The sequence below is a fragment of the Prinia subflava genome, chromosome 12 (genome assembly GCF_021018805.1).
Source record: "Prinia subflava isolate CZ2003 ecotype Zambia chromosome 12, Cam_Psub_1.2, whole genome shotgun sequence".
Taxonomy (NCBI): domain Eukaryota; kingdom Metazoa; phylum Chordata; class Aves; order Passeriformes; family Cisticolidae; genus Prinia; species Prinia subflava.
In genome coordinates this window covers 11016834-11261258 of record NC_086258.1, presented here as the reverse complement: position 1 = coordinate 11261258, position 244425 = coordinate 11016834, and the positions used below count along the sequence as shown (strand labels likewise).

At 39.3% G+C, this 244425-nt stretch overlaps 7 protein-coding genes and 1 long non-coding RNA gene across 35 annotated transcripts; 4 read left to right on the top strand and 4 right to left on the bottom strand.

The window, feature by feature from the left end:
- The first annotated feature begins 1023 nt into the window (after positions 1 to 1023).
- GARNL3 (GTPase activating Rap/RanGAP domain like 3) lies at positions 1024 to 37639 on the top strand. The gene is made up of 29 exons (XM_063410263.1): positions 1024 to 1545; positions 3055 to 3124; positions 4531 to 4605; positions 5916 to 6015; positions 6447 to 6565; positions 7189 to 7253; positions 9666 to 9729; positions 9968 to 9994; positions 10389 to 10464; positions 11050 to 11148; positions 11709 to 11812; positions 13009 to 13117; positions 14441 to 14486; positions 16890 to 16996; positions 17815 to 17936; positions 18609 to 18713; positions 21281 to 21355; positions 22260 to 22371; positions 23112 to 23210; positions 24099 to 24215; positions 24885 to 25057; positions 25376 to 25534; positions 27459 to 27525; positions 28164 to 28271; positions 28688 to 28806; positions 29032 to 29167; positions 30226 to 30435; positions 30741 to 30852; positions 31574 to 37639. Exons 1-29 carry the CDS (start codon positions 1490 to 1492, stop codon positions 31728 to 31730), a joined length of 2988 nt encoding a protein of 995 aa, XP_063266333.1. The 5' UTR covers positions 1024 to 1489; the 3' UTR covers positions 31731 to 37639.
- A 624-nt stretch (positions 37640 to 38263) lies between these two features.
- LOC134557340 (uncharacterized) lies at positions 38264 to 59581 on the bottom strand. Of its 11 annotated transcripts, XM_063410281.1 has the most exons (6): positions 55043 to 55182; positions 49979 to 51918; positions 42288 to 42361; positions 40050 to 40184; positions 38853 to 39494; positions 38264 to 38611 (listed from the first exon to the last, which is right to left on the bottom strand). In XM_063410281.1, the coding sequence occupies exons 1-2, from the start codon at positions 55049 to 55051 to the stop codon at positions 50563 to 50565; spliced, it is 1365 nt and encodes a 454-aa protein (XP_063266351.1). In that variant the 5' UTR covers positions 55052 to 55182; the 3' UTR covers positions 38264 to 38611; positions 38853 to 39494; positions 40050 to 40184; positions 42288 to 42361; positions 49979 to 50562. The 11 variants fall into 11 exon arrangements, with proteins under 11 accessions (XP_063266351.1, XP_063266361.1, XP_063266360.1 ...); XM_063410291.1 differs by lacking the exon at positions 55043 to 55182 and adding an exon at positions 59558 to 59581 and having other exon boundaries at positions 38853 to 40184; XM_063410290.1 differs by lacking the exon at positions 55043 to 55182 and adding an exon at positions 58322 to 58345 and having other exon boundaries at positions 38853 to 40184.
- FBXW2 (F-box and WD repeat domain containing 2) lies at positions 39236 to 47333 on the top strand. Of its 3 annotated transcripts, none has more exons than XM_063410276.1 (7): positions 39236 to 39373; positions 40932 to 41441; positions 42668 to 42862; positions 43649 to 43782; positions 44391 to 44477; positions 45130 to 45299; positions 46731 to 47333. In XM_063410276.1, exons 2-7 carry the CDS (start codon positions 40952 to 40954, stop codon positions 47017 to 47019), a joined length of 1365 nt encoding a protein of 454 aa, XP_063266346.1. In that variant the 5' UTR covers positions 39236 to 39373; positions 40932 to 40951; the 3' UTR covers positions 47020 to 47333. The 3 variants fall into 3 exon arrangements, with proteins under 3 accessions (XP_063266346.1, XP_063266348.1, XP_063266349.1); XM_063410278.1 differs by having other exon boundaries at positions 45130 to 45229; positions 46731 to 46959; XM_063410279.1 differs by having other exon boundaries at positions 39242 to 39373; positions 41024 to 41441.
- Positions 59582 to 61173: 1592 nt separating the features above from the next.
- Positions 61174 to 138791, bottom strand: RALGPS1 (Ral GEF with PH domain and SH3 binding motif 1). Of its 14 annotated transcripts, XR_010082026.1 has the most exons (24): positions 138435 to 138787; positions 136007 to 136110; positions 132842 to 133030; positions 132414 to 132569; positions 130939 to 131061; positions 129081 to 129188; positions 128633 to 128683; positions 125639 to 125722; positions 125069 to 125158; positions 123359 to 123451; positions 121400 to 121526; positions 94771 to 94908; positions 93131 to 93224; positions 83062 to 83129; positions 71674 to 71800; positions 70972 to 71123; positions 69726 to 69777; positions 69369 to 69449; positions 67149 to 67254; positions 65981 to 66073; positions 65703 to 65808; positions 64867 to 65005; positions 64176 to 64267; positions 61174 to 63774 (listed from the first exon to the last, which is right to left on the bottom strand). XR_010082026.1 is itself a non-coding variant. In XM_063410268.1 (23 exons), exons 5-23 carry the CDS (start codon positions 130993 to 130995, stop codon positions 63745 to 63747), a joined length of 1749 nt encoding a protein of 582 aa, XP_063266338.1. In that variant the 5' UTR covers positions 130996 to 131038; positions 132414 to 132569; positions 132842 to 133030; positions 136007 to 136110; positions 138435 to 138787; the 3' UTR covers positions 61174 to 63744. The 14 variants fall into 14 exon arrangements, 10 of the variants coding, with proteins under 10 accessions (XP_063266338.1, XP_063266339.1, XP_063266337.1 ...); XR_010082025.1 differs by having other exon boundaries at positions 64176 to 65005; XR_010082023.1 differs by having other exon boundaries at positions 64867 to 65808; positions 138435 to 138785.
- LOC134557341 (uncharacterized) lies at positions 67199 to 71034 on the top strand. The gene is made up of 3 exons (XR_010082027.1): positions 67199 to 67307; positions 68798 to 68910; positions 70911 to 71034. It is a non-coding gene; the product is annotated as an uncharacterized LOC134557341 (long non-coding RNA).
- Positions 103357 to 118922, top strand: ANGPTL2 (angiopoietin like 2). The gene is made up of 5 exons (XM_063410275.1): positions 103357 to 103700; positions 111257 to 112113; positions 116081 to 116274; positions 116518 to 116788; positions 117327 to 118922. Exons 2-5 carry the CDS (start codon positions 111306 to 111308, stop codon positions 117524 to 117526), a joined length of 1473 nt encoding a protein of 490 aa, XP_063266345.1. The 5' UTR covers positions 103357 to 103700; positions 111257 to 111305; the 3' UTR covers positions 117527 to 118922.
- Positions 138792 to 146156: 7365 nt separating the features above from the next.
- On the bottom strand, positions 146157 to 156825 carry ZBTB34 (zinc finger and BTB domain containing 34). 3 transcript variants are annotated; one of them, XM_063410118.1, is made up of 4 exons: positions 156557 to 156645; positions 151329 to 151401; positions 149079 to 149193; positions 146157 to 148110 (listed from the first exon to the last, which is right to left on the bottom strand). In XM_063410118.1, exons 3-4 carry the CDS (start codon positions 149117 to 149119, stop codon positions 146589 to 146591), a joined length of 1563 nt encoding a protein of 520 aa, XP_063266188.1. In that variant the 5' UTR covers positions 149120 to 149193; positions 151329 to 151401; positions 156557 to 156645; the 3' UTR covers positions 146157 to 146588. The 3 variants fall into 3 exon arrangements, with proteins under 3 accessions (XP_063266188.1, XP_063266189.1, XP_063266186.1); XM_063410119.1 differs by lacking the exon at positions 151329 to 151401 and having other exon boundaries at positions 156557 to 156681; XM_063410116.1 differs by lacking the exons at positions 149079 to 149193; positions 151329 to 151401 and having other exon boundaries at positions 156557 to 156825.
- A 1791-nt stretch (positions 156826 to 158616) lies between these two features.
- Positions 158617 to 167349, bottom strand: ZBTB43 (zinc finger and BTB domain containing 43). Its single transcript, XM_063410120.1, has 2 exons — positions 167201 to 167349; positions 158617 to 165022 (listed from the first exon to the last, which is right to left on the bottom strand). The coding sequence occupies exon 2, from the start codon at positions 164997 to 164999 to the stop codon at positions 163605 to 163607; it is 1395 nt and encodes a 464-aa protein (XP_063266190.1). The 5' UTR covers positions 165000 to 165022; positions 167201 to 167349; the 3' UTR covers positions 158617 to 163604.
- Positions 167350 to 244425: the final 77076 nt, after the last annotated feature.

Below are 244425 nucleotides of genomic sequence, written 5' to 3'. Positions count from 1 at the left end.
TTACTGGGAAACCAATTCTAGCCAAGCCAGCAACTCCCCTGGGATGAACAGGCTTGGCAGGAAGAATGACCCTGAGGACCGAGAGAATGTGGGAGATGACTGAGGTAAGACCAATGGTGAGCCGATGGGGCTTGGAGAATTGTTCAGGGAAGCTACAGAGGCTTTTCTGCCTTTGTTTTCCCCTTTTAATCTTTTGTGGTGTATGGGCCTGGCCTGGGGTCCGTGTTTGGGACACGAGTTGAGGAGTCATGCTCTCTTTCTAATGTTGCTGCTTCTCCATCCCTGGGGTGGGGGGGGTGGAATAGGGCAAGGGAGGAACAAGGGTGTTTTTTTGTTATTTCAGACTCCTGCTGAGGGATGAAAGGGGTCCCCTGAAAGGGGTTTCTGCTAAAAGAATAAAGGGAAGGCACCCCCCTCAAATGGCTGAAGTCCCTCCCCTGCTCCTGCAGGCTGGTGGCTGCCCCACAGTAAAGGGGTAGTCTGTCCAAGAATGGTGCCTCGTCTTGTGCTCAGGTTGCCCTCTGCCTCGTTCCTCCTCTGCTCCTGCACTTCAGCCAGTGCAGAGTCTCATCCCTTCCCTATGAACCTGCTGCACGGAGATCACCGTGAGGCTGGAGGATGCAGCTGCACTGCGACTGGAATCAGCGCTCACAGACCCACCACAACAGCTCGCTCTCCACTGCTGCACGGCTCACTCGCTTGGTCAATACAGCTGAAAGTCAAGCATGTAAATTCTCCACTGCATCATGTCCAGTTGGTATGAAATGGCACGCTGACTACACTTCAGACAATGCTATTGTGGCACTTCTATTTTCATGCTTCTAAATAAAATTTTTATTATAATAATAGATCTGTGACAAACTCTGATGACTGGCTTTTTTCAGTATTAAGTACAATGCTGTGTAGATGTGTCTTGTAGTCCTTTGTTTTTCATCTGGCAGGTGAGTCACCGTGCAAGCTCACTTTCAGTCATATAGTGTAAATGGAAAGCATTGTGGAAAGCACATGGACTTGAGAACAGCATTCCGCAGCAAATCTGACCTATCCGCTTGGCTGTCTTGGAACTGACTAGTTTCTGCTACTTGCATGCATATCGAATAGGTGTACTTTCCACGGAAAACTCTTAGCAGATGTGTGAAACGATGTTTAACCTCGATGTTTACAAAGCCGGCATTCGGGAGGGACGCTGCTGGCCATAGTCCCGCCCCGCACAGGCACGAAGGACCCGCTCCCCTCGCGGGACTGCAGCTCCGGGCGGCAGAGGACGGCTCGCAGCCCGAGACTACAACTCCCGGCGGGCCCTGCCGGTGGCGCAGCGGCCGACGCGGCGGCCGACGCGGCGTGTGAGTGGTTAGCGGGTCGGGGCGGGCGCGCGGGACCCTGCTCCGGGGTAGCGGGATGTGCGCGGGGAGCTCCTGGCGCCTCTCCCGCGCGGGACGGAGCCGCGGGAGTGACGCTGGAGGGGTGAAGCCTCCGTCTGGCCGCCCGCATGGAGCTGAGCAGCGCCGAAGGGGCGTCCACCCGGTTCCTCGGCCTCACTCAGCGGTACCGGAGGCGGGGGCTAAGCTCGGGTGGGGCGGGGCGCGGCGCGCTGGCGACCGGCGATGGCGGAGAGTGAAGCGGTGCTTTGCTTCCGCGGACCGGGGCTGGAGGGGCTGCCCGGGCGAACGGTGCTGGACGCTCCCGCGGTGTGAAGCGGCCGGCCCTCGGGCTAGCGGAGCAGCGGGAGCCCCCAAGCTGCAGCCGTCTCCCTCGGGCTGCTGCAGGTGGTGTGGGCGGAGCCGGACGAGCGTCCTCAGAGTCGGTTTCGCAGCGTATTCAGCGCTGCGCTCATGCAAGCAGATAGCGCTGGGTGATATCACTTGAATTACATGATTGCTGACTGCATTAGTGCTCGAGACTCTTTCTTAAATGAAAGTAGGTTGACTGATACCGACAAGTAAACATATAGATGAAAAGGAGAATGGCAAGCCCAAGGGGCATCCTTCTGATCACATAGGTGCAATTTGCAAAATCACCCCCTTCTGCCACTACCCTCCCGACCCACAAAGTAAAGTGCTTTCCAGTGTCGAACTTCTGAAAGACAAAACTTGTGATTCGACTCTACGATCCCAAAAAGTCTATGTTTAGATTTGCAAATGCGTTTAACTGTGCTTCATTTTGCAACTTTCAGGACTGTTTTGTAGGAGCTTCTCTTGAAATGGCAGGTAGCTAGTTCTCTCTCCTCTTTGTCATTACTGTTCATTTATAGGACTGCACCTGTGTTTCCAGACAAATGGGAAAGAGCGATGGAATATACTGTGTTGACGCTGTACAAATGCATTTAGGCTGGTTAGGTATATTCATGTGAATAAAGGTGCATCTGTATTAAATACTTTGCAATGAAAGTAAATGTTAAACTATTGAGCCCAGCTAATGTGAGCCACTGATGAACTAACCTCTTCAGTGCTGGCGGTTCATCTTAATAGGAAAAAAAGTATTCTAAAATTGTCATAACTGGAGCAGCTGTTTTTCTCATGTAGATCAGGACCGAGGAAGGATGTATTGCAATGAAGAAAATTATTGTGAACAATTGATTTTAACGACAGTGTATTTTTTAAATTAGCAGATGTGATATGTCATAGAGTTGAGTACAAATCTTGGTGGTAACTGAGAATGGAGAGCCAAAGAGGTATGCAGGCAAGAATTTATTAGGGAGTATATGTGCTTATGCACATAGTGTGATAATGTGAATCTTACCTGTGTGTAAATTGAAGCTAAGATGCTTAGTTTTTATGAGATTGTCTCTGTAGCATCATGCATAAGTATTTAATTTAATCATAGCTTTTGCTTCCAGTCAGGACACAGACATTTCCTTTGGGAGTAATGTGATAGCCAGACTGCAATGGTTGCTAAAAATTGTGTATGCTGTAAGAAGTATTCCTTGCAGCAATGACTTTATATGCTGTAAGACTTGTTCAGCAGAAATGATATGTTTTTAACGGCAGGGTATAGGGTTGCAGGGAATGTAAGGCTAGTTGACTTGTGTGCACTGATGAAGTCTTTCTATTCCAGCTCTGTCTCTGAAGATCTGGGTTGCAGACGCGGAGAGTTTAGCAGAAAGCATTACGGATCTGTGGAGCTTGTAAGTATACATAGCCTGTCCTTCAGTTTATAATGCAAAGCTCCAGTAGTTTTCATTTCCAAGTAAAAAAGTTGGATCTAGTTTGGAAAATATACTTTGTCACCTAGACCTGAAAGTTATAAGCTAATATAAAGCGGCTTCTGAATAGGTGTACATCAGACCCATGATAGGAGATCTTTTTACTACCTTATTATTTCATTGTAACAGGAAAGGCAATGTTATATAAATACTGTGTTTACCTTCAGATGGAAATGGAGCCTTTTTTCCTGTTAGAATCTGAGGATGGCAAAATATTAGGGTAGTATTTAATGAAGTACTTGCAGTTATGTAAGATATAAACTGTATACATGCTCACATGTGTACATATATTTGTATGTAATTTTATATGTATGTGACTCATAATAGTGGGAGAGAGCTTAAAACTGAATGAACTAGTCAGAATTTGGATTTCGGAAACAGTTCCGTAGAATCTATCAGTTATTCTGTATTTTCTTGAAACTCAAAGATTAAGTGAGCACTTCATTTTTCTCATGTATAAGTTTCTTCTCCACTGTGAAAATGTGTCAGCAGTTAAAACACTGTCATTCTGATTACAAGGCCATGATGAAATTACATAAATTTACTGTAGGATAGCAGAGGTGGGGAGGAGTTAAGAAAATTAACTGCAGCTGTGTTACTGTGGGAAGAAATCACAAGTTTTCCACTAGCTATAGTTGGATTTTTAAAGTACTTGGATAGTATATTTACAAATGTGTTTGTAAGTTGAGTGTAAATTGGTGGCCTAGTTGCTGGAAGTGGCTTTGTGGGAGCACCAGCTATCTTTTTTTCCTTTCTATTCATTCTGCATAAAAGACACGGTGTTTAAATCCAAAAATGCAAGTAAACTGTATTCTGGTAAGAGGCTCTTTCATTCCTCGTGCTTAAAATCTTCTGCTGGAAAATATTATTTTATTATATATATATATATATATATATAAAATAATATTATATATTATATATATTATTTATTTAGTTAGTTAGTTATTTATACTTATAAATTCATGTTAAGTTCACATGAATGGTCTTGTTTCTTGGCTGTTTTTCTTAAAAGTTCTGCTAGCATTTTATGAAAGTGTGTCATTTTTGGAGTACAGATGTTTAAAAGTTCTTGTTGCCCTTTCAAATTTCTAAATGTTTAATACCTAACTTTTCTTGCTTCATGTTTTCCACAGTAGCATCTCATTCATGCCTTGTTAGAGTTCTTACTGGGTCGTTCAAAATCTTTAGTCAAATTGGTAATAGCTAGACTGATCCCTTCTCTGTGGGGAGTCATGATGCCTGGAACAAAAAGAAATGGTAGTAGGCTTTGATTGCTGATCGTATGGCTATTTTTGGAAATAGAACCTCTGTGTTAAACTCTCTTATAGCTTATATCTAGTGATGCTGATGGAGCCATTCAAAGAGCTGGACGGTTCCGTGTAGAAAATGGCTCCTCTGGTGAGGTAAGTGCTCAAAAATACTCACAGAAAGCTGAAAAAATTATGCAGCTTCAGTTATTTTTCACCTGCGGAAGATGCACTTGCAGTCATTTACTAAGGAAGAGAACTTTGAAAATTCTGGCATTTTGTTTCGTTTTGGTAGTGTTTTTGCTCACTTGATCATGTTAGGAGAAAAATACCTCTGAATGCCACTTCCCAGTCTCTAGTTTATCACTCTATGTATGTGCTGTCCTGTTGGTACTATGATGTTCAAGGTGACCTCTGTGCTTTAAATTTTGCTCCTTGGCGTGATGAGGTTTAGCTTCATTTTTTTGACTCTTAGCTGTCTTCTGGCAGCTGTGCTTATCTTTAAATAAGAGAGAAAGAAGTTGAGCAGAGCCTCAGAGAGTCATTCCCTTCATCTTTCTTGCTGCTAAACTCGCAATGGGTCCCTGCAACTATTCCAGTTGACACTGAGGTTTCCACTTACCTTCATGTTTTATCTTCCTTTGCAAAAATTTGTTATTTGTAAATACCATCTTAGTATTGGAAGAAAGAAGACCTCATATTCTACAAATACTTGTAAGGTTTTGGTAAAGTGTGTATTGAACTAATAGTAACAGCAAACTGTTACTGATCATCTGCTTGCATCAGCCCTGGCTGCAGAGTTGAAAGCAATCTAACTATTCTGCATTGATTCTTTGAGGGATCATGTTTGGTCCTCTGTCTTTTTAGCTCAGTTTCATGCCGTTCAAAAGCCGATTAGCTCATATCGAGGACAGATTTTAGAGTGGGTGATGAACGGCCACGTGGTGAATGAATATGGAGAACGGCGTTTTCTTCACATGTTAATTCATAGTGGGAAAGGACTTGAGGCATGCTTGGGATTTTACCTTAATTTAGGAAAAACAGGACTGGAGAACTTCCAAAGCATGCTTTGGTCAAGCAAGGAGACTTTGAGGAGTAATTTGGGAAGAATTGAGAAAATTAAACGTGAAGGCATGAATTTATTTAAGTTTTAAAAATGTTTGTCTTCAAATTCCACATTCAAAGGCCTTCTTTTCACTGACATTCCAAGATATTACCCATAGAAGTGGTACACTAGGGCAAGACTTATGTACTTAGAGAGAAATTGCAAAAAAGGGTAAATGAGAGGGAGAATTTTTTTTTTCAGCCACACACCAAATGACTTCAGAAAAATCCTTGCTTTTTAAAAAGCAGGTGTGCAGCTAAAATTTCAGGTGAATCAGCCAGTCTCTATTTGCTTTTGCCTATATTTTGTCCTCTTTTTTTCACTTGGCATTTAACGTAACCATCTCCCAATTCTATTTCAGAATACAGACTATGCTCCAGGTACATGGCACAGAACGGATGTGCATTTGGAAAACCCAGAGTATCATACAAGATGGTACTTCAAGTATTTTTTAGGGAAAGGTAATTGTTTTTTTGCGGATGGATTGGAATTTGGACCGATGAAAATGTACCGTAGTTTTGAATTGTTATTATTTCAACATGGAAAAAGGTGTGGTGTTAATTTAGTATTAAAACATTTTCTGTCCTGTACGTGAAACAAGTCCTTGTTTCATGTGTTTTTAACCTAAAAACAGAGGATGGGTGTCTGTAAGAAGTGAAACGCCTGCTACCAAAAAGGGATGTTTTGAAATCCTTCTTGGCTTTGAATGCTGTACTTATCTCTTGGGGTGGGTTTTTTACATGTCTGTATGTAAGTACTTAGTTATTTATGCAGACAATCATATATTTATGTATGAATGTATATATTTACAGACGTCACTTTGATTCTGCACACAAGTGAGTGGGTGTGTCTTCCTTAGGATTGATAGTGCTGCTCGTTTTTCTCCCAACAGTTCATCAGAATTATATAGGTACAGATGCGGAGAAGAACCCTTTCTTTCTGTCTGTCGTACTGTCTGACCAAAATAAACAGCGCATTCCTCAATACCATTCAATACTTTGGAGAAAAACGGTAAGAAACAAATACTTAACTGCTGTTCTGACTTTTGTTTGTTTGTTTTGGATATGTTTATCATATGCTTTTTCCTCTTTCTCTAGAATTCCAGTATTTATTACGTGTTTTCATTTTATATAATAAGAACATTTAATTCTACTGTAGTAGATAAAACAAAGCTAAATTTGTAGATAACATTATATTAAACTTTTTGACAGAAATCTGTAATGTCAGATTTTCTAATTGTTCAAACATCTGCTGTTTTAAGAAATGATGCCTAAATTGTTCATGATTACGTCCTGTGATCAGTTTAGGCAATAACTTTGTACTGCTTTTAGGATTTTCTTGTAGAATGGTAAGAAAATAGAGAGGTCTGATGCTGTTTTCGCTTTTTTTCCGCTTAATATTCCATGAGAGTCTTTTATCCAAGCAGTTGATTTAAAACTCTACTGTAGGCATGCACGGCTCGATTTTTTTTTCTTTGCAACACCCATGATTTTTTTTTCTCTAAATCAGCAGTAAATGTGGCTAAGCAAAATTACCTTGGTTTTCTTCCTTTTTTATTTTATTAATATTCCTATTTGAATATGCAGAAAAAGTTGGTATGTCCTATAACATATCCTAGCTTTTCTTGCTTACAGGGTACTCAGAAAATATGTCTCCCTTACAGTCCCACGAAAACATTGTCAGTGAAATCTATATTAAGGTATGTATTTACTAATAAGTTACCAGTTTAGATATTTGCCTGTATACCTTCTCCTGAAACTCAGAGTTTCTATTTCATGGTTTTCATGATAAGTCTGTAAAAATGGTTTTGCAAGTCCTAATCATTGAAGGCAGCAAAAAGTGGTTTTAAAGCCTGTTCTTGAACAGGCAAAGTGAAGACTTATAATGGAGAGAAATTCTTACCACTTTTTCTTCAGCAGAGAGACAATTTTCAAGTTAATTGGAAAACAGGTGCTAAGTGGAACTGCAATAATGGAGAGAAAATATCTTTTAAAATTAGACAATTAAAAGAGCTAAGGAATAGCAGATTTTTACTGGTGGTTAATATGTGGCCCTAGCAGGAGGAAGCAAGCAGTTAAGATGCCAAAAATTATTTCTTTAGCTGATTGTCTTCATCTAGGTCTCACTACGGGTGTGTTATGCACAGTGAAGCCAAGAAAATTCCTACTCTCAGTTAGAGTCTGTATGAGCATGCTTGTACTCTGCCCTGCCTCTTTTGTGGTAGAAGAGAATATTAAGTGAGCAAACCCAACACTGTTTCTATTTCTTTGAACAATTTAGTCAGCTGAAATGTCAGAGCATTGGTTTTCAAAGCATTCATTCAAATTTAATCTGCAGTTTTTACAATCCCATCATGTGGTGCGTTTTCTCAAATCCCTCGCTGACAATGTCATTAAATGGATCTTCTGTAAGGGTTTTAGCTTCTCTAGGAACCCATTAAAAGTGTCTCTTACTAAACAAGTAGTGTGTACCAGATAATTGAGTGATTTGCAGGTTTTTCAAACCTGTAATCGATATAGAGTAGGAACAAATGTCTCTTGTTTGATTGAAGCCGGGCCACCGGTTAACATTGCCAGTGCCTATGTGGAAGGAGAATTCTGGAAGCAGACCATGTGTTTTGCTGTGAAGTCACTACCAGCAGATCTGGATGTTACTGGACAAGATTTATGAGAGGTCCCAGACTACTGAATTTGCCTGAGAGGCTGTCAGGCCTTTGAGCCTCACTTTTTAAATCTGATTTCCTGGGCTGGGGCTCTGTTTTGGAGTGTCAAGATGGTGAGTTGAAAACACTTGAGATACCTTTCATCTTCTTCATCAAGCTGAGCTAAGTGCCCTCTTCAAACGCCTACCGTTTTGGCTTGAATAGTGTTCCTAATTGTCTGCATTCTTGACCTGCTTAAGCATCTGATTTTCCATGTCTGCCAACCAGTCACTGAAGTCACTCTTCCTAACATCCCTTTCCAACCCAGCCTCTCTCTCTGCTCCACCCACAAGTGTGTATTTTGTCAGGCATCCCAGGGTGGGGAAACTGTCGTCTGTTAGCTGGGGTTGTAACTCTGTGGTTAAAACACCCTGATGTGTTCCATCCTGTGATGCTCCAGCATTCTACAGAGGAAGATGGTAGGCTTGTTTCAGACCTTGTTTCTCCCAGGGTCTGTGCCACATGCAGTCAGTTGCATAAATGCCATCTCCTTTTTGCCTGCTTCAGCTTGGACTGAAAACTCCTGACAATTTTTTGTTTTTTGCTTTTACGGTTTTTTAGCTGTCCCTCAGGCCTGATTGATAGTCCTTTGACATTTCAACCTGTTCACACCTGATGTGAATCTAGGTACAGACTGTCTCAAAGAATTTTGATTGCATTAATAAATGGCTTTTTTCTAAATTCTTTGGAACACTTTAGTACCTTTCAAAAGGAACTAAAGAAAATCATCTCTGCACTGTGATCTAACAAAAGCACCAGTGAAACATTTCACCTCTGTGTTAGTTCGCCATGCCCCAGGTATATTGCATTTGACACTCCATGACACGGTGTACAGTTCTCTAATGTTCGGAGTGGGGGGAAGGGACATAAAACAATAGTAAATGCAGAAGTATGAGTTAAGAAAAAATGCTATGAATTAGATATTTCTGTTTATTGAGGCAGTTGATCTTGCTTTTTATGTGAATACCTTTTCTGTTCTGCCTGTGAATCATTGCTGTGTGAATTTGATGTTGAACTTCTCATTTTTTGTTTGACTTGCCTTAAATTATTTAAAAAGAGAGAGAACTCAAAAAATAGAATTGATTATTGAGCCCTCCTAAAATGATTGCGGCAATTATGTTTAAAGCCAAAACAAAGGATGATGTAGTAGAGCTTTGTGCTTTATAAGTAAATAAATTTAAACCTGATCTCCTCACAGGGTCTTACTAATTTCTGTTTTTAAGATATGAAAGAAGTTTAGGAAGTGCTGGAAGCTAGTATTTTGGGAAAGAAATGGCATTTCTTTCCATGGAAAGAAGCATTCCACTTAAGAGAGGCTCTTTGAACAATTCATTTTGTAACCGCAATCGATTGGCAGTTCAGCACTGAAGTGTACTTGCCTTATAAAGCACTATTTCTTTTGCATTTCAGTGCTATGAGCCTTGATAAATTTGAGAAGAGCCCGAGAGAAATTTTTCATCCTGAGATACAAAAGGTAGGAAGTGACTTTTTTTGTTTGGTTCTTTTTCTTTATTATTTTCTGGAAATAAAAGTAATTAAGTGTAAATATTACTAGCTTGTTTTTTCCAGTAGTGGCTAAAAAGGTTGATTATACGTAATGCTGCCTAAACTGTCTTTATCCATTGAACTGGCTGTTTCAAATCAAAACTTATAAACACATCCTTGTAGAATCTTTAATATGAGTGTGCTAAAGGTACTGTTTTTGTTTACAGGATTTACTGGTTCTGGAAGAGCAAGAGGTAAGAATAAACTTAACCAGTTCTAGGTCACAGACTTGTCCAGTGAATACAGCTTTGTATTTTGATGTGCTTATGATGACTTTGAAATCAGTTGTTGATTTACAGTAAAAAATGAATGTTTTTAGAATGTGATATCAAAAGTAACTTTAAGCACCAACTTAATACCTTATAATAATAGATCACCAACTTAGATTAATAATTTTATGATATACTGTAAAACTTTAAAAGTAAATTATGTATTAGGAGATGGTATATAGGAGATGGTATAAAGTGTATGTTCTGGTGTGTGGGATGTATACAAAGATACATATATAAAAATCCTTAGAGGAAATGGATTTTTAGGTCTTCTGTTTGATTGTGTGTTCATCATACAATATTTGGTTTTATTTCTCAGGGATCTGTGAATTTTAAATTTGGAGTCCTTTATGCTAAGGATGGTCAGCTTACAGATGATGAAATGTTCAGTAATGGTGAGTTTTTCACCTTCTCCTTAATTGTGTTGTTAGTCTGAATTAAAAAAAAGGAAGATAGTGCCTACAGCTGGAAGCAAGGCAAGAGGTAATGGTTATATGAACAGTCATTTTGTTGGGTTTTATGCGTTGGGTGAAAAGTTGTACCACAGGGCCTTCTAATTCTGTGAGAAGTTGCTGTAGGAAGCCTCCTGTTACAGCTTGAAAGACAGTGAAATACCTGTTCTGGAAATAGACTGTGACATAACATTTAGAAAAAGGCAGTGGTTGAAGGAGGCGACTCATTAACTCACTGCTTGTAGTTCTTTCACTTTTTACAGCATGATCACGTTCTCCTATGCACTTGAACAGCATTGGTGTTAGCAAAAGATGGCACTGTTTATTGTCATGTGATGATGCCTGTTCTGCAAGGTTAGGATGCTGTTTCTGGAAAGGCAGCAGGCTTGGAAGACATGAAAGGAAACTAATTCAGCTGAAACTTGTGTCCTGGAAGCAGGACCCATTTCCTTATTTTGATTGTTTTTAAGACATCATCAATTACCACCTGTGTGCTTTTTTGGTAACATTTCTCCCTCCCACATATAGAAACTGGAAGTGAAAGCTTTCAACGATTTTTGCATCTCCTGGGTGACACAATTACTTTGAAGGGCTGGTCAGGCTACAGAGGAGGACTGGACACTAAAAGTAAGAACTCACTTGAAGCAATAAAGGAGGGGTGGGGGGGAGCGGGGCGGGTGTGGAGCTGCATTCTGAATGTTTCTTCTTCTTGCATACTGCACATACCGTGTATATCATAGTTATGAAACAATCCCAAAACGGACTTTCTCATATGTGTACTGAATGCTCTGCTTCACTAGGAAAGAGTCAGGTCAGCTTAAGTAATTGGTATGGAAGGCAGTTATGACATGTTTTATCAAGGTGAACAGTTTAATTTTAAGTTGGAATGAGGTGAACAATAACCTGAAATGTTACTTGCTTCATGATAGTAGGACATTGTGGCTTGAAGACCCATCAGGAGAGTAGGTGAAAGGTGAAAGATGTCGTAGGTTTTAAGTGTGAATATGCAGATTAGTTGCAAACTTGGGTTTGGACTCACATGAAGCATGCAGTGTGGACATTTGCTAAAATGGATCAGACAGAAAAGGATAACTGAAGAAGATTTGGTAGAAGGACTTGAAGTATCTTTTGATCTTCAGAAAACTTAGAGGACATACTTCTCCTTAAAATGTTGTCTTCCCTTGCAGATGATACAACAGGAACCTGTTCCATCTATACAGTTTTTCAAGGGCATGAAATTATGTTCCATGTTTCAACCATGCTACCATATTCTAGAGAGAACAAGCAGCAGGTACGTGGTTCTCTCTCTTTTTTATTTCCCTATTTATTTGTTAAATCACAAAGTCCAAAACTCTATAAGAAATAAAGGATTTCTTGTCTGTTTATATTGTAGAATTGTGAGCCTTGAGACTTGTGTGCTTTTTTCCTCAATATTCTACCCAGTGCTGAAAATATCATGATGTTTATTAGAAATAATGCATCCTATCGTCTCCATTAAGGTACAAAAGATACTTATGAAGAAGATCTAAATTGCTTCACTGACAAGTGATTGAGCAAGTGTGGTGTTCAGATGACTTGAAGAGCTTCACTGCTGTAACTATTACCTCAAAGATTTTAGGAAAACTGGAAATTAGCCTTGTGTGTGAATTGTAGGAATATTCACGTGTAAATAACACGTAACTCCTGCTTGAGTAGCAATTAGTGTAGCTTGAACAAAATTCCCCTTGTGAGTATGTTAATGTTGGTAACCATCCTGTCAGCAAAGAAGTACTGTCACACCTACAGATTAACTAGGTGGATTCTTGTTCAAATGTGCTGTCTTTCATTGCCTTTTTTGTATTTATGATGGAGAAAAAAGCTTCATAGGCATATGTGCTTACTGTACATGATACATCCATAATGATTTACCTAAATTACTTACAAATTATTTGGTTTATTATTTATTATGCGTTCTTATAGTAATATAGTTAGATGATATAATTAAAATGTACTTTTTCTGTTTCTATGTCAGTTTTCTCATGCTTTTAGCTTGGACTGATGATAAGATCACAGAAGAAAATGGAGTCCGATCAGGATAATTTTTTTTTAAGAGTAACTCAGCACCAGAGTTTTTTGTCCTTTTATTTCATGTGGTAGATTTGCTTTTTTGGAGTGCTTGATGTTCCGTGCCCGATTTGTGAATAATAATTACGGAAACTATGAGTGCTTTTCTAAACATATGTAATATTTGTTCTTCTAGAACCTGCCTTGTTGTATGCATCATTTCATTGCTAGGTTTGCTTGCTTATAGTTAGGTAATGATGTTATATTGCCCTCAGTCATGCTGACTGTAATTTTTGTTTGCAGTTTAGGAACATTGTTTTACTACTCTGTCACAGAATTGCTAAGATACTTATTTATGTCTTGTAAGTCACTGTGTCTATCTCGTTTATTTTTTTTGCCTTTTCTTTCTTTTTTCCTTTTTTCTTTTCCTTTTTTTTTTTCCAGGTAGAAAGGAAGCGACATATTGGAAATGACATTGTCACTATCATATTTCAGGAAGGTGAAGAGTCTTCTCCAGCATTTAAGCCATCCATGATTCGCTCTCATTTTACACGTATCTTTTTCCTGGCATTTTCTAATGATTTTTTTTTTTTAAGATCAATATTACTTTAATTCTGCTCTAAGTCCTAACTGCATGCTGTTTATGGAAAAGAAAATTATTTTACAAAGACAGTTGCATTCTTGCATTCTTCACCTTCAGCTGCCTGACTAGGAGTTTCCAAGTCTGCAACATCAAAGAGTGTTTGTTAAGTCCCTTAGAAGATAAGCTAAAAGCAGAAAAGTGAATTTTAAATCATGTTTTTATTGAAAGCGTTTGTTTGTATCATTTTACAAATTTAATTTTATACCTTTTCAAAAAACATAAATTCATAGATATATTTCTCTTAGTTATATAAATTATTTTGGTGTTAAGTTTTGGCATTTTACTCAATATAGTCTTTCAGTGTTTAGATGCTGTTTATTTTAAATATTTGTGTATTTTAGATCAGTATTTGTCAAATTCTTCAGACCATTTACCATATATTCTCCAGTTTTTTAACAGCCTGTGTTTTTCAGACTTCTGGTTAAAAACATTTTGAAGACTGTATGATTCCAAATCCAGCAGCCAATCCCTTGTGATTATCATGGGGTCACAGTAGTAGTAATCTGTAGACCTTAACCTGTTACACTAGATAAAATGAAATGAGGAAAAATGGTTGAAAAGAGGAAAACTCTTATTTTCTATCTATACTCTGTTGCTGAGTTTTAAAAAGTTATCACAAAGCTTAAGAATTCTACACCTAGTTCTCAGGCAGACTAAATGTTCTTAGAATCCACTTGCTAGGAGTGAATGAAAAATGAATAAAGATTGAAAAAATAATAAAAGTCTTTACATATCAGAGTAACCTAAAGAAGAGTTGTCTACCACATCTGTGTAACTCTTCAGTATAGCATCAGCCTTAGTATAACTTGCACTTTAAGTCATTCTCTCAATTTTCTTATAATTCTGCTGGCTAAATTATTTAATTGGAATCTTTTCTGCTATGGAAGCTTTGGTATAAACAAAGTTCAGTATCAGTACTGCTTGATCAACTAAAAGAATTTTTAATCACAAATATGTCAAATACAAATAAAACAAACTTCTCCAGTATGTCTTGAGATGTGTCTGTCGTAGTAGCTTGATTTTTAAACTGCTGATCAAACAAAATTTTTGTATAGAACCTTCTTTATAAACAGTAAAATTTGCGTAGTCTAGAATTGTTTATATATTTGCATTGACTTGAATAATATATTTTACCTTTATTAAATCTGCAATGTATTACAGGAAAAAGAAAAGTTTATTGAAATACATGTGATCTTTATTAGAACTGGATTAACTTCCTTAACTATATGGCAGATATTTTTGCTTTAGTGAGATATAATAAGCAGAATGATAGTTACAGGTAGGTGCTGATCGTAACAAATAATTTCACAACGAATTACTGATGGTTTAGAAAAAACGGGAAAACATTTTGGCAGTGGGGAAACTTTGGCATACAAACTTGTCTGTATGCCAGGAAGCCAAATGAACCTTAGAAACTGAAGAGCAATATTGACCTGCATACAGATGTCACTAAACTGGCTATGAGTAGCATGCTTCTAACCATCAGAAAAATTAAATTCTGGAACTGGCATAAGCTAAGGGGGAAACCCAAACCAGTTTTTTAGATGAGATATAAAAAATGATGAAAGAGACTCTGGGAACTTTCAGACCTGATGATATCAAAGACATAGTAAACTATGTGGATGATGAAAGTTAAATAATGCTTGTGATGTTGTGATAGCCACGGACTACAGGTCCTTACAAATCACAGTTTGGCTGTAGCTGAGCAAATTTGTTCATTTTTAGGGATTTTAATAGAGTACATGTCACATACCGAAAAACTACCGGAATTTTATTTACTATGTTTCTCCAGTGTGCTGTTAAATCTAACTTGAGAGAAGAAGAATGATACTTCAGTTTCTGTATGTGGGTTTTTTTTCCCCTGCCTCCTATTTATAGCTAAGGTTTCTTTTGGAAAATATCTATAATGCAGTTAAGGAAAGGAATAGTTTTATTTTGCTTCAAGATCTTACAAGCTTCCTCTTGAAAATTTGTTTAAATTGATTGTCCTCATAGCTTCTGTTTTTCAGCATTCCCAGGTTTGTGGGAAGCACAAAACATGTTTGTGATTCCAATGTGCAGTGAAAATGCAGTCGCTTCTTTCTTTTTCTTCTTGCTTTGGGACAGAAACTTGGGCATACATCCCTCACTACCCTTTAAGAAGTGATTGTTGTCCTGATTGTAAACTAATAGTCAGTAAATGGGTTAGCCATGGTAAAATGCTTTTTATATTGCTGTTTATGTGGAGAAGGAAATGAGTTGCAGTAAATAAGATAAATTTGACTCTTCTGCATTAAGTAACTGGCTGGCCCGTTTTAAAGATCAGTCCATCTTATCTTAGTTGCTTCGTTCTGGCAGTCTTGACGCATCTTGCTGTAGTACATATCACATAGTATTTTTTTTCCTATATGACAACCTTAAACATTATATTTCAGCTTGGCCCAGTCATGTTTGCTTCTGTCCTTTCATCGTAGGCCAGAATGTATTTCGTTCCTTCCCTTACTTTTCTGTGTGTGTGAAGACAGTCTTCCAAGCGGCCAAAATTTCAGTCAAAAGAGACAGGGGATGCACTAGGCTTTTGAGGGAAATTTTCCTTGTTTCAAATGCAGTGCCACTATGAGGTCTGACACTGAATTTCTACTTAGAATGCCTTTATATTTTACATCACTCAGTAAGACTGGGTTTTTAGTCAGTTTTGCTATGGCTTTCCCTGTCATGATTCATTCTGATCTAGTCAAGGAGTATTTCACACCTTTTGTAGTTATAAATTATTGCTTTTTTACCTGGACGTAATAATAGACATAGGACATCTATGAAACTGTGTCTCAAACATGGGAGACAAATATTAGGATGATCAATATTCATGCAAATTTAGCACTGTAGTTGTATTGTATGGAGTTTCTAAGCTTTCAGGAAAAAAGACCATATGAAAGCATTGTAATCCATTAGACTCAGTCAGTCACTGCTGGTTTTTTGAGAAGACTGGTTTCTAAAATGACAGGGTTGAATTTCTTATTTTTTCACTCAACTTGCTGTGACCTGTGTCATCTGCACATACCACTTGGGAGACTTCTTTCAGTGAACTATCACTTGAAATAGTCAAGAATGATTACTTATCTTAAAGCAGCTGTGCCCTGATGAACAAATAGGCATGGGTTTTGTATCTGCCATTCATTATTGCTATGCTGGATTCCTTATGGATCAAAAGTGCTCAGCAGGTCCAGCTGTCATGGAAGTTACCCTGGCTCTGTCTTCCTCAGTGAAAATGAATCGGCTGTTTCCAAGCTACAGATTCATATGTTGTAAGGCATTGTTACTTTAAAAGAATCAAATATTTCATGTGTGAGGTGAATGCATAGGTGAAGTGGAAATCTCTAAGGAGACCATATTTTGTAGGTGAAGACCTGTTCTTGTACAGGACTGTATTTTGCTAGTGCCACTAAAACTATTGCTGCATGAGTAGAACTGCAAAGTTCTGTTCTAATTCTGTGTCCCGGTGTTAGTCTGTGTAAAAAGAAGCATAATTTTGCTCTGTTGAGTATTTCCAAGTGAATCCTTTTCTGTTAGGCCCTTTGAAATTCTAATGTAAGACATACCCAGATAACAGTTTCCATTTGTTTTCTTTGGTTCTCAATAGAGTCTATAAAAAAGGTAGGGTTTGAATGTGACTTTCAATGTAGATAAAGATTTGTACTTTCAATAGGCTGAAAATATTTTCAGAAGAAAGTGTTCCTCTCTTTGGGCCTCCCCTTCCATCCCCACCTGTGTTTACAAATCACCAGGAATTCAGGGATTTTGTGTTGGTGAAATGTAAGTCAGTTTCTCTTTTCTTAGAAACTCTTTTCATAATTGTGCTAACAAATTGAAATTTATGATGCCTAAAATGTATACACATTTTGTTGTCTGTATACAATTATTTTTTTCAAATCTGTAGCATAGGTGGGATGTCGGTTCCATCGAACTGTTACAGTCGGTTTAACAATAAAAAAATTCTCTTCTTCTCAGGCTACTAGACAGAGGCTGACTTTTGCATTTGCAGAATATGCAGCCATATTTAGCTTTGCACTTTCGTAAAGGGCTTGGAAGATCTGAAAGAACTTATAATGCTGATCATTATTTAGTAATAGAAGGTGTTAATTTAGTAGCTCTGAAAACCTGAAAATAGCAGCTTTTCGGAATATACCCGTGAAGGTGCTGAAGGAAACTTATGCAGCACTTTTAAATTTTGTAATCATTCAGTTCCGGCTTTCATTGACCCATATTTGCCCTTCTAAATCAGCAAGAAAGAAATCTTTGAGAGTTGATCATGTTGATTACAATTAGACCTCCAATTAGAAGCTTGGTAGCTCATTTTGCCTATTTAAATTGTTTAGTACTTATATTGACCAGATGTTTGTCTTTAGTTTTTTTACTAGTTATGTATTTATTCTGATGCCTCGAGGAATTCTTCTATTACTATTTTTTCTCTTTTAATGTAAGGGAGAGTTATTCACTTAGAAAAAGGCAAGAAGGAGGCAATTCTAAATTATTAAGGGCAGAGCAGGTATTTTGATACAGAGGCAAACTAGGGTCAGTGGAGATTGTTGAAGACCATTTACGTAACATGTCTTTTTCTCATAATCTTTTAGTAATAAATGGTGAAAAGGCCACCTTGGAAACACCAACATTTTCTCAGAAACGTCAACGCACTCTAGACATGCTGATCCGCTCTTTATACCAAGACATGATGCCTGACCTACACAAAGGAAATGTAAGTCAGAAGTTTCTGCACCTTTTACATATGCTGTCCTGTTCTAACTAGTAACTTGAATGTTCTGTTACTTTAAAGAACTGTAATCCTAATGAGCACTGAATTGCATATGACTAAGCTAAATACCAATTATCATATAACTTACTTTACAGTTATATGAAAGCTGACAGTCCTTTCTGGACAGGACTCTTCGCCAGGTGTGAGGAGAAGCATAACAATGTGATGCTTTGTGTAAGCTTACCTGCAGCAAGGGAATAGGGAATTTTGATACTGCAAATATAGGCATTAGTCTCATCACCATAAAATCTGCATTTGTTCCATTATGTGTAAATTTGGATGATTCTTACCCCTGGGTAGCTATGAGGTAACTTTATTTTAGATGATGAAGGCTTGGTCTTAAGGTGATTCTTAACTAACTAAAAATAAGGTCAGTACTTCTAAAACTGACAAGGTGCTATTTTTTCCACCAATGTTTATTTCTTTTATCTCTATAGATCTGATGAAACTTATTTTTCATATATTCATGTCACATATTCACATCATATGATTGTACAGAACATGACAGTGGTAAACTATGACAAATTGTAAGGTAAAGCACTCAAGGATTGGAAGATTTGCAGTTTCTCTTCTCTGAGAAGCTAAGCAATTAGAAAGAAACATTTCCTGTTTTAGAACATGCTTAATAGAAGATCCTTCAGTGATGTGTTACCGGAGTCCCCAAAATCCACACGGAAAAAAGAGGAAGCTCGACAAGCAGAGTTTGTTCGACTTGGTCAGGTAGGATCAGTTTAGAAGGTATGCAGCTATGTTTACAAAGACTGTGTCACTCCTCTTGTTAGACTTTGATTAGCTTGCAGTTACGTCGGAATTTAATGCAGTTTTCTGTGATCGCAAATAGTTTTGCAGTATTGCATTATTTGAAGTTACTTTAAAATAAAATAAAATATGAATAGAAGTGTTTATCTGTAGCGCCTGAGGTATGCATGCACAAATATTTTTATTCTACATGAGTTAAATGAAGGTTGTAAAAATCGTAGCTTAGGATGAAACCTGAAAGATCTTTCCCTGCTTCATGCAGCAGATGCTTTCCTCAAGCAGAAGAGTGCTGTGTCTTTTTCTGTGCTTTGGGAAAACATAATATTTCATGGATTTCCTCTGTATGTCTTTTTAAGATTGAATTTCTTAGAAAATACTTAGAATTCTTTAGTCAGGAAGAAATTTTGACAGTCTTTCCATTAAATCACAGTTTGCCACACATCTTTGGACGTACCAAATGCTGGCTGCAGTATTCTCTGGACTTAGTAACTTTTCGATTCCATGAGAAGTGCAACCTCCTGATGATTTAGATTAGTCTGCTTTGATCTGACAGTTCATTGCAGCAAAAAAAAAGCCAACAGTGCCTAAGCCCATCGGTTCCCCTGTCCTTTCACACTTATTTCTTCTTGATCCAGACTGCTCTTACGGATCTGCAGCTTATCTTAAGACTACTTCTTTTCTTAGCTGATTTAATGCAGCAGGAGTTAACACAGCAAAAACAAAGCCAAGGCAAAAAACAAACAAAAACCCCCGAACAAACAAAAAGCCAAAACCCAACCAGCCGAAAAAAAGTCTACAAAACAAAACTGAACCAAACCAACTGAGGAAACCAAATCAACCAACCAAAAAAAAAACCCACCCAAAAACCCACACTACCAACAAAACCCAATTAATTTCTCTCTCTTTTTTTGAGAGTGAATTAAAGATTAGAGGAATCTGGGAAGTTCTTGATGTGGTTAAAGGTAGAGAATGGAGGTAGGCAATTGAGAGCTGGTTCAAAAAAAATCTCAGGGCTATTGAAGCTTGCACTGGCAGAGCTGCAGAATATCTTCTGTTCTTTTCCTGTTCTTTCCCCAGTCACCTTGAAATAACTAGTCATTTCAGGCAGGCACTGGAAAAAGGAAAACTGAATGTGTAATATTCAGACAGAAGTAACCAATGATTTATTCCTATGTTTACTTCACAGAAGTAAAGAAAAACAAGAAAACCATGGTTATTGAAAGTATGGAAACCTATAGGCTTACCCCCTTCCACCTCCCCCGGGTTAAATGCTGATGAGATGCTCATGTAACAAATCTAGTAGGCACCCATTTGTTAAACAAGACTTCAATCCTCAATATGGTCTTTGTCAAAGGGAAACCTATTATGTGGGCTATAAATTTGTAGATACCTGTTAGTGTTTTTCTTGGAAGTTCTTTTAACATTTAACTATTTCCCTTCCCTAAAAGATCTTTCCTCTGTTACAAACTGTAGGCTTGGCCATATTTCAAGATACCTTCCAAGTAACTCAGTTGTTCTTGCCGGACTAGGAACATATTTCCCCTTTAGTTATAGCCAGCTGACTTTTGACATGGTCGACAAAATTCACTGATGACTGATTCAGCAAAATATTTAAATTATTTATTTATTGCCAAGGTAATCTCCTCTGACTGATGACATGGAATTAAAATGTTAATTCAGTGAAGTATTTTGTGCATGTCTATAAGCTGACAGCCATGCTTTAATGCAAATGGGCAAGTGATGCATGCAAGTGTTTACTGCCACTTCACAGAGGACTATGCTTGATGGTAGGCAGACTCTGGGACAGTAAAATTGGTTTAGGGTAGTTCTAAACTTTATATTAAGGAACGCTATGACAATTCCACATATCACAGTCTTCTAGGAGTACTGCCATGAAAGTTAGCAATGAAGGAATATAGGCTGCATTAACAGACTTAATGTGTAAGTCAATTAAACTATGTATATACAATATTTCAATGGAGCTTTTGGCCCTTTCAAAATCCTTGTTTCTAATTACTTCTAACTGAAGTATTTGTGGTCCAGTGACCATCTGTCCTTGGGATGTCTGGCAATATATATAGACAGACATAGGTATAGTTTGCCTTAGTGTTTGTTAGGAAGTTTTGCAAATAAAGGGTCAGTTTGTATAACTGACAAGAGGATCCTCTATCTGGCTAGATAATAAACTGTGGTAGATGATTAGATGCTGTAGTTTGAGGTGGGGAGTTTTCTGTTACTATGTTTGACTCTTCTTTTCTGAGTTGCAATTTAGAAAGCAAGCAAACAAAAAAAAACGTAAACAAGAAACAGCCAACATATGTTTTGGCTGAGAAGATACCTAGTAACCATCTAGTGGTTTATGCCAACCTTGTTGAGGATACAGAATTCTGCTTCTTTTTTCATTATTTAAAATGGCATAGGAATTCCAAATTGAAATTACTTTTTAGTCCTAAATTGTCCTTTTTATATGGTCATTAGTTTGGGTATTGCTGACAAAAACTCAGTTTAAATACATCTGTTTGTATTAGGCATTGAAATTGAAAACCACTGTGAAAGGGGATACCACAGCTAACTTGGCAACCACAAGCTTTTGTAAAAAGGAGGTGAGTGAAACTGTCAGAGAAGTTATGAAGCATTAAACATTATCTAATATAGTGTCTATTTATTTACGTCTTTCATTAGATGCTGCAGCAGAAAAGATGAAAGGTACAGTGTCAAAGTGATTCTGCAGTCACTGTTAGATTAATAAAGAATGAGCTTGAGGCAGAAGCACTTCTCAAGTTAAAGCAACTGTGGACGCTTTTATACTGGAAAAAATTCAACAATTATGACATCTTTCATATGCAATCATCTTTTGTTTTAATTTCAGCATATTTAAAACAAGATTCAGTTGTGTTTTCATTTCCTGTAATACTGGGTTTTGTTTGAAGTCATTAGGGAATGAAATATGCCAGATGCACTCTTCTGCATGTATTTTATATACAGAAGCTTCAGAAGTGCTTCTAGAATTTCAGAGATTCCAACTAATATATAAATTGGGAGAGGAGGGGCAGGCTCTGGGAGGTAAGTACAGAGAACACAGGATGGAAGAACAATTTGGCAGAATGACAATTTTAACTGTACCATGTGCTAGAACTAAACATCACAAACTGAACCATAAGATGTAAGCAAACTGTGGTACATACATTTTAAGTATATAGGTTTGGGTTTTTTAATTGAAAAAAAAATTACGTGAGGGTTGCACTGAGTTGCAGCTGCATGTGTTATAATTCTAGCATTTCAAGTATGTGTCTTACACTTACTAGTCTCAAAACCAGAACTGATGCAGAAAGTCCTCTGCAAGACCATTAATTAAATTTTGATATTTTAAATTCCAACAATATACTGTTTGGAAATGTATCCTGCCAAAAGCATTTACATGTTATTGCCTTTGTCCGTCTCATTCTGTGTCTGTATGATCTGTATTTTTTAGTGTACTTAATTTGTATCCCTTATGTTACTTCATAGCCTTGGGAATCTCAGTCTTTCTGCAGTAATTTTCCTCATGAGGTTGTCTGTGCAGATTCTTGGGGCCAGTCCTTGCTGGTTTCTACAGATGCTGGCATCTTGTTAATAGATGGTTAGTAAATGATCTAGTGTTTTCATGTCAATTTTTGTGTATCTGACCATTTTCTTGAAAATGAGTGTTCATAAACTCGTTCAGGTATTAGTAGGTCTTTATGTAGGGGGATAGTTACTAATCCAAGTAAATTGATAACGTTTATGTAACCTAGTTGCAAAAATTCATTCTGCAGTCGAATCAAGCCATAGTGGGGAGCTAGTGTTAATGCAGATATCTGAATGTTTTCTTATTTTAGATGTTGTTTTTCTTGACCATCTGAAAAGCCATAGGAGGTCGCATTCAGGTTCAAGACGTGTCTAAATGCCTTGTCTGCTTTTCTTAGCCCTTAATATTAATGAGCATGCAGCCAAGCGCTTATGTGACAATGAAATTCTACTTCTTCTCTTAGCAATGATATTGCTACTCTGACCCATTATTATCCTCTGTGTGCTACGTAAGACCAGCGGGACTGAGGGAATGAAGTTAGTTCTTGGTCATAATTCTCAAACTTGCCAAAGGAATTTGGCAAGTTTAGATTTCAGTTGCTTAATCTAATTCATGACAGTAATAAAACTCCCCTGTGAGGAAGTATTGTCTATGATGCTGTGGCACATGTAGGAGCTTTGTGTGGTTCTTTTTGGATTTCATTTCTCTCCATTTTTGTAAGAAAAAACCCCAAGACTTTAATTAGGAGAAAGAAATGGTTCAAAACCAGCATCTAGCTAGTAGGATTTTGAATACATATGTTTCTTTTTTAGATGGCCAACCGTCAGTGCAAGTATTTGATAAAACACTCCAAATGAAGCAGATGAATGTGTTGGAAGCTCTGGATCTTTTGATTGCCCGAACAGACAAAGGTAGGAGAGGTCACTGTTCTTGGATTCTTGCGTGACTCCGGGTGTTGCTGGGTATGTATATGTGACAGTTGTGTCTTGTTTAGAAGGATTAAATGTGCATAAAATGTGCACTTTTTAAGTGAGGTAGTTTTTACCCAATAGTTTGTGATTGAGTTTCATAAAGGGAACATACACAAAGCAAGATATCAGGATCTGTATGTTTAACTCTGGAAAGAATTACAGATATGGTTGATTTATTTTTAACCCTGTTAGTGCCCGTTTCCTCAGTATTTGCTGAAGTTCTGTTTATTGAAGCTTTGGGTAAAACGTGGTTCCCTCTGTATCGCTGGGAGTTGTCCAGTTTGGTTGCATCTGATGAAATTCACTCTGAAATCTTACAGAACTAGCTCAGACAATGTGAGATCCATTTGCAGTTCTCTCAAGACACCTGGAGAATGGGTGACATTTCTGAAGATCTGGGAAGTTCATGAAATTTCTAGAGAAAACCCTTTTTGTACCGTGAAGGGTTCAAACTCTGTTCATGATCCAGTTACCCGTTGCTCACCTGGATGGTTCCAGCTCTTAAGGTTCACCCTTTTACTCTTGCCCTGTAGTTTATTATATTTTTGTTATTTTTCAATATTTTATATATTCATTGTTTGGAAGCTCTCAGATCATTCTTTGATGCAGCAGCACTACCTAATAAGAAACTTGGCTACCGTACTGATGGATTGGTCAACTAGAATTGTAAATCCTAGAGAGTTCGTAAGTCTTCTGTCCCCAGAGAGGTATTATGCTTTGTTTACATTTGCTCTGTTTGTTAGGTGCTGCTTCTCATCGGAAGTATTAGTTTCAAATTACCACGTTCTTTTTTTAACTTCTTTTTTCCTGGTTCTCTCCATATGTCAGGGAAAGACTCTCGTATCCTTGTCTTCAGACTCAGTGGTGTCCAAAAAGATATAGAGACTAAAAAAATGATAAGAAGCAAATATGACTGCAGAGAAAATAAACTGGAGAGAACAAAAGGTGATATTGTTATCCTGTGTTAAAAACATCCACTGTGTTTTGATGCTGGTAATTACCAGGAGCTTATTAACTCTCTTTAGGCAGGTGTAGGTGTTCATCTTTAGTTTTGTCTCTGGACAGTCAATTCAAATTTTGTTAAGCTTGTATTTGAAAACTACTCTAATATAGTCCAGCATGACATTTTTTAATGTTGTAAAAAAACCATGTTACTTCGCAGTTGCTGATGATGAAAAGTTTTATAGAAAAACAGGATTTCAGGGTTGGGAGGTATGAGAAGAATTTTGTGGGGATGTCAGACTGAAATAAAGCAGACTTTAAGTTGGAGGAACACTGACAAATCCCCCATTACATAGTAATCTGGGTGTAGTTGCCCATTATTTTTGTAGAAATAAATGTTTTCTGGTCTTCAGAAGCAAGCTGCTTTGGAAAGCTGGAACTTGCAGAATAGTGACAATCCATGTACTTTGGGTTAAGGGTAAAAGTAGATTTTGAAAGAGTCATAGGCTTTTGTCTTTTCCTAGAAGTCGATGTAATCCTATTGAGGAGTTTTTAATTCTGTGTTGCCAAGTCATCCATCAGAGCCCTGTTGTACTAATCATCACATGAATACAGAACAAAAAAATCAGACACTATCCCGACCACTTAGAGTCTAGAACATTATTTCCTCAGGCTGCCATTTGTATGCCATTAATACTCACCATGGAAGCGAACTGAGGATTGTTGTGGCTATTCGGAACAAACTACTTCTCGTCACAAAGAAATATAATTTACACAACACGTTAACGAGCACCTCTCTGCTATCATCTCCTGAATCTCCAGTAGAGGAGTTCCAGTACATCCGGGTATGTGTAATCTAGTTACTAATTATCTTAACACACCGAGCAGCACTCAGCTAGTGTGGGGTGGTGGTGCAGGGAAGGCAGAGTATGCATTATCATCTTCCTGAACCTACAGACAAATAAAAGTGAGAAGCCATATGATAGAGTTTGATCATATATATGTGAAATAAAACTTACAGATTTTTAAATAATTGTTTCTGCTTGTTCTTTGTTCTTTCTAAGCTTCTGTGCTTAGAAAACATCCATTTAAAATCATGGAGTACCTGCAGCACCCACAGTAGGAACTTGACAAAGAGAGTAATTCTATTGTTTACATTATAGGAAATATGCCTTTCTGACCCTCCAGTGGTCATGACACTGGTGGACGGACCTACTGGAGACAGTGACAATATGATCTGTGTAGCATATCGGCATCAGTTTGATTTAGTCAATGAGAGTACAGGGGTGTCCTATAGATTGCATCATGTCGAAACAAACAGGGTAAGTTTTTATCATTGAAACTTTTTTGCAGACCCTCACTGAACATGTTTATTGCAGACTCAGTGCATGCTGTGCTGACCTCCTAGGAGTGTGATTTATGGACATGCTCATATGTATTACTTTTTACTTCTATAACTACTGCTTTAGGGTACTCTGAAACATTTATTCCTTTGGGGATGCTTTTTGGGATATTCCTTTTTGGATATGGTGATAACTCCCAAGAGAGGTAGTTAAAAGATGCTATGTTGGGAAAAAGCCTGTGTTTCAGGCTCTGGAATGTTGTTAAAAATTCATTTTTCTTCTTTCTTAGCCAGCAGTTAGCTTTTTGCTTTATTTTTGTGGTATCAGTGTTTTATTGTTTAAAAATTGCATCAAAATAACTTCAGTGGTTGACCCCCACTATCTTATTCAGATTTGCCTATTTGTAGCTAAAATATTTATATATAGCTTATCATTCTATTTAAGAAACTGCTGTCCAGTCAACTAATAATTGAATCTATCTAGGACATAGGGTTTTAAGTAAATGTCTTGGTTTTCAGAAAAAAGTTGCAGTATTTCCTGCTCCAGAAAAGATAGTTTCTAAATAGGCATGTAGACATGTAGCTTTAGACAAAAAAAAAATCATAAACCAAAAAAACCAGAAGACTTTGCACAGTTAATGTGTTATTGTTACTGTTAATGTGATAAGGGACTACGTTTTTTACTTGATGGTTCTTGATAAGTTATTTTCTTTTTAAGTTGTCTGTATTTTTATTTGGATCTGGTGATGAAGAGGTGCTCTTGGCATGGTTGATAAGTATAAGCTTCTCCATAGCACTGGGAATCAATCTTAATCTGAATGAGGAGGAACTAGAAATAGAGACTGGGCATAGAGAAGTACATCACCATCGCCATCCACCACTCCCATTTCTTTTGCACACCAGAATTCTTATTTCCTTTAGGAACACAAATAAAGCAGACAATTAATATGAGCTGAGCTAGTGATTTTTATGATGTTGAAATGGGTTTGCCTGCTTATTTCTCTGGACAACAGAGCAGTAATGGATTTCAGTCACTACAGAAGATAGGTCAAAATGCATTTGACCTATATGGATGTGTAAACTTTCAGGTTTGCTTAATAGTTCTTGACCTGCACAGTAATCTTTAATCAAGGAGAGTCAAAGAACTGCTGTTCATGAAATCAGTCTCTCAGCCCTCTCCCTGTCCAAGTAGTATATGTGGTTTGGGAAGCATTTACCTTATGTAACCTTATGCATTTCACTAATAAGGTCTCATTTCCTGAACAGATATCCTATTTTTTGTGGCTGTTTTGGTTTGTTTTTAATCTAAATGTAAAAGACAAAACCGAAGTTGAATTAAGAGAATTTGTGTAGCCTAATCTATGTAAAAATACTGTGGTTTAACCAGCATTGCTGCTCAGTTTGTAAGTTCAGACTATTCATTAATACTTAGGTACACCCCTGTTGACCTCTGTAAATGGTAGTGGTTTTGAACCAGCAGTTGGTGTATCTGATCTTTTTGCTAGTCACAATGTGCATTTGAAGATCACTTTTTGAAAATAATTGTTATCTTTAACATAGCATGTTGATTCATAGCTTTCTGAAATGATTCTATTTCCTAAAATTTGTATTGCTAAATAAGTGATATGTTTTTATTGCTTTACACTGTGGTGTGGTTATGAATGTTCTGCACTGTACAGAGCCAAATACAAAAGAAACTAATTTTCATCTTGAGAACATCCTGAAAATTACATCACAAAAGAGGCTATTTTTATAAAAGTATTTATTTATTTCTCTCTTTTTTTTTTCTTTTACCTGTTGTTGTGCACTTCCGTAACTGATTGTATTGCTTATTAGTCACAACCTAGCTGTAAGAACCACAGTATCCTCTGCCTGTTTGTTAATCTTTTCCATTATCATTGCAGGTTAATTTTGTTGCAGCTATTGATGTATATGAAGATGGTGAAGCTGGTCTGTTGTTGTGTTATAACTGTAAGTGTTTAGGGAAGGCCAGAAATGGTAATAATGCCATCTGCATATTTACATCTTCTTTCATTGCAGTTTAGGTCTGTATCTGAAAATAAATGTTAGTGCTTCATGGAAAGTTTGTCAAAATAGATTTTTTGGAACTTAAATGCATGTTGGAGAAGTTAGGAATTCAGGTATTTTACTCATACGGAAAGTTTTATAGATGTGCAGGTTATATGGTTGATGAAATCTTGGTGTCTGTAATAACCCATGTGCATAATAGTCTTCAAAAAATGTGAATTACATGAACATATGGCTACTTGAAGGGCATAGAGGTACAATTCTGCAGACACTGGTTTCTGAATTTTTCTTGTGTATTCCTCTATCTATAGACAAGTTAGGGACCTGATAACTGCTGAAACAGTAATACTAACATTGCGAAATATGACAGCTCAGTTAAATGTAGGTCTTCTAGTTTGGTCTTTCCAATGTGTTGACAGAGAAAGCAAATTTTGCTTAGCTGTTTGGCTGTAGAGGGACTTTAATATGAATGTTCGATTGTGTGCAGAATGTCCACCCTTCTGCAAAATCTCCATATAAAATGGGTGGTGGTCGCTTCCGGTGTGAAGTGATGGATTCTTCTTTTTTCTATTTTGCTACAGATGTTTGTCAATACAAAAAGGTATATCCTTTCAGTGGAGGTTCTCCACTGGTCCAGCCATCAGCTTATGACTTCCACTTCAGCTGGAATCAAGTTCCTTCTGCTGTTGGTAAGAAAATACCTACTTTTAGTAGATTTTTTTTGTTACCATTTTCGCCTGTGCATGGCTCTTGGTCGAATTACAGTATTATGGGAATAGGCATGGTACATTCATGATGCCGCTTGACTTAATTTTCTGAATATGATAATTTTGAAAAGTGGACCCTTGATAGAAAGTTAATCCTTTGCTTAACTTTCCCCACCTTTTTTGCATTTCTCATTTTCCATTCACTCTACATTCTGCCAGGCGTGGAGAGTGAAATTTTCTTCAGGCTCAGTGTAACTTGGTGTACATCAGTATGTTAGACAGCACTTTTCATAGGAAAGGAACATGCCAGAAGAGGTCAAGAACAGTTTTTGTGGAGCATTCAAGAAACTTTTGCTTTAACCATTCTTCCTTGCCAAATAACTTCTATTTTGTTGCAGTCTGTGCTTTCCCTTATGTTCTTGCCTTCACTACTGATTCCATTGAGATCCGATTAGTGGTGAATGGGAACTTAGTCCACACAGCAGTTGTGCCTGAGCTTCAACTTGTAGCATCAAGGGTAAGACAGAAAAATCATGTTTGACTACTTCTGTGATATGTTGGGATCTAATGACTGTAAAACGTTGCTGCTGCTAAAAACGTAACAAACAAAACCGAAATATGTACTACTTTATCTGCAATAGTTGTTCATTTGTGTGTTCCTAGTTTATATCAAGGACAAAGAGAATCAGAAGATGATTAAGAAAGTCTTACTGTACTAACGATGAGTTATTTGTCATTTCAGTCAGATATTTATTTTAAAGCTACTGCTGCAGTAAGTGGATCATCTGACAGCAGCTCTAAGGAAATGAGTTCAAAGAGTTCTCCTCAAACACTGACACCTTGTGAAAAGGCAGAATTTCCTCTTCCTTCGCTAGAAGGTACTGTGATCTCTAATCATTCCAACAGCTATCACATCTCGGTATGGCTGATCTTCAGTAGAGATGGTAAAAAAAAGTAAGTTCCTACCTGAAAATGCGGAGTGTGAGATTTTCTGTTTGCCATACATATAAAGCACTTGGTTGAGCTTTTGCCCTGTAGTATCTTTTCTGAATACATGGTAGCACTGTTCTGAAGAAATAATTTCTGTAGGAACGGAGGAATTAAGCCTCAGTAGCTTGATGAATCTTTGGTGATGTGATCACAAGTAATAATGCAAAAAGGGGCATAAAACTATCAGAAAACTTGAAATTTCACATACGCTATTCCTTTCATTTAAGAAGAGCTGAATGACCACTGAATGGCTGAAGCTCTTTTGCAAAACAAAAGTAAAAAGCCTTGAAAAACTTTGTGCAGACAGTTTAGTGTTGCATGATCTGTGAACAGTCAATCTATAGTGTGACAATAAAGGAGAAACAAGGGAACATTAACTAGATAATGCAAGATGTATGTACACCGTTCTTCTTTAAATGTGCTACTTTAGTGTTAGCAGAAAGGAAAAGGAGAAGGTAATCACAAATTTCTTAAAGGCAGTACCATTTGATGGTAAGTTTGGGATTTTGGTTTGTTTTTCTTCTAGGAATTAGGAAAACGTGGTATTTTGTATTAGCTAAGAGGAGGAGTTGTAATTTAAACCACTTGGAATCCGAGCTTCAGTATGTTTGCAGTATATTAAAACACGAGGGAAATACCACACAGACTGCAGTGTAATAGAGTACCAGCCGCAAGTCTTATGAATTTACTTCCTGGTTCCTCTCCTGATTCGTCATGCTGCCAAGAGTTAATCTTCTTTTTCTCCCTAAGTCAAATTGCTTGTATTTCTTCCTTCCCCTAGCTTATTTGTGTTGAAATATCTCTAGAGCAAGAAAGTCTTCTTCATTTTGGTTAAAAAGTGCCCAGCTCAACAAGTATAGCTTGTCCTTATAACTTTTAATTTGGAATTAGTAAGAACTGATTCTATTGTGCAAGTGTAACGTTCTTCTTTCTTTCTGTGTTTCAGATGAAGTTCCATGCAAAAACCTGTACAAAATACCTCTCAGCAATCTGGTTGGGCGAAGCATTGAACGACCTCTGAAGTCACCTTTGGCCCCCAAGGTCATCACTACTACAACATCAAGTGGCATTACCTCTCTTCCAGTTATGCACTCACTATCTTTATCTCGTATGGAAATCAAAGAAATTGCAAGCAGAACACGTAAAGAATTGCTGGGTAAACTATCCTCATTCCTCGGTGTTATTTATAAATTGTCAAATATATACTTTCTGATCTTTGCACCGTCACAGGGAGGTTTGTAACATGCAGCTAATATTCATAAATTACTAAAATAAAAAAAAGAAACAGTGAGGAAGCATTATTTGCAAATAGTATAGCCATTGTCTGATCATGTATAAGATGGCTATATTCTAAACTAGGTGGAAATAGTTAATAATGGAAGCCAGCAACAGATACCTTAACATTTTCATGCATGCTTTGTTTTCTGTTGAAAGTATTAAGTCTTTTATTCCTTTATTGAGGCCTCTTGGATGAACCTATCGCCAAGGCAGAAAGTGCACAGAAGCTAAAAAAAGTTTCTCGAAGACAGTCAGACCCCAAACAGGGAGCCGTAAGATCATCTAGTAGTGACAGGTAAATACACTTTAGAAAGAGCCCAAGTTAGACTGTAAATATTTTCAGAATTGATAGCTCATGCTTATCTCAGTTGGCATGAGGCTGGCTGAGACCTATATCCATGTGCGTTTCATGCTAATGGGTTTGTTGGAGTATCTGAGTCCCATAAGTACTGAAACAATTACACTTTTTGCTAAAGACATGTTAATGAGCAAGGCAAGACTAAACGGTATTTTGTGGGTACCTGCTGCAGTTGAACCCGTTTTAAAGATTTGGACTACTGCAGCTGCACTGTGCAGACTCTCTTGTAGTTTTCTTTGTATGCTTTTGTGTTGCTATTTTCAGAATAAATTTTGTGAAAAAATACCCACAGCATTTGTCTGTTTGGCACTGACCCCCATGCCATTCTCGTGTTTTCACTGTTTCCGTATGTTTGTATAGAGTACTGGTGGAATACAGAATACTGGCAAGATAAAGGAGACTGAGAGTAACAAAATAAAAGATCTCTTGTGGTGTTAAACTATGCTTGATGTATTTCCTTTTTTGGAAATTATTTGGTTGAGGGGCTTCATTATTACTGCCTTTTGATTATTTTTTATACGGTCAAACAGGAGGAAACTCAGTTGTAATGGTCTGTGTCTGTCTTTAGAATAACTTGATTGAATCTAGAAGTAGTCATTGTTCCTTCCTGCCCTTACCAGTGTATTTTTTTTAGTAACTTTTGTCATCCTCTTTGCAGGATAATCTCAAGCTCGTTTGAAGGCTGTTCTGAAAGACGTCATCTTTCCACTAGTTCAGATCCTGATACTTCAGCAAACAGAGAGGAGAGCTCACCATCTAGCTATCCATTTCAGCTGATTTCTTTATATGATGAAGACATAATTGACTTAAAATGAAGACACTTTTAAAACCTTTCTTCCTTACTTCACATTTTCTTACAACTCTGTAAGCTCTATGGCAATGTCACAAACACTGCTTCTGGTGGTAAAATGTGGCTGAAGTACAGGTGATAAATCCTTATAAACCCATGTTCTAGTTAGCACAACCTGATTTGGTGATGCCTTTATCTTTGATATTGGTATGTTTTCTCAGTTAATGAAGCATTACTTTTCGTGGCATTCTAACAGTAAGTAATCAATGAGAGACTGAGGCTGAAACTGAAGTAAACAAAAAGTATTACTTGTTCTAAGCTTCTTATAATTTGACTTACCTAAATGACATGCAGCAAAGTTAATTGCTGTTATTACTATCATGAGTTGTTTTAAAACAGTGTATGTCGTGTTGGAAGAGGAATTTTATGACATAGATCACTGCTTTTGTTTTTTTCAGTCTTTAAAAAACAAAACAACAACAACAAAAGGCTTGCAGTTGAAGTAATTTCAAACGGTGCAGTCAGTCCCTAAATTGATGTATCTGTACACTGAAGAATCAGGTGAGATATGAAGGTAGTGTTCCCTTTGCTCACTGTTTACAGAAACTTGAAAACTGTTCTGACATAATGAACCCCTGAACAGAGAAACTTTCTATAGGAAACACAAACTTTCAGAATATTTCTCAAAAATTGAAAATTAGAAAAACCTAAAAAAGCCACAAACAAAAAATGCCGAAACAAAAACCCCAGTCTCTCTACTGGAAAACTCTTATTGTAGTGCATCTACAGATTTTTCCATTACAGGCAGAGGAGCCAACCCCCGTTACCTTTGACTACAAAAAGATTCTTATGCATACATCATCATTAACTGTTGTCTGCACTTGCACCAACAGTATAAGTCTTTATTTCAGATAGTTGTATTTTTCTAACTGGATGCGACTGAATTGTCACTGCTAATAAGCTCGTCTTCTATGATGAAATAGTCATCTTGTCTCTTACTGTGTTAAACGATAGGGGTGTATATTTAAAGTTTGATTTTTTTAAACTTTCCTCTAGAATACCTTTGCAAGGAGTTTGTTTGGTTTTGAGTTTTTTGTATGAAAGCCTTTCTATATATGATGTTTTAGCTTTATTAGCAAGTGTTTCTTGTTCTATATGTAGAAATACTTCTGTGTCCTTGATTTTGTTTCATAATACCACTCGTATGTCATGATTTCACTTTCGTTCAAGCATGGTCATCCGGAGATGCATGCCTTTTGGTGCCATCTGTCTGAATGTAAAACTGGTTTTGCAAAGTGATTTCTCAGTTTATTGTATATAATGGCCGAATTGCTTCACTTAAGAAAATATGCAAGGTCATATCTTACTTTCAACTGTGGTGGCTAATCAATAGAAGAAGCAATATTTTCAACAGTAATTAGGAGCAGAAGGCTGTTATTACTTTAGTGGGTTTTGCACTCATAGGTGTGTGGGGTGAACCTTAATAAGCATCTAAAAGGAAGTACCAGATCAAAGTCTTTGCAAAAACTTGTAATTGTTTTTTGAGGATGTTGCTTCCAGAGATTGTGTTACTTTACCCTATCCTTATTTATTTTGACACTTAAGGTTTAAAAAAAAAATCTATCTGAAAGTACCATGCAGTGCTTATTTTCCAGGAAGTGGTAGACACTTCTGAATCCACTTTTGAGGTCCCTGCTAGCAGTTACATATTTTTATAAAGAAGAAGAACCATCTTTTTCCATGAACAGCTTTCTCAGTGTAGTATTTGATATCTGGTTTGTGGCTTTTTTAGAAGACTGTACCAGTATGTTGCAAAACTGGGGCTTTAGTTTAAATTTTAACTGGAAACTTTGCTTTACCCTGTTAGGATAGATTTTTGATATTCAGCAGATGTTCACCTGTGCTATTACAGCATGTTTTAAAATTGTTAACCATTGTTTGATAGCAGTTGAAGCAATATATGGAAATTTTAAAACATGCTTTAAGAACCTGAGCAAACACATACTTAGGTATACTGAAAGACTAGCCTTAGAGATGGAGCACTAGGGAGAACAAGAAGATTGAGAAGAGCTTGACAGAAAGTTTGACTACTGGCTATGATGGTGGTCAAAATGCATAGAGATACAGCATTTGCATTATATTCTAAGCATGATTATAGAAGAAAGGGCTATAAAGCAGGATTTATTTTCTTGAACCAGAAGTGCAGCAGTGGCTGTAAAGTATTACCATGAATTAAGAGAGTGTTGGGGGGTGGGAATGTGTGTGCATGTGTGTGTGGGAGAGGGAGAGAGAGAGAGAGAGGAAGCACCTTTGAAGGTCTGCCTGTAATTACAGCATTGATGACATCTAGCAAATGAACTATAAGGAATAGAGATACTGGATTACTGAAGCTAGACAAAACCAGATCATACTGGCTTGTGGTACATACTTGGAAGAGGATGTTGGTATCATTTGAAGAGGAAAGCCCAGCAACTGCATCCCCGCCCACCTCCCACCTGCTTTTATGCCATAGCTTGACTTAACGGGTCAGGTACAAGCTGTTAAGCAGGTCACACTAGGAACTACCAGGCCTTAACATACTATTACTCATATAGAACAGGAAGGAGCAGAATCCTGGAAAAAATTTGTCCTCATTCTTAATGTATCCAGTAAGTGCCTTAAACAAGGCTTTGACTTCTTTAGTTTTTGCTTCTGTACTTAATCAGTGTTGTAGAGGGATAATATCTAATGTGGCAAAAGAAGTAGAGAGCATTTAGTTTGGGTTATATGACACCTAGAGATGATAGCTGAGGCTTTAGAGTCATATATCTGTAGTTTACTACCTACTTATTGTATGAGAGCAGCCCAGAATATAGGTAGAAGGCAGAGAACATGGGAAAAATACTCCAATTTTATTTGACGCAAGCCACAGGAACCAAATTCTGTGAAGATCTTTATCACATTTATTTTATCAAAAGAACAAATACTAACACTGTCATGTGAAATTGCTGGTGGAACAGGAGAAACCTCTATTGTACAAGGATGTGGCTTCTTTGCATTTTTAGTAGTCTGATCAGACTGCCATGATTTCTGTGTCTCTTGACGTGAGGAGAATTAGCTTCTAGCTATTGTTTCTCTCAAAAGATCATCCTTACTGTTCAGACTGCTAATTAAAATCTAGAGGCAGTTGGTAGTGTTGATACATAAGCTCTTGTGCGTCATTTATAAAATGCAAAGTTCTTACACATTTTCGGAACCTCTCCTTCTTAAGACTGTTGTTAGATGACAAGGCTTGTTGGAAGGCTGCTGGGATGGCTGTAGTGTTGTTCACTTCAGCATTGGAGCCATGTTGTTTGGCCTCTGTTTCTCCAGCCTGTGCATGCATTTACTCCCTAAAATTTAAAAAGTAGTCTTAGGGACAAATTGTGTCCACCCTAAGCACAACCCTTTCTCCTTTCACACTGGATGTTAAAGCTGCCCATAGGCTACATTCTTCATACTGGCTGACTATCTCATGGTTAGGAGAAACGATAACCTTTGAATCTACAGCTACGTAAGATGGATGTTGTTCTAATAGGAAAACTGAAAAATATTGCTACAGATAGATGGGGGAATTGTTTCTGTGAAGGAAGAACTGTCACCAAATTGAGCACTTGCTATCAAGCTAAGTTTAACTGAAGGCCCATTCTGGACTCTTGTCTAAGTTTCTGCAAGTAATACTTTCTATCCCAATGTGCTGGATTTGTTGGCAGTGGCAGGGCTCTTAACTCCTGGCTAAATGGTATTGGTCACCACTTCATCCCTGTGCCTTAGTCTGACTAAATTATAGAAGTATCATTTACATTGGTGCAAGCATTAGATTGTATAGGTAGTTAATTTAGAATGTACTTCTGCATTCTCACCAGCATGGGTAATGATGCATGGAATCACGAAATAGTTGAGGGTCTAAGGGACCACTGTGTTATTATCTAGTCCAGTACACATACCTGTGCACTACCATTCAAAATAGATACGCAACATTTTGAGCTACTCATCGTCTTTGTCCTGCATTTGAATGACAGCATGCATATGAACCATTACCACAACTTTGAAGTGTGACTAGGACTCAAGAACCCCCAGACATATGAGCTAAGTTAATTCTTTCACACACACAATATGGAGCCCTTAAGGCTGAGGCTTTGATGAGCTGTTCCCAAGGTCCCAAAAACCCAGTTTGGGCTTTAGAAACCAGTACAGACTAAGAGTAATTTTTGTCCAGTTCGTTATTGTAGTGGCAATGTAGTACACATAAATGTTTTTATGTGTTTGAAAGTAACAAAACACTTCCTTTTAATAAGAAACAAACAGGCCACATGCAATTTGAAAAAAGGGCTATGGCTATTCATGGTAGCAAGAGAGCTGCTCTCTAGGTTCAGTTAATGCACGCATACATGCAGTTTCCTGGTTTGCAAAGAAGTAAGGCCTGTTCTAGTTATAGCCCTTTACTGGTTTGGGGTTGTGGCAGGGATTCTTGTTTTGGTTGGTGTGGTTTCTTGAGGCTGGGGATGTGTGGGATTTTTGTTGGTTGGAAATTCTTTTTCAGGTTTTGGAGGGGGAAGGTTTTGTTTTGTTTTGTTTTTTTGTGGTTTGCTGTTGTTTCTCAGTGCATAACATACACACAAGTATGCACCTGGAATGAATAGCAGGTTTGTTCTCTGCCTTCGTGTGATTATTTCTATAAATGTTTAAGTGTTTGTAATTGATAGATTCAAATTCAATTTTTTTAGTATTGTGACAGTCAACTGAATAAATATTTAAACAGTACTTAAGAGGGCAGGGAATGGGTAACAGTATTGCCTAACTAGTTACATCTGGTTAAGGTTGCTACTCCTGACATATATTTTCTGCTGTTCTATGTATATTTGACCAGTAATGGCTAGCTCAAAGATGTTTTCCTAAAGATGTGGGTCTATAAATCATGCTTGCAGATGCAGTGGCTTTTCCAGAGCTGTTGGCTCAGTCTGCATTTGAAATATATAACCCTTTTCATTTGGATTTGGTTTTCAATATGTATAATATAGGTATATATATTTGTAATTTCTACCATAAATTTTCAGGGATTAAAAATCCTTAGTTATATATATAAGAATTTAAAGTAATGGGATCATGAAAGGAAGGGGAAGGAAAAAATCCCATCAGCAAGTGATAAGGTATTTCAGAATAATTTCTGTTGCCTTCTGTGTATAAAAATGAGTATCACACTATTTTCACTTTTAACTATTTGATGTCATGGTTCATATGCACAGTGCTTGCTTATTCTGTTAAAGCACTGTTTTCTTAGATAGGCTTAATCTGTTTTTCTGAAGGACTGAATTATACCCTGGGAACCTAATATTAACAATATAGGAAGGCTCAAGAGATTATGCAGCAAACATCTGTACTTGCATGCAGGTTAGAAAGTATTTTCATTCTTATTAGTTGAGCACAGCAACCTCACCAGCCTGTATACTGTTTAGCTGCTTCACTTTGTTGCTGACCTGTAACTGACTGACTCCTGTTTGCTACTGGAAATTGTGGTACTAGCACCTGACTTGAAGAGAAAATGCATATTTATTTATAGCTGTATTAGGTATTTATCTGGTTGAATGGAAAATGTAAACGTTTATGCAGAGTGTTATCAGTCTGGAATGTCAGTTTGTCTTTAAATGGTAGCAGACTGCTTTGTAATTTAATAATCGCATATTGTTAAGACTGTTGCTACATTTGTGATCAAAGACTCTTTACCACTGGTCTTAAATGCCGATGTATTACCATTGTTTTTAATGTCTTATGATAGCATGTATGGTTTGTAATTTAGAGATGACATACAAGTAGAAATAGTCCTATCACGTCTGAAATTGTTTTAAGTGCTATTTATCACCTTTGTGAAGAGGAAACATGATTTATTCCTTCATCTGTAATAAACTGTAAGTTTGACTCCACCTGTTTCTTTCACACACACAGGACTAATGACTTTCAAATTTGGAAAGTAAAAAGACAAGAAATCAAAAAGACAGGATATAGCACAGAGCACTGCTTTTTTATTTGAGTTTTCTGAAGTGCTGTGTCATACCTGTGAGATGGCGGTTTGTGTCTTAAGCTTTACCCATCTTTGACAAAAGCCATAATCTAGCACTGGTGTATGTTTCCAGGCATCTTTTAGATTTTCGGAGACCTGCTTCAGTTGGAGATGTTTACTCTGTAAACTGACACTACACTACTAGTTTTTCTCCTGTTCTGGCTAAGTGTATATTCTTACTGTTTCCAAGACCTTGCAATTCCTTTTGAAAAAGCAGTTATCTTTCCTGAAGTATAAAAGACATTCTCATAAGAGCTACAACCCTTCCTGTGATTTAAATGCATTCCTAGCCACCTGACAGCAGTAAGAAAAAAAGCCCCTTAAATCCATGAAAGCCAAGAATTCATCTCCATTTGAGATTAGGACAGTTCTGTGGTCAGGCATCCCAGAAATAACAGCCACACAAATGTCAAGTACTGCAGTCTGAAACTAACAGCCCCAGGCTGCTCTTCTTCACTGTAACATGCACCATTAGGAAAAGGTGGAGTGAAGCAAGGAAATTTTATTTTATTTATAATACATTTAGTTAGTTAGTTAGTTATAAAATTAGACTTTATTTTACATCTTAGAAAAAAAAATACTGGCCCTAATACAATTAATATTCTCACATGGCCATTACAGTCAGTACACCAGGTTAAAAGAACACAAGAACTGAAGAAATAAGAGTATTTAATGATGCTTACTATAAAATCCTGAATTTTTCTTGGTTCCAAAGAAGGCCATAACCCAGTTCGTTAACATACAAGCAGCATTCGATATGCCTCTCGCTTTAAGTAGGAAGATTTCAGATATCAGCAACCATGGAGCTGGACCCCAGGCAAAGGCAAAACCTGAAATTACGAAGTGAAGAGAATAAATACAAGTTAAGTAGGAAAAAGTAAACTGTGTCCAAATTAATCAAGTAAGGGGGTTAGGCAGTTTTCACGTTAGATTTGTGCGTGGTTCCACCAACACCGTACCTCTGCCAGAAGGAGAGGAAATACGTAATTTTAAGTCAGTATGATAAACGCGAGTGCATTTTTCATCATCATAATTACAGGAATATTCTTAACAAACAGAACTTGCCAAAACCTCGGGTACGAGTCGGAAGCGGCGTAACCCAGCAGGCAGCGAGATTCCTCAGCAGCCACGTCTCGCCTGTGGGGAAGCGTCGACGCACCCGTCCCCGGCCGCCTCTCCAAGGGCCGCCGCTGCCGGCAGCACCGGGCAGCAGCAGCGGGGCGGCGGAAGCGGCTGAGCTCGGCGGCGGGGAGCGATGACGTTGGGGTGCGCCGGAAGCCGCCTGATCGTGAGAGCGGCGGGTCTGGGAGCGCCTTCTCTCCGGTGCAGGCGGTTCGCCCGGCGCGGGCTTGGCCCAGCCCTCCCCTCCCTTCAGCGCCGGGCAGTCGTGAGGCTCTGGTCTCGTCTTGAGTGTGACCCTTCTGTCGTAGCTGCCCGCAGATTGTGGCGTGGACTGCGGAAGTGCTGAGAGCCGGTCCTGCTGTGGGAGCGATGGCCGCAGGGAAGCACCCTGCAGTGCTGGGCTCCGGGAGTCCGCGAAAGCCGTGGCGACTGCCCGCCGACAGACACCTCACGCCGGGCTGCTACTTGAGGTGAGGACGCGGAGCTGTCGATCGGCAGCAGCGGCGTTGGGTGCAGTCCTCGCCGTGCTTCTTGCGTGTGGAGGTATATTGGGAGCGGGCGGGGGAGCGGATGCGGCTGGCTGCATAACACCTGGAATAGAGGCTTGAGTACTGGTTTCAGCGGCCTCACAGCAGCCCTTAATTTCAGTATTAGCTTCATGTATTGAATATAACAAACGCCTTTGGGCTCACGGAGTTTTTATTCGTAGCCGGTCTATTAGAATTTTTTTACTTGTTTTGAAGAGAACACATGCCTGTTTGAACAGCAGCTATATTCACTGCCCTATGTGCTGAGGAAAGCTGGTAAGTGCTGTCTGCAGCAAGTTACTGTAATCAACTTGTGACTTAATAGGAGCAGTTGCTTCTGTGCATTTGACATCCAGAACCTTCTTGTGTGTTTTACCAACAACTGCATGCCATGTGCAGCCTTTTATAATGATGACTGTACTTTTCTTTACTTCTGTGCCCTGTTAAGAGGTGTACCCTAAGCTATTATTCTATGATGGTAAAATGTCTGTATAGAAATAAACATACCCACTCAGATCCCTCAATTCTTTCAGTTTGGGAGTGGTGTGAAATTTAGACAGTTGTCTAATGAATTATACTTTCCAGAGAAAATAAAGAAATATTATTTTTAACTGTTTACCTGATGTTTATTTTGTTACTCAATGGTCCCAGGTCACTGAAGGAACTTGAGATGTCACAGGGTAGTATAAGTGCATGTAGGATGTAGTTCAGGAGGTGGTATTCGATTTCACAGTTAAGTCTCAGTGGAAATAAACTGAGAAAATAGGGGAAAAAACCAACAAAACAAGAACAAACCCCCACAAACAAACAAACAGACAGACACAAAACAAACAAAAACCAACCAAACAAAAACCAACAGGATTTTTTAAAATGCATTTAGGTCAAAGTGATGCAGACACGTCAAAACTGATGCTAGACTAGCACAAGCTCAGCTCTTTACATGGACCACATAGAAAGATGACTAACGTATCCTCCAACACAGTTTGTCAGACATCTCTTTATATGGCTTTTTTTAAACTAACTAGTTACCTGCTTCATATTTAAAATAGTTCAGCACAAATATATGAGTAAATAATGTTAGTAACTAGCTTATCACTCTGCTTATGTGCTTTGTTTTTTTCCTTTTATCAGAATAATCCATGAGTAAACTCTAAGACAGTGTTTATTTGCTGTAATAGGTTTAAAACTTAAACTAACCCCTACCTTATTGGACTCAGATTTTGAAAGTGTTATTCTAAATCAAGAAATATGTTAACATTCATAATGAATGCTAACATTCACTAGCTACATGCAGTTTACTTGTAAGTCTGCTGTGGGACAAATGATAGTTCAGGGTGCATGCAAATGCTTAGTCCTAACCTAAAGAATATTTTAAAATGCATTGGGTCACTTCAATCTATGTGTTGACATGCCATTTGGAATACTTATGTACCAGCAATAAAGATGTGATTTATACCTTATTTTCTGAACGGAACTAATACAGTATTTTGATGTATCACAGGTAAATTTTTCCATAACCTTATGGAGAAAAAGGACTTTGAAGCATGGCTTGATAACATTTCTATTGCATTTCTTTCTCTGACGGACTTGCAGAAAAATGAAACTCTGGATCACCTGATTAGCTTGAGTGGAGCAGTCCAGCTCAGGCACCTCTCCAATAATCTAGAGATTCTCCTCAAGAGGGACTTCCTCAAACTTCTTCCATTGGAACTTAGTTTTTATCTGTTAAAATGGCTCGATCCACAGACCTTACTCACATGTTGCCTCGTCTCTAAGCAGTGGAACAAGGTTATAAGTGCCTGTACAGAGGTGTGGCAGACTGCATGTAAGAATTTGGGTTGGCAGATAGATGACTCTGTTCAGGATCCTCTGCATTGGAAGAAGGTTTATCTAAAAGCTATTTTAAGGATGAAGCAACTGAAGGACCACGAAGCCTTTGAGACATCCTCTTTAATTGGACACAGTGCCAGAGTATATGCACTTTACTATAAAGATGGACTTCTGTGTACAGGTAGGAAGGACAACTTGGGAGTCTTTAAGTTCTTTGTTTTCTCTTCCCCCTTATAAGATTAATGACAGTTTGCTTCTCTTTTACCAGACAAATTGTTTTCATAGTGCAAATACAGATCATGATTCAAATTTACTTATTTTTTTCAATTTTTGAAATAAGTGGTGTACTAATAAACTGATCAGTCACTTGAATAAGAACAGAAGGAGATTGATGTCTTTGTTGGATAAAATAGTAACAGCAGGCATCATTGTCCCTGCCCGTGGCAGGATTGTGGGAACTAAATGATTTTTAGGGGCCCTTTTAATCCAGATTGCTCTGTGATTTTGATCATGCTGTTACTATAAGTAAGTCCATTTGAGAAGAAGAGATATGTTAGCTATCCTCTTACACAATAGCTATCAATGAAAAGGACTTTGGGCTGTGAGAGAACTTCAGTCTCCCAAAGTGTGGAAGAAAAGGTCGTATCTTCTTCCCAAAAACAAGGCTACAAGCACTTTCAGTTCTTAACATAAGTGCTTTTTAAAGTGCTGTAAAACTAGATTTAACCTTGCAACTAGTCTGACTTGCACGTAATTTCAGCTTCCTCCCTGAAGACTACAGACTTCAAGATTTCAGTTTGAACTTAAGTTACAGACAGAACATATATGAAGCCTTAGTGTGAAAGAATAACAACAGAGTTACAATGAACTGCTGCTGTCAGAGCACATTCCAGGGATTTTCCAATCATTTGGAATGACAGTGTTGTACACTGAGTTGGGAATACGAACTTCAGTTGCTCAAATATGTTGGTACATTAGGATGATTACTAGAAGCCAACAACTAGATTCTAGCTAGTCTTTCACTTACCTGCTCAGCAGTGGATGTTATACACAGGAAACAGCATTGCCAAAACTTTCTGACAACTTTTGTACTGAAACCCCCTGGAAAAGAAACAGGTGTAAGGAGTCCATGGTTTTATTTTGCTCTCCAAAGCTAGCAGTTTAAAAAAGAGGTAGAGAAAAGAAAGTGGCAGGATATGGGACATGGTATTCATCTGTATTTCAGGATTTGGTGGACCCCTTTCCTTTCTGAAAAAAACTAAAGCTTGCGTATAGTCAGTGGTTCTGCAAACCTAAGAGTGATGTGTCATGTGAAACTTCCATGCATCTGTTTCAGTAGACACTGTCAGTCATAGGTAGTGCCACAATCTATCAATCTTCCAATTATCCTATTCTTTTATATTCTAGGATCAGATGACTTGTCTGCAAAACTGTGGGATGTTAGCACAGGTCAGTGCATATATGGTATCCAGACACACACTTGTGCTGCAGTGAAGTTTGACGAACAAAAGCTTGTAACAGGATCTTTCGATAACACAGTAGCCTGTTGGGAATGGAGCTCTGGGGCAAAGACACAGCATTTTAGAGGACATTCTGGTGCAGGTATGTTGAAATTTTAAAATTGTAATTTCTCCAATGAAGTTACGTACATCATCATCAAACAAAATATAATTTAAGATAGCTTTTTCCACGCTAGCTTTTTTGGCTTGTTCAGCCTCTGTTCTCTGTCACCTGAACTGTCACCTCAGTTCCCCGCAACAGGGGAAGGGACCAGAACAGATATACCTTTGTCCTTGAATATGCCAAAGCTTAGCCATGCAGTGTTTTGCAATTCCATAGAAGTAATAGAAGTAACAATAAATGCCATGGTTATTCAGTAGCTTCAAGTGTCAAAAGAGGTGCAAATCTTAAGTAGCAGGGTGTACATGGCCATGGCCATTCTTTCTATTCCCAGACTGGACATGAGCTTAAAGCAAAGAGCAGAATAGGACCTGGGAATATGTATTTGTGTTGCCCTCGTAATTAAATTAATTGTCGTGTACTTAGAAATACCCTCAGCTCAGCTGTATTTTTTTTTCCGTTGTATTTATAAAATGTACTAATCCTGTGGAATTGTCTTAGTAAAACTCTGGAAATAGTAATGAGCCTAATTTGGCCATGAAGGAACTGATATACATGCTCTTAATTTGGGCAAAAATCCCAGTAATTTTGCAATGTAAATGTAGGCACCCAGAACAACAATTCATGTATACAGTTCAAGAACAATTAAAAATGTAGTAGCATATGAGTTTAGAAGCTGCTAAATTCATATAGAAGCTACTAGTGTCTCACAGAAAAATGCATGCATAGAGACTGGTATTCCTTATTTAGCTCCATCTTTGCTTGAAGTTTTTAGTGTGGATTACAATGATGAACTTGATATTCTGGTCAGTGGTTCTGCAGACTTCACTGTGAAAGTATGGGCCTTATCAACAGGAACGTGCCTGAATACCCTTACTGGACACACAGAATGGGTCACTAAGGTGGGAATATTGATTTATAATTGCTCTCACAAACTTGTATTTGCAGTAAATTCATAACTTGTTCTAAATTTTTATTTCCTAATCCTGCAGCTAGGTTTAGAATCTGAAGAACAGCTGGAAATACTACAAAATAAGATTTCAACAGAAAAAATATTTAAGCTGTGATTAAACCTTTCAATTAGACCATTGAAGATATTTCAATTTCAAAGTAGCTGGGCTAATATCAGGAAGCAGTGTTTTGATTAAAAGGCTGAATAAAAACTGGTTCTGAAAGAATACAGCTTTAAAAGTTTTGTAAAAAATTCAATGATCTTGATAACAAAAATCTGAGCATGAAACAATATTTTTCTTCTGGTTATTTCAGAACTTGAAAGGTGGGGGGTGTGACTGTATACATGAAGTATGTATGTTTACATATTAATACAGTAAGTTGTCACTAGTAGGAACAAGAGGAGTGTAAACTGCAGTTTTCCTTCAGTTGCTAGAAGTGTTTGTACTGCCTTCATACATAGGTACACTATGCAAGCGGTCAATGAAGTGAAAAATGCAAATGAAAATTTGTTTATTTAACAGCATCAACATAAATCATTACCATCCTTCAATTACAGGTCGTTTTGCAGAAGTGCAAAGTCAAATCTCTTATGCATAGTCCTGGGGATTATATTCTCCTAAGTGCAGATAAGTATGAAATCAAGGTATGTACCATATATCATGCATGTATTATTTTGGTACACTGGGAAATAAAAAGTTTCAGTGCTCTGCTGAAGTTTACAAATAATAGAAGGCTTTAGTTTCCCCCCACATTTCCCCCTTTTTAGAGGCTGTATACAGAACATTAAACTCTTAGGAAGCTAGCTTTTCAGTGCTCGCCTTAGCATTTAGTTTTAAATGATAGCCGTACAAGAATGGTAATGGAAAGGATCAGTGCTTTCAGGTCATGCTTATTGTGCTAATTTGACAGTGAAGCAGGTAACTGCAAATACTGTTCCTGTTGAGGACTTCGGGGTTGGAGAGTGCTGTAAGTTTGTGGCTATAGAAGTGCTTCGTAACTGAAACACTTAAATTTCTGTCCCAGTTAGATGGTTGATTTTTTCTTTTTTTTCCCATTCTTTAAAGTACCCATTTTCACTGGGTTTTTTTAGGCAAGAAACAACATGTGTTGCACCAATACTGTAAGGCAAAGTCACTTGAAGAATTGATGTTCCTACCTGAAAGAGATAAATATTTCCAAAAAAAACTCATGCACACATTTACCTGATGCTTAAAAAGAAACTGAGAGACTTGCTCTATTTATGTAACAGTGTATAATGTGAATTTTTATGGTCTTAAACTGTGTTTTAATTGTAGATTTGGCCTATTGGAAGGGAAATAAACTGCAAGTGCTTAAGGACACTGTCTGTTTCTGAAGACCGCAGCATCTCCCTGCAGCCCAGACTGCACTTTGATGGTAAATACATAGTGTGCAGTTCAGCACTAGGATTATACCAGTGGGACTTTGCCAGCTATGATATTCTCAGGTAAACCATTCAGTTTAGGATTCAGTCCTCTTTAAATAAATAAGAAGTAGATCATACTAGTTTTAATAACTTTAGATGTGGACTAAAATAATTTTGATAAAAATTCTGTAAACATCTCACTTTACACATATTGAGTGGTTTAATTCTGACTTTGTCATCTGATAATATGAATAGGTTCACTGCTGTTTTGGTTTCTGGCCTCATGCTAGTTCTCTTCCATATTTTCATTCCGTAACCTGAAGTACACCAGCCTGCAATGCTGTATTGTGAATGTGAAAATGTGGTGACCCAGGGCTAATGTTACCATGGAGACTGCTATACAGAGAATCAAGCAGGCATTTCTGGGGGTGCTTTGATGGGATGAGAAATTAAAAAGGTTCTTTTTCCTTATAACACTACCTTATCTGTCACTCCTGCTAATGATGTGGAATGATAGTGAAATCTATCAGACTGCAGTAAGGGACCGAACATGATGGCATTCCATTTCCACAAAAAGAATCAGGCTGTATAAGTTGGAAATGGTGGCATTAAGGACAGTAACTTACTAAAGAAAAAAATGCATTTTAGAATTGCTAGCAGACTCTTTAATTCAAATAGCCTGAATATTTATGGATATTTGAAAGATCTCCGGAAGTGCTTCTTATCAGTAAGAACAACTGAGTAATTTCACCTTTTAGTTTACCCACCCATCTTTCAAAAAAGAAAGATGGTCTCTTACTGCTGAGAGCAGATTTTCATCCCCACACATTTTTGTGCCTCAGTTCTTTGCTTTATGTAATGCTGTGATCAAACGTGCAGGCAGTTGTGGAAGACTTAACTCTTCAGTATCTGTTGCAAGTTTTGTTTTATTAAGGGAAGACATCATAAAGGTGTTGGGGAACTAAAAAATACTTTTATTTCTCCCTGTGCTTAATTTAACAAAAAACATCAGTAGAACAGCTTTTGAAGGACCAGTCTTGGATAATTTATCTAACCTGCTTACCACAAGAAGGCATGTCTTTTTCCTTCTTCCTTTTAGAAGAGTGATCAAAAGAATAACAACAGCTTTTACCTCATAGTTTAAAGATATTGTGACATGAAATCCATATGAAAGTTTACTGTAAAACACAAATACATTTGCTCTTTTGTTTGTATGTGGAAATGGCTCTGTTTTTCTTGTGCTCTGCAGAATAATCCCTTTCAAACTTATGCCATTACTTATGTTCAGATGGGTCTGTCCTGAATGCACAAAGTCGGAACTGAAACCAGAGGCCTGACTGTAGCTAAGTGTTCAGTTGTTTAACTTGAAAGATTTGTATCCAATTCTTTCTAAATTATTTCAGGATGATGAGTTTAAAGACATTTTCTGTAGACACATGGGATTTGGTTTAGTAATTCAAGCTCGTGACTTCATTGTAAAGAAGATTCTAACACTGTTTTCTTGTCTTCTAGGGTTATCAAGCCTCCAGACTTCTCAAATGTGTCCCTGCTGGGCTTTGGAGAGATATTTGCTCTACTGTTTGACAACAGATACCTGTATATAATGGACTTGAGGACCGAAAAACTGATAAGCCGCTGGCCTTTACCAGAATATAGAAAGTCAAAGAGAGGTTCAAGCTTTTTGGCTGGTGAAATGTCTTGGTTAAATGGACTAAATGGCCAAAATGATACGGGCTTGGTTTTTGCCACCAGTATGCCAGACCATAGTATCCATTTGGTGTTATGGAAAGAACATGGCTGAAAAGCTCACACATACAGAATCTTCAGGAATATATGGCCTATCCATCAGCGTGTCCATAAAACGAGACTTTGCATGAACCAAAGTTGCACACCCAATGGTATCATCATGCAATGCACAATCATTTACTTTTTTTCGGGCATTTGGGAAGGGGTTGTTTTGGACATAATGCAATGCAGCATGCTAACAGTATTCATCACAAATTTTTGTCTATATTCATGTTTCAATATACCTATTTGGGCTTTGAAGTATAGCTCGTAATGTTTAAACCATTCAAAACTGATATCAAATCTGAAATCAAGTTGTGCTTGACCTGACTTCTGACCTTTTTTTAATTGTTGAAACAGAAGTGAAGCTACTATTTTAGAACCATAGGCTTTTGTACATGTAACAGCAAATACTGGTTACAGTGCGTGGCTGCTTAACAAAAATGAGAAAATAGCAAACCCTTTCTCTCTCCACACTCTCTCTCTTCTAAATGTTTTTCCATATGATAGCTTTAAACACTTAGCCTTTGAAACAGAAGAATCAAATGAGTCCTTTAACGAGGATGATACTGTAAATTCAGGAATGTGTCAATATGATCTCTCCTCAGCAAGACTGATGCAACTTTTCATCTATCTAAATAGTGCTTGCAATCTTGGTCAGCCTTGGAGAACCTCAGACATAGTCATCATCCTTGCTGATAGTTACTCAGAATGGCTTGATTGGTATTTTATAGTCCTTATTTCCTAGAGTTTGTGTTAAGACGTAATTTAGTTCAACATGAAGGGGAAGGTGATTTTCAGTCACTTTCTTACATTAAATGATGTCTACCAGCCATTCACTTTCTCCAAAAGTTGCCATTAATACAACATATTTAAAATAGTTGCTACATCTAGAATTGGAAAGCAGGGGCAAATGACAGAATGCCACTATCTCTTGGGAGGAGGAAAAAAAAAATCAAGAATCTGAAGAACAGCACAGGAGTAGAAAAAAGTCTTACTGATCATCATAGGAGATCTGATGTACACAAGTTAATTGTTGAGTAGGAAATACTTGTCCATGTACTTTTGTGCTATTTGACATGTACTTAGAAGCTGTATCTACAACATCACATGCTGTAGAAATGCTTTTGGTTGATCTCCCTTCCTCCCATCCTCCCTCCCTCCCTCTCACAGTAATGTAATTTTTTTTATACACAACCTTGAAAAGACAAAACTGTCTAGCATTACTACTGTGGTTTTTTTCTTCCCATTGATCAAGGAGACTTGATGTCATACTTTGTAGTCAATGAAGGCTAAGATTCCCAAATGTATGTGGTATGAATTACACCAATGACGGGGAGTTTTCATATGCAAGAATCAGTATTTGAGTGATGTTGTAGGAGTTGCATAAAGTCGTAAGAAAAACGTTGTCTGTACTCAAGGATTTTATCAACTGGAAGCCAAATTCACAAGTCTCAATTCAAACTGCACTGTGTGGGGTATAAATGATGAGCTCACAAAAGCAAGCTTTTGTTGTCTCACTCCAAAGTGAAGAACGCTTCTGTGAAAAAGAAAGTTTTCAATACCTTGTCTTGAAACCCAGTTCTTATCATGCTTAATGTGGAAGTAACATAACAGTATTGTTATGATGTGTGCAGTAACTCAGGTTCTTCTGAAGGAGCTATTTGTACAGCAAGCATTAACTTTGAAAGATTAAATAGAGGCATGCCAGAAATATGTTTGTTCCCAAATCAGCAAAATAGGAAAACTTGGTTAACTATTTTTATTAGTGACCTTGATCATAGAGTGAAAAGACATCACTCTGTGATTATGTGTGCAGAGTCCACAAAGAGGCGGAGCACAAGATGGCTGAGAAACTGAGACCCAAGCTGAGCCTTCCAGAAAGAAGGGTAGGAAAAGGGAAAGTGGTGGGCATGGGATGGGGAGGCACTGCTACTGTCTCCAGCTAAATAGTAAGCTATAAAATACATCAGACTCATTTTGGCATCATGCAGCAAGACAATGACCAATGGTTCTTGCAATAAGAGAAATTCTCCATAGTGAGCTTAGTTTAAGACTGAAACAGGTTGCCCACCCTTCTTAGATGAAGTCCTGAGCACACCATACTATAAACAGGGAGTTGGACTTTCACATGGCCCTCCTAAACAAGTCTAAATGGACTTCTGAAATTCTAAATGGACCTGTTGCCACACAAGATTGTATGAATGACAGCAGCAGGCATCTCAGATATTAATGCAGTTGCCAGTTTATTGATACAGACTGGGAGATGCTGCAGTCACTGTGAAACTAAGTAAAAGTTCCCTGTGGACATTTGCTAATGACACTAATTGACTAATGTCAGAGCTCTTTAAGGGCACAGGTATGTGCCACAACTAAGTAGATAAAGGAGTGAAAGCAGGACACTAATGCAGAAATTTTAAAAAGCATACTTGCTCTCACACAAAGTTCTGTCAGACACCAAAGTGTCTGGATATCACTGCCTTCAGATGTGCCTTCAGTAGGAAGGTTCTAATATATTGCCACTATATATGCAATGCATGTAATTCTGGGGGCTTATCAAACAGAAACTGAAACTGTGAAACAGAAGTGAGCATATGATTTTTATGTATGCTCTGGTTTCCATCTGACCCTTCAGCAAAAGTCACGACTTAGCACTATTTCCAGAGAGAGGCTGGAAAAAAATGCAGCTTCTGTACCCTTACGCCTATCAAGGAAACACTATAATTCAACTTACTCACCACATAAAGGACTAAAATCCAACTTGTGTCTAAATTTCATGAAACATTTTCCCATGAGGCTTCAAGGTGCCAGGAAAAAAAACTAACAAACTATTATGTTTCATAGAAGTTGTTTGGCCATCTATTTTTTTCCTCCTCAAAACAGGTTCTTTTCAGTTCACGGAAGTATGTCTCTCTTTAAAATCAATCTGTACCCCTTGCCTCTGTTAAAGCTTTCCAACACATCTCAGCACTTACCACTTCAGTAATTCAGAGCAGGTGCAATCACTCTTCTCAAACTTGTCTCCGAAGTCCAGTTGAACAAGACGGTTTTTATCAGCAAAACTCCAACGGCTGGGTTTAGGGTTACAATCCATCACATCTTTAAAACACACTATTTCCAAGAACATGAGGGTTAATTTTTTTACAACTGAAAGGAATATTGTACTCAACTGCTTGTCTACCTTTTACTCAAATTGATGCATACAAATTTGGTACCCAGTGACATACAAACTGCAAGGATTAAGCAATGCTACCTTTAATACTTATGACTGTATTTGTACCTTTTGTACATAGGTTGAAAACTGTTCCACATTATTTGAATCAGTTGACAAATACTGTTATTTATTATTGTTTTAACTGAAACTGTACATTTCCCAGAAGAAATACTGCAATCTGTATTGATCCTTGATATCATTAAATGATTCATGGCTTTGCTATAGATTCCCTAAATAATTGCAGCTAAATGTAAACTCCATGCGGAAATCAATTTAATGTGGTCTTTAAATTATATTGTCTGTCTTCCCACAAGTGGAGGTAGCGCTCCACTTTCACTTTTGAGCTCACAGCATGATTTGAGATAGCACCTTGTTAACATTCTTGATTAATGATGAGTTATATCTCCACAGTGTTGTATCCCTGATGAGAGATTCTCTGGGAAGGTCTCTTTGTAGGGCCTCCCGACAGTGATAAATGAGAGCAACATCCATGGGAACATTTGCACTCTTCCCGTAAGCACGTAGGACAGAATGGACTGAAGTCTGAATCACCTTTCGTGGATCAACTATCATTTTCCTGGGATTGATTACATCTTTCCTGTCAGGCTCTCTATATACATGCTGTAATATGTTAACACCCGGCACAGTATTCCAAGACGAAATGTTAAACATGTGAGAAGATACCGTTTCTGGGAAGATATGGTTCTCAAAGAGGAAAACACTAGTCCCTGGGTTTTGTTCCTGAAGACTGCTCATCATTGCTTTCCAGTTTGGGTGTTTAAGAGGAAGAATTATTTCATCAGCATCATTAAGGACCACAAACTTGCTCCTTTCCATGTTACGGTATATACAGTCATTTAGAGCCGTGATTTGTCCATAGTATCCTATGTGTGTTCCATCTTGCATGAACTGCCATTTAGAAGAAACCCTGAGGTGTGAGTTTATTGGCCAGGGAATTATCTCAACAGTTCCTTCTTCTATATAAAATTTCAAGACTTTCTCCATCAGATGGCTGCAGTTGTTCTTATAGATCACCACTTTCTGTACTCCAAGAATCTTGTACATTTCCATACTCTGTATGAACTGCAAGACATTGTTGTAGTTTCCAAACATGGTAGAAATGCACACAGTGAAGTCAACAGAAAAGGTCTCAGCCTTGCGGTTTTTAATTTCAAACCTTGGCAGCTGGTCAGTATTTCCATATGGAAACTGATGAATTGATACATGTGTTGGATCACAATTTTCAGGTTCCATACAAACAATATCTGCTGCACCATAAGGGAATCCAAATCTATCTGAGTGAACATCAATTTTTGCTTTTGATACATATATCTTTCCACTGGGCTGACAGCAGAACCAGCAGTACAGTTGTTTTACATCTTCATGGTGAACAATTCCAATCAGACGAGTGACTTTGCTTTCTCTGTCATCAAAGTATGGGGATATAATAAAAGTTTTGTTACCTTTTAATGCTGTTATTGTGCTATTGGCAATTTTCCCTCCACATCTTCTACCTTCTTGAATTACTTTTGGCTGATGAGAAAGTCTCTGTAACCGCAGATAAGGAACTGCGAGCATTGAAGTTACAGTAATAATGCACACAGCAGCAGCAAAGTAAGATTTTTTCCCAGCACACAACATTTTGTACGTATCTAAATGTGAATGCCAATGTCTTTGTCCTTGTACTTTATGCTGCCACATCTGCAGGAAAGAAAAGACATCATTTGAAATAATACTGACCCATGATCATTGCTCAAGATTTTCAGAAACAGATGGAGGTAAGTATCATGGTGCACTGACTTACTGAGAGACCCAGCTACTCTGCTTTTATGAAAAACCAGTCACAGAACACACCTTTAAATGATATGTATGATACTCTATGTGACACTCTGAATGCCTCTATTTGTCAGATATGTGGAGCAGTTTCTGTACATGGAGGGTACTGTAGAAGAATATAACAGGTCTATATATACAGTGATACAAGGAGTATTTTTTTCAATAATCCATATTTATAATATCCAATTTAATAACTAGGCAGTAATTCTTAAAGCAAAGCAAAACTTTTTTCTCCACCTACACAGTGTGTATGTAAATTATGTTCAAAAAAACAAACTCAACCAGACTTCTCACAGACAAGCTAGAGGCAGATAAATTAAATGTATCTAGAATTAATCAAGTTCATAATAAACATGCTAATTGGGGCACACATGATGGTCCAGATGTAATCACTAATTTATGAATTCCCGAACTTGCAGATTACCACAGATGAGACCATACACACAGAGGAAAGTCAATTCATACAATCCAGCAGAAGGCAGGTGAAATCTATCTCAGTCACTCTATCCAAGGTAGCCCTGTACAAGGCAGGAGTAGCAGGAAAGGTCATCTCCTATTAATGCTTACTAGAGATCTGGGCCTCCTCACACTGCATTAGTGCTGGTTCAGCTCCTGGCACGATTTGGGGGTTGGGGCTTAAAACTCTTGCTGCTGCAGGAACAGGTAGGCAGTCCTGAGTGCCTGGATGACAGCAGCACTTGTGCTAGCAAGTGTTAATAATGTCTGAATGGCAGTTTATGGCACCCTCAAGCACTGATTTCTGCAAGTGGAACCTAGATGAAAGTTTGCTCTACAAATTCATCCTTAGGTATTCAGATACGATCCATAAACAGAAAAGTGACAGCAAGTCTTCTCAAAGGCCTGCTTGTACCACAGAGATTCTTGGAAAAAAAGTATCCCAGATTAATCAAATTCACGTCAGATCAGAAAACTGGATTGGTAGAAGAAAGTTCGCTCAACTGCCAGCAGGAAGTGTGGAGTAAAATGATGAGATGGAACGAACTGATGCTATTGTTGTACAAGACAATGAAAATGTTTCTGGCAGGCAAAAAATAATTGCCCGTGCCTTCAAAATAATGTACAATATTTTCACAATTGCTCTTTCGTGAAAAAGTGAACTAGGGAGAACCACAGTCACAACACACCCCTGAAAATGTCCCATATGCCAAGGCTGATGTGATTTATAACAGCCTTTGCTAGCTAGCAAAAAATTCCTTTTCAGACAATAGTCAGAGGAGCATCAAAAATCTCACTACATCACACTATGCACAAAGCAGAAAAGGAGCAGCAGAAAGCACTGACTCTTCTGTCTTTGAAATGGAGAGTTGACCCCACAGGTGCTTAAAAGTGAGAGCAGAACTGCAAATACATAATAAGAGTCTGCTATTGCCCTACGACTTCCAACCGGAGATTTGTGACTGTAAACAACTAAAACTTTTGAAGTCTTTTTATGAAATGTTCTAAAGTACAGGTTTCCCCCAAGCAGTCTTATTCCAAGGATGTTATATATTTTAGCATTCTTACAACATAGAGAAAGTCACATTTTTAACATTCTTCCCCTTGGTTTTATCTATTTATGACCTAAAATATTGTTCTTATAGAATAAATATTTTTAATTAAAGAAATATCAAACCATGTCATCAGTAAATAACAAAATAAATGTATTACCTGTTCTTTCTTCTGCTTTTGCTAGCAGTAAATAACCCACAAGAAAAAATCCTGTATCTTTTCAATTGTGTTTTGAACAGCAAACAATGGAAAGGAAAAAGTACCTTTTAAAGCAGATAGCCAAGTGAAGTTCTGTTCAGTCCTCCATTCATTTTCTGCTAAGTTATTTTGCTAAAATTATCTACTAATTGTTTATTTTAAACAGATAAAGACTTGAATACTTGTAAGGTAAATTGCAATAATTGTTCAATACAGAACAATACTGAGAGAAAGAAAACCTGGTACAATACCTAAGACCCTTCCTGGCACAATTTATTTCACATAGCTGTTGCTCTTTTAATGTCAGTAACAGCAGCCACACCTACCAGAAAAACAAGTTTTCCTTCTCTTGCGCAAAGTACACAGTTGTGTTGCAAGAGCTTCATTTAAATTACAAATGAGTATGGAGTTGTTGAAGCAAATCAAACATTTTTCATAAATTTTTTAAGGCTACTTAAGTTTTCTTCTGAAAATTAATCTTGCATGTTGATATAAACCTAGTTTGCACACACACTTAAAAAGAACTAGAAAAATACATTATATATATCTGTATTTCTCGGACAAGCTTTTTTTTCGCAACATGCTATAGGCGTAGTTAGAACATGTAGATACAGATTCTGAGAGCACTGTGAGAGAGTGCTGAAACAACAGCAAGTTTTAGGAGCCGAGAAAAAGAGCAAAAAATCAAGAGCTCAGAGACACATCAGAACACCAAATCTTAAAGAAAATAAATATGTAATTATTTGATGAGTGAAATCTGTGGTTTCCCCAACATGACTCATTAATTTTGCTCTCCTGAAATAAACAGCACAAATATAAAGCCATAAAATACATAAGGTCAGTGTAATTAAGAACACTACATTTATATTTCCTCACTACAGAGAGGAAATACTATAAAAGTATGCTTACAGCATATTTAAATGAGTTTCTTTTATAGTAACAATTCTTTTTGATTTTGCATTTTTAAATTCCAATTAATATGCAAGTACAAATGACACAAATTATGCAGATTTGCTTTAATACTAAATTTAGCTAGTGGTATCAATGGCTACTTTGCAGCATTCCACTTAACTGTAAACAGGCTTTCTTCCTCCCCACCACCCTAACAGACTGTAGTAATATCACCTCCTCATCTTCATGTTTGTTACCTTTTCATTCAACAAAACAGTTGAATGAAAGGTAAAACCATGTCACAAGAAAAAGTCTTCCTTCACCAGTCGTTTCTGTGCAGTTGACCCAGTTTCCATTACTCTCTAGTACAGGAGACAAGAAATGTCTGTACCTTATCCATTTGTACGTAGCAAGTAACAAGCCCTCATCATTGTTGGAAGTTTCCTTAATGCATGCTAGGATTATATTTTTTTCGAGATGCAACATATTGCACAGATACATCTAAACTTGTCATCAGCCAACAATTAATACACCTGCCCAGTCAGCCAAGCAAGTGCAGTTATGCAATGTGTTTTCTTCTGCAGCACAGTCACAGTAAAGAGCTCTTGTCACGGTTAGAATCATGGAATGGCTTGGGTTGGACAGGACTTTTTGAATATCATCTAGTTCCAATCCCCTTGCTGTAGGTGAGAAATCTTTCACTAGATCAAGCTGCTCAAATGAATCATGTTTCTCCTGATTTCACTGGTCACATTCCTTCTAAAATTCACTCTAAAAACCTTGTACGGGACCAAGAATGCACTTAGAAACTTTCATATATTTAAATTATCTTTTCTTCCCCATCCTAAACCAAGGAATCACTCATGCTTTAGCCACCTTGTACCACTACACTCACAACACATTTATGAATCTCCCATTATAGGTTGTTCCAATAGGTTGTTTTTTTTAGAATTTTGAAATGGAATTTTTTTTTTTTTTATATCACCTTCAAATTTGATGTTGTTTTTACCTTTGCTGTCCAGCTTATATCTTCAGACCTTCTCTTCCAACATCTTTCTAAAACCCTCCACCAACTACCAATTGCTAATTTAGTTCAAGAGTCATTCCTGGGTAATAATTAATCTCTGTCACATGCTCTCTGCATTGTGGTCTTCCTTTGTAAGTTGTTTTGTTCACATGGAGACGGCTGAAGACTTTTTATACTGCTCATTTCAGTATCTTGACAATGTTTACATTGTGTTGAGTTTCTCCTAAGTCTCATTACTTTATCTCTCAATCTAGGGTAAGGATAGAGGGCAACTGACAAGAGGTGAGTGCAGAGTTTCAGTTGCTAATATGAAGTGTCAGCTTCAGCAGTATAAGAACAATAAAAAACCTAATGCTTGTTTATCCAGGGTCTAACTAAAACCCCCCACTAAAAAAAACAGCCTTACAAAACTTACCATTTTTGCAAAAAGTTATTCTCTAGCCTTTAGTTTATGATTTTTATCAAAAGCAAAAACATAGATCGCTGGTGCCTAAATAAGAATTCCAAATATTAACAATCATTTACCATCTTTGTCTCAATTGCCTGTTGCTAATCTTTTGATAGCTTACTTTTTTCAGAAAGGTTCTTTGACACGCCAGTGTCTTTTCTCTCTTATAAGAACAAAGTCAGAAGCATATTGTTTGAAGGATTAATCTGAAGGTAGTATTTTTCCACTAATAAAATACTACTCTAAAAAAATTAAAACTATCTCTTTCTATTCTAAATACAAAGACAGAAAGCCAGAACAATACACAGTGTTGTCATACAACTGTCAATATACAATTGTTGTGCTTATTTTGTGCCATTAGAACTGACAAACCCCACACTTCCCTGTATACACTCAGAAACTTCCCCATTATGATCTGCTGTACATCCCTAAGCCAAATTCCTCCTATTGTAAACACTTAAACTTTGTGTCCTTTGAAAAATCAAACAGATTGGGCAAAATAAAAACTGCATGACATATAAAAGATTGTTATTTCAACTTTTTTTCCTTTACACTGTACTTTTTTTTTAGCTGGGACCGAGTTAATTTTCTTCCTACTAGCTAGCAGAGTGCTGTGTTTTGTGACCAAAGCAAGCGCTTCAAACACACTGATGTTCAGCTATCACTGAACAATACTTAGGCAGAGTCAAGCCTGTCTCTGTTTCTCCCGTGGCTCCCATCCCAGGAGTTGGGTGGCACAAGAAGTTTCCATGGAACACAGCTGGGAGTGCTGAACCAAACCAATCAAAGGCCTATTCCACACCATATGATGTCACGCTCAGCCATCTAAGCTGGGGGAAGAAGGAGAAAATGGGGAAATAACGCGACATAACAGCATATGGCTTCCTAAGTCACTGCTAAACCTGACGAAGTCTTGCTTTCCCGGAAATGGCTAGAAACGTGGTCGTTAAGGGGATATAATGAAGAGATTACATATTCTGTTTTGCATGCAGCTTTTAAACTGTCTTTTTCTCAGGGAAAACCCATAGGATTTCCCACGTTTGCCTTTCTGATTCTATCCCCAACCCACTGCCAGAGGAAGGGTGAGGGCTGAGCTGCCTGGCAAGATTAACCCACAGCACACTGGAACTATGCTTCGGAGGAGTTCTGCATTCTTCAAATCGAAACTTAAACTCCACCCTTAGTACGTATTCAGATAAAGACTCAGAAAAGCTGATTTGGACAATTAATACGTACCTTTAACTTACCGTTAAGCGGTTCACCCTAGTACCGAAAAGCAACACCACAGCTGATCACCATCCTCCTATTTCTTGGGTGGAAATAAAATCCCGAATCTGTCGCGCCTCTCTTGCGAGCGCTGCCAGTTACACGACCCCGAGCAGGTGTCGCTGCCTGACCTCCCCTGCGGCGCCGGCAGGTTTACCACGCTTGCCCCAGCGCGGGCTGCGCGCCCGGCTTCCTGTTCCGCGGGCCTCGCCCTTCCCCGCGCGGGGGCCGGGCAGAGCCGCGGCCGCCAGAGCGCCGTGCGGGCACCGCTGCGGAAGCTGTGCGGAGCCGGGTCGGCGCTACTGCAACCCTCACGCGTCGTACCTGCCTCCCTCTGCGGTACCGACAGCAGCAACCGCAATATGCCCCTGCGGCTCGGGGAGCGCTCGGTCCCCTCACGTCCCGCCTGGGAAAGCGGCGGCGGCTGTGGCCGCGGGGCCCCCAGCCCCGGCCGTACCTCAGGTACAGCCCCCGTCCGGCGTGGTCCGGCTGGGGCCGTTGGCGCTTGGGGCGGCTGCTCGTCGCTTCGAACCGTGATGGTGCCTCCGTGCGGCTTGCTGTGCACGGCATCGGCACCGACAGGTCGGCGAGCGTCCCCGCCGGAGCGCGGCCCCAAGGGTCTCTTTTGGCGGGCGATGGGGAGTCGTCCTTCCCCGCCGCGTCTCTAGGGCAGAGCACTTTCCCTCCCGGCACTTTCCCAGGTTCCCCGAGACAGTGGTCGGGGAGGACCCGAATGGGGCGACGCGGCAGCCCCTAGACTGTAAAGCGCGTCAGCGGCGGGGCCGCCGGCCCGTGCCGGCGGCGCATTTTGAGGAGCAGGGCTCGCCCACCCCGCCGCAGATCCGGCCGCCAGCGGCTCCGGAGCGCTGATTACGCAGGTCCACATGCTGTGCCCCGGGGGAGCGGGGGGAAAGCCAGTAAAAACTCACAGCAGGATTTGAAGATCAAGTCTCCTCAGCAGTTGAAAATGTACACTCTTACAGGCTGGCAAGTGAAATAAAAACTATTCTGTCCCCCTCCCCCACTTGTTGAACTAAACCAATTGCACTTGCTAAACGATGCAGACAGGACAAGTTGGACTTGCAAGTATGCTGTACTTGAATGTAGCAAAGAACATCTTATAATCTAAAAGGAACTTGCTTGGTGGGGTTTTTTGAAAGCTTCACCTTCTGCACCAGCTAGTTGCCCCTTCTCTTGCTTTCCATGTTTTTGTCTGTTGGCCCCATGACAGAGTATGACATTACCTTCAGACGGCAAGACATATATTCATTGTGTTCATGTCTGGTTCAATTTTATAGTTTCGTATTATTGCAAGAAAGGGTAACTATTTACTACAACTGTGTTCCAGTGTTTCCAGGTGTTCTAGGATGTTCCCTTTGCGTTCACAAATTATATTTTGTATTTTATTAAGACAGTGGTATCATTAACAAATTGTATGTAAAATAATTTAGCTAGCTGGTTGTTTGTTATTTTATTCTACAGAATTTTATGGACTTTTCTCTGTATCTACGCTGGAACAAATCTGTTTTCTGACCTTGTTTGTTTGCTTTATATTCAGTTCATGCTTGCAAACCCAAACCATGGATCATCTGAAGCAAGTAGTCATTTGCAATACCAAATGATTCTCCCACCACCGATCTATTCTTCTTTGAACCTGGTTCCTGGCAGAAAATATAGCTACAGACAAAGTCCAGAAATACAAAGGATACTTCTTCCAGTTCATTACTGTCTGCACTTTCTTATGGACCACTATTTTAGTTGATGCAAAATGGGTGTTTTCATCCTTCCCAATATCATTCTCTGAGATACTCTTACATCTGGGGTCTCCTGAGACCTGTACACCTAGACTTTTTTTTTCTTTAAATGCTCTCCAAGATACAATGTATTTTCTGAATTTGATAGACAAATCTCCAGAATAGTGGATCACAGCTATGGAAATACCACAATCAATCACTAATTATTTCCAAAGAAAAACTAATGGTGTGTGCTAGCGCCCTCCCTTGCACACCTAGCACAGCCTTGCATCCAGAGTAGGAACAAAGTTATTTAATATTTCATTTTGATTTTTCTCTCCCAGGTTACAAGACAAGATGGTTGGACATAATGAGCATTTAATGAACTCTTCAGTACTTATCTTTGGATGCTGTATAACAAAAGTATGTTACCTTATAGTGAAATACGGCAATGCAGAAGGTAATCTCCTCTCTCCCCGCTGCGATTCCGTAACAGTGTCAACCTGGGATATTCTGATTGTTGGTTTTCCTTCCTAACATGCTCACTTTGTTTATTTTATATCTTGTTACCTATGGAAAGGAGAAAAATTTCAGTCAATTTTCCTGTCTTAACTGATGGTATTAGTGAAAAGAACCATTTGATAGATATGAGGGACACCTACACATGCTTCCTTTATAAAATAGTTACAGTGAAACACTGGACATGACCCTGAAGGAAAATTGTATAGATCTAACTTATTTCCAAGACTACCAAGTAATAAAAAAGTTTTTAAACACTCTTCCTGTTTGTTGGGGATAACAGGAAAAGGAGTCCACTTTAGGAAAAAGATACATGCTTCCCTGTTCAGCTCTAGAAGTAATTTTTTTTATATTAGCTTGTTTTGCTCTCATCTTCACATGTAGTTTTTCTCTCAGACAACTGCTTATGAAATTATCTTTCTGCAGGAATTAAAGGACCTTCACTGCCAGTCATTATCTGGGCCTTATTTACCTTGCATAAGAAATAAAATCATAGAATGGTTTAGTTGGATCACACAGTCCAACTCCTCTGCCATAAGCAGGGACATGTTCAACCAGGTTGCTCAGAGCCCTGTCTTACCTAACCTTGAACACTTCCAGGGATGGGGCATCCACCACCACTCTGGCCAACCCAGTGTTTCACTACTCTCACTGCAAAACATTTCTTCTATATATCTAGTCTGAATCCACCTTTCAGTTTTAAACTATTATCCCTTCTCCCATCTATTACAGGTGCTACTAAAAAAACTGCCCCTATCTTTCTTGTAGGTCCCCTTTAAGTCCTGAAAGGTGGCAATAATGTCTCCTTGGCACATTTTCTTCTCCAGACGAAACAATTCCATCTATCCTCAGCCTTTCCTCAATAGCTGAGATGCTCCAGCTCTCTGTTTTTGTGCTCCAGCTCTCTGTTTTTTCTCTGGACCCACTGCAACAGGTTCATATCTTTCCTGTACCAAGGACTTGAGAGCTGGATGAAGTATGCCACATGGGGTCTCACAAGAGTTGAGTGGAGGGGCAGAATCACCTCTGTCACCTGCTGCCCCACACTGCTTTTGAGGCAGCCCAGGACATGGCTGGCTTCTGAGCTGCCAACACACATGGCCAGGACATGTCCAGCCTCTCATACACCAGCACCCCCAAGTTCTTCTCAGCACAGTTGCTCTTGATCTGTTCATTAGAATTATGGCAGTCCCAGCCACTCATCAAGCTTGTCCAGGCCCTGGTCTTCAGGTGTGGCAACTGCACCACTCAGTTTGGTTTCATCTGCAAACCCGCAGGGTTAAATTTTAAGTGCAAAGAAATTTAAGTTTGTCTCCACTTCTTTGGACTTAACAAATCTAACTTGAAAAAGCTGCAAATTTGGAGGCTTTTTCAATTTTTATCCTAGAAATGTTGATCCTGTCGTATTTATAACACTAAATGGCTTGACACTGTGCTCTATAATGAAGTCTGTTCAATTATATTAGCATTCGTTTACAAATAAAACATGCATGCTGCCTTTGAGCTAAAACATTCCTTCTGTACCTCTATTCTTTTTCAGAATATTTTATTGTCAACAGCATACATACCCTGCACATTTTTAAACTTACAACCAAATGCTATTACTGTTGTAGTAAACAAACTTTTTTTACATTTAAGTATTTAATTAGCAAAACAATCATTATTATCAATGTATCAAACTGAAAAATCCAGCAACTTGATACAAGACTGAGGTAACAAAATACTTTGCCAAAAACCTAGATTCCAACGCCAGAGTTCTTACACGTGGGACAGTTCACAAGAATTATAGAAAGAATCCTTTACACAAATGGCATGCAGTGGACTGCTGGAAAACACAGCCAAAAATAGTGCAACAGTTTCCACACAAAACAAACCAAAACGTTGAAATTGATTAACATCATAATGTGACAAGTCAGTCTCATTTTGAAAACTAGTTTCTTTGCCTCATTTTAGTCCTATTTGGAAAAACATGCATTTTGGCACTGAATTACATCAAAATTGCACATTTAATAAACCAATAATATTACTCGTAGTTGTTATATCTTCACAATTCTGAAAATTATATATAATTATGACATAATGTTTACTTTTACTTTTGCAGTTGTTCTCTTTGATGGAGGAAAACTTGTATAGTTTGAGATATTTTTTGTGAAAATGCTGTAATAATCCGTAGTGATAGGCAACATATTGTATTTCAACAGCAGCTTTCAATGAACCATAGACGTACCACGTACGCACGCAAACGCTACCAAATGGCATAACACCTCTAATCAGCAGCTACAAACTGTTTAATAGTTGAAGACTAATTTAAAGATGTTTTACTAGTATTCTTTCACTGCCATCAATCCAAATTTATCAATACTGTGCAGCATCTTCAGAATTGTGCTATACTGAAAAGATGTTTAATCTCACTGATGACTAATCACAGAGATCTGCAGGTGCGGAATAATTCAGACTATATCATAGTCTAACAGTCTGACATTCACTGGTGACAGGATGTTACCACATTCAAAAGTTTGAATTAGATTAGCATTAGATACACTGCCCTTGCAGATAGCCATGTTTTTCCTAGTTCAATGTTGTCTTCAATTAGCAAAAAAAGAGAAAAACTATACAAATATATTTTGCATTACCACTCTTTTCACACAGTTCCTCAGTTATCAAATAAACTTTGTCAGCTTTACATACACTTTCCCATGTCCCAGGATTTAAATGCAATTGTCATCATTACCTGGTTTTCTTGAAAAGCTGGTACGTATTAGGCTCTCAGGATTGTAACATGAACTCTTAAAAGTACAAAAAATTTACTTTTGACATTTAACAGTACAGGTATTTTCTTCTCCTTTTTGTTAGAGAAGTTTCAAAATAAAAATGTAGAAAATCATGGAAGTCCACAGAATAAATACTGCTAGTGCAAGGGAGAAAAAGTGATGAATTGATGAATTTAACATGAACAGAAAATTATTCTGACTGCAGGAGTGCCAGGGCACAGCAGGAATACAGCATACAGAGTTCCTTCAGAGGAGAAGGCCCAGTTACACTTCTTTTGTTTGTTCATTTGTTCTCTGGATATTGATGTGGAGACTTCTTTGTACTTGCTCCACTGTTAGACAGTCTTTCACTGCCACCATGATTTTATAATAGCAGTACCATCTACCAGTAGTAATGTCCTGAAGTTGCAACACATACTGGAATTGAGTGGAGCCAAGTTGTCCACAGAAGGACAGAACAGAAACAAGGATATGGAGTCATTCTGAGGAGCCAGGACCTTGTGATATATAACACCTGATTACCTGCTTCCCTGTACTAAGGGATTTGAAATTAACAACGTTCAGACTGAACCAAAACACCAGATTTATAATCAACTATGCCACTGGTAAAAGAATGAAAGACAAACTTCAGCACAAGACAAATTTAAACAGCCTTAAATCCATAACCAGGGTTTTCCTGAACAAAATGACTGAATGAAAACCAACTGTCCTATGCCAAAATACATTTTTCCCAAATAGCTCAAATATGAACAGCAGAATTGTCCACAGATTTGACAGAATATTTGAGGCAGCCACACTGCCAAGCAACTCAGTGCACTTAGATTATAAAAATGTTATTCCACAATTTTCTATTCTAATTGACACTTTGGAGCAAGTTAACACTGTCAATTGTTCTGTGCATTAGAAAGAACTGAAACCCAACATGGGCCAAATATTCTTCAGTCACACAAAGCAGCTTAACAATAAAAAGAACCATTTAAAAAAGAATAGGCAGAAGATATGATGCTCAGTTTGTGGTCAAGTATCAGTTCATGCAGTCTCTGACCACAAATAGTTGAGTCCTCAGAATCCTGCCGGAGTCAGGATTAATCTTCTGTCCATCTAACTTGTCTGCTTTCATTCAGTGCATGAGACTTGATCTGGTCCTAGGGACAACATTCACTTTCTGGTTTTAAAAGCTGTGTCAGAATCACTTTCAAGTTACATAGGAAAGTGCTGAAATATCTGTGGCTGGCTCATGTCAGGAAAACCATTCTCCTCTTCCTCCTTAGAGAACAATAACCTGTTTCTTCAGTTTGGCACTTGAGTCACACCAGGTAGGAGAGGAAATTATTCGAATGACATTAGATTAGCAGGTACCTGGAAGAGATTGTAAATTACTCATAGAATCATTACATTTGGGAAAGATCTCTAAGATCATCGAATCCATCCTAGTATGGTTGCTTTCATTTTCCATGAGACAGTCTCTTCTAAAGAAGAGATGAGGTTATCTTCCTTGAAGCAACTGAGAGTAGAGGTTATATGCTCTTAAGGTAACCAAACCAATAGCTAGACATGTACAAAACCTGATTTTATGGGAATTTTCTAATTTTAAATAATCTTTCTTTCTCCTGTTGAAAAAAATGGATCAGCGTACAGAATGAGGAATTATGTCTGTCCCCACAGGAATGTGTGTGCACACAGATTGAAAGAGGTACCTTTTCTAGTAAGGATTTTCTGTAAAATAGGAAAAAGTGGGTAGAAATAGTGGGTAGAAATACCTGAGGCTTGTTGCTTTTGCATGCGTCATCCAAATGTTTATGCCATAATATTGCATGAAACCTTGAACCAGTCTGAAACTTGTAAACATTGCCTGCAAAAATAAAAAATGAAAGACTCTGAATTTGCAAACAGACGTGGAGTTTCAACAGACTCTGATTTCTGTGCAGAAGCCAAAGTCCTAAAGTAAACTCTTAAATTAATTTGCACCTCGAATGCTCAAACATGATTCTGCTAATAGAACAGAGCCCACATGAGGCTTGTTACCTAGCAATTCTTGGCTGAAGCAAGTATGAGAACATATGTGGCCTCATAGGCAGAATTTCAGCCACAGAAAAGACCATGTAGGTCAGTGGGGGGCAAGAAAACAAAGAATGCTTAGTAATAAGAGAACAAAGACTGCTTCATTATGAAGTACAAGGACTACTCAGTCGAGGCAGGAGAGATGTAACAAAGTTTCTAAAATGTAACAGGCAGCAGGACCTCAGTAGTTTGCAGAAAAAATTGTTACACAAGCACTTGATTTAAAGAAAAAAGGCTGATGTGAATATTAGGAATGTGATCCCTTATATTATTGGTTAGCAGAAGCATGAACAGTTATACTATTGGCTATCCAGGCACATGATATTCTAATCTGAGAGTGAAAATATTATAAAAGCTATATACACTTTCAATAAATGTTTCTGGTTATACCACAACTGGGGACTGTGCATCATTCATACGCCGCAGGTCAGATTAATTTAGTCCTGGCTTTCTTCTCATCAAGGCTTCTGATAAAGTTTTTCATATTTGTAAACTTAGTTTTCTTCAAAGTCCTACTGCAAACTGTTTCCTGCAATCAAATATTTTGTGCATTTTAGTTAACACCCGGATGATGCACTTCACACAGTAGATGGGACTTCCATATGCAGCATCAAGGCTGAAAACATGGAAACTGAAGAAAGCTTCAAGAACCTGTAAGCAAACACTCAAAGTGCAAAATAACTCCAGGAGTTCTCTTATCTTTTGAAGTTTTTGAAGTTTAATCAAGGGAAAAGAGTTATGGCACTGCAAAATTAATTATTAAAAAGTAACAATTACTTAGCAGACTTATTTTGGCAAATGGTTTGATATTTTAATTGGCCTCAGTGTAAGTCAAGATTTGACAGATACTGACTGATTTTAAGGAAGCTATTCAGAGACTTGGAGATCTATGTATGGAGACAAATGGACATGCTGCAATCTCATATTGGATGAGGAATTTCTGCAAAACTTAACAGTAACTGTTAAAAGAAAGGAATCTCTCTGGAGGCACCACAGAAGCACCACACCATACTGTAGAAATACGTTCCATTTAATCTGTACCTTCTCTTGAAAATTCTGTATTGAAGATCTCCCTCTTCAGTCTTTTATGAGTGCCAGTGCAAATTCTGTAATCTACAAGCTCATTAATACATATTAATGTACTTCCTGTCATAGAAATGTAATGCAGACAATTCATTGTCCATCTCACAATACATCCGTCTTACAAATGTCCATCTTACATCTACCTTTGTCAGGGTTATTTAGCTGGAAAATATCAGGATGCTCTGGGTCATCAGGCAGGGCCACCATCCAGCCCACAATGGAGACTTTTTTCCCAGGTGTAGACTTATACTGGAAAAGACAGACAAGTGAGTCATAGCTGAGACTGTAGTAGACATTAACTTTTGACTGTTGAAGTTGTGCAGAAATATGGCTTAGCCGGAACAGAAAGTATACTTTAGATGCCCTTCTAGATCTACTTATGAGTATTCAATTTTTGGTTTTAGAATAATTTAAAGCTTACATGTTTTCTTTCAGTGCCTCTTAAAGCTTTTGCTCCGAAGTACAGAAGAGTTGATCCTGAAAGCATGACCCAGTATCTAGTCCACGAGGAGAGCTGAATGAAAAAGGAAAAAAAACTAGGAAAAACTCTGTATATCTCTGACATTTCAAAAATCTATTCACAGGCAAGTCCAAGTGCTACCAAAGTTAATTTCAGAAGCAAGGAATGGAGATAAAGAGTGTCTCCTGGGTAAATCAGCCCAGTTACCTAAATCTTGATGGCTGCCTGTGAATACAATCCTTCTTAGTTGGGTATCTCATAAAAGTGTCAGTACTGATTGTTCAGAGAAAAATGGTGTGCTGCCTTCTGCTGTACAGCTCTTAGACTTTTGATTAAAAAAAATATTGAGTAGACAACTCTGCAGTTCTTCAAATCTCTGAACTGGGTTGCATGTGGAATGCATCAGTCAACCATACAGAAAACAAATGACCAAATGCATAGGACTAGAACCATGTGAAATCCATGAATTCAGGTAAACTACGGATTGCCATGACTTTGGTGCTATGGGTGGTTGCCCTGCATCACCTTTTGTGATACCACAAAAGCACCAAAATATATTTTGAAATATGAAGTAGAAATACATTCAATTGAATTTGTACCCTCCCTTGAAAATTCTGTACTGAAGATCTCTCTCTTCAGTCTTTTATAAGTGCCACTGCAAGTCCTGTAATCTTCAAACTTGTTAAAAGTTATTAATCTATGTTCTGTCACAGAAATGTAATGCAGACATTATCCATCTTGCAATATCTGCCTTTGTCAGGGTTATTTAGCTGGAAAGTATCAGGATGCTCTGGGTCATCAGGCAGTGCTGCAAGATTAATTTCTGCCCTAACAACACTGCTTGCTGATTACACAATTGCTTCATTCTTTCTCTGCTGTCAGAGCTAGAAACGTGACTTGCAAACGCAGGGAGAAGCAAAACAGCTGTACATCAAATGACACACAAAGGTTACAACCTTGTTATAACCTGGTTATAGCTTTGATCATTAACAAATCAGAACATTACAATTGGTAAAACCATTGTTTTATGTAGTATCGAGATGCAGGTTTAATCTAATCCTGAAAATTAAAATTCATTAGCCACTAATGAATTAGGACCATAGGAATAATTATAATTAGAATCACTTACAGTAGGTTTCTTGCCTTCTTTGAGCAATGTTTTTCTTCTTAAAGGCCCTTCCATGGTAATGACTCCTGTGTAATCACCTGCCGTGCAGCTGCACATACTCGTTGGGCTGGAGAGACAAAACATTCCTTATGCATTTGAGCAGACAAATAAGGATGATAAGTAAGCAATATAATTTGGCTTTAAATATATCTATCCTGCACTGCTTTACGTATATTGTGTCATCTGAAATGTGACTCTAGAATATGAGTTTTCCTAACTTAGCTATCAAATAGGAACTGGGATCTTTCAGAAAGGTTCTGTTCTGGGGGCTTAGACATGAAAAGATAAAACAGAGTAAATACTGAAACCCAAAGTGAAAACAGGCAATTTTCTTTTTTTACTCTGGTAAATTACAGAAATTACCAGAATTTCTGGAAATTTCTGGCTTACAATTTTGGCAGTAAGTGCTCCCACAAATTTTAAATTATTAAGGAAAATACCTTAATTATTAGGTTATTTTAAATTAAAGGAAAAGACCTTGCCTACTTGCAAAAGAGTTGGGAAAACTATCTAAAAATAAATTAAATAATAATTAATAATTATTAAAATAAGTTAAATCATTTATTGTACAAAGATTGCAATAGTTTTTCCTTTTCCAGAATAAACATAAAACTTCCCATATACAACAGTGAGGAAGAGATACAACTGATAGCAAGTTAGAAATGCAAACAGCTATTAGTAGTGTCACAACCAAATACTGATTGGTAGGTTATCTGCTGCTAACTTTTCTTCATTGCCATGTGGACCAATAAGGTTTATTAGCACCAATTAAATCATGTCTAGTAATGAATACAAGGAAAAGGACATGTATGATCTACCTTTCAGCTGTGAAATGAACACTATTCTGTCTACAAATGAGCCTGAACTCATGCTGGTGGCAATTAATGTGCACAACCATGTCTAGGGAAGAACAGCCCTTCCCCCTTCCAACTGCCAGGTGTATTTTCTTTCATTGCATGCACCTGTCTGGTCTCTGCTAATGTGCATTCTTGCCAATTCTGTATTTGATAGAGGCAGTAGAAAGTTTCAGAAAAGGAAGAATGACCACAAACATTAGAATTACTTGACAGTGGATAAATGTAAGAAACTTATTTTAAGGAGTAATTCTTGTTTGTGGATTTAATAGACTTTTCACATTTTTATCTTCTTACATTTTATATTTCTAGCTTTTGTATGTTTTTGAAACAGATCTTCCATGGTCATGTTAAGAAAGTATTTTTCAGGAGCAGGTGCAATAGCTGAAATACTGTTCCAAAATGTATTCCTTTATGAATTTATAAACTATGCATTTTTATTCCTGTCTAACCTCTAATTTGTACTGCTATCAGATGTTAGTGGCATGGGTAAAGCAGCTGTAATTTATACATTGTATCGATACATCTACAATGGCTGAGGGAAACTAATTTAAACTAAATAAAATCTGACTGGATTTAAACTGCTACTAAGTCAACTAAATCAGCATTTGCAGAATACTGATTCAGGGCCCAATTTTCTGAACATATGTCTTCATTTGCCATCATCACAGAACTTATTAAGTTCAGGTCGGGTATGTGCAAGGAATGATTTTTATCCCTCAAGCGATATAAAATTTTCTGTGTCATCTCTCTTAGATCTGTAAATGGATTAACTGCTTCTGGGAAGTCCACATCTTAGTGACTAGCAACATTGTGCGTGCCTGCTACGTATGGCTTGTGGATGTTCTCTCTCTTACTTGAGGTCCAAGGTAATACCCTTTTACTGAACAAAATCAACACACATAATATAGCTCTCTGACGCGGACAGATGTTATGGGTAGCTGTCTGGGATATCAGGAAAATAGACTGTGAGGAAGGGTCAAGAAGGTATCCTTCTAACATCATTAATTGTCACAGAAGTCAAAGATGGCCTTCATGACAAACCTGCTTCTTCAAAGGTTTCATAAGAATCTAAGTAAAGCCTAGTTTTCTGCAGAACAGAAGCCAGACATCATTAGTTAAATCAATAGCTAAACTGAATTTCATCTGAATGGGTCATAACCCCACTTTAGCATTAACAGTTTTTACAAGCAGGAGGGGTAGACTTTGTAAATTGTTATGGTCATACAAGGACATTTGGACACAAAATACATTACACTAGGGAAGCGTAAAGACCCAAATTAAAGTTTAGTACCATACAATGAAAGAAGCAGACCCTGAACTGTACCTGTAGATACAGCTTCGACTCCGAGGAGAATTCCGGATCGGTACCCTCCAGTTAGGCCCCAGCGTGGCATATAAACGACCCCTGTTTGTGAATGCAAGTATCTGAGGAGGGATATTCTAGTTTAAGACTTCAACAGTTAGGGTTTGGTAAACATGACAGAGATAGTTCCTAATATTTTCAGGTCCAATACCTTTACAGTGCTTTATTTCAAAATGTTTGCCATTTTTTTTTCCTAACTAATCAATAATTGGATAAAAATAACTATTGATTTAGGGCTTACCTATGTTAGGGATCATTTCTGAATTTCTTAGCTAAGTCTGTAGAGTGCTCAGTGAGTGTACATGAAGACTAACTCACCTTTCAAGCCCTGACGGCAGCTCCTCACTAAATTCTGAGCTTTCACTGCTATCTAGAAAGAGAGTAGTACAGAGAAGGAGTAAGAAAACCACCCATGGGAAAATACAAAGCCAAAGTATGTGGATCACCAGAATACTCTTTTATATAGTACCGTGGACACCGCTTACTCAAATCATGTTTTGAAGTAGAAGAGCTTAGAGTTCATGGTGAAATATTTAGCTGGAAGAGGCTTACATGAGCCTCTCCATTTATAGTATCTCACTCTTAACTCATGTTACTGCTGTGTTTTAATACCATTACTTTAATTTTCATCATCCTTTTACTTCAGAAGCTGAGCACTTCAGGTACATAAAATCAAGCTCCTTTGTAAGACAGTATTTCTACCATGATATCTGTAAGTCGATTGAAGGTACTACATATGGTATCATGGTTTATTTTCAAGAAGCAAACACACCTCTAATAGAGGATATGTCAGCTGTATGCTGTTGCTAGGAGTTATTAAAATATATATATGATGGTATTCACAACTGAAGTTCCTATTTCTCCTTCAAGTCAGTCACCCATTTGTCCCTCCTTTTCTGGCATAACTATTTACTCTCACAGTTTTAATTTGCCCAGGACTGATCTTCTAATGCTCAGTTTTAATACAGTGAGCTGTATTTTCAGAAGTGCAAAGATCACCTCAGTGTCTAACTCTTGGTCAAGTAATGTGCTATCTTTCACAGTCAACTTCCTATTCTAGAAATAGCCTGAGTCTCTTAAAAGGTGGCTTTCTCTTGCATAGAACACAGATTCTTGATAACTTTTTTAATATTATAATAATTGTTTTATTAATTATAATACCATGTGCTTATTTTATGTTTCTTTCTAAGACTTAGAGAGTGCTGCCAAACTATTCTCCCATCTTCTAAAACAGTTAAAATTAAAGCTTTCTTGGTATAAAGGCAGCTTTTAAAATTTATATCCACTTTTCTCCTGGTAAAAGCTGACAAACACTTTGTGTCACACACCAAGCATCTACAAAACCAATCTTCCTTCATGCCACTTTTACCAAAAGCTAAATTACTGGATAACTGAGGAAAGCTGAGGTAACATTGACCAGGTTGCAATTCTCATCTACTTTCATCCATGAAAACAATCCGTCTTTGCATGGGAACTAATGATCTTCCTAATTCTCTGCTTCAGGTGTCTGTGAGTGTGCAGCGCCCTGGGGCAGTGCAGGGTGTCACTCCCCAGCAGACCATACCTATGGAGAGCCCGTTGGCCAGGCGCGTGCTGGGCGCGTGGCCGCGCGCTGGGCTGTGACACTCCAGGACGCTGTCGTCCAGCAGGTGCCGTGGCCGCTCCGTCGGGAAGGTGGCGCTTTTGCTCTCCACGACGCTCAACTGACACATCATACTGGAACAAGAAAAAGACATTAAACCCCTCTTATGTCACCTAACAGCAACCCTTGGCTCACATTATTTCCACTCAGCCTCTGCCTCATCAGCAGGTTATTAAGGAGTAGGCAATTATATGCTACCACTTACTGTACATATGCTCCTTTACTACCAAAATGAGTTTCAGATTTTACTTCTCTTTGTCAGTAACAGTTATTAAATTTCTGCAACTGAGAAGTTGTAAATGTTTTGATTGCTCTCCATACAAAACCTGGACATCCTTGGTGGCAGCAAAAGAGAAACCCAGAAAAAGGAGACACACCAGGAATCTACAGACCAAAACGGATAAGCAGCTTTCAAGTACTGCCAGTGCCTGGCAGTAGCAGAGAACAGAGTAAGCAAAAATAACAGAAGTATCAAGAGAAAACCTAGAGAATACATAGTAAAGCCTGAAACACTCTTGCAATACAAGAAATGGAAAGGGCAAATACTAGCAAATTCTCTGCTGCAATCTTAATTTTTTATGACACATGTAACTGCCTGAGCATGAGATAGCTGGGATTACGCACTTGTTTCCCAGGCTGTGACTCTTCCGGTGCCTTGGTACAGGAGGTGTAGGTAGACTTGCTGCTACTGAGGCATCAGGACATGTAGGTCTCCTGCTGAATTTCATAATTGCTGACATGTCAGACGGACCTAAAAGACAGAGATTATTTAACACTGAATTTATGTAAATCCCAGAAATTTCATTGGCTGGTGTTTTTAGGAACTCATTAATTTTTACCAAAAGGCACCATTTCTGAAGCACTGTTTTTTGAACATTAGGGCTGCAACCATCCATTTTTGTTATAAATTCATCTCCATAGTTTTGAATTCCCCAGACTAATTTTTAAAACAGTTTTGCTCATACTTTTAACAATGAACTATGAAAACTCTTGGCATCCTTAGAACAGTTGGATGTGCTAAAGTGTAATATGCAGAGTCATAAAGTCAGTTTGTACTTCAGGTGTGAACAGGAACGTTCACACGTTTTGAATTTTGTTCGCAACTTCACATTGTGAATAAACCATAAACAATCTGCTCATACTCACTCACAGCTTGAGCATGTAAGAGAAACCAAGGGGTTTTCATATACCAAATGGCCAGACAGTCGTATTGCTCCTCAAACATCTATGAGCTCTAGAGATGTCTCACTGCAATCATTCTTCCTCTCAATTTACAGATTTTGAGGCCTCACAGAAAACATGAACAAACTGATTTTGTGCCAGCTCTTTGATGCTGTTCACAAAAGGCAGGCAGTGACCTTTGCAATACAGTGGAAAACACGGGTTATCATCATCCTCAATAGATGCCAGGCTCTTCTTGGCTTCACAGCAAACATTTGAGATTTCACTTTTAAACATTTAGTTGTGGCATTGGTGCTTGGGACAAAAGTGGGAACAGTGGTCATGAAAGTTGCCATCTGCCCTGTATCTTTCTCCTTGGGACAATACCTGGACTGTCAGAACAGACAGCAGAACAGACTTCCCTCTACATGACAAAAATCACTTCTTGGAGGCTCCAGCAACCTCGGCTTAATCAGCTTCTGGACTCTAACCAAACCCCACCCATTATGAGGTTAACACAAGAAGAAACTTTGTGATGTGAAAAGCCATGTACAATCATCATCAGAATCTTTTCAAAAATGTCTGGCATCAAATAAGTAAAAACTGAAACAGAAGAAAACACTCAAACCAATCCAAAACACTAACATTCCATGGCACAGTTTGACAACAGGATGTGAACATGAACTTTTAACAGAAATGGTTCTGGGAGACAAGACTTCCCAGGGAAGTGGGAAGTGGCACCACTTGGCACCAAGCCTGTCAGAGTACAAGGTGAGTCTGGACAACACTCTTAAGTGATATAATTTAGTCTTATATAGCCCTGCAAGGAGAAGGAAGCTGGACTCAATGATCCTTATGGGTCTCTCTGTACTTAAGATATTCTGTTATATAGGCTACTCTTTCTACCCTGAAGGAAGGTATCAGCTTCTCCTGCCTTGAACTGAGAAGGATTCATGAGACACAAGAAGAAATAGGAGAACCAGTAATGAGTTTGTCCCAGTAAGAGGCAAAAAACCAAAACAAACAAACAAACTAAACACCCAAATAAATGCAAGATGCTTTCATGCCCATACTCACTCTGCAATAAAGACTTATAACAAGTTGTATGAAACACAAAAATTAATTCCAAATTACTTGTATTTTTATTTCCCCATAGCCCAGACTCTGGAATTTCACTGTGAACTGGACTGCAATTAGGAAAAATTGCAAAGGGTTTTCCCTAGCAGTAAGGGGAAAGATCTAATCCACTGAGTGTTCTGCACATTTGAACTAACAGTTCATCATGCTACTTAATTAACAATGAAGGGAGCCCCAAGACAAGCAAAAAGACAAAACTTCTTTTAGCAATACAGAGAGATGAGACAAGTTTGTTAGAGGAACCTTCAGTAGTATTATTTATCAGACCATCAATTTAGTAGGAGAACAAAGACAAAATAGTTTTTAAGCCTGTTTTCTGCCTCATTTATATATACCATCAGGACAGCATTTTTGCATGTCTATCTTTGCTACCATCACACAACTGCGATTTTGTGAATCACAACAGTCATAGCATCAGTCACTGGCATATGTAGCTTCAGAGAAGGTCTTATACCTAATGGCCACATGCAGTTTTAAAAAATGCACTTTCAGTCATTACTTCATCCAGAGATTCACCTAGAGACACACATCTGGCATGTTGGAGAGGGCCAAGTACAGTGTTCTTGCTGCACATACAACTAAAATTTTGATGCATTTTGGCTGTAACACAATACTGGAAGCTTCTTCCCTTAAACCAAAGCGGTTCATCTTCCATTTCTGGAGAAATTAAGACAGAAAAAGTTTGAGTGCAATTATGTGCTGCCTAATTTAATGTAAAAACTGTATGGATTCATATTTCACCATTAGGTCTGAAAAATCTCATCTGCTGCATTAGTAGCAAGAAACAAATGCCTTCAGAAGTTTCAGAAATGATTATAAATTCTTTGAAAACCTCCAGTTCTTCTGATGGACTAGGTTCCCAAAAAAGGAGTTGGCTCTGTATGCTTTGTTTGTGGTGCCTTTCCATCAGATACTTCTCAACTTGTGAACAAGGACTACTGTTAGGACTACTGAGATATTTATTACCTGCTCAGAAGCCTAAAATACATTGGCAGTGCAACCCACGATAAAGACAGTGGCAGCTAAAAGAGAATTTCCCTGAAAATTATGAGCATTTATCAGCAAGAGTTTAATCTGAAACTCAGCATAAACTTCAGTGTTAATGTGCGCACTTTGAGGCTCGTCCCTTAATTTGGCTGCAGGATTTGCTCATTTTTATATTGCTTCCTGCGGTGTCATTCAGATATTTCTGGTGCCAGTTCTCAATCCTGATTTACATTGTTTTTTTCAAGTGGATGACATTAGGTTCTTTAAGTTCACTGAATGCTACTGAAACCACAGCCTGTGAAAGAGTAGCAATCTTAAGGCACAGCCCTAGAGGATTATAGGGCAGTGCTTTTTCACACAGACATTGCACCACATGTAGAAATGACTGTTAAATTTTGTAACACATAATAGTTTGAAGGTTTAAGTTTCTCACTGTGTAGAATCAGAGACCTGAAAACAGTTAGATTAATTTCGTTCCAAAACACTGATAAGCTACAAAACAAAAGCACGAGGCTGCATCAAAATGACTTTGTCAGAAAGAACGTCAAAACTACAAGTCCAGTGCTGGCACAATCAAGCCATTACAAAATCAAAGTTGGCTGGATTTGACTGCAGTTAGGTTCAAATGTTACTATCAAAACCTACAAAGAGTAAGAGATATTATCTAGCAAGAAATAAGTGCTTGAGACTTTTCACTCTACACTCCCTTTTTTTCTCCCTCTCTTTAGGGAGCGTGGACTGAAATTTACTCTAATATGATTGCTACATGAAACTATTTAAAGACTGATCATTATAAAGATGATAATTGCTTGATGTAAGTAAGAGCTTTGATTACCTGGACAGCTTCAGAACAGAAAAGTTTGTTAAACTGCCCCCCGCCCCCTGAAACAAATGATGTAGTATGTCTAAAAGGACTCCACATCTCAGATTATAATATAATATTAGGAGATATTATGAATAATATCAAGATAATATTAGGGAATAAAATTTCAGTTCACATAAAAATATTGCCAGGCTTAAGGTGTGATGTGTCAAGGGTGACAGAATTTGTGGAAACAAGTGTAAGAGTCTTACAGCTTAAGAAACAGTCCAGCTTGGCTTCCTTGCAATCACAATTGCTTGCATCAGTCCTGTGAAAGAAGGAAATGGACCTGGGTTGACAAACCACTGGAACAGACTGCCTGGAGAGCTTGTGGAGTTTCCTTCACTGGAGGTATTCCAGAGCCATCTGGACACAGTCCTATGCCACATGCTGTAGGATGACACTACTTGAGCAGGGAGCTTGGACTAGATGACCCACTGTGGTCTCTTCTAACTATGCTGTGATTCTGTGACTTATTCAAATTCCTAGTTAGGTGTCTTCAGTGAAGATCCTGATGGCAGAAAACAGAATGCTTTGTGGGATCAGATGAAAACAGCAATATCATCTCTGCTGGTATGATTATGCCTGGACTGACCATTTCCAATGTAGTTCTGCATCCTCCTCATCTCCAAGGCAAGAGAAGGAAATCTATACAGTTTAGCTCTGTTTAGCCCTGTGCTAAGGTAATAAGAATCCGAACTTAAATACCTTTACAAAGTCTTTGTATCTGCTCTGCTGCCAAATATCTATGAAGAAGAATGGTGATACAGAGTTCTCCTCAGCTGGCTACACTCAGTTAGCAAGAAATCTGGGATACAGTGTCAGCATAACTTACAGGGCAGAGGGCAGACGACCTCATTTCTGTAAAGGAGTAAGAGACAACTCAGAGAGCCATGCCAAGAAGGATGCCAAAGAGGGTAAGCAGTGAGATACTGATGAAAACAGCACAGACCAAGGGATGCTTATGGACATACCAGACTGCTGAGCAATTAGCTGGGGAAGTTATTCCTGATACTGCTGATAACAAAATTCCAATACTTAAATTCATTTGGGATTGAGTTATTTTGCCCCTTTTTTCCAATAAGTGAAGTCATCTGCTACTGCTAACTCTTGTCTTTACTCTTCTGGCTCCACTCCTAGTGCATACTGTTACCATGATTGCTATTCTGTTATTTTGCCTTTCATGGAGACAAAGCACTCTTAGCAGGATTTTCCAGTCAGCTGGCATGAACAAGGGTTAGTTTGGTTTTCATTATTTCTCAGCACCATTTTCAAGATTATGCTGACATGCGCAGGAATGATGTATAAAAATATTAAAATGTTATTAAAAATTTGTTTGCGTTAGGGAACGTGAGACAACTTCATCAGAGCAAGCCGAGTGCTGTTCAAAGATCTGTGGCAAGAACATTTGGAAAAGTTTACACATATCCCAAAGGATCTCACTGTTTTTTCCTTTGCATAATTTTTCCATGAATAATCCTTCAAATGTTATAAATGAATGTTACTTTTGCAATCCTTCAGTAAAACATGTGAACATTTACAGTCTCCAGAGCTTTTTAAAAAAAGCAGCAGGGTGAGTGAGTTACAGTTCACATTTTTTTTCTGTTAAAAAGCTATCAATAAACCATACTAGATATTCAGAATAAAAAATGAAAATGAGTTGTGTATTATATGATGAAGAACTGAGAGATTTTTCAGGAAGGTAAAACAGTCTCAACTATTCACTATTTTTTGGTGAGCAGTTAAGAAGTAAAACTTACCAGATCTGTTTCTAAAACTTAATAAAGGCATTCCAAGCCACAGACCCTCTAGTTAAATCTTCACTGTAATTTTTTACTACTCTGTTTCCATTGTAACCAGTGTGTGATAATCAAAACTTTCAAAGAGAAAGACCTACTTATAAAACACACAATAAATAACTGTAGATGAATTTTGTGCACAGAATAAAGGATGACACAAAAAATTACATCTAGAATGATGGCTACTGTAAAAGAACAGTTTTAATTTTCAGAGTATCACTTTACAATTCAGCAAAAGGCTACTAATGCATATAACATATAAGAGATGTATGTTATGGCTGCTTCTCAGACAAGTGCAAACTAAAAAAAAAAAGAATCTGAGTTCTTGCCTGCACTTTCCCATGCTCCTCCAAGCTCCCCAAAAGCTGTCACATACACACACACACACACACATACACACACACATACTTCTGACTGCACAGTAACCACACCTGAGTGTATTTCCTTCAAATGCTACCTGGACAGAAGTGATATTTTCAATTTCACGTGTCACTTTTATGTAATCACTGATTGTCAGCATTTGTGTTACTTATTCTGCAACAGTGGAATGTGCAAACCCCAGACTTACACTTCAGCAAAAACGCTGAAGTTTTTGCAGGTGGATCTGTAAGGCAGTATATGGGCTTGGGTGACATCAAGATTGGCAATGAAGACAGTGGCAATGAATATCCATTGTGAGACTATAGCTGCAGGGAAACTGAGGTTTGGGTTCAACCAAATCCATTAACCAGTCCATAAAAAAAACCCCAACTTTTTACAGAAACCATTTCAGGGGACTGCTGTGAAGAAAGAGTCAAAACCAAAAATCCAAAACCACCTGAACCTCAAAAAAATAAGAAAAGCCCTTTGTCCTCTGGTTGGTCTATATTTGTAACATTCCTCAGGATAATAGCTTGGTAGTTAAAATAAGCATCAGTGAACTAGAACATTAGACTTGTTTGGTAAGGAAGTCACAGAAAGTAACAGAAAGTGATAAAGTTAAAAACTGAGCACAATCATTCTCTCCCTAGAAACTTCGTATTTGTTTTGACAGACTAGTCTTCTTTAATTTTTGTGAACCTTTGGTATATTAAGAAAAAACCCACAGTACACTAATTCCAGTTGGATTTACTGGTTGATAACATGTGAATCCACAGATTTCTTTGGTATGGATTAATTTCAAAAATACTCCAGGGAGTTTTTGTAAACATTTCTCATGAAAGTATCACAGAGGAAGAGAATGTAAACCAAAGAGTAAAGTTTTCTGGACGATATGTAAATTTATGTGAAGAAAACTTAGTTCTTCCAATTCTACCCTAAGTCCTGTGTAAGAAAAGCAGACATAGTGCACATGAAGCAATGTCCAAGAACTTGCACAAGGATTAGACAATCCTCATTTCCACAGAATGACTGGCTGCTAAAGCACTTAGCACAAACTATTTATTAGTTGCCAAAGCAACCAGTAAAACAAATGGGAAAACTAAATGTCAAACTCTGTGTTTACATGGAAAATGATGGTGTGGGGGTTTTTCATTCTAAAATGCTGGAACTGCTGTAGAGATATCGCTAATGTAGTACAGCTACTTCAGAGGGTTATAAATGTGCAAACAACCTCAGTCTTTCTTCCTTCTTTTTCTACATTTTCAACTCCTATCTATCACATACTCTACATACAATAACTGACCTCTTCTAATGAATTAAAATATATATTCTAAGTTTGTTATGAGCTAGCTCTCAAAGCTTAATGAAGTTGGTACAATAGGCTGAATTTTACCCACTAAACAAAGAAGATAATATACCTGTTTTAGATTAATTACGCCACATTCCTGGTATGGTGGTAACATAAAACCTCTGGTCTAATTATTCTCCCCTCAAGAATTACACCAAGACCTACTTGGGGGAAAAAAAAAAAAAAAAAAAAAAAAAAAAAAAAAAAAAAAAAAAAAAAAAAAAAAAAAAAAAAAGGAGGGGGTGATGGTCCATCCCCTGACTACTGCATAACAAACCCCACAAAATAAGGTCTACCCACAGCAGAGGCCTGGGTGTTGCTAAAATTTAATGCTAGGTGTTAACTTTAATGAAGGGGTTAATTAAAAATCACAGAATTATTAAGACCAGTCTTTGAGTCATATGGTAATTATTTTACCATTATTTTAATTTTTATATAATTTTTCAAGACAGAATAAATATACTGTATTCCAGAGAATGAGTAACCACTTTGCATGTTCTGATTAGCAGAACTGCACCCTGAACTTTTCCAAGTAACATGATCAGAAAGAGTATGCATAACAGAAGATTTCTCTACTGAGCTACTCCTGGTGTGCAAGTTCTGAGGAATTCCAGTTGCTAGAAGGCTTACATTTAGCATATATTGCATTAAATCTTTTCCTTTGTTCTGGGAAAATGTATTGAGTTATCCTTCCAAAACAATCTAACAGCCATATCATAAATGACAAGTACCTTTCAGCTAACACTGCAGGAACATGGATGTCTTTTACAGCTAATTCAACTAGAAACTGTGAACAGTTAGCATACTATAAACTCTCCAGCTACATTCCCTCTCTCTCTCAAACCACAGCAAGACAGAATGAACAGACCTAGGTTGCTGCCAAGGAAGTTGTGTGAATCACACAGTTCCTGAAAGCATTCAGCTAAACTGCTTAAAGCTCCTTCTTAAATGCTACTTGTGAGGGACAAGAATCCCTGCAGCATTATGGAAGACATGAAATCTTCCTGTGAAAGCACTATTCACAATTATATGTGCTTTTGGTAATTAAATGAGACCCTCTTAGCCATTAAGATACAAAACATAGCTTGTTGTGAGACAGTCATTTTAATCAGATGACTGCCTCCTGTTTGAATTTACCAGAAAACTAGTGGGCAAAAGAAGTGGAAAATGGACACACAGTTTTCTCCAGCACTTTGCAAATAGAAATGCTGTAGGATTTAACTGTTTTTACTGAGCCTCACACTCTTAAAGATATTTCTAGGGGAAAAAACAAACCCATGAAGTCTATGGCTACAGTAAACTGTTAGTAATTTTTTGAAAAAAAGAAAACTGGGTAGAAGATAAATTCACAGTGCTGGCAAGTAAAATCCATTTCCATCATCAACACGTATTTTAGAACACAAAGATGACACTATTCCCTGCACTTGATCCCGTTATAGACTTTGGAATTACCAATGACACTGAGCTTTTTTTCAGTCTCTGGAAACACACGCCGAACTCTAATGAGGCAGCATGTCACAGGCAGAACTGAGCTAGACTTATTGCTATTAGTAATGTATTAACTTTTGGACTACCAAGACAACTGAACTGATGACTGACCTTATGGACTAAGAACCTTTATTTTAACTTTAAATCACTATTATCACACTCCCATGCCTTAAACTATAGACTGGAACATTAAACTATTACCCACAGTATTTTGAGGTCATCTATTATCACTGTAGCTTACCAACTGCAAAGGACTTACTTCTAGCATACAGTGTCCGGAGTGGAACTAATTTCAAGGTACAATGTGAATCCAAATAAAATTGACAGCAGTGCCTCTAAATGTGCTATTTTTAATTCTCCGTGTTCAAATATCTCATTACTGATATTTAAGCATTTTAGTTCAGAACTATTCAAGACTAATATATGGCTATACTCCTATTTATTAATGTCATGAAATAAACAATAAATTATTGCCTTCATGCTGAGTTAAATTTCAATTTGAATTCATGCTAACTTAATAAACCTTCTCCAGGAATAAAGTTTTCAGTAAAATTTATTTTCAATAAAATCTACTGGATTCCATTTATTAGCATTTTTGCAGCCACACAGGTGCAGCCCACTGAAAAATTCCTGTGGTTATTACAAAATGCTGATGGCACTTATTGTCTAACTGCCAGTAAGTGAGAACTCTCTAGCTGAGCAAGAAATACAGCAGTCCACAAAAGGGTCAAGCTTTCGAAGGAAATACTAACAGAAGAATGGAGCAATAGGAATGACTCGGCACTTGCTTTCTAGTCATCACATTAATTCTCATTCTGAGTAAAGCAACCTTGCAGAGCACTTAAGGGCACTGCAGACTCAGAAGGGAAAATTTACCCTCTCCTAATACTGCCAGATACTATAGGATCATACATTCAATGAAGTTGGTACTACTGAACATTGTCCCAATCATTTTTTGTGGACTCCAGCTGAGCTCACTGCAGTATCATGCTGTATTCCTTGCTTAGATCAGGCAAGTTCAAAGTTCTCGTTTCCAGCTTTGGAACTGTATTTTTAATTGCCTTCCATTAGAATTCTAATAACGTCTCAGCCCTTGATTAGGAATTACAGAATACTAGTGATGGTACTATGCCGCTATGACTGAAATTATATTCAAATGAAGTATTAACATCAAAGCTCAATGGTTGAGCATGTAGATGTGTGTAATACAAAGTAAAGCCAGAAAACAAAAAAAGGTTACTTGTCTGCTTTACATATGTAAGAAAGATGTAATCACATGAGAGTTAGTGACTTAGTTTCAAGTCTCTAGTATGAAAAAGCAAATCCTCACAAAAGCAAAAGAAAATGTGACATGATGTGGTGGGTTGACTTTCATGGGTTGTCATTGACTCACCATTACTCCCCATCCTTCACAGGACAAGGTGAAGAAAGTAAGATATAAAGCCTTTGTGGGCTGAGATAAAGGCAAAATAATTTTAAAAAGCAACAATTGTGTGCAGAAGCGAAAGAAATCAAACAAAAAATTTATCCGCTACTTCCCATCACTGGGCAATGAGCAGCCATGGTATAACTCAAGCCTTGTAGTGCATGGTTAGGAAGATAAACACCTTAATAATAAATGCCTTGCTCTCCCCTTTCTCTTCATTTTTATTGATGAGCATGTCATATAGTATAGAATAAATCTTTGGGTAGCTTAAATCAGCTGTCCTGGCTAGTTACCCTCCCAACCTCTCGCACATCTCCAGCCTACTGGCCTTTTTGATGCAGTGGGCACTGCTTAGCAGAAGCTTGGTACCTTAGGAACACCTTTCCAGACACAGATACAGAGTACAACACTGTGATGGTTTCTGTGGGGAAGTTAACTTCAAATGCATTTCTATATGAAGAAAGTGTTCATTAAAAACTACTTCTGAACTCACCTAATTAAAAAAAATATCCTGTAAACTATTTCTTTATATTTTACACAGCAATTAATAATGCATCAAGCAGGGAAAGGGAAAGCACCTCCTAAAGAAATTGAAGACCAGGTCAAATGTTCATCTGACTGGGAATAGCAATCACAATACTAGGACAAACGAGAGGTTCTCTATAAACAACTGAAGAGCTGGGAAGCAGAGAAAAAACACATGGGATCTTTCTTTGTTTTATATTCTGCATCTTCCTTTTTCTCACTCTCATTTTCTTGGCCTTTCATTGGTGAGAAAAAAAGACATTTTGAATGCCAGTTAAAACTGCATGTCAGATGTGGTCTGGGCTCCTTGGAATTTTTACATTCACATATGGTTTTACATAATGAGACAGAAAATGGGCCATTCAGCTTCAAGAGATTAAAACGGAACAGCTTTTGAGATAATGGCTCCTATAGCAGGAAGTACATTTCACATAGCCTGACGTTTGTTTAGTGAGGTCATAGCAATAAACAGCGGATTTGTTTTTGTCAACTTAGGGATTGGTACTCTAGTTTTTCCGATGTTGCTAGAAGCTATTGTTGCTACGAATCTTTTGTCCTCCTGCTTTCCACAATGAAATTGTCTCAAATGTATATGACCACATGGAAACCTCAAAGGAAAATTTCCCGTGTTATTCACTGCATTGTTTTTTTTTTAGTGCAAGAGGGCTATTTTTTCTTCACTTATTAAATAATGATGTAAATGGAAGCATTTGTAAAAATCTCAAAATCTGACACCTGTTCCAACCCTAGCAAACACCCTGTGACATCCCTTGAACTGGAACTGCTTTTATACAAGTCAGCAATCTTTCTTTTTGACTCATGCTATTGATGTACCTTTGGGTTTTCCCATATACTTCAGTGGAGGATTTCTGTAATTAAAATAATTTCCTTACTCAAATTTTCAAATGACGTTTTATACCTGCAAGATCTTCTTTGGAGGAAACCAGTCGAGGAGAGCTGTTACCTGGCTCAATTCTTAAAGATAATCTGGAAAAACAAGTTTTTAGAGAAATTAACAAAAAAAAATCTCAATAAAATTTGAAAGAAATTGAAGAAGTAATTATTTTGGCAGTGCTAATGAGGAAATTTACTTTCTTGGAAGTCTAGTTATTTATTCTGTGATGTAACAAAACAATAATTTTTTTTTTGACGTAAATCACTACCTGTCAGAACCAAGAAAGAAACGGTGAGGAAAGTCTATGAAAGCAGAAAGAGAAATCATTATTTAATCCTCCCTCTCAGTTTAAAAATATAAGTTCGTACAGTCTTTCACCTTGGGAAAAAACCCTCAAAAAGTAAAGTAATTTAGGTACAAACCTAACATTTTTTTCCCTCTAAACATGAAAGTGAATTTACCATGTTGAAATGTGCACACAGAAATAACTATTTTGTTACTGTGACTTACAGAAAAGAAGCTTCATAGGGCAAAGTGACCAACACTTAATAGTAAAAGAAGGTAATTAGAGGAAGGTAGTATATGCCATGCTGCCTCACACTCTGTGTTTTATTATGTACTCACTCAGTCTTGTGTTCTCAGCATTCCAACAAATCTCAATCTCCCAATGCACATCACCCCTGCCATTTCTCAAATTTAGGCAGTCTTAACTTGACATTCACGGGTCCTTTGCTCTGTACCAGTCTAACAAAAAGGCATGAAGGACTATAATGTTAAGTAAATTTTAATGTAATAGGCATAAATCCAAAGGAAATAACTGCAGTCACAGCACAGCAGTGAACATGCACAAAGGTTTCTAGCTGTAGTACCCTGCTGTACACCCGAAGGAAAGGCTTTCCGACTTCAGATAAAAACATGCAAAGGAGTAGAGGAAGAAACCTATGACAGTCTTTCAAAATATCACAATTGGCTCAGCCATCACTTTCCTTATTACTCTTTATTGGCAATACCTTTCAGTTCCTTCTCTACAATATTCCAACATTATCAACTACATTTTAATGTGAAGTCAGTTAACAAAGCTATGGTCCGTTTCATGTTTTCGAATTTCTGTTCTTCAGACAGATTCTTTTAACTACCCAAAGTAATGCATTTTAAGTAGGTATTGAATAATTCCTTTCCAGACTCCTTTCTGTAAACTTGATTTCTGTGACCAGGAAGCAGTAACTTAACTCTCCTAGAGAGTTACAATAATACAAGTCAGTGCATGATTCAAATGTTGATCACATGGAAATTTCTTTCAGTATGGAAACAAGGCAAAAGAACCTAATGAAGTCTCTCCCTGTAAATAAGGCCCTGCTGTGTGAATTTATCTTCCACGTCTGTAGAAATGTTCCAGCTGCATCCCTTGTGCAGCAATTATTCTTTCATTCACTTTTAAGGCTGATCTGTTCCTCATGATGATTTAAAACTTTATGATTCCCATGCCATGAGCTTGATTTTTGCAAAGAAAAGCTTTTTAGGTTTGTTTGTTTGTTTGAATAATCTTCTGCAGAAACTGTGCCACAGATGCTATTCAGAAATTTGGGTATTAAGCCCATTTTACTGGATTAGCTCATATTTGACGAACTAAAGTCTGCAGGCAAAGCAGGCATTTCAAATTGTTTCACAGTTTTTCTCCAAATGGAAGCAGACAACCATCCTTCTGAGAACCCAACACTGTTCCACAGTTGCTAATTTCTTCTGTGTCTGTCTGTACAAGGGAGATGATACTGGTCTTTTCTCACACGTGAAAATGGCATTTTTAGTTTCTGCCAGCTTTGAGAAACTCATCTCTGAAGCTCTTTCCTTACCCTGTATCACAGAAGGTACTCAGTTTTATTAGTCCTCTGTGGCAGTAGTCACAGTTTATTTGGTCACTGTGGGAATGCTCATCTAGTAAGTCCACTGCTAAAAAGATTTGATTGCCGTTCAGTCCATGCAAGCCAATAGCTTCTTTCTTTTACAATGATGTGATTTGTAATGCATTCCTCCTGGAAATTTTTGCTCGGATAGAATAAAATGAATTTAAATCTGAATGTAAAGATAAGAGACCATATTTATTCCTAGGCATGCTGAACTAAATTGTGCTCATTAAGCAGATCCAGTCTATAATTTCAGATAACTATTTACAGAATCACATATTTTTTATAGAAAGAATGGCAGGACTACCTCACATACCTGATAAGGCCAGAATTATTTGTCTAATGTCATAATTTTTACCAACTTCATCAGCTTACTGTGTATCAAGATCCTGGATCCAGTACAACTCTTACATGTTTGAAAAACAGTACAGGTGAAATACTGCCTATGAATATGTACATCAGAGGAAGTGCTATGACCTGATAAATTTAAGGCAAGAGCATTCTTATACCTTCTTTAGTGACAAACGCGAGATCAACTTCCATGCAACTACTTGCACTATACTATTTCTCTATTTCTGTCTAAAATTATTCTTGTAAGGAAGAAAAGAGGAAGATAACAGCAGGAAGAAAGACCTAACACCTTTATGCTTTTAACAAGGTTTTAGGAAGAGGCATGCTATGATTATTATGATACCATCTAGAGAGCACGTGTCTTGTGTGCTGCACTTAGAAATTCACAAACAGAGCAACAAATGAGTCTTCAGTGCTATAAAACGAGATTACATCACTCTCAACAGGTTATCTCCCCAGAATATGTGAAAGTTAGATAATGTTGGTTATCTGTTTAATTATGCTAAACTGCACTCTGAATCTTAGCCCTTTCTAAGTCCCTGACGTCAACTTCCATGATGCCAGAATTCTGCAATGTTTCCAGGAAAACCTGAATGCAATTTATCTGTTTTCAACTTACGGAAATACAGAATGTATTAAAAGAAGAACAAATAAAAGTGAACCTAACTATATTTGGTAGATATAAAATACTCATGCTGACGTGTTACATTTAAAAGAAACTGTAAAGAAAAGGTAATATATTCTGAAAACGAGATGTCATTCTTGAGCCACCTTGTCTTCTATTCCCCCTCTCCTCCACAAGGCTGGAAACAATCAAAAACATTCCTTATTTCAAAGAAGAGATACTGACATTCAGTACAGTTTCAACCAGTGCTGGCTTGTTTGTCACCACCCAAACTCAATTTTGCAATTCCTCTGACACTCCATTTTCCATGTAACAGCACAAGTTCCACACATGCACACACATGCTCAGTGTCTCCCAAACAGGACTCATGGAGCCAGAATCTGTGGTCCCTGAGAGACTTAAAGTGATACTTTCAATAGACCAGTGCACAATTTGAGACCTGATGTGCTTACCACCAACATGCATCATCCATTTTCTCACACACCTAATGACATTCTCACAGCTGACTGTCCAATGTCATTCATTAGCATTACTTTAAATAAAAAACTACCTTGGCTCCAGCATGCCTAATAAACCACTCATAAGGCATAAAGATACTCTGTTTTGTGTTTCCCCTGTGTATCATCAGAAATTCATCTCGCAAGTCACTATATTGATTCAATATCACAGGACTGTTAGGATTTCTTTTTTGTTTCAGGAATTCTTTTCAAAAAACAAATCTTTGCTTTACCATGGTAAGGAAGCCTAGTTTTAGTGCATGGTCTAAATGCTGACATATGAAATTTCAACATTCCAAAATTATATTGCAAGTGTTCAGCTAAGAGACATGTCAGAATAAATCATAGATATCAGCCTCAGAAACTGCCTACAACAAACTGAAATTTCAAAACTGAGGAGTTAGTATTAACAATCTAAGATGAAACCAAAATTAAAAGGAAAATCTCTAGGGAAAAAAACAGCATAGAGATTTGCTGAATTAACGAATACCAATCTACCAGTGGAAATTAAGACAAAGCTTCTACAGAACAGGCACAAGAAGAGTATGTGAAGGCTTTGTTCTTGGATAGTAGAAAGATGACTGAACAATTTCTGTCATTTTTTAGCCCGATACTCAAAATATTTTCTGGAACATGTTAGGGCAGATGTGCTCTGGAAAGTAAGATGGACCTCTATTTCAACCTAATTTTAAATAACACTCTGTTACTGGGCCATACAGCTCATTTTAGAATAAGCTTCCTGGCAAGCAGGAAAAGAAGAACCTAATATAATGCAGAAAATAAAACAGTGAGTCAGTCTTGAACACAGTTCTCTCTCATGAAAGCATGCTCTCCAGTACAGGATGGAACTATTGCTAGGACAGTACAGCCCCTGTTAATCAATTTTTCTTATATCAAGCAAGTGAACAAAGATAAAGAATAGTTTTACACAGAAGTTTAGCTGCTCTATAAGGAGGCTGAACAAAACTTACTCATCTTTGCTGAAACAAGGATGATGTTAGTCGCAACAAAGCAGTGCAGTCCTCAAAGCTGTCCTTTAGGTCATTTTGGACCATTATCCGCGTACCGAACAAGATGGGTCTGGCATATTTGGAACATTCTGGGCTGTCCGTCTAGCATTTAAACAGTGGGTCCTGTGACAGTAGGTCAAGCGACAGTAGGTTGCTGGAAGCTTCTGCTGGAAGGATACTGTCCGCAAGCATCCCCCAATATTTTCCTGCAGAGGTTGCAGCCCATGGCTTGGAAAGGTGCACTCTTCACTGGGAAACACCTGGTTGGATAACTGGGCCCAGAGAGTGGTGGGGAATGGTGTCACATCCAGCTGGGGCCAGTCCCTAATGGGGTTCCCCACGGCTCAGTCCTATTTAATGTCATTGTTAATGATCTGGACAAGAAGATCAAGTGCACTCTTGGTAAGTTCATTGATGACACTAAGTTGGATGGGAATGCTGATGTGCTGGAGGGTCAGAATGCTCTGCAGAAGGATCTGGACAGGCTGGATTGATGGGCTGAGATCAACACAGCAAAGTGCTGGTTCCTGCAGTTCAGTTACAACAACCCCATGCACTGCAATAGGATGGGAAAGAGTGGCTGGAGAGTGGCCCAGAAGAAAGAGACCTAGGGGTGCTGGTCAACAGCAGCTGAATATAAGCTGGTGTATGCTCAGGTGGGCAAGAAGGCAAATGGCATCCTGGCTTGTATCAAAAGTACTGTGGCCAGCAGAACTAGGGAAGTGATTGCCCCTCTGTACTGGTGAGGCCAAACCTTGAATCCTGGATTCAGCTCTGGAAAGCTCACTGTAGGAAAGACACTGAGGCACTGGAGCATGCCCAGAGAAGGGCAACGAAGCTGGGAAAGGATCTAAAGGATGTCATATGAGGAGTGGTTCAGGGAGCCGGTGGGGCTTAGCCTCGAGAAAAGGATGCACAGGGGGGACCTTCTCTACAACTCCCTGACTGGAGGGTACAGCCAGCTGGGGGGTCGGCCTCTTCTCTCAGGAAACCAGCAACAGGTCAAGAGGGAATGGCCTCAAACTGTGCCAGGGGAGGTTCAGGCTGGACATCAGGAAGAATTTCTCCACAGAAGGAGTTGTCAGGCATTGGGAAGGGCTGACCAGGGAGGCAGTGAAATCATCATCTCTGCAAGCGATGATCCCAGTAACTGGATGTGGCACTCAGTTTACTTAGTCTAGCTGACAAGGTGGTGATCTCTCTCAGGTAAAGCAAAGTTCCACACGCATTCATCACAAGAATTCCTATCGACAAATCTGGTCAAGGTATAAAGGTTGAAATTGATGATCTTGGAGGTCTTTTTCAACCTTAGTGATTCCATGCTTCCATGATTCTATTTTGTGGCTGTGGAAGAGGCAGTCAAGCCACAATTACAGCTAGTGAACCACGTGGCCACTGGATCACTATGAATTGCAGACTAACAGTGAAGGTTTTCTTCCGCCTGGGAGGCTTACTGAAGATGAAATGCAACCAAGGTTCAATGTTACAAGTACTAATGTAAGTACTAATACTTAATGTAAGTACTAAGCACCTGCCATTTCATTCCTGTTCCCATGGGACTGGAACTAATATGGTATAGCTAGGACTTCTATAGCATCAGCACTGCTAAGTATAGCCTTTTAATTGCCTATGAATTTCTCTTTAATGTTTTCCTATAGCATTTTGCCTATCTGAGCCAAAATTTGAACTGATTTTTCTGTAAGTCAACTTATTACTATATTGCTTAATATGCTCTGAAGAACCAAATTAAAGGCATAGATAGAAGCCTGATTGTCCTGTCCTGTCCAGACAGATAATACTGTAGTACAAATAACAGTCTTCAAATTGGTTTCACTCAAGAAACAACTGTGAGAATACAAGACCTGACCTAAAGATGCCAAAAGGTCTGGAAAAAAAAATTATAGGAATGGCTGCAACGTATGTCTGGTTAGGAGAGGATGTGGCATTGTGCCACGACGTTACATACTGCTAAAACTGAGCAGCTTCTGCAGAAAACACTATACGGGCTGACCAAGAAAGATCTGTTATTTTTAGGATATGACATCATTGTCAAGGGTTTTCTGGAGCATTCCTGCTTGCTGACAAGCACAAACCTAAAGGAAGCAGTTGGACTGGCAAAAAAAAATTGTAGAGAAAAGCTTTGTTTATATAAAGTGGCTGCCATATTTTCCTTTCCAGCGTAATTGAGGTTCTCATTTGGCAAAATGTGTGTTGGGATTCTGCCAATACATTTTAGGACAACTATCTACGCGTTTCTCCCTGACAGCTTGGTACTGAGATAGTTCTGTTCTTCATGCCAAAGGTCACACATACCTCTCTGCAGAGAGCACTAATGCTGTCCCTGGCTCAAAAAGAGCAGTCACTGCAAAGAAAAAGACGGAAGAGATTCTTATGCACTCTAAAAACTTAGTACTCTCCGCATTTGTAAGGCTTACAGTTTCTTCTGTCATGGGACCAGAAAATGCAATGAAACTAAAGATCCTTTAAGGGAAACTGAGAGGAAAATGTGAGATCAAATACTGAAAACAAAATCCAAAAACTTCTTACCATGTGCAAAAAATGGAAGAGGAATGAGTTTGCTTTAAGGGTAGATATGATGAGTTTTGATGAATTTAAATTAATTTAAAAAATATTTAAAGTTTTATTCTGATGAAACAAACATGTTAGAAAAAAATCAAAATTCTCCAACGTATATAAGCTGTAGCAATTTTCCTGCAGTAAGAATCAAATATTTCCCTCTTTTTAATACCTTCTGTGACTTTAGTCTAGTTTTTCCTTGCCACAGTGAAGCCTGGAAAGAAAACCACTAAATTTGATTGAATTAATCTCACAAATAACTAAATCCAAAGAAAAAATATTAAATTATCTTTAAGATATATCAATTATCTTCACGCATTATCAGCAAGGTTGCTGCTAATGTTATATTAATATTCAAATTTAAAATGTAATTACTTTTAATTTTTACAAATATTATGTTATCATTACGCTTATGGAAAACACTTGTGTAATTAATTTTTTCTGAAATAGTACAGTTCATGAAAGCTGGTGTATACATGGTGTCAACACTGTTGCATCATCAGGAAACTCCATCTAAAAATCAAATTGAACAATATGAACAGTTTTTTTAATCCAATCCAGGGGTTGTAAAGCCTCTACTAACTACAGTTCTTCACCTTTACCAATGACTACTTTGTTTGATTTTTCTGTCTTCACAACTTTAATGAAGCACAGAAGCATGTGGGAAATTAGTAAATAATGACCATTTGTTAAATTTCAACACTGAGATTTAGATCTCAGACTACCCTTAGCAAAAGTCTTGGACTGCTTGACCTTTCCAAAGGCTGTGTGCACTGCTCATGATCAATGTGCATCTCTTGCACAATGTATCTGTGTGTGAAACATATACAATATAATGAAATTGAGTAAAGGAATAATTTACACATTCTAGCATCAGTACTCAGGCAAGAATTCTAATTCCATGGAGCAGATAAATTTTGCTATGAAAACCTTAAACACTTTCTTTTTTTTCCAAATTATTTTTCTACAGAAACATCACTACTCTTAGTATCTGTGATCAACCCAATGCAAAAGCACAAATATCTCAAATCATCACCAAGCACAAGCTTTTGCAGTGAATGCCCAGAGCTTCTTTTGCGGAAGTTTAGCCTAAGTAAGGGGACAAATTTTAGACATTTTATCTCTATTTGAAGTATGCCCTAATAATACTTTGAAAAGTTCCAAAAGAACACTTTGTCTAAATACTTTTACTTTTAGAACTACTCTCTCAGGGTAAGCAAAGTTCCACATGCATTCATCACAAGAATTCCTATCGACAAATCTGGTCAAGGTATATAATCCTGCATGCCCAGCAACTGAAGCGGAGCTCAGAGGAACAGCTGGAGTTACCACTAACTGCAGCTACATCCAAAATCGAAAAGACAAATTGTCTGATTCATGTTATGCTAAAACATCAGTTGTTTTGTCTGCTATGATGACACCTTTTTTCCCATCTCAGCAGGAGGTTGCATCTGTATGCCAGCAGTGTCAGCACTAATTGCAGAAAAATGTAAATGGTTGGTGCAGGTCACTCTTCATATGCATGTGTACATGCCCCCACATTGGTAATGCAGAGTCTTCTGATTACTGATTATGCTCTTTTCACAAACACTAACTGGGAGCCTTCACTTCATTAACTGATCAGGTTTCAACTTAAAATTATTTAATTATATGTCTCACTACTCCAAATAAGAAGAGGTTCCACAATTCCACTACTCTGATAGTTGCAAACCATATTTCAAAATTTGGCTTCTAAAATTTTCTATGTATTTTATCATTGTGATATCATTTCAGTTTCATTTAAATTTCTTTTTACCCTCCCCATTTTCTTCCAGCTGTGTTTATACACAGTGATTCTCTTACCTAAACTTCTCCTTTCCTAGGCTAAGACCCAACCTAGTTCTTTATGTCTGGTGTTACAAGATAGATTTTATTCATCTGATTGCACCAGCATTTATTTAAACCTTCAAGCATGCAAGCACGTATGGCCAGAATTGCATACAATGTATTCTACATACTCCATGTAAGTTCTCACCAGCTTCTTCTGAAGCAGTATAAACAATTCTATTTTTTCATAGAAACACTATATTTGATGGGCAGTAGAAATGAATTAGTCCTTTCATAGCGATAACTCACTTGTGACAGCTATCTACTGATCAACATAATAAACTAATGTTAGAACAATAATTCAACATTTCGGGGTTTGTGTCACTATCATTTTAGTCATCAGATTCTTCCTTTGTGATATCCAAACCACCTTCTATTTCAATGAACCCTTCCATCACTGTTTTATTAGCATACAGTCTAAGTACACATAAATTCTGAGACAAAGTTCTTAACTGAAGTATTTAACAAAACTGGTAACTTAAAACGGTTAACTGGTATTTAACAAGATTGGTTTTAAGGAAGTTCATTACCAACCTTGCTCTCTAAAACATATGCTAAAATATTTTATACTTGCATTGTATTATTGAACATATGTTTACTTTGAATACTTCAAATTCTGCTCACCCAAATAGTTACTCTATTTGTCAATAGCTAATTTTATAGTATTGCATCTGGCTTGGTTGAGCTGTTTAAAACCTTGGTTCCTTAGCCTATGACTTAGTTTGCAAGTTCTTTCAGAATTACTGTCCAGGCATTATCACTTCCTTTAACTAGAGCACATTCACATATTGACTGATGTGGTCTCTGGTGTCTGCTTCAACCCTCTGTGTGGGTTAACTCTTCTCCAGGTCTTTTGTAAACATTGCTTTAGCACGCTTAAACCCCCAAATTGTAAGTATTAACTTACTGAAAATAATAACTTGAAATTGGTAGATGTTCTTAATGTATTATTCATAATACCACTGAGTCAATGCTGGACATGTTGGAGATGACTTTGTTGTTACTGAACAAAATTCCCAGAACACAATCATAATGTAACAGAATAAAGACTAGATCTTCATCTACTCTGACCTGTTACTTTCCACTAGTATATTCCACTTTGTAAATCTGCTTGTAGTCATAAAGAAAGACTGTCATTCTGGATTTTACTTGGAAGACACACTCCAAAACATCTTCAGCCAAGGGCTTTTTGTTCAGCTCTTAATAAAACTAATGACTAAGTAATCTTTCTGTTAAATTTCCCAATGCCTGAAGAAAAGAACTTACTTGTAATTGTCATCTTCTACGAATTTCTGAAGTTCTTCGATGTAACGGACAGACTTCAAATACTTTTGCACATGGGGAAGTGTTATGAGATGATCTGTGGAGTGTTCAAACAAACAAAAACCATTAACATTTATGCCGTCCAAAATTATTATTTTTTCAGGGTTTTTTTTCTGTTTCTTAGGATACGTTCATGGAAACAGAATTTGAACCTCCCTACAAAATAAATTGGGCAGAAATACTACTTTGACTCTAAAAAGGTATTAAAGACTTGATTGAGCTAAACTGGTGTTCTCAGTTGGTAAAGAAAATACAGGTGCTGTTTATCATCGTGTAAGCTGGTGGATTTTATCAGATGCTGTCTCATAGGTGGAAAACTTAAAAGTTGTTAAACAGTTAATTAGTAATTACAATGCTGAACACAAAGAATGAAAGATACTAAGTTCAGAATAACAGAAAAACCTCTTGACAGGTGGTACATGGACAGGAACATGCCTTGTAGTACCTAAGTTAACTTTTGTGCTCTTGTAAAGGTAACTGTTTTAAAGGTACCCATTAGCACAGAATAGTGTATCAAGGCCATATTTTAATTTTCATCTTGATTTTAACAAATGCACTCAAAATTCCTGCATAGCACTGCAGGGAGCTACCAAAATTGTAAAAAGGAACGGGTCAATGAAATAATGAGGTTTCTTTGTCATCCAAAGTATTCAGAGATAAAATGAAACTCACAATAAGAAAATCGCACCCAAATAATCTAGCTATTCAGAATCATATATTATTATGACTAGTTCCTACCTTTAAATACTTTGAAATACTGAAGCTGACAAAAAAGGATAAGGGCTGGATACTTAAGCATACATAGTTAACATCTCACCTTGTTTTATCACAATCTAACAAACTTTTTTTTGTAAGCTCTCCAAAACTGCAGCCTTTAAATTTTCTGAATTTGATTGTTAAGCTGCACTCAAGGCTTTTCAGCTTGTTACATGTTTAAGCAATGCAAAGTCATGCTAAGTCACCAAGAGTACACTGAGTATTCAAGACACCAAAACCAGTACATTTCTTGATATACAGCTTCACTAACAGGCTAAAATCCTGTTAACAAAATCAACAACCTCTCATTTTCCTGACTTCATCCAGGAGCAACATATGTGCAAAAGCTTAGCACAGTTGAACAACTGCTGTACAGACTGAAATACTTGTATTTCATTTTGTAAATATATCGCCAGGATGCTAACAACAAAATGATAACTAAATGGACACATTCCACACTCTAGACATCGTAGCTACTGCAAAGTAGAGGAAAGAGATTAAGATAATTCTCTCTGATTGCCTCTGGTGGAAATAGTATATAAGCCAAATGTAATATCTGGACTTGACAGTATGTCATTTGTATACCAAATGTAACAGTAAACTCTACACAATCTCTGTTACAGCTCTTACAATTTAGAATACATGTTTATCTGCCCAATTTTCTCATAAGACTGAGGCTATACAGAAGTGGCAGCTACATCACTTACTAGTGTTCAACTCTACCAACATTAGCCTCTTGTGGTCCCTCAGGGCCAAAATCTGTTTCCACCATTTCACACTAAAGAAATTTCAGTTAAGACTTGATAGGCATAACAAAATTTACCAACCATAGTTGCAGGATACTTGCAGATCAGCTATTATTCGGAGAATATTGTTCATTTGATTGGATCTTTGTTCATTCTCCATTATGCTGTCTGAAGCAGGATATGCAGAATCAATGTAGATTAAATCCAAGAGATAAATTCCTGAAACAAACAAATCAGTGAACCAATTGATGTAGTGTTTCAAACACAAACAGTTGCATAATTTTTAATTAATATAGCAGTTAGAAGCTGTTTACCCCCACTGTGGTCTGGGTCCACTAAACAAAGGAGAGCCTGGGATTTGCATTTTGAAAAATTCCATAATTACTGCCTGAGTTCTATGACACCCCTTAAAAAGATAGAAAAGCTTACAAACACTGAAAAGAGTGAGAGCTGCCCCAGTCAGTGGTGCTGACAGTTGGGGGACACAATGCTGCTGGCTCCCATGACCAGAGACCACTGCAATGCTTCCTATGTCTGCCACCAGTGTGGAAGATCTCCATTAACTTTTCTGCCCTGAGACTTAGGAATACTTTACAGAAATCCCTTGCAAGACTTCTTCTCACTCAGGCTGAGCTTGCTACATTATCTGTCTTTTCAAATCTCAGCCATCTTGACCAGTATGTTGCTCATTGGATCACACTGTGTTATGTCCAGCATTAGACAGACTGCAATACCTAATTTCTTCACATTTTTACCTTATTCATTTATGCATTCTAGAAAAGCCTTACACTGCTTAGGGAAGAATGAATGAAGAAATCATATGACCTGTCACTGAAAAGTGAAGAGACAAACAGGTGGCAACAAGCCAGAACAAATTCAGTTTGTTATAAACTGTTAAATGCTTTGCTTGGAAACCATACGACCATAATTAAACCGTCTCTCAAGTCCCCAGCAATCTGTGAATTTGGACTACGAAGAGCCATATATGCCCATTAGACCCACTGACTTCATAAATAGGAGAGTGCTCCAGTGACCAAAGGTAATTAAATAATCCCACCAAAACCAAAAGGGACATTTAGCCTTTGTACATGAGTGGAATAGAGCTGGATTAACAACTGAACAACATACAAACCAACATGAATTTCCAGTCATTCTGCAGTTAAAACTTAGAAATCAGGTCAAGATTTACAGTCTAATTTAACTTGTGTCAAGTGGCACATGAAAACGTTGTTAACTATGGATGTAAAAATTCTATTTTCTCACAGCCTCTACATTGCAAAATGCCTTATGGCAGCCTGGGTCAAGGCCATTTCCAGCTATTTTAAACAAGTCTGCAGCTATTCTCATTGATATTAAAGGTATAAACATACTTCCACTCTGTATCAGTGGTTGTAAGCATTTTTTCAGGACAAAGAATCTATTTTCCAGGACAACATACAGATGAGGACCAACAAGGTATACAAGCACCAAAAAGGATGAAAGTGCATTAGGCAAGGCCCTGTAAATTCCAAATAAAGGTGTAAGGAAATGGGCTTTTGGTAGGTAGTGGGGTGCAGGAAGAAAAAACACAAACTGACAGATGTCAAAAAAAATTAAACTTAATTGACTAGACTATAAAAGAACACATTTTTTGTAATTACACATCAAGCTACACCTTTCCCCTATTGTTTCTCTCCCTCTCTTTCTTTAAAGCAAGAAGGATAATTAGGTTTTTATGATTTTTTTTTTAAATCTGGGCAGTGATATTTTAAACTCTTTTCTATATATGATGTGATAGTAGGCATAGATAAGAATTAGTTTATTCTATGCAGAGGAATGACAAAATTATTCCCTTCAGAACAAGACTTCAAGACCCGTTTCTCAAAGGAAAGCCTCAGGGCTGCCCCATGCCAAAGCAAACACACAGCACTAGCTTTTCAAACTTTGGCTCACATTTGTGCTACTGTGCACTGAAAAAAGCTAGGATGTGCGGCCATCGGGATATTTTCCAGAGGGTGAGCTCATGGGCAGCTTCTTCCGCAGACAAGTATCCTTTTCCAGTGATACTCACATTTCTCCACTGTCACCAGAACTAAGTTTGCAGCTGGATATTGTATGCAGAAACAGTGTTCATTAGTTTATGGTCCTATGGAAGTACCAACACATGCTAAGGAAAAGCACTGCCAAATAATCCAGGACTACATTTATTAATGAAAATCACTCTGTGTAAAGGGGACCAATTATTTTTCAGTTGGCAAAAGAAAACCAAACGTGTAACACCAAGCTTTTAAACTTCTACTGGAGAGATCAAAGCAGTAATATTAGTAACAGTTTAAAGACAGGAAAACACTAGTATGGCAAAAAAGTGAACTACAAATGCTGCAGTCAATGCCACCCAGATAGCACATTTTGAGTGTTCCATCCACCAGACAACAATTTCCAAGGCTAAATTTTACTGAAAAAAAATTTATGCAGAACTGCAGTGTTCAGCAGGATACACACTTAAGTCTGTATACTCATGTCTTGATTTACAGTTAAGCTTCTCCTATTATTTTCTTTATTCAATACTCAAGGCTTCTGAGAAGGTAGCACGGAGGCAGACAATAAATAAGCATACTTTGGAGTTGATGGGTACTAACAAAGAGGTCTTAAGAAAAATACTCTCAACCCTTTGAAAATCATTGGTTATTCAGCTTCACTCAGTTCTGAAGAACACAGTTCTGAGCTGCAGCATGTAAGCTTTAAAATGTTCATGAACTACGGTGTGCAATTTGTTTCTCATTAAGAAAGACTGACATAACATGCTATGAAAGACAAAACACTTTCAGTCAAGTAAATCACATGTATAAACTTTTGAGAAAAGCTGGGCAGGTATTACTTTAAATAGCAGTAACAGAAACAGAGAAAAACCCATCTTTTAAGGCATTTGCCTGCAAGTTAGAAAGCCCGGTTCAAGTTTTCTGTTCTGTCACAGATTTCTTTGACCTGAGCAGCTCCATTTATTCTTAACAATTCAGAATTTCAAGTCTCTTTGGGGATTTATGACAATTTGTAGGCATAAGGTGCAATCCAAAACTTACAGCACCCACAAAACTGTTTCACAAATACACGCTGTTGCAAAACTGATTATAAAAAAATCTGTGTGGATAAAGACTGAAAACTTGCATCATTATCAACTGTGTCTTTTTTACTTTTTACTTTTTTTTAACTTTTTTTATAATGAATATAAAACTATACTGTAAAATAGTGGGGTTAACAAACCAAAAATTAGGTGGTTAAACCACACCACTACTGCACACTTGATATACACTTTCATGCATAGTGCTCTGTTAAGGGTCTGTGCAATTCTACAAACACAAGTAAGCTAGGAAACAGCTGCTGTATGATATTTTTGTCAGCCAGACAGTCACTACTTTGCAACAAAAAATAATTAGCTCGTAAAGTATTTCACACTAGCCTGGGGACTTTGATTCATTATTCTTAGGTAGCATTTTCATCAAGTACTATAATAAACTATCACATTTATTTGGTAAATTGTACTATACTGTGAAAACCACAAACACATGCTGTAAAAGGAGATTAAAAAAAAGTTAAAATGTTTTAATGAACAATTTAGTCCCCTACTTACAATCATGTACACTTCTAAAGATATTCATAGCCCCTGAATGCACATATGCTGCCATGTAACACAGATGCCTGAGCATAGAGCATTCCTTCAGTACAGGAAGCAGGGTCTGAAAGATACACAGTAACTGGCACATATAACAGAAGAGAATCTATGGGAAGTAATTATTTTCCATTTTTGCTCCTCACAAATTGAATAATGACACTAGTTTGATAGGGGAGCCAGAAGAGACAAGGATATGTTTCCAATTTGTAGTCAACTATATTTATAAAAGCATTTTCCTACATACAGTAGTGTGGCTGTATTGCACTAAACAAAGCAGAGGACAGAGGGACAGTAACTTATCAATTAACTATGCAGTAGAAAATCCAAATTACTACAGTCAGCAGTTTGTAAAACCAAAGACACCACTGTTAGGAGATTAGCTCATAGGCAAAAAAGCCAGCTGTTTTGTGGTATCGCTGGTTTCAAGAAGACTGGATATTTTCCATGGATTAAGAGCTGGAAAAATTGTCTACAAAACCGAATGCATATACTGGTTAACCTTGGTAAGATTCAGAATACTCTAAAAAAAAGCTGAAGACAAACCTTTGCTAAGGCAACTCCGTGTGATTTGTAACATACAGAAATCTATTCATTATAAGATGTCTCAAGAGAGACTTTACACATTTACGACATGGTCCCATGGATGGCCATCAAGGTGATTACACAATTGGAAAGCTCGTCATACGAAAAAAAGGCTAAAGAAATTGGGTTTGTTCAGCTTAGAGAAGTGAAGGAGCAGGAAGGGAACCTAACTGCTCTTCCATTAGCTACAGAGCAGTTACAGCGAATATGGCAATACTCTCTCCAGAGTGATGGCAACAGGTCAAGAAGTGATGGTGGGAGGGGCATTCTATCTGCATATAAGCAAATTTCTTCTCTGCAAATACACTTAAATATTGAAATAGGTTTCCCAGAGGAGGATGGCAATTTCCCTTGTTGGAAATATTCAACATATGGCTTGACAGGACATTGGATAACCTAATTATGGCCCTGCTTTCCACAGAAGGTAGACCAGATGATCTCCAGGGGTCTTGTCAAGACACAACTCTACTGTTCTACAACAAGTCTGATAAAAGTGCTAGCCTATACCTCCATATCTATTACTGAAGGGGAGTTTGGAGTACAGCAGTTATATGGACTAATTTGCTGCAGCAGGAAGGCTCTATATGTACAAGCAGACAATGGACCCTGATTTCAAATGTGAATAAAGCAAGTACTTCAAACAATCTCTTTTATCATGAGATATAAGCAAAATTCACCTTATAGAAATGTAGATCTAGAGAGGTTGCCTTATTTTGGCTCAAACTGCCTCAGTAACATAAACTAACAAAATTAAAATTTGATGTTGATCCCATTGTCTTTTCTGAGCAACCTCACCATATTCAACTACTGGAATCAATCATCCCACATTTGTCACTGCAGCAATGAAGCCCAATATAGAAAAACAGATCAGTAAGTGCAGCAAAACCCAAGCAACTTTCAAACGAAAATAGCAGTTTGTGAAAGAAAATGTTACGAAGAACTCAACTGGAATTACGTTCAAGAAGTTTTACCACAAATCATCTCTGACTGCTTCAAATAATTTTGTTATGCAAAATGATTTGAAGCAGTCTGCAACAGGCTACTGCAACAGGCTAAAAAACTCTGAGGCTGTCTGGAGCTTTCTACCAAAGCTTTCCTCCCAAACAAATCAGATTTTCTCTAGAATACTATCAAATATTTTTTTTCAGTTTTCCCCCAAACCCAGCTATTTCCTAATACTTTCCCCATGAATCAGGAAAAATACATTACAGGAGATTAAGTGCTTTAAGAGTGATGCATTTTAACATTTTTAAATATATGCTATCCAATGTCAGAAAGCAGAAAATGCTTCAAAAAAGACTGCAGGAAAAAGGCAAAGGTATAATAGCTGTTTTCCAGATGTTGCTTCCCTTCAGCAGCAAGTGGTGGTTAGGGACTTCCTGAGACAGATCTTATATAAACACTTTTGGGTTTAAGTCTGGGTGGTAACTTTTCTTTACCATGTTTTTTCTCTGGATCCATCCATTTTTTTCTTTTTCCTGCTATTCCTACAAAACCACTTTTCCTTTCTTAACTTTTGGATTTGAAAGATCTTGTGGCAAATGAATCCAGCAATTGAACTGCGATCTGGAAAAACAATCTGTTTAATTTCTCAAAATTTACCTTTTTAAGACTGGCACATTCTTATCTCTTTCTGCTTACTTTGAAATTCTGATCACTGACTCAAAGTTAATTTCTATGACCAGATGTTTTATAGTATTTTCATTCATTCTCAAAGCCAAGTCTTTCAAACCACTCCTTGCCAACTGCACTACCCTGCTGAAGACAACTGTCAGACTTCACAGCCAGAAATAACCGGATGTTAGTACCTTTCTGCTAAAAGGATGTTTTATTCTCTAATCACAGACTTTAATGCAAGCTGATCACCAAGATTCTCAGTATGAAGGCCAAATCAACCATGGAATTTTTGCAAATCACATCATTCAGCCTAAAGTGTCTTAAAAAACCAGAGAACTGCTCTTCTTCACAGTATTACAGATCCAAGGAAAAGGTACGCCCATTTGGTCCAATCAGAATGGCCCCACAAAGGCACATCCCATTTTTCCTCTTCAGTCCTCCTCAAAGCGCAAATACCTAATGTTATTCAAACAGTTCAGCTATGCTACAAACACCTAGCACATCCAAATAAAAGCTCCCTGTCATCTATCAAGTCGTCACAAGTTTTCTTTTTCCACGTAGACAAAACTGCAACAGCTTGAAGAAATAAGCTTTGTCATATGCTATTTGGAATGACCCATACACCAAAGCTTACAAGAACAGCTTATTTAGACAGCTCTTAAGAGACAAAAAACCACTCAGTACTTAATCAAAAGGCTGATCTGTGTAAAAGTATGTTTCTTGTTCAGCTAAGAGGACAGTCAAAGAAACAGAGTTTGGCAATTTTTGATTATTCAATTTTTTTATTTATAACATAGTTACCTATAAGTGAATGCTAATGACTAAAGAATACACCACAAGAGAAGTCTCTAGGCTCCTTCACTGAGTAAAAATTTTAGGCATTTAATTGCACTTATTTAAGTGCCCTAAAATCAATGGACCTGAACTATATGTTAAAGAGCTTAAAAGCGGTTATGGATACTTTATAAATATGGGCCTAAATAAACAACCTCATCCTTGAAAAAATAGTTTTTTTCAAGAACCTTGATGCTGCAGGGCATAACTTCAAGATAGAAACCTGTATTTTCCTACAAAAGCAAATACTCTAAAACCGTTCATTTTAAAATGAAAACTAAATACTCCACTCAAGTAGTAATCTAGTTAGAGAATCACCTATCTAGCTCTGCAAGTAAGTGGACAATCTGATCAGGAAACGACAACAGGAAACAACCACTAATATCCTGACGAACACTCATGGCAACCCACTCCCTTTGCTCTTCCTGCTCCCACTTCCCTCAGCTCTGTGTATCCTAGGCTGAAAAAGCACCTTGGGAAGGAAGGAGTGTGAGTCCTACACATGTTGAAAGGAAGTTTAATGGGAATATTGCTAAATCTATCAAAAAATAACAGAATTATCACCTTCTGGTTCTACTAAGCCAGCTTTTTCAGTAGAAAACTGCTACACTGGAAAAGCTTTGGACTGCTTTAATCCCAAGCAACCAGACTATGCTCCTAACAAGCACTGAAATGGCCACTTCAGTCAGTAGTCCTCTCTCTTTAGAATAGAATGCAATAAGCTTTTGAGTTAAAATAGAAAATAATTAACATAACATTAAGTTGAAGGCATCACAGGCCATATAGGAAAGGGACAAAAAACTTAATTAGCCTAAAGCATATTGAATGGATAGTGTAATATAGTTAGATGTGGGGTTTCTTCTGACATTCACTTTTACAATGGAAATAATTTATCATTATAGTAACAACTGCTTGTTCATATTTTAACTTGAACAGAACTACTTTTAATACAGTACCTTTAAACCTCTTTATTTGTCCTCTGTTTAATTCAAGTGCTCTCATATTGGTTTCCTCCAATTCTACAAAACCCAAGTATCTTCAAAACTGTCTGACAATTGCAAACAAACCCATTATTACAATATTGTATAGCTTTCTTATGATGTCAATGATGTACAGTGACTGAAACAACAATTTTGTTTCCTAAACTGTAATAAAAAAAAACATTTTTATGTTGCAAAGTTTCACTTTTAATTTTGCTAATTTCTTTGTGGGATTCCCAGCAAGTTATAAAGGCAGATTATACATTCATTCATTCGACTAACCTTTTTTAAACCTGGAGCTAATAGCTAATAAACAAAAACATTCTTCGCACAGAGCATTCCATAATAGCAAATTTTTAGAGAGGTTCTAGAAAAATTGCAGGCATTCCCAGCACTCAAATGAGAGAGGTTTTAGATTACCAGGACAAGTATGAATAATCATTCAAAATGCATTGAGGTTCAAATAATGAGTCAAATAATTCTCAATCTACATTAGAATATTTAAAGAGCTTACTTTAATTTGGACCATTTTATTGTCCATTATTTCTGCTTTCGAGCTGTTGCCTGACAAAGATGACCTAGGAAGTACTAAGAAAGGAGCCCCTCAGCGCTACACTGAGCGAGTCTGCTGGCTCCGCTCGCGCCCGCCCGAGTGCCCGGGATGAACATCCATCTCTGCATCCCTGAGCACGCTGTGACGAGATCCTAAGGCAGGAAGTGGCCCCCGGCCCCCGACATTTTGGAGCCGAGTCCCGGGCAGTTACACAGCCTCACTGCCGCTTGATCTAACAAAGGGGACCCAGGTTCCTCGCGGTCTCCCCAGTTTCCCCTCAACCCCAGCATTAGAGTTGTCTCGCAGCTGAGACTCGGCTTCCCCCGACGCAGTGCGCGGAGGGCTCCGCCGGGGTGGCCGAGGCACGAAGCTCCCTCCTCCCGACAGCCTCACTGCCGCGGCGGCACGGGGGCGGAGGCAACTCGCCCGTCCAACCAGCGCCCGGCAGCTCGCCGCTGCTTTGCCTTCTCTCCTCCTTTCCCGACCAGGATAAGCCTGCCACAAAGAGCAGGGGTTCAAATGAGGCTGCTCCGGGCCGCTTGAAGGGACGGCCGGGAGCGTCGAGCGCCCCGCGGGAAGATACCGCTTCGGACGCGGGGCGCAGCCCGGTCTGACGAGCCGAGAAAAAAGCAGAAGAGGAGAATAATTACGCCTGTCTCTCCAGTACGTCCCGTCTGGTCCCAACACGACACACGCAGACTGCGGGTCGCCGAGGCGATGTCACCGCGATCGGGCCGCGGTGGCTGCTGCTGACGGGAGCGGCCGAGGAGCGGAGCGAGAAACCCGAGGAGACGCGGTAAGGACGGGCAGTGCTGGGGGCTGCCGGACGGGTGCGGCAGTTCCGTACGCGCGGCTCCGAGGAGCTCCCGCTGTACGGAGCCACCCAGCCAATGCAAGCGTATCAGAGTAGGACTGCTCCCTAAGATAAAGCAGTAAGCCTGTTTTTTGACTTCAAAAAACCAAAAAATACTCCTGAGGCCAAACAAAAATCCGTTACATACTAAAATAAAAGTTGTAAAGATATGAGACATTACGTGCCAGGCAGTGAAGCCTTGATATTATTTTCAAGAATATGATTTTATTTTTTAAAAAAATCTCTTATTTTTGCACGTAACTTTGATCTTCACACTTCTTTAAACTTGCCATCCAAGAATTTTTCTAGGACATACTATTTTCTAAAGGACTATAAAAATTATGAAACCTCCATTCAGTCTTTTTGACACTCATGTCTGATTAAGGAAATACAAAACTTTCTGATACTTTAACAGTCTATGAAGTAAATACTTGAAGTATTTCACAAAAAACTTAATTTAAAAAAGAAACTAGCATTTATGAGTACATTCATGTAGGCATCAAACTATTATATGATCTGTAGGCATCAAACTATTATATGATCTAACTGCTATTTTTCACACGTAAAATGAGTCACATTTATTAAAATATGAATCTGTTTAAAGGCTATTATGGACAATGTGCATGCACACATATGAGCACACACAGTATGAGCACTTTCTGGTAGTGATTGGATTAAGTGAAAATAAGGTGAGGCCGCTGTTAAGGGAAGCAACAACAAAAGCAGTGCTTTCTTTCAGTAATTACATTCCACACGTATGACAGAACTTTGGTAAAGCACAAAGAACAATCCACAAACAACTAAAATTCTTGGTATTCAAGAAGAAAATTTGTACTTCTTGTAACTAAAGAAGCTTTTGCCAAAACTTGAAGAAAGTTACATGGCAACAAAAGATACATAATCTTCAGCAGTTTCTTGCAGCAACTGACAGTATTTCAAAACAAAAGTTCTCCAAGACCTAATGAAGACACTCTCGTTCTGAAGTGTTGCTTTTATCATCCATTCCCCTCACTAGAAAAAGTATTACCTTTTAAGAAAACTCAACTGGTGCTTGAACTAAAATTTCAGTTTTAGGTGGGTAGAAAATCTGACAAGAGAATCTATTCCAACACAAGTATCTTAAAGGAATTAATTGGTTAATGCCAGTGTGGCACTTTTTACAATGGAAGCAAGTAACTAGTGGCAAAACCACAAAAGTGATTCCCTCCATAAGTTTGGAGTTAATTTTTTCAATTCATTTTAGTATCATATTTTCATAACTAACACTGCATGTGTCAGCCCTTTCCTATGGATTTACTTTAAAACTTAAAGCCCAACTTTAAAGTTTTTTCAATACATGTGGTGTACATATTACTGTATTGTATTTTCACTATGAATTGCTGTTTCCTTTTACAAAACAAACAAAAGCACAGATCTTTTTCACAGCAATACTTTTCATCTAAAAGTCAAGATGTGAGTTTATCCTAAAAGAAACGGTGCAGCAGTGGGAGTCCCTCCTTTTAGAAAAGGGCAAACTTCATGTTAAGTTTCAAAATTACCTTTGAGAGGTAAAAATTGACAGGACAAATTAACATAATTCCACGGAAGAAAACATGTGAAGGAGTAAAAACAGAGCATGAGCTTTAAGACAAGGGGCAAGGAGTAGGAAAGCAAGCAGATTCAAAAAATTCATGCTTGTCTTATCACAATGGTGTTGTGAAATCCAGATCATATTACTGGCTTGGTGCCTGGAACATGCCAGCTAACTGTAAGTCCACTAACACTGGCTATCAAAGGATTCTGCAGAAACAAAACCTAAGATTCTGATTTTTTCATAGCAGGATTTTACTTTTTCAACACCTTTCTTCATTTGCTTTTATAATGCAGTAAAAATGTAAAACTGGACTAATCTACAAACACCTTTTAATATCTAAGACAAAAGTATTAAACAGTGAAGATGTGTTGCTAGCTGTTTACGTTTCTTCTTTAAAATGCACAGTTATCAAATTATGTATGAATTCACAATAAAATACAGTAGTTTATCTTTTAGAGAATAAATGCTGTCAGAGCTGACACTATGCCTTTTGTGAACATGCCTTTCTTTATATGCCTCAGTGCCTGAGGACTCTGCACAGAAGATGGCATATCAGAGATATGGAGGAAAACACAGCCCATCAAAAGGACTCCTAGCCTCGTTTTATTAAATATGATCAGCACAAAAGAGCTGATTTACCCACAGAGCTGAATTTTGTAATGGTGGTTTAGCATAGCTGAATGAGCTCATCTGTATGTACGGTAGCATTTTTCCTTCCTGGTCAAAGCAACCACTTCAGAAAATATGAGTGTTACCCTTTTTATATTTTTATATGTATGTTTTTCACCTATCTGGGTATTCTAAAGAGCTCTGATGTGTGAGAGTGATTACAGTGCGTTCAGTTTCTGGCACACTGGGCCTACGAACTCTTAACTAACCAGCCTCTACACTGTAAGCCCTTCATCAGTCAGAGCAATTTGTAGAGATGGAAATAAATGCTGAGCATTGGACCTTGCCTATCCACTCTTTAATGAAATGGAAGTCACCTATTACAAAAAAAAACCCCAAACCCCTGCAAAAAAACCCAACTCACACCACAAAAATAAAACCCTATACAGAAAATGGAGTGAAATATTAAAAGAAATTAACTCCCAGAAATTAAATCCCAAAATTAACTTCCAAAGTATGTAATACTCTGGGAACCTTTTTAGGGAGGCTGAGTGACAATGATTATTGTAAAAATAACAGTTGTTATCCCAAAGATACAATTACTTAATTGGAGAATCCTATTTTATTTTGACAGCTTCTGAGCACTCTGCTTAAGAGTAACTCATGTAGGAAGCCTACTTCATCATGTTTACAATAATTATCATAGCCCAGTAAACTAGTAATGCCTCCTTAGTTCCTCAGCTGCAGCATACAAGCCACGAAAAATCTTTTCTAGCTTGTTAAAAGTTTGCTGCTGTCTGCATCACATACCAGGTTCTCACTATCAGTTCCACAAACCAGACAGGCAGTGCTTTTTCTTATCTTTGCAGTAAACTCAACTATACTGCAATACAAATAGCTACTCAAGTCGTCAGAAATGCTCTTGTTATAACATCTGAGTTTTAGCACAGAAAATTGCCTTCTCTGTAAAGGAGTCTCCTACAGGTCGCCAGAGTGTCACGAATCATGTGTTCAAAAGCTGTGTTTCCACAGATCAATGCATCACAATGTCACATCTATGTTTCTCTGGCTTTGTTGTAGTTTACTATATATAGAAATACAAGAGCAGCAGCAAGAAGCAATTCCATTGCTTTTACCTACCGGGATCTGTTATGTTCCTTGTCTGTAGAAATAACCCATAATAATGCAACTTAACATACAAACTTCTATTCTGGTATGAAATCCAGGGAATTATTTTTCCCATTTTTCTTAGTTAAGGTTTTCCACACAAGATTTGCACAGATCATTATTTTGCTTTTGTACTTTTCCAAAATGCTATAGTACACGTGATGTCTTACGTATCAAAACCTTTCCTCCTTAAAACTTACTTGTAATATTAAACAATATATAATAAAGTTCAGTGCTCAGCCACCATCCAGCAGTCTTCCTGCTGTTTTAGATCTACTTTTTGCAGGACACTGAAAAGCACAGGTATAAAAAGGACATAATATGAATTCCTAGACACAAAATGCCAGTCTCTCAATGGTTGAAAGACTTAACATTGCAAAACCACTTGAGATCTAGATGTGAAAGTGTTGACACTATATACTTAGGCTTTCATATACACATTTCTTTCCAGAGTAAAAAGGCAAGTGTCTCTTTTATGAACAAATTTCATTCAACAAAAAGCAGCCATAGCATTGAAAAACTAATGGCAACATTTTCAGATAAGTTTAGTAATTCTATGATTATTATTATAAGTCATATTTTTCATCTGATGGAGACAGACCTTCACTTGTACACAGAATCCCACAGGCAAAATATTTCATAAAACCTGAAAGAGACAGTTAACCAGTCTCTTTAGTAAAAACGAGATCCTCCGAGGCATGGCACCAAAACCAACAACTAATGAAAAAAGGTATACAGTTTGGATTATCCAATATGATGTATTTTGTAGGTAGCTGAAACCCCAAAAGACCATATTGCTGACATTGCTACCTTTAATGCTCCCTCTTAAGGCAAGCTGATTGAAAACAGAAATTAACATTTGCCAAACTAGTATTTTTCATGCAGAAATATTTTTACCTTTATATAATTTCAGGATCATGACAGTGATTAAACAATAGGTTGTGAAACATCTGTATAATGTTATATTGTAAAATACTAAAATCTTGTTCAATTACATAAATTTCAACCTATTTGTAAAAATCAAAAGGCAACACATGACTAAAGAAAAGCTGCACATAAATAAAACAGAAAACAGAACAGAAAAATGTTTCAAAGCAAAGCCAAAGTAAGATTTTATTTACATTTTCTCTCTAAAGGACAGAAAAAGCAATCAAATGCAGAAACATCCAATATCTGTTCCAGAAAGTTTATTTCCTCTTTTATCACCAGATCATGGAAACATCTTTACTTGGGTAAACATTTAATGAGCAAACCACCTACTTCCAATTATATACACAGATAAGCAAAAATCTGGTATACAAGCTGAAATTTTAACTAAAGCACTTGTGCTGTGTAGGAGTATAAAGCTGCTACAATAATATGCCACACAACAATGCTGCCAAACATTTTCATACAAATGCAGTTATACTGGCAAAAGAAAAACAGGGGGAAAAAAATATTTTGCTTGACTAAAAACTGAAATATACTACCAAGTAGGGTAGACATACAGAAAACAGAGGTTTGGTGCATCTCCACTAGGGCAAGTTTGCCCCAACTCGCCACAAAAACTGCTTTTTATGAGTATGTGTCTTGAAAAGCCACAATCTAGAAATTAAATAATGAAATTACTTCAATCTGACTAGAAGCTCCATTTGATGTTTAATCAAAATAATTTATTTTAAAGTGTGCTTCATTCACCTGTTTTTGTTAGTATGCTTGTATGTTAAAGTTTTGTCAGTGTGCATGACGATAAGATACAGACAATGCTGTATCTCCAGTAAGAAAATATGTCCCAAACCTGCAAGCATGCTTTTAGCTACAAAAGCTTCCCAAGTGGAATTTTGCACTGGGAACAAATATGGCCCTAGTAATATAGTTTCCTCCTAGTTCACTGCAGAAGAGCTACTGGCAGAGGGCAAGGGGAAGGGAGCCAGAGAAACAGGAAGAACTGAGTGATCAGCATGCAACGACAGCAGTCAAGTACAAGGAGTATCAGCAATTACTGGGCACAGGAGAAAACTGATAAGTTAATGTCCTAGACATCAGATATAATCTTCCTCTTACCTGGGAAGGAATCCTAACTGCTAACAGACAGAAATGAACTCTGAGGAAAAAAATAGTTTATTTTCAGTGGTCACAATAAGTACAGGTTTAGAGGGGGAAAAAAGGATATTAAAATTCCAACAGCAAAATAAAACTATTTTACACCTATATGCAAGAGACATTTGCAAAATCAGCCATCTGTGCAGGAACAAGAAGCCTGGAAAACTGCCAGGTTTTCCAGTGTGACCTGTTGTGCAAATACTGATTATGCAAGGTGAATTTATGTTTCCTATTTTATATATTCCGAAAGCTCCAAATAGCATTGCTTTACTTATAGAAACGGTGTCAAACTCCAGATTTTCATCAGACATGTTTTCAAGATCTTTGAAAAGTTCTGTACAGCACAACTGCTTTCTACTTGCAAAATGAAAATGAGTTTATTCCAAATAAGAAACTGAGGCAAAAGTATATATCCAAAAATTTTAAGAAGAGTTAATTCCTGTTCACTTTGTTAGAATCTTTTACAGAAGTATCTATGGTTTATTTCACAAAAACAGAAAAATATTAATGACAACCATATCTCAGTATGCATATCCATCATTAGCTTGAAATTAAAAAAAGAAAAAATCTCTTAAAAGTCAGCAGCTGCTTAGAATCATAAAATGGTTTAGATTGGATGGGACCTAATCTTTTAGAGCAAGTCTACAGAGCAAGTCTAGTTTCAACATTAAATCAGACTGCTCATAGCCTTTCCTAAATCAAAACTTCATGTATTTCCAGGAACAGAGATTCTACCACGTATTTGGGTGACGGCTTCAGTCCTCAGTCACCCTCACAAGGAGGTTCATATTTAAAAAAACCCAATTATTTCCTGAGGTAATTTGTATCTACCATATACTTTCACTGTGCATTTCCAAAAAGAATTTATCTTCTTTACAAACACCCATTAAGTAGCTGAACATTTCTTTCTTTACCTTCTCACCTGGAGGCTACACAAACCTCACTCTTTTGCTACTCTTCATTCATCTTGTCCATGAGTATTAAAAACCAACAACAAAAATGTTTCAGAAATACACGACATCAAAGTGCTGTTCACGTAGCTGATAAGAGAGTGGTTTGTGACGGGTATTTTTGGCAGCAGTGAGAATGCTAAGCCCATGTTTTCAAGGCTACTGTTGCCAACAAAGTTCTGGTATTGACTTATTTTTTGCAAGACTGGGAAGGCCTCAGCTGTCCACCTTGAATATGAATCTGCATGGAGAACTAAGTTAGAGTAATTTCACCAAAGGGCAACTGTTGCAGTATGCCAGTAGACACTACTATGTGATTTAGATCACTGTGCATTGTCACTGTCCACCAATATGCAGCTGTTTTTCCCCTTTCAAGAAGGCACTCTGAAGTGAGATGACTAGGCTGAGTGTAGAGACAGTGTCTCCAGTGAAAATCACAATAAATGTTTCAGTTGTAAATTCTACTATTCTAGAAAAAGAACAGATTTTACTGCCTATAATATCCGAGTAGTAGTGTTTTTAACTTACAGTTATTAAGGACAATGTAAAGCAAGTTTTCCTTTTTTTCTTTTTAAGCAATGGAGGTTCAATACTGCTGAATAAAGTAAAATTTTGACATGTCACCTAAGCTGTATCTCTTGCAATATATATGCAGTTATAAAATACTGCAAATTAACTCTGATAATTTTAGAACTTTTAGGTGCATTAATACACATATTAGCTTACATTCTGTTTATATTTAAAGGTTTTATTTGTAACTGTAAGAAATGGAAAGTGTAATTACTATTTAAAATGCCAATCTTGGAAGTTTTTGTGGTACTTGCATGGAAGAAAGGACTCTTCAAATCCTTGTATTTATGGCTTACTGTCTTATGGTTCTTGGCAGGCTTTAGACGAACTAGCAACTAGTAACTGTAGTTCTGATCATAGAAAGATAGAACTACTCCCCATGATGTCCACTTTGGTCAACAGAAGTTGATGCTGGACAACAAAATTATTTGTTGTTATTTGACACATAGTTACTATGTACTATTTTGTAAGTTTTAGAAGAGATTATCGTTTGTTAATCCACACTGATTTCCTTCTTGTTACTTACTATTAAATTTATTTTAAAACAGATTTTATAAAGTTCTCTGCTGAAGAGTATTTGACGAGAACTAGAGGATCATGATGACAACAAGATTCATCTGTTTAATGCTAGTAACTGTTGTGGGAGTTACTACAAGTGAAACACAGGAATTTGAAGGCAATGACAAGGAAAAGGGTCAAGAATTCATTTATATGAACAGATATAAGCGTTCCAGTGACACACAGGACAAGTGCACTTACACCTTTATTGTACCTCAGCAGAGAGTGACAGGTGCCATTTGTGTTAATTCTAAGGAGCCTGAAGTTCTGCTTGAAAACAGGGTAAATAAACAAGAATTACAGTTACTTAACAATGAACTTATTAAACAAAAGAGACAAATAGAAACTCTCCAGCAACTGGTAGAAGTGGATGGTGGAATTGTTAATGAAGTTAAACTCTTAAGAAAAGAGAGCAGAAATATGAATTCTCGTGTCACACAACTCTACATGCAGCTATTACACGAAATTATCCGAAAACGTGACAATGCCTTAGAACTTTCTCAACTTGAAAATAAGATTTTGAACCAAACTGCAGACATGTTGCAGCTCGCAAACAAATACAAAGACTTAGAGCACAAGTATCAACATTTGATGTCAATTGCCAATAATCAGACAATAATAATTGCCCAGCTGGAAGAGCATTGTCAAAGAATGCCATCCATAAAGCCACTGCCACAAACTCCACAACCACCAATTAAAGTGTACCAGCCTCCTACTTACAATCGCATCAATAACCAGATATCTACTAATGAGATTCAAAGTGATCAGAACTTAAAGGTTCTGCCACCTACCTTACCCACCATGCCTGCAGTTACTAGTATTCCAACTTCAACTGATAAACCGTCTGGTAAGTAATATTGATACATTTATGTTAGTTTATATTAATATGCAGTGGACAACATTTTATTTGTAATATCAAAAATATAGTCAGAATTTATTTAGCTAGCGAATTTTACATACATGCTGTAGTAGAAACACAGAAAGAAAGCAAAAAAATTAACTGTGAATGCCTAAGACAGACACACTAGCCCCACAGATTTTACTCGTGTTACTTTGCCAAGAAAAACCGATCATTTGTATTACATGTGTGAGATAAAGGACTTTCAGAAAAACCTTACTAATCAAGTAATCTAAATTTTATTTACCTTTGCTTAAGACTGAAATTCTGTAATTCATGACATCCGAAGGAGTTTGACGCTGTGTAAACATGTGTGAGGTTATTACAAGTTTGTTGGTCTAACATCTGATAATGTGTTTGTGTAATTAAAAAAGGAATAGGTATCTGCTCTGTACCTTATATGGGGCACTTGTGCTCTAGGAGTGAAAGGACAGTAAGTGGTGGAATAGTAAGGGGATATTATACAGCCCTTATTAAGAGTCTTAGGAGTTCTGCCCCAAGCATTATTTGATGATGTGAAATCACACTAGAGATCAACTGATCTGTGTGATAACAAAATAACAGGTAAATAATTAGTTTCACCTGTGGTCCCACATTTGAAAACAAACACCAAACCCAAACCAGTTCAGGTATGTGTTCCATACAAGGTTTGCTCTTCACTGTGTGGACAACACATACCTTCTTCAGAAAAAAAAGATAGGAGAGTCACAGATCTCTGAACTCAGAGCTAACTGAAATAGCGTAATGCAGGGGAACTGCACTCAGTATATTTCATGGCTATTTGCAAAATATTCCAAAGGACATCAACAAACTTTTAGGATTATCAAATAATGGAACTGCTGCATGTTAAAAACCAAACCAAATGAACCCGATATTGTTTCTCTATGGAAATACAATGAAAGAAGCTTGAGCAAGTAAGCACCGAGTCTCTTAAATCTTTAAGTCTCTAAAACAGTTTGCCACAAAGCAGTATTTTCACAGAATTGCCAAAGATAGTGCATCAAAGCCTGCATTATGGCATGCAAAACCTCTGCCAGAAATATCATGAACCTGATGTACTATGTAAGGAAAAATTCTCAGAAGAAAGTCAGGTCTACTACAACCCCTTTGCAGCAATACACCATGGCCTCTCTAATAATTGCATTTTCACTTCAAACTCAAAGTAGGTTCATGCTTGGAATAGTATTCCTCTATCTTTTTGGAAGTGAGATTCTTCTCCCTTTCACTCCCTTACACTCTTTGTAAACTTGTTAATTGGTTCACATCTTCCATGTGCTTTCAAGTCCTTAAACTGGAGCCAAGGATTCACTATCAAATAGCAGAACAGAAAAGTTACTTCAGGTGCACAGTATTTTTGCCGATCTGTCATCATACATTTTCCTGCTTTTGAAAAGTAAAATACTAATCCCAAACCCCACTGAAGTTAAGCTAATTAGGCTTTTTTTTCCAGGGTATCTTCCTTCCCCTCTCGTGACATTTCTTTTCAGTCAAGAAATATTTAATACCTTTTCCGCATCCTCCAGAATGTTCCCTGTTCACAAAACACATCTCAAACAAAACCTGTCCTTAAAATCAATGCCATAAATGATGCTTTAGTCAGGTGTCTGAAGGGAACTAGAAAAAACCACAAAAAGACACCAGAAACAACATCCTACAAAACAAACAAAACCCACCACCACAACTGCCCAGCCAGTGGAAAAAAATCCACTCATACTTTATCCAGTCCTTTCCATACTATGTGTTGAGCTGTCAACCTTAGCCAAAGCTCCTGGCTGTACCAACCACCTGATCACAGCCAACCTGTGCAATGATAAATAGAGGAAAATACAAGAAAAATAGTAAATGTCTTCTATTAATCTGTTAACAGCCTGCCTTTCTCAAAAAGTAGTAGACCACTATTCTCTCTTAATCAGAGACTTATTAGTCTTACTAGTCTCAGTAGCTTCACTATTAACTTTGTCCACACTGTTTCTTTTCTGGTTGTGGGGTTTTTGTTGGTTATTTTGGTAGGTGCCCCATTCCTGGGAGTGTCAAAGACCAGGCTGGATGAGGCTTGGAGCAACCTGATCTAGTGGAAGATGTCCATGCCTGTGGAAAGGAGGTGGAATGAGATGAACTTTAAGATCCCTTCCAACCCAAGCCTTTCTGTGATTCTACGACTCCCTAGAGACGGTTTTATAAAAACTACCTACCTTAAAGTCAGTGTTCTCACTTTTTCAAGGAAAAATACCCTAGTTGAAATGGTGAAAAGTTACTATCTGACAAAAAAACACTTATCATGGAAAAGCAGTAGCAAATTCTACTTTGACGTACTTCTAATAGCTCATCTTAAATCATTTTCAGAAAAAAGAATCATGTGCAGTACAGCACTACTGCTACCTGCCTTAAAGAAACTGCAAGATTAGAACGGTGTAAATACTACATTGAATACTGTTATATATTTATTTTTACAAAGACAAGATCAAAGTTCTTTGACTATTTTAGGAGTTCTTCAATAAAGACTTTCTTTTTTATTTTTAGTAAGTGCCACCACATACACTTTATGATAAAATAAACCAGAGCAATTTAAATTATTAGAGCTCATTAACATTTTTTCCCACCTCTCATAATGAGCCATGCAACTGCGTGACAGAGCACGGCATCTGCCTCTTAACTGCCAGAAATCCAAACAGTTAGACACAAAAGAAACGGAGAAGGGGCTTATAAGCACAGCTCTGGGTACAGTCTCTGATTACGACTGAGGCAACAAGAACACAGCATTGGCCACAGAATAAAGACTTGGATTGCCTCTTTGTACACTGACTTGCTGATAGTTAAAAATACCACAAAAACCCTAATCTCAAAAACACTGAGATCATTTCTATAAAACAAATTTATTTCTGATTCATTTGCCGAGTATCATTACTAGTGTTGGACAGTGAATTATGGAAAAGCATAGGACTAAAATAATTTAAAACAGAAATTACTCTTGCTAGCAGCGTATGCTTCAGTAAGACTCCTAGTCAGATGATCTGACAAGCCTTACTCCTTCAGTGGGCAGGGAGAATCAATCCAGGGGCTATAATCTCTGATCTTGAGGATTCTTTTTGACTTCACTCTTCTGCTCAGGAAGCAAAGCAGCTGGGGGAATCTCTCGGCAGATATCAACACAGATTCTAAATCATTTATATTTGAATTTCTCAGACTCATTAAAACAGAATCCATCTTACCACTGGAGAAATTTCTTGAAAAATCAGGAATATAAGATACTTTCAAAAAACATAAACTCATTTGAACTGAAGGGAAAAAAATGCATTCTCCTTCTGAAAACAAGACTCTGTTAACTGCAATTGCTGTGACTGCGAAGTATATTAAGAGTCCTCTCACTTATAATAAAGTTTCTCTTACAAGCACTCCATGTTTAAAAAAATCTTAATTTCTATGTTATGTTGTAATTTATTAAGGTGGCAGCAGTAAGACTTACAGTCTGAATTTATGTTGCTGCTTCCACTGGTAATGTCTGTGCCAGTGACATTTTTGGGGATCTAAAAAGCTGAATTTCTCAAAGACAGAATCAAGGTCAAACTTACTGTTTTGTTTTCTAAAGGAAATTCTTACTTATCTATGGAGTCATTCATATGTAGTTTCTTCAAAGATATACTTGATGGTGAAAGTACCTCAGTACAGCTGCCTTAAATTATTTTTTTTTAAATCTACCTTTGTCAGTAATTCATTGTGAAATGTTCCAGAAATAAAGTTTCAATAAATGAATTTGTTTGAACACACCTGCTGGATATTCATCCTTTAATAAGAGGAAAACCAAATATGCTATTCAGTAAAACCAATCTAGTATAAAAAGCTACCAACTCAAATACTGCCCTGCATTAAAAAAATGCTCAATGGCAGTTTGATGCAGAGCCTTTCTGTTTTCACACAGGGCCCTGGAGAGACTGTCTACAAGCACTGGAAGATGGCCATGACACAAGCTCCATCTATCTTGTAAAACCGGAAAACACAAACCAGCTGATGCAGGTCTGGTGCGACCAACGGCATGACCCCGGTGGCTGGACCGTCATTCAGAGACGGCTGGATGGCTCTGTCAACTTTTTCAGGAACTGGGAGACATACAAGGTTAGGACAAGAGAGCTGATTAATGTTTTTCCACCCTCTAAAACTTACTGGTGAAGTTAACTTAAAGGGTGATTTTAGAGTCTGGCCAAGAGCCTACTTGAAAAAGGACTTGTGTGTTTACCCTTCCAGGAGAGGAATTCTCTATAAAATAAGTTACTGCAGTTTTCTACTTAAGAATACACTTGGATTTATCACTAACACAGATGCAGGACCATTAATATACTTCTCTTGCTTCCTTTCCAGCAAGGATTTGGTAATATAGATGGAGAATATTGGCTTGGATTAGAAAACATTTATTGGTTAACAAATCAAGGCAACTACAAACTGCTCATAACAATGGAGGACTGGTCAGGTCGAAAAGTATTTGCTGAGTATGCGAGCTTCAGACTGGAGCCTGAGAGTGAGTACTACAAGTTGAGACTGGGACGCTACAATGGCAACGCAGGAGATTCTTTCACTTGGCACAATGGCAAACAGTTCACCACGCTCGACCGGGACCACGATGTATATACAGGTAGGAGGTCCCTCTCAGCTGCCTTACCATTTTTGCCTTTACATCCCCACCCTTGCCTTTTTTACCTTTTTTTTTTTTTTAAAGGAAAAATACTTACGGTCATACATAAAAAAACAAAACAAAAAGCCCCACAAAAACAAACCCAAAAAGCCCACAACACTTACAAAGGGATTTGTCAATTAGTGCCTTATGAAGTACAAACTGATGTGCCAACCCACATACTAACACCAAAAGTAAAAGTTTTTACACTAGAGAAGGGTCTGTAAAATATGCTATGAAGTGTTATTTGAGACAGTAACAGACACTGATTTTCAGGCAAGAGTAAGTAACAAGAAGGATTGTATCTGTAGAACCCAGCTACTTAGCTGGCTCCTAAGAAGCCTAAGTTTACTGTGTACCACAGGATATCTACATCTTAAACATACAGTTACTAAAAAAAAGGCCCAGAACAACCAACTAACCAACAAACCAATGAAGTTTTGTATTTAGCTTGCTTGCTTTAAGATTTTTCAGCCTGAACTGGAGCTTTCTTTTGTAGGTAACTGTGCTCATTACCAGAAGGGAGGATGGTGGTACAATGCGTGTGCTCACTCAAATCTTAACGGAGTCTGGTATCGTGGAGGACACTACCGCAGCCGGTATCAGGATGGTGTTTACTGGGCTGAATTCCGGGGAGGATCATATTCGCTAAAGAAAGTTGTTATGATGATAAGACCTAACCCTAACACATTCCACTGAAATAACTCTTCTCTTGGTTTGCTTTGCTGTCCTTAAAAATCACATAAAGCTATGATGTTATTACCTGAAATTATCTTTTCAGAAATGAGGAATGTAAGATACTGTACATTTATTGATAAAATATGAGGGCTTGTATATTGTATTTTCAAGAATCATCCCAAGAAAAAGAGCTGAAGAAAACTAACTGTAATAACATTCAGAACAACTCTTGGTACTACTAGAACTTGCAGTTTAGAAGAAAACTGTAGATAAACTTCGTTTTTATTCCTTGTAAATTAAGTTTGGATGATAAAAATATTGCCACCACATTTAAGTATTTTTGTATGTTATGTATAAATATTCTCAAATACAGGAAATATGACAACTGTACAGCAAGAGTTTTATTATTATTATCATTGTTGTTGTTATTTTAAGTAATCATTTGACACAGGAATCATATCCGTTGAACTATGTAGCCGGTGTATGTACATTAGTGAGATGATTATGTAATCTTTGTTAACTACCATGAATAAAGTTAGCACTATATAATTCCGTTTTGAGAGCAGATACTCAAGCTGTTATTGTCCTGATAAATCTGGCCTTTTCCCTTCACTATGTGCATTTAAATAATCTGCTCCTATAAAAATTCACCATTAATTCAAATCTTTTAGACTGAAAACAGAAATGATTTTCCTTAACAAAATGAAGTAGCTAGTTGCATATGGAAATTAATCCAGATTTATAACAGGTACTATGTGCTCTACAGCCAACATGTTATACTACACAACTGTTATAGTATTTTGTACCTGACTTCAGTGATTACCTGCTGTGTAGCCTCTGTAATCAGAAGTGGCTGGATATAAATTAAAGGGTCTATCCAACTTTGCAGGCAAATGATGGATACCAATTTATAAGCTATTTAATAGCCTTATCCTTTAGTTTAAAAATATATAGAGAATTTACCAGTAGCAGAAAGAAGTTATTTTAAACATATTTCACAATTATAACATTACTGTCAAATTATTAAATAGATTTACTTGTTTGTATTTAGCGGTCAGTCACACTTATGAAATACCAACTGGCATAATATTAATATTCTTCTCAGATAGGTTTCTGTAAGAGGTTGTTAACAGACCCATTACAAAACAGTGACTACTACCAAAAATACAAGTAAAAGAATGCATAAAAGAGGCAGAGTAAAAGCCTCTAGAAGTTCAATATATTTTTTGGTCAGCCTGTATGCCAGCATTTGTGTGTGCGTGTTTGCATATTTTCCCCTTATTACCTCATCACATCTTTACCACAGTATGATGTGTGATGTAGCATGTGTTGTATATAACTGAAAGTAGGGTTTTTAATATATTAGATTATTCCTGTAATATTGTAATCCTTAATAAAGTAACAAATGTTATTTTGATATGTTGAGATTTTATCTTCTGTAGTTCAGAATACTTCACATTAGTCCTCCTCTGATTCAAACAAACTCTGATATGCAACCACTGTTCACACGTGTGACGTGTTTAAGTATTGCAGCATAAAAATCAGAACAATTTTCAGCTGAGAAAAATACAGAATTTCCACACAGCCCATGGACGAACAACTTTTTGTAGGTTATATGAAACACTCAAATTTTTCAGACAGTATTCAAGCTTTATCTTCCATGGGTTTGTCTATCGAATTCTGGAAAATATTTAAATTTTAGATTTGAAGTATTAAATGCACCTTCTGGCCCTAAAGCCTGGCTGCAGTGCTCTTATGATTAGTAGCATTAAGGCTACTTCATGTTTGGCTTGAGGAAAGAATGCAGATTTTTTCCTTTCACCCTCATTACCCAAGTCTTTTATTAGGCTTGTAACACACACGTTCATTTCAGAAATATTTTACATCTTGTATAAAAGTGGCTTGGAGTGATTTTGTGATCACTGGATAGTATTAAAGCATTTCTTACACAAGGCTGTGAGACAATTCTATTAACCAGGGAACCTGGAAAACTTAAGCAGCAGTTTTAATTTCCCAGTACACCCTCCAACTCATTTCAAACAATCTCAGGCTTCCAAAGACGAAATAAGAACCATTCTCTCACAACTAAGTAACTTTCTTGCAGTGATACAAGAGGTTCTACAGCACAAAACAGGATCAGCACAAAACAGGATCCCCATGAACTCTGCAAATCTTCACACCTTGTCACTCTCATTCAGTTGTTTTATATTCAGTAGTTACTCCTAAAATCTTCTATTGGTCTACTTACTCATTTAAACAGAATAAAGAAGCTGTTCTGTAAGTAATGCTTCTCTTCCTTGAGAAGACATTTATTCACTGAAACAAGTCTCAATTGAATATTCTCTTTTGATAAGCTAAATATTCATTAAAACCTGAAATTATTTACAAAGCAGTTACAGTAACTCATACCAAGTTTTCAATATAGTTTTAAAAGTATGACCATTAGGAATGGCCATCAAATTTATTAAATAAGAAATATTTTAGATAAGCAGTGCTGATTGTTTTCCACAGCAAGTTGTACTAGGACTCATGCTGCTTGACCTATTCATAAGTGATCTGAAAACAGGAATTAACAAACAGTAACAAAAATCTGCTAATGATATTCACTAATTGAGAGGAGCAAAGAGAATGAATTTGCTGATAGGAATTACGGAAGGATTTATGAGACAAGCTACTTGAACAGTAAAACAAAAGGTGAAATTCTACACACAGTGTTACACAAGAGGAAAAAAGAATCCTGACTTTCCGTATAAAACAAGAGCAGCAAACCAGTGCCAATAAAGGCATAATCTTAGCATTACAATAAACAGTTCATGATTGCTACTCTGTGATTGCTACTAAACTCTGAGGCAACAGAACGTTAGAAATTATTAAGTAGAGCACAAAAAGCTTCCTGAAGTAACTGCATAAAATATAACCTGCACTTCTATCTTGATTGTTGCAGTCAGTACACTTCATGCGCACTCTGTTCCCCTAAAAAAGGGATACTGGACTGAAATGCTGCCCTTGTGAAGTATGCCAAGTGGCATCTGTACAAGGCACGATTAAGTAATCCAACGACTCTTCCTTTTGGAAGAGAGGTAATTGAAGACTTACTGTGAAGGGAACAGATAATTACTAAAGCTCATAATGTCAGGAGCAGCCTCAAGCTGTGTAAGGAATAAGGTAGGTTTTACCTAGTGAAGGTAAAAATTACCATGTTCAATTCAAGCAAAAGAATGTGGTACTAGACAGAGTTAAGAAATCTTGCCAGCTGGATTGTGCATGCAAGTTTATACATGTGGTTAAAGCGAGACTGCAGGTGTTCATGGAAGATAAAATCTACTGGGGCATTAAGGGTTACTAATACAGACAGCAATTCTGGCCCAGGAAGGCTAAGCAGAATTCTTGAGCTCTTGTTATCCAGGGTCAGTAATTTAAAAACATTTATTCTTTTTAGCTGCAGTTCAGCATCTTACTAAATCACTAATAAAGCCAGAAAATGGTTCATTACATTGGACTACTTTGATTAACAATAACCTTTGTGCAGAAATATTTCCAGGTGGAATACTGACCAAAAACCCAATTCATCAAATGGCTACTTGGTGCATGTCACAAAAGAAAAGGAGACAATATCAAGACTGGACCGCATTTTAACTGTAGATCTCCCTTTTAATACATCTTTGCATTGAATTACACATATATTTATTTATTTAGCACCTGAGAGAATAACTCCTTCCAAATGTATGTAAACATATGTATAGCCTAAAAATCTCAACCTGACCTGATTTTTTCCAAATATGAAATGGAGTGAACCATTCTTCTACATAGAGTGCTCTTCAGGTGCACAGCATGGTACATTAGCACTCGTCTGTCAATGAGCTACAGATAAATAAGGTAACTGTTCACACTTACCTAAATATGGAATTGTAGGCACCATTTTTAAGCTTCTGATGTACTCTCGTGTCCTTTTATAATTATCTTCCTTAGATAGTAAATAGTCTAACTTCTCAAAGGTGGTTTTGTCTTTCCGATTCAAAAGCTACAGAGAAAATGGAGACTGTAAAATTTTCAAATACAAATCCACACAAAACTAACAATCAATAACTTGTTGAATTGTCCAGAGTAAAGGAAAGCATAGCCTAGTTAAGATTAAATTTATCATAATCTTCCAAAGCACCACAATGTTTGAAAATACGCTACCTGTTTAAAAAAAAAAGGCAATTCAGTGTAGGTCTTAATCTATAAAAAAACATGACCATTATTTCTGATTAATTTGTCAGTGATTCTCATATCACTACATCAGTTTTGAGTAACCTCAGCAATATTAAATTTTTAGAGAAAAAGTATGTTCTAATATAGTCACCAACATTCTCATAACTTAGCAGAGTTGCTGAAAATCCTCTGAATTTAAAAGTACAAACAGTAATGGAAAATGTTCTAAATAAATGGAAACTGTGCCATTTCAACAGTACCTTATTAAAAGTGTAACAAAACGTTTCAGAAAAAGTATATGGAAAGTAAATCATTGTGATATTAAATCCATGTTTTCCATTTATTAGACGTTACAGAAAACGAGAAGAAACATATAGGAATGCAAAACCCCTAGTCACAGGGGGCTGAAAAGTAGACATAAAATACACAACTGTAGCTATAAGAACGCCTTTCCTGTTTCAGCTGGTGTAAGAAACCCCAGCAATATTTTTAAGATGATTTTAAAAGCCAATTGAGTTGGAGTGAGTGGAGAATTATGGCACTGTACACTGGCTTCTTGCACGTGTCCTTTCTGACAACAGACAGCTGCTCCATAGCACATTCCTTCATATACCTTTTCCTCTGGAAAATTCCAGTTCTTGTATTACTTAGCTTTTAAGTCTAGCTGTTAAGAAAAAAGTAACATAAAAAGGATAAAAATGAATATATCAGAATAATTTTACTGTTTTCTTTTCAGCAGCACTGAGAATTATACTGCATTTTTGAACTACTCTGCCTACAAAGAGCCTAGTATCTCTAGGTCAAAGTCATATTAGTCACATACTTCATTTTACACATGAGCAATTTTCCCTATTTATTTCCAGCTTCATTAAGATGCTCAAAACATCAGGCACTTTTTTATCATTAGACTATAACCTTATTCAGAGCAACTAAATCATAAAATAGTTGCAAGCACTTTAAAAGCTTGATAAACTTATTATCCAAGACTTAATTATAACCATCTTTATAAGCTCTGAACAGTCAATGTGATGTATGGCATGTGGAATACTTAATTAGTATGAGAATGAGAATTACCCACTTTTGTCTAGTTAAATATTACATACAGTAGAAATAACCTATAATTATATAGTCCTCTTTAGAGAAATATTTCTATTTACTCCAAGTTTTGCTAAGAAATTTTGCCTTTCAGAGACAGAGTTTCTGAAAATAGAATTATCAATGCTTTTAATTTGAAAACAATAACTGAAATGTATCACTCAATCACAACACCTGTAATAATAATAATCATTAACACCTGTATATTTGTAACATTTTCCCTCCTTTTAGGTAACATATTAAATGATACGCTATGTTTTAGATAAGGGTACACTGATACACATTCTGTATAAGGGTGTTCTAAGATTACTTATCAACAGAAGTCCTCCTGATCATATAACCAGTGGCTTCTAGAACACACAGGAAAACAGGAAATTCACAGGAAAAGAGATGCAGCTGAAACTCTACTTTTCACAAAACATGTAACAAACCACTACTTCTACCCCAGTACCACAAAAACAAGAACATAAAAGCATCTTCCTCCAGAGTTCACAATATGACAAATTGCAAAGAACCTCAGAATTCAAACAAGACAGAAGGGACAGGGGTCAAGACAACACTTACAGCCCAAGTTTTGGTCAGCCTGAAGATAGGTGCGCTTTGCAGTGCTGACACCACAGACATAAGAGAATGAAGATTGTTCAGTTCCAGAAGCTTCTGAAAAAAGGGAGTAACAGCTTTTAGCACATTGGACAGGGAAGCAGAATTAACTAAAATATCGAAGTTGCATTAATAAACCATGACTTTTTCATTAATAAAATACAAAGCTTTCATTTATGACTGCAATCAAAATATTATCCAATGCTGTCATGTGCAAGATTTTTAAGACCACTTTAAAAGTCGCCAATTTTATAAGTATATCCATCAATATAATAGGTATTTCAGTTTCAAAATAATAACAGGATTTGATTTCAGTTTGTTATTTTCTAAGGCTGTTTCTTCAGGAACAGAAGATAGAAAAAAAGTACTTGATGCATTGTTCTTGAAAACTCATGTAATTATGGAAATAAAAGATTTAATCAAGCAAAAACTTTACACAAAGATGCTGACAACCCTCTCAGAATTAACACAGCTTTTGCCTTTGTAATCTGTTTTATCGGAAAAATTTACCTCAATTCAATGTACTTTAAATTTACTCTGTGTGTTGACAATTACTCAAAACACTGATCTCAGGCAGACAATACTTTGGAATAAAGCTGTCAAGATGGTAATGCTTGCTACAACAAGCCTAAAAACGTAAAATAGAAAAATGAGAACTGCTGTCACGTAGCTTCTTTGTAAAGCGTAAAAAGAGGCTGAATTCATTCTTGAGTGATCCATTTACTCACTGCTCAGAAGCATTTAAGGAAGATTTGGACTTTATGGATGGAAAAGCAGAAAAAGTAAAAACCCAAGAGAATGAAAGAGGGCAGTGCTGACCCATGTGCAGGCTAAAAAAAGCCCAAACAAACACCACAACTGTTATTTCTAAGAATAGCCTAGGACCTCTACATTGAACATTCCCCTATTACTGGGACTATTTTTTTGTGCCAGTAACTTACCCAGATAAATTTTCTTCTAAAGGTACAAAACTGCTAAGGATATTGATTAAAAATATGCACAATACAAAACTTGTTTAGTACTACATGGAAAATATTATTTTAATCACCTACATACATACACAATTTCACACATACAAAAATTAGCACTCAGGACTTTGATCCAAGTGCTGTGTCACTCAGTTTCATATAAAACAGAATGACCACAGGTTGTGAAAGAGAAGTATTTTTAAATTTTTTTGTTTGTTTATTTTAAGTTAGACGTAAAATGCAGTGCTCAAACTCATTAAAATAAGTGAGCTTTAACAGCAGTGCTTTATACCAGCAACTACATATTGCAAGCATGAATACCAATCTCACAACAGCTATTTTAGAAGCAAGAAACTTCTTTTTATGAAAAGTTAAGTTTGAAAATGGTGGGAGACAAAAACCAGAACAATTTACAACCACATTTGATGTTGTCAACACACAACTGGCCACCAACAATCCAAACCACTTTTAAACTTGGTAAGCCAAAGTACAAGATGAGTCACACTGAACTGGGTAGTTTCATCTAACCAAGCAGAAGAGAACAGTTCTCTTTATGTCTTCATCTTACTCATGTGGTACAACATAACAGATGTGCTAAAACAGAATTGTTAATCTCTGCAATCCAACAACGGCTCACAGGAGCAGTGCTGAAGCAAACAAGAAGGAATTAAGTTTTTAAATGATAGTGTAAGAAATTTGCACTTACTTTAGCTATTTTCACAAAGTGGCTCAGTATTTCTGCCCTTATTTTTAAGGTCTGTGCTGTTAATATTTCTCGTACCACCCAAAAACTGACCTATAAAGTAAACACATAAAACTTTACTACAAAAGAATGGACTTTATTAGTCTATTAGATTAAATATTTGCAAACTCCTACAATGCTCTAAGAACAAAACATGGTACAGAAAGATTTCTGATCCCATGGATTCTCATCTGTATCACTGCAATTGCCCTGTAGCATTACCACCATAAGAGGTAGAGAAGTGAGACAACACCAAGATAACTGAATGAGCAAGTGAAACCCAGGAAAAAAAAGGAACAAAATTGCTAACGTTGCACCATAGCAAAACAAATTAAGAACAAATAATTAGGAACAAAGGGTCTAGAGTAACATGAAAATGTGGACAAAGCAATTGAAAACAGGGGCTGTAATTTAAAAATATTAATCCTCATTTGGAAAAATAGGTTTTAATTCATATGAGTAGTTCTGTTTAACCTTATACTCAAAGACAACTGTCAAACAGTACCTATTCATGACAGTAACCAAATTATATACCTGGTTAAATCTCCTAGTAAAGGCAACAATATTTGGAGCGAGGGTGTGTTTTTCTTTCTTATTCCATCCACAGCTGGCTAGTTCCTAGGAAACACATTTAAAAATTGCCTTAAAAAATAGAAATGAGTTCTCCTTAACACTAGTTCTAAATCACTCTTCTGTTTTTAGAACCACAAGTCTCAGTTTCAATCAAAATGTTGTTCAACATTCCAAATGTACACTACTAATTTTAGACACCTTCACATGAAAAGGCAGAGTCAGCCAAAGAGAATTCTGCCTGTGAAAAGCACTTTGTAATGCTGATAAATGGAACATACTCTAGAGATCTATACATGCCTGTGTGAGCAGCAGGAAAAACACTTCCAGTTCCAAACATATTTTGAATCCCCATCTCCAGCACTTAAAACTTCTGCAGATAAAAATGAGAAAAGATTCTCCACATGAACAGTCCATGTCTGGTCTTACAATATTACAACTCACGTTTATGTGGAAAAAAAAATCTCAGACACTTTACTAGACACAGAAAAATCTACCTTTGTCAGGAAAGTGGAAGAGGTCAGTAACCTAAGGATTTTAAGTGGCTGCAAGAGAGCTAGTGAGTAACAATGGAAAATCCTGTGTACAGCAGAATCATTTGGCTAGGTTTAAAATCCAGACTGAATAGGAAGGTTGATAAAAGTGAGTGATTCAAAATGCCCCTGCTGATTTTTTTTATACTGCTACAATACACCATGTTCGAGAATTACACTTCATCTCCCTCTTTTGGTATGGAAGGATGCTGCTAGTTTCCTCAATGCACACACAGTCAGAGGAAACTTTCCCATCAAGTATGCAAAACCCTGAAATTTGTGGAGATTGCAATTTCAGAACTTGGGAAAAAACCTAAACGAAGTTACATAGAAATCTAAAATGTAAGCATAATTATTTTGGCTGGAGAACAAAGAATTGTTAACTAGACATCCTCTTTCTAAACTCTGCAAAGTGAAATGCAGATGTGTTTTTCAGTAATAGGTGTTGAAAAGCAGGAAAAAAGCCTCAGCAAATACTATGCTTAAAGAATGTTTGTGTGTTTGATGCAAGACTTAGCAACCAAAACTCCAAAATCTTAAGTATTTCCACCCATGCATAAGATCATGTTAAAAGACTAAAACCTTAAATTTTAACCAGAAAATATTAACATTCTTACTCTAATAATTTACCTAATAGCAAGGGGGAGGTTCATGATAAATACACGGAATATTTCTTGCTTTAAAACCTAATCCTACAGTTGGCAGAATTTCAGGATAGAAATAGTTGTTGTTTTTTGGCAAACTATACTGATGATTTCAATAAAATGAAGGAAGCACAATTAACAACTAATAGTTCATAGTAACTGCTACATATTCAAAGACCTATATTCTAGCAGAAGCTTCTTTTCCTTCTGATCACTCCTCAGTGAGTTACATCTATTTGCCAGAGTAGTACTTCAGGAAATTTCATTTCCAAAAGGCAAAATGAAGCAATGACAAAGGAAAAGAAGAATAGCAAATCAATTGTTTCGGGATTTTTTTGTTATAAAATGCTATGGCACAGGTCTTATAGCAACTAAAGTAAATGCAAAATTGACTTTAAAAATTCACATCTATACCTTTGTACTTTATTTTCTAGTTCATTCATCTCCTCAGAGTATGACACTACCTCTGCTTTTGGCAAGGTAGTTAGAATAAAAAAATCCCTTCATTTTGTTCTGATATTTGTCTAAACAAAACTTCCTCATGGAAAAGTATCTATGTATCTATTTGTACATATTGAAAATATTTTGTTAGCAGACTTTTCAATGGGTATTGCGAATTTCTTATTGCATTATTCATTTGCCATTTTTTTCCCCACAAGAAAGAAAAGTCTCCCCAGCTGCCTGGAGCACACATTTATTTTGAAGAATGAAAGTGCTTTCAACTATAAAACTGTCTTGGTGTTCTTGAGGGAAAAAAAAATTATCTGATAGGAAGGACAGACAACAGACAGTATGGGAAGGAAATAAAAAATTAGTCTTTCTCAAAACAGAAGTCTGCTAATCTCTCTGAACTATTGTAATAAATGATGACTTGTTTTGTTAGTGACCAAATTAGTTGATGCCTAGAGCTTTCACTAAAAACCTTCAAAACTTGACTGCCCCTACTGATATTGTCAGAAATTCAGTTCTGCTGACATTACGGGGGGTAGGGGCAGGGGCTGCACTTTATATAACCAGGATATTCCAACCTTAGGACAAGAAGACAACAAGCCACAATGGATACAAGCCACAATGGATACAAGCATGGAGTCATGGGATTCTTGCACCTTTTGCAGTAAATAAATTTATCATATTTTTAAGCAAATTTGTCACACTCTGACAACTACTTTTATTCTTCTTTTCTCAAGTTCTTATTACTGATTTTCAAATGTCTGTGTTAACTTTGATTGCTTTTCCTCAACAGCCCTCTAGTTCCCTTATGTGTCTTTCTTCAAAGGTTAAAATCTTAAAAGACAGTAACACCCCAACTTTTAAGGGTTTGGACTGATTTATTCCCAGCATTTATTATTTTGAATCTTAAAAATAATCCCACAAATTAAAAAGCTTATCCAGCAGCTGATGCAGCCTAAAATTGAGATTATGGCCACAGGCATGAGTTAAATTCTGAAATCAGATATGAATTAAAAAACAGTAGCAGAAGGGAGAATAGAGATCTTTTACACTTGATAAACTTATCCTGAAGAAACACTTCACTCAAAGCAAGACAAGAAGACTTCCAGAAAAGCACAGTCATCTCCTTTGGCAACAGATGACAAACAAAAGTAACTCATGCTGGATTACAGATTCACAGTGCTAACCGGGAATATGCCTAGCAAACTATTAGTGCAGTGCAAGAAGGTGAGCAATTTTGAACAAAAAAGGCTTATGTGAATTTTCACGTTTCCTCAGGCACTGATTTTTTACACTGAAAAGATGTAAGCACATGGTTTAAGAAAACCTACCTCAGGTTGTATAGCTTTAAATACTGGCATATCCATCAATGTTATCTGGCTCTGCAACGAAGACAGAGTTTTACATCATGTAATATAAAGAGCTGACAACGACATATTTCCATCTGCCCTTCAGTAACTACAAACCATACACATATTCCTCACTGACCAGAACTGCCTTATGCTAGGGTCCTAAAAGTCCTAAAAGGACTCAAAAAATTGCAAATGACTTTATACTGTGAAACAAACATGCTCTGTCAGTCAGAACTAAATGATTAAATCCCAAGACGGGCTTATTTTACTGACCTTGATAAAGTCAGAAATTTGTTTTCAAGAACACTGGAAGTTCATTTAAAAGATTTATTTTTTTTTAGGAAAAAACGATTTAATGTATTTTTTAGTACTCTACAAGCCCTGAATATTATACAAGCTTAAATGCAAAAATAACATTTCTACTTACAGCAAACTCTTCAGGAGTTACTTTCAATACATCAAATATAACTGCATCGTAGCTTTTATTGGCATAATCTGAACTTCGCCCTTCCAGAGAATCTGAGCTGCTACTACCCTACAAAGAAAAAATAGTAGACTTATCTGCAGAACAGTGAATTTCATCTCAAAATCAGGAAATAAATATATGTAAAAAACCTAAGTAATGACAATAAAATGTATGAACTTCAAGAAGTTTCAGTCACAAAATTATCAAATTTAGTTTTGCACTGTTCACAAATGTTTCCAGCTTCCTTCTGCAAAAACTACAGTGACATAAAATTTTAACTCTATGAAATTTTCAGCTTTAGCAAGATATTTTTAAAATCATAGACTAAATGAAAGAGGTGTCACACAACAGGAAATGTGTAGATATTTTTAGGATTCACTTTCCATAGGATTTTTAAAATTAAATGCGCAAAGTAAAGACTGGGTAAATCCAAGTCAAGCTGCTCTATCTACAACATTATAACAAAGGGAAAACAGACACATTCTGAAATTGAACCTGCACACTACTGATTAGGAAAGCCTGACATTTGTACTGGTCAAACCCAAGAAGAGAATAAAGGGGAATTAGTAGAAATGCAGACAGTTATGTTGTATCAGGTAAATGTCACGTCAGCCTTTAGAAAGAAAAGCACTGCCTCAGTATCTTCTGAGGGTAGTGAGTAAAGGATCAAGATTAATACAATCTTGTTGGACTTCCAAAAGATTGTTGATGCTGTTCTTCAACTCCAAAGACACTAAGCCCTAGCACAGAAACCATCCTTGCAATGATAAATTAGTTACAAGGCAGTTGTTACAAGCACTAAAAATATGTAATAATAATCACATTATTACGTGATTATATTCTCTAAAGAGCATTATGTATAGATAAGTGATGTTTATTATATATTCAACAATCTGGTAAACCCTGTAGACTTATTGAAAACTATGGATCTTCATTTATTTAATGTGGCAAAACAAAAAACCTGCCATGAAAAACTGATAAGGGTCATCACAATATTTGATTAAGTCTGGAGAAGCAAAAGAGAAAGTATATAACAGATTATTAATATGCTCCTTTATAAATCCTTGGTGCACCGAACTTTGGAATACATATGCAGTATTACTGTCCATCTTAAAGCTGAAAAAGAGTTTCTCCAATCCCACATTTAAAATGCGTGCATTACGGGACAAGCTTTACTGTAGTTGATTAATAATATTTCATCATAATACTAGATGAAAGCAAAAAACTAGAAAAATGCAAGCAGGTAATTCCCAAGCAGTGTTCTGTTGGCTGTCATGGAGAAACAAACAGGCTGTTAGCTGTGCACAGCAGCTCAACACTGAACAAGGCAGCTTTTGGAAGCAGCAAGAGCTGCCTGGTCTCCAAAGGATACAAACATTAAAATGAACAAAATCTTGGAGCACTTTTTCACTAGAAGACCAGTAAATTAAAAAGAAAAAAAAAAAGAAAGAAAAAAAAAAAGGAAAAAATGTAGCTGGATATTTCTGGGTTCTACTTCCAACCGACTCTATTTTGATGGTATATTACATTGCTCTGAACTCACTAATAACACATGGCTGCTCTAAGTTACAGAATAACAGGTCAAAAATGGTACTGAAAACTAAACAAAAGGAGTAATTATCAACAACAGCAATAAAAAAATGTGGCTGTGATCACCAAGAACCATGAAGCGTTCTACAATTACTCTCTTGCCATGTTAATTCTTTGTCTTACAAATGGTGTGGTATTTGACTAGTAGTGGAGAGAGCTCCTGTGAAAGCTGAAGCAAGCCAAAAATGCCATTTTGATACAGGAGCTAATAAAATCCAAGAAACTGTACCTCTGGAGTGGCGGAGGTGACCATCACATTGGCCATGAGGTCATTTCTTTTATACATGCTCTCCACAAGATGCAGGAAGTTTCAGTTCAGTCAGCACTGGCTGAAAACAGAAAACAGAAATTCCTGCAAAGCAAATTATTTGTGAAATAAATAAAATTTATAAAAAACCCAAAATGCTCACAGAAGATAACCCAGTAATACAAGAGATTTAACTTTTCTTTCTCAGAGCAAAGGACTTAGGAAACAAGATTATACTAGGAGGTAGACGCTCTTTTCCAGGTACCGACTGTGAAGGAGTACAACTGAATATTGCTAAAGCCATGCCAAGTCCTTACCCTTACTTCCACTCAACTCAAGAAATGCAGCGGGAAAAAAAAGTGTATTATTTGTCATTTATGTTGAACTCAGTTTTATATGAACACCCTCCCTAGACAGGACAAAGGCTCAGAAACTGCAGGCTACCACGAAATGCTTACAGAACCAGCAGGTCAGCTCAAGCTCTGATTCTCTTTAACTGAGAAAACAGCAAGGTTGTGTCATGGTTCTTCACAGCACACATGGATGAGCCCATGGCAGGCACTGCCACTGATTCCTGTGCATGGAGTCTTTCAGCAAAATCTGTAGCTGCTCATATGTGCAGCAAGAGTATACTTGCTGCACATATGAGCAGCATATCTCATATGTTACACTGCCACATCTCCCTCTGCATCCTCACCCTCTGTTCCCTCCCACAACACTGATCACACCAACAGAAAAATTCTGAAAAAGCAAACAGCTAAGAATAAAAATAACTTCTTATTTTACTCTCTTTAGAAAGATGAGGTCTTTACTTCTCATTCCTACAATTTTGCTCCAGATAACGTCAAAATCTTCACTGCTAAACAAGGCAAGGTTTGATTTCTTTTATCTTTCTCCTAATAAAGTTAACTCATTTTGAGAACTAACAGGCTGCTACGTATTTCTAGGTCTGAAGTTGCTCTTCTTAATAGTCTTTAAAATCCTGTGGAAGTGGAAGGTAATTCTATAGATGTAATTTCTTTAATATGTGGCATTTACATTAAGGTCACAAAAATATTCTTGTGTCCTCCAATCCCTGCCTTTCTGAATAGGTTCTCCAGCACATGGGGAATCAATAACGCCATGAAAGAGGAAAGAAAAAACCCATATGTGAACTTGTATCATGCCCAATTTCAGTTTTACACCAAGTTTTAATGTTCATTATATCAAAGTGAGACAAAAATGCTTTAATACCTAAACACAAAGGCTAATATACTTTTTCCTTTCAATATTCAGCACGAACACAAATCTTGCAAGGCTAGAAACTTTCATTCTATACAGGATCAAAATAGATTTCCCTCACCTTACTCCCTGCCCCCAAAATGTTCCAACTATAACACAAGCATTAAAAATACTTCTTCATATATGCAAAGATTTCTCCAAGATTCACATCTATAAAAAAATCATTCTCTACACACCTACTTGTTTTGCTGCCTTCACAAAAACCATAGGAAGCAATTATCCTTCTTAAGTCAAGTCCACTTGATCATTTGAAGTGTTTCCCCACCTGCAGAACGCATCACTCTGCACACAAAGTGACACAGGAGCTAATACCAGCCCACGGTGTGAAGAAGCTGTCAGACAACACAGAAAAAGAAAGATATTAAAAATAATACTTCCTGTACTTGCCATATTTCACAGCAACAAGATTAAAAACAAAATTTCTGAAATTCTAAAAATTATCGAAGGCCCAAAGTGTTGGAAATAAAAGGTAAAAAGTCATTAAAATGACATACAACTTCTTTTCACAGCTTTTGATTTTTACAATTTCTTTCAACTTGCTCAGGTTAGTCATTAAAATGATTCATTACACAAAGAGTGCTAAAAATCAAAACTAAGAAAACACCTTATCTGTTTGCGTGGAAGGTTCATAGGCACACTGCAGTAGATCTCCTTCAAAGGCTGCCAGAAGCAAAGTGGATAAATCAGGATGCAAACACATACCACCAGAGGCTGTCTGTTCTTTGCCAATTTGACAAACCCATTTAGATATGTAGTAATCTCTGAAGCAAAACCAAAGACAGTGCAAAAACAACTGGAAAAAAAAACCCAAAAATACCATCATCAAAACCAAGCACAGAAGTAAACATTAGAGCCATTATTTTACCAGCATTTATCAAATCTCGTTATCTATGCCACAGAAGCAACATTCTCTGAAACCAAAATGCAAATTTTATATTGCTATTAGTAGTATGCATGTAATGCAGTCAAAGTGCCCCTAAGTTCAGTCCCAGTACTAGTTACCCAACTCAAAAGAAAGTCACTGAGACTTTTAAGCACAGAAAACCACTTCTGGCCAACAAAGTCCCTGTGCTCTAATTTCGGAATGCTAGCAGAGCAATCTGAGGAAGTTACTGATTCCTCACATAGCTTTCAGCAAATATGAAAATAACCATGTCACCAACCACTGATGACCGTTGTTCTTATGGATTTTTGTTTTTATGGATCTACATCATGTCCAGCTTCAGCCCTCTTAAGGGCAGGGTGGTGGTTGGGGAGAAGTCCCATCTTTTTATTCTATTGATAATAAAGACAAAAAGGCAAGTATCATCGCAGTATCTAAATCAATGCGCTGCTTGTTCTCATATCTAGGTGCTTACACACCCTTTCCCCCTCTTACTACGTTTCTTTTAGGTCAGTATCATAACTTTAATTAAAATCGCCCCAAAATAAGTCAATTCAAAAGGATTTCAAAATCTGTTTGTCAGTGACTAAGCCAACTATCCTGGAAGGATTTGCAGAGGAGAATTTCTTTACATCTTTAAAAGCAGCAGCTGCTTAGTGCTATATGGATACTTGCTAATCTAGAGAAACACAAACCTCAAAAGCACTGAGCAACACTGATGCAAGACCATTTAATTCTTGACAGCATCCTTTCCCAAAAGTACAAACAGCATGTATCTTCATTTGTGCCCCATCCAGTTAAGTATCACCTCTCAAACCCCATTTCTCACCCCCTCACACAATTCCTGCAAAGTAGAGGGGAAAAGGATCATATGCCCTATGGTAATTATAGAAATTACCCATGTGAGCCCCATTTCCTTCAGAAAATCTCTATCTGTATAGAATTCTAAGCCCTTTTATGACATATACTTCATGTGCAAACACAGACATTAGACCACAAACTTTTAACACAGTTGAGCTGTGTTAAAAGTCATAGTGCTTTATATGAAAAATCTCTCAATTTCAAAAAGTCCTTCTGAAGTAATTAAACATTACACCTTGGTGGACATTTTGTACAACATGAAAAATTCTAGAGTATTTGAAAACCTGGATCTAAGTAATAATTGCCTACTAACAGTTTATTAAGAACAAAGCAATTAGGCTACAGAAGATTAGTCACAGAAATGTGATGGCTTTTTAAAGATCTTCCAAAGCAAACATTTTTCAGTATTCCTTTCAACAGGAAGTTCCTAATATATTTCCTTGTGCTTTCGGCAACAGTACCACCTGTAGATAAAATATACTATGAACAATTTAGCAGTTTTATGCACATCCTTTTCTGAGAAACTTCTTACTATAGTTAATGATGAATAATGAAAATGTAACAGAAATAAAATGGGGCTGTGGATTAATTCAGCTGACCATAACTGAAATCACTCAAGTAAATAACTATTCCTCAATAACATGCACTATCCCTGAGTAAACAGGCTGGAAAAAACTGAATCTTGCATCATCTCCCAACAGCTGCCAATGGATCAAGTCAAATACAGGAAAAAGCACATTCAAAGTTGACTTCCCTTTCAAAAATTCTCTCAACTCTCCTGCTTCCACCCCTCCAGTGCATGTACTCAAATGAGTTTGACTGTAAGTAGAGAAGCAGCTGCTGTGATGAGTTTAAGAAACAACTTCAGAATCCAAGTCCTGAACTCTTGGGTTTTATGAATACACAACTGATTTGAATTATAACTAACAGTACATTAAAAACAACATCTAATGCACAGGTCATGCATTTATGACATGCTTCACTTGAGTAGTCACATGTTACACTAGACTGTCATTGGTCCCCTTGTCACTAAGCTGCCCTACAACAATTAAAATTCCAGCTGTTCAAAGTAACTGTCATAGGGCAACCTGGATACAAAGACATCTGTGGCAGTCATGGACCAAAAAGCTAAGCTAACATTCTACAAGTTGAATAAAAATAAGGTTGTCCTATTTTTCAAACTTATAATGAATGCACTGTCTCAGTTTTCTAGTTTAAGAGCTGTATGCAAAATTTCAGAATGAAAGCCTGTCAAAAATTATTTCAAATCTCACAGGAACCTCAGTTGCTAAAACCATGAGAGTAGGAAGCTGACAATCCTGGCTTGAATGTCTAATTCTTTCTTCTTATTTTGCGGCCACCCCGCCCCCCCCATCTTTACTATATCCACTGATGATTACTGCGTTCACTCTAATGACCATTTATTATATTTACAAATTTACTCTTAAGTGTTTTCTTCTCTCCATTCTTCTAGCTGTAGCACTACTTACTGCATCAGGAAGTAAAGTATGAGTATGATCAAAATTATTTGTATAAGCCAAAGAAATACAATAAAGTGACATTCAACTAAGTAAAGACAGTAGCAAGATTTCCATCTGGCTACCTAAACAAATAAAGACAAGAAATACAGTACGAGTTTCTAATAATTAGAAACCATTTGAAGAACTTTGCATAGACTGCAGTTTTATCTGTGTCTAGAAATCTTTACATCAAAGTTCCATATCAAGACAGAGCTGCAGTGCTCTCTCCAGAAGTCCTCCTTCAAAAGTCATTACCCTTCAAGCAAGTCTGCAAACTTTAATAACTTCGAGTACTAAGACATATGTTTAGGGAGGTTATAATTTAAGGGAATCTTCATGGAACCGTTACAGGAAAAGAAATGTATCTGCAAATTATAGTAAAATACTACTACAACTCAAGTTATCTAAATAGAATAGAACTGACAGACACTTCTGTAATCTCTGGTTACCAAATGTAAGTGAAAATATGAAATACCTGTAACTTTAAATACAATTGCATACATACGGTGGAATAAGGCAGCTGTGCTCTCAACCCATTTTGCTGCGCATCTCCATTAGTCCATTGCTGGCTTTCAGCAGTTTTATCTCTTGTTTAAAAGCATAACATTCCTGTAAATACCAAGAAACAGGATTATGGTGATATTCATTTTATAACTCAATTCTCAAACTGGGCACTCCTTGCCTGAAACATGCACTCTGGTAGTTTTATTCTTACCTCTCCCTCACAACTTCAATTGTTATCTCCCCATTCTAGTTTCACTGGTACATGATAAATTCCCAAACTCAAAAGAGCTAAAAATACATCACAGAAGGAAGAGCAATGTATTATAATTTTTGGAGCTAAATATACTCTGAATATGTGGTTTTAACTCTTCCTCACTCTGTCAATCAACATAAGTCGAAGCCTGTTTGTCAGCTGCACTCACTTCTTCCAAGGTGTTTTATGAATTGTAAATGCTACCCATCCTCACACCATTTTTCTTCAAGGCTTAACCAAACAAAGCAAACTGGATACAAACCAAAACACAGTAATTCTTTTCTCTCTGTATCAGCAAATAAAGCCATAGTTCTTCCACCAAACATGATCAGCAAGAAACCTGAGGAAAATACTGCTTAGGTAACTAATTTTGGTAACACTTATATTAGGCATAGCCCTTCCCTTTTCTCCTCTTTTGCCCTATACCAACTTTTCCAAAATCTAATGTTTAATAAAATTATGCATCAAACGAGAAGAAAATAATCTCAAAGACAGCTTCTTTTATTTAGACTGACAGGAAAGTCTAAATTAAAGCCCATGTTGCTTTGATAAATGTAAAAATCACTGCAGATCAATTGGTGTTACAACTGTGCCTCTACTACAGCCTCTATTTTCTTTTATCATTAGGGAACCTCCACCTTTAAAAAGTGTATTTTCTAGACTATAACTATATGCAATTCCTACTGGCATCAAAGCAAGCTATCTTTTGCTGGAAAAGCAGTATTCTTTTGACACACAGCCCAAACTCATCCAATAGGCACTCCTTGCATGCGCAAATGATCCTAGTTCATAGAAGAATCAAAATGACAAGTTAAAAATGGGTTAGCATCCACTGAAGTATTTCAATCAAATTACAGACATGATGCCTGTTGTCTGCCCTGCATCACACGGCATTTTAGCGAAGTGCAAATCTTGTCATTACTACGCACCTGAACTGCTAGATGTCTTCCCTTCATTAAAATAAGGCAAATAAGCAGAAAAACTAATGAAATAACTTGGTTTGAAAGTGCTTTGCAGTTATTTTTCTTTAAACTGGTGCTACACCATGCAGGATGGTCAACATACAGAAAATGAACAAACAAGTGTGTAGTTCTGCCCTTTACAGCACCCTCCTGTCCTTCTCAGACATGGAAAATATCTACTAGGCATGGCATGAATGGTCAAAAACAAAAACCCAAAACCTGACTATCAAAGCTAGACATAAAAGACAAGTTGCAACATTCATAGATAAAGTTTCTGAGGCAAGGAATATCCTCCTGTATTTCACAGACACCAACGCATTTCAATCTTTTCAATAATTAGTATGACAAGAATATATATGCTGTTCCATTTTGTTGGGTTCCGAACAACAAACCACAGACAAAAGGCACGATGTACTTCTACAACCAAGAATTCTATAACATCCATTCCTTCGCCATCCACTACATGCCAAAGCCCTAGGCTGACATAAGCCTGCGGAAACTAGACCAAAAACTATCTGAAGTGATTTGAAAACAGATCGCAGCCAAGGCTCTTTAAAAACCCCGCACCGTTTCGTCCACACGATATGCAATCAGTTTTCAAATTTATTCCTGGAGACAGAGGAGGACGTGGCCCAGCCTGGGTGGCTTCCATCTGCTCCCCCTACACCCCACATCCGTACCCAGGCTGCTCCCGCTGTCCGCCCGGACTCGCGCCACCAACTGCAACTGCAGCTGCAGCACCAACTGCACGTGCCCGGCCCGCTTCACCGCACCGGGTCGGCCCAGGAGCCCCCCGCGGGCGGGCAGGGCCGTGGGGACCGCCGGCCCCGCGCTGGAGCGACATCGCCTGGCGGGGAGGGGCCCGGGACCCTTTCCGAGGGAGGCCACGGAGCTGGTCCGGCGCTCGCGGAGCGGGAAGCGCCGCCCGGCCCCGCCTGAGCCCGGCGCCCCCCACCCTCCGCCTCCCGCGCCCCGCGCAGGACGCGCCCGGACCCGCCACGGCGGGCGGCGATACGGCAGCTCCCCGCGCTGCCCCTCAGGGGACCGGGAGCCGCCGGCCTCCCGCAAGCGGCGCCTCCGTCCGGGCCCGTCGCCGCAGAGCTCCGCCCGGAACACACGCCCGGAGCGGGGCCAGCAGAAGGCGGAGGGACTAGGGGCTGTTGCGGCCGGTCCCACCTTTTCTGCCGGGCACGCGGGGCTCGTCCGCTGCTCACCTGTTCGGGGCTCGATGCCCCCAGCAATGCCCACAAGCTCTCCCGGTGAGGGAGGCGCCCTCAGCGCCGCCGAGGACGCGGCCCGGCCCGGCTGGGGACCGCGGGGCGGGGCCGTGCGCGCGGACTGACGCGCGTGCCAGCCAACCGCCTCCCCTCGCGGGAGCGCGCGCCAATGGGCGCCGGCGGGGCGGGAGCGCGCGAGCGCAGGTGCTGCTGCGTCGTCCTTGGCCGCGCCCGCCCCGCCCGCGCCCCCTGGCGGCCGCAGCGCGGCTGCGCACGCGGCTCCGTGAGGCGGGCAGGGGCGCGGGGTCCGGGCGCGGGGCGAACCCGGGGGTCCGGGCAGAGCTTCCGAACAGCCCGAGCGTCCCTCCCGGCCGCGGCCTGGCCCAGAGCAGCGGGTCTGGCCCCTCCCGGAGAAGAGTGAGTGAAGTGCCTTCGTTCGCGTCCCCTAGCCGCAGTATGGGCTTCTGCCTCTCTCTTCCCAGTGCATCGACGAACCTCTCGGAACCTCCAAACTAAAATCGAGGTCAGGTTCAAATCCGGGTGATGATGCTGCAGGGCAGTGACCTAGTGTGTTCTTCCAAGGCAATCAAACAGAGCTTTGTGGGCTTCTTGGTAACTGAGAGTAGTACTTGAAACTACGAGGCAAAAGGATGGTGCATCTTTCTCTGATTTACAGCTTTAAAAGCAAAGTTCAGGCACAGTGTGTGTAGGCATTACTATAGTAAAACATTGGCTCTGGGTACTGGTAGCTAAATGCGGGATTCCACCCAGCCCACCAGACTGGCCTTCAGGTTTGCATGTTAGAGAACAAAAGTCTAGTGAGGGTATGCAGAGGAAGCTTTGAGATACTGCATGATGCCCAGAATATATTTAGAAGGTGTCTTTCCAGTGTCCTCGTTACTAAAAGTTTTCAGTGTCTATCAAACTCTGAGCAATTTAAACATCTTCAGACTTCACAACTGAGTGTGTTTTTCAAGGCAGAAAAATTCAATTTGAGAATAAACTATAAAAACAACTTGAAACACAGATTTGAGATGTGCTCAGAAGTCCTGATGTTCACAACACAAATAACTATACCAGAGTCAAAGGCACTGTATGGAAGGCATTTTCCGTACAATTCCCTCCCTCTCAGAGAGGCTAAAGAAAATTAATTTCATATGAATCTCCAATCATTTAATGGACTATTCTCATGTGAACTTATCCTACTGGTGTACTAACAAGCAACACACTTTCCTCTCGCACTTGTAGCATCAGTTCCCACTAGAGCAGAAGTACAGAATTCTCTGGCAAAATGTTTTCTGCTCTGTCCTGTATCACTGCACCAGGACATTAAAAAAGCAGTCCATGAGCTACAATCTTTCAAAAATATACATTAGTAACTGGTATTTCCACAGGAATTTGGGGAAAAAAAACTATCTGAAAACTAGTTAACTTCTTATCTGAATGATTAGGAGATTCTGTCAGTTACCAAACTGACACTTAAAGTACTGTAAAATGGTGATGTTCACTGCCCAGGTAGGTCTCATGCAGCACAGCAGGACAGACTCTGAAATCCTGGGTATAAACACTCTTCTGCTAACAATGGAATCACCTAGCACCTGCTGTTCTTGAAGGTGTCATAATGAGGACTGGAAACCTCTTGTTTTTGTTTTGTGTTTTTTGTTGGGTTTCTTGTTTTGTTTTGTTTTTTGTTCCTATTTTAGGCTTCTACTATGTACAGCACCTTAAATGACCCCTACATAACATATTTTAAAAAATCAGTCAGCACCTCTGGTGGAAAAGAATGCATAGACAAGTAATATTAGACAATGTCATCAGCCATATAAATTCCCTAAATTTTAATGAAATGTTTGTCTATAATTCAACTGACTTGTGACATAATATTCAATTTATTTTTTTCTTAAACCCGTGCACAATACAAACATACTATGCTACTTCATACAGTTCATGAAATGTAGCATCCATGGGACTTGGCTTAATTTTCTCTGCATGATTATTGCTGGAAGAGTATAAGTTCCATGTGTCATGTTCATTGGCTAGTCTACCTTCCCCTCAACCTGTTTTCAAGAAGTTTGCACTATGACAAGTTAAGCAATGGGGCCTGTGTCTGCATGTACGCAAAGATCAGGTGAACAGAACTGGTTCTTCTTAACCTAAACCATTTTTTTCCTTAACTATCTTGACAAAACTTTTTCTTTAAAATCTTTATCTTCTAATTTCTGCTTTGCTGAAAGTGGTATTTCATAGCAGTTTTTAAACAAGTACCCAATCTCTGCGTCTGTTTTTCCCTTGATGCTGAATTCAGATGTGCCATCTGGGATGAGAAAAATTCAGGTATTGCAGAACATTCCTAGAATCAGAATGATTTGGGTTGAAAGGGACTGAAAAGCTCATCTCATTCCATCTCCCTGCCATGGGAAGAGACACCTTCCACTGGACCAGGTTGCTCCAAGCCCAGTCCAAGTGGCCTTGGACACTTCCAGGGATCCAGGGACAGCCACAGCTTCTCTGGGCACCCTGTGCCAGGGCCTGCCCACCCTCACAGGGAACAACTCTTTCCCAATATCCCACCTATCCCTGCCCTCTGGCAGTGAAAAGCCATTCCCCTTTGTCATGGCACTCCAGGCCCTTGCCCCCAGTCCCACTCCAGCTCTCCTGAAGCCCCTTTAGGTGCTGGAAGGGGCTCTGAGGTCTGCCCAGAGCCTTCTCTTTTCCAGGTGAGTACCCCCAGCTTTCTCTGCCTGTCTCCACAGCAGAGATGCTCCAGGCACCTGATCATCTCAGTGGCCTGGATAGCAGTGCAACAGTATGTTTATCTCACTCCTAACAGTCAGGTCCTGTTTACTCCACTCTGCATTACTTGAAGTTTCAGACCTTATCAGAAGGGGATTTGAAGGTAGGTTTTGCTGGAGTAGCTACACTGACGTACTCAGAGACTAACCCACTCAATTCTAGTCCCTCCAAATCCCACTGCTGGTCAAGATAACCATGGCCCACAGCTGCACTGGGCCTGCTCCTGTTCAAGTTTGTGGGTGAGGAGAAGTATACCTACACTTGCTGGGTGCAGCATCTGACCTACTGGTACATGTGGCAGAACATAAAACATAAATGCTGCTATAGGAATGAAGCAGGATGTCCCTCCTCAACAGACCTGCCTTGGAATGGCATGGATGGATTGTCATCACCTGGCAGGATATTTTGTTTTGTTCTGAAAATTTGATAAGGTTTTGAAGCAGACAACTCAAATGATCATCTGTACAGAACTAAGCAATTAATGCTGGCAAAACAGTGAAACTTCAAGAGTAGTTGTCTTTAAAAACTTGATTTCTAGTTGGTAGATCAATATTAAAATGCTTCTTGTAACATTTCAGTAATATCATCTAAAATGCAAGCCTCTTGGTAATTAAATATCTAAATGTAGACACTGACACCACAGACTTGCTCTAGAAGCATTTTAATTTACAAACAGCAATTCCAATTGACTTTATACCATAAAAAAAGCAATTTACAAGCAAGAAACAAATTCATCAGAACAAAATAAAGCAGCACAGAAATATTCATTTCACAAATCTAAAAACAAAGTGAATACAAGAGTAAAATATCATTTGAATAAATATATTAAAGTTCATGCTGTAAAATAATCCTTAATGGCAAGTTACTAATTCATACAGCATCAGCTTAGCTAGCTTCATTTACTTCACGTGGCGATGAAGTGCAGAGGTGTGAGGTTCCTGGTTTATATTGCAAGACAATGACACCAAGTCAAGTCATTCAAACTGTTCAATTATTTATCTTGAAAAATAACCATACAAATGAAAGTTATTTTAAAATACAAAATTTCAGTCAGAAACAAACATTGTTAAAATCTTGCAAGAGCTCTGCCTCTAACCAGATCTACACCCAGAGGTTCTCAGGCTGAGTCCAAAGGCTGAATCCCTGGCCTGTGGGAATGGGAGTCAGCAGTTCTGTATCTGCCATAGCAGGAGCGAGCTACAGGAGCAAGAAGCAAACCTGCTCAGTGATACGTAGCTTCACATCCCCTAAAAAAATACAGGAACATATGTCCCAGGCTTACTTATTTGTTGAGCTTTTTTTTTTTTTTTTTAATGTAAACTTGCATAACTTAAGTTAATGCTGCCACAGGGATGTGCAAGTAGTATTAAATCTACAATATTAAATACAAGTATTCTGGCACTTGATAAAATATATGTAAAATGCACACAGATTATATAGTTTGAACATTTTGAATGACTTTACTAAACTTCCAATTTTATCACTGAGTATTAAGAAACTTACAATTCATGAAATAAAGAGATTCATATAAAGAATTTACATAATTCCCCAAATACTTTCAAATATAAAATTTAATAAATAACCCTGACCAGTCAAAAAGCACCATTCAAGGGTAAAATTCCCTTGGAAAATAGATTAGATGTTGCATATTTGAGTCCCTTTTAATAGTTTCATGTGAAACCTGTTTAGAAAAATGACAATAAAAGAATCACAGTAAACTAATATAAAAATTCAAATAATATATATATATATTTAAAGGTAAAGCTTATTCAATATTTTCCCAGCCCTTGATTTTATTCCTGTTGTTCTTCCCATAATTCAGCCTAAACACATTAAGAGGCTTCATTGTTGTCTAAAAGTAAACCAAAGGCTTTAGCATAAAACATGAATTTATGCTGGGGAAGACTGCATTAAAACTCTCAATTTAGGCCTACAGTCTACCCTGCTGACAGTGAACTGACAGTATCCTTTATGCTACAGAAAGATTTCACTCTCAGAAAGTAGAGCCAATCTTGAGGCCTTAGTGACCAAACTGAACTTTTAATACACTGTAAGTATTTACAAAGCTATTTTCTAAATGTATTTACACGTTTAAAAGAAATAATATGGAAGATAACTAATAAAGAAAACTAAAATAATACCTTTTAACCAGAAACATTAGCAAAGGTATAAAATCCTTTATTTTCACAGTTTGTCAGAATAGGTTAAGTATCTAGAGGAAAGGACACTGTCACTGTTTTCACATTTGTCTAGAATTAAAAAGGTAGATTAAGAAGAGACTCAATTATGAACCAGCCTGTATAATTTCATTACTTATTTTGCTGTCAAATATTTCTTCACATATTTTATTGACTTCTGCATTTATTGTAAATGAAATGTGTAACAGCTCTGTGCTGAGAACTGCACAGACACGAGACACTGTATAGTGTTTCCACCAAATCCTAAAGTAATGGCTCCTGCTCGGTGGGCTGGTGACATAAACTCCATCAGGTCACTCCTTGTGTCTGTGCCAGTGTTGATCCTGGCACCCTGCTATGTGACAAGGCACAGTGGCACTGCTGCTGCCAAGGGTGACGGTGTCCGGCAGAGCCGCGCACGGGGCGCTGCCGAGCCCGGAGCGCTGCTGGACCGCAGAGCTGGACTATGGCTTGGAGTCAGGAACGCTGCCCGCGTGGGGAGGGAATGCACACTGCTCAATCACAGGCTGTGGAAAAATGGATCATTTCCTGCCCCTTAACAGTCTGTTAGAGTGTTTTGAACATGAACCTGTACAATCAACATGATGTTGTTTTTATGTTTGCTTTTGTCTGAGACAATTTTGGATAAGTCACTCTTTGGTAAACTCAAACCATTTTAATACATTTACAAATACAAAGAACTAGGTTTAAATAATGCTAAGATTGTGACACAGAGAAATTCAAGAAATATAAATTTGCACCCATATCCTGCTATCCTCAAGTCATCCTTCCAGGGAAAAAGTCACACCAAAGGCACCACAGCACAGGTTCAAGATAAAGGGTTAAGAATAACTGTACATTTCTTGGATTTTGCATGTCTCAAACTTATTTTACCAAAACATACTTTTTGCATTTAATTACTTGAAACAAACACTCAAGGAAAAAACTGTATTAGAAACACCATGTTTCCAGGTGGGTAAACATACAGACTACCTGCCTTAGACACAGATTATCCCTTCCCTTACTGGAAACAAAATTTCTGTAGTTGCTTTAAGGAGAGAATCATCTCCCCACCCCTTGCCTCTTTATTTAGGCAGTTTTAGGACAAAGAGGCAAATGGTGTACTCAATTTAACTGAAACTGCTCCAATGAAGCAGGTGGAGGTTATACTGTAAATCCATGTTTGAGAGATTAATTCTTATTGCCGACTGTTACAATATTAAGAACTGCTGTATTTAATAAAGCTACTGCACAAATATGCCCCAGCTTCACAGGGGCAAATAAATTTTACAAGATCGCAAACCTACCTTTTTCTTTCCAATAATTTAGAAATGAACTTTCATTTTCTAATTTTTGAGAGTTTAACAGCACGTTCATAAATGTATTTTCAGTATCAGCTAAACAAACATATGACCCAATAATATAAAACCTGTATTCTAAAGAAGTATGTCATTAGTTTAATTAATTCTGTTCATCAGGTAGAATTCAGGTAGAATGTTAAACAGTAGTGTTCACAAGTCCATGCTTTTGAGGTCTCTTAAGCCATTGGTTTTTTGTGGTATGAGTTTTGTTGGTGTGGGTGTTTCGGTGTTTTTTGTTTGCTTGTGTGGTGGGGTTTTCTGTGTTTTGGTTTTTTGTTTGTTTGTCTACTGTTGTTGTTGGTTTTTTTTCTGTTTGGTTCGGGTTTTAGGGGGGTTGGTAGGGAGGGCTTTTGTTTGTCTACTGGTGGGGATTTTTTTTTTCTTGACCATTATGATTATGTTTCACATTTTATATATTATACTGACCTAAATTATGACGTTAGCACCATATTAAAAACATGTATTTGGTGAAACAAAAGTGATTTATAGTATTTTTAAAGTTGTTGGTAGCTCCTTTATAGAGAAAAAAACCACTGAAAAAACAGAGAAGCCATAGCAACTCTGTAATACTCGCACATGAAATAACATATTGCTCAAAATTCCCATAGAATATTTGTTTTTCTATACAAAAAAAGTACAAATTCCAAGTGCTGGCATATCACTCGGAGATTTAAGTAGGAAGTCAACGTGCACCTGAAAACAGCTCTCTGTAAAGAGACCTATTAAAATACTGCTTGGAAATACTGTGGTTTAAACTACATCATCTCTCTCATGTTTTAACCAACCATGAAGAGTGATGAAGTTAAGTTTAATTACCTGCATGGTTCTACAGTACGAAATGAAGGTAGATTCTGAGGCCAGTAAAAACACATTTTAGACCACAATGCTACTTTTAGGTTTGCTTATTTATATATATATATATATATGTGTGTGTGTGTGTGTATCTATATATATAGATATATCTATTTCTATATCTATAAAAAGGTCAGCACCACAGGTTGTCCAGCTTGTGTTCTAGACAACTAACAAAACCCTTAAACAATTTAACCATCGTTTAATAGATTTATGGCATTTGGTTTACATATGTTATAAAGCAAAGCTATTAAAACAAGGTAATTCACTTTGCTCACTTTTGCACACAAAGTAATAGTTTAATAAAATGAATACCAAACAACATTCATTTAAAACCAAAACCATCTTCCCAAAGTTCTAAACCCTAAGCAGAGAGGAGTCCTAACAGTCAATAGAGTGGCATATGGTATTAGCCTTGACATACTTTTACATTCACCTCAACCAGAACAGGGAAAGTAAAAGCATTTTATATATATAAAGCAAATTTATATATATAAACAGACTCACTACCAAAACCAGTTAGTAAGAGTGAACAGATTTCATTGTGACAGAAGAGGAATCAAAGCTGTAATATTCTCTCTCCCCACAACTCATTACCAGCAACAGGATTTAAGAAATAAAGGAAATTACAGCTTCTTTGAGGATTCAGCAGAGCTGCCAATCTTATTCTAATATCTTTCTCCACTGCCATTTGTGTCTCACCAGATCAATCAGCAGGGACACTTCAGCAGACTCTTCCTAGCCTTTCCCCAGTACACTGTCTTTAGATTCCGAACATCTTAAAACATAAAAAAACAAACCCCAAACAATTCATCCTTCAAAAACAAAGAAAATACTTCTGAAGTCTTCTCAGAAGGTCAGGAAAATTAAAAGGCTGTTACACTTGTATTGAAGATTACTAGAAGAATAAAAATACTTAAAAATACATTAGTAATGTGCTTGTCTGTGTTTCACTTAGATATAAGATTTTAATCAGACGTGTTAGACATTGCATGAATTTGCATACTAGAATCCATGGCTTCAGAAGCTGAAGCATCATTATCTACTTTCTGTTCCACAAATGCTTCTGTTCTGTCTGGAGACTCAACCCTGTTTCTCACTTCTGTAACCCCCGGGTGATTTTTTCGCAAGTGCTGATTTAGTGTACCCTGGAAAGGAAAACATTTTCCACAGATTTCACAGCGAAAGGGTTTATCATCTGTGTGACCACGAATATGATACTCAAGTTGGTCCTTACGGGTGTATTTCTTTCCACAAAACTTGCACACAAAAGGAGTTATTCCCATGTGCAATCGCATGTGTCGATCAAGGCTCCCTTTCTGGTTGAAAGATTTGCCACAGTAAATACAAATTAGCCTCTCATTGTATGGATACCAATGACCTCTTGCATTTCTTTCCCGTGGACTATTTTCATATCCTGGATTACTCACCATGGATTCACTGTCAGCCCCTTGCACCAAGCCCTGGACGTCACTATGCAAGTGACCCGTAGGTACTCGTTTTTGGCGTGCACGACCCCCTCTGAAACAGCTCAGCATTGACCTTGAAGGACTTGTATTGCTCAGGCTTCCAAAGGTTTCTGACACACCTGTAGCCTGTGATGAGGCATGGGTAAATGAATAAACATGTTGTAAGACAGACCCATAAGAACCAACATTTACTGCCATCACCTGCTCTCCATCCACCATTTCAGTGTGATATCCATCATCACCAAGGGAAGAGCTATCAGAGCAGCTTGGCCTGTCAGACTTTTCCATTTTAACTTTCACCTCTGCAATCTGACTTTCCCTTACTATTAGGTCTCCTTGCTCATGATCACCTTCAATCTGAATCTCATACTCAGAGATACTCCCGCTGCTCCCTCGGTCTGAATGCCCTTCTTCTTGCAGACGACTACGAAGAGTTTTTCCTGGAGTAGTTTCCATGCGAAGATCGCTGCCTGCTGCTGATTGTCGCACCTGAGAGCAATAGGGGGGAGATATCTCAATAGGGTTGGCAAAGTAGCTGCTGTCTTTAACGCCATTGCGATTCTCTGAATTTTCTTCGGCACCAACAGTGACAGAATCAACATCACCAACACTGATCTTTGAATGGATACTCTCCAGTATCTGTGTGCACTTGTCAATGACACACTGCATCTGTAGGAAGCTAGCTGCAGTCAGAAAACTGACAACGTCCTTCAGTTGCAAGGACATCCTTCCAGTGTAACAAAAAGAAAGCAACTGTTCAAAAACATTGGGGTTTTTAATAACTGATATAGATAGGCCACTCATGGTGCTTAATGCTGAATGGTCACGGAAGTATGGAGAACTGGCAGCTAAGACGGCTTTATGGGCGCGGAATGGCTGACCCTGGATGTGCACAATTATGTCACAGAGCTTCCCTTGCAAGCGGAGTTCATTTAATTGGCTCAGAACAGTGTTGCTGTACTCCGGCACATCAAACTGAATGAAACTGCTGCTGTCCATTTCTACAGATGTAAAGAGTAATCTGAAAGAAAAATCAGAAGATTTAAACCAGAGAATGCATACTGAGTTTTCCATTTCAAAAACAAATGCTTGCAAATGTTTAAGTTAAATCACCACACTGACCTATTAAAGGTGCATTACAACAAAACATTTAGCATAAATACTTGATATAATGAAAATGTAGAGTCTTAATCTACACATTTCTTGCATATCTATACTTTGAATTATCCCTCTGCAACTTTCAAAATGCAATTGCCCAGAATACATTACAGTCTCCCTGGGACAGCCTCTCCTCAAAGAAACTTTGCAATGTCATTCCCTGGCAAGAAGTGTAGAACAATCCATCCTCCCAAAAGAATATCAATTTTATAGCCATTAGGCAAGGTAAACACTTCAGAACCCTAAGTAGGTGTTCAAGCCAGGTATTACAGTACTATTGCATGGAACTGCATTGTTAAATTTCCCAAGAATGATAGTTGGAAGGTACTTTATGAAGTTTGAAAAATCTTCTAAGGAAAAGTCACAGGCACGTGCGTCTGTGTATTTGAAAGAAATGAGTTTGAGCCACCTATGGACTTTCAATTTAAAAAAATATATTTTGGGATTTTAATTTTTGTTTTTAACAAACCCTGATGTGAACTTTGAATCTCATCTGACACAGCAGTGATCTCCTAGCTAGAATAAGTTGACATTTAAATTCTAACCTAACTTAAAAGCCATGGGTACTCAAATGCCAGAACAGGACATTCAAAAAAGCCCTTAAAGAAATGTATAGAGTTCCAAACAAAAGCTAAAGACCAGCACTTTTCACAGATTACTATTTTTAAAAGCATGCACGCACACATTATCAGCCTGAGAATGTCAATCTGCAACATTACCTTACAATTCCAAGACTGGGCACTAATCAAGTGCCCAAGCACCTTCAGACTTTTATTGCTACTCTAGTTCTTATTAGAGCAGAACTCTAAAGACGTAATATTGCCACCATACCTGCTTTTCCAATTGAACAAACAGATCTCAACATCATCCATTGACTTCAGATGCAGGAAGCATATCCAATGTATCACAATATACTAGTGGATTTTTTTTTCTATTATGTTACATGCTGTAATGGGACATATGAACAATATAAATCAAATTATGAAAATTCAGGTATTCTAAAAAGAAAATTGACAGGTAGAAATAGGATAAAAAGCCTAAAAGGAAGCACTGGAGCTCTATCAGCTGACCCTCACTTAAAACTAACATTCACAATCTTCACAAATGGAACTTCTTTTCAGCAGACACAAGAAAGCCCACTTCCTGACTGGACATTATGTTTGATTTAGAAACCTGCCAAAACTCTCACAGAGCATTCAAAATCAAGTTATCAGACTTGCTAAACATGTTCTCTAACTTACCAGTGTCATTACCCATTAAAATGGGTAAATGGGACTTCATTTGAGTTTTTTTCGGTTGAGATGTAAAAGCAAGAAAAAAGACATTTTATAGGCTCTTATATCTGAGCTGGGAAATAAGGACTGCAGGATGGCTACCAGAAGTGATACGACTGCAGCAATCCATTCACAGACGGCTTTAGCAGGACAGTTCTTTTATTCGGCAAACAAAGCTACAAAACAGTTCAGAGTTGTGAGCTGATAGAAGTCAAAAATCAAACAGCACAACACATAACCTATCCCAGCTGTGGAGTAGTTACATGGCAAGACTAACTTTGCTTTTCTGAGCATCCTTGGTGGTTGTGCAGAGAACCACTATCCCAGTGCCATGAGGAAGACAGGAGTTCCAGCAGTTGGATGCATGTTTGTGTTACAAATGACCTCTTTAATGACCTTTTAAGGTCATTTAAAGGCTCACCATGGAGGAGGGAATGCACCATCACAATCTGTCCTCTTCACTTGTGTCTGACAGGGCAGCAAGCTTCTCAGAGATCAAACACAGGAAACCTTTAATTTGTGGGGCTTATTAGCTATGCACAGATGCAACATCAACCACTCCTGATTAAGTTTTTCTGCTAAATGGAGGAAGAGTTTTTGTTGACTTGAAGTGACACAAATGGACAAGTTACCTGGGTCAAGGACTGTGTGCAAACCAAAAGACCAGTCCCCAGCAGCAATAAATTGGCATTCCAGTCTAAGATGTACAGAAAGTTTGTCACATACACACAGTAGTGTTCCTCCTTGTCCCATACCTCCCTAAGGGCTCTTACCCAGCAAAATGGAGAGTAACTTACGCCTGGAGAAAATATTAAAATATAAATTGTCACCACTAGCACTGGTCTAGACACGAGGAATTAATTAATGGTAGGCACCTGAGAAGAAAGAAGATGGACATTTTATGCCTTCCAATGGAGGAAAAAATAAATTATGTTCTTTTCATCATGGCATCTCTAGATGAATTCACAGTCTGTGGGACATGGCCACACATTGAAAATGAACTGCAAACACATATCAGAGAGCTTGAGAACCAGAAGGCCACCAAGGAGATAGGAATCCACTGTGATCCTTCCCATCATGACTGTTAGAATACCCCATTATCTCCATACGCATATACATATCTGTAAGTAACTCTACATCTTTGTTCTCAGAGTTGTTTCATCTTTCTTTCGGGAAACAAAAAAACTTATTTTGCTTAAGATGTTAGGAGTAAACAGCACATCCTGGCAGTGAGTTGAGAGGATGATGGAGTTAAAGGTCTGTAAGTCTGTTCATTAGTGTAGCAGAAAAGCAGTAAAAACCTGCAACACGTATCAAGGGAACATACAGCATTGCTTTGAAAGCAAGCAAAAAGGTCAAGTATACACTGCCTAAAAGGCAGAGCACAACAAGATTCTATACCCATCTGCTCTTAAAAGAGAACAAGCTACAGCACACTTTTGTGACTACTTTTCCACCTTAGTTTCTTCCTTTGCAGACACATGCTTTCCTGTGACCTTGAGAACATCTGTGGGAAGCTGGAGTTAAATGACAAGAATTCTGAAATACAGCAGCCGTGGATGGAAGGGAACCCTGCTTCCCCTTTCAGCCACAACCTTAGAGCTCCAGCTAGAAGAGAAGTGACCAGATTACAAATGGACACCCCATTCAGGAGCAGACAGAACTGTAGCAGGAACAGGACTGAGGCTACAGTAATTTTGGCAGGGTTAGTACCAGAGCTTCCCAACTTCCTTCTACCAATTTGGGAAAGCAAGACCTGGGGGAAAACCCAGGCATTACACACATCAGAGAAGCAGGCACCACTCACCATGTTTTATTGGTGAACAAGAGCCAGAAGAAAAATGATGTTATTTATTTACAAAAGTCCCGAATGTCACTATCTAGAAAATAAAAGTAATACATACATTATATAATACATTATATTCCCATACACAAGAAGGTTTTATTTTATTTGTATATAGGTTCAAGTTAGCAGCTCCATAATAAAATTCTAGTAACAATAACCAAAATAATGTTCAGCAGGGTACTGTACCATAACAATACTCAATTATTCATGAGTACTGGTAGAGCAGTACCACTTTCAAGACTGAAGAATGTATGGCTGAAACATTTCTGAAAGAGTCCAGGAAGAAAACTCCAGTTTGAAAAGGAAACTCTCAGTTTTTAAACAGTTCCTTCAAGTTGAAATATCTCCCTAACCTCTTCTCTTTTGGAGTCAGGCATATAGCATTAAACTGAAGCAAGAAGGTACTTTAAAGCACAAATTAACTTTAGACCCACTGTACCCACTGTATGGTCTGAAAAAAAATCAATTATCTCTTCAGTTAAACAGATAGTCATAAACTTATACACATAGTAATTCCTTACAGAATTAGCACAGGTGAAGAAGAAAAAGAAATCATGCTCAGTCAGAATTCCCATTCGGCACCTTCCATGGTATCTCAGCACATGCAGAGGAAACCCGTGTTATTTAGGCTCAGTATAGTCATATACAACAATAGCTTAGAATTATGACAGTTTCATTTGCAATATATAAACTCAAGCATTTGGGGGATACTGAAAACTAAGCAACTTGAGCTGGACTCAAGGGATCCTTTTGGGTCTCTTCTAAATCAGAATATTCTGTGATTCCGTACAGTCACAGCAGTGTCAGGTACACTCATTGTTAAAAAGTAATGCATTTCATCTTGCTTTAGCGTTATTTCACACCTGCCTGGGAGTTGCTGTAAAGTTAGGCCAAAGTCCTATAAAATTTGAGTCTGGGCACCCGTCTATGATTAGGTCCTCTCTTAACCTTTTCTCAAAAGTAGGTCAAAGTGTTTAAGGCTTTCATAGCTATTATGTATCCAAGAAACTGGCTGAAGACACAAGCCAAAACTGGACACCAGGTTCACGAAGTCCAACAAGGGCTCTGTGTTGAGCCTCATGTCTATTTCTGTAGGAGATGATGCAGTCACACTCAAAAGAATCATATAAATTCTCTTTGCATCTGCATTACATTTATTAATTAGGGTTTTTTACAGCAAATGTAGCCCACAAAATGGCTTTAGCAGTAGTAGATCACTGCCCTACATCTTCAAACAAGAGTGTTCATTGAAGTAACCTGTGAACATCAGAGTGATAGGCACTTAACGATTCTTATTAGATTTCAAAAGAAATTTGCTTTGAAAATTATGTTCTATGAAGCTCTTATTTAATTTAGAAAACAAGAATAGATGTTGACAAGCCACATTAGGTATTTAATTTTACTGACATCATACAGTAGCAGCAGAGAAGCATCGTATAACTATAACACGAAACTGTGTGTCTGCCAACATAGTATTAGTTTCTGCTTCTAAGTCTGCACCTGTTTAATTTCCTTCACTCACTGAAGTATGATTCACCGTTCCCACAGCCAGGTGAATGATACAGATTATACTCATTTTAACACACACTAAGGTGTAAGAAAAGATCCCTTGCATTTTCTTAAATTAGTTCAGCAACAAGGAATCCTTGGGAAAAAAACCCACATTACACACCACTACTGTTGTAGCACATCTGAGAACAGAAATACAAAGAAAAGCTTGGAGGATCATAATGAAAATTAGAACAAAACCAAAACAAAGTACTCCATGACACTAAAAATGCCTCTACCAGGCAACAAGTGACAGGACAAAAGGAAATGGCCTCAACCTGCAGCTGAGGGAGGCTGAAGTCGGGAATCAGGAAGAATTTCTTCACTGAAAGAGCTGTTACGCATTGGAACAGGCTGCCCAGAGAGGTGGTGGAGTCACCATCCCTGGAGGTGTCAAAGAAATAGACTGGATGTGGCACTCAGTGCTCTGGTCTGGTTGACAATGTGGTGGAGATTCAACTGGATGATCTTGGAGATCTTTTCAACTTTAATGACTCTGTGACACTCCCTCCATACATTCCTGCTCAGAATACACAGCAACAGCAAGAAAATAAACAGATTTTTGTATAAATCAGTGTACTCTTTTCTTGCATTTTGTAGGAGCTAGAATCTGCACCATCTGTGTGAATTGCAAATATGTATCATCATTTAAGAGATTTTTAACCTAGGAATGTAACCTTATCATTTGCGATCATGGAAGTTTTTGGGCAAAAGTCTTCATCACTCTTACTCCTTTCAGACTGCATTCACATCAGTCCTCAGATTTACAACAGCCACAGTAATTAACACCAGCTGTATCAAAGAAAAACTAACATCAAGTATGTCATGGGCTAGGGGGTTCTCTAAGACACTCTTGATATCTTGACACATCTTTGAAAATAGGGAAGCGACTGATCACATTTTACCAGTTTATACTTCTCATAACAGTGAAATATTAATTATCCTTTAAAAGTCAACATACAGTGCTCTTGGATGGCCTTAAACAAAGTGCCACACAGCACTGCTGCTGTACTGAAACTCCATCCGCAAAACAGGGTAAGCTACCCCACTGACAAAAACCCCGAGTTTAATTTTGCAGCCATTAAACCCCCCTTCCAAAACTAAAGGAGGCTAAGAAATCCACATAATCATACAACAACTGAGATAATTTTAGAGTACAACAAATTTCTAATAATACAGGCAGCACTATGCAAATATGTCGAATTGTTTTTTGCATTATTCTTCACTTCATCCAAAGTGCCCACTGGAATCAAAGAAGATAGAGGCAGTTTGGCCCAATTATCCATAGGAAAGCACACAACAAAAGGTGCATGTGGCATATTATTAATTAGAAAACAGCCTTGAAAGTCAGTCTGTTTCATGTCTGGTTTGGACTACAATGCAAAGGTGACAACTACACAACAATTCAAAACTTCATTACCTCATAAAAAAGCAGGAAATGCTCACTTCCTCAGAAACAGAAGCCAGTTAATACAGGCTGAACTGTAGTTATTAGAAAACTAAGCTCTTGCACTCTTGCATCCATAGCTATTGGAGCACTCCAGTGAAAATCATCATTCCCTCTCTCCAGCCAGACAGGCCACGTTCTACACCAGGTACTGAACACCTGCAGTGAAACTGTAAGCAAAGCTCCTGCCTGGCAGGTGAGAGCTCCGGCAGTGCCACGGGACACAGCCTCACTAACTGCCTGGGGAGCAAAGCAGTAACCCTTGACACTCAGTTCAGTAAAGCTTTACTAATTCAGACTTTTGTCCAACAAAAATTTTAAAGGATTTATTTTTATCTCACCAAGATTCACAACATGAATGAAGAGAAAATCACTTCAAAGAGTGATTTTAGCATCAAAATAAAATCAACTTATTTTGATGTATGTACATACATGAACGTGCATACACACGCACGTGCCAACACCAGCAACACTGCAAACTCATTCTCAGTGGTCACTATGGTGCAGCAGAGATATTGTTGGAACTGCATATTTAGAATTTTATAGGGAAAAAAAAAGACCCTCCTATCTGAGCAAATATCCAAAGAAAGCAGATATGAAACTGAAATCCAGGTGACACCTTTGTCCCTTATTCTCTTCGCTGTCTTCCTCACAACTGCTTGCCTGTGTGGAAGTGATTGAAAGGGCAAAAATGAAACACCTATCAATGCATAAAAGTAGTTTCACCTAAGAATTAGAAACCTCAATAGAAATAATCTCTAAATCTTGACTCTAGAAATCAAATGACCACAACAATAGTTGCAGGTATGTACTTATTTCTGAATGTAAAAAAACAGGAGGCAAGTTGGAGGTAAGCCAAGATCAAAAGGTGCCTTCCAAATCAAACTATTCTATGTGTTTATGATTCCAGTATCAACAAATGTATTGTGCCACATAAATAAAAGGGGCATGTTGCTGATACATACACTTCAAACCAGCAAGATCTTACAAGTAATGATGAAAAACTTTTATTTTGTGCACAAATTTTACAATATCCCATTAGTAATGCTAAACTGCCACATTTTCTGAATACCTGACAACTTTGAGATGTCACTACCATTATAAAAGAACCTCCAGCCTGTATTTTGAGACTGAGGATATATATATAGCCAGAACTTTCACAAGTGGGAAGAGAGCTCTTGAACCTTCTGATATTACAGTTTTGTTTACAACCAAGGTAATACTTCATCACTACTGTGCATTTTAATCTATCCACTTTCTTTTCTGGTTTTGGTGGGGGGTTCTTGTTGTTGTTTGGTTTGCTTGCTAGTTTTTTTTAACAGTAGCCATTCTTCATCAAATTGTTGACCTTTTGGCTCTGATGTTTCTTTTAAGCAATGAAGTGACTATGTTCTCTAGATATCAGCAACATTTTTTTGCAGTAGATTTACAATAGCTGTGAAGAGCACATTTTCGTGGTATTTTCCCAGCACACTACTTGGGACAGATGGAACTGTTTGGAGCTGTCCCTGGACAGGCAATGAAGCACAGGCACACTCTTATTCAGATGTTGAGTGTTCCGTAAAATCTAACAACTGCAGTGCAGCTAATCCTATAGCACTTTGTTTTCCCTTGAAAACCAGGCTCACCCACATTAATGTTTCTGAGACTGTTCTAGCTTGTTCCAAATTAAAACTCAACTACGCCAATTCCAATTCCGCATGCTGTGCACATCTGCCGGGATTTGGAAAGACCTTTGCATTACAAAGCTTGGGGTTTCACTTGAACTTCCATCTTCTCTGACAGAACAGCAGCAGCTGAAAGGTCCCCCAACTCCTGGCAATAAACATCTCCCCGAATGGGGCCAGGTTTGTTCCGCCCCGGTCCGCCGTGCCGAGCATTTTACGCCTCGCTCGGGTTAACAGCAGACCCCGACACAGGCGCGTCCGTCCTCCCTCCCCGCACGCCAAAGCTGCACCAGAGCCACCGACTCGGGTTACGCGACAGCTCCCGCCGAGGCATGGGTGGGCGAGAGCCGCCTCAACGAAGCCGCTGCCGCCGCTCCAGGCAGCCGAACCGAGCCACGGCCCGCCGGGCCGCGGTTGCCGCCCCCGCGGGGCCTGTCAGGCGCCGGGACCCCCTCCTGAGCACGGCCCCGCGCCATCCGGGAGCGCCGCGCCGCCCCGGGGCCGAGCGCCCTTCGCGCACCGCTCACCTGGGGCTGTCTGGGGCTCTCACATGGCGGATCCCGGCCGGCCCGGCCCGCTCCCACAGCCACTTCCCGCCCGCTCCCACTGCCACTCGCACCCGGAACTGATTCCGCTGGCGGCCGTTCCGCTTCCTGGTGACGCCCCGGCAGCGGGCGGTGCCCCCGGGCCGCCCGGGAACCCGCCCCGCTCCCGGCGCGGAGCCCGGGCGCTCCCCGCCGCCGAGGTGGGGCGTTGCCGCCCTCGCAGCGCGACTCCTCATGAAGGCAGAAGGATTTGAGCATTGGCTGAAGCCGGTGCATACGCGGGCAGAGCTCTTCCGAGAACTCTCACGGTGTGCAGCTCCAGAAGAGAACGCGCACTCAAAGCCGTACCCCGATGGGCGGTCGCAGTTGCAGAGAGGGAATTTTGAGGGAGGACATCCCCCACTCCAGCTGTGAACTGCCACCTTTATTGAGCAAAGAATTTAAAAGTTCACCTGTGTTACACTGGCCTTGTCAGTGTAACTCACAGAAATCACTTCAGCAAGCATGCAGTAACTTTTTTTTTGAGTTATCCTGCATATGCTTGTAGGTCCGGTAGTGCAACGATTCAGTTTATAAACCAGACAGTTCATGTACTACTTGATAACAGTGAGTGGTGCCAGTAGGTCCTACTGGGATATTCACCCGATCTAACTGGACACCACATTCTGTTTTCCAGAGGTATGTCTTTCTCTCCCTTTAAGACACAGAACAAAGTCATCGTACATTAGGCACTGGACACTGATCAGATAAAGCAGAGACCTGGGAAGCATCCTGGCCAGGGCACAAAAACCAGAGTTAAAGAACACAGAGACAAATTGTATTTGTCCACTCAGATAAAAAACAAACAACTAATTCTGAACAGGCAGAAAACTGGGCTTATTCTTTCGTGTTCAGTAAATATAACCAAAATAGAAAATTAATTTTCATATTCCACTTGAATTTGCTGAAGACTGAGTGTATTACACAAATACTGACTCCTCCAGATACTGACTGAACATGCTTTCAATGAGAGTGAGCTCATTTTTTGCTTAGGTAGTAAGAAGCAGCTGGGACAGTTCCACAAGGACTGAACAGATGGAGGCTGGACAAAATCAAGTGTTCAGTATGAGTACCTAAATTTAGTCAGGGAGAGAAAGAATCCTCACAGGAAGGTAGGGGAAACTTAATCTTTAATACTTTTCGCAGCATGAAATTTCTTTCTTACTTAGACAAGAAAAAAAAAATCTATGTTATCTGTACCTACTTCAAATGTACCAAGAAGCCTTTGGGACATGTGGTTGCTGCTACTATGAAGTAAGTGAGTGTTCTGGAATTTTCCTATCAGCATGTACATTCTCTATGGTAGCTTCAGGGATCGCCATTCTGCAAAAAACAGTTACAACAAAACCTGTTTGACAAATTTGAACTAGCATGGAAGCCAATTACCTAAGCAGCAAAGAAATGAGTCCAATTCCACAAATTCTTCAAACTTACTGTGTCATAAAAATTAGGTTTTAGTTTAATGTTTTCTTAGACTAGGCTGGCATGCTATCATTATTTCAAGAAGACACATTACTAGATACACTTTTTTATATATTTAATAAAGTTATATATCAACAACTTTTGTATTTGTACTTTTGTTTGAGCACTTATTTTGGCAAAGTGAAATATTAAATACTAGTACTAGACATGCATTGCTTTCATTCAAGCTTAAGAAAACATTTACAAAGTTAACAGATAACATTTATTAAAACATGTTATAGAAAAAAAGGGGCATGGGACTCTTCTATAAGAAGAAAATATTGAACAGTAACATTAAATTAAAATCATGCTGTACAATTAGGACAGCAATATTTATAGACAAAACTATCCAACCTCTGCAATACAGGCATAACATCTCACAAAATATCAAGATATGCAAATTTACTATTATAAATGACTTGTTTAGAATAAAAACTTATAGCTCATTAAGGAAGATTCACTTGACTTGCATAAACAGTCACATTTCTGAAATATGGAATCCCATTAATAAAATAAAGGAGCAGCAATCGACAGACACAGGCTTCAAGCAAAAATCAGAACTTGCAATTTAATCACATTAAAAATATACCATTTTCTTTTCCAGCATCTTCCCCTAGGCCACTGACAGTTTACAGCTAATAGCTAAAAGAAGCCAAGCTATCCAATGAAGCATTTAAAAGACAAAAAACCCACCAACTTTCCTTTGTTGCTTTGAGAACAGTCCTAATTCTGTTACAGCAAAACACTCAGTGTGGTGCTGTAGGCTCTCATAATTCAGACAGGTCACCTTGCTGGCACCCAGGCAAAAGTATTGAGATTACAAATCCTGATGTGCCTCCAGTCTTTCAGGATCAATAATACTGGAACGCTCAACACCTTTGATCATCTGCCTTGCTTATGATACAGGACGATTTCTCAACCTCAGACACACCTCAGAAGAAAAAAGCTGTGACCAAAAACTGTACTGACAATACCTTCTAGGGTCTATCTGCTCACCCATAAAACTAACAAGGAAACTTTAAAAAATGAAACAACAAAAAAGCACCCCGCAAACCAACACCGGTGTGTGAAATAGGAATCTTGTCCCTCAAAAGGGTGCAATATACACCTAAGCAGATTTTGACCCTGCTAACAGTTGAATTTCTCAGAATGGCAGTTACACAGATTCCATGGTAATTAACATCATAGTTACAAAATGGAATGAAAAGGAACTTAGCTGTAGTATCATTAAGTCTTCTTACCACTGCTAGGACAATGAATGGCTTCAAAGCAGCAGGAAAGTCAGAAAGCCACCTGGGTGAACAATGTTGGCTGATTCTCAGAAGACACTCACTTTTCTACAGCCAACAGCCACATCATCAAAGGTAATGAAGCATACGGGAAGATTAATGAAAATCATCATATACATATGCATTCATATTATATATATACATATATATATATGGATTGCTTCCCTCCTCCACACAAATAAGAAATAATTTTTTGTACCTTGAACAAGACCACTCCATTAGCAAAGATCACAAGCTTGACAGAAGCTGTGTATGTTTATATTGGCTTGCTATGTTCAACTGCAGTGGCAGGGACTGCAAGGGTGACACATGGCTACAGGCTGCAAGCTGCCCTGTGCTAGTCAAAAGAAGTTCAGCCTGCACAAAAAATGGAAGTGAACAATCCACTGCAAGCCAAAATCTCAATCAGAGGTGTACATAATGCTTCTGTTTAAACATACTTAAGGAAGAGTGGCAGCTGCTAGCAAGAGGTGCAGGGAGACACATGGAGAGAATACTCCTGGGTACATGTGGAGAAACTGAAGAGCTGCTCTTGAGAAAACACCTGAAGAAGTCACCGAGAACATGTATAGACATACTCACAGAAGGACACACACCCTGCCTGAGAAGATTCACTTCTAAGAGGGCTTTGGCCTACAGCTAAGCCCTGCCAGAGCAGTACACCTCTGAAATAACTGAGTTTCACCAAGAACCAAGCTGGAACAGACACATCCCCAAGGGATTGTGGCCCAGTGTCACCATGAATAGTGATGATGAGCAGCCCAGAGCACTGGAGGACACCCACTAAGAAATGAAGAGCATCAGACAAGTAAGAGAGCATATGAGCCCAACCTCCTGTGTGACCTGTCACCTCAATAAAGGAAATGGCAGGAGCTGAATACAACTCTCTGTGAAAGCAAGGGAAACTGAGACTACATAGGCAGGGAGAAGAGGTGTTGGACTTAAGCTGAGCCTGAGGAAGATGTTTTAAATAATTTTTTATCTTTCCCCTCCAGTACCTGAAATGGTGATTAGAAGTTTGACAAAGGGCAATAAACTGAGTTCAAGAAAAACACCACAAGATAACTCTTTCACCTGTGACATGCAAAAGTAAGGATTTTAGACATGTATCTGAAGCTGCCCTTAAATCATCAATTCTCTCAACCTGATCTCATGACAGTCAGATCAGTATTTTACTGCAATCAATTGGTTTCATGTAAATTAACAGCAGAAAGCCAAGTGCTACAAAATCAGTGGAGCAACATGTGTTGGACTTTTAAGACAATGCCATAATATGGGGTAAAACAGCAAGAGGCAAATACTAAGAAGTTACTATTCATGCTAAGTCATTAAAAAAGGACATGGTTCTATAATATGATCTACTGAACCTGTTATAAAATCTTTAAAGTGTCTCTCACAGTACATTTGATTTTAAAGCTTTATTTCAAAGTAATCTAACTGCAAATAGAAGTAATGTTAAACCTTGAAACATCCCATATAAAAGTCATTCCAAGCTGGTAAAAGAAACAGTTTTGCTGGCAGCTCTGTAGGATGGTCTTAGTTTGACCAGTTTTCAGACTGGTGTTTCTGTCCAGCCTTTTTAATGGTTAAACAGGAAGAGGCACCCTTAAACTTTTTATGCAAAACTAAAGAGACAATTGGAAAGGGGCTGAGAACTAATGTAATATACAAGATCATTCTTGAAATGAGAATAAACATTCTGTACATGTTCAAGGCCAGGTCGAATGGGGCTCTGAGCAACCTGGCCTAGTTGAAGGTGTCCATGCCTATGGCAGGGGCGTTGGAAGAAGATGACCTTCAAAGTCTCCTTCCAACCCAAACCATTCTATGATTCTAATGCCTTCCTTCAAATGTGATGATGGTACTCGCAGAAAGTACACCATGTATGTGGTAAGGCCTTGGAGAATGGAAAAATAGGGTCACCGAGTAGTAAGAACCCTTTCCTCTACCCTCATGTAAACCGGCAAGCATTATAGTATTTTTTAGTATTAAAAAGGACAGTGTTAGCAGTGTGTAAACAAACCAGAGAGGAAATATAATTTCTCAGTTTAAAAAACACACTTATAAGTTTTATGGTTTGTTTGCTGTTTTGTTTGTTTGGTTTTTTGTTTTTATTTGTTTTGTTTGTGGGTTTGTTTTGTTTAAATACAAAGTGCTTCTATACATTAAGCAGGTTACAGTGTTAGTGAGCAAAATCCCTGTTTCAGTACCTTGATCACAAAGGTTAAGCATGGCCACCATGGTATTTGTAGAGTTCAATTAAGTGCTAAGAAGAGGAACTCTGTGGTGCTTATCATTCATGCCCATTGCCAGCAATGGGTTCACTGTACTTGGGAACATCTCTTTTAACAAAATTCCATATGAAAAGATATTTGAAGCATTGGAAGATTAATAATTAAGAGCCTAAAAAAAAGGTTTTAAAGTAGAATGCCAGTAAAGAAATTACAGTAATTATAGCTCACTGAGTGGAAAACCCTCAGCTTGTAGCAAACATTCATTTTCAGGATACAGTTCAGTTGTATCTTAAGACAATTTGTAACTGGGAGTTCAAAAAAGAATTTGAAATGTAATAATCTTTGTGTAGTTTTGCTTCACCATACAAGGTCATCTGTTTCAGTACATTATCCTGCACACAGCAGTGCCTAATACAGAAACTGGGGCGAGACAAGCTTAGGTCTTTAATGCTCGTTAACATTTTCGCCATGTGAACAGCACTGTACTTGGATATCACCTCTTTCTATTATATTCTATGCATGTTCTAAAGGCTCTTTCCTTTTCTTATTTCAGTAAGCTACTAAGAAGCTTTTGCTTACCAAGAAGCAATTGCTTTTGCATTGGACTGCATTAAGCTTTCAACCCCAAAATCCTGTTGTCACCTTTACAACTGATGTCTTTACTCAATCTGCAGAGCTGGCATCATCCCTTAGAATTATACACACTCCTCCATCTCTCTCCATGAATGAGAGCTCCACACCTAGATCCTCATCCTAACAAAAAACAAGTGTCACTTTCCCAGCAAAATCCCAACTTCAGACGTAAGCATGGTACCATGTTCTGCAGTACCATTAGAAGGGCCAAATAGCATACTTCCTACATTTTTCCACAAACAACTTCATTTGAGGAAGTAAACAACTCTGTTTGTGGTCACCAGCCACAGCAGTTCAGTACCAAGAATCTGTACTATAATTCCTACTATTCAAATAGTAAAGAATTAAAAGTATAAGTATGTATCAATGACTATGTAATTTTCCTAATGCAGGTTTCTAAAACTAGATAGAAGATCTCAAAGAAGTTTTTGTACCAATAACAAGTCAGTTCATGAATCAAGAGTTTGGTACTTGCTACTGTAGTAAGCCACAAAATTTTGAACAGAAATTTACACTTCAAATATTTGATTATTTTGACTAAGTTCCAAATGTTACATCTTACTCTTTGTTGGTGTCATTTTTTTTTAATAAGACATACTTATTACACACTTCTAGAAGCTCTCACAATGTAATAATTAAAATCTAATGAAGTAAAGAGTCATACAGCATAAGACCCTAGACAAGCAAGGATAATGTATACTTAATATATACTGAAGTTTATATAGTGATAAACTGTAAGTGCATTACAGACTCTAAATAGAAATCAGCACAAAATTAGACATTTGTCTTACTAAAGATAAATTTAAAAAACAGAACATGGATAAAAGAAAGCCAAACGACCTTTACCACTGCCTTTCATTACGCAATACAACAAAGGCTACTGAATGATGCACACTACCTAATGATGCATGTTGAGTATGTTGGCAGTTTTCACCTTGAGGTGGAATGCTCTTTTTTTTTCTTCATTTAAATGTGAATCATATAACCCAGTTTGGTCACCTTAGTTTTCTTTTCCATTAAGGAGTACTAGCTGAACTTCTGGTTCACCTAAGCATTTTTGTGATTTTGTCAATTTAGAGCTGAGTTTTGCTGTGAATTTAGATGACTTAGAAATACAAGATGGTGTCTAAATACGGCTGGATTACAATCAATCTCAGACCTCATTTTGCAGGCACCTTTCAGATTAACCACATGCACTTCACACACTGAACACCTGAAGTAATATTGCAGGAAGTAAAATACATTTAATCTGTTTATACCAGCATACTCATTAAAACTTTTTTTTTGACAATATACAATAGCAAGTACCAGACATTATCTGCATAATTCGTTTATTTTTTTTTACTCTACTAAACAAATGTAAGCACTAATGTCTTAGTTCATCTCAGTAGTACTCTGTTCAGCTTTAGAAGCCTGATAGGACTTGGTACAAGAGGTCACATGCCGATGAAAACTGTCCCGCCACATAAATCTTTTCCCACAGATGTTACACTCATATGGTTTTATGCCTGTATGAATTTTCATATGGCCTACAAGATGGTGTTTCATTTTGAATTTCTTACCACAGACACCACAGCCATAAGGTCGAAGACCAAGGTGCATACTCATATGCCGATCTCTCTGACTTTTGTGTGTAAAGCTTTTTCCACACTGACAAGGATAGAGCTTATCGGCATGGGAGAATCCAGTGAGAGACGTTTCTTCTTTAATCCCGGCAGCCATATCAATGCTTTCACCATAGCCTGCTGCCATCATAAGATCCTGTCTGTGACCACTTAAATTTCCATCTGCCCTTTCACCAGAAAATTCTTCCATAGATGAGCCATAGAAGTCAACTTGTTCATCATAATTACTTTCATCTGCCTGTTCATCAAATTCTGCTTCCATCTTTTTGTCACCTATGTGAAAATCTTCAACACCTGACGACTGGATTGAGTGATCTGCCTGGATGGCATTCACAGATTCAGAAACTTGGTGTTCATCATAAGGATTATCAACACCTTCACAGTCTTGTTCAAACCTTTCTGGTTTCACATGGATCCACCGCTTGTGAGACATGATGCTGGGTTTGCTATACATTGGTCTGGTATACTGGTACTCTGCACTATCGCTAGTTCCCTCTTCGCCATCCTGACTGGTCATTCCGGTGCTAAGTCTATCGTGTTCTGTTGAAGAATTACTGGGAAGGTACTCGTGTTCTGTCAGCTGACACGACAGTTCATCTTTAGAGCTCTCTTCTTCATTTTCACCATCCCTTAGTTCCTGCACTTTATGGAATTCTGCCTGTCCTCCAGAGCCAAGTTCAAAGGTTTCAACAAGGCCATTGTAGCTACTACTGCTTGGGGACTGATGGTCACTGCCATGATTCATCTTCTGACACAGAACTGTTGGGTTTCCCTCAAGCACTTCAGTGCACTTATCCACTACATGCCACATCTGAAGGAAACTGGCTGCTGTCAGATAACTAACAATTTCTGGTGCAGGCATTACCAGCCGGCCTGTATAGGTAGACAGAAGAATGTTTTCAAATACTCTTGGATTCATCACATCAGGCAGGACTATTCGCCTGCTGTTTTTCAGGAGAACCTGATCACAGAAGTAAGGTGAACTAGCTGCAAGAACAGCTTTATGGGCTCTGAAGAGATGGCCCTGAACCACAATGGACACATCACATAATTGTCCTTGCTGGCGCTGTTGGTTTAACTTCTGCAAAATGGTGCTAGAAAAATCTGGAAATTCCACTCGAAAGGAGCTTGACCCAGACTCCATTTCATTACAAATTTAGTGCTGTGCTGCAAGGAAAAAATAAATAAATAAATAAATAAAATTAGAAATTCTGCTTGGCCAAGTACTGACCTTTCCATTTTCTTCTATGCTTTTTCTTTTTTCTTAACAGACTCACATGGAACTCAACATTTTCTAGAACCTTTTGCTGCTGCTGTATTTCTCTCAAGCCACCTCATTTCTCTCTTCTGAAAGCTGTACTAAGGCCATAAATTGCTCTGCCAGCATATTTTGCTGCGTTTCTTCTCTCCAAGAGGACTCATCAGCTACAGGGGGAACTTACGAACAGCAAGTCACTCAGTTAAAATAGAGTAAGCAGTTCAAACACGAGTTTAGGCTAATGAAACTGTTATTTCATAGAATTATACAGTAGAGTTCTAACTCCAAGATGTCCCACAGTTTGCACCAGCATATAAAGATTCTCTATTTCAAATGCCAACAAAATCATCTCACTGATCCCCCAACAAACACTGATTTTACTCAATAAATATTTCACTTAAGATCCATTTTTCAAAAGCAACTCTATCAACTCACAGGATGACACTGGAAGCACAGAAAGAACCCCACTAAGAAACAACCTCACTAACCCCCCCTTCTCATGCATTTCTTTATTGAAAGGTGGAACAGCAACAGCTTGTACAGTTTTTAATTCTGAGCTTATTGAGATATTTGGGTTAAGGTTATAACGCTCCTTTTAGGGAAATCAATTTAAAATGTCAATCAAGAAATTGATACCTTTGCTGCACAGAACTTTTCCTGCCTGTTCCTTATGTATTTGTAACAACATAACAATTACTTGCCATAATCCCAGCTAAGAGCTCCCAGATTTTCACATCTGTACTCTCACATAATCCAGATGTCTTTCTACAAAGTTAACAGCCCTTTAAGCAGTAATACAACTTTTTCAAGTGCATACTTGAAATTTTAAATTGAATTTCAGATAAATATGCATGTTATTATAATTAGAAATTACAGAAATTTAAATGCCGCTATGAAAGACCCAAATTAACTGCTTGAGTAAGTTAAACTTGAGCAAATTTTATATTTGATAATGTGTAAATTGAGTGCTATGGGATTCCTGAAGAGCCATGGAGCAGCAAGTTGCCACCCACATAATCGTAGAAGATCACCTTTAAATTTGCTGTCTTCAGCACTCCTCAGGTTCTTTTCCTGAAAGCATCAACCCTCTTCACAACAGAATCACCTACCAATACTCTTCCAGTGAGCAATGGAATACTGCACCTGCCAATTCAATTGTTAATTTTTCTTACCACTTTGCTTAAAACAATTTGACATAATTATTTATTTCAAGTTATACCTTGTGTATATTATGTCTATTTTCTTATACAGATCTTAATCAGATTTTCTTATACAGATGCAGTTCCTTACCTCCCTTCAGAATATTCTCAGATTTAGGATTCTATTCTTCAATACTTCCCTACAAAAATAATAAGCCTTCAGGAGATGATCAACTGAAATTTAAAGACTGATGCCTGTAGAACTTATATACAATTACTCGTAATCTAAACTGCCATCTTTCAGCAGGGAGTCAGCATGTTACTTCAAAAACATTTCCAGATGATAGCAGACATTTTTGTATTTTAAGTTCTAATGCAGACAAAATAAAAGTAAAATATTTTCAATCAGCAAAGCCATACAAGTCAAGAAACCGGTTTTCGAAAGGGGTTTCACTCCCTCCTTCTACACTCTGTTTTGGTTTGCACTCTTCTCCAAACTCATAAAAAAACAAGTCTCTCTACTTCAACTAATAATTAAAAAAAAAATCTCCATGCTGGAGCATTGAGTAGAACATACAAGTCACATTTCAGGTGCTTTAAAATAACATTACTTCTAGTAAGTGCTAGCAAGGAGCTCCTTCCCCTCTCCACGCGCAGGCCTACAAATACTGATCTCACCCTCCCAGCGCCGCCGCACCGGCGGGGCCCGGCCGGGAATCGCTGCAGCCCGCGGGACCGGACAGGCCTCAGCGCCTCCCGCGGCCGCGCGAACCCGCCAACAGCTCCGGCCGGAGCGGCCCCCGCCCCCGGTCCCGCCGGGGACACCGACAGAGCGCGGGACCTGCGGACGCGGGAAGGCCTCGCGCGCCGCCCTGCCCCAGCGCGGACCCGCGGACGCGGCCCAGCGGCAGCCCGGCCTCCCGGGGGCCACGGGCGGCAGCGCCTCACCTGCGGGCCGCGGCGTCTCTCTCATAGCGGGACGCTGTCGGTGCGGCCCCGGCTCCGGCCCTGCTCGCGCCCACCCCGGCCCGCACCGGAAGCAGCTGCCCCCCCTTCCTGCAGGCACTTCCGCGTCCCGGTCACGTGACGCCCGCCCGGCCGTTCTACTCCCTGCCCGCAGGGGGCTCACCCGGGCCGCCGGCGGCGCCCCCTGCTGGCTCCGTTTGGGATCGGGTGTATTTCACCGGAGCGCTCAGTGCGAATGATTCGCACCCCTGAACCCCCTGGGCCGAGCTGTCTGGCCCGGCCCGGCCCGGCCCGGCCCGGCTCGGCTCGGCTCGGCTCGGCTCGGCTCGTCGCGCCGCATCTCCTAGCCAGGGCCACATTCTCAGCGCTGCTGTGGGCACTGCCAGGAGGGGACCAACAGACACTACAACTGAAGCCCGCTGTCCTCGCCAGGCGCTGGTTCGTGATTGCTGGGGCACGGGAACGGTCCTACAGCCAAAGCGTTCCAATAGGCACGCAACCAACACGCCCGTGGTGGAACCTTTGCACAACTCAGGCTCGGTCCCGCCCCGCTGGCGCTCGCAAGGCAGCGCCGCTCCTCGCTTGGTCCGGCTCTGCTGGCCGCACCCGAAATCCGCCCCTTTCTGCGGGAAAATGTCTCAAATAAACTGATAAAAATATGCTAAAATTTATATTTAAAGTTTATGCTAAACTTTAATATTTTTTAAAGAAAACGGACGACAATATCTCAGTTTTTAAATTCATCACAAAGACTTGAGCTGGACCGGCCCTCCCGGTTAGTCGGCAGCGGTGGATGCAGCCCCGGCTGGCTCCGTGTGCGCCGGGCCCCGCACGCCTGGCCGGCCGCAGCGGCCTCGGCAAAGCTCTGAACCGGCGCACGAACTCTCACCTCGTGTCCCTGGAAACCTCACCGGAGCGAAAGCCACAGAGGTTTTCTGTGACTGAACTGGAGCAAGAGAATGTGCTGAAACCCTGGGGCAGGAGGGAGAGCAAGCTGTTCCATGGGAGCTTAAGGAGTTCTCCTAGACAGAAGCCATCTCCGTTTTAGCGAGTACTACATCTGAACATAATTTGCTATGTTGCTTGTATTTTCAAGTCTGGTAGTGCACATTCACCTATTCAGTACATATCCTTCCTACATTAATAGGAACTCTAGTAAAAACTTTAATAATGAAATGAGGAAAGACAATGTTTAACATAACACAGTTATGTTAAGTTGTCTCTTACAAGCATTATGAGAGTACATGACAAAATAAAGCACTACATAAGAATGATAAACAGTGGGGCAAGGAAGTTTTGAGAAATGAAATAGCACACAGCCAACCGAAGCATATGTTTTGGCCTGTGTGGAAAACAGTGTGATCTTGCTGTTAGAAGTGCAAAGTGTTGCAAAAAATGACTAATGATTTATAGAGTAAATGTGAAATCAACACACAACGGAAGAGACCTCAGCTCAACCTCCAGTGGCATAAACAGCAGCAGGGGCTGCCCCGGTAGCCCTTGAGACATGTTCAGGAGACAAGAAGAGTAAGGGTTCAGTTGTTCCAGGCACTGAAGGGGAGTTAAGTACTCCCTACTAGTAGAGAAGTTGTTCAGGTATAGCCTCACTGGGTCATCTGACTTCCACCACAACTGATTGCATAAACCAGTTTTGTAGGGAGGTATTGTGGATTTTCTCTGTACCATATTATTAACTCTGCACGTTGCTTGATCTGCCAGGTAGCTTTCCTAAGCATTTGGATAGGAAAGAAACCATGTACTCCACTTTTTAAATGAGAGGTTTCTGTAAAGAGTCATCACACACACACAATTGATAGCTGACTCAAAAGCTTCATCCTCTGGTTATGACAGCACAAGTCCCCTCTGTGTACCTCTGTCTCTGCCATGTCTAATAGAAGCCAATTGGAATGGAAATTATCTGGTACAGCTCTGAACTATGGAGTAGAATTCTGAGATCATGATGGAGAATTACAAACGAAACCCTCATTTTCTCTCTCATAATTTTATAAGTTACTACATTCTTTGCTAAGATGGATTTCTGCATTTATGTGATCTTAAACAGGATTAATAATAAAGCATTATCCTCTATCCCACCTGATCCTCTTCCAGTCATGAAGTCTTGAATTTTCTTCAAGTTTACAGAATATATACAACCTTGCTGTTTTTTATAACACTATCAGTGAAAGATTTGGAATATTATATTGGCTCAGCATTTATATTGAATTATCTCTGGCAGTCCCCATTAAGAGTCAGGATCCCACAGGGCTGAGTAATGAATAAACAAAGGATGTTTCTGCACAAATATTTGTGGAAAAAGGGATACAAGACATGGCAGCTGGCTGCAGCACACTTAGGGGATGGAATAAGTGGGAGAAGGGCATTGTGGTGTGAGTCATATATGATTATTATTTGAAATATAGAAAAAATCATTCTATATGGTTAAGAGACAGAGAGCACTTCTCAAATTAACATTGAAACTTTTGTGCTGTACGCTTCTGTAAAGGTTTACTTTACAGGATTAAGGGAATGAACAGCTACTTTTGCTACCTTTTTCTGCTACTTTTGCTACCTTTTCTGATTTCCAGCATTTTCTTCGGGAAGAAAAAAATCATGTTTTTAAAGGTAAAATCTGCCACAGTACCAGTTATGATTAAACATGAGTGTGGCATGAAAAGCATTTTGGATTTCCTTCATGTGATCAGTTCTGCACTCTTCGTGTGATAACACTGACTGCAGGAGCAGGGTCAAGGCTAGTTTATTAAATCAAAATTCATGTTTTACAAAGGAAGCAAATGGAAACAGCATTAACTAATGTTTGTATGTTTTACTTTTTCCTGAGGTTATGGAAAATTGGGTCAAATCATGAATGATCATTCATCTAAGCTTAGAGACCATAATTTTTCCTCCCCTGAATGCTTTTTTTATTATAGTATGTTTTTTTAACTCCTCTGTACTCCCTGCTGTGATTCTTTTAAATAATTTATTTTTACGGCAGTGAGTTTCATACCTTTTCTGTTATAACAAGAAATACAATGTTCTAATAAGTGAGCTGAAAGGGAATTTTTTCTTGACATTTGATAGGCGCACACAGGTGTCTTTCCAGTGCATACTTTTTCTGGATTTTGAGATGGAGATAGTCTGCATCACCTTGTGTTGGTAAACAAAAGGTCTCTGTAAATCTTACATGACAAGATTCTACAATTCTATGAGGACAACAGCCCTTTAGCTTCAGTCTGATGGTGAAAAAAATGTCTTTAGGTCTGTCCCATAGTGTCCATATATTCTGAAAGTTTGTATTGGTACGTCTAGTAAGACGACACTGGTTATAGTTTGCTGTATGAGTCAGACTTTAACTACTAAACTGCTCAGAAGGGCAAACTGATACTTGCGGATTCTGTGTAGTTACATAGAAAAGTTTTCTTCTCCGGAAAATTTGAGGTTTGATGCCACAGACCCTGCTCAGATAAACTTCTTGCTGATTTTCAGTCTGGAGAACTTGTCTCAGTCTGGAGGCAATTAGGGAGGGCATTTTTCTCTTTAATGAACTTCTTCACTTTTAAAATTTCCTTCTCTAAGTGAGAAGAAAAAATTGATACAGCTGTAATTATGTAGGATGGGTCATTTGTATGTTGCCAGTTTTGGTTTTACATTTGTATAAAATTTTATATTTCAGCAGACAGACACTGTCACTAAATGCATTGTAGCACTATAGCTCAGAAATAGAACAATCTATTTCTCCCCATTATATTATTGAAGAATTAAAAAACCAGTGATCATTGATGGAAGTCTAGGAAATAATTATGTGTATATCAAATATTTATTGTTTGCTCATAAAAAAGGGAATGCCACAATGATAAGACAGATACATTTTACAATGTAACAAAAAAATTGTAAAATTTTATAGCACTCATCAAGAACAGGAAAGTATTCCATTCCACAACACCTTTAAATTTTAAACAGACACACATTGCAAAATCCCTTGAGCAAAGCTTAAATAATACATTATAAAAATATAAATTTCATTCTGCTTCTTCCCAAAAAGGGATGGCTGTGTGCTGAGAAGACCATCCTGTGTTGAAAATAGGCCCCAACACTGATGTGTGCAGAAAACAAACCGACCAACCAAACTCCCATTTATGATCCAGCTATAGACTTGTCTTTATTGTACTTATAAAATATACATCGCCTTTTATTGAATTGCCTGCTGTCGAAATCTGCAAGAATTTTATTGCTTTTTACTGTCCTGGAGAGGAATAAAGCAGCAGCCTCTGTGTAATTTTGTAAGAAGCAAGGACACTAAATCTAATTTTGCTGGATATTGGCTCAATCATAAAAAACATGCAATGACCAAAATTTAGAATTTTGGGATACAGAGTATCTATATGTTTCTCCTCATTTGTATTTTCAAAAAAATTCTATTTCCACCTGAATATGTACCGCCTTACACTGCACTGTCTGCACTATTGTAAGCTTTGCATTTATATATCTCTCATGATAGGTGCATGAGTCTGTTCCAGTATTAAATCAGGGTTTGAGTCTGTGCACTTTACAGCAGTATCTCCTTTCTTTCATGTTGAAAAGCTGTGGAGTGGACTCTGCAATACAATGGGAATAAGGTGGACTTGGCTATTGAACAAAATGCTTTCCTTGCCTGTTATTGCCTTTCCTCCGAACTTAATGAGGGATCAAAGCATGACATGCCCAGACTGTCTCCAGAGAAGCCACAATCCTTGAATCTGAAAATTGGGACATAATTTTAAAGTAAAATATTTAATTTAGGAACTTCTCAAAAGATTCACAGTATGCTTGTGTTGGTTGAGTTTCCAGTCTTGGGATCCACTGCGTCTCTCCCAAATTTCCCAGATATCCGAGAGAATACTGGACCAATATATGCCTAGTATATGCCAATGACTGCAAGTAGACATGTATTTTGGAATAAACTGACACCAGGCTCCTGCAGGAGTCATTTGTTATCAGATGCTGACTCCTTGAAGCTCTTAGATATTGGATACCTGCAAAAATTCAATTCATTCTTTCTTGTGAAGCAATCTGATTCTAAGTGTTTTACTGTCTAAATTCTGTCACAAGGCCAGGAACAAGACATAGAGCACTGTGTATGTACTGGTGCTGTCTATTGTTTCAGCAACCTCAATGAAAAAGGAACTCAAATGGAGCCTAAAAGTGTAGTTACTGAGGGAAAAAACCCCCATGTTAACCTTTTCTCAGATGTACAGGCATGAGAATTACCCAAAAGTGAAGGGCTACAATTTTGAGCGTGTCACTGGTAGATGATCAAAAAAAGTCAGAAAGGGTCAGTCTTGCAAAAATTGACTCAGAGTGGATTCTCAGAAACTTCTGCTGTATTCCTAAAAGGAGAACTGCTCAGACTGGGGGTATGCTAGTATCTGCTCATGCAGGGCTGATTCTGTGTGGCTGTGTGAATGAGCTCATGGAAAGGGCCAAGGAGCTAGCTGGGCACCCTAGCAAAGGGTGTGTGGGTCCAAAACCTGCAACAACCCTAGATCTGGTGCTAGGGAAAGCAGGTCATCCCCCAAGGCTAATTAGTTGCAGAGGCCAAAGTGAGTGTTGCCAGCCAGTTTGGCACTGGAATTGCATATTTTTTTAATTATTATTATTTTTTCTGGAATGTAAACTATTGCCTTTAAAATTAGTCTGCTTGGGTTTTGGTGGTGGCATCAGTCTTGCTTTTGTTAGGCTGCAACTCTACTGCATTTGAAGAGTTTTTGTTGACAGGTGGCTGAGTCTCAGGCAGGGCAGCACACAGCCAGGGCTTTCTGCAGTGACTCAGCTGATTAACTCCATAGATCACCCTGCTGCGATGGAATCAATGGCTCTGGTTAAAGGTCTGTTAAAAGGTTTTTCCTGTAATGAGTTTATAACAAAGCTGCCACCAAATAGTTTAGTGCCATATGTTTTCTCCTTTATTGATTTCAATAAAAAGGCTAATTTGGAGATATGCTGGATTGTCATTTCTTAGTGGAGGGTGGTTAATATAACTAATGGCATTGCTGCAGCACAATGGAGACATCAACACACTTACAGAGAACAGTTACAGAGTTTAGCAGGCAAAGAAAAATGTTCCAAGTGCACATCCTTAGCTTGACAAGACATGCAGCTACCCTGATGCATGCTGGTGGAAGTACATAGAGAAAGCACAGCCAGATCAGCCAAGTTCTCACTTTTTTCTAGAAAACCAGCACCTGTGTCCAGGCCTTGTTTGTGTTCTGTCAGCCCATGGCCATGGCGTGGCTGTCAGCCCTCTGAGATTCTCAAGGGACAAGGACATCCAGGCTGAGCAGTGTGGTAGGTATGCTGCAGGCAGAGAGACAGAGCCAGTCTGGCAAGTCAGCGTGTCAGCCCAGTGTGCAGCAGAGTGGTGGCCAGTGCCCAGCTCTGCCTCAGTGCTGGTGAGCATCCCTGTGGTGGGAGCTGACTCTGCCAAAAGGGAGACCACAGGTGTCGTGGACGTAGTGCTGGTCTGCCCTAGGCCCTGGTTGTGACCAGGCTGAACCTCCAGAGCCACACTAACATTCAGACCAAAGCTGCTCCCCTTTGTGCTCCCAGACCAAGTTAGCATTTTCAGGGTGAAGCAATCTTTGCAAGGAGCTGCCTAATCCTCTGAGCCAGGAGATAATGGAGGTTCCCTGAGCACAGCCAGGGAGGTTCCTTCACCTTTGCATGCTGCTAGAATTCACAGAGATTATTTCTTCTGGGCTCATGTTTCCTTGGGTTTAGATCCCAATCTGTTCACTGCATCCTCTCATAAGTGTTAGGATTATAAATTCTAATTTTTTTCATAATGGACTATGCTCAGAAGAAGGCTGCTGTCAGAGAAGTTGATGCAAGATTTGCCACAATAGTTTAAGAACATAAAACTTGCGTAGAAAAAAAACACTTTAGTGTCAGGCTCTGAAGTATATGGCTCTGAGCCGTTTGAGATTGTGCCCATAGCTTTTTAAAGAATTCTGGCTTTGGAAATATTAGCTTAAGTAGTTCTGAGCAATACTTCAGGAAAGTATTATATTGGCTTTAGCTACAGTCAGTCCAGCATTAGTAACAAAACTCCAGTTAAATATGTGATAAAAAATTTCTCAAAAAACTGGATCTGTTTAAAAACAGTATCCACTTTATCTATATTGAAAGTTCCCTTATTTCAAAAGAAAAGGATTAAACAGATTAAAGAAAAACTCCACCAAACTGAACATAGTTTGACAATGAAGAAAGCCTGCTTGGCTGTGATGTCTTCTAAATACTAGCCTCCATTCAGTGCAACATAATGGAAGCCTACAGCTGCCTGCGGAGGACTCTGTGGTTTGCATCTTTTCTCAGTGTCATGATGGAAATTGGGTTACTCCCAGTACCAGCCGCTTGAGCACCAGGTGCTTGCAGCCCCAGACCCTAGCACACTGCAGCCTGTGGAAGGACTCCCATCCATTTCTGCGGAGCTGGAACTAAGCCTGTGGTGATGAGGGCCTGTTCTCATTTCCTTTCCAGACTGCAAGCAGAGAACGCAACCAGGGGAGAGGTCAGTGAAACATCATATCCACTCTCTGCCTTGTCTCCCTTGTCCTCTCATCAACTCTGGATCTTCGTCTTTCTTCTCCCATAGCTCCCAGTCCTTCCTCTCTTAGGGAAGTGCTGGTAACCTCTGAGATTATGCGGTACTAAAAGAAACTTGGTAGTCTTGTCTCTAAGCAAGAATGTATCCAGTTGCTCTAGTCTGTAATTTCTGCTTGTGTTTTAACTTGTTGTGACCATAAAATGATGTTATGATGTATTTGCTGCATGTTTAGCTTTTGCGTGTTGTTTACCCAAGGAAAAGTTACCTGCTTGGAAACCAGTATGTGTATGATGTATGCATGTGCAAATCTCTGCATGTATGTGGCTGCATCACATGTATGTAAAGACGAGTGACACATGGAGACCTGCTTTCTCATTTCACCTCCTTTTACTTTCATATGAGTAGACACATCACGCAGGTGCATATCTCTAGTTTCTATGATCTGCTAGGGGAGTTCTTCAGTTTTCATCTCTGTTTATAAATTAAATTGGTCAGATCACTCTGGTTTTTAAGATAGAAAAACACAACAGAAGCTGCACAGCTGAATGATTTTTGGCACAATATGAAGAAAAAAAAATAGGTGCTGGCTTCTCTTTCAAATAAGTGCTGTGCTCCGCAGAGCAAAGATCAAGCCAAAGTTCACCTTATCAGCTGCTGTACCTCACCTGGGGCTCTGTTATTGATAGGTCTGTCATCCTCCCTAATATTGGAGGGGTAATAGCAGCCGATGATTAGGCCACTCTCAAGCTATTAACTACATTTCTTATCCCTTTTATAAGAGCTTCTTAGTCAGCTGGGAAACAAAGGCTGCCTTCAACGAACAAGAGCCCAAATTGTGGGTCTGCATCCTGCAACCTGAAAGACACAACTGTTGCACTTAGAGGAGCCTCCGACAGCAGCAAGGGGGTGGATGTCAAAGGTTACCCTGTGGTGTTATCTGAAATGAGCGGGCTCTGGCTGCCTCTTGTGCTGACAGAAGCTTGCAGAGAAATTACAGAAAATTGCCTGTTTTGTCAACATTTTCTCGTGAGGTTTAGAAAAAAAAAGGACTCTAGTTTCAGCAAGTCAAAGGGGCTCAGTCAGCCTAGGAGTGACTGACAAACACTCTATTATTCATCTATGTAAAAAAGTGATATTTTATATCATTTCTTTGAGTGATTGTTAAGTGACTGAATAGTGACACTGACATGCAAGCTAATCCCAGTAATATTTCCAGTTATTGTTTGAAGGCAGACTTACACATTTGTCAGCACTGACAGTAGGTATATTCAAAAAGAAGTGGTGACGAAGACCTAGAGCCCAGTACAATTCCAAAGCACTGGGAGGACCTGTACCCTCAGACCTCAGTGCAGAGAGCACAGGCAATGGACAGGACTGTGGTAGAAAAGGCAGTCATCTAGTCCCCTTAACAAGTCATTCACCTAGGTTAGAGCTACAGAGATGAACAATACGACTTCTGCCACTTCTGCCATAATGCAGCTAGAAAAATCTTTTACTATCTGGCTCTCGTTTTATCCACACAGCAGAGGGGTTTTTTTTGTATAGACTGTTACTGAATTGGAAATGTTTTTACAAGAATGAAACATCCAGTTTATGAGGCCAGTAAAGGCTATTTACATCTTAGGTGAATTGATGGCTCTTAGGTACAATTCATAAAACCATTAATGAGTTGTTGGATTTGCTGTGTCACTGCTGGTCAGTGGATGTTGTCAGATTGCCAAAGAAAACACAACAGAGAAACCGATCTAAAGAGACAATTTGGAACAAACACACATGAATATACTAAGAGACGTTATCTAGGATCAAGTATGAATTTTAAAATAAATGTAGCTTTGAAGTATATCTGGGATCAAATATGACTTTTACAGTAAGTGTAGCTTTAAAGTACTCTACTGACATACGTTTTGAGAAAAGATAATTTTGATGATAAGGTGCCATTGGCATTGGAGCTGCTGGTGACAGAAGGCTTACAGTGAAGGAAAGAGGTGCAAAAGCACAATGAAGGCTAGTGGTGTTCAGACTGGAATTGCACTCTTGGAATGCACACCAGGAGCTGCTGGCATTCACATGTGGAGTCAGTGCAAGGTAAAATTTATGGAAGTGCAGACGCTGTGGATGTAGGATGTCTGAGTGCTCTCAGAGAGGAGGGAGAACATATTTTAGCAAGGAGAATAGTTATTTTGGGAGAGCAAATTCTGCAGACAAAGTGCAGCCTTTAGTCAAAGAAAAGTGGTTCATAAAAATTGGACAAACTTACTGCATCTGGAATTATATTACTGAGATCTAAGCTCTAGGGCTACTGTCTCATTCTTAAAATGATACAATGCAAATATCAGTGAGTCCATAGGCAGGCAACAAAAAATGTTCCATTTTATTGTAAATAACTTGGTTTTGTTGAGAGAAGAGATGAAAAAGAGAGAATGTAATAATGAGAAATCAAAAAAGTCCACAGAAAATCACACTTTCACATTTATTCTTGCTCATAGTGTAAGAGCAAATGCAGCTGAGGATGGGAAAGGCTCTTCTACCTGGTCATCTTGTGGAATGCCCAGGATGCTCTAGCAGGTGCTTACCAGATTTTAAACTGCAAAAGAAATAGCATTTAGGGTTCTTTTCACCTTTAGAGAGATTAAAAACTATTGCTTCTGATGAGAAAACCATAAATTATGTTGAGGAAGAAACTGGCCCTGTAAAGGGAAGTTAGATGAAATACATAGAGCATCCAACAGCCAGAATCTTATGGAGAAGATTCAGCCTCACCTTGTCTCTCCTCTCCAATTTGAATTTTTCTCTTCAGTTCTCTCTCATATGCTGCTGTTTGAGGTGTGAGGAATGCCTGTAAACCTAGAAGCTTGGCTGATGCTCCTGTATTAGCTGATATAATGAAAGATATGTATTACTCTGTAATTCTTGGGTTTGCTTCCACTATTCTGTCCAGAGAAGTATGCTCTCACAAACAAAGCATTACCTTTTGAAACCACAGAAGTTCAGGATTCATCATGCTACTAGTTGACAATATTCTGTGATGTATTTTGTCAATATAATACTCTTTTCTTTTCTCCATTAGCTTACACTTTCAAATTGGAATATTCATAACTGTAAATGAATCTGTATTCTACCTTCTTCTTTGTGAATTGAATTGGAGAGTGCTGCCTTAGAATTATTCATGTACAAGAAGAGTTGATATATAGAAATAATGTAAACATGACTGTTGATATTGTACACTGGCAATGGTATTTTGTATGATTTTATCAAGAGAACAAAATTCTTTAATGCCACTTTGGAGAGTCTAGTAGTATTCCCAGCAGCCATAAAGTCCAGTCTCTGGAAAACTCGGTATCCCTTTTTTTACTTCTCAGCAGTGACAGTTCAGATCTACCTGCTACAGAGAACTGGGGTGTTTCTCTGCAAGTTTGTTTTTTTTTAATAGACCCTTTAATGTGCTCAAAAATGCCTTTCCAACCTAAGTTTTCTCTCAGTGTTATTAATTTTTTTATTACAGATCTTGTTATTTTCAAGGTTCCCAAAGGACCTATTTATAGCCGACATTTATGGAAAAGAAGCATGGTTAAACTGATGAAAATAACTGCAGAAGTCATAAGTAAGTAATATAAGCTGCAGCAAGGACACTGTGTGTTGTTTTAATTTCCAAAATAGCAACAGTTCAGACATTTAATTGCATTTTTATGACTTTTTTTTTCATAGTTTTCTGGTGTAAAATATGTTGCCAGTAATATGTAATTGTTAATAACTTTAAGTTTCCTAAGCTGGCATTAGATTTCTTATCCTATTGGAGAGGAAGGTCACTTAATATACTCTTCATCCTTATGGGGAAAAATGTGGATGGTGGATGTATACCTATGTTTTTACATAGATATATGTATCTATTTTTTACACTTGCATTACCTGAAATTTTTTCTGCGATAAGAAAGATACAGGACAATGAATTATTTATGTCCTCTCATAGTCTTGGGTGTGTAAAGAGAGCTTTTCTACCCAAGGGATTTTTTGAGAAGCCAGCTTAGCTTAATTTTGCAATAACTGAGTCCTAGGATCATATCTCTATCCTATTGTGCCTACCAGCTCTGGTTGTGTAGGGGCACAGGCTGTAGCAGTGCTCAGCTTGGACCTTACTATTGACCTAAACAAATATTAATACCAATAGTAATTTATGAGGATGGGAAAATGAGACAGGCAAAGACACAATCCTGCTCTGTCTATAGGTCATGTCTGTGTTGTTCATGGTTAGCATCCTTTGGGAAAGAGCATGCCTATCCATACCTGCAGAAGCTGGTCATGTTTTTGTTGCATGCTATGTACTCCCAAAACACATAATTTCTGTAGTAATGAAAGGTGGGGGGGGCTAGATGATTTTTAAAACGTTGCATAGAGGATGAATGCTCTGTGCCTTGTATCATGGCACAAAGGTGGATTGGAGGCTTTTGCGGTTCAGTATTCAGTGCCTGTCCTGGACAGAGACAGAGTAATTTGCCTCTTCCCATGCATAATTTCTTCCTGGAGTATCCCTTGTGTGAATTAGTCAGCTAGCTCTGCTTAGGTTGCTTTAAGGATGGAATTAACTAAAACTAGAAAGGAACCCAAGTATCATAACTGAAGTATGGGTTACGCAGACACCTGGGTCTGTATTGAATAAGGAGCAAGTTAGACTGGTAGGCTAGCCACAGGGAGGACTAAATCGCATATCAAGAACCAATACAACCATTTAAGTAACTTCCTTCTTTCTCTGCTTCATAGCTTTAATCTTGATGCCAAAAAAGTATGTCTTTTTGAAGAATCACAAATTCTCTAAACTCATAACAAGGTATTATTCACATCATGCCACTCTCTTGACCTCTTTGTCTTCCATCCACTGACTTCTTTCTAAATCCCTGACAGTATGCTGAGGAGTCATTGTACTTATTAGGATCCAGTAATGCATTACATACCATGCATTCTTCCAAGTGATGCACTTCTAATTATTCCCTTGGGGATTATTCAAGCAATACTGATGTTGGGAATATCCATTATGACTGTTCAGGTTAATGGCCCAGTGATTCATTAGACATTCCTGGAAAGTAATTGGCGGTATTAATTGTTCACTGAATAGTGTGAACCACAGCTGCTGCATGGCCCTCCCAACACTGGCCCAGAGGTTCTGCCATGGCAGCATCAACGGGATGAATTGCTGCCAGCTGTTGTGCTGTAGCAGTTGTATCTCCTTGTTTTACCTTGCCCAAGGCTGGGATCTGTTGCCATTGTCACTCTTTGGTAACATCTTAGAGTGGAGTTGGTGCTGAGGCATTATTGGCAATTGACTGAGAGATGGGAAGGCTGATTCGGTGATTAGAATTTGATTTTACTCAGGTTTCCCAAAAGCTTATATACTATTTCAGAGAGGTTAATAATTTCTACTACAATAATCAGGTTAAAAATCACACAGACAACTCATGCATTTTACAATAATTCTTTGCTTGCAGAAGTCGATTGAATCTTCTCTCTTCCCGTAAGCAGGTTTAATTCCATCTTCTGTAATCTTCAAGGTTATATTTGTTCCTGCCATGGCATCTTGGTTATCAAACCAGCCATGCTAATCAAGTCTGTTTGACTGTCTGTCTTGTGTATTCCCACAAGGCATGGGGAGTGATGTTGAGCCAGCAGTGCAGGTTACCTGCTCCTTGGCACTGGCCAGTATTGGGTTACTCAATAATCTCCTTCAGTGCAGTTGAAAATAGGCCATTTTGCAAAACTCTATTACACTCAGAACAGCAAATGCCTTGGTGAAAGTCATATTGCTCAGAGAGAATGCAGCTGTGATTTGAAGACTCTCACAACTGCTGAAGGTGAAGACTAAATGGCCTGCAATAGTGGGAGATAAAGCAGAACAACAGGGTCTAATATGACCAGCTCTTATGTCATGTACCCCATTTTTCCTATGGTAGTGTTCCCCTTGCATTTGCTGCAATGACCCAAGGAAGACAAGCAATAACAATGCAGCTCCTGTTACACCTGAGATTTAAAGCAGCCTGTTAGCCTGTGCAAGCTAGTTGTGTTCCTGTCCTTCCCTGCATCCACTCTGCTCTGCAGCCTGAGGCAAGACAGCTGATCTCTGGGTTTGGCTTTGGGTTTAACAGTGGTAAAGACAATGGATCAGAAACCTCAAACCTGTGGGTGACTTCAGGATCCCAGAATCTGAGGTTCTAGTTTTCTCTGGTCAGAGATTTGTATGTATCCTCTTCCTAATCTGACAGCACAAAAGCTGACATTTACACTGAGTGGTACCAGACTGCCATTCTGGGGTGACTCATCCCAGCATCTTTGTGGGCTGCTGGGTCCTCCCTGTCCTGTGTAGCTCTCAGATCTCATTCTCACAGGTCAGAGAGATTTTCTAGTGTAGAACTGACACTGAAATATGTGCCCGACGCTGTACGGAAATATCTGCTTTAGATCTGCAGGAATTGCTGTGCACTGTGATAGAAGGAAGGCTGCCTTGTGGAATTAGCTCACCATAGAATGCTTTATCCCAGAACAAAATGTAAAAATTCCCCTGCATAGGGAGAAAAACCTGGTTCTTTGTTCTGTGTTGCTCTAGTTTGTGGAGGGCATTGCTTGGGCCGGAGTAGCTGTGCTTACAAGTAAGCTTTCCAAGATGGAATCACATGGCATGGCACACCTGAGATGTAAATGTCACCTGCCACCAAAAACAGGCTGTCACAGAGAGGCACAGAGATAGTACTGAAGACCAATATAGTCAGCACCAGGCTCTATTTGCAGGGGGAAATTGTGTGCCAACAAAATAAATATGTGTTGAAGTAAAAGCAATGCAAGGCACTGGTGTAAACCTCTATGACGATGCATCTCACTATGGCAGTTATGATTATGACCCTTACAGTGCCTGGTCTTGAAAAACATAGAATCTATATCCAGCAATCTTATTTCTGATCATTTTAGAGGTCAGGCCAGAGAAATTTGGCAATTTGTAATTAAGGTAACAAATTGTAGAAAACTTGGTGATAAGGAGTTGAAAGTGTCATAGAGAGTAAACTTTTGTAATTATAGTTTAATTATAATTATAGTATAATTATAAGTTAAATACTTCCTTTGAGATTTCATCACTGTAATTTATTCTTGCTCAGAATGTTATCTTTGTGAGGAGTCATGGTGATTGATTACTTTGTGAGTATCTGAGCAGTCAAATAGGGAACAGTTGTGTACCTTTTTACAGAAAATCCCTAAACCTCCCAAATTCCTGACAGGACAGTCCTCCAGATATTCTGTACCTGGTCCAACCTTTACCCAGCATATATGTGTGTGTGTGCATGTGTGCATGTATTGTTGTATCTGCTTATGAAATCCGCACACCTTATAGAGAACATTGCCTGAGTATTTAAACACTGCTTTGCTACACACATAAGGAAAGCAATCTATTAAAAGATACATAAGCAAATGCAAATCAGGACAGCTGCTCTTGTCTTAGAGTCCCTGTAGGGACCTGTTTGGGGTGTGGAGGAGCTGAACTCTTCATTACTGCTGGGTGAACACACACATCTGTATATGTGTCAGTCTGTGGCATATGTGGAGTGATACAGTCTTTCAGATAGATAAGGTAAGATTGGCTTCAGAGAGACATTAGGTAATAACCTCAATTAGTCTGAATTTTGAAAATAGAATATAGGTTTGCCATATGAAAATGCAACATCGCTGCCAAGAAACAAATACCACAAAGAGCATACCTTTGTTTTCGATGACTGAAGAAAATTATTTGGTACTTTGGAATCAATGAATTTGGCTTAAAGGATGCAGCTCAAGGCATTCTTAACTAATCGCTACTTTTAAAAGCATATAAAATTCATCAAAAAGCTTTAAAAAGAGATATCTCAGACACAATATCAGTGTCAGAGAGTAAAACCTTCTTTGAACATCCTGCCAACTGTTAGTCACTTACCGAAGTTTTATAACATTAGCTTAGTAGTGGCAGCCTTCTGTATGTCACATCTTGTTTTATTTGCATCACAGGCTATAATTATATTCATACAAACTTTACGTCATTTTAAAAGCTGAAAGTAGCCCCTGATTTATGGTCCCTACAAGGCAGTATTTTCTTTTCTGGATGTCATATGTCACAGAGAAGAGTGAAGCTGCAATTGCTGCCATTCCTCTGCCTCCTCCAAGCATGCCTCCAGGACACTGCAGCTACATTAACCAGGAGCAGCGAGCCCCAGCTTCTCTCACCTCCTTTGCAATGCTCACATGCAGGGCAATGGGAGAGCCCCAGTGGGGGCTGGGGCAGCACTGTGACTTCAAAGACTGCGTACATTTTAAAGTAAGAAGAACAGAGAGGACACGGGGGCATTGCAAACCCCTCTGTCCGTACCCTGTCCACTTTTGGATAAAGCAATGACATCCTTGCTGGAGTTTAATCTTCATTCATAAAATATCGAAAATAAATTTTGGACAATAAAACTTTTCTGAAAGAGCAGACACACACCACCAGTGCTCCCATTTCAAAGGCATTGGTGTGAAAAATTTTGCTATCAAACTACTGAATTTTCTTGTGATCTCCCTGACTCCACCTCTAAAGAAATTCGGCTGCACTCCCTGTCAAAATGCCATTAGCTGACTAGAAAGATAAGACTTTTGGCTAAAAGGCTAAAATGCAAATTTATGGCCTGTGATGATTTTCCCTAGGGCCATTTCCCAAATTGTCATGCAGAAGGCTGACACTATCCCCTTATCATATGCATGTTTTAACAACTTTCTTCAAGCTGGCTTCTTATTGTCTCTTAAACCTGATCTAAAAATAATTTTCTGAAAACCCTTGGTAATGTCAGTTAACGTGAAGCCGGCTTTCAGTTGCTTAGCAAGGGTTTGTCTCAGGCTAACTGGTATGTAAACAGAAAAAATAAGAAGTCTTTAGGAAAAGTTTGAGCTGAATACTCACAGAAATACTTCTTATGGACAAATACTGCATGGTTTTATGTTTCTAAGTGAATTGAATTTATATGTTTCTGGAGAAACAACTGGAAAAGGAAAACCTTACCTCAGAACCATTCCAATCAGTGACAGCATGTGGAAATGCCAGGCTTTGTGACATTTTGCCTGTCTTCATTTTACGTCATTAACATGGGATCAGTGTGAGCAAACACACGTGTGGAGCCGTGGGCCAGTTCACATCTCTGCTGAGTTCACCCATGGCCTTTGCTGAAGTCACTGTTCGTTCAATGCATGGCCATGTGAGAGGAATGGCCAGAAAAACCACATTAGCTCTGCCTGACAGGTCTCTCCTGAGGTCATGACCTGGACCTTTACAGAGAGCAGCACTGTGTGGGCATCAACACCTTGGTGTTTCCAAGCCACCACTGGATCTGAATTTTCCAACATCTTTCCCAGACAAAAAAGTTTCCCTCTGAAAAATTCATTTTTGCCTACATCATGTCATTTTCCCAGCAGCTTCTGAGACCCTCCAAGGATGTGTTGAGGTTTCTGAGGAAATGTGGGTCACAGAAAGCTGCAGGAAGAGTAGGCCTCTGAAGCCAGTGCCCAGCAAGTGGGGCTGAGGAATTTACAGCCCTCCTAGTGCTCACACTTTATTTCTCCCCACAGCCACGTGAGTCTTCTGTGTTGTGTCAGCACAGATCTCGAGGAGGAGAGCAGAGTGCGTTTCTGTGCCCTGCTTGGTGCTGTTTTTCCAAGTTTCTCATCTCTGGACTCGGGCACGTTTCCCTCCTGCACAGGCTGTGTGGATGCCGTGGATTTGAGCTGGGGGCACAGGGGGTGCCCCTGGGGAGCAGAGGGGAACGGGGCTGCCATCGTCCTGGAGGGAAGTACAAACCAACCCCCCACCTCGGTCACCACTGGCCCCAGGACAGGGGGACTGATGGCCCCCAGACCCTCCCAGGACAATATGCACTTCTGCATTGCTCATAAACAAATGTATCTAAACCACCACACTTTATATCCACTTAAAATTCTGAATACCTTTTCATTTATCTAAAGCTTGCTGAGGTGAGTTCCTATAAGGGAAGACTTATTTCATTTCCATGAAATGTTTATATTTTCTGGGAAGTTTCTCTCTCACCTCTTTAAATTTTACTGCAGTTGGCGTGCAGCCTGTAGTAGGGTCCTCCCAAGGAAGCTGGTGAGGCAGAAAGGTTCAAGAGGGACTATAAATTTCAAACTTTCTGGGTTAGAACAATTTAAGTGCACCAAGTTCTTAACCTTAAAGGATCAATACTGAGGGTTTTTTTCCTTGTAGTGCTGTAAAAGTAAAGCTAAAAAAAAAAAAACAAAAAACAAAAAAAACCAACCAAAAAAACCCCCCAACAAAACTCAAACCCAAATCAAAACCAATTCTCTCCAAACCCAGATTTAAAGTAAATAAAGATTGTATATATTTACAACAGGGGATTGATCCTGAACTGTTTCTGGAGTTTCAAATTCCATTGTCTGTTTTGGCTGTTCAGGAGAATAACTATCTCAAGAAAGTTTTTTACAAAAAAATACAAATACCCATAACATAGTACTCATTCTTGCAAAATGGATGTAGTTCTCTCTCTGCAACTAATTTTTTTGTTTAAAGTCCAGAAGGGACTTGGCCATTTCAGTACTAATTTTTGGAGTAGATTAGGGCTGGCTGACCTGATCTGTGCCCATGGGTGAGTCTGTGGCTGTACAGACCACTTCCCTAAATTACATCTCACTGTAATTACATTTTCTGACCAGTGTGCTGAAGCTCTGGCTTAATAACAAGCACATATATGCCATTTTTATATTTTATATCCTCTTGCATGGCATTTGTATTAAAGGCGTTGACCAACCTGTTACTTTCTCAGCATATTAATGCATGGCCTCAGTGAAATATCTTGCAGTATATTCAGGCCTCCGTATTTGTTTTGGAAAAAAAACCCAATACCATCAAATGAGGTTCACAAACTTTTACCAAAACCACACACAACAAATTCCAGTGCAATATAAAAATCTCAGCTGTTGTTTCTCCATCAGGAATGTAAGGTAAATGCAACTTAAATATTAAGATAACATACCTAGCAGAAGAGACACCACATTTAGTAGAATATGTGAGATCATCAATCTAATATAGGAAACATAGGACTCTGAGGTCAACATTTGACAAACAGTGCAGGAGAAGCTGTTTTATAAAAAACAAATTCTATTTAGCCTCTAACCCTTCACACAGTCTCAAACAATAATTTTCAGTCTGAAATCTCTGTCCTCAGTGGGAGGATGATGCTGAGTCCCTCTTCTACAGGCATAAAAATGATATGGGATGGAAAGGGTCAGTACAGGCCACATTCAAGATGTTTTAAACACTTGTTCCTAACAGCCTGGCCCAAAATAAAAATGTGAGACCTAAACAATCAGAGCAAACTAGAGTCTCTGGGTCTGTTTCGGAAATATGCAGGAGCAGCCCCATAGAGAAAATTCCTAAATTAATCTTCTGGATGCCCTTACTTGATCAGGGATTACAGAGATGAAGCTCATTTTGGCATCTTACCCAGAAACTCCATTTGTAGATGCCAAGAACTGCTCCGAAGAAATAAAGAACACCTTGTGTGACAGTGGCAAGTATTTCTACAAGGAAAATATCATTGTTACAAACCAGATGTGTAGCACAGAAGCACCCTGTATGCACTGTACTGGGCAATTCACACTGCCTGCAGACCCACCTGCCTGTCTGCTGTAGTTTCTGGCAGTGCTCGGGGCCGTGCCTGGAGAGGGTGAAGGGCTACATCCCCTACCCACTCGTGGGGCAGTAGTGCAGACGTGCAGTGATGACAGTAGGTGACAGTACTGCCACGATTGCAGTCTGCCTGATTTGCAGACTTAGTGCCTCCAGAGACACAATCCTGGTCAGGCGCCCTTTTCTGAAGTGACAGTTCTAGCTTTTCTAGGGTTTAGGAAACATAACTGAATGCAACTGAATGTATTTAAAAGTCTGAGAACAAACTGTACTGACACCTCTCTATTCTAAGGACTTGCGATACAGGGTAGGAGTGGTAGGGTTTCTCCTGATAGAAACATTAAAATTGGGAGTATTCAGCCAGTGCTGAAAAAGGACTAAAGAAACCAGTATCTTAGATTTAGCTATTATCTAGTAATCCTATTCTGTATATTTCCTGCCAATTTTTTTCTGGCATAGTTTGTAACTCCCCAAATCATCTCTGGGCACTGACACAAACTATGAATTCATACTCAGAAATCCCCCCTGACCCATCAGTGGACCTTCTGAAAAACCAAAAAATAGCAGAGGTAGAGCAAAGTTCATGGTGCTTCTAGTCATATCAGCTTCAGGTGAGACTGCTCTTATCTGTCACGAGCCAACTGAAATCCACAGGGACCACTTACCAGCAGTAAGGTCCACCCTTGACTCTCCAGCGTGCATACAGCCACAGTCTGTGTTTTATCCAGAAAAAATACCCAAACATATTCTAGATGAGCATATTCAAGCCAGCCACAGCCTTTCCAACAGGTGACTGACAGCACTGCAGCGCAGAGGTTTGTGAAGCTGCAGTACGGCAGGAGCCAAAGCAGAGTTCCATGATAAAGTACTCTGTCCTCCCATAGCTTTCAAGATAAGAAGGGAAACATGGTATTGATTTACCCAGTAAGAGTGACAGCTTCCAACATGTGGAACCCATCCCTGCTTGCCACTCAGTCCTGCTTGGTCTTTTTGGACAAGGCTGCTTGTATCTATGAAGTCATTAAGCAGGAACAGCCTATAAGAGCAGCCTCAGAGCAGGCAGGTACCACAGCATTTGCAAGAGCCTGGGAACTACGAAAAGGCACTCAGAAATCTGCACATCCAGCTGCAGGAATGTATACACACACTTGATTTAAAAGAGACCCATTTCTGTTCCTGGACATAAATCCCACGACTCATGAGCCTAGTTCAATTAATAATTAATCCATGTGACTTTTAGTCCATATTTTTTAATCTAGCAAACCTAAGGAGTGATACATTTATGAGTTACACTGTTGAGAACAACTCACAGAAGAAAAAGCATAGGAAATGTATCCACAGTTGGCTCTTGCTCCATGAATGTCACAGTTACCAGGTGTATCTAGTAAATAATTAAGACTGATAATGGCCAGCTGGTAAGAAGCTCCTCCCAGAGCCTGGGGACTTCTATTAATTAAGGTCTGAGCAGAACAGAATGGGTATTTGTCCTTGGTTGATATCAAAAAGTGGTGGGAGCTGGAACTGAGACTAATGTTAAATGAGGATGTCCTGCTTATCCTTCCTCTCTCTTCATCCTGATTGTCTTCATCAAGCTGTTCAGCAGAGAGGTAGCAAGGAGCAATGCCTGTCTGTGACCTCAGAAAGTAAAGGAATCTAGTTATTCCTAGACTTAGTGTTTTTCATACTTAGATGAGCAGTAGCTTTAAAGTTCTTGCACACAACTTACTTCAATAAGAAAAAAATCTTTTGCCATGGCAAATAACATGAGCTCCAGTGCAAGCTGCAGAGCACTCTCTGCAGTTCTCTCTGCTGTACGATCCAGCATCACAGAAAATGAGCAATGGCCACAATAAATAATGGCAAAATCAAAAAGCATGGAACCCCTTTTCCTGTAACAATATATATCTTTCAGTGAAACACTCTGATCTCACAGCAGTAATGCACCATTATGCCCCTGAGGCCACTCCTCTGATTCCACATTTTATGGACCAGCTCTTTATTCCTAAATTCAGCAGATGCATGGCTTATAGCTGGTCCCAGCATGGAATGCATCACAAGCAGCTTGTCTATTACAAGTGACCTGCTAAAGAGAAGAAATAGTGTTTGTATCCTCTGTAGCATTTTTAAAGCTGAAAAAGGAGACATGAAAGATTTCTTTTTTTCTGGATCCTCAGTATCAAGTATCTGGAATACAAAAAAAACCCTGAAGACCCATCATTCATTCATTTTTCTCTTGGAAACAGAGGATGAGTAGTGGAAATTCTTGGGAAAAACTCTGTTTCAACAGTAAGACAACTAGAAATTATCTACAACTGCTCTCTCGGATTTTGACTGAATAATCCTTCTCATATGGATTTTTAAAGGCTTTACTAATAGTATTATTTTAAAAATAATCTCTTTAAACTGTTGTGGAAAGTTTTATAGGTTTTTATATTTTTTTGAAGATTTCTGTTCAAATGATCCTTATGCTTTTCCTTTAAGTAAGAGACTTGTATTTGTTGTTATTATAGCACAGTGTATACTAAGTAGCTACAGAAGTCTTCTTACGTCCTTAAAAATGGTGTATTGTGTAGCTGTTCCTTCTAGACCACAGACTATTTTTTCTAGTGCATACTCTCGGGGTGCAGAGGTGGGCTGTGTGCCATGTTTGAAGTGGTGCACAGCCTATTCTTCTGGTAAACATCTATCCAGATTCCTGAGATAATGCCAGACAGATCTATGTGTGTGTCTGTTCACTTGTACACATACACACACACATATGTGTCAAATCAGTGCAAAAAATATTTTGGGGACACAGTCCATGGGACCATTGGAAGCACAAGCATTCTGGAGCAGTGATGAGTAAAGGCTCCAGCTTCCACTGCCTGAGAGCTGGGCTGTTCCTGTCCTGACTGACAAGTGCCTGTCTCCTGTGGAGATGACGATAGAGTAGTTCCACATTTGGGGTGTGCTTCTGATTGTCACCATGAGCAGCATGGCCAGTCTCTGTATGCAAGGTTGTGTTTCTTTTTGGTACGTATCGCTGGACTGGCCATTGCCAGAAGCATAAAGAGGGCCTAAGAGGAATTACTTCAGGATCTGTTTATTTCCAATATTTTTCATGTTGTTCCAATCCCAGAATTCTGCAGCTAAGTCATAGCAATATGGGTTGCTTTAGTTGCCTTCTGCAAATTTTCTCCCTTGCACCCTGGTCCATTTTAGTTCGCAGGGCTTATTTACAGGCCAGGTTTCTCAGTGTTTTCGGACACGTGCTTCAATGCTTCAAACAGGCATTCGGGAGCTGCTCACAGCAGACACTGACTTGTGAAGGGGATGCAGAATTAAATATGCATATGCCCTGGTTAAATACCACCTGCACACTGAGTCAGGTCTCAGTTGTGGCGTCGTATGGGGAATCAAATTGTCAGTAGACTGACTATTCTGTAACCAGACACCAAAGCATATGGCACAAAGCAGATAAAATATTTTCTTTCTCTCTTGTTTCCTTCTACTGTCTCCAGCAGTTCTCCCTGCCCTGCCCACAAAAGTTGGCTTTGTGTGTAAAGACACATCAGGCCAGTGCTTTGCCTCTACAGCTCCAGCATGGAGATAAAATGAAAGGAGAAACAGTTGGGAGCTCTAAATTGAGGAAAATATTACGCTGTGGTATATTGACTGAATGAACATGTGCACCCTAAAAAGAGTAGAGAACTGATAGCTTTGATTTCCTCATGGGAAAGGCTGGAGTAGTGTTCTGCAGCTAAGAAGTGCTGATGATACAATGAATATTTAAAGAATGGGCTTTTACTTTCTCAAGTGAAGTTCTTCAACTTAATTTCCTCATTGGGAAGACAAGCCAGTCTAAAAACCTCTGTGTTACCTGATCACCCAACTTGCTCAGCATGCTATCTATGTCAGAGCTTGAAATTCTCTCTTTACTAGTGGTTTATTTTGCAGAATGTGTGCTGCCATTTACAAAGCAAAAAAGATCACATATTGGGGAAAGGAGAAGGCAGTGGAAGAATTAGTTCCCATATTGTGGAAAAATCTAATCTTACCTGAAACCATTTGGGCATCCAAACACAACATGACTGCAGCAGGAAAAGAGAGGGAGTGGTCATTTCTTCCCTGGAATGGAATGAAATGTCTCAAACTAATACTTGGCCAATACGCTTTATTATTATTGCTGTGATTTCAGAATTATAAGGAAAAAGCTCTGACAACTGATGGGGAGAACTTGGACTCTTTCTTCATGGTGCTTAAAATTTTAAAATAATCCCTTGAAAGAGGAGCACGATTAGAATCACAGTTGAATGTGTTGATTCTTTTCCCTGCAAAGTCTACAGAGACGGTGAAAATCATCGTTGTGGCCTTGAAACCTTATATAATGTTTCAGTGCTGGGCCAATAAAAGATATCCTAACTGTTATTCTGTCTGAGCTCAAGTCCTGAAGGAAATGTCAGACCAAGTAGGAAAAAAGTTCTACAGTTACAGGTCTTATAATTCTCAGAGCTTTCCCCCAAATACCCCCTATTTCCAAGCCCTGTCTCCAAACACTCAAACTGTGGAAGTGATAACCTGCAGACTTGGCAGTGTACATGACATTTTACTAAGGGAGCTAATACAAATATTATCTCAAGTGAAATGAGGGTTTAATTCTATTATCTGTGGCTTTTCTTTCCCTGGGGTCAAAAGTACAGAAAACGGTCATGTTGTCTTTATAGCCCAAGAAACAAAAGACCTGTTTTTAAACCAAATAATTAGTCATCCAGAACTAATGTCCCACAGCACTAACCACTAAGGGGGCTTTGGAGTGATCTGAACCAGTGTGCAGGTCTCCAGACACATCATTTCAGAGGTGCTAGTATGGAGCACAGCAGAGGATTCTCTTGGGGTGGCTGACACCATGGCCAGGGAAGGAGGAACAGGGACACTGCAGGTACTGTAAAGAAACCCTGCAATTGCCTATTTCTCCAAGAATCCTACTTCTTGTTTTACGCTGAAACTTCCATTCCCTGTTGCTTTGTCTTTGTGCAGGTTGCAGGTGTGTGGCTATGCATGACAAAGCCTTGTGACAGCCAGCAGTGCCCTGCAGAGAGCAGAGGGCAGATCAAGGGGAGTGCTGGTAGAGTTCAAATGTGAATAGTGCAGTCTGGCATCCTAGGTCGTGTTAAATTCTGCAGCTGTGATCAGAGCTTTTCAGAAGGAGGAATCAGCATCAGCTCAGATCTGATGTTTGGCTTTGACTAGTCACTCACTTTTAGCAGCCCTTTTGCAAAACTAAAGGGGTCCAGCCTCAGTTTTCTGCCCTTTAAACTGTTTGCTTCCCAAATTTGGGAAATTTGAAATTTGCAAGGGACTGAAAAGCACCAAGGCAGATTTTTTCAGCAATGGAACGAAAATCTGAGTAATTCCAGTGTCTGAATCTTGTCTCCTCTGCTTCTGCTGAGGGTATGGGCTCCAAGGAGCTCACAGTTTAGACAAAAGACTCATGGAAAAGGCTCACAGTGCTGGAGCACTGTTTGCTATATGTGCTGGTTGACCTACAGGTGTAGAGTCATGTCTGTTTAGGAAAATGAGTACTGTAAAGAAAAATGACACAGGCTCCCTCTGACCAGGATATTGGCAGTGGATCAGGTCAGAGGTCGTGCAAAGAACTTGTGGAAGTGGCATGACCTAAAGGAATGCACTGGGCAGGATGCCTGTGCCACTGATGCACACATCCATGAGCTCTGCCTTTTCTGGCAAGTGACACTGCAAATAGAGCTGGGCCAGCCTCACTCCTAACACAGTGGAAACCCTCAAATGGTCACAGTAGTCATGACATTGGCTCAGGGACTTACAGAATTAACAACTTGCTACAGTTCATGTCCCAAGCCAAATCCTTTAGCTGGTCATTAATTTGCAATCAGTGCCCACAGCACTGATTATTGTTCTCTGGAAGAATGACTCAAATCCAGCCAAAGATTTTTTAATGCTTCTCTTTCAGATGCCCATTGCAAGGCTGAAAGCTGGATCTTCTTGTTCACTGCAGGTTCTCAAGAAGCAGGTTAGTTGATTTCAAAATGTTTGTTCTTTTCTCTGAAAAATCCCTATTTTCTCCCAGCATTCACTTTGACTACATATGGTTGGCCAACAAATTTTATAGGTACTTCATTTTACTGGTTTTGACTGGGATAACATTACTTTTCTTTCAAGTAGCTGGTATGGTGCTGTGATCTGAATGTGTGACCAAAGCAGTCTTAATAAGAACCTGGTGTTGCAGTTATTGGTGAGCAGGATTTCTATTAACCCAGCAGCAAGGGTCTAGGGGACACCAGAAGCTGGGAGAGGACACAGCCAGGACAGCTGACCCCAGCTGGCCAATGATGGGTGTCCCACATCATGTCACATCATATACAACAACAGAAGCTGGGGGAAGAGAGAGGGAGGAGAGAGTGTTTGGGGTGATGGTGCTTGTTTTCCTTTTACATGCGCTGGAGCCCTGCTGGATGGCTGGATGTCAGGGCTGGAACCCTGGCAATGTCTGAACAGCTGCCTACCCATAGGACTCTTGAATTAACTTCTTGATTTGCTTTGCTTGTGCGCAAATCTTTTGCTTTACTGTTAACTGTCTCTATCTCAACTCACAAGTCTTCCTACTTTTGCCCTCCCAATTCTCTTATGTTCCCCATCCCACTCTGCAGGAGAGGTGTGAGTGAATGTCTGTGTGGGGCTGAGCTGCTACCAGGGCGAACCCACAACACGACACAGCAACTTTTACATGATATAGTAACTGAGACTTTCAACTCACCCCAGATAATTTCTCAGGTAAAAAACCAGCTTTTTCTGAGGATTCAAGAGATACTCTCCACTTTCTCCTACTACCTGAGTCATCTGAGACCTTTCTGTCACATTTTTTTTTTTCCTCACAGTGCATTGCGATAACTGAATAAATGAAAAATGGTTGTTTTAATCAAGAAGAAACTGAAAAATATCTTTTGTTGACAACATATGTTAGAGTAATAAGATCCAATGCTGCTGCTGTAGTAATTACAAGTGAAATAGTCCTTCACTCTAAAAGATACTCTGCAGGCTCTGTTTGTTCAGATGGCATAAGTGTCCTTTTGGTCTAAAGCAATTTCTTACATTTGCCACATAACAACTTCCCAAAGATGCCTTTGAAAATTTCCAAAGAGAACATGTATTTAATACTTTAATATAAGCAGGTTTGATTCAATACAGATTGTTCAGAAGCACCAAATATCTGTGGATGTATCTTAGGTTGTATCTAAATCTGTACTTCCGTGCATAGTTTTGTGTCTGAAAGCAATCTCAAGCCACATGGTCTGTGAAACAGCACAGGGAGCTTAGTAGAAATATAAACCATGTGAACTGTGATGCCACTAAATCACAGATCTTCCTTTTGTCTGTTTTGATAGCCCTTGATCTTCCAAGAACGTGGAAGTATTTTTCAGTCCAGCAACTGAAAAATAAGGCCACTTTGGATTCTGGAAAGAAAAATATTCAGTTTAAATCCATTCCTCTACAATTTTGTTTTCAGACACTGTCTGTCAGTCTAGCCTTTGAAATTAGCACAAATACCCATGAGAAATTTAATCCTGCTCAAGGCTCTGAATTAAATACACTGCAGCCGATAAATAGTTGCCCTTTGACTTCCAAATGATGTTTAATCTTTGAAGCAGGTACAGTAACCTTAGGTAATCTGCTCATCAGTTTTCTAGGTTAAATAAATGGATATATTAGTTTCTTCTAGATTTCAATGTTTTATAATAGCAATGGGAACATAAAATCAGCACCACAAAAAAAAAAAAAAAAAAGCCCTAGAACTGTCTGCTATGCTTTGTGGAGTCTATTAACAAGCCTCAGAAAAAAGGATCTTTATTGCCCATGAAGTGACTTTGTGCTGCCCAGGGGGACAGTCAGTGTTTCTGGGGTGAGGAAACTCTGCTTCAGGCATGTTAGCTCTGCCTTGCCCAGGTGTAACTGCCCAGCAGAGCTGCTGACTCTTGGACTGAAAGGACCTGTGCTTTGTTCTGGGCCACAAGGGACACTGAGGCTGACACCCTCATTCTGCTTGAGGTGGAAGTGATGTCACTAAGCTTCTCTTTTCATGGTTTGCCCATTCCTTGTCTGTGTGTCGATATCCCTGGCCTTGTAGTTACTTGGAGATAAATTTACTTGGAATAAAGCACAAAAAAAGAACATGACCACTTCAAAAGGTTAGAGGACCAATATAAACAAGATTAGTTAAAAGATACTTTTACATATCATTGGGTATGCTCAGTAAAATCTTCATAGGAAGTCAAAATAACATTAGTATATTTAGATGAAAATATTTTTGAAATTCAGATTCAGGTCACTTAAGTAGCTGACAGAATCCATTGTACAGTCCATAGAAATAAGGCAGTTCATGATTTTAAGATTCTCCATTTTTTTTCAAAGCAAATCAGGAAATAAAAATGAAGCCTATGTAGAACAAAGTGTTACAAATGAACCCCAACACAGCAATCTCAAACTCTGGAAGCCTCTGTGTTCATGAGATAGTGTCCTACTGTATTATTATCTTTGGGTAGGTCTGTTACACATTGTTCATAATGGCAGTGAATATAGTTAGCTTGGCTTCCTTATTATGCAAATCACAAAAAATTATTGGAGCATATACAATTACCTGCCTCAAATCCATACTTGTGCAAAGAAAGGCAATGAAGAAACTGTAACATTCATTGTTTAATGCAAGTTATTGATCATTTGGAGAGATGATTTATGGAATTACAAAGGTCTGACACACTGACCACCAAATTACTCTTTAAATTATTGAATGCTTTGGAGACTATTTACTGACCTGCTGTGACCTAACCTGAACTGATTCCTTCAACAGTGCAGACCATTGCCTGCTGCTGCAGTGCATGTAGGACACATGCAGATTTTACATTCTGTTGGCAGTAAAACCAATTATTTATGTCAGAACTGATTTTATAATATAAAGCTATAAAGAAAGCACTACAGTGAAGGTCATATCAGTCAAAGTTCCTCATATCCTTTTCTAAAAAGAGAGCAAGTTGCCCACACCACTACTTCATTAAGGCTGAAGTCAGGTTAGGTTCCTGTTTGCCAAGTCTAACAAACAAAGTCAGGCATTTTTCAAAAGGTAGAAGAGGTACATTGTACTTTCATCAGCTTGGGCAGTAATTGTCTATCTGGCTACTAAGGAGGTTTTGTGAGAAAGCAAGCAGCTCCGACATGCTTAGTGGCAGCATCTCTGGCACTAGGTCTGTACTCCAGAAGCCCTTGCTTCCTGGAATAATTATGGCATTTTTTAAACTTTTGGTTGACAAGTAAATCTCTGATAGCCACAGAATCTTTCCCCTTGTTTTTGTGTAATATTCAGAGAATAAATACTCTTTGTCATATTTATAAGAAAAAGAAAATTGACAGTTCTGTTATGAATTTCAGACTATGTTAAAATGAAAGCACTTTCTTAGCATATTATGCTAAATAAGTGAGATTGATGGGGGGATTGCTTTTTAGTAAGACACTGAAATTGTTAGAAAATGATCAAACATTTAGAGAAACTCTAAAGGAGGCAGGGATCCTGATAGAAGCTGTCCACAACGAAGTTAATTGGAGAACAATGACTGTGCAAAGATGACAAGCTAAAGCAGTTCTAAGCATATCAATGGTAAAAGACTATTGTGTAAGAAGCATTTTGCTACAGGTAAAGAATTCCCCCCAGCTATACAGGTGACATTTATACAAGTTCAAAGTTTGCCCAGAGTTAGACTTGCCCTATTAGCATAAGGAGAAGGGGTATTACTTTTTTTAAGTTTTGGTGAGTTATTGTGAGAAATTATTCAGAAAACATGTTCCTTCCCCAAGTCCTAAAGTGTGTGCCAAAGTCTTTCATGGTGCCCTTTTTCTCATGTAATTTTACTGATGTAATTGTTAGGTTAGTTGTGTAAGTCTCCCTGTAGTTCCTAAAAGGCATTTTAAATTGGGACAAAATTTCCTGTACAGGTGTGTACACCAAGCTGGCAAAGCTGCAGGAATTGAATTGTGCCTTGCCAACATCCATAGAAAATGAGTATTCTCTAAATTTCCCATGAGCATGCTATAAACAAGTGGTTTATCTAAAGCTGAAGGGAAGAGTGCATAGAATAAATTTCTCCCTAGGTGTGTTACAAGAACATGCTTTTTAAACTGTCTCTCCTAACTTCATACCTCCCTGCCTTTGTAACAGATTCTACTGGTAAATACTGTGATTGGCATTATACTTATCTGAATAAGTTACAGTTTTAGTTATAGTTATAGTTATAGTTAGTTATAGTTATAGTTTAGTTATAGTTATTCAACTCCTCCAAACATATAAACTTGAGGTATTTGGATTTCATAACAACACAAGAGGTGCCCTTGTCTCCCTCTCTTTGCCATACGCTATCTTTAGGGAGCATCACAGATACTGTGAACAATCATAATGATTTGAGAGTTCTTGGCCTGCGCTGCTCAAGGTGTTACAGGTGCCCAACAACAAAAGCAAAAGGGCTGAAAGTGTTTAGGACAGAGTGCTGTCGGGTCACGGGATTACTGCTCTCAAGTTGCTGTGCTGGCCCAGCCTCAGAGCCAGAGCCGTCCCTGCTTTGAGCCCGGTGCCATCAGGGATTCGTGACTCAGGGAGGCTTTATTTTCTTTCTGAACATCAGTTGTGCATATGAGCTGAGGATGTGGGGGTGTGCATATATGTGGAACATAATGTGCCCGGATCAATCCTCCAAGTTTTCAGGAATAGTAATTGGTAATTCAGTTGAACAGTTGGATTTCTTCTCTGCCGGCTGTAGTTTCAGTTGGTAGAATTTGCCAGCTGCAGGGAAGCAAAGCCGAGGATCCAATGGCCATTAGGTGGTGCCCCTGTCTTGAGTAAAAAAAAAAAAAAAACAAAACCAAACCCCAAAACGACCAAACCCACCCATCCACCTCCCCCCCCCACACACAAAATACTCTACTGTCTCTATTTTAGTCATGCAAATAGGAACAGCCCTAAGAAGGAAACTAGCAGATGAATAAGTCCTCATGTGGGAATACATGAAGTGTATATATATATATATATATATATATATATATACACACACAAAAATGCTCTTTTGAATCTCAAAAGAGATTTTGGCTGTTGAAATGGTAGAGGAGAGCAGTTTCTTCCAATTCAGTTGGGTCTGTTATTTACCTTCACTCCAGCCTTTGTCCCATGGATGCCATTTCTCCTCTAACCATTCTCACGGCAGTTTGTGCCAGATGTAGGGGCCAATATCCCAGAGATGTCTCTGAAATGCAGAGAGACACTTTGCACACCACAGCATGCTTCCTTCTGCATCACTGCCTAAACTTACGTATTTCTCTCTGCATTATTTTGTGTTTTGTCATTTTTTCTGACTCGTTTTAAATCCTGAAGTGACTCGCCTTGTAACCTGCTGATAGAAATGCAACACAAACAAAGCCAGGCATGTTTCTTATTTGCCTGTTTCGTCGGGGGTTTTTTGGCTGTATTTTTATTTTTTATTTTTGACTGCTTTTAATTATGTTGTTATCTGCCCCTTGCGCAGTGGTGAAAGGACATGGCTATTATTCAGTAGACCGAATCCAGCTCATGACATAATCCGTCTAGTTGCAAGTGACCTACAGAATTCAATGTGATTTTTCTGCATGTCATGTACAGTCACCTGTCACTATTTGCTGTGTTCTGAGGCTTAGCTCATGGCTCACAAGGTGAGCCAAATCCTGAACCTTTCCTAGGGACCAACAGTGAATGAAGCTCAGAGCTGCTGACTACCTGCCTGAGTGCTCATTTATTCCTGACTCCACAGTGGCACCTGAACATCTTGTTCCATTAATTTTGCCTGCAAACAGGGAAGATTTTAGGAAAAAAAATGATCCCTGACTTGGATATTTTCATTTCAGCTGCTTCCTAGATAAGCTTCACAGTATAGCTTAGAAGAACAGCAGGTGAGGTGAGGGTACTGCTAAGGATGATTGTGGCTGCCTTGCTTTAGAATGTATTTTACCCTTTTTAAAAAACAAGCATCCGTATTTCCTGTTCATGGATCCAAGACATTCAGACCAGCTTGACAAAAACAACTGGTAAAAGCAAAGACCTAGGGAGGTACCTAGTGCCTTTGGGTTCCAGCAGTTACAGGAAAATCAACAGCCTCATTTCTCCACACCAGCTTTTCCATTAGCATAATTGAGAGTAATGAATTGAACCAACAACCTTAAGGTTGACTAATAACTACAACTTCTCTGGTGATGAAAAGCATTCCATATCATATTATTAGTAGATCAATGCAGATTTGCAGACATACAACAAAAGCTACCCTTGCAGAAATTTCATTATGGTTTTAAGTAAAATTTAAACAACTCCATTTTTATTATTTACATATTATGGCTTTGATTTAATCTATTGAAACATTCAAAATTACCATTATTTTTATAAGGTGCTTACTTACAATTACAGAAACCAGAACCTTGTCCTAACCCCTTATTTCTTACCTTACATCACTCTCTCTATCCCTAAGATCACTCTTGTACAACATGCGTCAACATTGTGAGTCTCAGCTAGGGACAAGCAGAAGCAGCAGCTGCTGCTGCCACTGCCATGTATGCCCCCTCTCAGTGAATTACCCACTGTGCTGGCTTCCCTCTTCTGGACACTGTTCAGTGTTAATGGTGAGCTGCTTAGGAGGAGAGAGTTTCTGCAGTTCTTCTGGCCTTGCCGTCATGGAAAATTATCTTCCCTCCTGCACATCTGCTGAGCATAAAGCCGTAGTATTCAGCTGGAGTGAAGGAACAAAACAATTGTCATTTCTTTTTGAAATACAGATCACCTGCAAACTCAAATGAGCTGGCATTGGACCTGGGTGCTTTCTCCACTGAGCAGGTTATTGGAGAAGGTATCTGGCTGGATGGGCAGCTCCTGTGCTTCACCTCACACCTCTTCAGTCAGCAGATCCAGGGGCTTTGCCTGGGCTGTCAGGGGGCTGCACAGGGAGGGAGTACTTGCTTCTCCTGTTTTTGCACAAGTGATTCTGCGGATGGTTTGTGTCAGGGTAGTCCAGAGACTGGGAATACGTGAGTTTGTCTGGAGCTGGTCAGCCATGTGCACAGCAGGCTTAGCATGGAACTGAACTACAGTGCTCAGAGAGGTCCTCATGCTGGAAAGGTGTAATTTCATATCCCTCCAGCTCTGGAAAAGCTGGTACCTACAGGGCACAGGTGAGGAAAAGTGGGAAGAAGGGTTCTCTCTAAGATGCCATCATTGTACTCATCCCTCCAAGATTTGCAGGATGTGGCCACTGTCTCAGCATTTTATCTGCAGTTTATGCCAGCCATTCTCCTGACCTTTACCCTGACTAGTGAGGGGAGTGTGAAGGCTGAGTGCAGGATGATCACCACATGTTTTGTTTATTCTTTATTCTTTATTATTTATTTATGCTGTGTTTAATTTTTTTAAATACAATCTGTTCATTTTGGGGGTGATTTCCCTCCCTCCCCCCTTTTTTTCCCCCTAAAGTTAATGTAACTAATATAGAAAGTATCTTGTTCTGGGAAATTTGCAGATGCAGATGAAAGCATGTCTCTGGTGCTAGTTACCTGCACTGGACCTGACCTTGGCCTGTGGATTGACTTTGTGTCTTGACCCTAGACCTGCCTTACTGCCACAGACTTGCTAGATGATCTGGGCTTTTTGCTGACACTGGCTGCCATCCCTGGGCTTGTCCTGCTCTGCCAACCTTGTTCAGATACTCCAGGACAGGCTAGAGCTGAAGAGATCCCTTTACAGCCAGTCATGAATTAATACTTTGTCCCCACCCTTTGCAAGCACTTGGCCTTTGCTACTTCTTGGCACCTGCCACATTTCTAACTTGAATCATATCTTCTTGGAAATACATGCGCTGCTGATACTATCTCTTGCTTAAGTCTACGGGGATATTTTTAACAAGCCACTATGAACTCACAAAAACTAAGTGTAATGTTCCTGTGTGCCACTTGTTCCTTCTATTTCAGGGTTTCCTGGAATTTCTAATATATCTTTTCTTGCAGGAAGTTCACTGTGAATCCACCTGGATGCTAGGTGAGACAAGGAATGTTCTGGGGACATTAGGGCTCTGAATTTGCTGTCAGTATTACTCTCAGCAGTTCAGCTTCAGATCTGACTGGAGCCAGAGTACAGTTCCTAACTGTGGATAGGGAGAAATCAACTCAACAGATATTTTCCTTGCCTAGAATACCAGGTTTCTGCTGAGGGCACAGGGGACAACTGAAAGGAAAATTGAAAATAAACATAGTGCAATTAAGAGTCAGCTTGTGTTCTCTTAAGTTCTTCATTTTCTTTTGCTAAAACCAATTATAATCAAAAACAAGTTCTGAATTTGTAAGCTGAAGTTGCTCTTGGCTTCTGCAAAGGTGAGCATTTGTTTCTCTTGTCCCTCTTGACCTTGTTTTCAAACATCCTTTCTCATTAATATTTTTTTGACTTGAATGAAAAGCTGTCCATGTACAGATTTTCTTTCCATTCTAATTTCATCTGGCACTGCAGGCTTCTTGTGAAGCTCCTTATTCTAGGAGGTAATCAGCACCAAAGTCTACTACCAACTGTGCTCTGGGCAGCGAGGAGAGGGCAGCCTGGAGAAGGCTGTGTGGCCACTCCTGACATACTGCCCACAGATACCCCTGGGAGTGTGCATGTTAGTTTAACTCTGTCTTACCTAGACTTGGTGTCTAGAGATTCCCATGGAGCAGCACACAGGTATCAGGTTATTAAAATCTAACCTGAACCTTTCAGACCAAGTGCACGTACTGGTGTGGAATCTGCTTCTGAAGCAACATTGGCAATCAGTTTGCACCTGTAAATCAGCCAAGCCAAGTGTTTCCCCAGTGCTTTAAACTTTTTCACAATTCAAGAAGCTGCCACAAGCTGCTGAGTCTTTGACTTATGAACAACCACATCCTGGTGGGAGGTGGAACCCAACCCAGGACACGGCTTGGTGGATCTCAGCAGCATCACTGAAGGGCTCTGTTTCTCGTGGCAGACAGGTCCTGTGCCTATGGCCACCTGACCCTCTGGCAGGGAATTCTGCTTTTTCAGCCTTGGCTGCAGAGAAAACAATTTGCATCAAATCTTGATTTCTGTAGGCTGACTGCACTGCTGGTTGACTTGATGGAGCAGGAAAAGTCTACCTCTTGTGGACATTTTTAATGTTCAGACATAATGTATTGAAACATAAAATGCATCCAAATTAGAGACTAGGTATAACAGCATTAGTGGCTGACCACAGCTGGAATTCAGTGCTGAGCTAGGAACCCAGTGCGGGCCGGCTTTAATTTGGATCAGATGGCATGCCAGAATGTGTGCACTGAATCTGGAAGGGTTTCTGTGGGTATGGCAGGGGGTAGCCAGCACCAAAATAGCAGCACAGATCTGAGTAGTCAGCCCAGCCCTACTCCATGGAACTAAGCATGGAATAGATACACCATCCCAGTAAAGGAGAGACTGATCTCAGCAGGATGGCCCAGTCAAGTAATTGTGTCAATAAGCAGGGAGAGTAAAATATCTTCTCACTTTTTTGAAAACCCCTGGGCTCTCCCAAAGCAGGACCAGCACAAGGTATTGGGGCAGTGCAGGAAACAAGGACGCAAGCAGCTCCTGGGGAAGGGCTTGCACTCTCCAGCCTCGGAAAGGTGCAGGGAGGCAGGTGCTGCCCCTTGGTGTAGAGAGTAACTATTCATAAAAAACATTGAGTGAAAAATAATTTTGAACCCCCTAATAGTGCTTTGACCTGATTACTGAGCTTGGTTGGACAATCTGGCTTTATTGCTCCCTGTAGATTTTCTCAAGAGGCTAAGAACAAGCCTGAGACAGTGGCAGTAAAAGAAACTCATCTGACTAAATTTCATATAGTGCTTCACAAACTGGCCAAGTGCAGAAATATCAAGCCAAGAGCTAAGTATGTGTGAAATGGGAAAACTCTGCCCACTGTCGTTACCCACAATGTAATAAAACTCTCCCACTAGCAGAGCATAAGACTCTTATGCTTTATTAGCTAATTAGAGACAGGAGATTCATTCAGTACTATTGATAACAGAGTGCTGCCTCCACTTGATACTTGTCAAGAAAATATTGCATCTGTCTTGGAAAGGAATTTCACCTCTACTTGGAATGGGAGAACTGTGAAGTATCCCAATAGTAAATGAACATCAGAACTTGAACTAAACATTTTTATTTCTTCTTTGCATTCTGTGCTTGGTTTCTTTAGCTAATTATAAGGACTCTAGAGAATAATGTCCAGCAAATATTCTCATTTTCTGCCTGTGAAATACCAAAAATATGTTGTGGTTTTATTTGTTAACTGAAATGCTTTTTCATATTTTGCACTAATGATTATAAGGAAGGTATTGATAAAACAGTAAGCAAAGGGTATGTCTGACAGTCCAATATGTGGCTACATGTTGGAGAAGAAAGAATAAAAATCATTGAGGTTTCAGCAGACTGGCTCCCTTTGAGTGTAACATCTCCTTTCCTTGATTTGGGATTCCTGCTAGTACAACTAGAGCTGATGCTTGTGGTAGACTCACTGACACTGCCTTCTTGGTTTCAAGTATCCCCTCTATCTTCACCTTTATTCTGCTAAATAATACAGCCCATTGTCTGCAGTTCCCCTCAAGACACTTCAAGCAGTTCTTAATGTCAGCTGTAATTCTTTCAGTAACTCAATCCAGGATGGGTTCTCACTGTTTAGTAATGCTCTTGAACTCTGTAGCTCCTTGGAAGCAGTTGATAAATAATGTAAACACCACCCTTGGGATAATAGATGATACCACCTTTTTTTTTTATCTGTAAACAAAATAAGACCTGTATCCACTGGGAATGCAACTGGTCTGGTAATGGGATCCCAGGCTGTGCTAGCTTCAAAGTCCACATCTCTTTATCAAAAGAGGAGACTGTTCTAAATATTAACATAGCCAGGGTCCCACACTTGCAAAGAAAAGCAGATGGGATAAAACATGGAAATAAAAATATGAGATGAGATGTCTTCTTTTCTTGAGGGCCCAAGTATGATCAATAGATGGTTGCAAGAATATGTGCAAAAATACCAGCACTTCTGTGTCAGCTGCTGAGCACTACTCCTCCTCCTCACCCAATTGCTGACAGATTAAATACCTTGGATCAACAGCTACAGAAGAACTCTCCTGGCAGCTCCTGCTCCAGAGATGAGTTACTTTTTCGTTGCTAGCCCTTGTCAGGCTGGGAAAGAAGGATACATCCGAGGCAAGACTGGGGAGGTGCAGACCCCTGGAAAATGGCACGAGCCTGGTGCTGCTCTGGCTCATCACTGAGCTCTAGCAGTTCAGGAGAGGCTGGGATTGACAGGTAAGCATGGGAAGGAGATACAGCCTTGCCATTACCTCATCTTTCCAATATTTAGCCTCTTCTAAAACATTTGGTGACATATGCTCCATTACAATAGATATGTAGCTATAGACAAACTGCAGTTGCCTGGGTCACTGTGCTACATAGCACAGCAATAATCCAATGCCAAGGTGAAGGCAGCAGTTCTTTAGGATATATCTATATTCCCAGATATATCTATATTCCTTTAGGATATACCTGTGCTGCTGCTGAAATAATACCTATAGTCATAGGTCTGCCTGAAGACAACATATAATCCCTATGGAAAAGACACATCTGCTTTTAACCTGAGCAAGCAAACCTGTATTAATGCTATTCACTTTAGTAAATTACTCTGGAGCAGCACAGTTTTGTGTAAGTGCTTTGCAGTACTGAGAACAAGACTAGGTACATTTCTCTGGGTGGTGTGTGGGGTTTTGTTTTGTTTTCTTCTTCTTCTTTTTTTACTTTTTTTTTTTTTTTTTTCTGAGAGTGCAATGTGTGTGCTTTTGCAGAGTCTGGCACCCAGGATACTTTGGTATGTGTGGGCATTCCTTCACTCTTCCTGAGAGAGGCTCACAAATTTTGTCTCAGTCTAATCCTTCTCTTTGCCTTCACTGCAAAAGAAAAGTGGGGGGGGGGGGGGGAGATAGACCTGTCACACATGCTTATCTAAAATATCTTCTTTCTATTTTAAGTTTATTCTGTAGCTTATCAATGGGACACCTGGAACTACCATCTGAAATGGACAGGCAGGGTCTCCGAAATAATTCTTCTGTTTTTGGGGTACAGAAATCTGTTCTGTGGCAAGGAGAGGAGAATTTGGAGGGATATAGCTGGCAGGATGTTTTTATAGGATGTTCTATCTTTGGCAAAAGTACTTGTGTTATGATGAGTAATGCCATGAAACCTCTCCCCTGCATCCCATTTCTCAAATGCTGGAGAACCGGATATCTCAGCATGCTCGGTACAGTGCACACACACCTACTGAAAGCAGATAAGAAAGATTTTTTTATGTCTTCCTGAGATATTGCTCTCCCTTCCACTAAGTTTTTACATGTGTCCTGGATGGAATTTTTAGAGGTTTTCAAGGTTCTTGAAACTGTTAATAATACTGCTCAGGGCCTCAGGGAATGAACAAGACGGTCTAACAGGTTGTTTCCATCTCTTATTTCTGTGTCTCTTTGATTTAAGGATTTTCTGCATTTATTGGCTGTTGCTTCTCTTGGCCACTACACTGTGTAGTGATTTTACCAATCATCAGGAATGGCAGAGGCTACTTGAACCCCCCTCCCGTTGCCATAGAAACACAGTAGCATCTAGCTGGCTCTACCCTCACTCTCCCATACCAGCCCCCATGGGAAGCAGAAACTCAGGCCTTAAAATTTAATCAATTTGATGAAGTTTAGGAGTGATTTTCTTTTTGTAGCCTGGTTTCATGACAGATATTTTCTTGCACATTTAATTATTTACACTACTAATATTTTATTAAAATTACAGCAACTAATTATTAGCACCAGTAACACTGTAGATTCCAGAGCCATTGTAACTCCTATTGTTTGTGTGCTCTAAAGGCTAACAGCATTTGTGTTTCAGTCAGCTACTAATGCAGCCACAAAGGGAAACTTCCAGCATAACATAAGAGATGTAAACCCATTGAGACTGAGAGAGATGTTTGGGGGTGTGTGGGGCTGATGGGTCCTGTGCTGGGCTGTGTCCCCCAGCCAGGCCCTGCCACAGCACTGCTGCTCCCTTTGCACTGGATCATGTTTCTGTGTCTGCAGCCATAGGCGCTTCCCAGTCCCCTGGATGCCCTCTTGAGCACACAGTGCTGCGGCTTCATATTTGGAGGGATCTCACTCAAAACCAATTTTCCTCTTTACAGATTTCTGTACCTTTTATGGGAAAGTGCTGGCTATCCCATGGGCTGCAGCTTGACAAGAGCCCAGTGTGAGTCCCCTGACATGATTCCATGATCACTTTAGCCTCTAGAATTCTGTTGCATTCTTCTCTTACTCCCATTTAAGCATGACAATATCTTCAGGTCTCAAGACAGGAAAGCACCTTTGTAGCACAAGTTCTGAGGTGGGCTGTTCCTGTGGTGCTTGTCTCAGGCAGCATGACTTTATCTTTGGGTGCATAGAGAACAATAATTTCAGGTAATCTTTAATAATTTGCAGCTTCCAGGAGTCCCTGGGAACCAGAACTTTTTGCTGTATTCAGTCAATGGGAGTTGTGAGCTTGGGTTGGTTTACTGACATATCACATCCTAATGAGCACATACTCTGACATCAAAGGGCAAGGCTGGACCTGGGATACTTTAAACAGGGTGGAGAGAAACCATACAACTATTGTTTTAAATTGCCATTACTGATTAAAAAGCAATAGCAAATTTTTTTTGCTGAGTGAGCTCTGAATCATAAAGACTGAGCAGAATCAGGCCCATGGCAGATAGTGTGCTAGGAAAGGCAAGTTACTGGAATCACCTGCTTCTCTCATTTGCTTTTCTCCAGTGACTGCTGCTGCCAGAGAAGTCTGGAGAAAAAAAAATTATAAAGGATTTGCCATATGAATAGCTTCTGGCAAGCAAATACTGTTTCTCTGCTTACTTAGAGATGACATCAGGCCTTACAAGCCCTTTCTTTTCCTGGTCTATGGGAATAGGAAGTCTAAGAATTTTACCAACTCCAAAAGGAGTTGGCTTTTACAGAATTTGCTTAAATTCGCTGTGAGAATAGTGGCAAACTTATCTCTAGTAAAATAAAGGAATTCTATGAGGAATAGCCCTCTAAGAGTGGTTTATACTGCAAAAGTTTTGTCTTGCCAGGACTGGCTTAGGAAATTATGGATGCGCCTGTAGGACCCCTGTTTCCTGTGCTCCCATGATTAGATCAGCCTGTAACCTTTCAGTACAAAAAATGTAATTGGTGTGTGTCTCCAAAACTTTAGGAGACAACCTTAGAATCTACATGGAAAGTAACTGGCTGTGCATAAGAACAGGGACAGCTGCCTGTGTTTGATGAGAGTCTGAAGAGGTAATTTGACACAGTAAGAATTCCTGGCCTATTTCCAATAGGTGCTTACTTCAAGACCAGGAGCTCCCAGAGGCTACTGGTGCCTCTGGGATGGAGCTGTGCACAGCCAGTGGGACAGTGCTGATGGCTTGGATAGGATCGGAAGCCAGCTGATCATGCTGCTGGGATTGCTGGGAACACTTGCTGTGCCTGGGAATTGCCCAGATTCCCATGGTCCCACCATGCCACATCAGTACTGAGCTTTGCTGATAGTCTCATTTCTGTAACAGAAATTTACATGGTTTTCTTTTGTAAAACAGCAAAAGCATTGATGTCCTTGGTGTTGTTAAACTGAGTTTGCTCCTGTAAAATCCTATGCCATTTTGGAGCTGGCAGTTCATTTTCCCACTCTATGCTTTTATGTTTCTTGGAGAGCTCCTGTAACTTTACTCTTGCCTTCCCTCTCCCAGCTGATGTGTTTCTGATCTGTACCAGCCCATATAAAGGCCTAGAGAGGAGAAACACCTTCTGCTCTCTTTCCATAAACTGGTAAACTTCTTCCTGAGCCTTCACAACACTTTGGAAGCATACAAAATATATTTCATAATTTCCAGGTACAGTGCATGAAAATTCTGCTAAGTAAACACTATAAAGTAAGTTTTGAGAAAATATTAGTCACCATTATGCAATTCCAAAACCACAAAAAGACTGCCAGTATATTTTGTTTTATTGGTTGTGACTGCAAATACTATGCACACAAAGGAAACCTTTGAAAACCGACCAGCTTATGTTTGTATGCATATTACTATTACAAGGCAATTTGTCTAGTAATGTCAGTGTTATTTTTTTTCATCTGGTACACACTGCTGATACACCAGTTTTCTGTAACACATCTGAAAAATTCTGTGTAGAGTGATTTGTTTTTTGCTTACCTTATTCATAATTTTCTAAAAATAAATTTACCTGCTTTTCTTTTTTCTTTGCTATTAAATGCAGTGAAGATAGTATTTTCATACAGTGTCCTTTAACTTCAAAGTTTTCAAAGTAAATAGAAGCAATGTGCATTCTATTAGAAAAAAAATGCACAAAGTACCTAAATCCTAATTTTTCAGGCCTGCCAGAGCTGCATCTGTTTAAACATGTTACTTATATGCATGTGTACAGTACAGGAAGCTGGACTGCTTTCCAGAATTGCCTGGAGGTGTATCTTTTTTATTCTTCTCTTTCTCAAAACAATTTTAAATCTACAAAAAAGGTCAGGGGAGGTCATGATTCCTGACCCAATGCTGAACTGAGCCTGCCTATACCGTCTGTTTGATGATCCGACCAGGGTCACTGAACTGGGGGTTATTACTGGCTCCCTGTGTCTATGAGACACAGCCTATCCCAAACAATTTTTAAATTACCACTGGCATGAGACTGTCAGGAAGGATAGTAGCTGGGAATGTCTAGACACTGCCGCCAAGACAAGCTCCCCTATAGCGGAGCCACTGTGTGCCGAGGGGGTCAGGAAGAGGGGCCGGGAAGCTGCCCCGGAGCCCTGGGCTCAAAGACAAAACTTCCATCACGTGCCCTGCAATTTGCTCCAGGGGTTTAGCCAAAGAATTTAAGATAAGAAAATCTATAGGCATTGCAACTGGGAGAATTTTTAACTGCTTTATTGCTTTCCATAGATTCTAGAGCCAGTTGTCTGCTTTTATGAGCTCTTTAAATCACACATCAGTTTCTCTTGGCTTCAGTCACACTAAACTGTCTCTGAATTTATACTGGTTCTTCTTGACTTTATCCTTTAGAAATTAACATTGAGGTATGACTTTAAGGTTGTATCAATGAATTCTCATCCTTCTGCAAAGCTGCAGCACCTTCCAGTGCTGGCCAACAGTCCTTTATGGTGTGTAAGGCACAGACAAGACCATGAGGGTCTTTAAATTGTGTCTTTTTCTGATTCATCACTCTGCTTAAGCAGAACTGCAAGGGAAAAGAGAGATTAAATACATCCTCTACATTTTTCAGCTCAGTTCATTGCATTTTTTAGGAAACAGAATGTGCTGGCAAATTATTTCATCATGATATATCCAAATTTTATAGTATGATCATTCACTCATTAATAAACACCCTGTTATTTACAATAGCCACAGTCATTTTGAACTTCACACTTAAGGATATTTTTAATGAAAAGGCTCGGTTGGACTGGCGGTGGGCACAGCAGAGCCCCAGGCAGGCCCCGGGCGGGAGCAGCGGGTCGGGGGTGCTGCTGTGCAGGGGCACCCCCTGCTTTGCATCCTGATGGCTGAACATGAAAGCACCTCACAAAATCCCATGTCTTTCTCTAAAGGTGGCTGAATGGTGATTATTTCCCTAGGGAAAAGTAAAGTTGTATGAAAACTGGAGTGCTTTCCCTTATGTCCCTTGTTAAGATCCAGCATTCTCCAAAGGGGCAGCTCTCCTGCTTTTCCCCTTGGCCACCCTATCATGCTGTTTCGTAGTGTTTTCGGGCTAATCTAAATGTCAGTGGGAAAAATGTCCTATAAGCCCACACTTCCCTTCCGTTTGTACTGTGAAAGCTGTGATGAGTCTCACAGCAGACCTCCAGCTCCTCAGGCCATTGCTGAGCACATGGCAGGCTGGCACATGGCAAGGACACCAGTGTGGTCACGGCAGAGCCAGACCTTTGGTCAGAACACCTGACCTGTCAGAGAGTGCACTCACCCACTGAGTGAAACATCAGTGCTTGCTCTCTCACTGAGCAGAAAACAGGCTCGTACAGGCAAAGCTAAATTTGCAGCATAAATTAATTTACATTTCGGTTGTTAGCGTGTGTGCAATTTAACAACGAAAGAAAAAAGCCCCAAAGAGATTATACTACACTTGTTATATATAAACTCTTCTAAAAGGCAGTGGCATTAGAGAAATGACAGTCCTTACCTTGCTCCCAGCAGAAATCTTTCAGTGAAGCTATTATCACACCTGTGACTCAGCCTCAGACTGAGGGTTGCAGATGGACTTAGGGAAAGAAAGGAGGGAGTCCTTTGCTCATGCACTGCAGCCTGTTAGCCTGTCCACAGTGGCACTGGGGCACACTACTGGTAGGCAGATTACAGGTGCTAAGCCTGTCAGAACCCTCTGCTTTTGAGGTTGCATCTCTACAGACAGGGCAATTTGGCCATTTTTATTTACCTATGGCAAACAGCTCAAAACTCATGAGTAAGGCAAATTATTTGTGGAGCTAAATTAAAATTCCTGTTAACTGTCTTCTTCACTTACAAAGGGTCCTATCTCTGTGCAGTAGGTGAAAGAATGACTCTTGTGATGACCCATCCTGGAGCCCTGCCCTGCCCTGCCCTGCCTGGGAAGCAGTGGCATTGCCTTTCTGCCTTTCCTGCTGGCTCTTGCAAGTCTCTTTTGGTGTTGTTTTTGTGTTTGTTTTTTAAAATCTCCCTGGTTCTCCACACTCTTGTTTATACAGAGGCTTCCTGTCTCTCTGGATGCATGAATAAAATACTTTATGGGATGTATATGTGTATGTTCTCTCTCCTCAGAGGTACTGGCTTGCCCTGATTTGTGTCATCTCCTGGGCAAATATTTCAGGGTTATGTACAATTTAGAAATTCATTTTGGAAGCTTCAAAATTATTGTAGCAAGTAGGGGAAATATAGCAAGTAGTGAAAAAGAGCATTTCCCTATAGATTTCTCAGTCATGGGTGCACCACAGTTTTAGTGATGAAATAACACTCCACAAGAAGAAGAAATTGCAGGTTTAGTGTTAACAGAATTTTGAAAATAAAAAGGAATCCTCATAAGGAACCCACAGAATAAAATTATAATATTCAATTGCGTAAGAACAATTTTCTTTTAAAATATAGATTTGAAAGGATTTTCACAATTATGTCTTATATTTTGTGCATAAAGTCACTTGTGTGCCTAACCACAGGACAAGCCTTTAAATTTAAAAAAAGGTTTATGTCATCTGAAAATGTTTACTGAAAAGGACTAAAAAATAAACGCACTATGTTTGTTCCAAATTGCTCCAATCTAAGCCAACTGATTCTAAGTTGCAGCATTTTATCTATTGTCATGTTTTTCTTCTAATTTTCTGATGTGTTGATTTCTATAAGATCACAGCAAGCCCAATCTAGATGTGAGCATAACGTCTCTCTATATGGGCTACAAAATAAATAATTTTTTGACTAATCATATCAACTCCAAAGCCTTTTCAGTGCAGTGATCATTCAAAAATAAGGTCTTTTCATGTAACAAAGCATAGTACCTTACAGCACTGACTTAGTGTCATTTCACACATTTTTGTAGGACTTCTGTAATCTGCTTTTGACCTTTTAAACTATTGCAGTGTATGACAATAGTTATCTTTTATGAAGAAAAAGCTTCAAATAACTAATTTTTATTCTTGAAATGGTTAGAACAATTTCTGTTTGATACAGATCCTTAAGAAAGGCCAGCAATTACTAATCTGCTACAAATACTCTATATTGAGCATGAGTTAAGGAATGCAAGTTTATTAATAGCATGTTTAATAAAAAGAGCTTCTTGGTTCTTCCTGTGTATCACTGTCAAATCTATTGGTACTTAGGATGATGAGATGTGCTTCCAAGTGTAATACCCAATTCAAAAGAATTTGTGACTGCTGACCTTCATAGTAAGCTGCACTTGTTTTTAAGTTTAAAATTGTATGATAAATTTTAAAACAAGAAGGTGAAAAGAATCTTGTTAGATCACGTGTGGACTAAATGCTTTGAAATTAGAAAATTCCCCTAAATTGTGAGGGACTCTTGTCCTCTTAACCTTCTCCAAACTGTGATGATAGAGACTGATTTCAGCATGTAAAGTAAATAGGAAAAAAATTCAAAAACCATACAAAACTGGATGTGCAATTTTGACAGGGAGTCATTCAAGAGCAAGAATTCTTTATATAGCATGAAGTCAGTAAATCAAGGGATTTTATCACAGTTCCTTGTAATGCTGATGCTTCAAACAGGAGCAGCCACACTGCCTGGTACAGAAAAAATGTTTTTTAAAAAGACTTCTTTCTTTTAATTTTCCATCACTAATAAGCTGTGATTGTGGGGTTCTACCTGTAAAACTCATCCTAAATTACACTGCATTTGTCGGAGAACGTTTTAATCCTTGACAAGATGAATTTGACTAAATTTGTGTTTTCTTAATTACAATACAATCCAAAAACACTTTGAGAAGATGACATTTAGAAGGAGAAATGATGGAACAAAGTGTGATATTTTTCCCTTTTTAAACAATATTTTTCTCTTTCCACTCATCTCTTTAGGATCCATTTAAATGTAATTTGAATTACAGTAGTTTCTGTGGAGGATTACTTCCCACTAGCTAATAAAGAGTAAACTGCAGCAAATAAAAATTTTTAAACTTTTATCTCTTATCAATGCTGTAGTTTAGCAGACAAATTTGCATTCTGATTATAGAATTTTCAGAGCATTCAGTTTCTAAATCTCAGCATACTAACTAACCTAAATAGCATATTTAATTAAAAAATAAAATTAATCTCATATATTAATTTATTGGGATGATGGAACGGCAATAATAATACAGTAATAATACAGTTTCAGCCCTAAAGACCCTTACAGCTTTATTTTTCATTAGGCTTTTGAATCCAAAACAAAGTATGTAAAGCATCTATTTTGCCTCAGTGTTCACTAAGAATTTAATATTTATTCTTATTGAAGCAGATTCTTCAAAGTCTGTAATAAGCCAATTCTTTGTTGTTAATTTTAACATGAGTGAACTTAATTTTTCAGTGCGTAAAGGAGCTTAGGATAAGTAGTTTTGAAGTTAAATAGAAAACCCAGGGAGCAATATTTATGAAGCAATGTGGCCAAATGCATTTAAAATGCAGAATATTTGTGACTTTGCTAACCAATAAATCCTTTTCTATTCTGTGCTTAGCTACAGCAGCTGGTGATTTTTCAGTTTCCAGGTACAGTATCAGCAGCATAGCCTTTCTTTTGTGACAAAGGAATATAAGTTGCCTTGGAGATTTTTAATTAACTCTTCTCCTGTAGCTCTGCCTGCTTATCATTTCAGCAGTTATTTAGGCTTCATATCAGATTTTGGATATTGTTCTTCAGACATGTCTTCTTAATCTACACAAATTAGCATTTCAGCAAAACAATGTTTCCATAATGGACCATTCATTACACTTTCTTAAAGGTGTAGTTAGTATTTACACCCATTAATTCAGCTTTGTAAAACAAATAAATCCTAAAGAGGGATGTGTGGATTCTGCAACTAAAAGAAACTATTCTGCACAAAAGAAGTGATGGTGATACCCTAATCAGACTAAGATACTCCTTAATTACTTTTTATGATTTGTTCTTATCAATAAAGGTGAATAGACTATTTTGGATAAATTTGGATTCCTCAGACTAATTTGTTATTTAATGCACTATTATTCATTTAACAAATAAACTTAGTTTGCAAAATGTCCCTAGCTTGCTCACTGCCATTTTGAAATGGCTGGTTGTCTCAACCAAGTGGGTGAAGATATATATGGATATATTTCCATGTGTGAAAATAGAAGAGAATAAAGTTGGAAGAGGCAGAAAGGTGCTTATGACAGTCACATCCCCTGATGTCACAAATTTTTTCACTATACTGCTCTTTTAAAAAGTCTGGAATTTACTGACATCATTGTTGTTAATGCCATTCAGCTCGGCTTTAGGGGCTTTTTTTTTCCAGATGAATTATAAATGTCATAAATGCTTCCAAGAATACAGAATCAGAAGCCTTTTCTACCCTGAAAATGGAGGTAGGAGTTTGAGCAAATATGATTTACAGACACAGGGTTAATGCTATAAGCTAGAGGGAGCTCCACCACAACGAAATGCAGAGGTTCCGTTTCATTTATCAATGCGCTTCCCCGGCTTTGTCTGCTCGTGAACATAAAAGACCCAGTTTTATTGCAGATATTATCTACACCATTCTGTGATATGAATGTTATTGTCTAAACTGTTGCTGAGACACAAAACAGCTGAAATCTTCTACCAACACCATATTTATGCCAAACCTTTTGATAAATATACAGGTCTTTTTGTTCACCTTCACTGTCTTTGTCTCCATCTCACCACTCAGCCATTTTTAATGAAAATGCATCCTCTATAAATCCCGAGCACAGAAATGCACCACGAGCCAATCTGGTGGCCATAATTGTGCGAGATAATGTCCAGCACTTGGACAAGAATTCCGGGCCAGCCCCAGGCTCTGGGTCTGCAGATAAAAATATCTCCCCTGTTATTTCATAGTGCTCTTTCCAAAGTAATCTACACCACAAATTCATCCCTGTAACAACCTGGTTTATTCCACAACTGGGCCTAAAGAGGGATCAAGGAAGGGAGGTTGGAGCAGCCTGCTTCAAAAGGGCATAGTTATTGTAACTGGAACATTAATAATCTTTAATAATTGCTTCTACTGAGCATGTCAGAGACGCAGTGATCTATTCACAATTCCAGTAATTCTCTAGGAATCCTGTTACTACTTCTGTAGCATTGGCTAAAGGACAGTGCTTGTCCACTATTGTTTTTAGGTACCTTTTTAGTGTAAGAATAATTCTCAGTTAATTTGCATGCCTGCCTTGTCTTTGTCCACTGAAATTCTGGAGCCTATATTTGAGGTTCTTCTTTTTTACCTCTTGGTCCTCTATCTCAGCAGATGATATTGCACTAGTCATAGAGATAATAAGAAAGCACCTAATATCTTATTGATTTTTGTTAATAAAATGCCACTTCAAAGAGAAAATAACAGCTGAAACCATGAAGGTTGAGTCATGGCTGTGTTAATGAACTTTATTTTTGTCTATATTTGGTGTCTAATTCATGGTGAATCATTTATTAAGCAAATGTGTCTTCTTTCCTGTTTGTAGAATACCCACAAGCAAATTATGACCTTATTCCACTTTTTAGAAACAATATTATTGTTTTCTTCTATCAACTAAAAACTTTCAAGCATAGTTGACCAACTCAAAAACTTTAAATTTGATTGTAATTGATCAAGTCTCTTCTCCTTCAGCACAATTGACTGCAACTGTAGGGCATGGTGTTCTCAGAGCAGAGAACAGGTATCAGCTTTCCAAGCAACCTTACTGCTAATGTTCTCCCAGTATAAATTTAAAATGGGATTTCCAAATATGTTACAAAGACTACTTCAACATTTGCTGTGTAATAGCATTTCTGAGTGTAAAACCTGGTAGACTTGACCTCACTTGTGGGAAAAGGCCAGAGCAAGGCTTAGAACCGTCTCTGGGGTTGATCATCCAAGACTCAAGAGGAGGGATTTGACCCTTTATTTCCACCAAGACTTAGAGCCTTGCATTCACACAGCTCATGAGTTCCTTGAAGCTAGAAACAAAGTAACCACAACCTTAAAACAATGTGTAGGTATTAATCTTACATATGATATGTTTTTTACATTTAATGTTTCTTTTCTAACTTCTGAAGAGGTTTGGGGTTTTTTTGAATGATACAAACAGAATGACTTTTCCTCACATATTTATGGGAGATATTTGTGCTCCTTTTATAAGTTATGGCACATTTACTGAGTTATTCATATTTGTGCAGTATTTTTTAAGTTTCTGTGCTTTAAAAAATAAGTCTGAGTGTTCTGCTACCAGACAGGCTTTCCAGGATGCTGAGAGAGGCAGTTTTGCTTCTGGTCCAGGCAAGGGAATAGAAGTTTTAGTAGACATGTTGGCAATTTAGGACCCACTTTTAGGACTGTCTGCATGTGGCTTAGAGCTAACCTCATGGGGCTTTGCACTAAAGCCTTTTATCTGAGAAGTTCTCGCTTGAAAAGGCTTTTTGCTTAATTTGCTATTTAATATTAAATAATGCAATATTAACAAGTTCTTAGTGGTCTTACAGAAAAATATGCCAGCAGAAATTCTTGCACTTGCTCCAAAGCCCAGCTGCCAGCCATCATCCCTGCATCACAGCAGTGAGGGGCTGAGGGAGTGATATGGTCAGAAAGGATTTCCAAATGGTAATTTTACAGGGAGCTGTTTGCCAATCCTCAGTTTACTTTCTGAGTTTGCTGAAAAGTCCTGCTCAACATCTTTTTGAATATTTTAACCAGTTTTTGCTTCTTTGCTGTATGGGATCGCCCTCAGCTACAACCAGGGGATGCAGCCCCAGTGCAGATTCTGCTGCACCGCACTGCACAGGTTGCCATAGTGACAGGCAGGAGAGACTTTACTTCAGAAATGTTGCTTTATTGCAGCTAAAGTGTATTTTGAAACAGGACCACATTTCAAGTCACTCCCCGTGTTTCATATAGGAACAAGCAGAATTACTGGCTTCTACAAATAAGAATTAGTTTGAACCTGCCCATTCCCCAGCAGACACTCAGAAGTCCATCACGATGTGCTGCATGTGCTTTCCATTCCTTTTGGGTAAAAGAGGCCAGAATACCCCTCCTCTCTCTCTCTCACTATATGCACAAACACACTTTGCCTCTCTGCTGCCTTCAGAACTGCTCCTGCTTTCTAAACAGGCCCACCAATACCATGTCACTGCTGGCTCTGATGTGCTGTGTCTTTTATTAATGAAGAGTATCTTACTTCGGATCACATTGATTTTGTTCACATTAATGCAGAAGAGACAACAGGTGAGATTTCTGAAGGCTTCCTGATTGTGTTATATCCTGACAAATGAGGGGCATTCTGCAAGAACAGCACTGCCTGGCCAGCATGGGCTGAGATGTCTCTCAGATCTGAGATAGGCTTCCCCATGGGAACACCAAGCCCATGGAGATTCAAGGCGCAAAATTCATCAGTCATCCTCTCTCCTGCAGTGCCAGCTCCATCCCACAGCTGGGGCAGGCCCGGGGCTACCAGAATCCCTCTTCTCCACTGATGAAACCATCTCCACTCTTTTCCCTAATAAATAGGATGAGAAGGTGTGCTGGTGAGGGGAGGAGCTTGGGTGCAGTTTAAAAACAGGTGAGATGGCAGTTTGCAGGAGGAAGGTTCAGCCCTGAGAGCCCTCCAGCCACAGGGCTCTCCTTCCCACAAACGGGAGTGACAGGTTGCTGGACCCTCCATAGGTGCGTGGCCAGCTTTAGAACAGTGCTGGCTGAATTCTTAACATAGGAGCAATGCAGGATAGAAATATCTTGCTGCTTTTTGAAATGGAGTTTTGATCTATGCCTTGGATTTTGCGGCTTGATCTTTTACATCCATTCCTTTCCATTTCTGTAACTTATAGACAGGAATTATTTCTTCTGCAGTAGATAGCTACAAAGGTCAGACACATGATTCAAATCCTATGCTCTTGTGCATCTACTTATAGTTGTGCTCACACCATATACTAACTGTATAGTCACAAAGTAAAATGTTGATTTCAGACCTGTCCAGCAAACTCCTTCCAAAACACACAGTCCAAGTCATATTTCTTCATAAGAGAATAAATAACGTACTGTTCCACCAGTACTCCTTCCTTCCTGGCTCTGTGACCCTTTGTTCCCTGGGCTGAGAACAATTAGGAAGATTAGACTTATTATTTTACTTCTTGCTCATTCTTCATCTTTCTGCCTAAGCAGAAATGACTCTATTTCCAATTATTTTGCACAGATCTCAACTACCAAAACAAGTAACAAGCACAGGCATTGGATGAATTCCTGTCTTGCTTAATTTTATTTTCTTGTCCATTAGTCAGCAACTGGACAAAGAAGTAGATTAATGTTTCAGGTTTGTTATGATGCTAACGAATAGCAAAAAGAACTAATATGGGGAAAGCATCCCTATTTTCTCATCTGGAAAAAACTGAATCTCTCTTCCACTGAAACTTCAGAAATAAGAATAGATCCCTGGCACAGGGAACTGAAGGCATCAGTTTGCCACAGGAATAGTGGTCACAATGGGACGTGCCTATAGGTGAAAAATTTTGGGTCCTGTGAAGGGGATCCATAATTCGAGCCATTCTGTGAATGAGGAGGACGCAGAACCAACAGGCAGAGTCTGCTGCAGCTTGCAGCAAAGCCTGTGGAAGAAAATCTGTGTCAGGAGTTACAGCATTGGCCCGCCACAGAGAGCCAAGGGTTTGGCATCAGGAGAGGTGAGCTGCAGATGTAACTACTGAGCTTGATTTAAACTGTGCCCTGTCTTCTCCCCGGTGCAGGAAATGGGCTGAAAGGAGGCAGAATGTAACAGACTTAATGTCTGGCGGTTTTGTGCACCCTCATACAAACACTGTCTCTTCTTTCCTTATATTCCTGCATGAAACCACACACTTGTGGTTTGCTTTGTAATTAGTTTTGGTGCTGAGAGAAAACAGGAGAACTTCTTGTTAGGTGGATTAAAGGGATCTGTGCTCTACACCACTTGAGTGACAAGAACCATGTCAGACCAGTCTGCTGTCAAATGAAAAAAAGTGACAGCACAGTCTGAGCGAGACGAGTTCTCCCACTTAGCGAGTGGTAAAAGGCAGGCACGAACTAGCCCTGTCAGAGAGCAGCCACAGGTGACTGGGTCAAAACAACTGGGACAGAGATGAAAACACACAGCCTGATTCCTCCTCGGCTTAGCTCAGGCTCTCCTGATGAGACTTGCGTCTTCCGAGCAGGGGAACTGGAAAACGCCTTCAGGTCAAGGAGTGGGAAGGGGAGGAGCCTGGATCCAGCTTGCGCAAGTATTTCCTAGGTTGCAGCCACCACTTTTTAACAGTGTTTACGTGCAGTGTGGAGGAGCGAGAAGTCTTGTTGAGTAAAGGAGGATGGAAAGTAAAACAGCGCTCTCTGTGCTTGTGGGACAGTGTCAGTGTGGCTGAAATCCAGCCTTCGAGTCATCTGAAGCCGGATTACGAGTCAGGGGAGTGAGGGAGAGATTCCCTTTTTGTTCCAGTTCCCGAGAGCTCTGCTAACATCAAAGGTCGGTGCAGCACAGGGCTGCTGTGGAGAGGCTTGTGCTTCCCAGCCCCTCTCAAGTCCCATGGCTGGACAGCTCAGTGGTGGTCTGCCTGCTCATTGCATTGGGATTATTGGCTGAACTAGTTCATTCTCAGCTTCACAGCCTCTGACATCATGCCAGAAATACCACAAATATTCAAATTCCAAATCCTTCAGGTGCTGTAGAAGTAAGCAAGTAGGGAATAAATGTCCCAAATTTGAATTAATAGAATAAGTCCATGCTGGAAAAAAACTTCCTCTCCTCTGAAATTCTGCCTTAGTTCTGAATTCTGAAATTCTGAAACCTACAAACGTATCAAATCTGCCTTTTCTTCTTCTAACCTATATAAACACATGGCTTAGTGCAAATTTGACCAAGGATGACAATCAGTACCTTGAAATTATATAACAGAAAATAGCCCATGAGACCATGAAGTTTGTTTAACTGTTTCCAAGGGGTTGGAAAAGAGGCACTGCGGCTCTCATCTAGCCACATGAACTTGCTCGCGCAGAGCAGATGCCCACAGCAGAGTGTCCTTTCCCTCATGGGCCCTCAGTCTGGCCCTCACTGTGGCTCAGGAAGAGTGCTCAGCTCTGCAGGGCACTCCCTTGCACTCTCCTCATGCAAGACTGTGATTATAGGCACGGACTGCGATGACAAATATGCACCTGTAGCTCTCAGAGCATCAGCAGTGCTTCAGCTGCAGATGTGTTGTGACTGTTCTGACCATGTGGACTGGCATCAGCACACTGATACCTGATGTTCTGCAGATCTTTGTGATCTTTACCTGTTGTGAATTGTCTAATACCCAGGCTGTCAGCATATCAGGGCAGATAATAGTAATGCTAACATCAGTATAACTGCAGCTTAGAGGGCTTCATGTGTGGCTGAAAGATGTGTGCCCCAGCCATGGTGGAACTGCCATGAAACGTGTGAAGAGTAACAGGGCGGGAAGGACAGACAAAGTGATCCAAATGCTTTAAAGAAGAATGAGCAACTCTGTAATACTGATGCAGGAGATGAGGAAATAATTTTGTGATGATCAGAAGAATAATGGCATGAAAATAACTAGTGAGGTGACAACAAAAACAGTCGTGTGTAGAGTGCAAGGCTCAGCAAGTGTTGAAGTTGAGAATTGTGTGCAAAGCTGTCAGGGCACATATAAACCATAAAATCTACTGATTTTAATCTAAGTCTCTGATTACAAAGTGACAAATGTTGGGGTTTTTTTCCTTGGTTTGCACCTTACTCTATGACTCCAAAATGTGGACAAGTTAGGACAAGAACATCAGAGGAAGCAGAAATCATTAATTAACAGTACCTCCAAGCTATTATGCTTATAACTGTCAAGACAAAGATTATGAGTAATGATTTGCTGCAATACATTTTCGCAAATTGTTTTTTAAAAAGTACTTAGAAAAATACCAGCTTTTCTGGATGGCACATTTTTTCCTGGCTAAAAGGAATTAATAACAAAAGATATTTTAATGGACAGATAAAAATACAAAAAAAGGGACGGAAGATCTAGGAAGAGCTTTTCTATCATTACTAGGAGCCCAGCAGGAGCAAGAAATCTTTATGGCATGTTGAGAATTACTATCATGTGTTGGTTACCAAGCAGTGAGACTTGCTGCTTTAGACTGCTAAAAATCAAAAATCAGACTTTTTATCTGTCCTGCCTCCCACAGAAGCCTTGGAAAAACTGAAATTCATGATGGACAACAGTGACTAGAGCTTTTTCTTTTCCTCAAACATCTGGTGCAATGGGTTGTCTCCAATTTAAGAACATCTCTCAGCTTTTCAGGCCAGGAACTCTAACTGACCACATACAGGCATCTGATATTTCCGTGTAGCCTAGGGTATCTGCAATATGATGGTCGAACATTCAATGCTTTGCATACATCCTGCTCTGTTACCTCCTTTTTTCATCTGAAAATAGAACTTCTTATTAAAAGTTTTCACACCAGGAATTTTTTCATTGCATTTGAGATGAACAAACACCTCAGGAGAAATAGTATCAGCAGGAAAGGTCACAGTGGTTGCTCTGTAAAACATTTTAAAAAGGTCTTTAAAACAATATTGGGATAGGTCTGACAAAGTTTTCAAAAGTCAAATAACTGTGAAATTGTTAGTCCACTTCAATTAAATGATCTTACATTTATACTGTCAGCTGCAATAACACTCAGTTATTAGTCTTCTGTGAATTTTAAAACATTTTAAACTCCTAAAGCATAGCACTAGGAAGGGAAAATGACAGCCAAGGAGCTGTCTACAGATGCAGCCTTTCCTACTGACCTCACCAGGTGTGGCCAAGGGCCTTGGTGCGAGAGTTGCTGTGTGTGGCGAGTCCCACGCCGCCAGCACTGTCGCAGGACCTGCTGCTGTGCCCCAGCCCTGTGCTGCCTTGGGCACGGGCTGACAGCAGCCACAGAAACTGGCATGGCCGAGGAGGCCAACGAGGTGATCCTCTGCTCTCCTTAGCCCTGCTGAGGCCACATCTGGAGTGCTGTGTCCAGTTCTGGGCTTCTCAGTGCAAGAGAAACAGAGAGCTCCCAGAGCAGATTCAGCGGAGGACCACAAATTTGATCAAGGGACTGAAGTATCTCTCTTGTTGAGGGATGGGTGAGGGAGTTGGCCTGTTCAGCCTTGAGAAGAAATGACTGAGAGGGGAACTTATCAGTGTCTGAAGGGAGGATGCCAGGAAGATCGTTCCAGGCTATTCTTGGTGATGCTGAGCAGTGACAAGAGGCAGTGGACAGAAACTGATGCACAGGAAGTTCCACCTGAACATGAGAAAGAAATGCTCTCCTGGAAGAGTGATTGAACACTGGAACAGAGACCAGAGGGGTCATGGGGTCTCACTCACTGGAGATATTCCAGAACCATCTGGGCACAATCCTATACCAGATGCACTAGAATGACACTGACTGAGTAGGGAGGTTGGACCAGCTGACCCACTGTGGGCCCTTCCAACCTGACCCTTTCTGTGATCCTCAGGCAGTGGATGGCACACAGTGGCTGTGCCAGTGGGGAGCAGCTGGGCTCCCTCCCCAGGACAGCCTCTTGCCAGTCACACCCAACATCTCCTTTTTACATGTTCCTCTGTGGGACATGCCACTTCCTCAGTCGGTACTGCAGTCACAGATCCCATGTCCTTATCTTGACATTAAAGAAATAGATTTAATTGTCAGTCCTCTTAAACAAGCGTTTAATTCCATTCTGTGGGGACTAAAGACAGTCTTAAATAATTGAGCGGCCAAGAGATTGGTTATTTCTGTTTTCATTGCCCATATTGATTTAAGTGCAGTTAATCCTTTCAAATACCCATGTCACACTGGGCCTGATGGCTCTCTTTAGGGCAATATTGTTCCTCTGGCTAGATTATCTGACATCAAGCATTGTAATGTCACAATAAATCTTTCATGTAGGCTGTTCTTTTCAGAGAAGTAGCAGATGGGGACTTCAGCTCTTACATTAAGTGCTTGGTTTTACTAGTCAGAAGTTGGGCTTGTGAATAATTTTCATTAAATTTTCTTTTGTGCTTCATAAAAACTACCTCTTCAGCAATGACATTAAATAATCAGAAGCCAAATTAAACAGGCACGCTGACATAAAACAAACCAAGGTGTTCCCCTCGCTGAAAATTAAATATAGTTATGTGTAAAATAATCTCATCTGGGGTATTTCCCAATACAAAACTTGTGGAATAGATTTTACAAACAAAAGTGGGGATGGCTGAAGCCAAGATCAAACAGACATATTTTACAAGTCATTGAATCATTTCTTACTTCTCTTTAAGCCCTAAATTTGTCTGTCTGCCTTGAGTTCCATCCAATTAGTTGAATGGTTCTCCACTTGCTGTTCATCAATGGATCCAAGTGAACACAATAAATATCTGTTCTCTACAACTTCCCTTGGTTGATGCACTCATCCTTGCTTCCTCCTTTACTGTGCTTTTCATCACTGCAGAGCCTTTAGAATAACTCTGGAATTAGCTGGCAGTGGGAAGCAGGAAAGCAGAGTAGCAGATGAATTTCCCTTGAAGCAGAAGGTCTTGTGCTTTTGCCTGTGCTATTGATGTGGACAGCTGGTCCATGGAAGCCTTTTTAACTTTCTTCTTCTCTGGCCTTCCTTCCCTTTGGTAATAATTGCATTGTCTGCTTTTATGGGGTCTTTGTGGGTTTTTTTGTTTAGATTTATTATGAGAACGCTTAACGGCCAACTGGTAAAGAACCTGCATGGTGATTCTTTGGCTCTGTCTCCAGAGAAAGTAATTACATGCACAACTTTATGCTGCCCAGTAAGATGGAGGTGTCATGGAGAGATGCACGGACCTCTGACACCACCATGCTGGGAGGGACTGGGCTCATGGCATATTAGCTGCACATGGTCCCCATCTCCCTGGCTAGTGAGTACTAGGGGATAGATTTTATCAAATTCAGTACAAAGTTTTTATTGGAGTTCTTGTTACTCGGCCGAGAGGTCTAAAGTCCTGGTCAATTCAGCAAACATGCCACCCTCCTTTGCTAATTTAAGCCATATCTCAGCATTGCTTTGGAAGCAGCAATGGCAGGACTTGGGCTCATGATCATCAAGTTGTGCTGTGGGGACTGGGTCCTTTTAATATCAAGGATCTTCATGATATCTGCACTAGCAGCCTTTATATTAACCAAGGAAAATAGATTCTCCAGTTATTAATAAGAAATTCTTCTTTTATTACTGCTTTCGTACTAACCAGATGTGTAATCGAAATTCCTGAATTTTAAACTTCATCTGGATGAAGCATCTGGGTCCACCTCACTGGATAGCCTTTAGTGATGGAAAATATTTGGGATTGGCAGCTAAAAGGACACAGAGTTTCAGCTCTGCTCACATCATCCCTTTCATAGCATCTCCCCTTACTTAGCTCTCCCTTTCCTGTTGTCACACATATCAGTGGTGCACTCTGAAAGATGTTCTTGCACTTCCAACCTTCAGAATAAAATTATTATCTACTTCTGCAGCAGGAGCCGTCTTCATTGCATGTGAATTAAATGACGTTAAAATCTGTTCCCTGTGGACTCCCTGTCAGTCAGGGCTGCCCTTCTTCCTAAGCAGAAAGATGATGTCCAAGAACAAGAGTGCACTAGAAAACCAGGCAGACAAGCGAGTTCTGCAAACCCAAAGAGGCATTTGTTTTAGGCTCTGGTTTTCTGGACAAGGATACTGATCCTCATTGCGCTTGTGGGATGTACCAAAGCAGTTTCCCTTCCTTTCACTGAGCAGATTGTGCAAAGAACTTATGGCTGTTACTTGTCTGCTTGGGATATTTACAGCATAGCAGCACACTTTTTTCTTTTTTTTTTTTTTTTTCTATTTACTGCTATCCTTCTGTTCTCTTGCCACAGACCTGCCCTAAACTCTTTCTGGGCAGCCTCAACTGCTCTGGGATTCAGCAGCAAGGCACAGATAAATGCATGGGTCACTTCTGCTGTCCATTTGGTCACTTTTTTCCAGTTAATTTTAAGTACATGTTACTGTCAAATCCTCTCCTGATTGACTAAGAGTTTACATATTTGATGCATATTAAAATGACATTTTAAAGAAGTTTTCTTAAGATCATAATGGAGACAGTCTGTCAAGAATGCAGCTCACAGCAGCGTGAGAGCATTCCAACGGCATTACCGGCTCAGCAGCCACACACCCAACGTGGCTCTGCCTCGCTATGCCCAGAGGTGTAAGAATAGCTGTGAACAGCTAATAAGAATCAATGCTATTGGAGACATCTGTTTCAGTTTTCATTTTTCAGTGTTATTAGTGCTTATTGGTACAAGGCTCAGGAATGCAGCCAATCCCTTTGAAGTGGAGTGTATTGTAAGGCTGGAGGCATTGTGAGCCTTGTTGATGACCCTGTGTGTAACCTTTCATTTAAACATTCGTAATGCACGGAATGAGAAAGGCCTCTCTAAAAGAGAAGACTGGGATACTGGAAATCTTGTTGCTGACATTTTAGTATTCATTTTGCAAAAATGCCGACAATTTTGTATTAATTTCAAACAAAAACCCAAATTCTTTAATCTTTCAAGATTCTTTAATTTTTAAAAATATCTTTGGTCATGTGAAAGCATCACTGTTCTTTTAGTTATTAATATATAATAAAAGTTAATCTGTGCACAGTACAAGCAACCATGGAAGATACAGCTCTTTGACCTCAGCCTAGAAAATAACACAGAGGCCAAGCACAGCTGAAGTCAGCTGCCACCTGTGTCTTGTTTTCCTCAAAAGCTCACCACATGCATCTGCAGCAGCCTGGAACAGTAGCATAATTTGACTTGTGAATAAATTGATCTACATAAACCCTGAAGTTTAGTGAGGTTTTCAGAGGCATTTTACAGAGCACAGGGGGGTCAGCACAGCCTCAGGAAGCTCCTGTCACAGGTCAGGCTCAGAACAGCAGCATGATGAGGTTGGAGGGTTCTGAGTGTGCCATGCTCTCTGGAGGCTGATTTGAGTAAAGATCCTGTCACAAATGCAACAGTGACGTCGCCATCTGAAGAAAGCTTGGAGAGATGATTTGTGTGACAACCATCACTACTCTGAAGACAGTGCTAGTGTACTTTGATCTATACACAAGAAAACTTTTTTGAGCTCCCTCCAACAGTCTGATTAAATCAGTTCCCACCACCTGTGAAAGGCACTTTTATCAAGACAAAGAGAAGCTCCCCCAGCTGCTGAGTACTGAATGCTGGATGGTAGCTGGCTGCTGCTCGTTCATGGATCACAGCACAAAGTTTTGCTAATCCTCTGCACAGATGTGGCAAATCTATCATAGTGTTTATCTTACCATGAATGATGCAAGTCCTCCCTCCCAATTGCCTTGAGGAGAAGCAGTGTCTGCCCACTTTTTCTGACTGCGGTATTGGGATGAACCTGATGCTCAAACAGCAAGATGTAACTCCAGGACCTGGCATGTGTTAGTAAAAGACACCTGGTGCTCTCTGACTTCATCATGGACAAGAAAATGCAGACGGACAGAAGTGGAATCAACCATACAGCGTGAGACAAAGCAGTACGGTGGCTGAATGGTGGCAGTGGAACCCCCTCAGTGTTCTCTGCTTCTCACTAGCAGTGGGGAGTGTCAGCTAGGAGTTCTCAATGATTAGTGTGAAGGTCAAACTCATTACCTTGTGGGTTTTTTATAGAGTGATTAATACAATTACTTACTTGTACTTAAATGGAAATAGTCACAAATATTATCAAGAATCAACATATTAAAAAAATAGGCCAATAGTGAGATGAAAAGTTGTCAGAATTTGGTTGGCTTAAAAGGTAAGATGTTATAGCAGATGTAAGTGGGAGAGGAATTACTCAGGATCATAAAAGCAGGAATGATAGAAGGAATGAATAATGGCAAAGCTTGGACTGGCAGTGAGATGTGGAGGGCTGTGAGAAAGTCTCATAAGTGAAGTGTCAAGTGTATCACTAGGGACATTTAAATCTACTAGAACAAGGTAGAGCACAAAATGTCTTCCGAATAAAATAGCCAAATCCTTTGGGATGAGATACATAATGTTACTATGCAAGCAAGTTCTATCTGTCTGTTTGGAATGATAACCAACATTGCTGCTGGGACACAGCTTGGTATCGTGTGTGAAGAGGACAAAAACTGTGGTAGTGATCATTCTGAATGGTGTGGACAAAATAGAATGTAGATTTAGTTACAAATGTACACCAGCACAGAAAGTATATCTTTTCTGCAGCAGAAATATACATTTGGTTAAAAGTTGTCCTTTTCAGTTCTCCTTTGCAGGAACCCTTGAGTAACAACAAAAGCAACAAATCAACTGAAGCTACCAAGAGAATTTTTCTTCACATGGAAAGAGTGATCTATGATTTCTTTAAAAAGCCTAGACACTTAAGAATTGTTGTTTCCCAGTACAGGTAGCAAGAATAAACCAGGACACTCTTTCTCTATTAATCTATATAAGAATGAACTAATATGTTCTTCACCTCATGACAAAGAAACAAAGTGGCATATTGGGGCAGTGTGTAAAAATGTAGAACAAGGAAAACTAGCCCACCATGACAGTGGAAATAAGAAAACTGAACATTCCTCTGCCTGGGGCTTCTTCACACCTCAGTATCCTTAATTATGTTCCAGGGTATTTTGGCATCCTTCTATTTGCATTCAGATCTTTCATCAGGAAGTTAATGTTCTCAGAGCAAGTAAGATCTCAAACCCCATAAATCCTAATGTTTAATACGTTAATGATATAGAGATAAGTATTTAATTTTGCTTTATGCATGACAGAGAAGCCAATGACAAATAGTACTGAGTAATATTTATGAGTTCCATGCCTGAAGGAATAATAAGCGCCTTAAATTACTGTAAATTCCAACAAAGCACATACATTGAAGGCTTTATAAAACTTTATACTTTGTGCATATTAACTACCACATTGTTCTCCGTACCATAGTTCAGCTTCTGGTGTTTCCAGCTGCTGTGATTACAAAGCAGCATCTTCCCAAGCAGAAACAATCTGTGGGAATGTATCTAACTGTCCTTCTTGATATTGTTCTGGCCTCCAGGTTCCAGCTATGTCCTGAAAAATGCCACGAATAGGGCAGTAACAAAAATTATTGCAGTGCTAAGCAAGTAGCATATAGTTATTAAGTGTCTATCATGGCTAGAAACAGAATAGAGTTCATCTTTCCTTCTTCTCTTTCATTATTTGAATATTAACTTTACATGCCAGCTTTGCTGACCAGCGTTTCCTGCCTTGCTGGAGGGCAGCTGGAGAAAGGAACCTCACACCCCCAGGTGCACAGCAGCAATTTCTACATTAATCTTATACCAGCTTAGCAATGAAGAATGAAGAGCTATGGGAACAGTGGATGGACTTAGGCAAAGGAAATCTATAGGAAGCCAGCTGGACTCAGAAGAAGTCACAAGTGTACATGGAGGTATCAATTATTCTGGCTGAATTTGGGTCTGATAATGGTGGCAAAATGAAGATGCTTTGGCAGGTAAGGAAATACTTACAGATATTTGTGAGAGAAGATGACAGCCTAGTGTAAAATGATACAGTTGCCAATTATCATCAACACTAACTATATGCTGCAAGACTTAAAAGATGGTGGGCATGTGGGCAGATCCCCCACATGAGTGCCAGAGGAGTGCTGAGACTGAACCATGCCGTGGCTCAATCCAGCTGACTGTGGTCAGACACGTAACTCATCAGGTGTGGCTCACTGGGGAGCTTGCAAGGGGCCGGAGCCACTCAGATTCCCTGCCTCGGCGAGAGCTGCTGGAACATGTCCTTCTCCTTTGGACAGCCCTGGGTGGAAGCCGGTGGGCTGCGCTGGTCAAGGTCGAGCACCTCAGAGAATGTCAAGTCTCCTTTTGTTTTCTGAGGCTGAGCATGAGGACTCCCTGGCAGGGTTGATATCAGGGCAATAAATGGGCAATAAATCCACATTTAGGGCCCATGTCTACCACTGTGGAAAATCAGCTTCATGGCTCAGACAGTTTTTGCTAGCATTCATTTGGGAAAAATGAGTAACAAAACATAAACCATTTGGTTTGTTGGAACTGTTGCAATGAGATTTTTGAAAACGTATTTCAGAACTTTGTTTCATAAGGATACGGGGCACTCTTGACTTTCTGCACTGTTTTACCAGGATGCTCTGAGGACCCTGCCCCCCTCCAGCCTTTGCTAGAAAATGACTGAGTCGCCTGAATGTGGAGGATGGTGCTTGGAGGAGGGGCAGGCTGGTGGCCAAGCAAGGCTAAAATCATCTGAGTAATTCTCTACTCTTCAAATTAGTGAAGGCATTTCTCTGCAAGGAGAATTTTCCTGCACTCCCAAACAACTATTGCAAGAGATCATTTAAAATATTGCTGTCAGTACTTGCTAGCAGTGAGCCTGATTAAGTTTCTCTCATGTCTTGGAGGACTGCACATGCTTGCTTTCAGGAGGATGGCAAAGCACCAGCACTACCACGAGATCCATGTCAATGTGTGAGGTACCTCTGCAGTAAAAATGACAGCCAGAAATTGGTAGCTGGTGCTTATAATTTAGACCCGAGAAACTAAGATTGACATTTGCTGGCAGCAGGTTTGTTGTGGTTAAGTATATTTTTTCTTTAGCCTATGAAAAATACTCGCACAAGAATTACTTGATCCACAGCAGAAGAATAGGATTAGCATCAGGAAGAGGTGTCTGGTGGCAGCCTCAGTAGTCCAAGCCACCCTCCCTGAATGGGATTCATTCTTCCCCAGCTGAGCCGGTGAGAAGTTCTTGCTCCTACAGGAAAGTGCACAGAAGGCTGCCACAGTGTTGTTTTTTGCTCATGTTATGCCCTTTTGCAGGGGTCAAGAGTTCTTCCATAACACTCACTCCAGGCTAGAGGTCTCAGCATAAGGAGCCTGCTTGGCATGCCCTCTCAGAAAGGATTTTATTCATGGGGTGATGGAGCACTCATGAAATGCTTGTCAGCACTGTTTATTCTAGGTTCACTGGGAGGAGACCTCACTTCACTCTTCAGCCTGGCCTGGCAACATTTTTCATACATTTTCTCTACCACAGCCTATGTCAGCAAGATCTCTCTGCCACAGCCAGGCTCCGCCAGGCTGGCAGTCTGGCACGGGCACACAGAGCCATTGACAAAACCAAGGTGCCGCCCATTGTCTGAGCATGCTGGAGTGGACAACTGCTGGGAGATCTCGAGTGCCAGACAATGAATGAATCCTCTGTGGTTAATTGTCATCCCTGCCAATGAGAGGAGGTTCGTTTCTCTCGCAATCAAGGACAAAGGTCTTTTCTTCAGCCCTTTATTGCCTGTCACAAAGCTGGTTGGTGCAGCTGGGATCAGGCCCACAGCTGATCCTTCTCTCCCCTGCCCTGGGCCATTCCTCTCAGCTCAGCTGGGGTCACCCGGACAATGGGGAAGCTGCGTCTGCTGTGTCACAGGATACTGGACAGCCTGAGAATATGTGTGTATTCTCCCCCTTGATGTTTAGGGGCTTGATACCTCTTTGTTTGCTTTGCTTTATTGTAAGGTGAAAATGCAAGAAGGGAAAATGCCCCTGCCTAGAAATACAGATGCATTGTGACATAAAAGGGATGAGAAAGGCGCGTTTCAGCTGTGAGCCTCACATCCCAACTCAGCACAGGGGTGGTGTAGCATGAGGCTGTCGCAGTAGCTGTGCTGCCTCACTGCAAGGGTTCTGCAGATGGGATCCTCTCCACAAAGCAAAGCCTATTTCCTGTTCAGGTAACAGGCTGCCTACTGTAAGGTGTCAGGATAATTTGGCAGTTCCTCTGGCAGATTGCTCTCCATGCAGAGTAAACAGGCAGGTCTGACTAACCTGGAAGTAGATGAGCCATCAGAAAATAGTGATCAGAAAGTAGTGCTGCTCTCTGTTTTCCTGTGTTGGAACTTTGCTTCCCTGATGTGTTTGATGTAGGTGCCCTAAAAGCATAGAATAATTTTTTCCACTCTTGTTTTTGTGGTTACCTTTCTCCCATCTTGGGAGCCAGCAAGCAGATCCCAGCATGTCCATTTGCTACTACCCAATTGTGCCTCAGCAAGACATAGCACAACCTGTGCAACCTATGCTTGTCTCATTAGGATGTAACCTGGTTACTTGCTTCCCAGCATTTATGTAGTGGGCTTTACAGAAAATCACTGCCTTGTGTCCTCATTTCCATGAAGCTACTGCTACCAAGAGCATCACAGCAGCTGGCTGCTTCTCCCACAGTTTATCATATGTAATGACTAAATTGCATTTGTTTTGCATATCTATCTAAACAACTGCCTGTGTTCACACCTGCACTAAACACCAAAGGAACAATGCCCAGTGGTGTGGGTTAAATAAAAGTATGCCCTTGCCAGATCACTACCAAGGAGCTGGAAAAAGGTCAAAACTGCAGTGGTGTCCTTCCTTTTCTCCCTGCTGGTATGACTGTTACTGTGCCTTCAGTGCAAAGAGCAGCAGAGACTGATAAGCATCCTGAAAGAGATGACTTAACTTGTATTTACCTATGCATTTAAACCAGGCTTGAAACTGATGCCTTGGGAAGGCTGACCTGGAACAGAGACTAGACAGAGCTAAGAGAATAAAGGCAGCTAACAGGCATCTAATGTTAAAGAAATGTATGGCTCTTAGTTCATCTACTGTTATAGAATAACATATTCCCTGATTTTTCAGGTGTCATTCGATTGCTGATAGTTATTATGTTTTATCTGCATATCAGTGCTTGTACTCCCTCTGCAAAAGATGCTCACCTGGAAGCCTGTGGAAATCGAATACATATTCAGGACTCAAAACAACTCCTGCCTGATGTATTCAAACACAGCAGCAGAATTTCATCACCTACCTCACCACCAAATTCTTTTCAGATCTTATCTTTTCCAGTCATAAGCTAAAAAAGATGCATGATACAATATCCTAGCAGTGCTGCAGGGGATGTGATTCCACCAGTAATTTGTGAGATAGATGTTGGGAGTGCCCCTAACTAAAATTGTTTGAGGATAAAATTACTGAGCACAGTGCTGAAATGGTGCATCACCCACTGGCCTGGTCCATGATTTCCAGGGGGCTTCTAAGATGTAGGTACCAAAGTGCTACTGAATATCAATGGGAATTTTGTTTCTAATTCAGTTGCCTGAAACCAAACTAATCCTTCCCAAAATGTTTCTTTCAGGTTTTGGATGGTGATTACACTAGAAATCCTATGGACTTCGATCATAACAGACAACATTTGCTTTGATGTGGTAAAGCTTTGATAGCCACATCAACATGAAATCAAAATAAAAGAAAAATTTAAAGTTTTGTATCAGTCTATGATGACAGGTATTCATAAAAATCTCTGATGGAATTGGTGCATATGTGATATTTATGTACAGTCTGAGAAGCACGAGCCAGGGACGAAGGTCTGATACAAAACTGAGGTGTTGTTAACGACAAAAAACTTAAGCATTTCCTTAGTAGAAATAATGACACCTATGAGCCCCTGTTCCAGACCAGACTGGGGTCTAGGAGTGGCCATGTCCTTCACTTGCCACCACAGGTGACAACATGAATATTTTTAACAAAGAGATGAGAAACATGAGTTGGTTTCTGACGGAGCATCACCAACATGCATTGTAAGTTGGGACTTGCTGAGTTCTGGCTGCTGGTTCTTTACAGAAGGACGGGATCTCTGGTACATGTTTTCTTCCCAAGAGTAGGTGTGCAGGGACAAAGTGCTGGAGAGATCCTGTGCCCCAAGGAACATAGTTCTGCCCTCCATCAGCACCCGTGGAATTGGCCACAAGGGCACTGGAGGCATTTTGCATAACTAGAGGGCAAGATTTTCTTTTTGTTGGCCACAGTGTTTGTACAAGTAAGACTTGCATGACTGATTGAAAGAAAAGAATATTTGTACCTTATATATTGGAGAAATTGTTCAAGAACAATTAGTCCTTGTGAAAATCCTGCTCTGAAATGCTGCCAGGAGTGGTGGCTGTGTTGGTATTTGCAATGTCAAAGCCAGCCTGTGAGGAGCACCTTCTTGCCACGTAGTGTGTGACTCTGGCAGATACAGTGGGACACTTTTCTCTCAGCGGGACACAGTATCTATCAGGTTCTATCATTAATGCTGCCTGGACTCTGGGAGTGCCAGCTTTTCCTCCCCCATGGGCATTTCCTGGTGTTGGCTGCATGGCAGTGGCCAGGCCAGTGGCATGGTGCTTACAGGTGGAGCACGTGTGGCACCTTGTCTGAGCATGCCTTACCTAGAGAGCCTCTGCACACTTCATGGACATATGTGTACACTGAGCATCTGTTTTATCTCACTGGTTTTTGTTGATTGCAGCATGTATCCTCGACTCACAATCCTCTGCACTGTGTGTCATTCAAAATCAGTTTCTTCTCAGCCTGCTGCTGTCACACAGGACGTATCTGTAAAATCTGCCCACCTCAGGGATGATGCTCATCATTTAACATAATCTTGTGCTTTCTTTCATGCTTCATTTTTCATGCTCTTAGCATCTATAACAAGTTTGAAAGGTAAATGATGAAAAGCCTGAAGTATGCAAGGAATGACTATTTGAAGAATCAATACTGGGAAAGAAAAGCCACAAGCACCTTTGAATTTTCACATATACAAGATCTTGCTCACGCCACACCCATGAGGGGCTCAGAAACATAAAACATGCCAACTTATATTTACAGGAAAATCACAACAGGTATCTGGAACAATGAAGTTTTGCAAGAGCACTTTTGAGGAAAAATAGGTCTTATTCAGATATTCTTAATTTTAATTCAGAAATATAAAATAAAATAATGTAATGTAATTTGCATAGAAATGTCATGTGAAGTAAATTTTGTATTTACTTTTCATTGGTATTGAAATAGTAATGTTACCATTGTATTTTCCTTTATAAAAGCCTTAATCACTCATATATGCATTTGCTTCAAAACTGATAATTCCAGGCTTTTTTTCCCAATGCTCAGAAAGTTAGCTTTCCATTCCAGTCTGTTGGATTTTTCACTACAATAAAAAAGTCTTTTTTTCTCCAGTGTTATCAGGTTTGACAAAGCAAAACAATGATGATTAATAAAATATTACCTTTGCTTTGACTAAACCTGTTTGGTCTTATTGCCTTATTCTGTGGAGGTTTGTTTTTCTTCTTGTGGTGTAATTGTTACTTGTGGTACAGAAACACAAATATTCCAGGTTTGCAGATACCAGCTCCAATTCTCACTCCCCTCCAACAGCTAATTGAGGCATGGCTTCCTCAGCACTGTGAGCAGGAGCAGCACTGCCTTCCTTGCCCCTGTGGCAAGGCTCCTTTGGGAGTGAGTGAGTGGAATAATGCAGGGAAAAGCAGCTTTGGAACAGAGCAAGCATTAGCAAGGCTGGGTGGGTTTGTCATGAGGCAAGACAGCTCTGAGCTGTGAAGTTCTGGTCATCTACAGGAGGGTTGTGGTGTCTTGGCTCTTCAGGGAACCCCTTCTAACAGCTGAATGCTGTTTTTAGAAGATTAGAAAAGAAGAGAGCTCTTTATTAGAAGCTGAAAATTACTGAATGCAGTAATAGATCTGGTGTGGAAGTTTGAATAACAGTTTGAACATGTGAATTAAAGTTCAGAAATTTACTGTGATGCCCTCAGGGGCATGTCTTTGCAGTAGCTCTATGTAGAGATAAGCAAGGTACCATGAGAATCAATTCCTACTTTTTGTAGCTACAGTAATTTGGGCTAATTAGGGCAGGCTTAGCACCACCCTGGTGCTGAACAGAGAGCTGTATATAAATTCAAAATAACTAAGCTGTCAACTTCTGTGAGTTCCTCATCCAAAAGACCTCACTTGCAATCTCCTGTGAAAAAAAGCTACTTGCACAGACAGGCCATTCTGAGAGCATCCCAAGCCATGAAAAAAAGTTTCAGTTCTGAAGACGATGCAATGCTTAGAGCTTCCTGCCAAATTTCCCTGGCGTTGTCTGCCGGGTGCCAGGCTGCCAAGCCCTTGGGGAGACTCAGTGCCCGGAGACAGCTGGGTGCTTTTCCAACTCTAGGTGGCTGACCTGGCTCAAAAGGGCAGAGAGAAACTGAGTGCACTTCCCATCTCTTCTGCCCAGCACCAAGTCCAGTAGTAGAGCCTGGCCACTCTTCCAGCAGTGCCTACGAGATGAAAGGCTGAGATCTGCCCATGGTTGCCACCTCCCTCCCGCCCAGCCCAACCTCAGCAGTGCCCTGCGGCTGCCTGAATCATCGCAGCAGCACCAGCACCGACAGTTTGCTTTGCAAAGCATTAGCTCCTTAATGCCTGTCTCTCCTCCAGTTCTTACTTGGTTGAAATGACGAAACCCTGCACAATATCAGTCTGACACAGCTGCTTACTCCTGGAGAGGATTCGTTTGCTGCACTGACAAAGCTGCCAGGTATGTGGAAGGGGAAGGGCTAGGCTGTGCTCACATGCTCCAAAAGCAGTTAAGAAACCTGAAAACACAGCACAATCTGATGTAAACAAACAAGTTCTGCATATTCTCCCTTCCCAAATATTCAGAAGTCTTAAAAGAATTGGGTGTGTAATTGAAAGTAGCCGAAGGCAGCTCTATCCTGTGCTACCAGCACTTACGCAGCCGATCACCCAAAGTTTCACTTGGCAGCTTGACAGGGTTACGTGTTTTCACATGGGTGAACAGTTCTCTGACAAAGCACTGCAGCCTGAACACTGAAAACCACATTGTCTTGTTCCACGGACTCTGATTTCAACAGGCTGGAAGAGAAATTTTCCTTTCTTTGCTCCAGCCTTGCCACCAAGTCCCTTGCCTGAAAAAGCAGCCTTCCAGCACCAGGAACCTGTTTTCTTTGACGTCTTGAATCTCACTTGCATTTTCATTAAGAGATAGCATCCCTTGCATTCTGCCTCATGTCCTTGCTAAGCTCCAAGCTCCTCTGGAGACATAGTTCCTAATGTCAAGGGAACTGCTGTCAGAAAAGTTCTGAGCCTGCGGCATTTAGGATTTTGGAAGACCATTGATCAGAAAATTTGATGCTTGCAAGAGTTGCAATTGTTCTGAGAAATGGGAAGCGTTTCACTGCAAACTCAAGGCTCCAGAACACCAGGTTGGCTTCCTTGCATGCCATGACCTGCACTTTTTTCTCTTATGGGCCGAAGAGGAAAATCATTTCAGGAGAAGAAAATTCAGTATGAAACAAGTTGATGAACAAACCACAAAGTAGGGGGCAAGATGAGCCTCTTACAGTTCTGCACTGAGGATACAGAAAAGCTTGTTCTTTCTACCAAGATGGCTCAATAGCTTTCTTTAAAATGCTGGATTTCCCGTCTTTTTAGAAAAAGTCCCACTTTTGATGACTTTGTTCCATGCTAAAAATAACTTTTTTTTTTTACTGAAATACGACAAGATAAACAGAAAAGTCCATAACATGGGCAGACACTACATGATACTAAAATCTGACATATTTTTCTAGTATCACTGTTTTCATTCATGTATATGCTATTTCCTTCCTACTTGCAAAATTAAAAATATGTGAAAGTGCTAGAGTGCTCCTGAGAGCTCCATCCTAGGGAAACAATTTGAGGTGCTGAGCTGAACCAGCAAGAGCAATTCTTCTGACTAAATCAATAAGGAGCCATCGTTTAAAAAAGAGTAAAAAAGAAAATAGTAGCAGTCTCTTCACAGGGTTGATTTCTGTTGTTTTAAGAGATAAAATGATGCTTTTTTCACTCATCACTCTTGTGAGGGACATAAAAGTCCACCTACAATACAAATCACATTGCTTACCAAAACCACAACCGAGTGCATTTCTGGTTCCTTCTGGAGCAAGCTTTGATGTCAAGTGGTGTTCCCAGCATGGAGACAAATTTATTTATTCATTAATTTAATATATTCAATAAGCCAACCAGCACACAGACTTATTCTTTACAAGTAATTAGAATGTATTACAAGCATACAAATGTGCCTAAGATTGAGAACTTGGGTTATAATCTAATGAAAATATTGTCACTGAATTAATTTCCTATGTGGTGCCAGACTCACAGAATAAAAAGTATATTGAAAGTCTTCAGAGACCTACTGTCAACAGCCCAGCACTACCTCTATTTTAAGCAGGAGAAGATTAGATTTCAAAAGCCTGTTCTTTTTCATCCATGTTCTAGTTGTCTTAGAGGAATCTTCTGTACTTGAAAGGCCTCATGAAAGTGTCAGAAATTAAGAAAGTGAAGAAACTGGCATTTTTTGCTACAAATATAATTAAAATTAGCACTTCATTATTACTAACTTATCTATTAATTTAAATCTATTAATTTATTAGTTTTTTATGGTGCTAATAATTTACTATTAGCCATTGGTCATTAAAAAGACATTAGTCTCATAGAAATGGAGTTCAGCTATCAACTTACCAGGCTCAAAGCAGTTGGTCCTCCCTGTGAGGAGCTGCAGTCCTGGGAGCTGCGGGTTGCATCACGGCAGCAATTAAAATCTGGGGTGGGTTCTACTCTTGCAGCCGTAGCTGTGGTTCTTGCCAGCACTGCAGCAGCACACAGACCCTCACTGATACTCAGTCCTTGTCAAAACCATTATTCAAAACCATTGCACACGCACCTAAGATTTTAATTTCTCAGGGTTTTGCAAACTGACTGTTGGTGTAGCAGTGACAAGAGAAACATTTTTCAGAATGGGACGTGTGATCTCTGTAACACACACAAACCCTTCACAGCAAACTGGGACCGACCCCGGCTCTTGGCTGGGGCTCTCATGGAACAGCTGCTTGGACCCGCTCTGCCCGCTGGAAGTCAGGCAGATGAACCACAACTGGGATATCTGTTCCAGCTTTGTGTTCTGATCAGCTGATGCAGGAACCAGGCAGAAACAGCCGCGTCTGGGTGCGGAGTTTCAGACCCAGGCTGCAGCCCCATGCGAAGCCGCATCCCTGAAGCATCCCGGGAGCTGCCAGCCTGATGGCAATCTGCCTTCCAACACACGTTTGTTTCTGCCTAGTGCACAGCCTAGGGCCTTCTCCCTCTTCATAGGAGTAAAAAAAAAAAAAAAAAAAAAAAAAAAAAAAAAAAAAAAAAATATATATATATATATAAAATAAAAAAGTTATCCAGCGTTACGTAAATAATTGTTTTTAATCAGATGTATTTTTGCCTACTTCCGTATGCAGCAGGCTTCCATTGCTGTGTCCTGCACGAAAGATGGTTGCCACTGGGAGTATAATTACCTATGTTCTCCTCTCGGTCCTAAAACAAAAGGTTTCCGCATAGTGCTGAAGTGTAAAGAAAGATCAAGGGAATGCTCGGGGTTCCCTGAGAGCACTTCGGTGTAAGGCTTATCAGCGGCTCCTTATCGCCACTAATCTGACAACACAGGTGTGATGGGATGCCCCAGCTGGGACGGATCTCTGGTAATCTGATCAGGAGTAACTCATTATGTGCTGCTGGACACCAGTTTACTCGTTACCAGTTGAACAAAGGAACGAATTAAGCCTCCCTGAGTGGTGCTAGTACCCGGAGGGATGTGGTGGGCAGACCTTGGCTGTCTGAGAGTGTGCAGCTCCCAATGATTGCACACTACTCCTGACATGCTCCCTGGGGGCGAGGAGAGAGCAGAATTACACAATGGGTGTTCAGAAGGAAAAGGCGTTTCATATTCCATGTTCCTCATTTTAATAATACGGATGGCTCACTGTGAAACATCTTCCGGGAAAAAACAAAACAAAACAACCAAACAAAAAACAACAACAACAACAAAACCCAAAACCACACACACACAAAAAACCCCACCAAAAACAAACAAACGAACAAAACACACACACACACACAAAAAAAAACCCTGCCAAAAAAACCCCACCACAAAAACCCCACAAAAAACCAAAAAACCCTCCCAAAACCACAAAAACAAAAACAACAAAAAAAACCCCACCTCTGTGACCCACATCATTGCTGCAGTGTCAGAGCCAGAGCAGCAGCCTGTGCCTTCCCCTGCTCTGGGGAAAGGTCCCTGTCCTACCCGATGGACAGGACTTGTCCCCACGGCTGGGTCAGAGAAGTTCATGGCTGAAAGGGTCGGTGTCTGGTTACAGCCAGGGTCACAAAGCAGAGAGGTGCTCTCCCCAAGCTCAATCCAAAATGCCACAAACAGAGGTGGACATCAATGCATGCTCAATTCTGCTCCACCGTGGACCAGGTCTCCCTCACCTTCCTCATTCCAACTCCCTGCATCTGCTCCCTGGGCCCCACCACCTGAGGGGAGGAGGCAGCATGCCAAAACATTGTCTTGAACACTGAACTGAAGCAGCAAAAGATCTAAAAATAATTTTTGGAAGAACTGTGTTGAGCTCCAAATGAGCTTGATTGTTTATTCAGGAAATAGTATTTCAGGTAGAAAACTGTAAGGAACCCTTCAGTGCCCTACCATTTTCTACAGTAATTTGAATGGCCCTGTCCAGCACTGGACCTTGCTCACCAGGTGATTCTGCACGAGCCACGCTGAGCTGTCTGTGACATGAGCATCTGACCCTCAGACCTGTGCAAGGAGCTGCAGGCCAAGGAGATGTGCAGACCATTTCTGAATTTAAGGTCTTCACACATACAACTGACACCATGCTATCACTTTATACAAATGATTCATATTTAATTCTAGAAGTATGAGAAAAACCAGCTGAAGACTGTAAATGGTGGCTGTAGCTTTGACAAATACTGCAGGCCAAATTAATTAGTAAGCTTTCAGAGAGAATTATTTCGTATTCCCATCGTAAGTAAACAAAGAAATAGCATTTCTATCATCTCATTTCAGAATGTACCTGCTGGTTCTGGGGCTAATTATCATGTTCTTTCTGTGATGGAAAATAGCCCTACAGCATCTTAACTGCAAAATTTGGTTTTCAGGAAATAACATTTTTCTGAGGACATAAAAATATGTTTCATTCTTACTGAGTAATTGGTTTATATTTGAACATAAATAAATGAGAAGCAACTATGCCACTTATTTCATAGCATTTGATGTACAATCATTTATACAGTGGGGCCATACTCATAATATTTTTGTTATTAAAAATACTGATAAAACACTAGACATTCATTTGTTACAGCACTTCCAAGCACATGGGAGGATGAACAAATGTGTTTTCATTATAAGAGGTAATAATAATTAAGAGTGACAGAACCTTATCCTCAGGATCTGCCTCCCAGCAGCAGTTTGGCTGATAAAAAACCAGAAGTTAAGATAAGGCAGCAATTATTAAGACAAATCTTTTGAAGGGCTGTTTGAACTCCTGTGTCCAGCAGATAATCTGATTTTACAAGGTGCTCCAAGGCGAGGGAGGCTGCATGGGAAGCAGTACCCAGGTGCAGGCCTTTAGCCCCTTGCACCGGCATTTTTACCTCTAGCCATTTCCCTGGTCTCTTCTTCTTTTGTTTGCTACAGCTGTGGCACATAAATCAGTCTCCTTTCTGTCTCACTGACACCAAAGAGAAACAGAACACAAACAATGCACAACAGCAAGCCCCAAGTGTATTAATCTTCTTTTTTCCTCCCTTTTTTTGTGATCCCTTTCACCTGTTTTTGGGGGTAGATTCAAAAATGGCTATGGGCAACTACAATTCTTCCTTCATGAATATTAGATGCACACAGAGCATGAATATTTGAGTAGCTAATTCTGACTTAGGTGAATCCAATTGCTAATGGCAATTCATTTTTCCTTAGTGACATTCCACCAATAACCAGTGTGAGTGGGACAGGATGATGCAGTTTGGAGCTGGAAAGCAAAAGGGAATGAAACTAGAAGCAAAACTGCTTTATTGATCTAATCCTCAGGTGGGACTTGGGGCTGTGCTTTCTCTCTTACCTCGGGGAAAGTTTAAGCAGGGAGATCTGTGCTCAGCAGTTACGTGTGGATCTTTAAGAACAAAATAGGGGTAAAAGCTTTTAAACTGATTTTTATTATGTCACTGAGCTACTGCCTCTTGATGTGTTGTGCCCTTTGTGGTGTCACCCACATGATGTGCAAACTGCAGTGGGAGAGACAGTCTGTGCCAGCACCCTGCCCCGGGATGCACCATGTCCTCGCAGGTGGGCAAGGCCTGTTAGGGCTGGGGAATGGCCTGTTTCTCCTGGTGGGTGATCCCACCTTGCTGTGCAAGGGCTACAGGAATATGCTGAAATGGGGGGTGGAAACAGGGCTGTCCTATTTGGTGATACTGGGCTTTATGTAAAACTGCATGCTTTGATAGAAATTGTGACTTGATGTCCAAGGCATAGAAAAGAAATGTGGTGTTTCTGGACCTAGTGAATGGCAATGAGTAATCAGATGTGACCAGACCAAACCTCAGCTGAGGTTCCATGTTTATGTTTACATGGCCCAAGAGACACCAGCAAGTGTCTATCATTTTATATTAGTCTCGAATTTGCCATTACTAGATGGATGCTTTATAATGCATTTCTAATACTTACACACTTTTGTCTGCTTTAGCATGAGGCTGCCCTTGCATGCACTTTTCACAGGAAAGATCCCACTGGGTCTCTGGAATCACCACGGAGCAGCTCCTCTGCCAGGGCTGGGTTTGGGTTGGCTCCCTGTGTCTGGCCAGCCAGCTGGAGGAGCTGGGATGTGTAACAAACTGTCACCATCTGACAGAACAGCTCTCAACCTGCAGGGGCCAAAAACCAGTGCAAAAGGAGCCTCTGCCATCACCCTTGCTGTGTCCTCCACCAGGCAGCCTGGGGTCCAGTTCCACAACACTAAAACCATCGAGGCACTGCTCAGCTGACCCTGGGTTCTCCTGCCTGTGAGAACACTAGTGCCAGCCCCAGGTCACAGAGAACACGCTCTCAGTCTGCAAAAGCAAAGAAAGAACTGCACACTGAGAGAAAGTCCTGCTTAGTTTACAGGTTGCTTTTATTTACAAATATACTGAAGTGTAATCTCTCTCTTTTTTTCCTTTTTCTGTTTTTGTTTAGACTCTGTGTGTGTGTGTGTGTGTGTGTGTGTGTGTGTGCACATGCACATACACGTGGGAAGGACCATGATGCATGAGAAACTCATGGATCTTAGCTGCCAGAAATGGTGGCAGGAAAAAAATTGAAGTGAAATGAAATTTAAAAACACTAATAAATAATTTAATAATGACAAATAATTAAATTAAAAAATTCCAATCTACATACATTATGGTGGTTTGTTTCCAACACGAAGGGAAAGGAGCAGCGAATCTACAGTGAAAGGAGCTGGTTAAGTATGAGAGAGCACAGTCATATTTTTTACAAGTTAAACAAATCGTAACAGACAGCTACAAAATACTACATTTCAATAACATAAATACAGAATATATAAATGTACAAGTAATACAGCCATACACAGCTAAAAAATAGGGTGTTCACCTAAAAACAGAGTTCCCAATGCAAAGTATCTGGCAGCCCTTTCACAGTTGCTGCTGAACAGAACCAGAGTGCACTGAGCCAGGGTGATCCAGGCTGCAGCCACCAGGAGGAAAATAGCCATCAGTGTAGTCAGACTGGCCTCAGAGAAGCAAGACCATGTCGAAAACTCAACAAAGTGAAAAGACTTCAGGCAAGCAAATGCCCAAGCATGTCCCTAAGCAAGGAGCACAGGTGCCTGAAGCCCTGGTCTTGTGGCTGCCCTGTGCCCCTAGGCCATAGACCGGGGTTCTGGAGGGACCTGCATGCTAGGGAGCAGCTACTGGTCACAAATCCATGGGGTGGGTTGGGCATGGGGTTGTGTAAATTGTGATCCAAAGCACTGAGGCTCTGGGTACTGTGGCTCCAACTCCCACAGCTGTGTTGTGCTTCAGCTGCCTCTGTCCTTTCACTGCTGTGACCCAGCTCCAGCTTGTGAGAATCCTTCCCTTCCTCAAGATTGTGCTGTTCATTTCTAGCGACTTTCAGGGAAAACCAGAGTACTCATGACAGGGTTCATAGAGGTGCTCTTGTAAACCCAAGCTTGCAGCATCCCAGCAGAATCCCAGAGCCAGGTTCACTGGAGTACCTGGGGCAGTGGCGTGGGATATACCTCTGACCCTTAAGGAAACTGGAAGGGAGTCCTGAGCGCAGTAGGAAGAGGGAAGTGGGTTCACATAATCTCTGGAAGGTTTGCTGGCATGAGAGCCATGACATGATGCACAGCGAGGTGGCTGAGCAATGACCCTTCAAAAGACCTGGTAATGATCATCTGAGTTCTGCAGGGTGGATTTGAAAAACCCACCCACTCAGCAGCTCCTGTGCGACTAACGTGAGCCACGTCTCAGGCACGGTTAACTGTGCCTGGGCCAAGTGATCTGCATGTTTTTGATGACAGAGTTTAAAGAAGAAAAGTAGATCAAAATGCCCAGGATCATGTTTGAATATGAGTGCAACCACCACCATTTATTTACAGCAACATAATTGTCTTCAATGTTGTGACTGTGGAAGCCCCCGGGTTTGCCCCACAGTGCAGTGATAGGGAGGGTCTGCGAACAGCAGTGCACGGCCGGAGTCGACCCCTCAGCAGCCAGCCGTGCCAGGGGAAGGGGCTGCTGCCGTGCCAAGGGAAGGGGCTGCTGCCATCCCAGAGCCCAGCTGGGACCCAGCACAGGCAGATCAGTGACCCTTCGTGGTGCTGGGAACTCTCTGCCACTGTCACAGACCTGCAGCTGCCCGAGAAGGACCTCTGAGCTCATATCCAGCAGATTCATTCTGATCTCACAATCACCTTTTTTATACATTATTGAGCACACTGAAACCTAATCAATCATCTGTTACTTAATTGCATCTTGTCACCACTTTAGCTGCGCACGTATTCCTTGATTAGCCAAAACAATATGATGGAAACAGTGTGAAGAGCTCACTTGATGCACTTGTATTAGAGAGGGGTTAATTTCCTAGGGAAAATGATCAGTGTAAGGTGCATGTAATAAACTGCTGTCATGACCTCTAGCCTTTGAGCTCCCATATGAGCAATCATTGTTTGTGGTTTCTGTGGAAGTGCCAGATGCTAAGAATTTTTGGCAAGAGTTTATCAATTTGACTCAATGTAAGATATTGCTGTGATATGGCCCATTAAACATTTTACTTTCACCTGATTGGGGACATTCCCTTGACAACAGAAGAGTAAAGCAGAAATCAAAGAGGTCAGAGGTTGCTGTATAATCTTTTACTGCAAGGTCCCAGGTTAAAACCACAATGATCACACTCCAGTAGGATAATTTATTCCACAAAAAGAAAGTGACATTTATTTTGCTTTAATGAACTTTGGCCTTTGCCAGCTATTGCAGCCCCACTGGAAATGCTGCCTATGCACCTTCCCTGGACTAGCAGCGGCCCACCATGGCATGGAAAATGTTACACATGCCAAGGGCCTGAATGTGTGCGTGTATGTGGCTTCAAAGGTGGCAGAACATGGGGCAACAAACAGCTAAGGCATCATCATACAACACACCAAGGGAGTGGAGATAGTATGTACAAGCATGAAAAAAAAAAGGGGGGCAAACAGTCATCCAAAAAATCAGCAAAGAATTATACTTCAGCTATAAAATGGGATGTCTGATTTTTTTCCTTGGAGATGGATTATTTTTCAACATCCATCCCAGATGCAGAGGTAGAGTTGGGACAAGACAGTTCTCCAAACTGTAGGTCATGTTACAGTTCTCATATAAGTCCCTGTAAACACCAAAAATGCCTTTTTGATCCTGCCAGTAATGAGATATGAGGCAGGGCTGTGCCTGTATGAGGAGTCTACAAACTGGTGCGTCTGAGAGGCTTTTCTATGACTGTAAAGTAGCACAGCAGAGGGGAGAGGAGGGAAACGAATCCATCGAGATCGGTGGTGACAAATGTGCCATATGAAACCTGCTTGCTTCTGCTCTGCAAGCAGTGAGGATCACCTGAGTTCTTTATAGATGTTTGCTATCATGCAGAAAGAAAGGTAATTGTTAATTATTTTGATACACGAGGAAAGAGAAAGATACTTGCACAGGATGGGCAAGAAAAGAAAATCCTTTCAATTTCAAAATATATCCAGGGGCTCACAATGCTCAGTTGAAACCACATCCTTGCCAGAAAGCAGGGAATGGTCACTAGGCAAAGCATATG

What these genes read in the sequence shown, in the direction of transcription:
- GARNL3 (XM_063410263.1), top strand. Translation starts at nt 1,490, where the DNA reads ATGGAGCTGAGCAGCGCCGAAGGGGCGTCCACCCGGTTCCTCGGCCTC. An exon ending in CTAGAGAGAACAAGCAGCAG is followed by an intron (nt 11,813 to 13,008) that starts GTACGTGGTTCT and finishes TTTTTTTTCCAG; the next exon opens with GTAGAAAGGAAGCGACATAT. An exon ending in GATTCGCTCTCATTTTACAC is followed by an intron (nt 13,118 to 14,440) that starts GTATCTTTTTCC and finishes ACTATATGGCAG; the next exon opens with ATATTTTTGCTTTAGTGAGA.
- FBXW2 (XM_063410276.1), top strand. Translation starts at nt 40,952, where the DNA reads ATGGAGAAAAAGGACTTTGAAGCATGGCTTGATAACATTTCTATTGCA. An exon ending in CAGATAAGTATGAAATCAAG is followed by an intron (nt 44,478 to 45,129) that starts GTATGTACCATA and finishes TTTTAATTGTAG; the next exon opens with ATTTGGCCTATTGGAAGGGA. An exon ending in GCCAGCTATGATATTCTCAG is followed by an intron (nt 45,300 to 46,730) that starts GTAAACCATTCA and finishes CTTGTCTTCTAG; the next exon opens with GGTTATCAAGCCTCCAGACT.
- ANGPTL2 (XM_063410275.1), top strand. Translation starts at nt 111,306, where the DNA reads ATGATGACAACAAGATTCATCTGTTTAATGCTAGTAACTGTTGTGGGA. An exon ending in TTCAACTGATAAACCGTCTG is followed by an intron (nt 112,114 to 116,080) that starts GTAAGTAATATT and finishes GTTTTCACACAG; the next exon opens with GGCCCTGGAGAGACTGTCTA. An exon ending in GGACCACGATGTATATACAG is followed by an intron (nt 116,789 to 117,326) that starts GTAGGAGGTCCC and finishes TTTCTTTTGTAG; the next exon opens with GTAACTGTGCTCATTACCAG.
- RALGPS1 (XM_063410268.1), bottom strand. Translation starts at nt 130,995, where the DNA reads ATGTATAAAAGAAATGACCTCATGGCCAATGTGATGGTCACCTCCGCC. An exon ending in CTGCCGTCAGGGCTTGAAAG is followed by an intron (nt 69,450 to 69,725) that starts GTGAGTTAGTCT and finishes ATTCACAAACAG; the next exon opens with GGGTCGTTTATATGCCACGC. An exon ending in GCAAAAGCAACAAGCCTCAG is followed by an intron (nt 63,775 to 64,175) that starts GTATTTCTACCC and finishes AATCTCTTCCAG; the next exon opens with GTACCTGCTAATCTAATGTC.
- ZBTB34 (XM_063410116.1), bottom strand. Translation starts at nt 156,810, where the DNA reads ATGAGGAGTCGCGCTGCGAGGGCGGCAACGCCCCACCTCGGCGGCGGG. An exon ending in AGAGCCCCAGACAGCCCCAG is followed by an intron (nt 148,111 to 156,556) that starts GTGAGCGGTGCG and finishes TTTTTCTTTCAG; the next exon opens with ATTACTCTTTACATCTGTAG.
- ZBTB43 (XM_063410120.1), bottom strand. Translation starts at nt 164,999, where the DNA reads ATGGAGTCTGGGTCAAGCTCCTTTCGAGTGGAATTTCCAGATTTTTCT.